Genomic DNA, 272720 nt, shown 5'->3' on the forward strand with positions numbered 1-272720 from the left:
TTCAGTGGGCATAAGCTTGCTCTGTAAAGTTGCTGTGAAAGTTTCTAAATGCTTACTGTTCACTTCTGCACTGATCGTGGGCCCATGGCAAGGAATTCAAAGATAGTAACCAGGGTACAGGTCACAGTTGAGTCATGCTAATCTGTACTGCTCTACTGATGTGTTTGTTTATTCCTGCTGTAGTATCACTCAATCTTTTTTTATTGTGGTAAAATATACATAATATAAAATTTACCATCTTAACCATGTTTGGGAATACACTTCAGTGGCATTACAGGCATTCACATTATTATATAACCATCACCACCATCCATCTCCAGAACTTTTTCAGCATCCCAAATGGAAACTCTGTCCCTATTAAATGATAACACCTCGTTCCGCCCTCCCTCTAGCCCCTGGTAACCACCATTCTACTTTTGTCTTATGAATTTGAGTATTCCAGGTACTTCATATAAGTGGAATCGTGAAGTATTTGTCCTTTTGTGTCTGGCTTATTGCACTTAGCATAATGTCTTCAAGGTTCATTCATATTGCAGCGTGTATCAGAATTTCATTCCTTTTTAAAGCTGAATAATATTCCATTATATGAGTATACCGCATATTTTTTATCCATTCATCCATTGATAGACATTTGGATTGCTTCCACCTTTTGGCTGTTGTGAATAATGCTGCTGTAAACATAGGTACACAAATATCTGTTGGAATACCCGCCTCTCATTCTTTTTGGGTATGTATTCAGAAGTGGAGCTGTAGTTCAATGTTTAATTTTTTGAGAAACTATTATACTGTTTTCACAGAGGTTACACCATTTTATATTCCCACCAGCAATGAACACTATGTTCCAGTTTCTCCACATCCTTGTCAACATTTGTTATCTTCTGGAGGGTTTGTTTTTCCTTTTTTTTTTTTTAAATAATAGCCATCCTTATGGGTACGAAGTGTTGTCTCATTGTGGTTTTATTTGCATTTCTGTAATGGTCGGTGATGTTGAGTATCTTTTTATGTACTTGTTTGTCCATTTGTATGTCTTCTTTGAAGATGCGTCTACTCAAGTCATTTGCCCATTTGTTAGTTGGATTTTTTGGTATTGTTGTTGCTGGGTTGTAGGAGTTCTTTCAATCTTAATTACCATGGCGGTATAATACATTTTGATATCTGGTAAAGGAAATGCCCCCGACACACACACTCTTGTTGGTTGTTCTTTAAATATGACTTGGCATTTCTTGGCTCTTTGCTCTTCCAAATAATCAGCTGTTGAGTTCCTTTTAAAAATCTTGTTAGGATTTTGATTGGAATTGCCTAGAATATATGCATCAATTTGGAGAGAAATGATATATTCACAATATCGTCTTCCTGTCATGAACATTTGTTTATGTCATTTTTTTAAAACTTGCAGTAAAGTTTTTCTCCAGAAAGGACTTTCACATGTTTTGTTATATTTACTTCTGGATATTTGAGATTTATTCATGCTATTATAGGTGGTATCTTTAAAATTGTATTTTTTAGCAGTTACCGGTGAATAGAAATACAATTTACTTTTCACATTGATTTTGTATCTAGAAACCTTCCTGAACTCTCTTACTAATTTTAACAATTTATTTGTAAATAATGTTGGGTTTTCCATGCTGACAATCACAAGACCTGCCAGTTTTTTCCCTTCCATTCCAATCCTTACACATTTCCATTTGCTTTGTTTTTCTTGTTTTACTACACAGGCTGCTATAATGTGGTGTTAATGGGACTTCTTGGGCCTTGTTTCAGCTCTTAAAGGGAATATTTTCAACATTTCACATTAAGTATGATATAAGTTTTTTGTCCTTTTTTTTCTTGCTAGATGTTCTTTATCAAGTTCTAAGTCAAACTGAGTTTTAAAAGTTTTAATAGGATGTTAAATGCTATTAATTTTTTTCTGATTTTATTGAGGTGGTAAATTTTTTGCCTTTCATCTGGTAATATGAATTCTATTAAACACTTTTCTAATATTAAACCAACCTTTCATTCCTGGCATAATCCCAACTTGGTTATGACGTACTAACTTTTTTGATACATTGCTGGATTTAGTTTGCTAATATTCTGTTTGGGATTTTTGCATCTACATTCAGGAGTTAGATTAGCCTGTCACTTTGCTATCCTGTTTTGTTCTTGTCTTCTTTTGGTCCTGAGGGTTTCTTTGATCCAGATAAGCTTTGTTTCCTGCCTAAATAAGGATAGTAGATCGGTGGTTTTTGCCGACTTGGTAACACACCAACAGCATATGAGAATTTGTGTTTTGATGGAGCATGATGTTGAATTATATTCAGACCATGTACTGAACAGTCAGCTCCTGAGTTGGCTTGATGAGGGCTCAACAAACTTTTATGCAAAGGACAATAGTAAATATTTTAGGCTTTGTGCAACACTTACATCTCTGTATTAGTCATGGTTCATGGTTCTCCAGAGAAACAGAACCAATAAGATATGCATAGATATATAGATATATGGAATTGACTCATGGGACTATGGAGGCTGAGAAGTACCACAACCTGCTGTCTGTAAGCTGGAGACACAAGAAAGCCAGTGGTGTGGTTCCAGCCCAAGTCCAAAGGCCTAAGAACCAGGAACACAGATGGTGTAAGTCCTTGCCAGAGGACAGGAGAAGACCAATGTCCCAGCTCAAATAGTTAGGGAGAGCAAAGTCTCCCTTCCTCTGCTTTTTTGCTCTATTCAGGCCCTCAATGGACTGGGTGATACCCATTCACTTTGGGGAGGGCAATCTGCTTTACTCAGTCTGCTGATACTAATCTCATCTGAAAACGCCCTCACAGACACACCCAGAGATAATGTGTAACCCAATATCTGGGTACCCTGTGACCCAGTCAAGCTGACGCATAAAGTTAACTACCTCTCTGTTATTATTTCTCCTCCCCCTCTCCTGCTTTTTAACAACCTTAAGAAATATAAAAACCATTCTTAGCTCACAGGCTGTGCCAAAAAATTTGCCAACTCTTGGTTTAGACTGTCTCCCGATATCTACATCACAATTAAGTTCTGTTGTTTTCCACAATATAGTGATGCTTGTGTGGTTTCCTAAAGTAAATAATCTATGAAAATAAGGAGTCAGATAGACAGCCACCACCCACAGTACTAATGTACACCCACCCAGCGCATGATCCACGCTGCCAGACCTGCATCCACCAAACTTAGTATCTTTTGAAATTAGTACCAACCTGGACACACCAAGGAAATGCCCCTAACTCGTAAGCATTGTGATTCTAACAGCTACAGAGTTAGTCTCTGGCTCTCTCTTGCTGCCCTCTCCTGGCTGGCCCATTGCTGAGGCTCAGAGGAGAGTCCTGGTGGAGTTCTTATGGCTCATAATAACTTCAGGTCTGGTTGCTGGTCTGTGGACTTGTCAAAACCTGCTCCAGTAGAAAAGACAATCAGGGATCTTAACACTGGTTGTGATGGCCAATTTTGCTATTTCTCGTAGGATCCTAAGACTTTTTGAAGAATTATCACATAGTGAACGTTTCGTATATGCCAAGCATTGCTAAATATGTGTTATTTCATTTCATCCTTATAACAACCACATGAGCTCCATATCCCTTGACTGTTGAGCGTTCCCTTTGTACAGGTGATAAAATTGAGACCTAGAGAGGCTAAATACCCTGCCCAAGGCCCTAGAGAGGTTAAATACCCTGTACAGGTAGCACGTAGTGGAGTTGGAGCTCGGAGTTAGTCCATATATATCTGACTCTAACACCCATGTTCTTAACTGCTACTTAAGGTTCTCAGTCTTTCATACTGAGTCTAACTCAGAGGGAATCTATGGAGCCAGACATTTGCATGCGCTCCAGGGTTCTGAGGCGGGTGTCCCGGAGATCTACACTTTGAGAACACTGCCTCCCATAAATAGAAACTGAACTGCTTCCAGCAGAAGGATCTAACTATTCAACACCAGAAGCTTCATTCTTGGGTGGAACAAAATGCTGGGCCTACCCACATTCTTTGGGTAAAAGAGATTAGAAGAAGTGATAAAATGTAAAGGCATCTTATCTCTTCCTGTCCCTCAACTAAACCCCAGAGAAGTGCTGCTCCATCAAGTTTACCTAAAGAGGTGTAACAGTCACCTTTGCTAACAAGCAGCCCTGAGCAAGTAATCAACTGGTTGTGTGATAACACTCAGCAGCTAAGGGAAGCCTGGCTCTTCTGAGGAACGATTGCACATCTTCATTGAAAATGTGTACTGAGCTGCCCAGCAAATCCCCTTTCCTTTCTTTAATAAGTCAGACCTGGTACTCAGCCTGTCAGATCTGGAACTGTTCATGGCTCACTAGGCAGAGACGAAAGGAAAAAGGTTTAGTTATAATCTAAACACAATGAATTTGCAATGGAACAAAGCAGCCTGGGCTACAACCATTCCTGGGCATGCCCTGGTTTTCTAGCAGCAAATCTATGTTTGGCAAGGAATGGGATGGAAACTTCTCCCCACCTCGTGGCCAGTGTTTTCTTGAACTTCTATATCTCTTTGGATCCTGGGTGGGGTTGGACACCATTCACAGAGCAGAGGTTGGGGGTACACATGGCTATGAGGGCCAGCTACTAGTTAGTGCCCAGCGAAGAAGAAATATAGTGGGGGAAAGAGAAAAACTATGCAAGGAATTTTGCCGGGTGTTTGACTGATATGATTTAATCTGCCAACAGCCCAGAGAGGTGTTGGGATTATATCAGTATCTTCATTTGACAAATGAGAAAACAGAACCACAAAACTCAAAGTAACTTGCCCAACGCCACTCAGATAACAAGAAGTAGAACCAGGAATCAAACCCATAGTCCTGTCATTTTCACCTAGCCACGTGCCACTGTAAGGCACCACTGCCCTCTGTGTTTATCCCTCAAAATAGATCCCCTACTTCCAGTCTAAACAGGTTCCACTCACAGGCCTTGGCGAAAGGCCACTCGCCCTTGCGTCCAAGAATAACATTAATACAATGAACCGTTTTTTTTAAAATGAGATTCCGTATGTAAAGCACTTAGCCCAGTGCCTGATACTTTTTAAAGGACTCAGCAGACCTCCGGGCATTGTCAGGCCTGAGTCAGGTGTGTTCCAGGCTGCAGGAGGTTCCCTTGACCATTTGGTAACGAACACTTCTCAAGCAACTACAATGGATGGTCAAAATAGGAAGAAAAAATAGCCTTGGACTTAAGACCTTTGTAATCTAACTGGAGTATTGAAAGAATTGAATATTTATTTAAAAAACTCAGAACTTATTAATAGTTTACGTATCATACAGGGTTCTCATTTCTAGTTGGGATCTTACTCACTACTGGATGTGTAGCCTTGGAGAAAATGATTTCACATCCTTTTGGACCTCAGTGTCCTCTTTGGAAAAATGGAGACACTACCAATCTCAAAGGATTTTACTGTTAGGGGCACATATATGTCAATACTTAATAAACAGTACACAGGGTCTGGAGATAAAGGAGGAAATAGAATTAGGTGGACTTCCTTCAAGATCTGACTTTGGAATTGAGCTCTGAATGAGGTGAAGGCCCTGAAACTATAGAGAGGAAGTAATGTTCCAGGTGCTTTTTATCCTCATGTTATAGAAAATCCAACTGAAATTGGTTTAAACACAAGTGGAATTGATTGACTCATAGAACTAAGAAATTCAGAGACAGGGCAAGTTTGAGATGCTCTAGGTGTTGATAATATCATCATGGTTGCAGCTATAGTTCTTGGCAGTGCTTTTGTTGGTACTCTTCATGTGCAGTTTTACCTAGTCTGACTTTACTTATGATAGTCAAGTGACTGGAGAAACAGTCCAAGCCTCGCATCTATAGCCCCTGAGGACCTTCTGTCCTCCATTCTCAGGAAGAGTCCCAAGAGCCATTCTGATTGGACCAATCTAGACCACATGAACCAATCCCTGCACACAGGAGGTTGGGATTATGTGATTGGCTCAGCTTAGGTCACATGTTCCATCCCCAGAGCCTTGGAGTAGGGACCAGTTCCTTGGAAGTACATGGCTCCTCAAATGGGAATTGGGCACTGTTGAGAGGTGGGATTTGGCAGGGAGAGACACAATGCCCTCAACAGGGAAATTGCTTTTATAAAGTAAAAAGGATCGAGGGAACTGTGGATAGAGTGAACCCACAGACTTGTTGGGGGGAGCAGTGCATTCTCCAGAGGGAGTTGTGAGAAATGGAGCATTTGAGAGGGAAGTGGGGGCCCTGCAGGAGGCCATGCCAGCCTCTGGGGCCTGGGGCCTTGTGTGAGCCTGGGAGTTTTACTGTAGCGTATACCGGCACCACCAGCAAATTCAGGAAATGAGCCTGTTTCCTTCTATTATAAAGGCTAATCCTTTACTCATGAAACAGAGTATTCACTCCACCTGAAAACGTTCAGTGTTGGGATTAGAAGAGAGGGAGCCCACTACATGCTGACTCTGGGTAGAGGAGTTTCCTGTGTATTCTCCTTTAATAATGCTCCCAACCTCCCTCTGGGACAGGAGGCTTTACGGGCATTCGCAGATGGGAGAGGGAAGGGAAGTGACCTGTCCCGAGTCACTCAGCTAAGAGATGGCAGTGGGGAACCTGGAGTCCCCATGGCTGCTTGACTCCCAAGCCCACAGCAGGGCACCAGGCTGGGATTTTCTCCGGTTCCTGAGAACTCCGCTGTCCTGTATCACAGCAGCGCCTGGGCTGATGACCCTTTTGCATGGTGACACCTGCCTCAGAGCACAAGCTTGTCCTCGGCTACATTGGTTGTGCCCGAGGACCCTACTGAATGTGGGAGTCTGGAGGCAGGGGGCTACTCATGAACAAGGACTCTGTACCTTCCCCATCGGACCGAGGACGGGAAGTCAGGCCCAGGAGAACCGGGGGCAGAGCAGGTGCTGAGCATCCTTTCCGGAAATCATAACTGTCCTCCTCACACCCTCCCCTCCTCGCTGCTTTATGTATAGTGTCTGCTCGAACATCACAAACTTTCCTAGATGAGCAAACCAAGGAACGGCCATGACAGCTGAGGTCACAGCAAGTGGCTTGTGCCTGTGGGTGTGTCTTCTCATCCCCATTTTACAGATGAGTACGTTAACCTCTGGGAGGTTGCCCACCGATCTCACATGGCTGGCAGGTGACTGAGTTGGAATTTGAACTCAAGTTCTGTCTGACTCCAGAGACTGGATTAAATGCTCTGCTGTGAAGGGTGACCTTGAACTTAGGGAAAACCTTCAGTGAAGCTGTTTGGCCTTGTGGATTCCTCCCCAAAGAGAACGTCATGTGCTCCCTGGAGAGCGTCTGATCCACTTTGTTGGAATAAGCACAGATCCTTTCTTGGGTCACCTGTGTTCACTGATGTCACCATCCCTCTCCCCTACTCCCCACTTCCTCCCCCCTCCCCCAATACCTGAACAAGCCCCAGAGGAGTCACTTCCTGTGCGGGCTCCCTCCGCCCCAGGAATTTTCTATCTGCAGCAAGTAGAGTGCAGACTTCCCGGAGCCTCGGGACACATCACCCCCAAGATGATGCTGGTGCTGATAGTAAGCCTTTTATTTTTTAAGGCCAACTACAACAAAAACATGGAAACTGGGAATGAGCAAGGTCCACGTGAGCAATCAGAAGGTATAACAACAGCTGCGGGAGAAGGTGACTGCAGGGAAGTGGATTGCCCCCCTTTTCCTTGTGTTCTGTTTTTAGCCTGTGTTTTTCAGAGCAAGTAGGTGCCATGGTGATAGGTGCCATAGAAATAGATGGAGCACACCGCCCAGCGTGGGGCTGCCGAGCCAGCCGTTCCCATGGAAATGCAGCGAGCCCTGGGAAGAGCCCAGGATTCTGCTGTGTTCCGGCTGCAGCGCACAGCAGGCTCCCTGAAGGGCCCGGCTCCAGTCAACCACGTGATACTGCTTTAGGATGGCCCCTTGAGGCTTCCAACTTTCTCACCAAGTTTGTCCAAGGTCCCTGATAGCACATCCTCCCTCCGAGGGCACCCATGGGAGCTGCTCTCTGAGTCATACCAGAGACTGTCTTACGGAGCTTTGGCTTTGCCCATCCGGGCCAATAGTGGCCTCTAACACTGCCAGCGTTCCTGTCCCCACTGTTGGGAACACCCTGTCCCCATCCTGACTAGATGTGGAACTGTCACTGGTTTTATGCAATGGAATAAAGAGCTTTTACCACTGGGATTGAGTCCCAGACATTTGGTAACCAGGAACACTCATAAAATGAAATCTCAGAGGATCTCAACCTGAAAGCAGAGCAGGAAAGGGCGTCATCAATCACGTCTGAGGTCGTGCTTTCAGTTTGTGAACCCTCGGACAGTGTAGACTCAGGCCCAGCCTCACAACTGCTTCCGGATGCAGCTTTAATGCACTGAAAGACCCTTTGAAACAACTGCTCGAGCTGTCCCGTAGCATCTATACAACCATCTCGGCATCGCTGTCTGTAGATGTATGTAAATGATCCTGTTGGAGCTTAGCCTGTTTCTATTTGGATTTAGACCAATTACACGTCTTCTGCAATATAACCCATGTGTACACACGCCCTTTAAACCTAACTGTCTTATATTAGGCCTGGCATAAGAGGGTTAAGTTGAAAGGACATATGTTATAATAGCTGTTCCATCATATTTACTTCTGCAATGGGGCTCTATTACATATACTTGTTTCCATACATTTATACTATCAGATGGCATACATCCTTCAGGGCAGCAGAAGTATAATTCTGGACTAAAGTATGGTCCTCAGACCAGTAATTCTAAGCATTGACCAATTGAAGTTAATTCTACTCTCAATTAAAGAAATACATACACACATACCCTTAACAAAGGAATTTTTTTTTTTAAAAATTAATAATCCATACCACCATGGATTATTGCCCAGGTAGTTACAGATTGTGAAAATCATAGCATTGGAAGGCGCTAAAAGTAATGTCTATCGTGGCACATCTGGCATTTGACATGAAGACGCTGAGCCCCAAAGAGTCGAGGTGCTTTGCTGTTTAGCTCAGCATATCTTCTGTGTATGCAGGCATGCAGGCAGTGTGTCAGGTCATTACCACACAGCCGGCTCTTTCCCAGCAGTGGAAATGCATGGAGTCTCCCACCCCTCCAACTAGCGAGTGGTGCTCACAGTGACCTTGAAGTAGGCCTGTAGGTCATGCCATTGGTGGAGCTGTGCAGTAGAAGGGTAGCCAGACTTTAAAGCAACTTCCTGGTTTATCCCTAGGACTCATCCGTGAAACCATGTCCCTCCACATTTACTGTTCGTAGCATCACACACGTAACCTGCATCTGGGTTCTGTATATCATGTTTTGTGGTTACAGGAATTTGGTGTGACCGAGCATTGCAGAGCCTCTGAATTAAATAAGCAAACACGTGTGCTCTAGTTTTACAGGCGAAGCAAACTATGAAACAGAGGGCTTGCCTTTCTTGCCCATAGCCCTCTCATACCTTGGAGTTTTGCCACTTGGTTGGATTGCTTTATTTGGCCTAGTAACTAAAAGCAGATTTGCTTTGAAGAACAAATCTTCTATAACCCTCTAAGAATGGACATTCACAGTTATGTTTGGCAGACAGAGTTTTCCCAGATTTTCATAGAGTCATAAAGTTAATGTTTGGCCATGTGAAGCATAAACAAAGAAACCTTCCTTTCCTAGATAAGCTCCTTTCCGTGGAGTTGGAACAGGAAGCCTGAGTTCGAGAATAGCTGATATTTAATTCAAGAGACACACAAACCCTTGTGTCACTTTTCCCAACAATTTGTAACTAAACATTTAATGTGAATGCACCTTAACAATCACAGTTTCCTTTTTTAATTTTAATTTAAAATTTTTATCGTGGGAAAATATGTACAACACAAAATTTACCACGCTAACCAGTTTTAAGTGTACGGTCCAGTGGCATTGAATACACACACATTGTTGTGCAACCGTCACCACCATCCGCCTCCAGATCTTTTTCTTCATCCTTATCTTAAAATCTGTCCCCATTAAGCACTAGCTCCCCATTCCCCGCTGCCCCCAGCCCTTGGCAACCATTGTTCTATTAATATTTTCTGTCTCTATGAGTTTGGCTATTCTAGTATCTCATATAAATATAATCATATGGTATTTGTCCTTTTGTGGTTGACTTATTTCACTTAGCATAATATCCTCAGAGTTCATCCATGTTGTCACATGTGACAGAATTTCCTTCCTTTTAAAGGCTAAATAATATTCCATTGTTTGTATATACCACATTTTATCGACCATTTAACTTTTCTATAGTTTATTTCTTATCATTTGTTTTGGTTTTGTTTTCTGTGATACGCGGGCCTCTCACTGTTGTGGCCTCTCCCGTTGCGGAGCACAGGCTCCGGACGCACAGGCTCAGCGGCCATGGCTCACGGGGCCTGGCCGCTCCGCGGCATGTGGGATCTTCCCGGACTGGGGCACGAACCTGTGTCCCCTGCATCGGCAGGCGGACTCTCAACCACTGCGCCACCAGGGAAGCCCTAATTATTTTTTATATCCGTATAGACTTATGGATTCCTGTATTAGTGAGTTATACTCCATTCCCATCATTATTTAAAGTGCACCTTGGCCCCAGCTTGACCAGTGAGAGCCCCTTTGATCTGTGTCCTTTCTGTATGGGCCCATCATTCTTCGAGCACATCCATGTGCGTTCTGGCATGACAAGATGTTCAAGGCTTATCTTCTGTTCTTGCCTCAGTTCTGGAAATCAGCCTCTTCTCCAAGGAGTCTTAATTCATTTTAATGGAAAATGGTATTTAGAATCCAAGATCTGGGCAGTAGATGTGCTCATTCCTATTGAGCTGTTGCTGCTCCCAGGCAGGGCTAAGGAATATCTGTTTCTCTGCAAACACACACATACACAGATACACTCCTTACCCTCTGATACCATTTGCCAGGCTGCCATTCCCCAACACTCTGAAGAATCCCCCCTTACCCTGATCGGGCTGTGACACCACAGGCCAGGCCACCCTCCGTGCGGATGTCCTCCTCATTACTTGGCCCTGACCCCCACCTTGGGCCTTCATGGCTTCCTGCCCTCCATCCCCGCCATGGACTCCTACCTCTCCACTCCACCTAATGACTTTAGGACCAAATTGTTCAGGAAGAGGAAGTGGAAGGGACCACCACTGACTTTGGTTGAAAGTAATTGTACTGCTAACTATCCTTTGCATATTGGGAACACTTGTGTCTGACCTATTAAATAGACAATTCTAATCATGACTGCCAGCATTTCCCCAATCTTTTGTCTCTGTTATTGTAATGAAACATTTTTATGAAATATTTATACAGCCAGGATGCCGTCTTCCTTACAGCAACATCTACTTTGCAAATTTGCAGTTGTATTTAGGCTGCCACCAGCAACTTTCTTGGCAAACATTGAGCAACTCCCACCACAAAAATTAATGAGTGAAGACAAGGTCTGTACACCTACTTAATTCCATGCTTCCGTTATCAAATTATAGGACTCTGGGGAGGTGATCCAGGGACAGCTACAGAAACCAGAAATGGAGTGTTGTAACACTGTGAACTGCCTTGTAGTGAATAATGAGATCTTCCTGGCTGGACTGTGAATATCAAGGAAATGGGCTGTGTCTTCTACTATTTTTTGTACCCCTCAAGGTCAGGTCCTAAGTATGATCTGTGAACGTACATATGTGATGCCTCCCGGGCTTGCTGGCCAACAGAGCTGTGACGGCTTCCTCATGGTAGTGAGGGAGAGAGAGCATAAGTTACAAGGTCCGACGGATGCCTGTTGGGCTTTATCCTCCTTGACCTCCGTGATCACAAATTGTTCTTTAAGACACTTGCTTCTTTGGCTGCTGAGCCACATCTCCGGCCTCCCTGGCTGCCTCGTCTTGGTTGCCTTTGTACTGATACATCCTATTTGCTCTGCCCATCCCCTGCCTCCCCGACAGAGGACATTTATTGGGTGCCTTCCATGTGCCAGGCATTGTTACAGGTGCTGGAAATACTGCAAGGAGTAAAACAGACCAAAAGGCCTGTCCTGGCAGAACTGAAGGGAAACAGAAAACCTTCTCCCTTGTGGGTGTGTGATCCCGTGGTCCCACTTCACAGGAGCAACTTCCGCTGAGCACTGGCTGGTCCAGCAGGGCACATGAAGGGTTAAGGCAGCCTCTCTCCTGCCAGGTTCTTTTTTGGGAGGGAGGCTTTCTAGACGCTTATCTCTCTGGCCTGGCCTCCTATCTCATCTGCCAGCTTCCTGCTTTGCCTGCCCTGCAGTCCGTCTGCTACCCGTAGCCAGAGCCATCTTCATAAAGGGCACATCTTACCAAGTCACTCTATTGCTGAAAACCTTCGTGATTTCCCACTGCTCTGGGGACAAATCCAAATTCCTTCGGGAGCTGGCCTCTGCTTACCCTCCCAGCCCCTGCTCCGTTCACCTCCTCCCGTGCAGTGTGTACTCCAACGGCACCGGAAGCTGGTTTCCTGCACGTGCCTCCTTGACCTCGCTTGTGCTGTGCCCTGGACTAGATCACCCTTCCTCCCCACACTTCTGCTAGTCTGACCCCTACTCTTCGTTCTAGACTCAGCCCCTTTTTCTCCTCCACCTGCAGTCCATGTGGCCCAGGAGCGCTCAGCACATGCAGTTATAGTTACCTATTTATTTTTCTGTCTCTCCCTGGGAGACGACACAATGGTAATTACGTGTTTAATGTCTGTCTCTGGGGGATGGTAAACCCTCTGTGTGCGTGGGCTGTGTCTGTCTCATTCCCACTGTATCTGCAGCACACTGAGCTGGGCGAGGAGGAATAAACATACACAATGCTTGCACCTTGCTACCTGTGGGCCCGGCCAGGAATTGTTCTAAGAACCTCACAAGCGTCGCTAAAATCCTCACCACAACTCAATGAGGAGCAAACGGTTATTAGCCCCTGTTTACAGGTGAGAAAATAGGCACAGAGCAGTTAATGGTTCCCTCTTAAGTGTAGAGGCACACTTAGAATCCAGACAGTTTGCCCCCAAACTGTGCTCTGGACCACAGTGCCTGTTGCATGGATGGGTGGTGGATGGTGCCTGGACCCTGGGCATCGAGCAAGCACTTGGTGAATGACAGCTGTTGTTATTATCACTATGGTTTTCACACTCCCAGGCATCCACGCCTTTCAAATGGGAATAGGATCTGTTTTACTCACCTCCGTATATTCAGCATACCCCACATGGTTGGGACTAAATAAATATTTCCTGAAAGAGTGAAAACCAAGTGACCCAGATCCTCAGAAGTATAAGGAGTAACTTATTTTATCATAATGACCTGATTCTACCTTCCTAACGTGTGTTTAAATTAAATTCCATTTTTTCATTAGGTAATACTTAACATGTTGTGCTATTCAAAGTTGCAGGGAGTCCCTCTTCCACCAGGGCCACCCTGTGGCACAACTCCAGAGGGTGCCATTCACATAAAATCGTGTAGCAGCCACTGCTCCTGATCAAGCCCCCATCTGCTCAGTTTCCCTTTCTACAGCCATCACTGGTGCCAAGCTCTTCTCCATCCTTCCAGAGCAGGTCTCTGTGCATTTGAACTGATCGGTTGTGTGTGTGTTATTCAATACAGAATTCTTCACCTTGCCTTGTTCGTTTTACATCTTTGGGAGATTTTGCATTTGAGGTGTATAGAGTAGGCTTATTCTTTTAATGGTTACATATTATCTATGTATGGTTTAGATGGATGGTATGGATGTACCGTAGTTTAGCTTCTCTCTACTTAACCAGTCCTCCATGTATTTAAGCAGCCTCTATTAGGTTGTTTCTAAATTGTTTTTATTATAAACAGTGCTGCCTCTGTGCTGGCATTATCTCATCCACTTTTGAACACATCTGGAGGTTATATTCCCAGAATTGGATTGCTTGGGTAAAGCAGAGGAATGACTTTCTAATGGTAGAATTTCAGTCATCTGTGACAGGCACAGATAAGATATGCTTACACTGAGGCTTTGGATGTTTCAGATCCTGCTAAGGAATTGATTGGCCATGGGTCCTCCTCTCTGGCATATTCGATACTGGGGAATGATATTTGTGGGTTTGATAGTTTGTTATTCTCTAAGGAGAAAAGAGAGACCTCACAGCAGAAAGGTGGCTTCTTGGAGTCTGACCAAGTCTTACTGACTGGATCCCATCTGACCTTACTTCTAGAGTAAGACCTCGCAGGACAACGCAACACCTGGGCCACTCAGCAGTGAGTTCACGGAGGTCCTGAGAAGCCTGAGTCCAGGGATCAGTCCACAAAGAAACATGTTTGAACCCTGGCCCCAGAATCACCTTGTAGGGAAAGGGACAAAGGGACAAGGCCTCTGATGTTCCTGAGGACGTGATTCCTATTAGCACCACAGGATAGATGATGGATGGGTGGGTGGATGGATGGAAGGTTGGATGGATACATAGATACATAGAAAATATCCATAGATAAATAGGTATTGATCAAGCAGGCATGAACTTAGACTTGCTTTTGAATTTGGGCTCCGCTACTTCCTATTTATGGAACTTCTTTGACTTCCCTGAGCCCCAGTTTCCTTGCCTATAGTGGGAATGTCTTCTTTGTGGGGCAGTGGTGGGGAGCCAGTGCTTGTAAACCAATGAGGGTGAAGGGCCCAGCACAGTGCCTGGCCCACAGTGCTCTCCCTATCATTTATTTTATGACTGACTTGCTCTGGTTGGTTACTGAGGGCATTTCTTTGGCAGGAGCCAATGAACATGTACTTCACGCTGTTTGGCCCCTGCCTTCAAGGGAACAACCCTGTTGAGTGGGGGTCCTCGACCTTCTTTCCCTCCCAGCGTGCACAGCCAGTGACATTAAGTACCTGGCACGCTCCCCACATGCATTGCACAGGGCAGGATTTCTAGCTACACTCATCTATCTCCAGGCTAGGGAAGTAACATTATTATAGGAATTACCTAGATCCACTTACATTTACATTAAAACAATAAATAAAGGAAATAAAAGGCAATTACTCTCAGATTTGGGTCTTCTGGCTACAATTTATTTGCAAAACAGCACCCAGCTTGCATCTGCTGCCTTATAGAGCAATAATGGGGAGCGAGGGCCCACAGATACCTGTGGGGTGTCTCATTTCAGCGGGTTCGGGGTAAACTCCATTCTCTCCTCCGGATGTGAAGTGAGGTCAGTTATCAGAGGGGTCTGGCCACTGACCCACATGGTTATGGGATGGTTCTCTCTTCAAACTTTGCTGAACGCCTGGCTGAGGTGCTAAGCCCTCCACAAACCTCAGGGGAGCCACAGACATCCAGGACCTTAGCTGGTACCTTGGATGCTTGGCTAAAAGGACAGGCCTGCCAGGGCCAGCGGGGGCTTGCTCAGTCCGGCAGGCAAGCACAGGCTTGACCTGCCAAAGCAGCTGCTTTAAGCCTCAGTGTCTTCAACTGGGGTATGGAACCCAATCTCATCTGACCCTCCCGGCACCCCTACCCCGGCCCATGGGGACCGACTGTCCTCTCCTCTCTGCCTCCACGGCCCTTTGTTCCTGCAGCTATGAAAGCACCTGCAGTCAGTTTCAAATGTATCTCTACCCCTTCCAGGACAGTATCGTTTATATTTTTTGTGTTAGAGATTTTATACAATCTCAAATTCTTCATGAAAATAGCCATGCGGTTTACATGATCTTCTGTCTGGGAGATGAGAGTTGAAAACACACATTGGTGATTTGGAATTCCATTGGGCTCGTCTCTGTAGATAGAAAGAACTGTGGAAAATCAGGCTTGTCCAGAACCTTCACTATGGACACTGCCCTTGAATCCTGCTTTCAACCAGCCTGCAGTCAGTCATTCAACAAACACGTATGAACTCCCACTTTTGTGTCAGGCACTATGCTAGGCATGTGGTATATTTAGATGAGGAAGACATGGGCTGTGCCTTGGAGGCCAACACAACGTGGCTATCTAGCCCTAGATTTTGCTGACATGTTGATGCCTCTCTTTCTGGAGTATAAGAAGTCAATTTATAGGATGACGTTTTGAGCATATTTTCCTAGAGCTTTGAGACTATCTCTATATTTTAAATTTTACAGTTTTTTTTCATTCACCAAAAATCTGTACAAGACACTGTGCCTGTAGTAGTGGTGAGAGGAGGGGATATAAAGAAGAAAACATAAGATCTCTACCTTCGGGATTCCCTGGTGGCGCAGTGGTTGAGAGTCCGCCTGCCGATGCAGGGGTCACGGGTTCGTGCCTCGGTCCGGGAAGATCCCACGTGCCGCGGAGCGGCTGGGCCCGTGAGCCACGGCCGCTGAGCCTCCGCGTCCGGAGCCTGTGCTCCGCAACGGGAGAGGCCGCAACGGTGAGAGGCCCGCGTACCGCAAAAAAAAAAAAAAAATCTCTACCTTCTAGGTCCTAAATCTAAATAACAGAAGTCATAAGTAGACAGAAAATCTAGCCTATTAATCCCTTTGTGAGTTCACGTGGTATGCATTCATTTCTTCACTTACTCGTAAGTAGGTTTGGTGTGTACTACGTGCTTAGGCTGTGGTAAGTGCTCTGGGGGCTGAGGAAGAGCCCTAAGTTATGGACTTACCCTCTAGGCACTCGGGGTCTCTCTGGGAGAGAGAAAGGGGGTTCAGGGTCAAGTAGAACATCAGGCTGACTGCAACTCCAGGCCAAAATCAGTGGCTCAAAGAATGCTTTGGGGGCAAGGCAGCTCAGCGCCAGCCAGCACAAGCCTGTTGGGTGCATCTCGGAGGTAGAAGATTCTGAACCAGTTCTGAGGAATGGAAAGGCCTTCTGGGAGGGAGGCAGGGAGGACATTCCAGGCCAGAGAAAGAGCATCTTGAAGTGTCAGGAATTTCTCATTGGAAACTGAGACATGAAGGGGATAGGGCTGGGCGAGAACTTGCTCCAAATAACAGCCACCCCAGGACAGGGCCAGGAGCAGCCCTGGGCAGGTCGGGAGGCAGTCCTGATGCTGGATCTGCTGCCTTCCAGGGAGCTGTGCTTTCTCATCTGTCCCTCCCTGTCCCATAACCCAGATCCTCTGTGGCCCATCCAGGGATGACCTTCCCACTCCCCCTGAAGTCCCGCCTTCCCTCTGCTGTGAGGAGTTTGATTCTACAGAAGAAACCAAACCTCAGAAACATGTCCAGCATGGCTAGGGGTGAGTGGTGCTAAGATGTTAAAAAAATATTCCCTGGAAATACCAGCCATGTAGGGCCCAGGAACTCCTGAGACGCCTAGCTTCTGCACCGGAGACAGAAAGTCAGAGCAGAAGGAGATTCTCGCTGGTCACTAATTAACTTCCCAGAAGGAGCGGGCACCTTGGACCAGACTCAGGTGCGAAGTCTATCACCAACCAGCTCTGCTTGGTCCCCACAGCTCCATAGGCAGAACCGCCAACGACCTCCGATGATGGAAAGGTTTTCCCTTCTGGGGAGAGTGCCCCCATGTTATGCCACATTTTAATCTGCTTTTGATTCAGACCAAGTCTCCCTGCTTGGACTGGTGGCACCCATCTCCCTACTACATCCCAGGAGTGACGCCCAAGGCTCTAAAAGGTCCTGCAAGAGAAAACAGATATCCAAATTGTCACTGACCTGAATCCCAGCAAAATTTCACAATGGGAAAGACTTTTCTGGTTCTGGTGGAGTCACCAGCAACACAGATTAAAATACTAAAGCAGGACAATTTTCCTTGTTTATGGACATGTCCAGCCTCTGTCGCTATTTGTGGGCCAACAATTATCTAGTCTTGCCTAACAAACCACCCCAAACTTAGTGGTTTAAACCATAATTCTGCCCTGAGGCTGGGCTCCACAGGTGTCCACTGGGCTGGACAACCAAGATGGCTTCTTCCTCACATGTCTGGAGTGTCCACTGGGATGGCTGGAACCACTGGGACTAGCCTCTCATTTCTCTCTCTAGGAAGCCCCTCTAGCAGTGGAAGCCAAACTTCTTTACGGAGTAGCTCAGGCCTCCGTGGGAGATATTCCAAGAGGACAAGCCCTAATGCACAAGCACATATGAAGCCTCTGCTTGCATCACACCTCCTAATGTCCCGTTAGCACAGCAAGTCACGTGGCCCAGGCCAGCGTCAAGGGGGAGGGGGCTCCCAATGATGTGAATACCGGGAAGTGTGCTTTACAGAGTCAGCAAGGAACAGTGGACCACAACCCTTCGTACACATGATGGACCAGCAAACCCTAGCTCAACCAGGTCAACCCTGCTCACTAGAACCTTGGGGGGCCAAGGGCGCAGGTGGCTCCTTACTGGCTGTTGCCGTGGGCAGACCGTGTGACCTCTCTGAGCCTCATCTATTACTGAAAGTAACCACGGAATCTTCCCCACAGAGCTGATGTACATAAGATGTGGGACCCACGTTAGCTGCTGTCTGTCGTGGATTCTCCACAAGGAAAGCAGTTCATTTTGTGGAACAGCTGGCGCTCTCCAGCTTGGGACTACGTCTTCCAGGGCTTTAGATCAGATTAGGAACATTAAAAGGCTTCTGCTTCTTCTTCTTCTTCTTCTTTTTTCTCTTGTTATTAAGTTTTTTTAAAAAAAATGAAAACATTGCCTTTTGGGTAAAAGGACTCAGAGGGCTCACTTGATTTCTCACCACAAAGAAAAAGCTGTCGTGACCTTAGATGGAGCCCGAGACAGCAGACCATAAAGTAGCCCCACCTCGTGTGTCCACCGCCCCTCCAAAAAGGCACCACGGAGACTTCTATTCCATGTCCTGTTACTAATGGAGACGACTCTGGGACTTTCTATGACCAACAGTAGAGATGAGCAAAACCGAAACACAGTGCCTTCTGAAGTACATTTAATTAAAAAGGAAACGGAGAAGCTTTGTGTACGTAATACCTCGTGATTTATGGTATTAATCCAGTTTGCTCTTGAAACAGGCTTCGGAGGTAAGAAAGGGGTGGGTAGGGGATGGGAGGCCTCTAGGCTGGCTGAATTCCCTTCCCTCACTCCAGATTATTTTTGGGGCATGCTGGGCTTGCTTGAGCCATGCAGCCAGCTTCCTTGAGCTTTTAGCAGCAGGGGGTGTTCAGTTTGACCTCCTTTGGAAAGTCTGTAGCATTGGCAGGCTCGGTAGGGTTCGAGGTAATGAGTTCCAGGCAGTTAGAGCAGGAGCCAGTCCCAGACTTTCCCTGCAGAGGGTCACATCTGCTTCACTACCCCATGCCCAAGGAGGAAGATGCTGGAGGTGGTGGTGGACCCATCCTGGGGAGGCCCGTGCCCGCAGCCCAGTGGTGACCTCAGAGGGACACAGGGGTCATCAGTCTGAGGCTTGAATCCTGGCTGTGCCACATACCAGCTGTGTAACCCTGGGAAAGTCGCTCTATCTCTCCGAGCCTTACTCTCCTCTTGCATAAAATACAGATGATTGATTACACATGTAAATTACTTAGCACAGAGATCCTGGTACATAACAAGCGCTCAGAAAATATTAGCTGACAGATATTATTGCAGAAAAGAAATGTCCACTTGTTGGCAGAGCATACCTGGCATTTAGGAGATTTGTCACCAAGGTTATTTCTCCAAAAGAGTATATTTTTCTTTGGGATGAACTTTTTTTTTAAGGAAATAGTCCCTTTTTTTGAAACATAACTTTTCTTGTTTGTTTTTCCTCCAGTCACAGTTTTCCTCCAGATACCTATTTACTGCATAAATTCTAGAATATTGAGGAAAGCACAAAGGAGAAAAGTAAAATCACCCACCATCTTGTCAGTGGAGATAGCCGTGATTAACACGAAGATGTGTTTCTTTCTAGTTCTTTCTCTTATCGCCTTTAAAAAGGAGAATATGCTGAACATAATGTTTTGTTACCTAGTAATGTTCCTTTAATGGTACATCCCAAATATCTTCTAATATCTTTAAATATTTCTTCTGTACCATAATTTTAAATGTCTACACAAGATTCACTGAATGAATGTAACTCCAACCCCTACTTCCCGAATACCGGTGTGTTAGGTAATTTACACACAGGAAAGGACTCAAGGAGTTCTCTTTGAGGTAGGTATGATTACTGCCATCTTATCCATGGGAAAACCAAGCCCAGGGTCACAGCACTGGCCAGAGGCAGAATCAGGATTCAAACTCGGGTATGTTTACCTCCAAAGCCAAAGGACTTCCCATTCCAGAGGTGGGCTGGTTGCCCCCGGGGGAGATTGTGGCGTGCACGTGGGGGTCTTCCTCTAAAACTCCAGTAAGACTATCTCTTTGGAGGAGAGTCGAGGATTCTGAGCCTGCCCAGTTAAGAACCTGTCCAGACAAAAGAAGTGAACGGTCTCTTGCCCAAAAACGATACCCAAATGGCCAATAAAGCATACAAAAAGGCACTCATCTGCATTACTCATCAGGGGGATGCAAATCAAAACCACAGTTCGATGCCACTGGAAAGGCTGGGATGAAAAAGGCAGAGGCAACACCAAGCGTTGAAGCAGGTATGGAGCAACCAGGAACTCACGCGCCCTCTGGTGGGAGTATAAATCGGTACAACTAGGATCGGCTGGGACCTGGGACCATTGGCTGCAGTGCTGCGACGCTTGCACCTGGACAAACGTCTCCTCGAGCTACAAAATGCAAAGACTAAAAATAACTGTGTGCATGCGCAGTTGGGGCAAATTCTGGACAAAAGATACAAAAAGACCGAAAAACCCAACTGCCACTTCTCAAGAGCTGGGAGCAAAAACAGGGTGTCAGGAGCAAAAGCAGGGTACTGTGCATGACTCCTGCACTCAACGGCACCAAAAGGGTGGGCAAAACACCTACGCCACCGCTCCGGCCCAGCCCCTAGACACACCCCTACCCTCACCCCATGTAAGGAACCAGCTTACCCTGCGTCGGGAAGCGAGCAAGGGAACCTGTTACTTATTTTCGTTCCCTCCTGCGGCCGCAAGGGCCCCAATAAAGGGGCCAATCACCAAACCCAGAATTTCTTGATTGACCTCTTATCAATTTCTATTGATTGGGGAAGGCCAGGAGCCCTGGTCAATATCACAACCACTTTGGAACCTGCTCGGCAGTATCTACTAAAGCTGAGCAATTATATTTCCTACAACCGTAGGTATGTGCCAAACAGAACCGTGCACACGTGTGCCCAAAAGGCATGCACTAAAATGTTCACGGAGGCACCATTTGTAATAACCTGACACCGGAAAAGATTCAAATATCCATCAGCAATAGTTTTAGGTAAATGCATTGTAGTAATGAGTATACCACAGAGCAATGAGAATGAACCCACTATTGGTGAGTGAAGGAAGGTAGACTCAAAAGACATACTGTATGATTCCGTTCTAGGAAGAACATGTACGAAGGACAAGCAAAAGGAATCTGTGGTGTTAGAAGTCAGGGCAGTGGCTATCCCTGTGGGGGGGCGTGTGGAGGATGATGACCAGGAGGGGCATAGGGGGTCCTGGGATGCTGGTAACCCTCTGTGTCTTGACCAGGATGTCGGTTCCATGGGTGTATTCATTTTGTGAAAGTTATCAAGCTGTACATGTACGTGCGTTTTTCTGTGTGTATGTTACGCTTCAACAAAAAGTTAAGTTAAAAAGCCTCTACAAGGAACTGACTGCATTCTTCCCTTCTCTCACCAAACCCAGGGCTCCAGCCAGCCAGTGTGGTGGCCCTGCCCAGGTCCCTTGCTCCGGCCTTTGAAAAGTTCTGCCAGATCAACAGTGGCCCTCTGCCGCTGCTGGGCGAAAGTGAGCCAGGCAAGTGGATGTTGCCTGCCCTGGGTGCTGTCCCAGGTACCAAGTAAAAAACCTGAGTTTTCGGGGTTAAAGCTTGGGAGTGGCCAGATGCTGCAGCCAGGTGTGTCTGTCACCAGGAACCTCTCTGTCCAGCCTCGGGGACCCCATGGTGCCTGGCATGGAGCCTAACTCATGACTGTTGCTTTGGAAGGGGCTGCCGTCTTCGCATGTCCACTCCTACCCCTGTCCCCTGCCCCTACCCCTGCCCTGGGAGAAATCTTTGGGACTACCAAGAAAGTCCAGCCCTGGACAGATGGCACTGCCATCCGTCCACTTCATTACCCAAGCTAGAAACCTGACTCCACAGGATTCAGAAGGAAATAAAACCACCTGCAATTAAATCCAGAGACAGACATTGTTAATACTGTCATGAATGTTCTCCCAGACTTTTTTTTTTTTTTTTTTTTTTTTGTGGTACCCGGGCCTCTCACTGTCGTGGCCTCTCCCATTGTGGAGCACAGGCTCCGGACGCGCAGGCTCAGTGGCCATGGCTCACGGGCCCAGCCGCTCCGCGGCACGTGGGATCCTCCCGGACCGGGGCACGAACCTGTGTCCCCTGCATTGGCAGGCGGACTCTCAACCACTGCGCCACCAGGGAAGCCCTCCCAGACTTTTAAAATACAACATATGGAATAAATGGCCCTACTGATTCTGCTTCCATAGTAGCACTTGGGGAGCCCACATTTCTCCTGCCCTCCTAGCTCAGGCTCACATCTCTCTCCGAAAATCCTGTGACGTCTTAACTGTTCTCCTTGTCCCACTCTTTCCCTCTCCTATTCTCCCACCCCATCCCCATATTCTCTCCCCCTGGAGTGACTTTTTCTACGTCTGATCACGTGACTCCCTCTTTTAAAGTTCTTCGGTGTAGGGACTTCACTGGTGGCGCAGTGGTTAAGATTTCACGCATCCAATGCAGGGGGCCCGGGTTCGATCCCTCGTCAGGAAACTAGATCCCATATGCATGCCGCAACTAAGGAGCCCACATGCCACAACTAAGGAGCTCCTAAGACCCAGCACAACCAAATACATACATACGTACATAAATAAAATATTTTTTTTAAGAAAAGTTCTTTGGTGCCTTCCTGTGGCTTGTACCTTACTTGATATCAGGCCTGTAGTGACCAGGCCCTGGCTCAGTACCTACCCCCCTCCGACAGTCCAGTCATCCCCAACTGTCTCCTCAGAGAAAAAGTTCCCAGGAACATTCTTCTCTTATCATTTGTGGACTCCAGGGTTGGGAGGGTCCTTCAGAGCCCCACCTGGGCCCGAGGTCAACTCCTTTACGAGCCCCTCCCATGCTGCCATCTCAGCGACTTTTAGGGGCTTGATGCCTGCATGCTGTTCACATGCCGCTCCCTCTGCCTAGGATGTGCTTTCTCCCTTGTCCAACTGGTGAACTCCTATTCAGCCTTTAGGACCCAGCTCCAGCATCTCCCCATTTGTGGGAGAGAATGGATTTCTCCCTTCTCTGAGTCACTCCTCTATCTAGGCAGTTAGCACTCACTGCTCTGTATTGCTAGCATCTGATTTCAATGGAGCCTCGCCTGCCAGTGTAGGATTTCAAGCTTCTTAAAGGCTGGCCGTTATCCTCTCCATCACTATAGCCCATCACCTGGCCTGTGCCTGGCACGGAGGAGCAACTCAGCAAAATGGTTTTGGAGTGAATGAAGAATAGGCTTATGACTAAAGACCTTCAACCCTGTGGAGGAGTTTCTCTAAGAGAGCAGAGAAAGGCCTTTCCACTGTTAGCACTGAGAGCTTCCTTGTCCCTTTGGTCTGCGGGCCTCGCCTCGATGACAGAGAGGGCACCATTGTCCTTTACTTGCTGGTTTGGCTGGTTTCCGGTTGAGGTTACAGGAAATATAATAGGGTAGAGGCAGGGGCTACAGTATATTCATGCTGATTTGATAGTTTCCAGTCTGGAAAGGATGAAGGATGTTGAAGGATGCCAGCAAGGCCCCCTGCCCAAAACTGTGCTCACCACCTTGGTGCTGGTGTCTGAAATTTCAGCCCCAGATGTCCTCTTCTCCCTCCCCAGTCCTTTTTAAAAATGCATTGTCAGAGTCCATACCGAGTCTGGGGGCCTATGAGCTTTCCCTTGTGTCTCCAGGACGGGCTGTCCCCAGTTCTGGAAGTAGGAGTTCGGCACCTGCACGGCAGCCTGACCTCGCTGGAGGAGTCCTCGGGGCAGCTGAAGGACATGATGGCCTTCCTCCTGGGCAGCAGCTTCTCCCTGGAAGGGGCCTGGGAGAAGGGAGGACTCCCCAGAAGGGACTCAGCAGGCCACGGCCACATGGGTGCATATAAGGTAGGGATGCAATCCACAGGGGCAGAATGACTTGAGAATGTGGGTCATCTTGTATTTTCCTGCAGTGGGGAGAACAATGGTGCAGGAGGCAAGAGACCTAAGCTCTCCCACTTTCTAGCTGGGCAATCCAGGACAAGCGGTTAACCTCTCTGGGCTTTTTTTCCTCATCTGGAAAATGGGACCACCAGCCTCTCCCCTGCCTACCTCTGTGAGCACCCAGCATGCCCTTGGGAGTGCGAGTCAAGCCCTTCCGGGCAGATCATTGTGCTGTGTAAACCAAACCTGTTTGGAATTTGTCTGGCTCCTTTAACTTCGGGCACCTCAGTGAGATTTTTGAAAAAGCTCCCTGGCAGCGGGGAGAGCACGCCTGGCTGGGTAAATGCCCAGGGATTTGTGGCAGAGCCTTGGCCAGGCTGTTAGCTGCTAGGTCATGTCTCTGTCAGGAAAGCTGGGTCATGTTCTTGGCCAGAGGCGGCCGCTGGTGGTCACTAATGCAGAGTGGCTGCCTCTCGGAGGACGTGCCCGCCATGGGGCCGCCTCCCTGCAGTGTTTTTGAGGTTTTATTCCAGCCACTGCTTGTCATGGGGTGGGGAGATGGGGGGAGTGGAGAACCAGATCGCTCATTCCCCTGACCCCTTTGGACACTTGTGTGAAGTCTGGGAACATACTCTGCTGGGTGGATGGGCAGCCAGTGTCAACAGCCAGCCCCAGGTTTCTTTACGGAGGACGCAGATTGGAGATTTCATCTTGGGTCTGAGACGTTTATTAAAACTTGCCTGGTTTGGGCTCCTGCCAGAGGGGCCCAGGCTGCCTCTGATGAGAAACAAGGCTGCCCACAGTGCATGCTGCTTTTCATGTGTGAAATATGTGTCTGAGCGGTTTTCTTGATGGTTGGGAAGGGGGGTTGCAGAACCACAGCTGCTGGCTGGGCCCCTGCAGGGCTGGCCCTGGAACACACCGCTGTCTGTGGCAGGTAGGAGCTGGGAGGGCCTCGCGGCTCATCCTGGCCAGCCTTTCATTTTAGATGCAGAAGCTGAGGCTCAAGAGAGAAAGGGACTTGCCTAAATCCCAAAGCCAGGCTGGAACCCAGGACTCCTGGCTCCCATCTGTAAAATGCCCATAGTGGAGGTGTGACAATTATAAGATGCTTTGCACAGAGGTGCCCATTGCTGCCCAGAGGAAGTGCTCTGCAGAGCCACGGTCTAGCCACACCTCACCATCCCAGTGGATACCAGATAGCTTTCTGTTTAACATCGATGCCTCTGCCCGTTGGCTGCTGGGAGAAATGGCCAGGTTGCCATCATGGATTCGGTTGGCGGCCTTGAGGGGATGCAGGGAGTCCCCCAGAAGGAGGCGCCTTGGCCTTGAGGAGTGCTGCCGGTCTCTTGTGAGTGTCCCTGGCATGTGCTCCCTCCTGAGTGCTGTTCTGCAGACGTCAACCTGGCAGGCACACCAAGGTTTCATCCTGCTGCTGCCAGGGTGCTAACAGCATGCCTTTCAGGCAGCTGCCAAGACTGTCCCAGTGGTATATCCTCCTGGCCATGGCCTGAAGCTTTCATAAGCCCCACTACAGGGACCAGAAAACATTCGGGGGTGGGGGTGGGAAACAACAACATAAGCAGGGAAAGTCACACAGGTCATCCTGGGCAGCTTCTACTGAGGCAGGAGGAGTGAGCAGGGCTCAGTGGGGTCTGTGGACTCATGGGGCAGAGGAGACCCTGGGGCCTCCTTCGAGGCTCCCGCTTCCTGGGGACCCTCTGCCTCTGATTCTCCTAGAGGTCTTCCTTTGTGTTCACGGGCCCCTTGAGGTCTATGGAGAAAATTCAGAGGGTCTATGAAATTGGGTGGGAAAAAAATTTGCATTTATTTTTCATAGCCTCAAACTGAAATGGAGTGTTTCCTTCCGTTATGATTGTAGTGAAGAAAAAACCGAGCACCACGTCAGCAGCCCCTGTGATTTGGTGGCTGCCCAAAGAAGTCACAGACATGCCCATGTCACACTGCAGTCCTTCCTGACATCTCAGAAATATCCCGTATGTTGATCACTACTTCAGAATTCCAAGGGTAGGTCTCCCATCTTGTTCCTTGCTTGAGTTGCTAATGAAGAAGCATACCTATCACCGTATCATAGTTTTTTCATAATTTGCTAACTGCATTTGCAGCATAATTGGTTTCCTTTGTAACCCTAGGCATTCCCTTTTACACAGTTAAAAATACTACTTCGACGCAGGTCCGTAGCTGCACCAGACTTCCAAAGGGGTCCAGGATGAGTACAAAATTAAGATTCCCTGTTTTAGACCAATAATTACCAGCCATCTTCCTCATCTTTATGTCACGTAAAAGTAGAAGCTAGGGGGCTTCCCTGGTGGCGCAGTGGTTGAGAGTCTGCCTGCCGCTGCAGGGGACATGGGTTCGTGCCCCGGTCCGGGAAGATCCCACACGCCGCGGAGCGGCTGGGCCCGTGAGCCATGGCCGCTGAGCTTTGCACGTCCAGAGCCTGTGCTCCGCGACGGGAGAGGCCACCACAGTGAGAGGCCCGCATACCACAAAAAAAAAAAAAGTAGAAGCTATATTTTTATGATGACTACTTGGACCTCCTCCTTCACTGAGCTGCTTTGAACTCTTGGTTCTGAGGGCTTTCATCTGTGCTTATTCTATTTTTTAACATTATTTCACTTGATTTCTTGGCAGACAGAGGTGCCTTGTGCCACCATTGCTGGCTTTTGCTGCCCTCTGGTGGTCACAGTGAGGCCCGTTCCCAAGGACAAACTGGAACAGCTGGTGCAGGCCTGTTGCTCCGTGGGGGGTGAGCATATGGACAACCGGTTCACACTGGTGACCCAGGTCAGTGTCCACTCTCGTTCATGATTCTGACAGCTGCACGTGGACTTCTGCCTGAGAAGACGGGAACTTGCTGTGTTCCTGAGTTCCCCTGACGTGTCCTCATCTTTCCCAGCGGTCCTGGGGGTTAAGGCCCTGGACAAGACCCAGATTCCTGCAGTAGCACCAGGGCTGGGTTTGCAGGTGCCCTTCAGGTTTGAAGGTGATGCCCTTGGCAGAATAGCCAGCCTCATCCATTGGTCCCTGTGAACTTCAAGTGAACCGGGGGTTGGGGAAGCAGGTGGTGGAGGATGTCAGCAGAGCTATTTGCCTTGAAATTTGAAATCATAGTAACCACTAATCTAGGCTATTGTTCAGTGGCATATCTGGGCAGGGGGCGGCTTCCTTCCAAATGTTAACTTGAGCCGAAAGCCATTGATCCCCAGTGTATTAACTCAATCTGATGGCAAGTGAGCAGATCCAAGCGTGGAAGCTTCCCAGGCCTCTTGGAGGCTCTCAGAGGGCCTGATGAGAGCTTGGGATTGGGTCTTGGGTGAGAGTCAGAGTTCAGAGTAATTGAACTCACTCAGCTGCTTAACAAACAAAATCAGACAAAGCCCGGCCTTCTGTCAGCACCTGTCACCTCCCTCACAGAAAGATGGTCTCAGGACCACCCAAAGCAGAGTGTCGGCAGTTTTATCATTAGTGGGATGAATTGAACCCAATACATCCATCTTTGCTGTCTTCGTGAGCGCTCTGATATCCGGCCAGGGGTAGGGATGCTGTTGGTCGTCAAACAACAGAGTTTCTGTCTAGGTTATGTGACTCGGTCTGCACCAAGATAAACTCAGAATCGCAATCTGTATGATGACAGTGTTGGACTAAATGCCCCCTAGTCTCCTCCAGCAATCACACCACGCATTTAAGATTCCGTGCTCTGAAACTATGCCCCTCAAAATGCACTAGAAGTCAGCAAGTATTCCAGGTTGGTCAAGTCTGGATTCCTGGTGTCCTCCCTGGACTTCTCCAATTTACAGTGGTTCTGTGACTAGAGTTGCTCTTGGAGAAAGAACCATAAACTACTCAACATGTTCAAATCAGATAGTGCCAGCTAGTGCAGGACCCAGTGGAATTCACTTTCTTCTTCCATCTGCAGAACTGTTGGGTATCAAAGATCTTTCCAAACCTGACCACGGGGAGCCTGTGGTGTGTCAGCTAGGGCATGTTCCAGTGTTCTGGCCTTCTCAGCTGACCAGTCTCGAAGGTGTCCGCGCCTGCAGTACGTCTGGGCTTAAGGGGGCTGTTACTCTGACCTAGGAGGGAATTGGGTGGGTTTCCAGTTCCTGAATGCATAGGCTTATGGTGCAATGACTTAAGGAATAAAGTCATAAAACACAGGCCTATAGACCACAGCAAAGATCCCTCTGACTGCTTTCTTTTCATCCCAGTGCTGGGTCTCACCAGAGCAGCTTGTCTTTCAGCTCAAATATGTTTTGATTGAATATATTTCTATCAGCGGAAGGCTCACAGTCCAATCTAACAGAGGTGCCAGTTTTGCTTGCTATTTTGAGACATCTTGGAGGTTAGTGGGGCTTTGAAAGCAAAGGTGAAGGCAAGCAACTCAATTAAGCAAAGCATTTCACGTGGTATTTGCCGGGTGTTCGAAAGCAATACTGTCGGTCCATTTTTTTCAAAGGCCAAGGGTGATATTACACTGAAGCGACACACGAGGGCCCCCTAACTAGCACACGGTAAGGTAAGGATATGACAGAAACGTTAAAAATAACTGTTGCAGCCCATTGTTGTAGAGAGAGGAAGATTCTAGCCAGGTCAGCCCGGCTTGCACTACAAATCATAGAATTTAGTGCTACTTTCAATTTATTTTTAAAGCATTCACGGACGCTTAGCTATTAGAATGGCCTCATGATAGGGGAAGATTATCTCTAATACGGTGATAGGGCATAAACACCAAGATCCAGGGGATTCTAGTCGTTTATTCACACAAATGTATTGGGAGCCTACTCTGTGCCCAGATCTTAGGAATAAAATGCTGCAGGAGACAAGATGCAGTTCTCAGGGAGCTTGTGGTCATTTACAAGTGTGTGTGTGCTCACGTGTGTACACACATCCACACACCCACAGTAAATATCCTCCAGCACGATGGTCTCAGCCCTCTCCTGTCCCCTGCCAGGGGGATGCCCTGCAGAAGAGCTCTCACTGCGGCTGGGATCCCAGCACACGATAGCCCTTCAGTTGTGACTTGTGATAGCATGTTTGATTGTAAATGAGAACAAATGACATCATTGGTCAGGGACCACCTTGAATCTTTCTAATTTATAAAAATCATGCTCAAACCTCAATATTTAAACTTCTATTCGCAATAGATTAATTGCTGCACATCTCACAACAGATGGGCCAAAACGCCATGTCACACTTCGAGCTGACTGTTCTAGTGTGTGATGGCTTTAGAGTGACAAATTTTAGGTTCTGCCCCAAACACAGAAAAACAATTGCATTCATCGAAATCCTTAGTTCTTCCACTTTTTATCACAGCTGAAAGTTAAGTTAGAATGCTTGACGCATCTGTCAGTAGGTTTTCCTTCTGAAGTGTTGGCTGACTTTGGCTTTCCGTTAGATCTGAGAAATTTTACAGTTTCCTGTGAAATCCAAGACGTTGTTACTTACTCAATTCATGTCTACATTTATTGAGCACTTATTGTGTGCACTTGTGAGATGGATAAGCAATGGTCCGTCTTCTCTGGGAATATACAGCTGAGTGGGGTTAAAGTACTCAATGTACATAATTGTACATTGTACATTATGACACTTCAGTACATAATGACACTGAAGAAAGCAGAAGGTCTAAATTAAGTTATGGTGAGGATTAAGCACCTAACAGGCCAGGCACAAGGACATGAGAATGGATAATATATGGCACCTGGTTCAAGAATGCAAACCATCACTTATACCGAGGGCTTACACTGGACCAGGCACTTTGCCGAACACTTTTATGTGCATTTTCCAGTTCACTTCTGACAACAACCAGATGAGGCATTTTCATTATTTTACAGTTGAGGAAACAGGGTTAGAGAGGATAAAGTCACATCTCGTGCTCAAGTGTGTTCCCCATGCAAAGTCATGTCTTAGTAACCATGCTACAGTGCATCTGTTGCCCAGAATCTAGTGGGGGAGAAAAAATTAGCATAAACCAAAGCAAAATATACGGGACATGAGAAAAATAGAAGCTATGTTCAGAGAGAACTATTTGTTAGCAGATCTAACAACTGCTGCAAAGTAAAGCAAGATGGCTTGATGCGTTGCAAGTGTTTAGTAAGTACTTTCTGATATCCACGGGATTGCATTGATGGAAACTCCTAGAGCCCCAACTGTAGCTGTGGGTACCTCACTTCTTTGCCCACACTCAACCCATCTTCACCTTCCTAAAAATCAGGGGCCCCCGTTAATGTGGAACTTGATTTAGTCGTAAGCCAGCTTGTCCTGACCTGGTGCCAACAAATGGTTAAGGAGTGCCGTTGGCTAAGTCAAGGCATGGGTGCCATCTTTCCCATTAACGGTGGGCTAGATGGGCATGGACAGGGTTTGATGAAGTGGGCTGGGCTCAGACCCTCCTGTTGTGTGCCTTAGAGATGCCACTGGCTTTCACCAGCGCACCGGGTTGCACAGTTATGACTGACCTGAAGGGTACAGTGGCTCCAGCCAGATGTCTCACCCTTGAGGGAATGCCAGAGGTCCATCACATTTCCCAGGATCCTTTGCACTGCAGCATGGCGTCAGCTTCAGTCGCTCAGAAGGTCAGAGAACTGGAGATGATAATTGCCATCGACCCAGGTAAGAAACCAAGCAGTCACACCTCAAGGACCTGGAGAAGTTCATCACTGATGAATGTTCAGGGGAAAAAGCAGCATGCCAACTGTATCTACAGTATGCTTTTTTTTAATGCTAATACTGTGTATGAATCCGGAAAAAAGTAAATGCACCAAAATACTAACGGTGATGATCTCTGGATAGCGTGATTGCGGGTGATTTTTTTTCTTCATTTTTCCCCCCAAATTTTCAACACTAAACGTACGAGGGAGTTTGGGAGGTGGGCACGTTCCCATCCAGAACTAAATTGGGGTTGAGTAGGGAAGAAAAAGGGAGAGGAATGGTTTCTAGGTAGTCAACTGCCACTGTTTAACCAATGTCATCCGTCATTCCGTAATAATGTCTCTGATCGTCTTCTTTTGTGCCATTGCCTGGGGTTGGGCGTAGACTAGATTTTGTGCACCGGGCAGCGGAGACATGAGGGGGTGTTGGATTGCTCCTCCTTGGCGGATCCTTGGTGGGGCAGGACCCTGCAGAGACAACCTCACAACAGTTTGCAGCCGACATGTATATTGTATTTGGCGTCTCAGAGGATAGCCCTTCTGTGGTTTGAGAGCCACTGACTTTCTAGACATGAGACAGGGCTGCTGGGGTCCAGTAGGGGTCTGCTGGTTCCAGTTAGGACGAGGTTTGCTGAAAGGTGCTTGTCTGTTCGTTCATTCACTCATTCATTCATTCATGCTGCAGAAAACAGTTTCCTTTACATGCAAACACAGAGTAAATTTGGGATATCTGCTCATTACAGACACACCTTTCAGGACACACACATACATCGAGTCGTGGCTGTGTATACACAGAGTCTCTGACATAGCCGGTCTCCGTGGTGAATATTTTTTAAAATTCTGCAATACTTTCTGTCTCACAAACATTCTTACCCAGGCTGACGGCTCTCCTGCTCAGTACAAGCGTCATATGGGAAGATGTATTATTAGCTCTGCCATTAGCTCAGATAAAAAAGTAACTGGGAAGTAAATTTACTGCAGACACGGTGCTCCCTTTGCTTAATCAAAATGATCTGGGAGGTCGTCCACAGCAATACCCTCAGTGCTTGGGTGAACTCTGTGTCAAGGCTTGAAGCACGAGGCTCGGGGGATAGGCAGATTTATGACTGTCCAGAGGTGCCAACATTGTTTATCAAGGAACGTCTTTAACCCTCAAGAACAACAGAGGCTTCTGATTCCCACTGTATTAAATAAGCAGGTATAAGACTGATGGCCATATATTGAACACCAGTCACGGAGCATAATAATAGAGCCACTCAGTCATTTTTGAGAAGACCTCACATGGCTGGCGTTTGAGGTGCCTGGAGAAGATGAAGAAATGCAGGTTTATAATGGTAATGTTTGTGCTAATAATAACATCATCACAGATGGATGGACGGCTTTCAAGTTGACAAAGGTCTCTCTCCCCTCTTCTCTCTATGCACCACATCCTATTAAATAGGTTACATTCCAATTTTTTTCTTTTAAGATGTTGTTATTCTTCTCCCCACTTATCAACAGTAATTCACGTTTATTGTAGAAACATCAGAAAACATGAAAGAGGCAATAAAAATTACCAGGATCCCATCACAATTAACCATGATTAACAGTTTTATGTTTGCCCTTAAAGTCTTTTTCTTCAGTCTTGAACCTATAAGATTGAATGTATATATATATATATATATATATATATATATACACACGTATATATGTATATTCCAATATATATATTGGAATAATACTGTGATACTATTTTAGGACTTGCTTCTTTCCCTTTTAAATGTATTGTGAACATCCTTCTATATCATTAAATATCACCACAACGTCCTTTATAGTGTTTACATAGAATTCTATTTTATGAATGTTCTACCATTTTATTAATAGCCTATTATTTGACACCACAAACAATGAGGCACTGAACATCCTTATGACTATATTTGTGTACATACCCATGATCACTTTATTAGGATAAATTCCTAGAAGTGAATTGCTGGCTCCAGGGGAGTGTACAAATCTAAGGTACAAATCACCCTCCAGACAAATGTTCCCGTTTCCACTCCCACGGGCAGTACGTGAGGGGCCCTTGCCTCACAGCCTTCCTCCACCTGGACCACCTCCAGCTCCATGTAGGAAAACTGATGTTCAGAGCAATCAAGGGACAAGGCCAAGGTCACACAGCTGTGATGTGCCAATGCCTGGACTTGAATGTATGTTTCCAGATGCTGAATCTGGAGCTGTTCCTCCATAACCAGAATCCACACCCTGTGTCCCTCCACGTTGTCCAGGTACCTCGAATGCAAGTTGACGCCACCCGCGTCCCTTAGGTCCCCCTCTCGTTTCAGCCGCAGCTGGGGTGGGAGTTCCAAGTCACATCCCCCCCTCTTCCACGGCACAGATACGCCCCGAGGTGGCCTGAGCATGGACGGAGGCACAATGGTATGTGATGGGAGTCCGGAGGCTGTGCAGCCTTCTGGGACTGGCTTGGCAGCCACGGTGGCATCTGTAAGATGTAGCTGGTGCCCGGCCACCCCCCCACCCCCACCCCCGGGTTCACTGCAGCTGCAGTGGGCGGTTCCCAGCACATCAGCTTCCCACCTGGGCCTCGGGTCTCTCTGTTTCTCCAGGAGAGCAGGTGCGGCCCAGAAGTGCCGGGGAGTCAACGCCCCGACGGGCAGCCTTCACCCAGTAGGGGGCAGAGCTGGTGCATACGGCTCAGTCTCCCTGTCCTCTGGCAGGACAGTCCCCAGGGGTTACTGCTCGGTTTCTTAGAGGATCTCAAGCAGGATTGAGCCGCCGTTGCCTTTGGAGTTAACCTGCTCACTCACACATCCTTTCGTGGCTTTTCACCTCCTCCCTCTTCTGACTTCTTTCCTGGGCTCCCTCTCCCCTGAAATACCTGCCCCCAAGCCCTTGTCTTAGGGTCTGCTTTGGGGGAATCCCCAGCTAAGACAGCCCTGTTTCCCTTCCTCCTTCTGTATTCCCTGTATTGGTTAGAGCTTGCTAAACTGCTCTAACAAATGACCCCCAAGAGGCTTTGCTCCAATACATACAGCAGAAATGTTGCCTCTCTCACACAACAGTCCAGGGCGGGTCCTCCAGGGTGAGTGTTCTAGCTCTGCAGGAAGGCGATCTGCTCCCTCGCGGTCACTCAGGGACCCAGCAGCTCCGCATCCCAACGTGAGACCCCCAGGGGGCGCTGGCTGTCAACAGCCCAGCTCCCAGGAAGGGAAGAGCTTGGAGTAGAGCCTGGAGGTGTACGACCAGGCCAGGGGGAGGCCACATCACCACTCCCACTCTCTTTCCACTGCTCTTCGATTGTCACATGGAGAGGACCTGGTCTCGAGGCCACACTTAACTGAAAGAGAGGCTGGTGGGCCCCTTACCCAGTGACCCTTCTCGACTGGCCCGGGAGGGGTCTGCCACACCTTCAAATCCACTTCTGAAACAAAAACAAACAAACGAACAAAAAAACAAGCTACTGTCCCCATAAGATGCTACTTGGAACACAGTTATGTGATTTTGTGATTTAATTTTGTTTTTGCCTAATTTTAGGCAGCCGGGGTCTCGGGCACCTGCTCCATCCAGGCAAGCTGCTGCGGGCCTTCCTGCCTCCGTCCCACGTCCGCTCCATGCTCCGCACCACCGGCTTCCCCGCGCATCTCAACCACGAGCCTCCGGAAGAGACGGACGGCCCGCCGGGAGCCGCGGCTTCCCGCAGGCCTGGGAGAAGGGGGTCTCCATGGTCGTCGACCAGAGAGCCTTGAACTTGCACAAGAAGCTTGTTGACGAGGCTGTACAGCGAGGTGAGCAGTGAGAGGAGGGGAGTCCCTTTAGCCAGATGAGGCTTCATGGGCGGAGGGTGGAGGGAGTCAGCGTTTGTGGGACTTCCTCCGGGTGCCCAGGCACAGTGCTAGGCACCTGACACGGGGCGTTTTCCTTAACACTCAGAACAACTCTGTGATAGCAACAGCATTATCCCCATTTTATGGATGAAGAGACTGAGGCTCTGAGAGGGCCAGGTGATTTAACCAGGTGGGGATGATGAGCTGGAATTTGAAGCCGGGTCCACCAGGCCCCGTGATCCCACCTGTGCACATGCTTCCCCCCGTGAGAGGCAGGGGTGACCTGCAGAGGACACTGAGCCACCCGGGACAGGCCTGGACCCCCGAGTTGAGGGTAGAGTGGTCGAGAATAGGGTGGTGGAGAGACTTAGACAGCCGTGTCCCACAGAGCCCAAGTGGGCAGGATGCCCCACACTTCCCAGGTTCCCGGAACACCCAGATGGGCATCAGAGCCGAGAGTGCTGACCGTGCGAGCCTGGGACGCTGCTGTCAGTGTGTCAGGACCAGCCTAGGGTGCAGGGTGAACAGCTGCTACTCATCTCTCGTCGTTCTGTGGGTGTCACTCAGACATCAGCCGGGAGCCTACCGCGCTTCCGACTGCCTGTCTCTCTGTGTCCCTCAAAATGCATTCTTCAGAGAAGTACTTTTGTCTTCTTAGCCTCTGAAAAGGGCTTCCACCTCAGGAAGGCATATCCTAAAGCGCCTGCCACGTTAGAAGTTGTGAAAAGGCTGTGTCTGGACATACAAAACCCATTTCACACGATGAGTGTGTATTGAGTACCTAATATGTGCCAGGCGCTATTTAAGGCTCTTGGGATCCATCGGTGAACCAGACTGACAGCCATCCTGCCCTCGTGGAGTAATGGAGACGGTAAACAGCATAGGAAAATAATACAATACGTGTGTAGTGTGTTAGAAGGTGATACATTATGGAATAGAGTGGCCCGGGACCCAGGGAACGGGGACTGACAGGCCAGGCGTGAGGGGGGCATGCAGGGGTGGGCTGCCCTCTTAAACAAGAGGGTCAGGGAAGACCTCCTGGACAGGGTGCCATGTGAGCAAGGCTTGAAGCAGGTGCAAGAGTGAGGCCTGGACTGGCTGCGGGAAGAGTGTCCCTGGCTGTGACAATGGCCATGAGGTGGAGTGGGGGCCCGGCAGGCTTAAGACAGGACAGCAGCCAGCTGACCAACCTGGAGCAGGTAAGGAGAAGAGGAGCTGGATGGAGGACAGAGGTCACGGTTAGGTTTTAAAGGATCCCCCGGGGGCTTCCCTGGTGGCGCAGTGGTTGAGAGTCCGCCTGCCGATGCAGGGGACACGGGTTCGTGCCCCGGTCTGGGAAGATCCCACATGCCGTGGAGCGGCTGGGCCCGTGAGCCATGGCCGCTGAGCCTTGCACGTCCGGAGCCTGTGCTCCACAACGGGAGAGGCCACAACAGTGAGAGACCCGTAGTTCTGGGGATGGATGGTGGGGATACTTGCACAATGATATGAATGTGCTTAATGCCAGAGAACGGTATTCTTAAAGATGGATAAGATGGTAAATTTTACGTTAGGTGTGTTTTGCCACAATTACAATTTGAAAAAATTTATAAGAGTGCAGATTTGAGCCTGGATAACTGGAAGTGTGGGTGCCTATTAGACGTGCAGGTGGGGAAGACAGCAGGCCATCAGATCCACGAGTCGAGTACAGGAGAGCCGTCTGGGCTGGAAAGAAGAACTGGAGAACAGTTGGCACATGATGGCCTCAAAGTCAAGACACTGGATGACATCATGGAGGGAATAAGTTGAGACAGAGAGAAGGACCCAGATTGTGCCCTGGGACGCTCCACGCCCAGAGGTCAAGGGGAAGAGCAGGATCCTTCGTCCAAGAAGGATCAGCACTGAGGAAGGAGGAAAACCAAGAACCGTGCTGTCACCAAGGAGAAGGAACAGCCAGCTGTGCCCACTGCTTCATAGGCCGGCAGTCTCTTCCATCTGGCCACGCCCTGCTGGGTGTTTTTTGCTGCCCACTTTCCCAGAAGTCGCTCTGCCCTCCTGTTCACCTGACCGCCGGCTCCATGCTGGACCTCAGCTCAGAACTGGGTCTTGCCCACACAGTGGCTTGGAATTTGGAATTCACTGTATTAGATTTTGCAGAACTTTCATTACATGTGGACGAAGAAAGTAGAAGCAATTTGGCCTTTTAATGACAATGATTTCAGTTCTTCTTTTGTAAGTGAAGCCTGGGAAATGTTTAAAGAAGAAAGCTCCGTCATTGATTCCCTGTCTTGAAGATAAATTGATAAATTGGTTCTTTATAGCTTAGGTGCAGGGTCTCCTCTCGTCCCGACCTTCCTCGCCTGGGCTTCTTTCTCTCTGTGTGCCCCCCTTGGAGATATGCTATGTTCCCCAACCTGTGTGGCTCCCTGCTGCCCCGTCTTACTAGTATCCTGTATCCTCAATCCAATTTCAAAGAAATAAAGAGCCAGGCTTTACACAGCACCTGCTTTGTGCCAGGCCCCCAGCTTGGTGCTTGGCAAACATCACACCATTGCATCCACAGCAATCCTGGGAGAGGGCCTGATTACCCCCATTCTGCAGAGGGGGAAGCCAAAGCTCAGAGAAGTCCCGTGGCTTGCCCAAGGTCACACAGCCAGGAATTGTTGTTTGGTTCTATTCAACCCCCTTGCGGGGCCAACAGTCTGTCCCTCACAGCACACAGAGGGACTGGGTCTTTCGACCTGTCGTGACTGCCCCCCATTCCCTGGGGTGTCACGTCACACATAGATTGTGCCTCATGGGTATCCCTTGATGGACGACTGCCCTCCACTTGTCTTTCCCCCTAGGCGGGGTGTGGAACTGGAGAAGGGGGGCTGGGAGAGCCCCGGTACGGGCACTTCAGGATCTCTGACAGTGATCTGGCTCCTTGCCCTCAGCTCGCCCCATCGACCCACTGGGGTGGCCGCGACAGCTCCCAAAGGGCTTGCGGTGACAACATGGGGAGGCTGGGGTGGGAAGCAGCTGTCTCAAGGCCGTATGGTTTTAACATAGACAAGGTGCTTATTTGGGTTGGCTTTATGTGAGGGGGTGAGGGGCTGATGATGGAGCTTATGGGGGTAACCAAAGCTCCCCCAACCGCCCCTTGATACTGCTGCTGGGCCACAGAGCAGTCCAGGAGCTCCTGCAGAACCAGCGGGACCGTGAGTACTGGGTCCACCATCCCTGTCCCAGGCCCTCTGTTAGCCGCTGGATAAGACTTCATCCTGGGCCAGCGAATATGCAAAGATTCTACCTCAAACGGCTCTGAGGGGGTTTAGTTAATGGAAACCAAATCAATTTTATTTTATTATGGGATTTGTGTGTGTGTTCCACATATTCTACAATAATATGTATTATTATTATAATTAGAAAGTGTGCTTTTTATTTTATTTTATTTTTTTGCGGTACGCGGGCCTCTCACTGTTGTGGCCTCTCCCGTCGCGGAGCACAGTCTCCGGACGCTCAGGCTCAGCGACCATGGCTCACGGGCCCAGCCGCTCCGCAGCATGTGGGAGCCTCCCAGACCGGGGCACGAACCCGTGTCCCCTGCATCGGCAGGCGGACTCTCAACCACTGCGCCACAAGGGAAGCCCGAAAGTGTGCTATTTTTAAGAGTCAAATTCACTTTGGAAATTACTTGATGCCAGTAATTAACTCAAGGCCCAGACTCTGGGATTTTTCCTCTGTTTTCTTGAACTTCCCTGAAGATAGTCAAGGGGGGTGGGGTTGGGGAGCAGATGAGAACTTAAGCTGGAAACTAGTCACGACACCAATCTACCTACTTGGCTTTGCCCAAGTTATTTAACATCTCTGAGCCTCAGTTTTCCTCCTCTGTAAAATGGGGAAATAATGGTTCTTATCACACATAGTTGTTGTGAAAGTTGAGAGTCTGCATGTCACATGCTTAGCAGAGAGCTGGCTCACTGTCACCAAGGGCACCTAACCATGTCCCCAGCACTCACGATGGCAGTGGGCCAGGATAGGGCTCTGGTCATATGGTACTGCGGGCATCTGTGTGCAGCATATTTGCTCACCCACAAGACTGGTGACACTAGCCCGATTCCACTCCAATGCTGGCCAGCTCTAGGGTTTACTCAGGACTGAAAGTAAACTTCAGTATCCTCTGTGTCTAGGTCTTGGCTTACCTAGCAAAGTATTCTACAGGTAGATGTCATTCAATAATGGTAACTAATGGATACTTTCCAAAGAAGCTTTTGAAAAGCCAAAATGAATTCCCCAAACGCAGCACTAGGGCTGATGGCTCCACCCTTTGCCTTTATTTTCAAGGTGTTCTGAAGAGGCAGATTCCAATATTAACTTACCAAGGCGGATCGGCGGAAGCTGCTCAGGCATTTCTATGCAGAGACGGGAACCCCAAGTCACCCAGGTATGTGTGTCCCATCCCAGTTTAAGTGGGTGACATGTAACAGCCCACGTGCTGTTAACTTTGACAACAGCATTTCTGCACACCTCAGTCCCCCAGAGAGGACAGAGCCAGGAGTCCAGTGTCCTGATGGGCCAGACTCACCAGTGAGGCTAGGGGGTTTCAAGGTGTCTGGGGCCTTTGCAGAGGATTTCTGGAAGTAGCAAGTCCCCGAGAGATGGCATGTCTTCCTGACAGAGGGAGAAGATCGGAAAATTATAAAATAAACAAAAACTAGCAGTTTCTCAAACTCGGTTACAACCCATTAAAGAGAAGTGAAATAATTTCAGTGGGGGGTGACCAGCATCTTTGGAAAATGAAATAGAAATAGAAATATCATTGTATTTCTTGTATAGAAACTGTGTGTATGTATGTGTGTATTTTTTACTGTGTGCTGTGGTCAAACATTTTTGAAAAATACTTCTTAATTATATGTAGGGAAGTATTTCAGATCTTGTAACTTTTAAGAGTGTTTTGCAAACTTTTTTGACAACAATCCACAGTAATACATTTTGCATTGCAAACCAGTACACACATACACATAACTAAAACAGAAATTTCAAAAAACAATATTTACTCTTGCTATGTTCAATATACCCTGATATTTTCTATTCTATCCTATCCTATCCTATCCTATCCTATCCTATCCTGTTGTATCCTGTTCTAGTCCACTTTTCAGAAAATGCCGACCTGGCCTAATAAGTTTATTTCACATAAGCAGAAATACACCATTGTAAAGCAATTATACTCCAAGAAAGATGTTTTTTTAAAAAATAATGTTTATTTCACAACCCCTACCAAGTATCCACTTCAAATGTTAAAACACTGCTTTAAGAGGCCTGGAGGGTGTAGCTGCCCTGCAGCTCCCAGCAGAATCTGGCACTTATAATGAGGACCCTGAGTCAACAAGGAAAAGTTTGATGGGGGATCCGACATGCTATTTAAAGCTGCCAGAACGTGTGTGGCACATATTAGAAACGTTTGTTTCTCCAAAAGGTTGGCATACAAACAAAGCTCTGGCAACTCGGGGAGAAACTAGAAAATTCTCTCGGGTGGGACCGTTGATGCCAGATAACACAGGTATTGCTCTGTTTGCTCCGTGGAGGCGGGTGAGCCAGATCTGACTGTGCGGGGAGAGGATTCCGCTGTCTTTGGAGAAGATGCATTAACTCTTCCCAAGGCGTAGGCCTCCCAGGACTGGATTACTTCCCGCTGTAGCTCAATGGACCCTTACGGCCTAAAGCAATCAATCCACCGTCACAAGGTATGTAAAGAGTTCCCCTGGGGGAAAAGTCCAGACCAGAGGATGTATTCATCTCAACTGGAGCTCTTGCTCTGAACTGCCTTTTCATCGCCATTGATATACGTCTAGAGGAAATTCAGCGTCAAAGCTTTTTCCACTTCCTGGTTCCGCTTCTCAGAAAAAGTGATTGCCTTTTCCTGCATTGGGCATGTAGCCTCAGGACCACATTCTAACACCTACTCCATGGCCTGCCATCCAAGCATACAAGGTGCACCACCTTCTAGCACAACTAAAGGACATGGACAGGCACGTAGATTTTGATTTTTAAAACATGTACAGCAGGGCTTCCCTGGTGGGGCAGTGGTTAAGAATCTGCCTGCCAATGCAGGGGACACGGGTTCAAGCCCTGGTCCGGGAGGATCCCACATGCCGCAGAGCAACTAAGCCCATGCGCCACAACTACTGAGCCCGTGTGCCACAACTACTGAAGCCCGTGCGCCTAGAGCCCATGCTCCGCAACAAGAGAAGCCACCGCAGTGAGAAGCCCACTCGCCGCAACTAGAGAAAGCCCGCGTGCAGCAACGAAGACCCAACGCAGCCAAAGATAAATAAATTAATTAATTAAAAAAAAAACATGGACAGCAAAAGCATTCAGAGTGAAGCGTTCTTTTGTGATATTGTGGTAAAACATGCACAACATAAATTTTACCATTTAACCATTTTTTAGCGTGCAGGTCAGTGGTAATAAGGTATATTCACATAGCTGTGCAACTATCACCACCATCCATCTCTCTAAATTTTTCATCTTCCCAAATGGAGCTCTGTCCCCATTAAATAATAACTCCCCATCCCCGCACCGTCTCCCTAGCCCCTGGCAACCACTGTCCTACTTCCTGTCTCTAAGAATTTGACTACTCTAGTATCCCATATAAGTGAAATCATACAGTGTTTGTCCTTTTGTGACAGGCTTATTTCACTTAGCAAAATACCCTCAAAGTTCACGCATGTTATAAGGTGTCAGAATTTCCCTCCTCTCTAAGGCTGAATAATATTTCCTTGTATGTACAGACCACATTTTGCTTCCTTGTTCATCCATCAATGGACCGGTTGCTTCCACCTTCTACCTAATGTGAATAATGCCACTATGAACATGGTTGCATAAAGACCTCTTTGGAACCCAGCTTTCAATTCTTTTGGGTCTATTCCCAGAAGCAGAATTGTTGGATCATATGGTAATCCTATTTTAAATATTTTGAGTAACTACCGTATAGTTTTCCATAGCAGAGTTAAGATTTTAAAGAACTCCATCTTGGGGGGATTTAGAGAGATATAAAAGAGCAATTTTCATGTTCTTAAATTAGATTTTCAAAACAGTATTCCTCCTAATCATGATAGCAGCCACACCAGTAACCCTTACCGAGCCCTGAGTAGGTGTGGAGGTCTGTGCTAAGTGTCCCTTGTGCATTTTCTCACTTAAGCCTTTCGACACAGTATGAGACACGTACTGTTGTTAGGACATCTGACAGATGCAGAAAATGAGGGCTAGAGGGTTTAAGGGACTCGCCCAAGGCCAGCAGCATCAGGACCTGGAACTGTACACAGTCTGATTCCGCAACCCACCTTCTTACCATCACCCTATCCGTGCCCTTTCTCTATCTCCTGCTGTCTAAATAAGTTTATCTTGTGTTAGAGTCATTTGTCTTCTATTTCAATTCCTTTTTAGTCTGTTTTGTGTCTGTAAAGCGAACAAGATCCTGGGATAGGGCAGCAGTGGGCCAGTAGCAGCCAACACTGAACCCACTGGGTGCTGGTGCCCCTCTGGTTAACAGAGACCTGGGCGGGGCACCAGCAGCATCTACCACGGTGACCCTGACCATTGGCCTTCCTGCTCTCACAGCCTCTGTCTCTAATATGCTGCTAAAGATTCTGATACTGTTTCTTTTTTTTTTTTTTTTTTTTTTTTGCGTACGCGGGCCTCTCACTGTTGTGGCCTCTCCCGCTGCGGAGCACAGGCTCCGGACGCACAGGCTCAGCGGCCACGGCTCACGGGCCCAGCCGCTCTGCGGTATGTGGGATCCTCCCGGACCGGGGCACGAACCTGTGTCCCCTGCATCGACAGGCGGACTCTCAACCACTGCGCCACCAGGGAAGCCCTGATACTGTTTCTTAAAATGATCTGAGAGACCAACGCCCAGCACAGGCTCTGGCACAGAGTGGATTTTCAACCAAGTTCTGTAGGAAAGAAGGAAACGAAGACGGAAGGGTCCTTCGCACAAACACAGGAAGGCATGAGGCAGCCAGGCACCTGGCTCTCCATAAGGACCCTGTGCCCTCACCCCTGGCAGGTTTGACCATCTGGTGGCGATCGAGCGCACGGGAGGGGCTGCCGATGGCAATTACTACAACGCAGGGAAGAGGAACGCCAAGCACTTGGTGGACGCCATCGATGGTCTTTTCCCTGCAGTGCAGAAGACTCCTGGAATTTCATCAGCTGGTAAGCAAGGGGCACTGAGAAGGCGACAAGAACGTGTCAGCACTAAAGGCCTTTTTTATTGACTGTTGAACACATGACAGAAAAGAGTTATACGGGACCATTGTTTTCCACTTCAGAGTTGGTCTTTGTTTATTCTGGTCGGTATAGACAATGATGCTGACATTTAGAAATCCAGTGTTCCCACGAGCAGGAAAGGGAAATGACGCTTAACTGAGCAAATTCTATTTGTCCAACTCTAAAACATCAAAACTAATAAAAAAATAATGACAATAATAAGCTCAAGCCATGGTATATTATTTTGGTCATACAGGGTGAATGTACCATATGTATTCCGTACCACTTATGAAGTCTATTCGTTTTTAAATGTATCTTGAATGTATGATCAGTGTGACATTTTGATTGCTAATAATGGGATCATTCACGTCTGTATAGAAATGTATGGTACTCAAAGAGGTTTTACAATCGTTGTATTGTTTAAGCCTCTCTTAAAACCTGCAGGTAAGGCAGGTATAGTTTCCGAAGGTGAGGCCTAGGGAGGTAATTAGGAGTAGAGTCCAGACTCCCAGGGCCCTACCGACTATGCTTTTCGTGGGACCGTGTTGCCTTTATGAATTTCTGAAAGGCTTGATGTGACTGGGACGCCAGCATTCCTCCCCTGGGGTGGGAACCAGAGCATGGAGAAATGAAGGCACGTTTGTCGTGTTCCATATTTACTTTTTCTGTCCATTCAAACACTTCAGAATGTTTCCCAGGCCCATTAGTTGCCTTTGGCTTTTGGGGTTTTGATGAGACAATGAAAGCCTTCCTGGCTGAGTAGAAAATTTCTGCAAATCGCCCTGGTCTTTCCCAGAAGAGGCCTTGGGTGTGGTGCCCCCAGTGCGGCTGGCTTATGCTTCCTGCCTCTCTGGGCTGGGGAGGCCTCCCAGGATAGAGCGAAAGGGCTTTCTGTGTCCGCACGGGCCAGCAGGGTCCAAAGAAGCTGTAGAGCAAACACTCTTCCCCCACTGAATGGACCCCCGATCTGTGCTCTTCCCCCTAACGATGCCCGCAAGATCCCAGAGGAAGCAGGTGGAGCTGGCTGTGCTTTCAAGCTGCCCCCTTTTTGGACCCCTGGACCCTTCTCTTGGCCTCAGGAGCCTGAGCCCCTCCTGTGGCTGACCAGCCCCCTGCTCAACAGTTACCCCCCAAACCCTCCTTTCCCTCCTTTGCTCCATCAACACCCCTGTTCCTCAGTTCCACAGGCAGCTGCCTTGTCAGGGAATCACACTCAACTGAGAATCAAGACACCCATGTTCCACTCACTACCCAGGTCCCGCCCCTCTCAGAGACTCTGTAAAGTGAGGTCAAGTCCACAGACGGGACACACCTGAGGAGCGAACAAGATGAACTTCATAAAATGTTAAAGGGCAGAGACAGAAATAGACAAGATATCAGTGCTAGGTGTTGTTCTTTTCTTTCATTCAGTGGACTGTCATGGATCTAGAAAACTGTTCTGAGAAAAATCCTCAGGGTGAGGACCTAGGGCATCTGGTCATCCACAATCATCGCATTCTTTTGGCCGAGACCAGGTCTCTGATGCCCAAGGTGAGTCAGCTCCAGGCCCCTCTCCACCATCACGCAATGAATGCTTGCCTCTGGTGGAATTCTTCCACGTATTTGTAGAAATAGACACAAACACAGTCATACAACAATTCTGTAGGCTTGAGGGGCCCAGCCCTCTGTCCTTGGGGCACTGGGATAATCCCCTTGAAGCAGCTGCAACCATCTTCCAGAGGCAGATTCAGCTGACCTCTAGTCTACAGACTCCTCCAGAAACACTTGAACGCAGGACGAAAGGGTGTTCCTAGGGGGCCACCTCAAAGGGTATAGGCTGCAGGGCGTGTTAGAGTTTTTTTCATCTTGTTCCTACAAGGGTGGAGTTACCTGGTAATTACTTCTAACAAGTTCACCTCTCTTGAACACCGTTTATTTCACCAATGAATTAAATAATATCTGACAGGGCTTCCTTGGTGGCGCAGTGGTTAAGAATCCACCTGCCAATGCAGGGGACACGGGTTTGAGCCCTGGTCCGGGAAGATCCCACATGCCGCGGAGCAACTAACCCCGTGTGCCACAACTACTGAGCCTGTGCTCTAGAGCCCACGAGCCACAACTACTGAGCCCACTTGCCACAACTACGGAAGCCCGCGTGCCTAGAGCCTGTGCTCCACAAGAGAAGCCACCGCGATGAGAAGCCCACACACCACAACGGAGAGTAGCCCCCGCTCGCTGCAACTAGAGAAAGCCCACGCCCAGCAACGAAGACCCAACATAGCCAAAAATAAATAAATAAAATTAAATTAAAAAAAAAGAAAATTTCTGACATTTACTTATTCTAGCATTTATTATGCTAGAATAGTTAACAGACCTTCTTGTGCCTAGCAGATTGGCCTTTATTCTGTGGTCTCTTTCAAATGCTAACAGGCCACCCCTGGGGTGTGAATTCCTCATTATGCTGCTTCACATATTAACCAGGCGCCTATCTGGTGTAGATTAAAATTAACTAAAATGACACACATACATTTCACATACTTGAAACAGAAGGCTTTAAATTACAGAATTGACTTTAACAAACCTATACCCGTTCCCTTCTGCCAATGGAATGCTGTCTGGTCACAGTAATGAGACTCAGGGCCTTGTGGCCCCTCCCTGAGCCGGAGCTACTGGCAAGGAGAGGAAGTCCTGGGTGCCACCATCTCTCGTGGACCTGGTGCCCCATCTGTGACTGGAGAATGTGACCCAACGGTGGACACGGCCACACTCTGCTGAGTTCCAAACCTGGACTCCTTTTTAACTGGAGAAGTTTCTAGAATACCTGAAGAAGTCCAGCATCTCCTGGTAGTGTGAAAATGTATCCAGAGCCAACCCCTTTCCCCACCCTGAGGCACGTGTGAAGGGGCTGCTCTGTCCCATAACCATGCCACATTTTGCCTGATCCTGTGCCCTGACTCAGTTCCCTTCCCTCTAGGGGTCGGTGATGGAGGCAACGAGCTTGGGATGGGCAAAGTCATGGAGGCCGTGAAGAGGCACATACGAAATGGGGACGTCATTGCCTGTGACGTGGAGACTGACTTTGCGGTCATCATCGCTGGTGAGTGCTCAGACGGCCAGCCAATCTGGCAAGGCTGCCCGGGGGAGGGACCTGGCTTGGAGCCTGTCCAGCCAGAAACTCATCTCCTCCATGAGTGGAGTCTAGAGGGCACCAGGGTAAGAAGGGGACCTGGTTCTTAGCCTCTGGCCTCTCAGTCATTCAAAAAACATTTGCTGTGGGCCAGACATTGCTCTGTGTACTGAGGCTGGAGCAGCAAGGGCCCTGCTCCACAGAATGCCTGCTCTAGTGTTGGGAGATGGACAATGAGCCCTAACAAAGAAATATACCAGATGGTCCTAAACAGTGAGAAGAGCTACAGGTAGATGAGAGAGAGTGACAGGCAGGCCACTTTAGATCAGTGCTCTGAAGAGGGGTCATCTCTGCTTTTATCTGTACCTCCTGTGGGGTGGAAAGGAAGAGAACAATCTGGCAAACGTTTGGAGGATGCAGGAGACTTCAGCTCTCCTTTCACTTACCTCTGCCCCCGGCTTCCCTGCCCCTCCCTGCAGCTGCCCTTCCCATCAGAACCAACCTTTCCTGTGTCTGGGTCCTTCCAGGCCCCACCCTTCCTCCCTTGACTTCGTCACAAGTTTCAGGAATTTTGACCCATACCTGAGAAAGGCCCTCTCCCTTTTCATTGTCAAAGTCAAAAACAGCCGTGGAGATAAGCAGAAATATCTGAGGGTACCAGTGCCTGGGTAAGAAAACGTGAACTGTAATTGACAAGTTGCTGGAAGCTTCGTGTGGACAAGTCTGAGAGTTAGAAGCTCCAAGGGGACCTAGTCATAGGAGGCTCCCACCTTCTGTGAGCTTTACCTTCACAGGCTCTACCAGGTCCACACTGAATATTAGAGAAAAATCCCCTCATGCTTTAGGTAGGGGAGGGGAAAGTGAGCCATTTTTGAAATACACCAGAGCACCTGTTCTTCTGAACAACGCCTGCCCTCGGAAGAAACTATTATACCAGAGCCTAGCCTGCTAGGGTTTTAACAGAGCCTAACTTACCTAGGGGAGAGAAATACCCAAAAGTAGATAACATGCAATAACAGATGGATAATGTAAGCAGAGAAATGGAAATTCTAATAAAGAATCAAAAAGAAATGCTCGAGATAAAATACACTTGTAACAGAATGAAGAATGCCTTTGATGGGCCCATTAGTAGATTAGACACAGCTGAGAAAATAATCTCTGACCTTGATGATATGACAATGGGAACTCCCTAGACTAAAAAGATAAGAGAAAAAAGATTGAAAGGAACAGAAAAGAATATCCCAGCCACAACTACTGAGCCTGCGTGTCTGGAGCCTGTGCTCCGCAACAAGAGAGGCCCCAATAGTGAGAGGCCCGCGCACCGCGATGAGGAGTGGCCCCTGCTTGCCACAACCAGAGAAAGCCCTCACACAGAAACGAAGACCCAACGCAGCCCAAAATAAATAAATTAATTAAAAAAAAAAATCCCGGGGCTTCCCTGGTGGCGCAGTGGTTGAGAGTCCGCCTGCCGATGCAGGGGACACGGGTTCGTGCCCCGGTCTGGGAAGATCCCACATGCCGCGGAGCGGCTGGGCCCATGAGCCATGGCCGCTGAGCCTGCGCGTCCGGAGCCTGTCCTCCGCAACGGGAGAGGCCACAACAGTGAGCGGCCCGCGTAACGCATAAAAAAAAAAAAAAAAAAAAAAAAAAAAAATCCCAAGAATTGTGGGATAACTACAGAGCTGTAACCTATTTGTAATAGGAATCCAGAAGGAGAAAGAGAAAAGAAATATTTGAAGCAATAATGATTGAGAATTTTCTCCCAAATTGATGTCAGACACCAAACAATAGATCCAGGAAACTCAGAGAATACTGAGCAGGATAAATGCCAAAAAAACTACACCTAGACATATGTTCAAATTTCAGAAAATCAACAATAAAGAAAATATCTGGAAAGAAGCTGGAGGAAAAAAACTCTTTACCAATAGAGGAGCAAAGATAAGAATTATGTCCAACTTCTCCTCAGAAACCATACAAGCAAGAAGAAAGTGGAGTGAAATATTTAAAGTGTTGATAGAGAAAAATCAACAACCTAGAATTATGTATCCTGGAAACTTTTCCTTTATAAGTGAAGGAGAAACAAAGAATTTCTCAGACAAACAAAAATTGGGGGAATTTGTTGCTAGTAGACCTGTCTTGTAGGAAATGTTAAAAGAAATTCTAGGGACTTCCTTGGTGGTGCAGTGGATAAGACTCTGTGCTCCCAATGCAGGGGGCCTGGGTTCGATCCCTGATCAGGGAACTAGATCCCACATGCATGCCGCAACTAAGAGTTTGAGTGCCGCAACTAAGAGTTTGAATGCCACAACTAAGGAGCCCACCTGCTGCAACTAAGACCTGGTGCAACCAAATAAATAAATAAATATTTAAAACAACAAAAAAGAGAGATTCTACAGAGAGAAGGAAAATTATATTGGTCAGAAACTCGATCTACACAAGAAAGGAAGAGCATTGGAGAATGAATAAATGAAGGTAAAATTAAAATTTTTCTTTCTCTTATTCTTTTTTTTATTTTTTAATATAAATTTATTTATTTATTTTTGGCTGTGTTGGGTCTTCGTTTCTGTGTGAGGGCTTTCTCCAGTTACGGCGAGCGGGGGCCACTCTTCATCGCGGTGCGCAGGCCTCTCTCTCACTGTTGCGGCCTCTCCCGTTGCGGAGCACAGGCTCCAGACGCGCAGGCTCAGTAGTTGTGGCTCACGGGCCTAGTTGCTCCGCGGCATGTGGGATCTTCCCAGACCAGGGCTCGAACCCATGTCCCCTGCATTGGCAGGCAGATTCCCAACCACTGCACCACCAGGGAAGCCCTTCTCTTATTCTTAATTGATCTAATGGATAACAGTTTGTTCAAAATAATAATGGCAACAATGTGTTCAATAATATGTGCTTATGTGTATATATGGGCATATATATATTTTATATATATATATATATATATATATATATGAAATGAATGACAGCAATGATACAAGGGATGAGAGGGAATAATTAGGAATATTTTGTTATTATAACATGCTTGAGCTACCTGTGTAGTGCTTATTTGAAAGTGGACCTGGATTCACTGTAAACATATATTGCAAACTCTAGGGCAACCACTAAAAAAATTTTTTTAAAAGAAGTATCATTGATATGCTAAGAAAGGAGAGAAAATAGCATCATATAAAGTGTTCAATTAAAACCATGAAAGTCAGAAAAAATGTGAAAGACAAAATAGGAAAAAGAAAAAGGGCAACAAATAGAAAATAACAACAAGTATGGTAGATAGTAATCCAACCATATCAATGATCACCTTAAACGTCAATGGTCTAAATATTCCAATTAAAAGACAGAGATTGTCAGAGTGGATCAAAAAACAAACCCAAATATGGTTGTCTCAAGAAACCCACTTTAAATATAAAGAAATGTATAGATTAACAGTAAAGGTTTGGAGAAAGATATACCATGTTAACACTAGTCAAAAGAAAGTAAGAGTAGCTATATAAATTTCAGACAGAGCAGACTTCAGAACAGTTCAGGAAAGTTACCAGGGTTAAAAGGGGCATTACATAATGATGAAGGGGTAAATACTCCAAGAGGACATAACAATTCTTAATGTGCATACTCCTAAAGTGTCAGGCAAACACTGATAGAACTGCAAGGAAGAATAGATGAATCCACTATTATAACTGGAGACTTTAACACCGCTCTATCAGAAATGGACAAATCCAGCAGGCAGAAAATCCATAAGGGCATAGTTGAACTCAGCAACACCATCAATCCACTGTATATAATGGACATCTTATGCCCTACTTCATCCAACAACAATAGCCTACGCATTCTTCTCAAGCTCACATGGAACATTCACCAAGATAGACTACATTCTGGACCATAAATACCACCTTAACAAATTTTAAAGACTAGAAATCATAACATGTCTGCTGTCAGATCACAGTGGAATCAAACTAGAGATCAGTAACAGAAAGATAGCTGGAAAAATCCCAAAATACTTGGAGATTAAACAGCACTCTTCTAAATAACACATGAGTCAAAGAAGAAATCTGAAGAGAAATTTTAAAATATTTTGAACTTGATGGAAATACAATTTATCAAAATTTGTGGGGTGCAGTGAAAGCAAGGAAATTTATTATATCGAATGTGTATATTAAAATCAGTAATCTAAGTGTTCACCTTAGGAAACTAAGAAATGAAGAGAAAATTAAATCCAAAGAAGGAACTAAATAATATCAATTAAAGCAGAAATCAATGAAATTGAAAACAGGAAATCAATAGAGAAAATTAACAAAACCAAAAGCTGGTTCTTTGAAAAGATCAACAAAATTGATAAGCCTCCAGCCAGACTAACTAAGAAAAAAAGAGAGAAGACACAAGTTACTAAAAATAAATGAGGGCACATCACTACAGATGCCATGGAAATTAAAAGAATAATAAAAGAATGCCATGAACAACTCTGTGCCCATAAATTTGATTAAAAATGACATACTGGGCTTCCCTGGTGGCGCAGTGATTGAGAGTCTGCCTGCCGATGCAGGGGACACGGATTCGTGCCCCGGTCCGGGAAGATTCCACATGCCGCGGAGCAGCTGGGCCCGTGAGCCATGGCGGCTGAGCCTGCGCGTCTGGAGCCTGTGCTCCGCAACGGGAGAGGCTGCAACAGTGAGAGGCCCGCGTACCGCAAAAAAAAAAAAAAAATGGGCAGAGGACCTGAACAGACATTTTGTTTTTCAAAAGAAGATATACAGATGGCTAACAGGCACATGAAAAGATGCTCAACATCACTAATCATCAGGGAAATGAAAATCACAACCACAATGAGATATCACCTCACACCTGTCAGAGTGGCTATTATCAAAAGACAACAGACAACAAGTGTTGGTGAGGATGTGGAGAAAAGGGAACCCCGTACACTATTGGTGGGAATGTAAATTGGTGCAGCCACTATGAAAACAGTATGGAGATTCCTCAAAAACTTAAAAATAGAACTACCATACAATCCAGCAATTCCACTCCTGGGTATTTATCCAAAGAAAATTAAAACACTAATTAGAAAAGGTATATGCACCGCTCCCCATGTTCACTGCAGCATTATTTTCAATAATCAAGATACGGAAGCAATCTAAATGCCCATCGATAGATGAATGGATGAAGATGATGTGGTATATATATATAAGGGAATATTACTCAGCCATAAAAAAGAATTGAATCTTTCCATTTGCACCAACACAGATGGACTTAAAGGGGATTACGCTAAGTGAAATAAGTCAGACAGAGAAGGACAAGTACTGTATGATTTCACTTATTTGGGGAATCTAAAAAACAGAACAAATGAACACACATAACTGAACAGAAACAGAGTCATAGATACAGAGAACAAATAGGTGATTGCCAGGGGGTTGGGGAGGAAAGAAATAGCTGAGGGAGATTAAGAAATACAAACTCCCAGTTACAAATAAATGAGTCATGGGTAGGAAATGTACAGTTTGAGGAATATAGTCAATAATTACCAAATATCTTTGTATGGTGACAGATATTAGCCAGACTTACAGTGGTGATCATTTTGAAATGTATAGAAATACAGAATCTCTATGCTGTATACCAGGACCTAACATAGTGTTGTAGGTCAATTACACTTCAAAAACAAACAAACTGACAGAAAAAGAGATCAGATTTGTAGTTACCAGAGAAAAAGAGTGGGGGGAGGGGGAATTGGATAAAAGTGGTCAAAAGGCACAAAGTCCCAGCTATAAGATAAATAAGTACTAGGGATGTAATGTACAACATGATAAGTATAATGAACGCTGCTGTATAAGTGAAGGTTGTTAAGACCGTAAATCCTAAGAGTTCTCATCACGAGGAAAACTTGTTTTCTGTTTCTTTAATTTTGTATCTATAGGAGATGATTTGAGTTGATGGATGCTCACGAAACTTGTGGTCGTCATTTCATGACATTTGTGAGTCAAATCTCTGTGCTTTACATTACACCTTAAACTTATACAATGCTGTATTTCAATTATATCTCAATAAAACTGAAAGAAGGAAATGTAAAACTGCTCTGCAGAAGACAATGCCAAGAGAATGAGAAGGCATAGACTTGAAGAAAACATTTACAAAAGACGTTTCTGATAAGACTGTTACCCAAAATATACAAAGAACTCTTAAAACTCACTAATAATAAAATAAACAGTCCAGTTTAAAAATGAGCAAAAGACTTGAACAGACACCTCACCAAAGAAGACGTACAGATGGCAAGTAAGGATATGAAAAGATGTTCAACATCTTATGTCTCAGGTCTCCACCGTGGGTTAGCTTTTCGGCTGGGACACCCAGACAAACCCTACCCCTCAGGCGTGCCGAGCTTGCTTGCTGTCGGCACGTCTGTTATTTACTAGTCCCCTTTATCCTGGGGTCTTGGATCTCAGTGGAAGGGAGCCTCTGGAGAATCTCTTTGGAAGTCCCCAGATTTCCTTGTTTATCTGCCACACAGAATGTAGGTTCTCTGTATAATTGAACAAATCTCAAAGGCTTGGCCAACTGCATCACTGATGCGATTTTAGCAGCAGGTGAATTTCCCCAAAGAGAAAAGGTGATCCCAGTTGGCAGTGGGGAGAGGAGGCTGTTATCTGGAATGAGAGTTTCAGATGAAAATCTGTGGTTTGGGGCTGAGAGAGATGGAAAGGGGCCCATCCAGTTAGGGTTGGGAGCTGCTGGGGCCTGAAAGCAGAGAAGTTTGTCTGCTCCTTCAGTTCAGCAAAGACAAGAAAGATCAAGGGCTCCGGAATCAGTAAGGAGATGGCAGCTCTTATCTCCAAGCTTCGCTAGCCTCACCCAGAAAGTGAGTCTCTTTGAGGATTAGAGAAAGCCTTTTCCAAGTCACCCAGGCTGGCCCTGGGCTGGGTAGTCACAGCAGATTTGCTATTCTTCTTCCAGGAGGGGAAGTCAAGAGGGGGCAGGTAGTGGATCTCCCAAGGAGAGTGAATAGGAGGCACAGAAGCCCTGCTGACTCCATCCTTGGTTCTTGACACCAGGGCTGGTCAGCAAGGTGTCAGGCCCAGCCCTAGGCAGACAGGTATGATGGAAGTGAGAAGAGAAAAAACCCACGACAGGGTCCACAAGCGAATGGTGCCTTGGCCCTAAAGGTGTATTCTTCTGCGCTATCTGGTGCCTCTAGAGATCAAAGTTTGCTGTGGGACATCACAGGGGGCCTCCCAGAACAGGCTCCTGAATACGGGCTCAAGCCTAATCCCTTTTCCTGGTCTTGGGGACCCTCTCAGCGCAATCTCCCTGATCTCCACTGTGTATCCCATGATCTAGCCATGCTTGAATACAGCATAGCTTTCACTTTTTTAATTGAAAAGATGACGTAACAATACTATAGACATTCTCAGAAGGCGGTAGTGAAGGGTGACGGAGGACAAAAATACTGTCATCTCATCACAGCACAATCAGCATTTCTTCGTTTTGCCTGTTGGCTTCTAATTCTTGCACTCAGTACAAACCCACTTTTGGCTTCTGACTGACCTAGGAGTGATCTTTAAGCACAAGAAGAAGTGATGCAACACAGCGTGATGGGGCTGTTACCTAACCCCTCTGATGGTGGGCTTCCGTGCAGCGTGAGGGATTCAGGTTAGCCATAAGGGAGAGTTCTGGAATGGCTTCCTGGGGTTATAGCTTGAATGTTCTTCTCTTCTGGTCACTAACAGTGCATAACCCAGATGGTTTAGAGCAATGGTTCTCAAACTTTAACTTGAATCGGAATCACTTGGAGAGCTTATTAAAACTCAGTTTGCTCCCCTATTCCCTTGTTGAGTTTCGATTAAGTCAGTCTAGGCTGGGGCCCAAGAATTTGTGTTTCTAACAAGTTCCCAGGTACTACAGGTGCCACTGGTCTTGGGACCATTCTTTGAGTTCTGCTGCTTAGAGGCAGGGTGATGAACCTGTTGGGGAGCAAAGTTTGTGACCCCAAAATCTGTCTCCCTGGGGCTTCCCTGGTGGTGCAGTGGTTAAGAATCCGCCTGCCAGTGCAGGGGACACGGGTTTGAGCCCTGGTCCGGGAAGATCCCACATGCCACGGAGCAACTAAGACCGTGTGCCGCAGCTACTGAGCCTGTGCTCTAGAGCCCATGAACCACAACTACTGAAGCCCACACTCCTAGACCCCGTGCTCAGTAACAAAGAGAAGCCACCACAATGAAGCCCGTGCACCGCAACAAAGAGTAGCCCCCGCTCACCGCAACGAGAGAAAGCCCGCGCACAGCAACGAAGAGCCAATGCGGCCATAAATAAATAAATAAATAAATCTATTTAAAAAAAAAAAGAAATCTGTCTCCTTGGCACGAGGATTAATTTAGGATGATCTTTAAAAATTTTTTATTGGAGTATATTTGATTTACAATGTCGTGTTAGTTTCAGCTGTATAGAGGATGATGGTTTTTAAGAAACGGAAAACTCAGGAAGTTTTTCTTTTCAGCTCCCCCTTAGCTGCATAAAGAATTTAGTTAAAGGGCCTGTTCCCAGAATAGAGCTACAAGCAGAGGTATCTGTAGAGAATACGGGCTAGGTGCAGTGGGAGAAACTCAGCGTGGCCTAGAGATCCAAGCCCACCCTGTGTCCTGTTGTCCAGCAAACATTTATTTGCCAAACATTTGCTTTTCCATCTCCATGTGCATTGCCTTCCTCCCCTTTGAAGTCCCAAACCAGTACCCCCAACATCCTCTTTTGTCTTTAGCTGAGGATGGTATTTAAGATGAGGGGCTTCGGCCATTTGGGTAAACTTTTCAGATCTCCTGGGCCTCTCCCATGTATACATGTTATTAAACTCCTGTTTTATTTTCTCCTGTTTATCTAACTCATGTCAATTTAATTCTTATACCAGCCAGAGGAACCTAGAAAGATGGAGGAAAATTCCTTTCTCCCTGACAATTGGCATAATCACCAGGATTTCCCTTTACTGGCTGGATACTGCTCTCCCTGAAGCTGCTGCGGCTAAGAGATCCTGGGACAACTGACAGAAGCCACAGACGGTAAGAGTTCTTGCCTGTCAGTCAGTCTCCCAGGTCTCTGCTTGCAGCGTCTATCGGAAGCGAGAGTGGTAAGAGCCCTTTACTGCTTTTCTAAAGCTAGACTAACAGGAGGAATATTTATGGAGCCTAGTTCCTTGGACCCAGAGACTCTTGTTTTGAAAACTGGCAGAGTACTCTTGATCTGTTGATCCTTTTCCTCCCAAAGATGGTTATTGTTTTTCTTTATCTCTCTATTGTGTTGTTTGTCATAAGAAGGAAATTCCATAGGGTAGGACGCAGGCATAGGTCCATTAAGCTTGCTGTCCAGGCTGGCCCCGCACACTGGTGAGTTTGCTAGTCTCAAAAGAAAAAAAAAAAACTGGATGAGTTTTTTTCCTTCCATCTTATTATACATCCTGAAGAGCTTGGTTTGCTGACCAGTGAGTCAGTGAGAAAACTCTCTCTGGTCTCTGCCATCAGAAGGGTACACATACTGGTATGCATTTTGCAGTCAGATAGACTGGGATTCCAAGGAGCTGTAGCTAACTGGTCAGAAGCCCAGGTAACAACCCAGGCTTCTAACTGGCGTCTCTTTGTGTGGCCATGCCAGCTCTCAGGGGAGTTTGTCATAAAGGGTCCAGTCCATAAGGGGCCTTTGTTGTTCAACCTTTGTTGCTTCATTAGTGATGCAACAAAAGTCTCCACTTCCTTAGACTATTTTGGGGAGTGAAATTTCTGGATCTCGTTAGGGCTGTGTCCTTTCCATGCTTGTGGGATGCCTCTTTCATCCAGGCTAAGGCATAAAAAGACTTATTGGTTTGTGTTGCTATTAAGATACTATTCGTCAATAGCAGATGATGGATCCTTTGAATTGGAAAAACTTCTAAACTGGTAAATTTTTAAGAGAACTCTCATTGTAAACAGCTGTTTTATTGGCACCTGTGGAAAGACCAAATTAAAAGGTTGAAACAAAAAAATATAATGGCTAACCCTGAGAACTCCCTTAATTAAAAAACAAAACAAAACAAAAAAGATTTGGGAAACCTTATCAAATTTGGTGTCTCAGCTTCCCCTCATGGATCTTACAGATGCTAATAAAAGCATTCAGTTAATTAACAAGGGAATGGGAAGAAACCAAGGGGAAGGTCAAGGTACTCTTCCCCAAAAGGTAGAAAGTGTTAAAGGGTTATTAAGAAGGTAAATAAAGCAAATATTGAAAGTTGCAGAATAAAGAGGAATCAGAAACAGAAGACTCAGGGGACTTGTCCCAGCAGGATGGAAATCTTCAGATGGCTATTAAGAAATGGGATAAGTAAAATGGACATTGATGGGATTAAAATAAAGGTTTTTAATACAGCACTATCTAAGATTAGGTGGGCCAAAGGGATGCTCTTTGATCCCCAAAACATTAAAGGGCCCCAAACAAGTCCTCTCTACTTACTTCAGTTGGGAGAAATATTTTAAACTGGAAGGCAAAAATTACAATGTGAAACCTAACCAACAATCACTTGGGGCAAGAATTAGGTCGATTAATTGAGTTCAAGATTGACAAAAGGGCCTGGGTCCCTTAGCGCAAACCCTCACTGCAGACGCAAAGCCTTTTACACAAGAGTGGGGAGATGGCAGGGGGATGGAAAGAAGTTTCTGGAACTCCTTGGTGCCAGAAACTCACAAGCTGTGGTACCAAAACCCATTAGTGGAACCCTGACTTGGGCTACAACAAGATTGAGAAAAGTAAAAAGTACAAGAGTTAATAAGATTATAAAAGTCGGAATGTTTGAGTGGGTGTTATATGAAGAGGTTAAACGACGTTGCTGCAATGCTTTATGGTAATGGATGTTATGGCCAGGAACACTTCTCCGACCCAGTATTGTAAGACTGAGACTTATTGATGGGGTCCTAATGGAAGCTATGGTCAAAGGTATAAGAGTTGATGAAACTGAGGTGAAAGCTTGTAAGAAAATTGCAATGTTTGAATGGGATTTATGTAAGGTGGTTATGTGTCTTTTGCCTGATTGTATTGTCGGGGTAGACATTGCGTCTCCCTGGGGAATGTTTCCACTGCTTGGTATTGTAAGACAGGGCACATAAATCCACCCTTTGGGCAATGTTAATTAGACATGCTAATGAGAGTCAGTAGGGTTGCCTGAGCCCACACAATGTGAGATGAAAACTGGGGGCTGATACTGGGGCCTGATAGGAGCAATGGTGGAGGCTTTTTGCCCCTCGGGTGAATTGGTCTGGGGTTGACTTGAGGACTCATAAAGAGGGCCTTTACTGAATACCTTGTGCAGACTTTTTGAAGGCATGATGCATTGATCTCTGAAGTTCTAAAACATAGAAATCTTTTGATTTCCATTTTAATTGGAAATCTTCTCCCTGATATAAAGAAGCAAATTGAAGAAAATATAGTTGGATGAGCAGATCAGCCTTTTGATATCATTTAGGCAGTAGCCCAGTTCTTTGTGGAATTGAAAGCAACTGTCTTTGTCTTGTATATCTCTACAAAATCAGAAATGTAAGCACAGCCCACAGTCACCTGAGACTGAGCCTGGGGAATCAATCAGTAGAGCCTGGGGGGAAAAAGAGCTTTTCAAAAGTACTAACTAGACTTCCCTGGTGGCACAGTGGTTAAGAATCCGCATGCCAGTGCAGGGGACACGGGTTCGAGCCCTGGTCCAGGAAGATCCCACGTGCCGCGGAACAACTAAGCCTGTGCGCCAAAACTACTGAGCCCGTGAGCCACAACTACTGAGCCCCTGCACCAGAACTACTGAAGCCCGCGCGCTGTAAGACCCATGCTCCACAACAAGAGAAGCCACCACAATGAGAAGCCTGTGCACCACAAAGAAGAGTAGCCCCTGCTTGCCTCAACTAGAGAAAGCCCGCTTGCCTCTACTAGAAAAAGCCCGAGCGTAGCAACGAAGACCCAACGCAGCCAAAAAAAAAAAAAAAATTACTAACTGCTGGAAGTGCTCCCTCACCAAAAATCTAATTCACATCTTCTTTAATTAATATTATTTGTCAAGGACAAATACAAGTCTTAAACGTCTTTTCCACATATAGTAAAAAGCCTTTGCCATCTGAGTGGATAAACTTAACTTATTGCAACTGATGTTTATGAACTAGTGAGTTTTTTATTGTTATACCTGATTCATGACTAAAGTCTTAAAATGAAAGCTACGAGGTCTCTGGTTGTGTCTATCTGTATATCTATGCATGCATGTTATAGATAGGGTATTTTTCTACCTTCTGATGGTATTGCCACAAGTAACTTGTAGAAGAACTCTAATTGGCTTAAAAGGAAGCACTTTTGAATTAAATATTTCTAAATATAACAGACTAACCCAAATATTTTTCGAGTTCACATGATCTAAGATTAACCTTTAGTAAATAAAAGCAAATTTAAATTTACTGCTTTAAGTAAAACAGGCATGTCTTTAGAGTTATCAGCATTAAATATAAAACTTTTATTCTACCTGGGTTTACTAATCAAATAAGTTCACGTTATGTCTGTTACGAAGTTTATCAGCAAGAAGAATAGCTTGGGATGATAGTTGACTTTAATGTCTCATGAAGTTTTCATGAGTACTCTAAACATAATTGTTGGGAACCAATGATTTAGATAAATATTGATATACATGGGGTAAGACTTAAAAATAACTTCGAAAATCTTTTGGTAATTTAAAACTTTAGAGTTTTTCTAAGGTAAGTTAAATGATGGGAATTCATTGAATGTCTAGATCATTTCCAAATAAGATAAAATACTGAAAATTAATTGCTAAACAAGTCTAAGTTTACCTACTTTTGTCTTCTTATTACAAAAAAAACCCTAAAGATGTTTGGGTCTATTATACATTATGAAATGTATTAAAAAAATACTGGTAGGGCTTCCCTGGTGGCGCAGTGGTTGAGAGTCCGCCTGCCGATGCAGGGGACACGGGTTCGTGCCCCGGTCCGGGAAGATCCCACATGCCGCGGAGCGGCTGGGCCCGTGAGCCATGGCCGCTGAGCCTGCACGTCCGGAGCCTGTGCTCCGCAACGGGAGAGGCCACAACAGTGAGAGGCCCGCGTATCGCAAAAAAAAAAAAAAAATACTGGTATAACAAACAGTTCACAATTGCTTACTTCTGAGTTTTCACTAGAAATTAAGTTTTCTAAGGGTTAAGAATTCTAATTAATATACCATAAAACTACTAAAATAAATAAGGAAAACATCTTCATATGTAAGGAAAATGTTTAAAAGGTATAAGGAATGGGAATGCATTTTGTTAAGGGAAAATAAAGTGAAAAGTTAAAAAAGGGCTTCCCTGGTGGCACAGTGGTTGACAGTCCGCCTGCCGATGCAGGGGACGCGGGTTCGTGCCTCGGTTCAGGAAGATCCCACGTGCCGCGGAGCGGCTGGGCCCGTGAGCCATGGCCGCTGAGCCTGCGCGTCCGGAGCCTGTGCTCCACAACGGGAGAGGCCACAACAGTGAGAGGCCCACGTATCGCAAAAAAAAAAAAAGTTAAAAAGAAAGAGGAAAAGCATAGGACAAAGTTTGAATGTGATAAAAAAAAAAAGGATTTGTAGGTTTATGGAAGAGGAACTCTAAGAGTTTTGTGTGTAGTCAGGACTGGCAAAGATTAGAATATATTCAATTGAGTGAATGAATTTTAATATTAAAAGTAAGCTGATACAAAATTAGAATCTTGTTTTCTCTCTGTGTTAAGAAGACAAAAGTCTGCTCTTGATAATTTATAAAATGTTTTTCTTTACCTTTGATTAGTCTGCCTGTAAAGAAAGGATTTTATGTTTTATCAAAATAATTTCCTATGTTGTTTTTATTAGGTCTTTGATTAACTGGTTTGGTCCCAAACCAATGCCCCTAAAATCCTTTTTTCTTTAGCTGAAGATGGTGTTTAAGGTGAGGGCTTCAGCCATTTTGGTGAGTTTCTCTATTCTCCTGGGTTTCTCCTGTGTATATGTGTTATTAAACTTTTGTTTGACTTTCTCCTGTTAATCTGTCTCATGTCAATTTAATTGTTAGACCAGCCAGAAGAACCTAGAAGAGTAGAGGAAAATTTCTTCCTCCCAGGCAAATGACATGACTTTTGTGATCCTATGATGGAATCTTTTTGTTGTTGTTCCAGGCGTTTCTAACTGGGGAGGTTATGCCTTGGCCTGTGCGCTGTACATCCTGAGCTCATGTGAGGTCCACAGACGTTATCTGAGGAAGGCAGTTGGGCCCTTCAGAGCACCTGGAGGACAGAACTGGACTCAGGCCCTCCCATCCATCACTAAGGTAACATAGCCCAGCAGGCAACTCTCATGGATGCAACTTTTTCCCCGGATGAGGAGTAGACATGGTATTTCAATCCATAAGCCAGGGGCCAGCACCGCTACTGCCCATCAGAAGCCAGAGGCAGAGCCTGCCTTAAAACAAAGGTCTCGGGCTTCCCTAGTGGCGCGGTGATTGAGAGTCTGCCTGCCGATGTAGGGGACACAGGTTCGTGCCCCGGTCCGGGAAGATCCCACATGCCGCGGAGCGGCTGGGCCCGTGAGCCATGGCCACTGAGCCTGAGCGTCCGGAGCCTGTGTTCCGCAACGGGAGAGGCCACAACAGTGAGAGGCCCACGTACCGCCAAAAAAAAAAAAAAAAAAAAGAAAAAATCAAAGGTCTCCCATCAGGCAACCACTGGACTGGACTTTGACCTACTAGTGACTCTAAATCACTATGAAAGATCTCATATAAATGACCATTTTCCTTCTAATTTGACGTTAGGCAGGTTGCTTAACCTCTCTGAACCTCATTTTCTTCCTCTGTGAAAGAGGGGCAGTCAGCATTCTTGGAAGGATGGAATACCTGACCCATGGTAGGCACTTCATAGCGGTAGCTGGAGGTGTCCTTAGCATCTCCCTCCAAGGAGTTTACAACCCGGCAAGGGCACTGACACCTCCGCTGGCACCGTCAGCCATCCTACACGGTGCTAAGGTGTGAGGGCCCAAGGTGGCAAGAGGACCCTGTGCGCTGAAGGCTGGGAGGGATAAAGCCAGTGGAAGGGGAGGCATCTGGGCAGGAAGACTGGAGGGAACAAAAGCTGGGAGATGCGGACCAGCTTAGTGCTGGTTTGGGGAGACTGCTCTTGAGGTTGGCAACAGTAAGCCAGGGTGTGATAGGAGCAGAGGAGGGCTTCTGACCCCAGCGTCCCCAAAGAGGGGGCCCGCAAGTCCTCTGAAACAGTTTGCAAAATTGTTTCATACATGGATTTTCCTAGGCAAGAAGCCCTAGTTTCATCAGAGTCTCCAAGTAGTCTGGGGCCATTAAGAACCCCTGGCAGAGGGAGGTCACATGAGCCAGACCCAAGCAAACCCGACTCCTGACTGAGGCTTCTAGCCAAGAAGTAATAGGGAGCCACGCGAGGGCTTTGAGCGAGCAACCGGGGTCCCACTGGGTGGCTTTTGAGTGAGCTCCTCTGACTGCAGAGCCAACTGTGAAGGGCTGCGTGCAGTTCCAGGCGTTCCCCATAGACCAGCGCAGAGGCAGGACACACACGCACACGTACACACGCATGCACACACACCCACACACGTGCACACGCATGGCTGACTTACGTGAACTCACATATACGTGCAGGGAAAACAAAAAGAGAGAAGGCCAGCCAGCCCTCTAAGTGGTTCCAGCATTCTGCTCCCGGTCCTGGACCCCGGGCAGCGAGATGCGCTCCTGGAGACTTGACTGTTCCTACCTCAGGCCTCAGTTCCCACGGCTCTCGTGACACGGATTCCAGCCTCAAGCCCCCTCCCCAGCGGGTGCCCCTCGCAGAGCTGGGACCCGCCCACCCCGGAGAGAAGCTGGTGGCGTGTCAGTCTCTACCAGGCACCTTCTAGGGGAATTCTCCAGAGTAACTGGATCACGGGAAATTGGGGCCAAAGCCCAGACTTTACATCTAAATCCCAGGTCCCAGGTGACTTCACCTGTGAGTGGACAGCTCCGCCTGAGGGCAGGCAGGCAGGAGTGGGGGAGGGCTGGGGACACCTGGAGAACAGCAGAGGGAGCTGGGGTGTCTGGCCTGCTGGAGAGAGGATTTGGGGGGGGCTGAGATCTCAACAGCTTCCTGGGGGAGGGGCACAGATACCCTCCTCGGCCGCGTGAGAGACACAAGCAGGCCAGAAGGCAGAGGTTCTGGTTCACTGTGAGGAAGAGCTTGTTCTCCTCAGAGCTACTGCCCAGGCCTGCGAGGAGGGAGCGCTCGGACACAGGGAACGGGTCAGTGTCGGGGGAGAGGTTTCTCGAGTTCCGTCAGGCTGACCACAAGGCCACTCCCAGACAGTCCAAACAGTCTCATGCAACTTAAGGCTGCCCCAGTCTTATCCCACCCAAAGGCATAGATCGCTAAATGAAGAAAAAACAAAACAAAGAAAACCTTCTGGAAATCAGGAACCAGGTCTTTCTTATCTGCTTTCCCAAGAACTAGTGGAGGGAAACCCAGTGCTTGGTAAATCCTTGTTGAATGAATGAGTGTATGAATGAATGAATGCCGTGCTTTATTAAAGCAGTGATTCTTCCAAGTTTAGAGGCATCTAGAGGACCTTCCAGACAGCAGGAATCACCTCAGGGGCATCTTAAAGAGCACGGTGGGGCCCACCCCAGGGCTCCTGATTCAGTAGGTCTGAGATGGGTCAGAGAACCTGCACCTCTGATAAGTTCTCAGGCAATATTGCTGCTGCTGCTGCGGGGACCACATTTGAGACCCTGGACTAGAGGGTGGGTTCCCAGCGTCGTGGCAGAGGCTGGTGTGGGGAGATGGGAAGGCGATCCCGGAGCAGGAAGGTTCCTGAGCGTTGAGCCTGGAGACAGCAGCTGAGACGGGGCTGGTGCTGTTGCAGGTGCCCCAGCCAGCCAGCAGCTGAGGTCCTGGGGCCCCTCGCTTGTGCGAAGCATCTGCGTCCAGAGCGCCTCCCTGCCTCCTTCCTGTCCTTCTTTTACATTGTCTTGCACCCTTTCTGCTCTCTTTTTCCTTCTGCCTCTGTGTCTGTCTCCCTCCTGCACCCGCCCCCATTTCTCTCCAGCACCTCCCCGGATTGGTTTGTTATCCTCACTTTACAGAGGAGGGGGCGGAGGCTCTGAGAGGGAAGGTGGCTTGCCCAAAGCCACACAGCTAAGAGGCAGAGCTGAGTCTAGGCTCTCTGACCCCATACTCTGAGCTCTTCCTGATGTGGCTCAGTAGTTTCCTAGTTTCCGGCAATGCCAGGGTGCAGGAGAGGAGGGGAAAGGAGGAGCCGCGCAGCTAAAGTGACATTTTCAGGGGAAATGGTCTGCCCTAAAGGGGCCCAGAGAGCCTTCTATGCTTTCTTTACACTTCCTGGATCTGAATTGGAAAAAAACACTCAGAGGGCCGCCTCACACATGACTCCTGATTCATGCAGACACAAAAGACAGAACCCAGCCAAACAAGTTCACGCAGCCCCACACTTACCCTCTGGGGATGGAAATTCTCCTTCCACATTTCCACCCAGTCTTCATAAATATATTAATAAGGTACCACCCTTATAAAGAAAATAAAAGGGAACATCATTAAACCAAAATTACAAACACATTTTTGTATAGCCCCTCCTCTGGGCCAGGCCCAGACTTGTTCTGGGAGATAACGAGGGGTAAAGAACCCAGGGTCCACGGGGCGGGGGGGGCTAATTTCAGGAGCTGGGATAGAACTGTGAACACTGCTTGTGGGGACACAAGAACAGGTGCTTGGCTCGTTCAGAGAGCTCAAGGAAGGCTGCCTGGAAGAGGTGGCACTGAACTGGGTCTTGGAGGGTGAGTAGGATATAAGGAGCCAGGTGAGAAAGCGTGGGAAGGACCTTCCAGACAGCAGGACTCACAGAAGTGAAGGTGCAGAGACATGAAGCAGTGCATTGTGCAGGGGATAACTAGAGTCGTCCTACTGGAGGTCAGTGGGTCACTCCATGGAGAGCCCTGGGTCATCAAGAGATGCCGGACAGAACTGTGGCCTGAGTTTTGGTGAAGTTTGGCTGGTTAGGAGCAGAGGAATGTCCCTCAACCCTGTTCTGTGTGTTGCTTATAAGAAGGGCCTTCCATATTCAGCGGATGTGATCATGACTGCAGCAGGAGTGGGCACCATGTTGAGGAGCCCAGGGAAGGTGGCCACCACCATCCAGGGCATGCCCTGCCCACTCTGGCCCTTGGCTGTGCCCCAGGGGTTTTACTTGAGGGCAAAACAAATTGTTGGAGGACATTTCCTAGAGCTTATCAGGAGCCAAGAGCTGATTGATGACACCTTACAGGAGGGACTAAGGATGGATGGATGGATGGATGGATGGATGGATGGATGGATGGATGGACAGACTGCTGGTAGGCTGGCTAGCTGGATGGATGAATGATATGATAGATCAATGGATAATGGTTGGATGGATGATACAGAGAGGCAGGAACATGACTTTTGGCCTCATCCTGGCTACCATTCTCTTCCAGCACGTTCACCCCACTCCACTTTCTTTATACTTTTTAAATTGAGGTACAGCTAACAGAGTAAAGCACATAAGCTTCAGTGTACAGTGGGTGAAGTTTTACACACGTACACATCCATGCAGCCACCACCAAGGTCACAATGCAGAGCAGTTCCAACTTCCCAGGAGGCCCCTTTCTCCCACCCCACTCTGAACAGCAGCATCGCCTGAAAATCAGCCCGTTATGCTCCAAGCATGAATCAATAGTGACACCCACACACTCAGCCTTGACATCCAGAACTCATCCTGGGGCCTCTTTCCACATCCACAATGAACTAGGCCCCAGGCTCTGCCCCCTCTGCCCAATTCAGTCCTCTGTCCCTCTCCTCCTGCCCCACCGTCTCAGCCTGGACTGGTGTGGCAGCCCCCAGGCCCTGTGTCTCCAGCCACTCCCTGGTCAGTTCTCCTCCCCGCTCCCCGCCCCACCACCTCCTCTTGGTGGGGCCTCCTTGAAGATGGTCTGGTCGTTTAAGGGTTCCTGGGAATTTGCAGGCAATCACTGTTGGCCCAGCTGCTCCCTGTGGCTCTTGGAGGCTGAGTGCCAGCCAGTTCCTAAGCTGTTGACTGATCTCGTGCACCCTGAGGACCCCCAGGGCTCTACTGGGACCCAGGAGGTTGTGAATGGTGGGGGCAGGCAGTGTGCTAGGGGGAAATGGCCCTGTGGTCCCAGGAGCCTTGCCCCATAAAGAGAGGATATGTCCCAATGGAGAAGAGAAATGGGAGAATAAAGTCCAGACAATTGACGGAAGATGCCATTCTGGGCTGGGTACCCCTGGGAAGGGGCTCTTGGACAAAGGGCTTGCCTGGAAATGCTCCGGGCCTCCCTCCGACCTTGGGCCCCAGGGAAGAGTGGAAATGCAGGTTCTCAGGCCAGGTGCAAGTAGAGACAGGTCCTAGGTGATATTTGCCAACACTTTCTCCCTTGTTCTGAAAAGTTTTCAGTGAGTGCTTCCCACAGCCCCTGGCTCGGTTCGCTCCTGCTCTTGTCACCTGTGGTCCTAGTTGCCCCTCCTCCAGAAAGTCCTTCTTGAGCCACTTCAGTAAATGGGGTTGGAGGCCCCTACTCTGCGCCGTGATCCCCATGGACTGTGCCTGCCTGATCAGTCGTCTAGAATGTGACGCCCCCGGGAGTGTGGGGAGCAGGGACCACGTCACATTCACCACTGTATCCCTGGTTCAGGTCCTGGCACAAAGCAGGTGCTCAATAAAACTTTGATGGGTGGCGGAATGAATGAGCAAATGCCTGAGCAGGAAGATGAGAACCTTCCTCTGGTCTGTCGTGATCCACCTGCTCTAGATCCTTTTGTCCCCTTCCTTTGTCTGTAGAGGAGAAGAAGGAGGTTGTGCTTGACTTCTGCCTCTCGGGCACCATCTTCTCTCCTGTGTCTTCACCTAAGACCCACCTTCCTCAGGGGGACCTGAACTGCTCAACAAGGGACAGACACGTTAGTGGCTTAGACAAGTGGTTCTTTGGCACCTTGTTTTTGGAGGGAGATGGAAGAAAGCAAATCAGATCACTTTTTAAAAAAAATCAACAAGTCAAAGGAAGAAAGCTCTGGGCTAAAGACCAGGGGACCCAGCCCTGCCAACTATAATCCACCTCATTTCATGAGCACCTACTGTGTGCCAAGGACCGTGCTAGGTGCTTTACTTGCATTTTCTCTTTTTTTTTTAAATTAATTAATTAATTTTGCCCGTGCCGTGTCTTAGTTGCGGCATGCGGGATCTTTAGTTGCGGCACACAGGATCTTTAGTTGCATCTTGCGGACTCTTAGTTGCGGCATGTAGTCTTCTTAGTTGTGGCATGTGGACTTCTTAATTGTGGCATGTGAACTCTTAGTTGCAGCATGCATGCAGGATCTAGTTCTGGGATTGAACCCAGGCCCTCTGCATTGGGAGCGCAGAGCCTTACCCACTGGACCACCAGGGAAGTCCAGCATTTTCTCATTTAATCCTCACAACAACCTTCTAAGGAGGCATTGTTATTATCATCCACCTCCCCATTATACAGATGGGGACACTGAGGCACAGAGAGGTTTAACACACCTGCCAGGAAAGACCCAAGTCAGATCTGTCTGATTGTAAACCACTCTGCCTGCTGGGCCCAGGATGGGGTTGCATTTTCTCCATGGCTCTGCTCCCTCCAGATTCTCCCACAACCGCGCCGGGTAAAGTCTAGAAGGTGACTGAAGCAGGGCTAACAGAGGCTAATAGCGAGGAGGAACTCTCAGGAGGAACAGGGGCCTTCCTGGCACAAAGGCCATTGACAGATAATGCAGAGCTGGGCAGGGCTAGGTTGGCAGGAAGTAGCCAAGCTGTCCCTGCAGAAGTGAATCTTTAGCGTCTGTTAAGAAAATGCAGATTTCCATAAAAAACATACTATATAGTTACATGAAGAAACAGCCCAAACTGTTCAAAGTAGCAGCTTCTGGGGAGTGGATTGGGGAGCCCATGAGGTGTGATGTAGGACACTGTTACTTTTCACTATGAGTCTTCCAGTGGCGTTAGTATTTTTAAACAACATTTTATTTTTAAAAAAGAGATTATGTCAAGTCAAAACGTTCTTTTTCCACTTATAAATGTATGGATTTCTTTCTTTTTCCTCCCCCTCCACTGCTTCTACCTCTGCCCCATTTCTTTCCAGGAGGAAAAAATGTTGGGCATCCTGGTGCAGCATGGAGTCTGGAGCGGAGGTCTCGGGCACCCTAGGCATGGAGGTGGACGGGCTGCCCTTCCATGGCACTCTCGCCCAGATGATCCAGAAGCTGGTAGACATCACCATGGCGCAAGGGTGACCATGCACATTACAGGCATGCGGGTTGCGTATTAGACGGATCTAGGGAGGAGTTCCCTGAGGGCCCCGGCTTTCTTCTACAACAGCCTTGCAAATAAACACTGGCCCTGGGTGAGCAGCGTGCTCCACACTGGCCTGGCTCACGCGTGCCCACCTCCTGGGTCGGGGTTGGGGGCGGCGGGTTATGCAGGTGATGTGGACCGAGTAAAACAGTCCTCTGGGGTCCCCAGTTTTGGCTTTTATTCCTAAGTGCCAGGAGGCATTGATTTCAACCTCCTCACCCTGGCTTCTTCAGGCCACCCACGCAGTCTGCTCTGAGAGTCTTCTGACCAATCACTAACGGGGACGCCAGTGAGCAATGAATTTCCAGGCAGACACAGAGGGTCCGGAATAACCCCCCAGGCTAATTAAGAAACAGCAAAATGTACAAATGTGTAGTGTATATTACGAAGCTCTGGGGCTTCACTAAAGGTTTACTCATCACCCACCACCAACAAAAATATTTATACCTTCGAAATGCCTCTCTTTTTCAAACCAACATTCTGTTTATTTAGGCAAAAGATTTATCTCCATCCATCACTTCCCCTGTGCCCCTCCCCCTCCCTTACTCCCTTACATCCTGATCCCCTGCCGCAAAGCCTGACACCTCTCCCACCTCCTTCCCATCTGCTCACCCCCCACTCCAGAGCCAGACTCTGCCCTCCTTGCATAGAAGGGCAGTCACATTCCTGGAGCCCAGGGGTGGGTCAGGACTTTCCAGGGCTTAGATCACTCACAGAGTCCTCTTGGACAACTCATCGGTTTGCCCTTATCTCCTTCACAACTTCCCACTGTACGTTCCCCGACAAAATCGGAAGCGGAATCCCTGACCACGTCCCGTTACATTCACGTACTGAACCAGTACGGTATCTTGTGCTGGATCATCTAGATGGGGTAATGGAAGCAGCTTTTGGCAGGAAAGAGCTTTTGTCTTGTCACTTTAGCAAAATTATATTGTAACTAACTTAAACCAGGCACCCCCTTGCTCTACTCATCTCTGGCCCAAGCACAGCTTTCAAACCTTTTGCTCACACAATACCATGCCTAAGATGTTGGTTCTTTCTGTAGATCAAAGAAGTAAAAATGAAGAATAATTAACAGATGACCAGATCTCTTCCCTAGCTTCCCCTTCAGTGATCTCAAGAACAAACTATGTGAATGAGGTAGCATCTAAAGAAAGATGACAAGGAGTCAGCGAGCCTTTCACGCAGTGGGAGATGTCAATGAGCTTGATGCCCTATCTCAATGATTACCTGAGATGACTTTCCTTTTTCCCTTTAAAAACTTTCAAGGCCAAGCAGAATCTTTGGTGCTGGTTTTGGGGACACTAGTCCACCTTCTCCCCAGATTGCAGGCTTTCTGATTAAAAGCAACATTTTCCATTTCTACCAACACTTGTCTCTCGAGTATTGATTTTTGAGCAGCGAGCAGCTGGACCTGAGTTCAGAAATAGTAGTCCATGGGCTTCCCTGGTGGCGCAGTGGTTGAGAGTCCGCCTACCGATGCAGGGGACGCGGGTTCGTGCCCCGGTTCGGGAAGATCCCACATGCCGCGGAGTGGCTGGGCGCGTGAGCCATGGTCGCTAAGTCTGCGTGTCCAGAGCCTGTGCTCCGCAACGGGAGAGGCTGCAACAGTGAGAGGCGTGCGTACTGCAAAAAAAAAAAAAAGAAAAGAAATAGTAGTCCTGCTTCCCAGCTATGGCCCCAAATGTTTATTGTGCCTGTTTTATTTCCTTAAGCATGTCAAGTTTGATTCTTTTAAGGGCATACATTGTAAAGCGTGGAACACATACTATAGAAATTAAATTGTATACTCAACAGCAAAACCTAAGTGTGTAGTTCAATGATCTGGGGTTAACTTCCAATGCTCCCTACACATGGTGTGGTGAAGCCTTTGGCCAGAAGTAGCTGGGGTGGGTGCTGTCCTGACATCCCTTTGTCATTCTGGTGGGGAGTCCCCACCTACGTGTCTGTGCTCCTGCTGGTGTGGCATCAGGGCCACTGTAATGTGCTCACCGTCCTTCTCCATTTGTGACTTCTCACAGATCAGTGAACCCACCTCAGCTCTAAGCCTCACTGACCAGGTCTCCTCCAGTTCCAATCTGTGTCCCTGATTTGGGTCTACAGAGCTCCATGTAATGGGGGCCTCTGATTGAGGGTGCATCCGGGCATTGCTGAAATCTTGATGGCTAGAGAGAGATGAAACAGCGCTGATCTGCTAAGGCTCTCGGGACTTTTCTGACTCATATTTTTGGGGAATACACACTAATGGGCCTTTGGTTTTGCAGTAGTAATAGCAGAATTCTATTCTGGCATGAAGAGGTTTGAAGCCTGACTGTAAGAGGCTTCAGTGACTGAAGATAACTGTAATAGGTTATCTTCCCTGTGGACAGAAGTTTATGGGGAGAGATTTAAGACATTTGGGAAAGAGGCTAAGACCTGGGTGGAGCCCAAAGAAAGCTGAGAGTACAGGTCCTAGTTCTGCAGCAAAGCATTCAAAGGTCCCCCTGCAGGGAGAGACAGGCCTGTGGCCCTGTGGCAGGGGCTAAGGTGTAAGAAAGGGCCAGGAGAGGATCCCTTAGCAGGATCCAGCCCAGGGACCACTGGAGCTCTGAGTTCTAGGATCCAGTTTTATGTTTTTCTGTCTACAATATGATTCCTGCTTAGGCCTTTAGTAAAGTTTTGCTCAAGTTCACTCTAGTCTTGGCTGTCCTTTGGGGAAGGCCTGTGTTCACATTTGAGGCAGCATGGTAGGCATGGCTCTGACCTCGAGAAGCTGGTTACAGGGGGACAAGAGGTGACCTACAGGAATAGTGGGGAGGCCCAGGGTGAGAGATGGGCTGGGGTATCCACCAGGATGGATTCCTGAGGCGTGTGAGCATTCCTGGGCATTTCTAGGAATATTGAGAGAGAATTCTGGTAAGCAGTACCTGGGATGCTCTGTGGGTGTTCAAGGGCAGGCTGGAGACCTTGGGCACATCAAGGTGCACATGCCCCAGAGACCCTGCAGGTGGGATTAGAAGTTAAGCGAGCCAGGAAGGGGGGCAGGGCTCCTTAGGCCCCGGCTATCCTCTGGCCAAGTGCCCCCCTCATCGCTCAGCTGGGCAAGGCAATCCTCTGAGGTCATTTCCTGCTTCTCATTGCACAGGCCCTGCTGACCGCCAGCCCCACCTTAGTCCAGCCCTCTTCATTCTACTACTTTCTGCCCATTCCATGTGGGTTCCACTGGCTCCACAGAGTCTAACTCTCAGATTCAACAGACCACTGCTCTAGGGAGGATGGAGGTGTGGCTTAACAGCAATTCACATAAACTCAGTATATGTCAGTGATGTGATGTGTTTGCCAGAAAGGCCATTACGTCAGTAGAAGCACAGTGAGGTAAATGGTCCCTTTCTCCCCAGCACAGGTTGGACAGACTGTCTCACTTCAGATCCGAGCACCACAATTGAAGAAGTGGGCGTTGTTCAGATGAGGTACAAGAAGGTGAATGCTCAAACCCTAAGTGGAGGCGGCTTGAAGATCTGTATGTCAGAGGCTGGCTGGATGCTCACTAATTCTGCTTCCTCTTCCTGCATACATAGGAAAGCTACATTTCCCAGCCTCCCTTGTAGTTAGGTTGGGGCCATGTGACTGGGATCTGGCCAATAGAATGTGAGTAGCAGGGATACCAACTACTTCCAGACTTGGCCATAACCCCGCTGTGAGATTCTTTTTGTGCTGCTTCCCCTGCCTCTGTGGATGGGAGGGGAAGACCCCGAGATGATGGGACCTCTTGATGAGCAAATCCTGAATCACTGCCATCACTTGGGAAAAAGACTTGCCAGAAAGTAGTTGCTCGTTGGACTTCACAGGAACAGGAGATAAACTTTTATTGTTTTAAGGCAATGTGATTTGGGGGTATATTTGTTACTGCAGTATAATCCAGCCCTGTCTAATACAAGTTTGGAGATTTAACACTGAGAAGTAGGATATGAGACTTTTCTTCAAATACCAGTACCTAAAGGGTCATGTCTTTCCAGAGGCCAGAACTAAGGCCAGTGGTAAAAGTGGTTCCACTTTGGCTCATTAGGAGTTAAGATTTTCTGCCCAACCTTGGAATAACTTGTCTTGGGTAGTAGTGAACCGGTGTCATTGGTGGTACTTGCAGAGAAACTGGGCTGTCGTTTTGGGGAGATATACAGGGGATAATTCATAGGGAAGGAATTGGAGATCATGACCTCTGCAGGACTTTCTAACACTGATATCTAATGTCTAATCTACCAACGTCTTTCTGATAGTTGTTGAATTAAAGCAAATGGAATTGACACACCATTTCCCCAGAGCACTGGGCACCATTGTGACCCCAGGGTTATTGCCATCAAAGACCATCATCTTGCCAGATGAATTCCTGGAGGCTGCAGGATCATGAGCTGCAAGAAGCACATTTTTCAGAAAAGCATTGAACAAAGGAGGTCCAGATTCTGGCTCTTTCTTGGTTGTACCAGCCAGAGAAAAGCAGCAGATGGGGATGTATTCTGTGCTGAAATTTTCTCCCACACTTGTCTGGCCAAACCACAGACCAGTGTGTATAAACAGGAAGATGAGCCCTCATCTTACTAAGCAACAGTGGTGAATGAGAAAGGAATCTAATTGCTTTTGCCACCTTCAGTCCAAACCAGATGGACCTTTTCTTCCACCTTTTATCTTAGGAAAGAAAGGAGTCTTAATCCCCAATAAGTCTGTTTGGAAGAAGGATCGATTCTTCCAGAGCAGTCCAGGACTCCAGGAATCTGACTCCAGGGAAGGATTAAGTGACTAAAACCAAATTTACGTTTTAACAGAATGCATTTAATCTTTCATGATAAACATGGAGGTGCCACTGTTGAGAAGATGCTCCAGCTTAAGAAGGATGATCACTAAATGTGGGGCTCCCCAAACACAACCCAAACAGTAAGAAGAGCCCCCCAAGGGGTGGGTACAACAGGCCTTCCTGCTTTGGCAATCTTCACTAGTGATGAGGGGACTGATCAAGCCCTCCCTCACTGTGGGAAGCAGCTATTCAGGGGGTAGAAGGGGTCCTGTGTCCAAGGACAGGGAATGATATTTTCCAAACCGCAGGGCTGAGTTCTGTCTTCAGAGGGGAGGTGGCCAAATTAAGTCCCAGAGTGGATTAGCAACAATGCTGCAGAGCTCAAGACACTTCATGAATCTCCAGAGGAAGAAGGCCCTACTTCATCTGAAGGCTTCCATCCTTCTTGGCCACTACTGGATAATCAAGGACAAATCCCCTAATTGCTGTTCAAGTTTTCTCTGAGAATGTCAATCCCTGGACTTTCCTGACTCTGTTGGGTATTCCATGGGCCTTCTAGAGCCCCCTGGTGTCAGAAGACCCTCCCTCCCCATAAGAACTGCAGCACACTCCAGCTGTGGCTGGTTACTTTGCTTTATTTGCAGACTCAAGTTTGCTACATAAATCCATTGCATGGTCCAACACATGTATACTTGGCATAAAAGAGAGGACAATACAAAAATACAACTCTTGATAGTAAATGGAACTGCCCTCAGCTCACGCCAGTTTATCCCAATGGGAATGTCCATGTTTAAGATCAAAACAGGAGGAAGTTTGGAATGAGGAAGCATGGAGGTCTCAACCAGTGTCATTGCCCTTGTAATCCTGGTCTGGGACTGGGTGGCCTTTTTTTTTGCTACCTGCAGACCTGGTCAGTTCCTCCTCCGTGAAGGGGAAGAGAACCTCCCCAGCTTATGGAAGGCCATCCAGAAGGAGCTAGAGCAAGGCCTGGAACCCCACTTCCTTAGGGCACCCACCCTGGGCTATCAGTCTTTGGACACCTCTGATGGGAGGGTTAAGAAACTCAGGGTGAATCTACTTCTGGGAGAGGGGAGGGGAGACATGAAGAGAGATTGAAAAAAATATTCTCCCTGGCAGCCCTTTAACAGATTCCAGAAATCTTCTACTGATGCCAGCTTCTATCTTCCCATCCCTGGTCCCTCCCCGGGCTTGAGCCCACCTAGCCTCTTAGCTGTGAGAGCTCAAATCCCAGGTCTTTGGGGGAAGTCAGAACTGGCTCTAGCCCACCGACCAGGAAATCTGAAGGGCTAGCATTTCTAAAAAGGTAGGCAGGTCCCTGGAGGAGCAGGAAGCTCCTCTGGTCCTTGGTATATCCCCCAGGCAGAGGCTTAATATGCTTGGGCAGGAAGTTGCAGGAGCCCCGTCACCAGCCTTCCAGGACAGAACAAGAGACAGTGGTCAGTACCCTGGTCTGCATGTGGCCCGTGGGCCCACTGTCACTCTCCAGGTGGGTGGGGTGGGACATCTGGCAGAGGAGCAGTGCTGAAGGACCAAGGAGACAAGGCGAGCCCAAGGTCCCCTCCTCTTCTTGTCACAGGGGCTATTTAAACCACAGTGGAGCTTCACCCCGGGGCTTTGGGCTGAGAGATAACAGAGCATGCATCTCCGTGTTGTTTGTTTTGTTCTAAGAACTTGGGGAGAATGTCATGCTCCTCTCTGAGACTGCTGGGCACTCCAGTCTGTGTGGCAGGGGACACTGCCAGCAGTCACATGACCCTAGCCTCAGTGGCTTGGGGCAGAGCTGTCATGGAGACCCTGGCATTTTAACCGTGGACACACACACACACACACACACACACACACACACACACACACACACAAAGTCGCAGGCTTCCGGGTCTGGTGCTTCAAGGCAGATAGAAACAAAAGATGAATTGAGGCGAATCTGTGTAGGGAACTCAGCTGGACGTACTGCTTTAGGCCTCTGTCCTGGCCCTTGAACTTCAATGCTGACTTTAAAGGACCACAGACATCGCCCTATGGAGCCCCAGGGAGCCCTAGGATTTGTTTTCCATCAGCCCTGGGGCTTGGGGAATCTGTTCAACCCTCCTCGCCTGTGAAACTGTGACTTGGCTGTATCTGGTGCCTCTCCTCCACCTGTTACTCCCCCACTGTCTCCCACAAACACACACTCCCAGTGCCCCAAACCCCTCCCTACGTTCCTTCTCCCCATCCAGCCTCCAGGCCCACTCACCTTCCTTCCCACCCCTTCGTGGAGTGAGGCTCAAGTATGAATGATGACAGTACACTTTCGTGTGTCACCTCCCCCGATCACACCAGTGCATTTGGACTGGTGTCATCTGTGACAACGGCATTGGAAGGCCCTGGCAGGTGTGCCCCCAGGTACCCACTCTCATCTCCCAGGCCCCTCTCTCCATGTCCTCACACCCTGCGTCCCCCACCCGAGCTTCTCTTTGAAAACCTCCTGGACGTGAGCAGGTCTTCCTCCCGCCAGCCGCCCAGCTGGCAGCAGACGACCCCCATGCACTGTCGGAGCTTATCCCCACACTCAACAAGCAGCCCCGTCGGACTCGGCAGCCACAGCAGGTTCCCTGGACCCAGAGAGGTTGTGCTGCGGCCCAGACCCAGGGCCCCGTGGCCCAGGTCCATCGTCCCCTCCAGCAGCAAGAGGCACCTGCCTCGGCCAAGTGGACAGCAGCTGTCGAGCAAGCTCAGGCCTTGCTTCGCCCCGCGCGTGGGTGATGGGGCGACACAGCTAGGCCAGTCCGCCCGCTGGGGACCCTCCCGCTCCGGGTGGCTGAGAGGCCTGTAAGGCCGGGTGGAGCTTCGTCAGCACGTTGGGCTCCTCGCTCTTCCCTGGGGCCTCGGGGGTACCCAACGGGTAGGCCTCCCGGGCCCGGCCAGTGCTGGCGCAGGTGAGGAAGGCCAGGCAGGCCCCACGGAGGCGGGCCAGGTCCCTGTGCGTGGTCTCGCTGACGAAGCAGTAGAGCACGGGGTCGGCCACGCAGTTGAAGCTGGTGAGGAGCAGGGAGAAGTGGTAGGCGTTGAAGATGCCCTTGGCGAAGTGGCAGCTGGACTCCCAGAGGCTGCGCACAAGCAGCAGCGTGTGGTAGGGCAGGAAGCAGGCCAGGAAGATGACCACGGTGCTGAGCACCAGCCGCTGGATCTGGTCCTTGCGGCTCTTCTGGGTGCCATGGCTGCGGCGCACGGCCCGCAGGATGCCCCGGTACGAGGCCAGGAGCAGGCAGATGGGGAAGAGGAAGCCCACCAGGAAGCGGTAGTAGTTGATGCTGCACTGCCGGGGCTCGAGCGGGTAGTGCTCGAAGCAGACGCGGTGCCGGTCCCCGTCCTCCACCACCTCTTCGTGCATGAGAAAGTAGATGCTGGTCAGCAGCTCTTTGGCCCAGATGAGCACGCTGACTCCCACGGCAGCCTTCAGGGTGCGGAACTGATGGAAGCGGAAGGGATGGGCCACGGCCAGGTAGCGGTCGATGGAGATGCAGCAGAGGAAGCCCACGCTGATGTAGATGTTCTCGTACAGGAGGATGCCGCACAGCTGGCAGGACAGGTCGCCGTGGGACCAGTTGTCGTGCTGTAGCACGTACTGCAGCCAGAAGGGGAGCGAGCAAATGTAGAAGAGGTCGGCCACTGTCAGGTTGCACAGGTACACGCCCAGCTCGTTCCGGGCCTTGATCTGCAGGTAGCCGAAGTAGAGGGACAGGCAGTTGGCTGGGAAGCCCACCACCAGCACCGTGACATAGACCACCGGCGCCAGCGTCTGGTGGATGGTGTGGTCGATGGCACAGCTCAGCGAGCCGTTGTCTCCGGTGATGTTCCCCATCTTTGGGCCTGGAGGGGCCTCACCCCTCATGGGCTCAGGAATGCACCAGTCTCTCTAGCGCCACCTTGTTTCTAGGATGTGGTTCAAGCTGTAGCAAAGGCCGGGCCTCACTGGTGACGGGGAAGGCCCTGAAAGTCAAAGGTGGAAAGGCTTAGGATAAGAGGAGCCAACATTTATACAGCACCTACTGTACGTCAGGCACTCTTCTAAGTGCCTCACGTAATTTAGAAGGTGATCCAGCCAACCAACTCCAACTCAACTGAAATGTGACTTATGTCTCCCCATCCCCCTTCCCTGGCTTCCTGTCCCTTATTTACTTTCCTGGTCCCTCTGTGCAGCAAAGCAAGGCCTGGAGCTGGCTCCAGGGAAGCTCCAAGGGAAGCTCAAGGTGAAGAACAATTCCAGCCCACATAACAGTGAGGGCCCTGGCCACTCTCTTATTTACCACCATTCGCATTTTTCCTACTTGCTCACAGGGATGTACCAGGTCAGTAAGACCACAGCCCCTCCTTGGGGCCTCTCCATACAGCACAATAGAGGCCCAGCCTGGTCCACATCCTGCTGTGCTCTGGCAAGAAAAAAGGCTAAGCTTCCTGCAGGGCACTGCTACCTCACCTCCGTGGAATTGGGAACCTAGCACAGGGGGCCAGGCACCGACAGACATGAGCACCAGGCTAGGGTCAGCTGCTCACAGGCTGTGCAAGTCGTTTACACTCTCTTAGACTCAGTTTCCTCATCCATAAAACAGGGATATGGGAATTCCCTGGCAGTCCAGTGGTTAGGACTCGGCGCTTTCACTGCTGGGGCCTGGGTTCAATAGCTGGTTGGGGAACGAAGATCCTGCAAGCCGTGCCACGAGGGCAATAAGTAAATAAATAAATAAATAAAATGAGGATGAAAACACCTGCCCTCAGGGTCAGTATCAGGGCCACATAAAATATGTCAAAATGCATGTCATTGTTTTTCCAAAGGCAATGAGGCAGAATAAAAGATGGTAGGGTTTTTTTTGGGGGGGGTACGTGGACCTCTCACTCTTGTGGCCTCTCCCATTGCAGAGCACAGGCTCCGGACACGCAGGCTCAGTGGCCATGGCTCACGGGGCCCAGCCGCTCCGCGGCATGTGGGATCTTCCCGGACCAGGGCACGAACCCGTGTCCCCTGCATCAGCAGGCAGACTCTCAACCACTGCGCCACCAGCGAAGCCCAAAGATGGTAGGTAGTCTTACTCTCATTAGTGAAAAGTTCACATTGTTGAGAATTTAACAAAGAAAATGCTATTGTTATATATACAAATACATTTGAACAAGACAGAATAAAAATTTTTTGTTGTAGGCCTACTTTATAAATTAATATATCAGAATGAAAGGACTGAGCTGCTCTATTGATTTAACACTTCTGGCTCCGATGAAAAATCTCACTGTGTCTAAATTAACTTTTTTGTTGTTGTTTGTAATCATCCTTCCAAGGATACTTTTTTGACATTTTTTTTCCCTAACCACCTGCCCCCATGAAATTTGAATAACCCAGATGTATTTCATATCTGCTCATGTATCATGGGCTTTTGGAGGATGACAAACCACTATAATATCTAAGATTTTTTTTCACCCCACCTAAGAACCAATTTTCACCCCTCCTTGAGAATGCATCGTCTATCTGGCTGCAAGTTCCAAATGAACGGGGTCTGCATTAAGTTGTTTTGTGGTATTCGCAGATCAATCTTGCCCTTTGCTGTCTCTTCACCATAGTCAAGCTGGGACTCACAGACCAGATGGGAAACCCCTTCCACAACCAACAACGTCTCATCACCTGCTGTCCAGGGTCCCTCCCTCTGCAGCCTCCCTCCTGCTAGCTCCTGACTGGCCCTGTAGGCATCAGAGCCCGGGCTCAACCTGGAAGTTGGCAGAGCCTTCTGGGAAGGGGCCCAGAGATATTCCAGCCCAGCAGTTCCAGTCCTGGGGTTCATGAGGTATAAACTTGAGGACTTCCCCCGAAATCACAGGCTCAAACTTGTAAATATGAAAGTATGCGCATTTTTCCTGGAAAAGGGTCCTGTGGCTTTCATAAGAGTCTCTAAAATGGGCGAGAGATGGGTCTGGCCCAAAGCTGTCCCCTCTCACCTGGACTCCCTGTGGCTCTCTCCGTGGCCAAGCCTCCCCCCACCCCAGTGCTCCCAGTCACGCCCCTGACCATTATCCCCCAGGCAGCCACAGCAATCTTTCCAAAATACAAACTGGATCCTCCTCTTCCTCGTTTAAAACCCACTGAGACGGTTTCACAGTGAGTTATCACACCCACGGTAAAACTCCCAGACTCTTACAAGACCCAGCATGATCCGGCCCCAGCTCCCCCTACCTTGTCTGCTGCCACCACACTCCAGCCTCACTGGCCAGCTTTCTGGGCCTCGTCATCTGGCCTCGCTCCAGTCTCTCCTGGAGTGCTGCCCCCTGCCCTCTCCCCACCTCCACCTCCACCTCAGGGCTGTTCCATTGCCACCAGGTCTCAGCTTAAACACCACCCCCTTGAGAGGCTCACCCTGACCACCCCACTAAAGCAGCCCCTCCCCCATCACCATCACCATCACACCTTCCTGTTTCATGGCTCCGCAGAGCTCCCATCAGGGTCTGAGATTTTTCTTGTTTATTTACTTGTCTGCTTGCTGATGATCTGTCTCCTCCACGAGGATGTAAATTCCAAGAGGACCCTGTGCACCTTGAACAGTGCCTGGCACACCACAGGCACTCCTGAGTACTTCTAGAATGAATAAGTGAATGCCACTTCCCCATTTTACAGATGAGGAAACTGAGGTTTGAAAGGGGAAGTGACGTGCCCAAAGCCAGTCTAAGGAAGGAAGCATGGGCATTAGAATCCAGGTCTCCTTTTTCCAAGTCCCACCTCCCTGCCACGTCTAGTCCCCACCTGAGCCTTCCCGCACCCTCTCAGTCCCTGGAAGACGAGGACTCCCAGGAGGGCTCACCTCCCCATCCTCTCCAGGATACAGGCCCGGATTTTTTTCTTTTTTGGGGGCGGGGTACGCGGGCCTCTCACCGCTGCGGCCTCTCCCGTTGCGGGGCACAGGCTCCAGACGCGCAGGCTCAGCGGCCATGGCTCACGGGCCCAGCTGCTCCGCGGCACGTGGGATCTTCTCGGACGGGGGCACGAACCCGTGTCCCCTGCATCGGCAGGCGGACTCTCAACCACTGCGCCACCAGGGAAGCCCTACAGGCCCGGATGTCAGTGTTGGTGGTGGAGGGAGGTGCTTCTTGTTGCTGTTTTCAATTGTGGTTTGATACACACAACATAACATTTACCACGTTAACCACGTTGAAGCACGCAGCTCAGTGGCATTAAGCACGTTCACGCTGCTGTACCGCCATCAGCACCATCCACCTCCAGACCTTTTTCAGCTTCCCCCGCTGAAAATCTGTACTCATTAAACACTAACTCCCCATCCCTCCTCCCCCGAGCCCTTGGCAGCCGCCAGTCTACTTTGTGTCTCTATGAATTTGACTGCTCTAGGCACCTCATATAAGTGGAGTCGCACGGAATTTATCTTTTTGTGGCTGGCTTATTTCACTTAGCATAACGTCCTCAAGGTTCATCCACGTAGTAGCATAGATCAGAATTCCTTCCTTTTTAAGGCCCAATAATATTCCATTATATGTATAGACCGCAGTTTTGTTTTTCCATTTATTTGTCAGTGGACATTTGGGTTGTTTCTACCCTCTGGCTATCGTGAATAATGTTGCTGTGAACATGGGTATACTACTTGAGTCCCTGCTTTCAGTTCTTTTGGGTATATACCCAGAAGTAGAACTGCTGGATCATATGGCAGCTCTATTTTTAATTTTTTGAGGAACTGCATTCTGTTTTCCACAGCGGGCTGCACCATTTTACATTCCCACCAACAGTGCACAAGGGTGTTTTCTTGTTTTTGCTTTTTGTGTTTTTGTTTATACGTTTTGATGGTGAGAGGAAGGGGCGAAGGGGCAGCTGAGGCCTGTGACCCCTAAACCCTGCACAGCCCCGCGAGTCAAAATTTGGCCCCATTCGTCCTCCTCTTGCCAGCCCTCCTGTCCCTGGATCCCAGGCCCACACCTGAGTGGTCCCCCAGGGACACCCACCCAGGACGTCCGTGTCTCTGAATTTACCTCGGGTTCTCCACAGTCCACATAAAATCTACCCACAGGAAGATAAAAATTCATTCAACACAGGCTCCCAGGCACCAACAAAATCTGGCAAAGGAAACCAAAGTGAAACACGTCTTGTCAGGTCTTAGGAATTTGTTGAGAGTCACCTGGCCGAAGCCTATCGTTTGCTAGGGCTGAGTGTACGCATGTGTAGGCGGGCTGGTGTGACTGTTTGCGGGTTCCTCTTTCCCAGGCCGAGGATAAACGAATTCCCGCGAGCAAGGTCAGAAATACTCAAGTCTGCAGGGCAAAGAAGAAACACATACGACGTTTAGATGAAAACACCTCCTCCACACACACGGCATCGCCTCTGTGATTTCAATGCCGTCAACACTCTGATGACTCCCAGACGTCCTCCCCACCCCCAGGTGGAAGGCTGACAGAACCAGCTTCCTTCTGCGGCACAGGGCATGCTCTGTGAGGCCCAGCCTGCTTTCATCTTCTCCACTAGTCTGTTCTTGGAGGTGGCCTCTCCTCCTGCCCAGTCACTCACGTTGGATGGCTGGCCTTCAGCTTTCTCCCTCATCTTTGTCCACAGCATCCACTTGATTACTCAGTTCTACCATTTTCAACTCCTAAATACTTCCCACATCCGTCTCCTCCTCTTTAGCTCCCTCCCCAGTGCCCCAGATTGGCTTGGTCAAGACTTCCTCCCCAGAATCAGCGCACGGCCTCCTATGGGATTCCCTGTCTCCGCCTCACCACCCTCAAAGCCATCCTCTAAAACAAAATCCTAATCACTCCTGCTTCAAACCCTTCAATGGCTCTCCGATCATCCATCCATCTGTCCATCCATCCATCCACTCATTGACTTATTCGTTGTTACAGCAAATACTTATCGAGTGTCTATTATTATATGGAAGGCACTGTACTAGACGCTGGCCCCTGGCATAATTCAAGTTGCTTTTAGTCTCATGGGAGACAGGAGAAGAAAAGAGAGGGTTAGCTCCCAGGGAGAGTACAGGACATTAAGGGAGTTCATAGGAGGTGAACTAACCCAGCTAGAAAAGCCTTCCCGAGGGGCACTTTGCTCGAAGACCAGAAGAAGCGGGAAGGGCAGCCAGGGAAGAGGGAAGTTTCTGCCTGTGGAAATAGAGCATGCAACAGGCCAAATGCCAGAGAGAGAGAGAACAGGCACCTGTGTGGTGGAGCTGAAAGTAGCTTGGCACAAACAGCTAGGTGTGAGGAGGGCGTGGCCAGAGAGGGGACAACACACAGCTGTAGAAACTGCCAACTAATTAGAAGGAGCTGGGGACAATCAGGGACAAATCTGAGATGTTCTTCAGCGCTTGGTCCTCATAATCTCCCTCAAATTATCTGTTAGATGGATGGATGTGTGAAGAGGTAGGTGGGTAGATGAGTGGATGGATGGATGGGTAGGTGGATGAATAAGATGAATAAGTGGAAGGATGAGGGGGTAGGTGGATAGATGGATGAGTGAACAGGTGGATAGATGGACGAATGGGTGGGTGGATGGGTCAATGGGTAGATAGATGGATGAAAAGATGGATGGATGGGTGGGGGGTTTTGAGGTTGGGTGCTGGGACAATGGAGATATTATTAATAGAAACAGAAAAGTGGGAGGGAGGAATCACTGTGGCCTCCTCTCCAGCCACCTGGCATCTGTTTAAGCTGCCTGAGCTGGTCACAGAGGGCCCTGCTTTTTCACCTGGGCCTCATCACAACCAGCTCTCCCTTCATCCACTCCCTGAGGACAGGCACCCCTCCATGGAAACTACATCTTGCCAGGAATGTCCCTTCTCTACCTGCTGTCCACAGAAAGCTTGCTCCCCCAAATCAAAGGCACAGTGGGTGCAAAGTGTTCTATAAATGGAAAAACGTAGATGGGATGGAAGGACCAAGCCATACCAAGTGAGAGCCCTCCACATGCCAGGAACGTTTTTGCACATTCATTCTCTCTCTCAACACTAGTCTCACCAGCACCCATTTTACAGATGAAGAAACTGAGGCTGCTCAAGATTCTGAAACCAAGTGAGGCCCTGCAGGGTTCCCAGGCATGGAGGCCTTTTTTTTGTCCCCTGTTTCTTGTAGGCAAGACTCCAGCCTCCATGACCTTCCCTGAGTTCCAAAGGGCAGATTGGAACAGTTGCTAATCAAGGAAGAAGCAGCCAAGAAACCACCTGAGACAAAATTAAAAGGACCAGAGGGGCCTCCCTGGTGGCGCAGTGGTTGAGAGTCCGCCTGCCGATGCAGGGGATACGGGTTCGTGCCCCGGTCCGGGAAGATCCCACATGCCGTGGAGCGGCTGGGCCCGTGAGCCATGGCCGCTGAGCCTGCGCTTCCGGAGCCTGTGCTTCACAACGGGAGAGGCCACAACAGTGAGAGGCCCGCGTACCGCGCAAAAAAAAAAAAAAAAAAAAAAAAAGGGACCAGAGAAGCTCCTCAAGACTAGGAGACCAATCACCTGAGACAAGATTAAAGCAGTGCAGGCCCTAAGCACACCCTAATCTTGTCGGAGATCGCACCCTTGAACCATTGCTATAAAACCCTTCATCAGATCCTCTGGGATTGGAACACATAGTTTTTCGAGGTGGGACCCTCCCCCCTGCCCAGGGTCCCCCTTTGCCTGGCAAATCAATAAAGCTATCCTTTTCTACTTCACCCAAAACTCTGTCTCCAAGATGCGATTCGGCTCTGGTGTGCGGAGAAGCTGAGCTTTCGGCAACAATTCCACAGCTACGACGTAGGCCAGGTTTTGAACTCAGACTGGTCCACGCTTTCCTTCACACCGCGCTATCTTTCTGTTCATCACAGTTGTTACAGAGTGACCACCCTCACCTCCAGGCTTTGCCAGGCTGCAGCCCATACATATGCCACCACGAGGCCACCAGGCTTGGGCCTGGGCCAGCCCCCTGCACCTGGCAGGTCAACCATTTCCTCACCACCCATGGAGGAAAACCTACTGTGTGCCTGGGGCTGGGACCCCCAAGGTGGAGGGGATTGGGGCAAAGAATCAAAACACAGAGCTGCTGCATCTACCTCATTTTATCATCCAGCTAAGAAACCGGGAGACTACACAGCAAGCAGCACAGCACTAAGAGCGAGACTGTTAGACAAACGCCCGTCAGCACAGAGGCCTCCGAGGACCTGAACGTCCAAGAGCGGTTAAGCTCCCCAAAGGCATGAAGGGCCTCTGACTCAAGCTGGGAGCCGCCTGCACATTCCAAACCAGAAGGCAGAGGTGGCCAGTGCCGTTCAGCTGCCACATAAACAGTGGTTTAATCTGTCGCCCGTCTCTTCCCGGTCGTGGCACACTGGCACGCACACAGTTAGTCCCTGGCCGGGCGGCCCTGCTCAGGGGAACCCCCAGCACGCCGAGCTGGGGAGTTTCCTCAGCGTGTTTAAACACGCTTTAAACAGGGCTGTTTCATTTCCTAAAAGTACCCTTTTCAGAGGCTGTTGATGTTTCCCTCTGGGGTGGCAGTAGAATCAGGCTGCATTTTCCCCTTAGTCCCCAGCTTTCCCCTACATAGCCTCAATCCGGCAACAGCAAGGACACAACCTCATTTCTAAAGCCCTCATAACGGTCTCAGAGTTCAAGCCCATCTGGGCTCACAAAGTTGCTGTGAGTCGATGGGGCTGACACTGTGAACCCATTTCATAGAATCTGAAGCCCAGAGAGGCTAACCTAGTTGCTCAAGTTCATACAGTAAGTGGGGGTGGATCTGAATCCAGAACCCAGGCTTCTAGGCACCAACTCGCTGCCTTTGAGCTCTTTTGACCACAGACCACAGTGAGGAATGCACTTGTCATTGTAACCAGCACAAAGAGACATCACACACACAGACACACATAGACCCAGAGCAGTACTTACCCTACCACTTGTCATGCACTCTGATCATCCCACTCTATTTTGTTTTTCTTAAGGGCGTGAGAGCTGCTAAATTGATTTCCGGAGCCGCTCATGGGTCATGATCCTGTTTAGAAACAGCTGGACTGACCCCCGCCTGCTCAGGGTCCGGACCCCAGGAAGGGGACTGTGGTTGCCGCCAGGTGAGGGAGCAGCAGCCTCAGGGGATCTGGGTCCTCTCTGCCCGCCCGGCAAAGCTCTGCCCTCAAACCTCAAAGAGCCGGCTTCGTCCCAGTGCTCGCTGGCTCGCAGAGGCCCGGGGAGGAGACTGAACGCCCCTGGCCAAGCCCTGGCGGACCCCGCCCCGGGTAACCCTGCAGCCAGGACCCAAGCTCCCCCTCCTGCGGTCTCCTGCCGGCCACTCCTCCCAGCTCAGACTAGAAAATCTCAGCTGGAGGCTGCCCATTCCTGAGCTGTGGCAGAATCATGTGAACTCAGATCTGGTGTCAGGCTGGGTGGCTGTGAGGAACACTTGCCAGCCAGAGGATGAGGGCGGCAGGACAGCTCCCTCCAGGCACCCCGGGCCTGCCTTCCCGCGCACCCCAGACCTTGCGGAAAATGCTAAAGCCTGAATTAGGGGCAGGGACCCCAGGGACTTGGGGGATGCAGGAGGAGCAGGGTACCCTGATTCTTCCTATCCAACCACCTATGAGCACCTACAAGACACCAGGAGATACAGGATGTTGAACCCCCTGAGCCAGGGATCCTGACTTGAGCCAGACAGGCTGACACTCAGATAACTAGAAAGTACCATGGACACAAGAGCAATGGCACATCAGCAGGGGCAGGGGAAGCTGTTTCCACTCCCACCCCCGGGCAGTCACCCTTCAGCCGCTAGCAGCCAACATCTGGGTCAGTGGGTCACGACTACATTAGCAAAGACCTGGGGAGCTTATAAAAAATAACACCATTGCCCAGGCTACACCCCAGATGAATTAAATCACACTCTCTGGAGACAAGGTGCCAGCGCCAGTGTTTTTAAAAGCTCTCTGGGCGATTCCAGAGGGCGGCCAGGAGGAGAAGCACTGATGTGGAGGCGGGTGGATCCTGCTGTGCAGACCAACAGAGCTACGGCATCAGAGGAATTCTCTGGGTCGTGAGTAAGGCGAGCGTCAGCGTCTTTAAACAGCGCGGCCCAGAGCGGGGAGCCAGCAAGGGGCTCTGGCCTCATGGGGTCTTCTGGCTCTCAGGACTCTTTCCTAAACTCCCTCAGCACGGCAGGGCCGACGGGACCCCCGGAGGTTACCTGGCTCAGCCTCATTTTACAGATGGGGAAACTCAGGCCCAAAGGGGCAAAGGCTCTAGATAGGGTCTTACAGCTAAATGATAGAGCTGTGATTCTCCAAATCGGCTGCGGCGCTATTTCGGCTTAACCTCCTCCCTCCAAGGTGTCCCCTTGGAAGCTGACTGTAGGAACGTTGCTAGAGCCAGGAAGCCAACGTCCACCACGAGTGGGGGTCACTGAGGATGTGCATTGCCCCTATTTTGTTGGGTGATCTGTGGTTTCATCTCCTCCAGAGAGTGAATCACTACAGTCCTGATGGGGGGCTGTTTTGGTAGGGGGCCCAGGAAAAATCCCCCTCTGCAGGGCCTGGGCCTTCAAGCAAATGCTCCTCTGTCAGCTGCACCAGAAGCCTCTGCCTTGTTACAATGCAGTGGTGCCTGTAGACATAGAGGCTATTTTCTCTTTTTTCTTTTTTTTGGCTGTGCAGCGCGGCATGCGGGAACTTAGTTCCCCAACCAGGAATCGAACCCGTGCCCCCTGCAGCGGAAGAGCGGAGTCTTAACCACTGAACCGCCAGGGAAGCCCCAGAAGCTGTTTCCGAGTGTAGAAGTCTGTGGGCTCTCCCTGATGCCATATGAAAGGACAGGAGTTGTGCGGGGAGGAGTGCAGGATCGGTTCAGTGGTGAATGCCTGGCTACCCCCAGGACACACCGACCAAAGAGCACACCCCTGGTTCTCTGTACAGGGCGGCCCAGCCTAACAGGACTCGCACACACAGGCTGTCTACACCATCAGCATCTATACCTGTGGGAACCTCTGATGGCACTGTGTCCCCCCCTTTCCCCAGGCCCAGGGACCCCCTCCACCTCCCTTCCTATTTGGCCTTTGGAACTGCTGATGGAGAGATGAAGCTGACATTGAATCGGCTAGCCCAGGTCCTCTGTGAAATGCCCACTCAGGAAGAGAAAAGAACACCCTTACTGTGTTCTACTTTGGTGCTAAGGTTTTTTTCTTTAATCTAAAACAGGAAGGAAGGACTAGAAACTAGGATGAACTAGGATGGTGGTGGCGGTGCTGGTGATGAAACCACTCCCTCGGGCTAGAAGGTCCTGCCCCACCATCCGAGTCTCCCTAGACAGGGTGAAGGATGGGCAGGCCAACTTGGTAGGACGTTTGTTATGGTGTCCTACTGTATTCCCCATGGGTACTCTACTGATTTGGGGCTAGTTGGGGTAAAGGCCTTGGGGGCTCCCAAAGGGCTCTGACAAATACAAGAAATGCCCATCACGAGCCGTCTGCTGTTTGACTGCAGGGACCTTCGCTGACTTGCGCGTTGGACGCTGGCCTTGGCCTTCCCAGGCCTTACACATCAGCACACACCTCCGTCAGAGGAGCCGATGCAAGGCGCGCATTGTTGCAAGTTCCAAAGTGGCCAGGTGTGAATTAGGATGGCTTTAAAAACCCAGAGGAGGACCAGCAGAGAACCTCCCAAAGTACCTGGCACTGCTGCCCTCCCAAGTGGCGTCAGAGAAGAGGTGGGAGCAACTTGGGATCAGGGAGCAAAGTCATTGCCATTTTGGGAGCACGTGCTAAGCGCCTTCCAAATGTTTCCTGTTTTAACCCCCACCTCAACCCTATTTTGTAGGCAAGGCAACGAGACTCAGAGGGCGCCAGCATCTTGCCTGGGGTCACACAGCGGGGAAACTGCAGAGCTGTTTGACTCCAAAGACAGGGCTCTTGACTAGTTTCCTGTTGCTGCTGAAACAAATTACCACAGCATTTAGCAGCGTAAGACAACACACATTTCTTATCTTACAGTCTGGCCGCCAAAAGTGGGTCTCGCTGGGCTAAAATCAAAGTGTCAGCAGGCTTCCATTTCTTCTGGAGGGTATGGGGGGAAATCCATTTCCCTGCCTTTTCCGGTTTCTAGACGTTTCTGTCATTCCTTGGCTTGTGGCCCCCTTCCGTCTTCAAAGCCAGCAGTGGCAGACTGAGTCCATCTCACATTGTACCACTCTGACCTCTGCTTGCATCTTCCCATCTTGGCAGCCAGCGCGATCAAACACAAAGGCCTCACCACTCAGAAGTCTCGAGCTGGCCAGGGAGCTGGGACCAGGACTCTTCATACAGACTGAAGGTGGCCCGTGACATCCGAATGACAAATGGCACTGGACTAGGGCACAGGGGTGGGTGCTTACACGCTGTGAGCTACCTCAACGTACAAGGCACTGTGCTTCCACAAGCTGTCTTGATGGTGCCTCACAGCAATCCTGCAGGAAAATTATTATTATCCCAGCTTTACCACCGAAGAGACCAAGGGTCACCAGGCTAGCAAGTGGCAGCGCTGGGATTCAAGTCAAGTTCTGAATTAACTGTATTTTAATAATTCTCAATGCAGTGCACGGAAATTTGTATGATGGTGTGTCGATGCCCATCTTCCCCTCCGGACAGTAAGCTCCACGAGGAAGAAGGAGCTGGGTCTATTTTGTTCTCTGTTGGAGAGCAGGTGGTTTGGCCCAAAATGCACAACAAAAACGTGTTGAACATTTGAATGAAGAAATGAATCTGAACTCCATTGCTTTCTGCAGCCCGCCTGGAAGGCCCGTGTGGCTGAAATTGAAGTTAGGAGCTAACAGACTGGGGGAGGCTGTCAGGATATGGGATGAGGCAACAGGAAGAGGGTTGACTCTGAGGGCACGTGGGTGGGTGGCCACATGTGAAAATGCATTACAGCAGAAGCCTGACAGACTTTGGTATCTCTCTGGAGACTCTGTGGTCTGTCTGAGAAGGTCTGAGCTGTCTGGGGCATCCTTCCTGCTCTGAGGCCAGGGCACCAACCACAGGCCCCAAGGTTGCCAAGGCAACCCCCCTCCCCACCTTCCACCCCCACCAGCCTCCTGCCTCCAGCCCCAGAGTGCTCCAACCTATCAATTAATAACCGAATAATGTCTGACAGCAATCACTCCAAACACCCGGGCAGCAACCCTCTTGAGAAACAGACTTCCCCAGTGAGTAAGAGCTATAGAGATGCTCATTACACTCAGCCTGGGCCACCTGCTAAAATCTAGTTTTCTGAATTCAAATTACTCTCTCTGGCTTCTCCCTCTTGTTTGAAAGGCATGGGGTTGGCAGAGCTGATGACTGAAGCCTCAGAGGTTCCAAGAAAACAGACACTAGAGGAGCTGCCATGTTGCATGCCTGCTCCCTCAGCCCAGAATCAGACCCAGAGAAACTGATCCTGACCAAACAAGCTCTGCGATAAGGCCCTAGTCATGGATATTTGTATCTCTGCTGGTCTTCTCCTAGGAGAAAACCTATGTCCCCTGCAAGATTAATTAATTTGTTTACCATGGCACCCAGAGGAAAAAAAAAAAAAAAAAAGGAAAAGGAAAAGCTTTCGAGTTGTAGTGGATTCAAGATGGTTGGAAATTGTTTGCTCATCTTCTCATGGAGAGGTGGGTATAAAGTCCCCTCCCCTTGAACCTAGGTGGGCTCTGTGACTACCTGACCAATAAAATAAAGTGGAAGCCACACTGTATCAGCTTCTGAGTCCAGGTCTAAAGACACTGGCAGCTCTTACTTCCTGTCTCTTGGGATAGTTGCTCTTGAAACCTAGGTGCCATGCTGTGAGGAAGCCCAAGTAGCCTCAGAGAGGCCCACATTGAGAGGAACCTAGACCCTGGGCGACAGCCCCAGCTGCCAGCCAGGGTCAACTGGATTACCACACGAGTGTGTGATTTTGGAGAAAGACCCCCCAGCCCCAGCTGGGTCATCTCAGCTAATGCTGCAAGTAGAGATAAGCTATCCCCACAGAGCCCTGACCACATTGCAGATTCATGAGCAAAAGGGCTGAGCTATTTTAAGCTACTATCTTTTGAAGTGGTTTGTGATGTAACAGAAGATAACTGGAACAAAAGGTTTTTTGGGTTTTTTCCTCCAAAATCACATGAGGGCTTATCACACTGTGTGAGATGAGTGTAATAGTCTCCATTTTTCCCATGCGATACTAAGGGCCAGAGAGGTAAGGCATCTTGTTTGAGAGCAGCCAGATAGGAAAGATGAAACTCTGTTTTTCACTCTTTGTTTGCTGTTAGACCAGTCTTCTTTCCCTACAGTGTGTCCTGTACCCAGAAGGGCGCAACATAATAGTAATAACAAGAATACTCAGAACTAATATTTAGGGGACACTGCAAGGCTTTTAGGGCAAGATCTTTACCTGCATGATCTCATGCTCTAGGAGGTATACTCTATTATCATGCCCATTTCACAGATGGTGATACTGAGGCTTAAAAGAGGGTATGTGACTTGCCCAAGGTAATAGCTCTAGGTGTTAGAGTCCAGATTTGAACCCAAGCCATCTGGTTCTGGAACTAGGCTCTCGAGTACAGATACTCTAATCTATATAGTCTAAAGCAACCACATTGCTCCAGCCGTGCTTCCTCTGTTAGGCTCAGGAATTCTTTTCCCTCATTCCTTCTTTTGGAAGCTTATGTGTGTTGGTGGGCATGGGGGTTGAAGCCAAACCTAACCATATCATCTCAGCTTTGCAGAGTTTCAGACCATTCCCACATCTCTTTTGTCCCACAAGCCCTCTGTGAAGTGGCGTGGCCAGTATTAATCTCCATTTAACAGAGGCCCAGCCACAGCAAGTGACCTGCCCAAAGCCACGCAGCCTCTGGCTCCAAGTCAGCGCTTTCTCCTCTGCCCACCGCTAAAGCCCAAAGAGCCTTCCCCGCGGTTGTCTGTTCTCCAGCTCCAGGATTACCTGGGCCCGCTTGATTGCAGGTGGGCGGGGGCAGGGTGGGGGGGCTGCCAACCAGCCACCCCACCCGCGCTCCTCTGTCCAGTCACGGAAGCTTTCCCCTCCCTCGGTGGCAGGGGGTCTTATTCTGGCCCCTGTAATCCCGCCGTGTGCCTAATGAGCTGCCCTTCGTGTGAGAGGGACCGGGCAGATTTGGGGCAAGGAAAGCCTGGCCCACACGGCATCTCTGGATCACCTGTGCCTTCGAGCTCTAGGAGGAGAAGAGTTAGCTGTCTGGACTTTTTTTTGGGGGGGCGGGGAAGGGAAGTAATTTACCAGGTGGCCACGGTGCCAGCCAAGTGGGTGGTTGCTAAACCCGGCGGCAACCGCAGGCGGAGACAATCCCGCCCGGCCGCCTCGCCGCTGCCGCGCCTGCCCGCCGCCGTCACGCACCTGCTGGGCCCGCTCCCGGCGCCCGCCCCGCCCGCACCTGGGGCCGGGTGCCCGCCACCGTCGCCGCGTGCTGGCGGGGCCGCGCGGGGGAAGGCGCGGAGCTGGATGCTGGGGACCAGGGCCGGCCGCTGCCCGCACCACGGCGGCGAGAGGAAGAAGACTGGCCCTGGGCATGGGGGGCGGGGGCACGTACCTGCGCGGCGAGAGGCCGGGGCGCCGGCCGCAGTCACCCCGCGCGTCGCCCGCGTCCCTCCTACGGCCGGCGCGCGGCCAGCGGGGTGGACACCGCGTCCTCGGGCTGCCGGCCAGGGTGGTCTTGCGGACGCTGGCGGCCCGCTTCCCGGCCAGACTCCCCTCCTCCTCTTCGGAACACGGAGCCACAATGTGTCCCCGATTCCCCGACCCCTCCCCCCATTCCTCCCGTCCCCCTCGGGCACACCCAGCCCTGCCCATCAGCGCCCTGCCTTTCGCTGTGACCACAGTCCCACAGGCTAGGCGCCGGCCAGGAAGAGCCGCTGAAAGTGGCGCAGACCCGGCTTGGAGGTCCAGCTCTCCTGGGTCCCGGCGACAGGATCCGGAGCTGCCAGTGTGGGCTCACTCTGGGCATGGCTGCAAAAGGACCAGGGTCCTTCTCCAGCCACATCAGAACCTCTAGGTAAGGAGAGTCCATGAAGCGACCTTTCGGTACCGTTCACCTCTGTGTCCCCAGCACCAGCACATCAGTAGCCACTCAGCAGATGCAGTGTCCTGTTGCTGTCAGGGCCTCTCTCCGCCTCTCCCCGTTGCTGGACCTCGGTGCCGAGCCCGGGGGTGGGGGGGAGGGGGCGATGGGCAGTGAGGTGGGTCTGCACTTAGGTTTGCTGTCTCCTGGATCCCTGCTGGGGTGCCTCCCAAGACTTGAGTGGGCCTGCAGCAGAGGTGGCCAGGGACAGCACAGGGGACCTCCTAACGGTTTTGCTGAGAATGCAAGGAGGCTTTAGGGCCCTCTGCCCCACAAGCTCACAGACAAAATCACTAACGATAGTCACAGCTCTGAGTGTCTGAGTACGTACTGTGTGCCAAGCACTGTTCTGAGCACTTAAACGCATGAACTCATTTGATCCTCAGCATACTATTATTATCCCCATTTTACACATGGGGGAATGAGGCACAGAGAAGTCAAGTAACCTGCCCAAGGTCACACAGGTAATAAGTAGAGGCCATGAGATTCAAACCCAAGCAGGTGAGTCCAGAGCCCTCATAACCACCTGCATCCTATCCCAAGCCACCCTTTGCTCTACACTCAGCATCTTCTTTCACACCTGCACACCTGAGCTCCTGTGTCCGTCTCCACTCAGAAGGCCTCCTGCCCCCACCTCCGGAACTCTCGCCGCGGTTTTAAGACGTGAACGTCACCTCCCCTAACAAGCCTTCTTGGTCGTCCCAGGCAGTTCGTGCTGAGCCCCCTCCCTGGTCCCTTAGCTCCCTTCCCAGCATTCTCTGCACTGCCCACTGGGGTCACTGGCCCACAGCTACCCCTCTACAGGGCCCTCATTCCGGGTCCAGTGCCGGGCTCAGAGCCAGGCGCCCTATTCCTGTTTGCGAAGCGAGTGTCTGGGACTGGGTGCTGCAGGAGTCTGCAGAAGCTTGTGTGGCTGGTTGTCAGGACAGACGTCGGGGGTTAGGGCTAGAGGGCGGCTGGAGTGCAGGTAGGAAGGTAAAGAGGCAGATTGATGGCTCACCTTCTGCTGACTCTTCTGGGCACCTCAAAGCTCCACACTTTGTGATGGGGCTGCTAGGTGAGTCTCTGGAAGGAAATGGACAGTGGGCAGGTGGGCAGAAGATACCCTGGAAGGAGAGGCCGAGGGAGCAGGGGGAGGCAGGGCATTTTGCTTTTCCTGCTGGGCACACGCCCAGCAACCTCCCAGCGGGCTCTTCTCACAGGCCGCAACAGCCTCTTCTGCTGGTCCTCATTTTGAAATTCCTCCTTGCAAAATCTTCCTAAGTGGAGTTTTCTGGATTAACTATATTCATGCCATAAAAATGCACAGATACTTTTTTTTTTTTCGATACGTGGGCCTTTCACTGTCGTGGCCTCTCCCGTTGCGGAGCACAGGCTCCGGACGCGCAGGCTCAGCGGCCACGGCTCACGGGCCCGGCCGCTCCGCGGCATGTGGGATCCTCCCACACCGGGGCACGAACCCGTGTCCCCTGCATCGGCAGGCGGACTCTCAACCGCTGCACCACCAGGGAAGCCCAAAAGATACTTTTTAAAGATTGCCATACTGAAAGTAGTTGTTAAGAGTTTGGCTTGGACCAAATCCAGAGTGCCTGAATTCCGGAGTTTGAATTTCACCTCTGCTACCTGACAGTAGGGTGACCTTGGACAAATCCCTTAACTTCTCTGTGCCAGGTTCTTTGTGTGTGAAATGGGGACATGGAAATATAGCTAGTGGGAAGCAGCCGCATAGCACAGGGAGATCAGCTCGGTGCTTTGCGTCCACCTAGAGGGGTGGGATAGGGAGGGTGGGAGGGAGACGCAAGAGGGAGGAGATATGGGGATATATGTATAACTGATTCACTTTGTTATACAGCAGAAACTAACACACCATTGTAAAGCAATTATACTCCAATAAAGACGTTAAAACAAAACAAAGAGGTTGAGATGATTGCATGAGTTAAATCAAGTATAGCTCAACACCCAGCACTTATTAGGGTTCAACCGATGTTAGCTGTTATTATTGTACACTCCAAATACCCTTTTATATATAGCTCTTATCTTTTGAACGTTTACTGCAGTTTTATTCTCTGCATTTTGCAGATCAGGAAACTGAGGTTCAGTGAATTGCCTAAGGCTACTCAGTGCTGAGTGTCTGAGCCAGGACTTGAATGGAGTCCCACCCGCGAAGCTGCTTCCTGCAGCAATTACCTTCTGCCTCATCCTATCCCTCCCGGAAAGAAGCGGGCTGTAAGAAGCGGGCTGTTAAAGTCCGTCACCAGTTGCTAGATCCAGGATTTGGACTCTCAGGGGGTACAGTGCCTGCCGTGTAGAAAGTTTATTACCAAGTGAATCCTGCCAGGGATGCCATATTGCACGGTTCCAAGGGTGGGCCTGTACACGTTGTAACCTATCAGGTGGTGGCCTCTGGAGTTGGGGCCGTGTGGCAGTACTTGGTGTTCCTCTCTCCCTGCCTCTCTTTTTCTAGCCCTCAGTCTCTGTTTACAGATGTCCAAACATATCTAGAACCTTCCACAGTCTAAACAGTCTTCAATTAAAACAAACTCTATTTTGACTGACACTTCATTTTTTAGAGACGGAACAGCATGGTACCTATACCACTTACTTAAAGATCCAGAATTGGCCTGTGGAATAGAGGGTTGGCATCTCTGGCTATGTTCTTCCTAAGAAAATGCTAGATTTGGAGAAGCAAAGAGATTCATTGCACTGCCTGCAAAGTCACCTTTTGGCTAGACTTTGCTGTGCCTCTTGGCGTCAAGATGTCCAGTCCTTGGCAGGGCCAGCAGAATTTGTAACGAAATCTGGCGTTGGCCATATAAACAACAAACAGCTTATTCAGTTAACGTGAAGCATGTATTGTTTTCCAGAACCTTTCGGGACCCAGAGAATGGTAAATGATGGCCCATGCTCATGGAATGCTGATTTGAAATGCTGCACTAACTGTCTTTCTCGCCCACAGAAATCCTCTCCCACATCGGGCTGGGCTCTGTAGACGTGGTCAGAATTTCTCCATACCCGGCGCAAGTGACAATTGTGTCCATTTCTTCTTTTCCAGGCTCTTGTGGGGTTTTGGTCTTGGCATTTGCATTTTACCGGTGTCAAGCCTGAGGAGGCACACAGCAGGAGCTCAGAAATGGCAGCTGATGGAAAGGATGGAAGCTTGTTGCCTGAGGCTGGAAGTGTGTGGAGGACTTTTTATTGGCCCACCCAGATCCACCCTTCACCCTTCTCCACCTACTCTACTGACAGTATCACAGGGTTCCCTTGCCCTCCGGCCTCTGTTGGGTTTGGCCAAGGGGAAGCACTCACTGGGATCAGAGGATGGCTGGGGAGTGGGGCTGGGGGTGTATTTATCCCCCAGCCGGTGTTGCTTCCAGCTGGCTGCCTCTCTTTACTGAAGTCGTCTGCTCCTGTTGGAGTCTCTCTCCTGCTCTTCTCTCCCCGCTTCCTCCTCCAGGCCTGGGGACAGTAACAGCTCCCCAGAGATGCTAGTCCCAAGGTGCTGCACCGTCCTACGTTGATCCCCTTAACCCTACACACACCCTTGAAAACCATCCCTGTGTTAACCTCTCCCCAGTCACCCCACCTGAGTGGCCTCTGCTTCCCGCAGGGACTCTGACTGATGCAGAAGTGGATGTCGCCAGATGCATCTACATGGCGAACTCACACTAATGGAAGGATGTGTGCATATTTCACAAAGCATACGGATTATCTACTTTAAAACACTGTTTTGCCGGTTCATTCTTCCAATTAGCACAGCTGGCCAGACTCACAGGAAATCTCTCCTTATCCCCCAAACGACGGAATGAGTCCCTACTTCCTCACTCGGCTCCAGTGCCAGCTCATCTCTGGCACCGCTCAGCCCCAGGCCTCCTCCGTCAGTCAGATTCCCCTATCCTGGACTTCCTGTCACTGAGCGCTTCCTAGTTCCTCATTCAGGTGGACAATTTTCTTTTTGAGAAATACTTGCCACTGCTGAGTCAAGCAACTCCCACGATGGTTTCAGGCAACAAGGAGCTGGTTTTTCTGAAAATTATCTTTTCTGGCATCAACCACACTCCAGCAGGCTCAGGCCTGAGCTGATTAATCGGACAACTGACATAACGCCACAGTGTTTCCGCTCCCACTCAGATAATCTGTGGGCTCTCAGACAGAGTGTGACTAATGTGGACACCCAAAGGCAGGAAACTCTGAGCTCGAGTCCAGGTGAAGCACGAGCGCACCTGGAGAGCTGGGGAGCCCGTGTCGTGTTCCTGGCTAGGCTTCGGACTCCTGGAGGACTTCAGGCTGGGCTTCTCAGGCTGAGGCAGTTGGGAGATGCGGTAGCATCTGAATCTCTGGGTTCAAATCCCGTATCTGTTGTGCTTTGGTTGTTAAGAGCTCTGGCAAGTTAGCCTCTCGGAGGCTCAGTTTCTTCTTGAAAATGGGGTTAATAATGGAGATGGGTGTAAGAATGAAATATAAATCTGGCTGACACAGAAAGCAGGAGCCCAGCCTAGCAGGTGCAAAGACAGTAGGTTATGCTGGGAAGGCACAAAAGAGGGTTTGGCTGACTGAAGTCAGGTGTGCCAGGCCAGGCTGGGGTTGACCAGCCTCTTCCTTCGTTCTCTTGCTTATGGAGAATGGATCAAATCGTGGCTCTTCGCACTGGCTGTGTGACCTCAGAAAGTCACATGACCTCTCTGTGCTTCAGTTTCCTGATCTGTGAAATGGGGATAACAACAGTACCTCACAGGGCTGTTGTATTAAATGAGTTAATAAGAATAAATCTCTTACAACTATGCCTGCCTTTAGTGGGTGCTCACTAAATGGTAGGACACCCTCTTCATCCAGTGCCTGCGGAAGCCTTATGTGTGCCCCTCCGGCTCAGATTCCCTGAACTCTTCCAGACTTACTTGCCTGGAGCCCCTAAAAGGAACACTTGGAAGCTCCCTTCAGCTTCCCTGGATAAGCTTAGGTGCCTCTGATGGTGTGTGCATGGTAGGATGGTGAGAAAGGGCTGAAATGAGAGATGACTGGCAAACAATTCATAGCCTATATGGGGTCTCACCCAGAAAATCTTGGCGAAAATTCTCCCTCTGTGTTGGGCTTCAGAACTTGCCTGGCCTGCTCCCGGGCTGTTGGCTAGTGTCCTGGGGGTATAATGGTGCCAGAGAAGCCGTGTAGCCTCAAAATTAGGAGCTGTTCCTTGGAGCCAGACAGCCTGGGTTCAAACCCCAGCTCTGCCACTTGCCAAGTTATTGAACCTCTTAGGGCCTCATCTGTGAAGTGAGGCTGATAAGAATGGCACCTACCTCACAGAATGCTGTGTAATGTGCTCCCAACAGTTCCTGGCCCAGCGTAGGGCTCGGTAAATGTCAGCTATTGTTAATATACCACCGGCCACAGTGCCCTCAGACTACCACGGGACAGCTGTAGCCAGAATAGTGGCCTCTGTCAAGGATGCCCATGTCCTAATCCTTGGAACCTGTAAATATGTTGCCTTACATGGGAAAAGGGACTTTGCAGATGTGATGAAGGATCTGGAGATGGGGAGGTTATCCTGGGCTATCCAGGTGGGCCCAATGTCATCACAAGGGTGAAAGATGGAGGCAGATGAAGGAGAGCGTCAGGATGATGTAGGGTGAGAGACACCGGCCATTGTTGGCTTTGAAGATGGAAGTTGGCCCTGAGCCAAGAAATGCAGGCAGCTTCTAGAAGGTGAAAGAGGCAATGAAATGGATTTTCTCCTACAGCCTCCACAGAGGAACTCAGCCAGGAATCCCATTTCTGACCTCCAGAATTGTAAGATAATCAACTTGTGTTGTTGGAAGCCTCTGAGTTTGTGCTAGATTGTTACAGTACCAACAGGGAACTCAGTAGAGCTGCCGAGACCCAACACAGCCGCATCCTTGGAGGCACCATGTTGCGTCACTCCACGGTAGCTACTGAGTACCTGTGGTGTCACCCGTACTGCCTTCCTTCTGGATGTGTGGGGACACACCGGACCCTGGAACCGAATGTCCCCTGGGCATAGGCACAGCCAGGGAGGGACTATTCAGGGGCAAGAGAGCTCAGGGCAGGCTCAGTGGGTTGAACAAGGCCTCCTGGAGAAGCTGAACCCTCAGCAGGGCCTTGAAGGATGGAGGGTGTGGGGTTTGGACAGCGAGGAGGAGGAGGAAGGTAAGGCATTACTGGAAGCAGCCCCGTGGGACCAAAGTCAAGGAGGTCAGCCTAGCTATTCATTCATTATTCATTCATCTGTCCATTCAACACCTGTGCTCCAGGCCCTGCGGGGGGTACCTGGACAGTGAAGTGAGTGAGACAGACCTGGTGGAAGCCAATATGCCATTATAATAAAACACGAAAAGCCTTACAGCAGGAGGTATGGCTTGTACAAAGGGGCGCATCAGGGTGGGCTTCCTGGAGGAAGTGACCCTTCATCACAGGATGGACTGAAGGTTTGTTCTTTATTGCTTTGGGCTCTGTGTGGTGCTCTGCACTCAGCAGGTGCTGACCGATAGGAGTTTAGCCATAAAAGTTTGTTATCCCCAGTCCAATTCTGTCCTAATCCATTTTATCACACTAAGGATAAAGTCTCAGGTGGGTGCCATTATGTCTCAAGCACCACTTTAATTCTTGCTAATCTCCCTTTGTAACCTAGAGAGCCAGCCTCAGGCATATTCTGCAGGCAACAGGTGCTAATTAAAGTTTCATACCACGGCTTGGTTTTCCTTGTTTTTATTTGTTTAATTACCTTCCTTTTGTGGCAGGGGGCACTGATTTTCCACTTCTGGGAGTAGATCACAATTTCTATTAAAATTTTATTAAAAATAAGTGTATTTAAGTATACTAGAACCATGAGTTGGGGGTTCTTCCTCTTGCCCTGGAGTTGACCACTGGGGTCCAGTTGAAGGCAGCGTCCCTCAGTGATGGGTCTGACCACTCCTTCAAGACCTCCCCATTCTAATCCCCACCCCCAACACACACACACACACACACCCACACACACACACACACACACACACGCTCAGTACTGGGGAGGGGGGAGTGGGAATTGGGATCTGAGGTGCGCACTGACTGGCTATGAGATTCTGCAGGAGAATTCTCCTAGAGCTGCGGGGTGGGCGGCTGCTGCAGGGAGAGGAGCCCAGGGGACAGGGCCTGCTTAGGCAAGGGATGTGCTAATCGGCTCAGTGTGCCTTTTTGGACAGGAAGAAAAGCAACCTGGAGAGAGACAGGAGGCAGCCAGTGGACAGTGAGTGACCTACACGCCCTGCAACTGTCATACAGGGTTATGTGGCTGAGTGGATGAGGAGGAAAGAGCTGACAGCTCCCAGGAGGGCTGTCCGATGGGGGCGGGAGCTGGCCAGCAAGGAACCTCTGAGGAACTCTGCCTTGTGCCCCTGAGGAGCCACACAGGGGGCAGCAGGGCCAGCGCAGGCTAGACAGTGAGAAGAGATGACCCAGGGCAAGAGGATCTCAGTGGTGGCAAGCTGCATCATGGGACACAAACTCCTGTCCCTCTCCCTCCTGTCCCCAACACACCGAGGCAGCCAGGCCCTGGAGGAGTGGAGAAGGAGGGGCCTTGGGCCTTGACCTCTCCTTAGAATGTGGGTTCTTAGACCCTCTTTGTCTTCAGTTGGGGACCCCAGGGGTCATTCTGAGGTATCAGGGTTTGTATCCAAGGTACCAAAACAAGTGATGGACTCTGCCCAAGAAGCTGTTGAGGAGCACAGGGGAGATCGGAAAATAGTGATGGCAAGTTTCAAGTTTCTATTCCCTGAATAGAAGTTCTGCAGCAACCCAGTCTCCAAAGTAAAATATTCATAGAAAAACATCATGCATATAATAAAATGGAACTTGAATGGCTGAGTTTCTGAAACTCTGATTTAGAAGGGAAAGCTGGGATTGACACAGCAATTACAATACTCTGATAACAGCTGTGATTGGAGGATGATGTGACAGGAGGAGCCACACTGTGGGAGTCCAACACACAAAAGCACCTGATCAAGAGCAGGGCAGTTAGGGTAGCCTTCCTGGAAGAGATGACTCCTCAACTGAAACCTGCAAGGGGACTAGCAGGTATCCTGGGAATCCTCCTAGTGACTGGTGTGTGGATACAGAAGGGGCCCTTGTGAGCACTGATGGCGGAGGTGTGGGGGTTGCTAACTAGTCCAGGGCTGTACTGCTGGGGGCAGGTGCTCCCTCAGTCAGCTTAGTCTTTTGGGGCAAGAAGGAGAAGCAAGACGGACCTCCCCCCATTTACTTCTTGAATTACAGTCTGTCTCCCCAGCTATAGTGTGAGCTGTCTGGGCAGAGACAGCTCCCTCCACCGGAGGCGACTGCCGAGCTGAGGGCCCATTTGCTGAAAGTCTAGAATGGATGGAGGGCTCATCTCCATCCATTAGTTAGGCACCAGCAGGCGTTCAGTAGATAGGAGTCCCCCTACCCTCCTCCCCCTCGGGAAAGCGCCCAGCCTGGGACTGGGTCTTTGGGCTTCTCCCCCAGTGCTCTCCCCTGGACCTGCCTGCAGGTACCCAGGGGCAGGGCACGTCCCCAGGGGATCTGGACGGTGTTGGACTTGCAGATCCGCCTCCAGGGGCCCTGGGCAGGGCAGGGCAGCCCCCTCTGGCCCGCAGCGCCCCAAAAGCCACCCTTGCGGCACACCCTCTGCGAGGGGGGACCCCAAAGCACCATCAATTTGTACCCTGGAATGACAAGGACCTCCCTCCCGGCCCTTCCCCCTCTCCACTCCCCCCAGAGGCCTTTATCCGAGACTGGATTTGGAATCTTCTGTCCCAGGAGGGGGCGGGCCCGGCTGCTGAAGGTCGGTGGTCCCCTGCGCCGCCCGCGAGCTGTCCAGGCCCCACCCGAGCCGCCCGGCGCACTCACCTCTCTCGGGTACCGGTGCCGGAGGCCAGGCCGCAGCTCCGTCCGGCCCGGCTGAGCCCGACGCCGGCGGACGGGAGGGAAGGACGGCGGAGCGTCGGCGGCAGGGACCAGGGACCGGCGGGGGCGTGGCGCGCTCGGCCTGCGCGCCGGCTCCCGCTCCAGCTCGCCCCCCCGCCGCGCCGCCACCTGGAGACGGAGGAAGGGGCGGAGGCTCGCGGCGGAGCCGCCGCGGCGGGAGCAAGGCGGACCCAGCGGCTTGGGCGGGGTGCGGCTTCCAGAAGGTCTCCGAAGGGCCATTGCTCTCCCGTGGGGAACACGGAGGGGCCCGGAGGCTTCTTCTCCACCTGCTTTTTTGGGGTCTCTTGCGGGGAGGGGAGGTGGGGAAGCAGGTGGCCGGTTTGCCACGTGACTCGGTGAATTTGACCTCAGTGGGCTGGGCCCAAAACGCAGAGCTTGGAAAGGGAAGGACATTTCTGAGTCCTGCCATGACCCCCACCTCTTCCCGGGCCTGCCAGGACCTCCCTTCCCTCCCCGCCCCCCGCCCCCCGCCAAAACCTCCCCTCCCCCGCTCCTCCAGGCTCCTGCCAGACTTCATGTTGTCCACCCTGCCCTGCGGAGACCTCTGACCCCGTTACAGATGGAGAGGTTCCCCTGGCTCTCAGGTCTATCAGCCGCCCCGGGCCCATCCTTCTGCTCTACTCGGTGGAGAAGGGCAAACAGGGAAAATGGAAGGAGCGAGAAGCCTGGGGAAGAGTTTCCAGCCTCCAGACTCAGCCCAAGTGGCCTCTGTGTGCCCTGTGCCGAGGAACACGGTTTGCGCACAGCAGCATCCGCTAGGCTGGTCAGCTCTGCAAACCAGCTGCTCTTCTCTTTCACGTTCCTCCTCCTTGGCCCCTTCTTCCCAGTTTTCTGTCTCTTCCTTTTCAGCCCATCCCTAAAAAGTGGCGCTCCCAGCGGTGCGCTGGAGCCAGCCTGCCCTGGCTTGTGAGAGCAGATTAGTGAATTTCCCGGAATTTTGCAAGTCAGTTGTTAAACACAGCCGTCATTAAAGATGAATTTATGTAAACGTACGAATAATTCATTTTAAAAACAATGGTAAACACTCAAAATGTGCCACTTCCTAATTATTTTACTGTTACCTGTGCCCTTGAGGTTATTTACACCTGTTGCATCTGTATGGAAGCAATATTATATGACAGGGTACACTGCACATCTCTTTCCACCTCTGTGGTTAGGAACACTGTGGCGGCAGCTTGAACTCGACCATGATGAGAGTGTTTATGCCACAGAAATTGGCAAGTGTTACCAGTTAGGGCTTGATTTATGTCTTCTGCAGTCTCTAGAGTCTCTTGACTTAATTAAGAAAGTGATGGGGGCTTCCCTGGGGGCGCAGTGGTTGAGAGTCCACCTGCCGATGCGGGGGACACGGGTTCGTGCCCCGGTCTGGGAAGATCCCACATGCCGCGGAGCGGCTGGGCCCGTGAGCCATGGCCGCTGAGCCTGCGCGTCCGGAGCCTGTGCTCCGCAACGGGAGAGGCCACAACAGTGAGAGGCCCGCGTACCGCAAAAAAAAAAAAAGAAAGTGATGGAGAAAATGTGAATAGTACAGATTAAACTTAAAAGTGTGTCTTCGGTGAATATTCCAGCATGTAAACTATATGTTTAGTTTAAAAAAAAAAAAAGTGCTGTGTCTCTAAGCCATTACAATGTGAACAGCACAAAAAACTGAGGAAATTTGGCCAACAGTCAGAAACTGCTACCTGACTGAGCAGTCACTCCATCAACAGATGAGTGAAGTTCTGATATACGTCTCCGGCTTGTTCAGTTTCATCTTACTTGCTAACATAAAAAAAACATCAACCAACATTCACACTGGAACTACACTCGTTTGTCAGTTGCAAGAATAGGTTGGCTATAAATATACAAGTTTGGCAAAAATCAGTGACAGCATTCTAAGAGAATCAATCGGCTGTATGGATTTTACAATAAAAAGTATTGTAGATTCTGTGTCACAATCTTTTACATCCGTAAATATGTGTGTGTGTGTGTGTGTGTGTGTGTGTATGTGTGTATTCCCTTCCCCAGGTTGGTTGATAAACATTTTGGCTGGATGTTTAATGTTGACTGGTGCTTCATAAGGTTTGTCCTATGCTTTCTAATTTTCTCACTTTAATGTTCTCTGCAGGGTGAGCCCCTCCTGTCGCACAGATGATCCCAAATCTCCCTCCAGGCAGAACTCACTGCTGAGCTGTGGGCATGAATATCCAGTGGCCAGCTGGATATTTCCCAGATGCTGGGTCATGTGTCTCCCAGGCCAGTGCAGAGAAGGTGGGGCCTGGGAGCTCAGGAGGGGCATGATCTGGGCTGCCTGCCTCAGTAACAGGACCCCGGGGTACTGCCTGGGACCATTGCCTGGGGTTGGCTGTGTAGGCGAGTGAGGTGTCAGAATTGGAGCCAGCTGATGGAGTGATGGATAGGGCATGGGGAGGAGGGTGGGGGACATCAAACACTATCTTGAGGGACGAGATGGGGGGGAGGACGGGGAACTGCATGTTGAGAACCTTGCATCGGTGGTGTCTCGGGACATCCAAGCTGGAACCAGATCTGGAGGTTCCGGGGAGAGGTTGGGGTTGGAGATACATCTGGAGCCTCTGGGAGCAGATTGTAATGAAAGTTGTTGGATGTGTATGAGCTTGTCTGGTGCAGAGAAGGGAGTGATAAGAGGTCTGGGTGTGCCTTGAGGTGAGCCAAAGGACCAAGCCACAAAGGGATGGGTGTGGCAGGCGTGGAGGTCACCTGGGTGGACCTCCTGAGGTGCCATGAAGGCTGAGCTGTCTGAGGCAGGCAAACTGGTTGGCAGGCTACTACCAAAACCCAGGGTCAAGGGTATGTGTGTGACCTAGGATGAGAACGGCTGGCTAAGACAAGGGGGGCCAGATTCCAGACACATTCTCAGGTCCAGGATGTGACCTATAAAACGTGGGATGTGAAGAGAGGAGGGATGAGGCCCGCATCACAGGCATCTGTGATTGTGCGACAGCTGGTGTCGCTGGAGAAGCCAGGGAGAGGAATTGAGGAAGCCTGTCGTCCAGGCAGGGGCTCTGAGGGGCAGTCGGTACTCCGGGAGCAGGGTGGGACCAGCCCCGGTGGGGGGGGGGTGCAAGGAGGGAGAGGCCTCGAAGGTGCAACCTAGGACTTGGCCAACAGGACGCTTCCAATGACTGTCTGTGGAAGGAATGAGTGAATGAACGAGGGGCCGGCAAGTCTGAGGGCTGAAGAGCCATCCCACAAGGGGGAGAATCACGAGGGGAGACTGGCCAGGGGTCAAATGCTGCAAAGGCCACAGGGAATGAAGCCTGCAAGGTGGCCGCCGTTCATATGCTGCAGGATCTCTGCTGAGTGGTGAGACACCCAGATTGCAGAGGCTCGGGAAAGAACGGGTGAGGAGACAAGAGGAGACCCTCTCAAAAAAGTCCGGTGAGAAAGCAAAGGAGACGCTGAGGCAGCAGCTGGACAGAAATCTACTAGAAGAAAGATTTCGACATGTGTGGGTATTTATATGCCTGCCTTCATCCCTCCATCTGACTTAAGCCTCCGATCTGAGGCCCCCAAGGCCTAAATTCCAGGTCTGGCACTCCCTAGTAGAGTAGCCTTGGGAAAATCCAACGGACTACTTTAAGCTGAGCTCCTGCCATGACACAAATCCCATAGCAAAACAGGATTCAATTTACACTAAGTTAAAATAAATTCAAGTCTGGAAAAAAGCTGCTGTAAAGGGAAAAACCTTGCCCTCCACATTCTCTGATGACCTAGTGGCCAAGGGGGCTGTGGGTTCCAGTGACTGGTGCTGAGGCAGGGACCCTGAGCCCCCAGAGCCCAGTCAATGCTGCTATATAATGCGCAGTGAGGAAAACCAGGACTCAATACTGTTCCGTGTCCTTTTATTACAATTGTCCTTGTGTTCCAGAATGAATGGCTATTGAATACACAACCCGAAGCACTCCTAACTTTGATCTTAGCTTCCCATTTCTTTCTTATATTGAATCAAAGGGAAAAAAAAAAATCTTACAAAAAAAAAAAAAATCACCAGGTTTAGTGCATCCCTGGAAGAGCACCTTTACTAAACAGGAAACAAAACGTGCCAGGAATCTGACCAAATACACAAAGCAGCAGGTGAGACTCCTGATGGGAAAGAATGACTCCCCACGGAACATAAATAGATCCCCTCGAAGCACATATATTTCACATGAGTGTGTACATACATATGTAATATATTAAAAGAAATTTGGTTTCTACCACGAGAAGTTACTCAGCAATAACAAGTCAACATCTCACCTGAGACAGGGAAGTGGGGACACTGCAGCCACGTTATAAACCGAGGCGCACCTCACTCCTGTACACGCCTCCCCTCTGTATGCTGTGCACACTTGCTGGGCGGGCTTCTCTCTGCCCGGCCCCCCAGGCCCAGCAGATCCAGTGTTTGTAGAAAAGTGAGTCAGGGAAGGCAGGTGGCCCTGTGGCCTCGGAGCCCACCCTGCAGGGCCCAGGAGCTGGCTGCAGTGGGAAGGCAAACACCCGAGGCTACCGCCGCCTGCCTGGAAGGCCGCTTTGGCTCTGGGGTGAAGGGAAGCGCTTGGGACCCCAGCAATGGCACCGCAGTGCGTCTGGTTTTCAACAGCGAGCCTGCCTCTGGGGTCCACCCAAGGGCCTCCAGATCTTTGTAGTTTGGCCAATGGGGGCTTCCCCTAGGATCAAATGGCTTTTGGGAGGGGAGTAGAGTTTCCAGAGCCACCAGGGCTCAGTCCTGTGAGTGTATGTGCGTGCGCACACGCCCACATACACACGCACTTCAGTGGAGGTCAGCAAGTTGCAAACGAGTGTTCTACAGGGGCGCGCTCAAATAGTGTCTGCTTTGGGGTCAGTTTGTCACTGCGTTCTGAGTGTCCCCATGCCAAAGTGGATTTGTTCAAAAGATACCAGTTGCTGGAGGCTACAGGTACAGAAGACACGTTACACACCGGGGGGAGGGTGCAACCCTCTCAGGGCTTGGCACGGTGTTTTAGTAACAAAACAAACAGAAGAAACGCACGGGAACCCTTTCCTCATTGTAAAGCCCTTTCCTGGCACCACAGGCAGACGGGGAAAGGCCATCATGATGAGCAGGTGCGTCAGTAGCTTTAAGGTTTAGGAGCTGCCGGTCCAGGAGCCAAGTCACACGCAGCCGTACTCGTACCACACGGTCTGCTGGTCCCCAGCCGGCTCGGGGGATGCCGGCGTGCTCTTCGAGCTGCTCCCACGACTGAAGTCCTCGGAGGCCCGGCTGCCATGGGGAGCCAGGTCGGGAGACTTGCCTGGGCCCTTGGCAGGGAGGCCCTCGCTGTAGCCCTGCCCCGGGACCCCGTCCCCCTCGGAGGGGCTGAACCCCGCCCGGACGGGGGCGATGGTGGCCGCCTCTCCCGAGTGCGGGGAGGCTTGGGGCTTAGTCCTGGCAGCTGGGGCCGCAGCAGGTAAGCAGTGCTGTAACTGGGAGTTGCTGCCACTGCCACCTCCAGCGGCGATGGCTGGGGACGTGGCAGACTGCTGCGGGGGAGCTGGCCTCTCCTCCTTCGGGGGAGCCAGAGAGAAGCGCCTCGCGTCCAGTGGCCGGCTTCGGGGGCCAGGGCCCTGACAGGAGCCGCCAGCCTTTCCCACAAGCGGGGTCCGCTCCCGGGCCAGGCTGTGGGAGCTGGGAGGTGTGGAGCCCTGCAGGATGTGGCTGCCTGTGTCTCTGCCCACCGAGGCCTCGGGAGCCCCTGGCTCCTGTTTGCAGGCCTCTGGCCCGCTGGCCCGGAGGAGGTCGGCGGAGGCCAGGCTGAAGGCCCGGCTCAGGGATGCACTCCGGCCAGTGGGCGTGTGGGAAGCGGGGGGCATCGCGGCCTGCCGGAGTCTGCCCAGGGACAGGCTCTGGGGCGGCTGGGCCTGCCTCTGGGGGGCACTGGGCAGGGCCTCGGCCTCAGCGGGTCTGAAGTTCGGCTTCACGTACTGCCCGGGCTTGAGCGGCTTCCCCTCGGAGGTGGTGACGGGCATCTTGATGGTGGGGGCCACGAAGCTGGTGGGCATCTTGGCCCCTTCTTTCCTGGTGGGTGGGCCTGGCTGGCCTCCGACGGCCTTTCGAAAATAGTCACTTAGCAGGTCATCCCGGCAACTGGGAGCATCCTACAGGGAAGGGAGGAAGAATTGAGTGAGGGCCAGAGGGGCCTTGGAGACCCCTCCTCCCACCCAGGATGTCCCGTGCCACCCACATGGCCAGGACTGAAGTTTCCTGCTCGGCCTGTTGAAGGACTAACTTCCCCACCATACACACTGCTCTGGTCAGGGGTTGGGACAATACACGGCTCGTCAGGGAGAGGACCCAGATGCCACTCAGTAGCCCCCTCTTTTCTTTCTTTTTTTTTTTTGGCTGCGCTTTGTGGCACGTGGGATCTTGGTTCTCCGACCAGGGATCGAACCTGTGCTCCTGCAGTGGAAGCGCAGACTCCTAACCACTGGACCGCCTGGGAATTCCCAAGTAGCCCCTTAACTTCACAAGTAAGAAAGCAGGTCCAGAGAGGAAGTGACTTCCCACAAGGCTCATCCACTTTATGGAAGGGTCAGGCCAACTGTTTCAACCTGGTTCCCATCTCTTCACCAAGCAGAGCAAGTGGCAGAAAGCTGACCGGCAGGACCGGACCTCCTTTGTCAGCCCACCAGGCTCAGACACACTGCAAGGGCTTTACTGGGGGCCGCAGACAGGAAGGGAAACAAGACCAGCTCCCAAAAAGCCAGAATCAACCACACTCAGGACCCTCACTGCCTCCCAGATGTTTCTCCTAATGTGAGAAGTAAGGGGAAAAGGAGGCACAAGGGGCAGGGGGAGGGCAGTGGGAACCAGAAAGGTCGACCATCCAGGAGAAGAGGGAGGTGGCTCAGCCCTCTAGACTGTCCCCCTCAAGCAGCTGCCCCCTGCCACGGAGCTGCCACCTAGCTGGGCTTCCCCCGGCCAGGGAACTGGTGTCCTTTGGCACCATCGTGGGGACAGGAAGAGCCGCCAGGGGCCAAGCTCGATGGCCGTGTTCAGGCTCACTTCAGCCTTCTGCCAACACCTCACAGCCTAGAGGAGGCAAGCGGAGGGTTCTCCTGAGGCCGACGCTGCAAAACGCGTAAGGGAAGTGAGTCCACATCAGCGATGAGATCAGGGGCCGAGAGCTGCTGCAACGAGACCCCAGCCCGCTGTGACCTGTCAGGGGGCGTCAGTCCGCAGGACGGGTCAGCAGCTCAGGAACCACTTGCCAACAGCTCCTGGCCCCTGACAACATCTGGATGCTCAACTTGACAGAGGTGCAATCTTGTGGTTTCATGCTAGTTTGAAGCCTCACTCTTGGCATGTGTGTGCAGTAAGACCCTGGGTCATCAATATGGACCAGAACCGTTTATCAAGTGCTTCCCGCAGGCCAGGTGCTGAGCTAGGAACCAGGGGTATAATCGCAAAAAACTTAGTTTAATTTTTTTTTTTTTTTTTTTTTTTTTTTTTTTTTTTTTTAAATTTTTTTAATTTATTTATTTATGGCTGTGTTGGGTCTTTGTTTCTGTGCGAGGGCTTTCTCTAGTTGTGGCAAGCGGGGGCCACTCTTCATCGCGGTGCGCAGGCCTCTCACTATCGCGGCCTCTTGTTGCGGAGCATAGGCTCCAGATGCGCAGGCTCAGTAATTGTGGCTCACAGGCCCAGTTGCTCTGCGGCATGTGGGATCTTCCCAGACCAGGGCTCGAACCCGTGTCCCCTGCATTGGCAGGCAGACTCTCAACCACTGCGCCACCAGGGAAGCCCCTAGTTTAATTTTGAAAGCAACCCTTGTAAGGGTTGCTTAAGATTGTATTAAAACAATATTTAATATATAAGAAAACTGAGGTCATAGATAGACATCTAGAGAGTGGCAGATTGGGGATTAGAACCCGCGGCTGTCAGACTCTGCAGCTGTTTTCAGCACCTCCTGGTCCCTTTCTGCACGCTTCTAACTTCTTTAACCCCCACCTTTAAGGCCACCCAGGGAGCCCATCTTGTGACACCCCCTCCCCCCAGCATCATCAGTGCTTGGGGAAGGGGGGCATGGGTGGCTTCTCCAGGCCTGCTCAGAGGAGGGTAGGGGTGCCAGGTGGGGCTATGGGGGTGAGCACCTGGGCAGAGGGGGAGAGGACCGGTGGCTCTCAGAGGGTGAGCATCAGCTTCCAGCAGGGACAGGTAAGCAGCGGTGAGTATCTGGGCAGGTCTGAGCTGAGTATGGAGGGGCCCTGAGCCTTGCTTAGGACCCACGCCCTGAGATCTGCCCAGAGAAAGGAAACTCACGGGGACCGGCACATAATCAGAAAAGGACTAAGAAGAGGAACCATCCAGATGCAGGCACCCCTGATTTCTGGACGTTCTTGTTTATTCCATTAGATCAGTGATTCTCAGGGCATGATGCCTGGACTCACGCTGACAGTGAAAGCGTCGTCCGGGAACTTCACAGAGATGCAAAATCTCAGGAACTCTGGGGTCCAGCTTGTGTTCTGCCAAGCAAGTCCGATGCACACTGGAGTTTAAGACCCACTGCATCAGACCGTAAACTTCTGGAGGGCAGGTTTTCTGTCTTTCCCACCTTGGGTTCTCCAGCTTCTAACACACAGTAAGTGCCTGATACACAGACAACCACAAGACCGAGCACCTAGCAAGTATGCGATAGAAATTTGCCCATTAACTGCTTTGCTTTGTTTTTTTAGTGCAGGCACCATGCATACTTCCTAACACATGGGAGCTGCTCAATAAATATCTCCCAAACAAATATTTTGTATTCTGTGTCACTGTGACCCATTAATGTGGGCCACAGAGTCTACTATAGGGCTAGAGAAAGTTCGACTGTATTTGTTTAAGGTAAATGAGAGAGAATCACTGAAGCATTAAACCTTAAAAGGTCTCAAGTGCAAGACACTGTATGTGTCACCTGTTGAATAACCCAATAGCTCATGGGACTGAATTCAGACAGAGTATGTAAAAGACAGACATGCAGCTTCAGAAAAGCTAAATGGAGACGCTGGAAAGGTGACAGCAGAGGGAATCCTAATACAGGTGATGTTTGGGGGTTAGAGCTGCAGAGCAGAGGTCAGCAAACCAGAGCCACGGGCCAGGTCCAGCTTGCTGCCCATTTTTATATGGCCTGCAAGCTATGAATAGTTTTTACATTTTTAAATGATTGAAAAAATTATTTTTTTATAGAACGGTCTTTTGGGACATGTGAAAATGATATGAAATTCAAATGTCAATGTCCATAAGTAAAGTTTTACTGGAATGTGGCCATGCCCACTCATTGACAGATGGTCTGGGGCTGCTTTCCCGCTAAAGTGGCAGAGTCGAGTAGCTGCAGCAGGGACCGTCTGGACTGGAAAGCCTAAAATATTTACTATCTGGCCCTTTATAGAAAAAACTGGTTGATCTCTGCTGGTGAAGGCTCAGGGGAAGTGGGCATTCCGAGCTCTGCCACAAAACCTAGTGAGATGCTAACTCCGTGAGTGGGGGGCTGGTCACTCTTTTCTTGAGAAGCTCCCAGCGGGGGGCACACAGCACCCCTGCCCTCCATGCCGGCACCATGTTCTGCCCACTCACTTCACAGACGGAGAAACAGCCTCCGAGGTCTGGGGCTGGCTGCTGGCACCCAGGGATCTGCTGGCTTGCGGGTTTGCTCCCCACCCAAGCAGCCCTGCACCTAGGCCACGCACCCCCGCCCCATCCCTTTCTGTGACTTTGCTGCCACGGTTTCTGCCTACTGTCCCAGTTTGGGAGATAGCAAAGGAAGAGGGATTCGCTGTGTCCCTTTGAGCCCTGGGCCACTCACGGAGGAAGGGGAGCCCCGGTTGCTCTCCTCCAGGAACTCCTCCAGGGTGACCATCTCACTGCTCGGGGAGGCTGAGCAGGGCCGCACCCCGCCATGGGGCTGGGCTGTGCCCCTCTTCCGGGCGCCCTCTTGGGGGAGAGGCCCGTTCCGGGGTGGGGGGTGCTCATGGCGGCTGAGGGCAGTGCGCCCCGGGGTGCTGGCATCCCGCAGCAGAGTGGCTGTGTCCCTACTGGGGATCAGGTCTTCGCTGCTGAAGCTCTCGGACCTGCCGTGGAGCTGGTCGGAGGAACCTGGGGTCGGGGCGGGCGACACAGAGAACACATGTGAGTCCCCCTCTCTGTCTCCAGGGGGCTCTGTGCTGCCCCCAGCTCACTTAAGACAGAGAGGACGCTGCCTAAGAACCCAGGGCGCACTTCTCCCAGGCTGGGATTTTGGATGTTAAGAACACTCTGGAATGCTTAGAATTCAGAACAAAGTAACTTGAGATAAAAGTGGAAAAGCTTCTGCTAAAGTCCCCATTGTTAGGAGCTATAGGGCACCACACTCATTAGCTCCTGTCTGTTCACATAGTTAAAGGTTTACTTAGCACCTGCTTCGTGCCAGGTGTTCTTTAGAGGCTGGTCATGTGGACTCTGAGAAGCGAAAAGATTTGCGTAAGGGTTTATGGTCTTGGGACAGCAAACACATTCTTTTCAGATGTGCAGGAAACATTCATTAAGACAGTCCGTATTCTGCACCGTAAGATAAACTTAAAAAGAACCAAAGCCATCCACTATGTCCTCTGACCGCAGTGGAATGCAACTAGCGTCACTCTCTCCACTCTACAGATGAAGTAACTCGGATTCAGAGGATGGGTGACTCTCCCAGGTGCCCAGAGCCTGTCGGAAGGGGTGAAGGGATTTGAACCCCAATCCATCCAAACCCCGGGCCTTCACTTGAAACCGCGTGAGGTGGCCTAGGAATGCAAACGCAGAATGCATGGAGGATCTTGGGAACTGTATTTTTAAAATTACAAATATACTATAAGCCCAGAGTCAAAGATCCACATACACTGCAAAGTGCCCAGAAGGAAAGGCCGGCTCACCTTTCAGGTTAAGAGGTGAGCTGTCGCCGGACGCATTTCTACTGCTCTCCAAGCTCCCCGGCCGGGACGCTGAAAGGAAACGCCAACATATAACCTAAAGGCAGATGGTAAACCATCTAATCCGAGAAAAACTATGGAACAAAGTAACTCTGTGCCAAAGTGAAGCTGAGCGTCCCCAGGAAGGACGAGCTTCGGGATCCTCTGTGCTCTCCCACGAGGACAGCTAACTTCCCTGAGCGCCAGGCATGGCACCCAGTAGACTGTCCAGAAACGAAAGCCTATGGTATATATATATATTTTTTATTAGGTCTAGGGCTGTGGCTTAAAACAATTTTGTTAATGAGGAAAATCTCACGCAGAATCGAAAAAGCAGACCAAAAAACCCGGCTGCTCTGGGTGAGCCAAGAGTTGGGGTGGGGATGCCCACCCCTATTACTGCACAGAGCTTTCTGGAACACGTGTGAAAATCTCCTGCCTAGACCATGACAGTGTAGCTTGGTGAGGGCGGGAGCCAGGAAACGGCAGTGTGTGCACACGTGTGTTATGTGTGTGAAAGGGAGTGTGTACCGTGTGCAGGTGGCTTCAGCTCCCTGATCCCGGGAACGGGACCCTCAGCAGGAGGGGGAGCATTTGCTTTTCCCAGCTGTTTGCTGTCCTTCGGCTCATCCATGTCAAATTCACATCTGCCCCAAAGGGAAAACCTGACCTTTACGGTGACAAATGCTGGAGGGAACCAGCCCTCCCGGCTGCTGTCTGTGCCTGAGCGGGTCTGCGGTGGCGACTCTTGGATCCCAGGGTGAATAACCAGGTCCAGGGAGGGACCCCGCCCACACGGCACAGGGCAGACTGGGTCTTCAAGGCCTGCAGGGTACCTCTCCCGGTCCCCTCTGCCAGCAGCACTCAGCATCACGGCCCTCATCAGCCTGCCCTGTGTCAGTGTTTGTCCTGCTGGACCATGAACCCCTGGGGGACGGGGACTGTGTTTGTCATCTCTGCATCCTCCCAGCACACAGCTGGTGTTGACCGCACTGAGAACTGGAGACGCACTACTTACAAGCCACCTCCCCTCCTGCCTGCAAGTTTGCTTTTGTTTTTCTGGGTCTTTAGGGCACCCAGTTCCCACGTGCTGATGTGTTCTCTGCAAATAGAAGGCATCTGGAAAACACTTACTAGCAAACGGGGTTTGGGGACGAGCCAAAAAATACATGGTTTTCGTGCATGATATAAGAGCAGAATAAGTCCTCTCTTTGAGAAGGGAATATGTGAAATGAAAAAAAGCACATCCCTCATTAAAAAGGAAATAAGTTTCACTAAAATTGTGATACAAATCGATGGGACCCCAAAGCACTTTTGTTTATCTAAGCATTGCATCAAAAAACCCTTTCCCTTCTTTTTCCCAATAAGAGAAGCTCAAGGAACCAGAATACTTAGGAGGAAAACCCTTTTGGTCAGCTGACAAGCATAAATTGGGCTACTCAGGTTTACCAAATGTTGCAGGAGATCCCTGCTGTTGTGTTACCCACCACTCAATGTAAAGACATAAGGGCGCCCTGTTTCATCGCAGAGCCTGTCTTTACTCATGTCAATTGGAAATGTCTGTATTTCTATCATAATACTTTTAAGACAATGGATAGGGTCAAGATAACGCTTATTGTCGATCAGAAATAAACTGAATTCAATGTAAACTTTGAGGTTTTTTTTAAGAGTTACCTTCCAACCCTCCTATGACTTTTTTTTTTGTGCAAAACTTTAAGAAAAACCCAAAGCTGTTTATAATTTTTGAGAAGGTTGGTATAATTCCTGGTTTCCCTTCTGCCTAAATTCACAATATGCCTGAATCAAACGGCAAGCGCTTCTAACAATTTCTAAGACGAAATATAACTTGGAGCCACACTGGGCAACTAAAATCCAAGTGAGGACAGTGAGAGATCTTCCTGAAATCAACACTCCCCGTGTGGGCCACCAGAACTTCCTGGCAAACACGAGGGGTGCTTTAAAGCAAAAGGAATTAAACTCTCCAGAAGTGGGATGCTTGATACGTAGTGACTTCCCCGTCACTGGAGGTATGTAAGCAGAAGTCACATGCTCAGGCCCTGGGGAGGGCAAGGAAGGAGCCTGGAGGAACTGTGGACCCCCCCATTCCCACTTCATACAACAACTTCACTTTCACCTGTTTTGTGTGTTGGACTTCCATACAGGACCTTAGCTTTAAGGAAAAGCACTGTTTGTTTTTGCGGTACGCGGGCCTCTCACTGCTGTGGCCTCTCCCGTTGCGGAGCACAGGCTCCGGACGCGCAGGCTCAGCAGCCATGGCTCACGGGCCCAGCCGCTCCATGGCATGTGGCATCTTTCCGGACCGGGGCACGAACCCGTGTCCCCTGCATCGGCAGGCGGACTCTCAACCACTGCGCGACCAGGGAAGCCCGAAAAGCACTGTTGATAAAACAAGACTGAGAACCCAGGAGGAAGGGGACATCGCACTGACCACTCACCGTACTGCCTGTGGGGAGCGAACTCGAGCTCCAGGGACGGTTCGCAGAGGCTGTCATCAGAATTATAGCCTGTGGTGAAAATAAGGTGATGATACAGGGGTCCCGGAATATCCACAGGGAAACACGGGGTCCTGTGCCGGACGGCCACCTCTGACTGGCACCTGAGCCACGGCAGCGCCAAGCCCTTGGAGGCAAGGGAGGGACGCGTGGACGTGCCTCTTCCATCCCTCCCCCTACTCCTCCTGCTGGCACGGCCCTCACTCCCGACTCCTGTTAGATTTAACTTCAAATCCCATTTCCGCCTGTGCAGTGACAGGGACTTGAAGACTAAAGCAGTGATCTGGCCAAAGGATTACACAGCAAAAGGAGGCGAGTATTCAGGGCCCTGGGGAGCGCCTCCCAACCTCCAAGGCCAAGCCGTGCCAGCAGTTCTGGTCTGGAGACCACAGTTGTCTTCAGGAGGCGGGAGGAAGGCAGAGGAGAGAATCCAGCACCTGAGGGGAGAGGCTGACTCCCTGGAAACAGCCCTGCCGCCGCAGCTCCTCACCCGAAATAGACCTGGAAGCACAGGCCACCCGTCAACTGCCCTTTCCCTGAGAGGGATTCAGATGCCCTCTGCCTCAAGCCTGCTAACTTCTCTCTGACAGTAGACCCTGGGCCCCACCAAATGGCAAGAGGGTTTCCACCCTGTCCCCAATTCCTATTATAAAAGTTCTGGCAGTGAGATACACCCAAATTTAGGTATGATGTATACACTACTATACATAAAATAGGTTAACTAATAAGGACCTGCTGTAGAGCACAGGGAACTCTTCTCAATACTCTGTAATGACCTACATGGGAAAAAAAAATCTAAAAATGAGTGGACATATGTATATGTATAACTGATTCACTTTGCTGTAGAGCAGAAAGGAATACACATCGTAAATCAACTCTACTCCAATAAAAATTTTTTTAAAAAAAGTTAGGTATGATCTAATTGCTTCCTTTGCAGGTTTTGTCTCCTGGAGATGAGGGCGGGACGACTCCTTTTTTTAACTCATTGAAGGCAGGAGAATCCTACATTTTGAATTCTGCCCTAATGACCAACTCAAAGTAGTGGCTTAATGAAAACTTGCTGCCTTGATTACTACAGTATAACATGGCTAGTGATACGTAGGCTATTGGTCGTTAAACCTGGCTAATGTCAGAATTTTCTGGAAAACTTTGAAAAAATATGCAATCTTATTTAGGAAAAGCTTATCTGTATTTGTCCTTTGACCCAGCAATTCTACCTCTAGGAATAAACTCTGGGGACTGGTTGGTTGAATGAACTGTCATACCACCATTTTAATTATTATACGCCTCTTAAAAAGAATGAGGAAGATCTCCATGATATACGGCTAAACGAAAAAAAAATCAAGGTGCATTATTTTGTTTATTTTTGCAAAAAGAAACACTGGAAGTATAAACAAGGAACCAAAAAAAAAAATGGTTGTCCATAGGCTGATTCTAGAATGGAATGGAGGGGAAAGGGAGAGATGTGAGACTCAGAAATCTAAGCATGTCTTCCTACATAATTTAGCTTTAAATTACATAAATATTTTATGTATTAAAAAACAGGATTAATTTAAAAAGAAAAAACTCTAACACTGAAAACAGAAACAAATGAACCTTACTGTATATCAAACTGCTAACATAATCACCTAGAGAAAAAAATTCCAGTGAATTTTGAATATAAAACTCTGTGCATCCTTAGTGAGATATAATCGCAGAACTAAAAGAAGTACAAAACGAACATCACTTAGTAATTTTATTGTTAATAATATAATTTTTTTTACCATTACTGCATATTTTCAGGAAAAATAAGTAGATTTTTCAAGAGACGAGACTTCTGTGTAAGAAAAGGACACATGCATGAAATTTAAAAATCCCTATAATATTAAATTGGAATTTGAAATATTGATATGAACTCATAATATCTATGTGTCCTTTCTTTACTGAAAGGGTCTAAAAGTAATGACAACTCTGTAGTGTCCAGATCTTGATTATTAAATTCTGCTCTAAAAGGAACTAGATTTACTTGAAGAAATGCTGATTCTAAGGGCAGGGAGTGGGGGCGGGGTGTTCCATTTCGAAGACGGTTACATGCCCACTGGCGATGACTACCCAGAGTGTGAGAACTGGGCTGCCAGGGAATCGCCACGGGCAGTGCTGGGGTTGCAGGGTTGATGGACCCTCATGCATGCTCAGCAGACGTGTGACTGGCCAGTGATGTTTCCAGCCTTGGGCTCTGGTTCAGGGATGGGGGTCCAGACTGAGACAGCCCAGGGTTAGCCTGGAGGGCTGGACCTTGAGCCACACAGACCACTGGTACACTGAGGGGAGACGGTGTTCCCAGCTCTTTCCCAAGACCAGGCAGGGCCTCTGCACCCCAGAGCCCAGGAAGCCAGGGGAGACTGATGACTGTGGACAACAGACACCCTTGCCACACTGGGCTCAGAGCGTGCCTGTTCCAGACAGCACATGGCACGGCTCCACTGACATCCAACAGTAAATGACTGCGCCTGCAGTGTCTGGCCAGCAGTGGGGAGAGACTGTCCGGCTGCCCTGTGCCCACCCAACTCACCTTCTCCCCAGCGGGGCTTCCTACTTGTAAGCAACGGGGATGAGGGCAGGGACCCTGTCTTTGCTTTGCTCGTCAAACCAAGGTTGTGAAAGTCTCTGGTTTCAAGAGCCAAGTGGGTGGTATTATTATGAAGAATAACCACCACTTCTTGTTCTCCGATTTCTAACACCCCAGAGGCAGTCACTTTCAGTTCCTTCAGCTGTTTCTTTGGATGGTTTCAGATCGCTAAATTATCAGCGGAATGTCTTTTTTGCTTTGAAGCTTCATGTTTCCTCTCTGTTGGCATCTTTTCAATTCCCCGGTGCTTGCTCCACCCACCCGACTGCTCTTTTGGTAGCATCCCGTTCTTGTTTCATGGGTGCAACAGCTTGGCTCATCTGACTATATTAATGACGGACATCGTAAAGCTTTCATCTCTGTGCTTCTGTTTACTCTGTTGCCTCTCACACTGGTTTTGGTCTCCGGTACTGGAGGCTCTCCTCAGGTATCCGTGGGCCTCACCTGGCCAGATCTGATGGGGACATTCAACTGGGAATTCCTTAAGCTGATCACATGACTGGGAGAATGTTTTAATCTCACATCTAAAGATGTGAACACACATGGCTACTGGCAACCTGGGAGACCTTCAGTTTGTAAAGCCTTCCCTGCAACCTCCTTGTTTTTCATTTGGGAAACGTGCCTTCCACTTTACTAACCGACCTCCAGTTCAGAGACCCTCTTGTGTATCCTCTGTAGAGAATAAACCTCCAGACTTCTACCAAGTTGGGCTGAGGGAGGCTGCCTGCTTTTAGCCCAAACTTGGACCTCCCTTCTGGAGCTGCTTGGTGCCGCGAGGGCCTGCACGGTGGTGGTGAGAGAGGGTCCCGGGGCTTTCCCACCAGTGGCTTGGGATCAGGCCTCTAGAGGGTGAAGCTGTCTGTCCAGAATCACTCACCCAGCTGGCAGGCAGGGCTGAAGCCTGAACCCTTGTCTGTGTGACGCCAGAGCCAGCCCACAGCTTAAGCACTCTGCTCTCCACCTCTCAGCCTGAGACCCCTCCTGGCCCTGAGAGCCTGGGGTCTTTAAGAAGGAACGTGAGCCCCAGATTCTCAACCCTCTCGTTTCTGGACAAGGTGAGGGGCCCACAACTCACCTTTGGCGCGGCCTGGGTGCCGTGAGATGGGGGTGGAGCTGGAAGGGGTTGTAGTGATGGCTGAGGACGAACAGGGCCGGGGGCCCGGCTCCACGGGCCAGGGCTTCATGGCTGGGTCAGCAGAGGCATCCTTGCGGTCAAGGCTGTCTCTGTGCGGGGACCCTCGCTTTGGCTTTAGGTCCCCAGGACCTGGGGCAGAGAAGGATACTGAGAAACGGGGCTGCAGAACCCTGTGCTCAGGCCGGGCTACCACACGGAGGCCTAGAAGCAGGGTTGGCAGGACACACGGACCACAGGTACAAAAGCTGAGCTGCCCACCTCCTGGGCTGTGGTTTGAACAGGAGGGCCCTGGCTACAGGTCTGTGTCGGAGGGCCCGCCTCCAATGATGGGCCAAACTGTGAGCCCTGAAATTTTGGCTGGGAGGAAATAAAGGAAAAACTCAAGAGGACAAACAAAATATTGGTAAAAGTCCAACATACTAACTATAGAGCACACCTGCTGCATAGCACTGTATATAACTCAAATCCCTGATTTAAAAAGATCCTGCCGATGTCTGCTCAGGATCACTCGGATCTGAGGCTGAGGCCCCGAAGGTCCAGGACACGCAACTTGCCAACTGGCCTCACTTATAATCTGCGGAAAAATTCACTGTCACCTTAACAGTAGGGTAAGAAGCCTTTAATCTCTGTATGGTGACACTGACTACAAGAAGGATTTTTACCTTGTATCTTATGCTTTTCTGCAGTCTCTAAATTTTCTACCATGAAGACATACTCTTGTCATAAAAACATTAAAAAAAAAAACCTCCAACTATCTAGTAATAAGAAAGGGGATGGGCTCTCCAAAAATGAGACAAAACTTAATGCAGTTGGAGTCCCTACTGGCATTAAGACAGGGTTGTTTTGCATAATGTCTCACTCTAGGCACCCCCAAGGCTGCAGACACAGAGCCACAACCACTGTGTCAGGATCTCGGCCCCTCTCCAGCCTCTTCCACGGACCTGACTCTGTCTGCCCCTTGGCCACTCCAAGTCTGGACTCACTGTGAAGTTTTACGTGCCTAAATCTTATGACTTGAAATCAACGTAAAATTTGGATTCTGAAAGATAACCTTGATGAGAAGCAAGACTCAAGTCTGGTGGGATGGACGGGACAGACATCCAACAGGTGAGGTTAAAATGAGGAGCAGAGGGGGAGGCGGAGATGACCACACAGTTAGCACGGACAGCAGAGAAACAGCACCATTCCAGCAGCATGCTCGGAGGACAGGCCTGGAAGGCCAGGACCTCAGCAGCCCAGGGTTCCCAAGGCAGGGTGCGTGAGGCAAAGTCACTGCCACATCAGCCGACTTCAGCATTCTGATACGTATGTATTTATTTTTTATAGTTACCTTATTATTATTATTATTATTATTTTTTGCAGTACGCGGGCCTCTCACCGCTGCGGCCTCTCCCGCCGCGGAGCACAGGCTCCGGACGCGCAGGCCCAGCGGCCACGGCCCACAGACCCAGCCGCTCCACGGCACGCGGGATCCTCCCGGACCGGGACATGAACCCGTGTCCCCTGCATCGGCAGGCTGACTCTCGACCACTGCGCCACCAGGGAAGCCCTATAGTTACCTTATTTTTATGGTACTGGTTTTCCATTTACAATACAGGTAATAATCTTTCCTTTTAGGATAAATTTAAGTGGAAACGGTGAGTCAATTCAAGGGAAAATATGTAAGTAACCGCATAGGTGATGTAAAGATGTGGCCAAAATCATGAAGATGGTACAACAATGACTGCAGACAGCAAAAACGGCAGTAGCTAAAGGCCTCTATCGACCAGCCTTTCCCCCGCTCTGAGTGTGATTGGCGTGATGTTCTTTCTGTCCACTGCTGTTTTAACTTCAGCATCCAAGGTGTCAGAGAACGACAGTACAGTCATAAAACTTCATTCTGGACTGAACTCTGGCTGGGCAACATCGATGCAATTATTCAAAACGCTTGAATGGAGCACAATAAATCCTTCAAAACATAGAGCACCTCTAAAAAGGACCTTATTGGCAAAAGCCAACAATTCAGGGCTCTGACAAAGAAAGAGGAGAAAAGGGCAGCAGTTTTAAATTTAGATGCTTAAAGGTAAGTCTTAAAAAAACTCACTTGACAGAGACTGTATACTTTAGGAAGCATAGCGACAACAGACCAGCTCTGCTTTACACGCGGGCGTGACAAAAGCCTGCAGGTGAGAGAGAAGGGGGGCAGCACACGGCCCCTGGACTTACTCAGCACGGCCATCCTGGCCAAAGGACCTGTGCATAGATGTCCCGAGGCTCCCCTACAGCTGTGCTGTACTGGAGAAACGGTCCAGAGGGTGTGACAACTCATCTTCTCTTTTGAACTCAGAATCCACGCTGGCTACTTTAAGTTTGGCTTGGAACTGGGGTCAGGAGGAGGGGTCCGTTATAGGTCATCTGGCCTTTAGGTACTGTTTTTTTTTTTTTATTTCTCATTTGTTTGAATTTCAGAAATGAAGAAGGATACACGATGAAGACACATGGTAAAGGAAAAGGATTAGAAATCTCCAATCTCGGAAAAAGGGAGGGGCTCGTTAGGAGAGGATGGGGTTGTCAGAGGAAGACCAGAACTGCAGGTGTTTAGAGAGAGCCGAGAGAGCCGGGTGGGCCCGTGGAGACGTGTCTTTGTCCTTGCTTTTGCTTCTCAAAAAGGAACTCTTTCTGCGCTGAGTTGCTAAATCGTTATCCCCAGGATAACCCGAGAGGAAGGAAAAAAAAAAAAAACAAAACACACAAGAAATAAATGAAATGAATAATAACAAATGACTCTAAATTAGCTCAATGTACTTAGGAAATCAGTATCCTGTCCAGCCCAGGAAAGATGGAAACAATAGCCACTGCAAGACCGGAATCAGGACTCAGCGAGTCACTTACGCTCTGCCTCTAATTAATTTAGTGGCATCTTAGTGCCAACACTTTACTTACTCAGCACGTGAAGAGAATTACGTATCGCTCGAGGAGCCGAAGGGCTTAGACAATTTTTCAATTTCAAAGTGTGAAATTATTAAATAAGAATGTTTATTAATTTAGGAGCCGCGGCTTCTCTTACTCATCCATTTTAATGACTGACTCCCTGACAATCTAGCTCACGTGCTACGCGTTTCTGGCCTGCTATAATGAAATAGTCTACCTGAAGTATCCACTAATAGTTCTTGTATATCTGCAATAACCTCTTTTGGCAGGATGAGTTTAAAAATAATGAAAGTACCTCTTTTTCATACCCCAAAGCCCTCAACACCAAGAATTATTATATGCTTTTAGATCTCCTATGCATCTTCTAATTCATGACCTTTAAATCACAGAGTCTTATCAGAGCAGACAACTGGTCTAACTTTTTGAACATATCATACAGAAACAACCAGTATATCCAATTTCTGATTTAGAGTTAAATTTGGTACCAGAACCTCCATTATTTCTTCCTCTGTGGCACCACCTGGTGGCCAATGCTCACACCACAGGATAAGGGACCGACTTTATGTGATGCTGGGGCCCGTGGCTCTGCCGGGGCTCCTGGTTAGGCAGCGTGTTGCCTCAGCTTTAACTGCAGGCAGTGCACTTGTTGGTGAAGAGCTCAGGCTCCAGGGCTGACAGACCTCTGTTTGAATCCAAGTTCTGCCACTTACTACATCAGCAGGTGTTTCACCTTGTCAAGCCTCACTTTCTAAGCTCTGAAAAGGGGATGACTAATCATGCCTACCTCACGGGGTAGTTAGGACTAAACCCGAGGCAGATACAGTAAATTAGCTGACAGGGTACTGAGCCCAAAGAAAGCACCCAGTGCGTGGCAGCTGTTACGGATAATCATCACTGACTTGCTCATTCATGGATGGGTGCCAGCATTTCTTTCCCTCTGAAAGTTTTCCTGACTCGGTTAGGCTGGTTATAGTTGTCAACTTTAATACAAATTGAGGTGATAAATGTCAAAACATTTAAATAGTCAAAATGACAACCTGGGGCCACAGATCCCCTCTAGATAAAAACCAATGTTAAGCTTCATTATCACTTATCTGCACAAGAGCCTTTTACCTAATCTGACCTCCTGTAAAGAACAGGAGTGCAAGCATTAGTCCCCAAACAATGTGTGCGGGAATGCATTCTCTTTTGTGCATCTGAAAGTGACACAGCAGTACCTGAAGTGGTGAATGCGGCCTCCTGAAAGGCCTGTGCACATGTCATACCCAGAAGGTGGCTTGTCACAGGCCCTTAGTGCTATAAAGTCAGCCACCACCCCCGACAGTGTGTGGGTCTCAGGCATAGGCCCGACCTTCAGAAAGTCCTGGTGTCTTTTTCATAAAGATTCAAATTATTCAGGCTGCAGTTTTGGCATAAATAATCCATGAAATGATACTGAAAAGTAAATTTGGAAATTTAACCTTGTTTGAAGTAACTGCTGCGTTTAATCGATTCTAAGATGCACGTCCCCACCCCCACCGCCCCATCTTAACATCACTGAAATCAGGATGCAGCTTCCACAGTGTCTTATAGTCACCACTGGGGCCAGATGGAACTGTGACAGAACGGTCACTGCCGTGACCAATATATTTTACTCATATTTTCCTTTCATGTGTGTACACAAAAATCTGTCGAATTAAGTCTTTTAGAAGAGCTCTTCAACAAGAGTACAATAAAAATTCTAAGTGGTAAAGCACTGCATCATTTGATTGCCAGTGGTATATAAAGTAACTGGGCAGTTTATAATTGATAACCTCTTAGAGTTTGACAGAATAAAGCACATTCAACTAGGAACCCATTTCAGAACCCCTGGCAAACTCCAAATGGCAGCCCTCATGGAAAGGTAAGCCGGGCCCCCTGGCTGGTAAGACTGAAGACCGGGTCAGGCTGGAGAAGAAAACCTGGCTGCCTATCTAAGTGCTAAAAAGGCTGGAGTCACACGTGGGCTTGCAAAAGATCGCACATGTGCACGCTGCCCGTTAAACGTGCCGGAGATCTCCCTACAGAAATAGTCTACTCTACAACTCTGACACGTACAAGGAAACCCCCAAACATATGCAACTGAGCTTGCCTCTGGTGCCTGCCTGGTTACCAGCTTTGGTTTGAGTCCCTCCCACCATCTACAGGATTAGCGATGCTTCTCGCTCGACATGGGTTTGTATTTTCTTGGTTATTAACACACCTATGGAGGCAGACGTGCGTGTACACAGCACATCCCCTTCACGCTCTTACACACACAGGTGCGCACAGCCACACGCCGTCTCCCTCTACCCGGTCCAATGAGAGGGTCCCTTAGACCACCCCCTGCAGCCAGGTCAGCCCGCCTACCTTTTCCCAGGGTCCCTTTGTGGATGTCGCACTCTTCTGCACAGCTTGAGCCCAACGGGGTGGCCTCGGGGTTCTCCGGCTGGGATCTGAGCGGCTGAGAAGTGGATGGCGAGGTTGGGTCTGGGGACTCCAGCTGCCGGGGAGGACTGTCTGTAGTTGACTTCAATCGTTCTCTGGAACCCTCTTTCTTTGGTTTGATGAGTTTGACTAAAGCTTTGGCTCCAATCCAGTGGTTTTTCCTAGTTAGGAGTAGATTTTTAGGACACAATCAACCCCCACTGCCCCCTCCAGCAGGTTACTGGGTGCCCTAATGTGGGCTGGGATTCCCATCACCAGCCTGGGAAGCTGGCCAGTAACCACCACCATGACCACTGTATTTGGGGCTCAGGAGGCAGAACAGAATTCTCGGTCACGCATGCGCTCGGGGATAGTTAGAGGCATGTATCGGGTCAGGAATTCACACTAGTCTCTTGGGAAAACAGAACGTCAAGTACGCCCATTAACTCTTGATCATCTCTGGGAAATGAAGTAGTGCTCTGCTAATGTGATGGCAATTTTTCTGCCAAAATGCCCTTTTCAGCGTCACATTCCTCCTCAGCCTCTGCTAAAGTTCACGGTAAGCGTAATAAGCTGGCATTCCTTGACCACTCCCGGCACCGAGGAATCCGGGTGAGGTGGCAGAGGGCAGGGAAGAGTGTGCCGTGTGAATTAAAAACAGGCAATTTAATGAGTAAGCGACGAAGCTGCAGCTAACGGGAAATGGAGGCTTCCGCTGTTACAAAAAGAGAACCACAGGGCTTCCCTGGTGGCGCAGTGGTTGAGAGTCCACCTGCCGATGCAGAGGACGCGGGTTCGTGCCCCGGTCCGGGAAGATCCCACATGCCGCAGAGCGGCTGGGCCCGTGAGCCATGGCCGCTGAGCCTGCGCGTCCGGAGCCTGTGCTCCACAACGGGAGAGGCCACAACAGTGAGAGGCCCGCGTACCGCAAAAAAAAAGAGAACCACACCCGAGTTCTACTCCTGCTCTGAACTGAACTGCACTGTGTTTACACAAATCCCTCCGTTTCCTCGTCTGGGCCTCAACTTCTCCATCTGTCAAAGAGAAGGCTGAGACTGAGGTTCTGAAATTCTGTGGTTGTGTGATTTCAACAGAGAGGCCTCGAAGGGTGCACAGCGATCCTGACTTTGAGGCTGGGCTGGGACAGGACCACGCGCAGGGCCGACTCCTGGGGGAAGCGGTGCTGGACAAGGCTGGCAGTCTTGGGGGATGGAGCCAGCCCTGAAACCCACTGCCCTCTGGAGAAGGGGACATGTCTGTGAAGCCGCCCTGGGGTTCAGTGAATCCAGAGGTGCCCCTGTTTGAAGACTGTGAGTGCTGGGCCTGGTGTCCTATCCGAGGTTCCTTCCCTAAACAGAAACATGGTTTTCTACACCCCGTTAAATCCTGAGAAGAGGCCGACAAGGCAACCCTTCCATCCCGCTTTAATGGCTCCCAAACCACTGACTCTGCCCCCTTAAAAGGGCTGTGGCTCACTTAAGCCTGTGTCTCGTCAAGGTCAGCCGGCATTTGCCACCCCTCACAGGACAAGCATGAGGATGGGGCTGAAAGAAATTCTACAATCATTCTGATGTGCACAAGGGTGGCCTGTCACTGTGGAAGACACAGGCCCTACAGAAAGTTTCACCCTGAGTGTGAACAAGGAAGCTTTTCTGTTCTGTGTTCAAGTCCCTGAAACTTAAATCAACTCACTTCTTTGGAGCAGGATCATAGAACTTGTACTGATCCATGATTTTTTCTTCCAGTTTTTCCTTATGTCTTCGTAAGGCATTTAACTTGTCTCTGTGGAGAGAGGGGAAAGACAAGCCGGTTTTAAATGAAACAAACGAACTTACTCACCAGCTCGGCCTGGGACCTGGCCCAGCGGACACCACAGCGCTTACGAGCACACAGTCGCTGAGCTGGGACTATGCGAATGGAAGCATCTGACATAGGTCCAGAAGCCCTAACGCCTTGAAGAGGCCTGCTGAAGCACCCAGGATCTAGCTGTGAGTGAACTCAAGGGAGCAAACCCAGACCCGTCTGACAACCCAAGCTCGGAAGCAAGGATTCTCTGGCCAGGCCATTCAGGGTGTGGGACACCCCAGGGTCAGACCCGAGGCCAGCTGCTGGCGTGCACGTCAACAATACCTTGGTGGTGGGAGAGGTCTGCCCTCAGGGAGTTTGGTGGGCATCAGGGTTGAAAAAGTCATTTCAGCAAATTCAGACCTCTGACCTGGACCCATTCCAATGCTGGGTTTCTGATAAAACTTCCATGGGAACAAACTCAGAAGATTTCAGGGTCCAGAGAGAAGATAAGGAAGAGAGCGGGCCTGGAAAAACCAGAGGGTGTGGTGGGGACTGAGGCACAACTGGGCCACCGCAGCAGATCGCTGCCTGGGGTGGCACGTAGACCTTCCCATTTTTCAGAGCAGCCAGAAACTCAGACTGTGAAGCAAAATCTCCTGACTTGTAAATGCTGGAAACCAGTTTGTATTTTTCAAAAACACACAAGAGACCAAAGAGATACCTCTTGAACCCTGGGCTGCCAGAGGGCACCTCTGCTTCCTGGGAGGGAAGTTCTGGCCTTCCTGATACGAAGGGTGTGCTTTTGTTTTATCTCAGGGAGTCAGGCAGGTGGACTCCATACAACGCTGCCCACAGGGCCACCAACTCCTGTCCCTTCCGGCCTCTCACCACCCGTGCTATCTTTACAGCTCGGACCCTCGGCTTCCTCACTGGAAAATGAGGCCTCTGGGCCAGAGGCAACTTTCTGCTCAGGCTTCTTTCTGTCGAGAAGCTGCCAAGCTTCCACCCAAACTGGGGACTTTCCCAGGAGCTCCCCACGAAGGGGGTACATCATGAAAAGTGGTAGCTTTGCGAACCACTGGGCCCCGACCCCCAAGCCCCAACCCCTCGCGGCTCCCAGCCTCCTTGACTCGATGTCTGTGATCTGTTGTTGTGTCCTCACGGCCGTGCTGCCCCGCCTTAAGCTCGGAGTGCTTTCGCGGCTGGGTTCGCCCCAGAGATGCGCACAAACTCAGAGAGCAGGTCCCGTGCCCCTCTCGGCCCCCAGCACAGTGCTCCGCTCAGAGCAGCCTCCGGGAAGCCTGCCAACTCCTGGCCCTCTGCAGACGCTCTCTATTGCACAACTGTCATCCCATCATCCCCCTGGGGTCCGGGCGCCTACTCTTCTAGTTAGCAACCGCCCAGTGTCCGCTGGGAATTATTATCAGCTGGATTACAGAGGGCCAGCTTCAGGCAACGGTCATTTCTATCCCAAAATTACACTGCGGTTTGCAAGGTAAACCATCTCCTGGTAGATGGCGAGCCACCTCTGACCACGTCCCTCTGCAGCCTGTCTCCTCTTGCCTTCCCTACGCTGGCCAGCCATTGCCACCCGCGAGCAAGGACAGTTCAACCACCACGGCAGAGCGGTGGAAACCCCCTGGATCCACAGATGCGTCCTGGATCGTTTCACTTGCAAACCACAAGGTTCTCAGTGCCAGGCTCTTCCTCTTGACCTCATCTCTAGCAGCTTCCTAGGCCCTGTGAGACCAGCACCCTTTAAACACTTCCCAATGAATCCCAACTCATTAGCCAGGCACGGCAGCTTCCTCCGCTGAGGCTCCCGCACGTTCCCTGCACCCAGAGCCCTGCCGTGCTCCACCTTCATGTCCCCCATCTGCCCTGCCTTCGGCCCATCCTGTGTCAGCAGCAGAACCCCGGCTCTTCTTTCCACTTCTCCGTGAAGCTCCTCAACCTCTGTCTGGTATGCCCACATCCCATCACCCCCACTAGGTCCCTGGTTACCACCGCAGGGGCCACAGCAAAGCCACATAAACAAACACCGTGGCACACGGGTGACCCACCGCACCAGATGATCAGGGAACACAGCCACAGGCGATAGAAGGAGATTGGGTATGGCACCTGTGCTCAGCCTCCGATGTGAATTCTTTCCCTGAGATACTTCTCTTGCTGGCACAGCTGTATTTTTAGAAGTGCACTTAATTCCAAAAGCAGACTAAGAAGCTTCTGGCGGTGGGCAGTGCCTTTAAAAAGCAAATGAAAGCCAACCACCACCACTTGCAGAAACCCAGAAACACTCCAGGGAAACAGAGAGAAGGACAGGCTGTTAAGAACAGGCTCCGGGGCTGTTCCTGCCCAGAGAGGGGCAGGTCTTGGCCAGAGAAGCCAGGACCCCCGTGTCGACAGGCGTCCCCCACCCGGGCCCCTTACATGTACTGCTTCTGCTCCTCGTGGTACTGTTCCTTGTTCTCCAAGTTCTGTTCTAGAAGCATTTGGTTCTGCTGGCTCAACAGCTGGATCTGGCTCAAGAGGTGATGGTTTTCTTCCTCCAAGTTCCCCTTGAGGCGGGAGAGCAGCTAAAACACAGACCAACAACGTCTTAAATACTGTGTGACCCCGGGAGTCTGCTGCTGGGAATCTAGCTTCCAAAAGAAGGCAAAGGCCACGTGCACCAAGATGTCCATCTCAGTGCTATCTGCACTTGTGACAATTCAAAAGGACCCAAACGGCCTCTTCCCTTGGCAGCTACGCTGTCCAATCCGACAGCCGCGGGCAACGCGTGGCCGCTGACCACTTAAAGCGCAGCTAGCCCACGATGAGGAGAGCCACAAGGGCGGATACAGCAGATCCTAAAGACTTAACTAAAAAAAAAAAAAAAAGATGTGAAAGAGCTCGTTAATGAGTTTTTTGTGGTTACATGTGGAAATGACATTTTAGATATACTGGCTGAACAAAATATATTACTTAGAATTAATCCCACCTGTTTCCTTTCACTTCTTTACTGTGGCTACTAGAAAATTTTAAATTACATCTGGTGGCTACATTATTATTTCTAGCGACCAGCTCCGTCCTAGATGAGGGTCGGCACACTTCTCCTGTAAAGAGCCAGGTAGGAAATATTTTAGGCTTTCCAGGCCAGACGGTGGTCTCTGTCGCAGCCACTCAACTGTGCTGTTACAGCAGGAAAGCAGCCAGAGACAATATGTAAATGCACAGGTGTGACCGCGTTCCAATACAACTTGACTTATGGGCACTGACATTTAAGTGTTAGACCATTTGCACTTGCCACAAAACATTTTTTTTTTCACTTTCTCAACCATTATAAAATGTAAAGGTCATTCTCAGTTCACGGCCGTATGGAAACAGGTTTGGGGGCTGGATTTTAGTTTTGGGCTGAGGATGGCCAACTCTTGTCTAGAATACATTTATCGTGGTTGGTGTAGCAGGAAAATAACAAGCTTTGGCTTCAGACAGACTGGGTGGCAATCTCCTACTGCAGGCCCTGGCCTGAGGTCCCCTCGGAAATCCTCAAGCAGCGCCCTGTGAGGCACAGCCTATGGTGACGGGGCTCCCTCAGCCAGTGTCTCTGCCTGTGTCCTGGACCCCACCTCCTCCACAGGCCCCAGCCCCAGCCCAGAGGGGCCTTTGGGCATCCCAGAACCCTGGCCTCTGCTTCCTCATCTGTGGCGCCCCGTGAGCTACCGTGAGCTCAAAGGAAAAGGCTCCCCAGAGTGTTTCTCAACAAACAAAGGGCAAGAGGAACTGTGTCCGGGGTCCTGGCTGTCCTGGAGCTGGGACGGGACCCAGCTGCTCTGCCCCGTGCCATCCACTCTGCCTGTCTTACTTGTCCCGGGGTCTGCTGCCTAAGAAGGTACTTTCCAACCTAGTGCACCAGAAGGCAGAGCTCTGCCCCTTTTGCAACCAGGGGATTTGTGTGCAAGTTCCATCCCGAGGAGCCAGTCAGCCAAACCCAAGCATGGAAGAAAATCTGTGACCTTTCTCTAGAACGGTGCAGCTGCTACATGCAAGGAAATGGAAAAACGGTGTGGACACAGCCAAGAGGACAGAAATAAAACAGTACTCAGCTGTTTCCGTGCGCCTGCTCTGACCCTTTGCAGAAAGCAAAGGTCAGATGTAAAGGTGTTTTCTAATGCATCCCTACCAGTTGTGGTGCCTGTCCCCCTTTCAAACGCCTCTGGTCTCCTCCCGGCCTCTGTACCACCTTCACACAGTCTTCGAGCACAGACGCCAAGAAGGACCCATCGCAACCCCTCTGAGCCCAAGGCTGTCACCCCAGGGGGACTCGTCCCGGTGTCCCGAGACCCCGCCCAGCCCCAGGCCCCACCTCGCAGTGGGTGTCCAGCTTGGTCAGAGAGATGTCCATGCTCTGGTGCTGTTCCTTCAGCTCGTCGAACCGGGCCTGCCAGCGGCTCAGCTCCAGCTGCGAGCTGTTCAGCGAGGTTTTCAGCTCCTTGGTGTGGCTGTGCAGCTCCTCGTGTTCCCCCTTCAGCTGGTGGTGCAGGAAGCTGACCCTGGCGGGGTGGAGAGCCACAGGGCTGAGGCCTGAAGGGTGCTCCCGGGCCCTGTCACAGCTGTGCAACCTTAGACCGAACCACAACCTCCCTGGGCCTCACAATGAGGGAGTTGAACAAAATCAGAGGCTTTCAAACTGGATTCTTTGGGGTTCTATGAAGGTACCCCTGGTGTCCCCAACTTGCACTGGGGGGACGGAACAGGCAGGCTCGGATACCCACGTCAACAGAGCATCACTGTTATGACCTCTTATGTATTTAGAGCTCTGGCATATCTGCCTACTTGGAAAAAAAGGTTCTGTTGTTAAAAGCTTTCTTTCTGAATACTGAACCAGACATTTTTGCTCTAAAACTCTTTGTCTATGCCCAGCTCTTCTTCTCAATTCCAAGCCCCTTTCTCATTTCAACTCCCGAGATAAAATATGAGATGCTGGGGTATGATGTAAACCCACTAAGATTATCACCATCATAATAACTATTATCCAACTGGGCTTTCCCGGGGGAAGATTTGTAACAGAAAGCTCAAAGTACCAGGGGCTCATGGCCTCAATTCAGACACGGATGTGTCTTGTTTGGCTACAGTGTTTTTTAAGTGAATTAGTGGGTCAACATTTAAAATTATGAAAGTTTCACATCAACATTCCAATGTCCAGCTTCTCTTAAGAGAAAAAGCATAAACCATAATCTGGTGGCCCCAGGCCTTCCTCCCAGCTGGCAACTGTTAGTGTATATTCTCCGTGTCACTCATGTCCAGTCTACCACTGGCACTCTTCACCCACGTGCCTGACCTGCCTGGCACCGGAGTCTGTAGCCCCTGGTACACATGAACGCAAGGAGGTGGGGAGGAAGCAGTACCCACGGCCATGCCAGAGACAAGACCTGCTTCAAATCCTGACTCTGCCATTGACTACAAGCATCCACTCTGAACGAGGCATTTAACCTCAGCCTGTTTCTTCGTCTGTTTAAAACAAAAAGGACAGTAATTCTGTAGATTCTTGTTACTCTTGGTAGTAACATTCTATAAGGTCCCTGAGACACTAAATTAGCTCTTGGGGGAAACACACAGGTGGGTTCCTGTGAGTCTGGTCACACAATTTTGTCAGCTGATCAAGACATACCTCGTTTTACATGGTTTCTGTTTAAAGACACCTTATGTGATGTACTCACAGCCAAGAGCACCGTAACTCATGCCTGAAGGAAGCTCATCTACCTCACTCACACATATTCTCCGTAATGTAGGTCACAGCCTTGCGTTTAGGAACACGAGACAGCATTCTGCTCGTGGGCCATTTTAAACAGCGAAATCCTCACCCAAAAGCACAAAACCACGAAAACCACGGCACTAAAGAGGCCACAAAAAGGACGCTCGTGGGCTTCCCTGGTGGCGCAGTGGTTGAGAGTCCTCCTGCCAATGCAGGGGATGCGGGTTCGTGCCCCGGTCCGGGAAGATCCCACATGCCGCGGAGCGGCTGGGCCCATGAGCCATGGCCCGTGAGCCTGCGCATCCGGAGCCTGTGCTCCACAACGGGAGAGGCCACAACAGTGAGAGGCCCGCGTACCTTAAAAAAAAAGGATGCTCATTTGCAGAATGAGCTGCAGGGGTCGAACGCCTTGCTCCTCCACTGCTGGAAACGTGTGCATCAGGCGAACCCAAACGTCTCGCCACCCAAATGTCCATGATAGCTCCACGAGCGCTGATTTGGGGCTTAGAGATCAATGTCAGCAAGGAGGTGAATTCACAAACAGGGAACCCATTAGATGACGAATGTACCCATGGCTGACGCAACCAATCGGCACCTCAGGGCAGGAGGTGAGGGCCACCAGCTTGGGCGACGCGCTGTCCCTGGGTACCACACTGGCCCTTCCATCCCAGCACCATCCCTTTGACCTCGCTACCATCCAGCTGTTAGCATGACAGGGGCTGTACTGGCAGGCTGACCTCCGCTCAGCGGGGGCAGAGTGAGCGAGCTGCTGCCGCCCGCGGGAAGGTGGGCCCCTGGGCCCCGGCGTTTACCTGTCCAGCTCCTCCTGCAGCCTCTGGTTCTCGCTCGCGACCGCGGCGCTCGTCCTCTGCTCCCGCTGCAGAGCCTCCCTCTCAGCATTCAAAACCTTCTCCAGCTCATCCAGCTCCGCCCCGCGCTTCAGCATGTCGCCATGCCTGTGGGAGGGGACACACCGCTGGTAGCCCGTCCCGGGCCTTCTTTGCCCACGGGCGACGCATACCCTGGGAGACCGCGAAGCCTCCACAGAGAAAGCGGGGCTCGTCTGGTGGCTTCTCTCTGCAGAGCTGAGGGGGGCAGGCAGAGGGCAAGGCTGCAGGGTAGGCAATCGGAGGGAGGTGGCTGGGAGAGGCACCGGGGGTGCGAGCAGCACCTGGGCGGGAAGGCTCGGGGTCCCCTCCAGCCCCAGGGCCAGAGGCCTCGTCCTCCCACCCGACATGCCCCCGCGGCCCCCTCGATTCCCTGTCGCAGTAGCCTTCCTCCCTTGGCCCCCGGGGGACGCCCAGACAACGTCCTCTGAACCCCACACCCTCCTCTCAGGGAGTGCAAATGACTTAACAGGGCGTTCACTCAACACAAACTCATCTAGAAGAAACCACGGAATAAACAGCTGAATTCCACTGCACATGACAGCTAATTTCACAGCAAATCCCTGCTCACTGGGGCCGGGGTGAGCCCTCCTCTCCCTCGGGAGCCCCTCCTGCTCTTGCCAGACCTCGAGTGGGGGGCAGAGGCTTGCCTGGGGGGCCCAGGCAGCTGCCGGGGGACACGTGTGCACGCGCACGCGCGCACACACACACACACACACCCCCCCCTCCTTCCCGCCCTTTCGTTTTCCTCTTTGTATTTTCTCCTCTGTCTCTCTGTGTGGGGTACTGCACAGCTATCTCTGGAGGGCAGCAGAGCACAAGGACAGAGTCCCCGATAAGCCCAGGCTGTTCCTCCCACCTGCTGGAACCTTCCAAGCTCACGATGACTCAAGAGCCCCCAAGTCCAGGGGGCTTCCAGCCTTCGTCTCCAGACCTCTACCCTGACCCCGCCCGTCCCCGCGCAGCTGTACTCGCACCGTCTGACCGGAACCCAGACTTGTGCTTGTGTGGGATCAAGCTCAGGAGCCTGCCCAGGCAGCTGTTTACAGACATCTGTGTGGCCTTTAGCTGCAGAGCAGAGGATCCCCGACGTGGTTCTGGGCGTGGGGCTCTGCCTGGCTCTCAGGGGTGACCTTTCGCATCCAGGTTAACGATTCTGGGAAAAGTCATCCAAGGTCTGACAAATTAGGGCCTCCGGCTGACCATCAAGGTCCCCGCTTCCCGCTTCCTTTCTGTAACGTCTTGGAAAAGCTCACTGATCAAGCATCTCTCTGACCGTTAGTAAACTACGCCACTGCAGAACAGAACCCGGGCGAGTCTGGCTCACCACCGAGTCCCAGTACAAGGCACAGTGCTAAGTATCTGTTGAAAAAACGAATGAGTGAGTGTCTGATTTAAGTGTCAAACGAAATGAATGTAGAGCCATCATCCCTGTATTCCAGGTACCCAGACTCCTGAACGTGTAGCCCTGCCGCAGACAGACCCAAGGGGCCTCCAGCCTCTGTCCAACAAAGTACTGGGTAACACAGTGGTTCTGTGCTGTACTGAGCAAAGAATTACAGGGAAAGCAACAATGAACTCTTCCTTCAGAGCCAGTCCAAATTCCACCTGCAAAAACCTTCTCCTGCTGAGTAGACATGAAGAATATCGTAAGATGTTATTATAACACATAAGAGGACACCTGAGCGCCTGGTGAGTGCTGGGCGCCGTGCTAGCTTTAGAGTTGAGCGAACACTCCTCACTCCACATCATTAGTCAACTGGATGCCTCTCCTACCACAGCTAGACACACCACCCCGTACACAGCAGGTGCTTACTAAGTGTCACATGGATCCAGGATGGGTGCAGGAGGAAGCAGAAGATGCTCATTTGGGCTAGCAGCCCCTGAAGGACGGCGATCCACGTGGATCAAAGGGGTGGAGGACTCCAGACAGAGGCAGAAAGGAAGCACCGGGTGAGAGGATAAATGAACGCCATCACCCCGTGCCCACAGCATCCTCAGATGCCCTCATGAGGCTCTGCTGGCCCAAAAGCCCCCTGGGTCTGTGATGAAACGCCCTGCACTTCAGCTTTACTTAGCATCTTGAGGCCGAGTCAAGGAGAACGCTGGCAGCAGGGCCGCCTCACAAGCACAGGACAAGGACAATTTCTCTTCCTCACCCACCCAGCCACCCGTGCCAAGTGTTTGAGAGCCTCTCTCTCCTGTATTAGAGCCATGTGCACACCACACCTGCTCCCAGATTCTGGGTCCGGCAGCCCCTGCCCAGCGGCCTGGAACAATCAAGGATCTGCCAGGGCAAGAGCTCAGGTGACGCTGGTTGACTGAATGCACACAAGACCCAGGACCCCGATTTGTCAAGAGCGCAAAGCTAAGACTCGTGTATTTCAAGGTATGTAAATTTTACCTACAAAAAAAGAAGAGTGTGGGGCTGGAGAACGGGAAGTAAAGATGAAACGAGGGTGGCAAAATAGTGATAAATGCAGAAGCCAGTCGTGGGTATACAGGGGTTTCACTCTACCATTCTGTTTACTTTCTATATACTTAAAATTAGGGCTTCCCTGGTGGTGCGGTGGTTAAGAATCCGCCTGCCGATGCAGGGGACACGGGTTCGAGCTCTGGTCTGGGAAGATCCCACATGCCGTGGAGCAGCTAAGCCCGTGAGCCACAACTACTGAGCCTGCGCACCTAGAGCCCGTGCTCCGCAACAAGAGAAGCCATCGCGGGCTTCCCTGGTGGCGCAGTGGTTGGGAGTCCGCCTGCCGATGCAGGGGACACGGGTTCGTGCCCCGGTCTGGGAAGATCCCACATGCCGCGGAGCGGCTAGGCCCGTGAGCCATGGCTGCTGAGCCTGCGCGTCCGGAGCCTGTGCTCTGCAATGGGAGAGGCCACAGCAGCGAGAGGCCCGCAAACCCCAAAAAAAAAAAAAAAAAAAAAAAAAAGAGAAGCCATCGCAATGAGAAGCCCGCGCGCCACAATGAAGAGTAGTCCCCGCTTGCCGCAACTAGAGAAAGCCCGCGCATAGCAACGAAGACCCAAGGCAGCCAAAAATAAATAAATTTATTTAAAAAAAAAAATTAAAGGTTAAAAAAAAATGCAGCCCAGGGCTTCCCTCGTGGCACAGTGGTTGAGAGTCCGCCTGCCGATGCAGGGGACGCGGGTTCGTGCCCCGGTCCGGGAAGATCCCACATGCCGTGGAGCGGCTGGGCCCATGAGCCATGGCCGCTGAGCCTGCGCGTCCGGAGCCTGTGCTCCGCAACGGGAGAGGCCACAACAGTGAGAAGCCCACGTACCGCAAAAAAAAAACGCAGCCCAGACCTTGACGGGCGCGAAAAGAACTGAGAAGCCAGGGCAAGATGTGTCATTGTAAATTGGCAGCTGTGGTGAACTTCCTCCTTATTCTTAGTTTGGAGAGAAAAGAGAGGAGAGAAGAAAATCCTTAGGGGAGCAGGGACCCCACACCAACAACAGGTTTCCCTGAGCCAAGACTGGCCACGACGCCCCTTCTCCACCTGGAGATCCACCGACACTCGGTCTCCAGCCGCACTAACTCCAAATTGCTAAGGGTGACTTTGATTTACCTCCCTTTTGGAAAGTTCCGGTGCCCCGGACAGTGTGAAGCTGCAGGCCAAGAGGAGACCCGAGGGGCACAGAGCAGAGGCGGGGACAGGAACCCAGGGGAGCCCGCCCCGCCGGCACATACCTCTCCCCCAGCTCCCTGTGCTCCAGCTCCAGGTTGCGATGCAGTGTTTTCAGGCAGCTGTGCTGGCGGATGAGGGCCTCGTACTCCGCGGACTGCCGCTCGTGGAGTGCGCCCAGGTGCTCGTGGTCCTGCAGCAGGGCCTGGTAGGTGGCCGTCAGCTCTTCCTGCTGCTTCTGCAGGTTCTCGAGCTCGCTCTCCTTGGCTGTCTGCTGGTTCTGGAGCAGCGCGTACTGCGTGGTGAGTGAGGCGCTCTGGGAGCCCAGAGTGGAATTCTCCACCTGCCGAGAGGGAGAAGGGGCTGGAGGCCGACACCAAGATAACAGAGACCATCGGCGCAGGCAAGACGCAGCTGGCACCAAGGACAGTTCTACCAGGACTTAAGGAACTGCTGGAGGAGGCCAGACGGCATCAACAGGCTGTCGCGTGGCGCTTCACTCCTGAGCCCCTCTCCACAGACGTGACCTTTTGGGGCAAATGAGGTCCTCTCTCTGAATAATACCCTCTTTGAATACTTTTAAAAGCCTATTTTTAAAAGCGAGAGCATCATGAGGACACAAAATACCTGAACAACCTACCTTAACCTAACTGACGCTTACAGAACATCCATCCAACGTCCAAAATTATTAGAAATTTAGGAGAAGGGAGTACTTCCTATCTAATTCTGAGGTCAGGATTACCTTCATATCAAGACCGGACAAAGATATGACAACCATAACCAAAAACCCCAACAAAAACAAAACTACAAACCAACGTCCTATTTGCTCGTTTTAATAGAACGAATCCCAACCTCTTTGACAGTCTCCTATTTATTGTCTCTGACCCACACGTTACATATTTTCAAACATCTTTCTCAGAAACTGCAATAAACGATCATTTACTTTCCCACAATCTATTAATGGTAAATAAAAGCCAACATCCTAAAACGTGTGGTCCAGAACACTCTTTTGGCTAGATGCTCTCACCAGCCCGGGAGCTACTTCATACCTTACTTCACTCGTAGAGATCAAAAATTCACATTTGCTTCAAAAAGGCTCTGCCAGGTCCTACAGTGAAGAAATGTGCTTAACTCTGTCGAACCAAACTTATTTGATCCCAGAACCTCTTTTCCAAGTCATTCCTAACAGCATCTCAAGAAACAGATTTTGGGAAACAGACAAGACTGCAAGGGAAAAGCAGGGAAATAAACTTTTTTTTTGCCTGGGCAGCCGTGTTCAGTCACTGAAAACCAACTTCAGAGATCCTGAGGCTAGGAACCTCGGTTTACAATGAGTCTATCAAAAATAAAGCAAAACACCGAACTCTCCCATGCTTTGTCTTACTGATTAGGAGTCGTCAGAGTGCTGGGGCCAGTCTCTAGGAGACACAGAGCATCCTCCCCCAAGAGCTGCCCAGCCATGCCCTCACCTGCAGCTTCGCCGTCTGCGTCTGGAGCGTGGTGTTGTGTTCCTGCAGGAAGGCGCTCTGCTTCTGCAGCGTCAGGATCTGACTGCTGAAGGCCGTGTTCTGGGTCTCCAAGTGCTGCAGCTGTTCCTTGAGCAGCTGCTTCTCAGCCTGCAGAGCCGCGTTCTGGGGAAGGGGGAAGCGTGAGGACAATCAGACACCGGCTCCGTACCTGCTGAGCAGCCGCAGGGATGGCTGGTTAGCAGGTACAGAGTCGTTAGGAACCCTTTGGGGGCCAAAGCCAAAATCCACCGGATGAGAGAAGTAGCATTTTCCCTCTTGGAAAGACAACAGAATTAGGAAAAAATTTTTTGGTACGTGCTTTCACAAGAGAAGTGAATACACATGATGGAGACGCTGCAAAGAACCTGAGCATGTGAGTGTGAGGCAAAGGTGAGCTGGGGCTAGAGCTGCTTCATCCTTTCTGTCTTTTGTGCTCTTCTCTGTTTTCTGTTGACCACCCCGAGAATGCATGTCTGTGAGCTTCTCGCACAGAACAGGGAGCCAGAGCCTGCCCTAAAGCCTCACCCCACTCGGGTGACAGCGGGTAGAAGAAGGAGGTTCATGCTCCATGAGACCGATAAAGGCCGAGCAAGATACGCCACCGACTGGGCCCGGACGCGTGGGGTGTGGTCTTGCGCTCTCCCTGACCAGCATGGGGCTTAGGGTCAAGTCTCTTAAACTCCGTCTCACCTTTCTCATCTGTCAAAGGAAAATAGTCACTATCTACTTCATAAGGCTGTTGGGAGACGTCAAACAAGATCAGGGGTTTAGACGTGCGTGGACAAACTCGCTCTGTAAAGGGCCAGACGGCAAATATTATTTTGGGGTTTTCCGGCCATAGGGTCTCTACCTCAACCAGTGACCCCTGCCGTCGCCGTGGAAAGGCAGCCCCACACGATATGTAAGCAAAGGGTGTGTCTGTGGGCCAATAAAACCTTATTTATGAAAACAGGGGGCGGACCATGGTCTGTCGACCCCCAGAAGAGCACCGAAACACAGATCACTGCGGAAACAGTGCTGGTGGAGATAGATGCCCCAGACCCAGTGCAGGAAGCATAGAGCAAGTCCCCAGGAAAAAGGGGGACCTGCCCCTTCAGTCCGAAAGGCTGAAGGGACCTCAAGTGGCAAGGAGCAAACGGGACCTGCCAGGAAACTCAAGAAGAGGCCAACGAGACCTGGATAAATCTCAACAGCTTCTGACACCCCGGGTCCTTCCCGGTAATGGGAGTTCCTGCTCCGTCTGCGGGACTGTCGGCAGGACGGACTCTCCCCACTCACGTTGCGCTCCAGCTCGATGGCCCGGTCCTTCACGCGGAGCAGCTCCATCGTGGCCTCCTTGGGGCTGGGCCCCCAGCGCTCCTTCCCCGGGTGACCCTCGACCAACGGCCCCACAGGGTGTTTGAAAGAGTTCTGCACCTGCTTCCCCTCTTCCTGGCTCTTCCTGAGGACCTCACATTCCTTCTTCAACTGCGGGTGTGAGAACGGGAAAGCAGACTTGGGGCAGGAAGAGGCCGGGCTCGGGGCCCCGCACCAAACCCATCCCCCTCAGCGTGCCCGACCCCGTCGCCCGGCACTGGACCCGCCAGAGTCCTGCCTTTGCTCTTGCGGGGAGGACCTCCGTCCTGCATGTTGCCCCCTCCCTGCAGAGGTGACTGCCGGGCAGCAGCCAGGACCCAGTCCCGACTTTATAGCCACATGAGCGCAGCCAGACTTCTCCCTCCCGAGCCTCAGGGGTCCACTCCGTCGACACTTGCTCCAGAACACGGGCATCCAGGCCGCCCCTCTGCTACCCAGGTGAGGGGCTGGGAAAGGTGAGGCAGGGACCTCACAGCCAGGACCCACGGCCTGACCCTACGGGGGCTGCTCTTACCACCTGGAGCTCGTTCTGTAGGTGGTGAGTCAGGCTGGCCTTCTCTTCCATCTGTGCTTCTAAGAACACAATCTTTTCTTCTTTCCTGGCTAGTGCTGTTTTGAATGCTGATTCAGTTATGCTCTCCAAAATCTTGTATTTCCTGAAAAATACAAATAAACAGTAGTATTCATCTGCCTCTTCTACCCGCAAGCTCCCAGTCTCCCAGCTGCCAATACACCCCTCCCCCACTAAGCTGGTTTCCGCATCACGCTGCAAGATGTGTCCCAGAAGAACTGCAGGCGTCAAAAACCATCACCTAGAGCTGTTCCCCCAGGCTGTTGGCATAGATATGTCTGGGACACCGTCAATGAAACATCACTGCTATAGTTTTCCAGGCGTCGTTTCATGTATTGTTATGGCCATTTTACAGATGGGGAAACAGAGTCTCAGAAAGGTTAAGGAATCCATCCAAGACCACAGTGCTAGGTGAGTGGTAAATCTGTGTGGCCTTTTCACCGCACCTAAAGGACATCACATTGGTTACAAGTCCAACAAAAGTCCAAGGTGTTGGATTTCCTTGAAAAGCGAGAGGATTTAGGAAAGCACTGCTGGCAAAGGCAGCAAGAGTTAAAATTTAAAAAAATTAAAGGGCTGGTGGAGGGAGAAGGGAATGAACAGGTGGAACACAGATGATTTTTAGGGCGGTGAAAATACTCTGTATGACGCTATAGGGGTGGATACAGGTTATCATATGTTTGCCAAAATCCACAGAACATGCAACACTGAGAATGACTCCAATGTCAACCGTGGACTCTGGGTGATGATGAGGCGTTGGTGTAGGTTCACCGAGCGTAATGCATGCACCATTCTGGTGGTGGGTGTTGATGGTGGGGGAGGGTACGCACCGGGGGCAGGGGGTCTACAGGAAATCTCTGCACCTTCTCCTCACTCTTATTGTGAAGTTAAAACTGCTCGAAAAAAGCCTAACTAGAAAAAAGTTCAGAAGCCTTTTCATTGGACAAAAGAATCTCCTTCCACTCCTGCCTCGGAATGTCCAGGAAGGAGGCCCTGGATAGAAAGTGCCACGTGTCAACAGGCCCTCAAGTGTGAAAAGTAAACTGAGCTCCGGGGGTGGGGGTGGGGCTGGGGCGCGGAGCCTGCAGGGTGCGGGGGCGCTGGGACGCAGACGTGAGCGGAGAAAGCCTGCAGCCACCCAGGGAGGGGCCCTCACGTGTCACCGTTGCTGCTGTCATCCCGCAGCAGCAGCTCCTTGTGGAGGCCAAGCTTCTCCAGTTCCTGGCTCAGTTTGTCCAGCTCACTGCTCAGCTGCTGGCTCTTCAGCTTCTCCTGTACCAGGTCCTGTGGGGACAGTGAGGACGAGCGTGGGAAAAGAGCCCAGCGGAAACGGCAGGAGGGCCTGGCGCAGGCCAGTCTCAGGGCTGAGTGACCACCTTCTCGAGCCGTGGCCAGCTTGGGTGTCTCGAGGGCCAAGCAGGCGGTTCTGTGGGGACGGTGAACCTCAGGGATGCCTCCAAAGGGAACGGATGAGCACACCTTCCCAGCCCCCGGAGTTCAAGATACCAGACCACGTGGCAGCGTGTCCAGGAAGGATCGAACGTGCTCCAGGGCTTCCCTGGTGGCGCAGTGGTTGAGAGTCCGCCTGCCGATGCAGGGGACACGGGTTCGTGCCCCGGTGCGGGAGGATCCCACATGCCGCGGAGCGGTTGGGCCCGTGAGCCATGGCCGCTGAGCCTGCGCGTCCGGAGCCTGTGCTTCGCAACGGGAGAGGCCACAGCAGTGAGAGGCCCGCGTACCGCAAAAAAAAAAAAAAAAAAAAAAAAGAACGTGCTCCAAACACATCCAGACAAGCGTCGGAAATACCACTTATGGTGACCTCTGAGGAGCGGGTTTGCATTCTGTGAACGTGATTGCCTTTTCCACGGAGTAATGGATCAATAACTAGTTAGCTCATTGCAGAGAACAAAGTATAAAGAGGGGAAAGATTTTACTTTAAACACTGGTTTTGATTTACTCTTCAAAAGTGGATGTTGACCTCATTTAGGGGTTCACTTACTCTAGTCCACACCTCTGTAACTCTCCAGGTAGTTATACCGTTTTTTGCCCAGTGTCACAGCTATGTGCACACATGAGGACCCCCTACCACACACACCCCAAGGCCTGGAACGGCAGTGTGACGGAGGGTGGTGCTTGCCAAACATTCCGGGGTCGCTCCCTGGCTGCAGCGTGGAAGGGCCAGTGTGTGATCTTCCAGCTGCCTCTCCCCTGCCTCGGGACCTGCCCGAACCCCACGTTGAGATGGTGGAGCCGTGAGATCAAAGCCGCCTGGGATGCTGAGCCCCAGCAAAGAGGACAGGCTCTCCAGAGAGTCACCTGGACTTTCGTGAAAGAGAAATCAGCCTTGGATGTGACAAGCCCTGCGATCCTGGGGTCATTCCTCACTGCAGCATAACCTAACTTACGCTTACAGAGGCAGGGGCTATGGGTCAGGTCGGTGTCTTGCATCTCTCCCCAACAGCGTACTGATCTGTCTGCACTGACGGTCAGTGATCTTTTTTTAATGTGGAGACTTCGCCGTGGTCACCAAGTCTATTTCTTTTTCTTCCTCGGCACACAGCTGGAACACATTTCCCTACCTCCCTGGCTGTCAGGCGCGGCTATGAGACCAGATTCTGCCCCATGAAGTGTGGTCCTTCTCTTCTTCATCTTCCTGCTGCAGGTAGAGGAGCCAGAAGAGGGCTCCACTGTGGGACAGCCGGGCCACATTATGGAGGGCACCAGGTGTCTGTGAACAGTCACATGGAACTTCCACACGTGTGGACACTCGGCTTCTGTGATGGGCCACTCAGACGCTGGAGTCGTTTACTAGAGCAGTGACTCACCCTATGGAGCTGCAGGAAAGCCCAGGTGAGCCACGCAAAAACTACCAGGGAAAAGTAAGACACATATTTACCAAGAAACTGTAAAACAGTCGTACCCTTTCATCCTGTAATTGCACTTCTAGGCACATATCCTAAGAAAATAAATACATTCGTGAAGGTGCGTGTGTGCAAGGATGTCCAGTGTTTTTCTAAAATTAATTAATTAATTTTTGACTGTGTTGGGTCTTCATTGCTGCACGCGGGCTTTCTCTAGTCACAGTGAGCAGGGGCTACTCTTCTTTGCGGTGCGCGTGCTTCTCATTGCGGTGGCTTCTCTTGCTGTGGAGCACGGGCTCTAGGCACGTGGGCTCAGTAGTTGTGGCGCACGGGCTTAGCTGCTCCGCGGCATGTGGGATCTTCCCGGACCAGGGCTCGAACCCGTGTCCCCTGCATCGGCAGGCGGATTCTTAACCACTGCGCCACCAGGGAAGTCCCAGTGTTATTTAAAGTCGTGGGAAAAATCAGAAACAATCTAAATGTCCAGAAAGAAATCACAGTAAGTCCATAAAATCAGTACCTCACTGCCATTAGAAATCATGGCTTGAAACCTATTTAATGTAATGAGAAAAAGTATAGTAACAGAAACAGAACAGGACTGGGATGGAGAAGGTAGGGTATCAAGTGTGTGTATACACAAACGGACAAGGAATAAAGAAGAAATAAAATATGCTGGACTGTTAGCCCTGGTTGTCCCTGGGCCGTAAGATCGTACAGGTGATTTCTACTTCTTCTTTATGCTTTTGGGCATCATTCTGTTTAGAAGCAGGGGACAAATGCCGGGGCCTCTCCCTGTCTCACCTCTACTGCAGAAGCACCTGCCGGGCAGCACGGTGACCCTGCCCAACCCCCACCGAAGGGGCCACCCGCCCCCGTCTCACCTCCCTCAGGGTGGTCAGCGTCCTCGTGTGCATGGTGACCTGCTTGGTGAGGTCCCTGTTGTCCTTCTCCAGCTCCTTCAGCTTGCCGGCCGCTTCCCGGCAGCGGGCCAGCTCCTTGTCCAGTGCGCGGCTCTCCCTCTCAGCAGCGGACAGCTTGGCGGAGCTGTCGTCCAGGACGGCGTCCTTGAGCTCCACCTGCTGCCACAGACGCCGGGCCTCCTTCTCCAGCAGCTTCTTGTCTTTCTCCAGCTGGGCCACCTCCTGCTCCAGCGCCTTCCGGTCCTGGCCGGCCCGCTCCAGCTGCCTGTTGGCGAGCCGGAGGGCCTCCAGGTCGCGCTGCAGGGCCTGGTTCTCGGCCTCCAGCTGCCCCAGCTCCCGCTCCAGGGCCTGCGCCTTCTGGCCGCCGCTGTCCAGGCTCTGCTGCAGCCGCAGGTTCTCGGCGCTCAGGCTCTGGTAGCTGAGCTCCAGGCGCTCCGACTTCTTGCCCAGCGCCTTGAGCAGCTCCACGCTCGTCCTCAGCTCCTGCTTCTCCCGCTCCAGCTCCGCCACCTTGGCGCCCGTGAAGCGCATGGCCTCCACAGTCCTGCGCAGCTCCAGGTTCTCCTTGTCCAGCTGCCTGTTGTCCAGCTCCAGGCTGGCCAGCTGCACCTGCGTGTTCTGCAGGGCGTCCAGGGACTTGCGCAGCTGCCGGTTCTCCAGCGCCAGCCCGCGGCTCTCGCGCTCCATGGCGTCCGCCCGCTCGCCTGCCGCCTGCAGGGAGCTCACCCTCTGCGCCAGCCTCCCCTTCTCCTCCTCCAGCCGCTGCAGCTCCCGCTGCAGCTCCTCTGCCTGCCCCGCCTTCTCTTGCGCCTGCTCCAGCTCCAGCCTGCTCAGCCGGCCGCTGGCCTCTGTCACCGTCCCCTGCAGGGCTTTGCTCTCCTGCTCGATGTCCTTCGCGCGGGCCTCGCTGCTGACCTGCGACCTCTCCCGCAGCGTCCACACTGTCTGGTTGAGATGGTCCTTTTCTTGTTCAAGGTCCCTGATCTGCGGGAAGATACGACGGGAGCGACAGCGGCTGCTGCACAAACGTATTTCGGTGAGTTGGGGCTAAAGTCTGATTTAATCTGGGGGGAACTAAAGCATAGGCCCTAGAAGACCATCCCATCGTGTACCCAAAAAACAGCCTAACGGTCCTATTCCACAGCACAGGGAGCTACATCCAATAACTTGTAGTAATCTATAATGGAAAAGAATCTAAAAAAAGTACACACACACACACACACACACACCACACACCACACACACACACCCCCACACACCACACACACACCACACAGACACACACATCACACACACACACACCACACGCACACCACACGCACACATCTCACACACACACACCACACACACACACCACCCACACACATACACACACCACACACACACACACACCCCTGAACTGCCCTGCTGTACAACAGAACTGAACTATACTTCAGTGAAAAAAAAAAAAGAAGTGCTAACGTTTCCAGGGGTTATTATGGACACAAGGTGAAGAGCATGGAGACCCCTACAGAGACAGTTCAAATTAAAATGCCTTCACGGCATCCAGGACGATTTAGAAACATAAACCCCATCTCTCTCCCTCTCACGTAAAACAACGATAGTTGTTTATCCTGGCCGCCACCTCTGTGGGCTCCCCTTACGCCTCTCCCCTCCCGCAGCCCCTGCACAGGATCCTCCCTCTGCCCTGGACCACCCCCAGCCCCCAGCAGTGTTCAGCATCACTGGCTCCCCCTCCTTCTCCAGGGCTCAGCGTGAGCAGCTCCTCAGGACAGCCTTGCACCAGGGCTCCTCAGCGCCTTCATCCAGCAGGGTTCTCTGCGTTATTCCCTCAAGAGCACACGTCTGAAACTGCCTTGCCTGTCGCCCGTCCTTCTGCCCTCTACGTAAGCCACACCTGAGCAGAAGCCCTGCCTGTCTTTTCACGAAACGTGGCACCATCCCATTCCCCCCATTTCTGCTCTACATCAGAGGCTGACAAATTCAAATACTGGATACCCCCGGCTCCCTTGCAGGTAGCGGTGGTCATGTGTTGGGTGTGGCCAATAAGATGTGACAGAAGGTCCCGGGAGGGTTTCCCTCTGCCCTTTGCCCTCCAGGGTGTGTGGCAGCCACTGCTAAGACTAGCAGAGGGAGGAGAGGCCTGGCCCCTGCGCGGCATCACGGAGCCTTTGCACCAGCACTGGGCTGCCCCCTATCCGGGACTTCCTGTGGTGGGAGGCAAACAAACCTCGGGTGCTCAGCGTGACGCCGTGAACGTCTGGAGCTGGGTCATTCTTTGTCATGCGGGGCTGGTCCTGTGTGTTGCAGGACGTTTAGCTGCATCCCTGGCCTCCACCCACCACATGCCAAGAGCATCTCCTCTCTCCTCCCCAAGTCATGACAATCAAAATCGTCTTCAGGCACTGCCAGTGACCCCCACAGCTGATTGAGAGTTGCTGGTTTGAGCTGCAGCTAGGCTAGGTACCTGGTAATGCACGTTTCCCCGATGGATTTCCAGGAAATGGCTAAATCCTGGACTCTCCCTCCTGCAGGCAGGGGTTCAGGAGAAGGATCTGTTCCGGGGGTGCCTACCTGCCGGGCTTTGTCAGCCTTCAAGGTTTCCATGTCGCTCTGCAGCTGCTCTTTCTCTCTGATCAGCTCCTCACTCAGGGTCTCCAAATCCTGGTTACTCTGCTTCTCCCTCTCCAGCTGGGTCTGTAACTTCTCGATCTGCAGACCCAAAAGACCCAGCCGGGCAACAGTTGGCTTCACGAAGTGAACTACGTTTTAAAATAAATCCAAAACTCATCAGCCCCCACAGAACACTTTAACGGGACTTTTCTCAGGGGCAAGTGTCCAGGCGTTGCTCTGAAGGGACCTCCCTGCCCCCTCTAGCCTCAGCTGCTAACCCACGACTTGCATCTCCAGCTCAGGGGCACCATCAGTCAGCCTCCTCCCAGCCCACCTCTCCTCACCCGCACTGCCATGTGCCCAAGTGCCTCCGGGCTCCCTGCTCCCATCTCAGGCCTTGTCCGCTTTCCCAAGGGTCAGACCGCATGCCCGGGGCCACCACCACTGGATGTCCCACGGACTTCACCTGGTGACACACCTATTCGCCCAGCTGCTCAGAGGGGTCTTCCGCTATGTCCCTCCTTCCTCTTTCACCCTCCAGTAACTCTGTCCCCAAGTCCTGCCCTCTCTACCCACGCTGCTCTACCGCCACTGCCTGGCTAGGGCCGGGCCACCTTCCCTCTGGCCTGGACAACCATCCAATCACCTCCCTGACACCGAGCTCTTCTGCTGGGGTCACCCCGCCTGACCTTCCTAAAACACGAACTAGCTACTTCATCGTGTCTAACACCTGGATCAGGTGGTGAATCCTGACCCACTCAGTAGGTCCAGGGCAGGGCCTGAGATTGAGCTCCTAGGCGATGCCCATGCTGGTGTCTGCACTGCGAGGGCTTCCCTTCCCGCCAACGCTGCTCCCCTTCCCGCCAACGCCAAACCCCTCAGCGTGGGGGACTGGAGTTGGGAAAGAGGCATGACTCTGGTGTCACAGGGATAGAGTTCAGAGTCCAGTCCCTCCCTACTAATGACGTCACCACGAGCAAGTTTCTGTAACTGACGCAGGACCAGCAGCGAGCATCCTTGAGAGCTTCTGTCACTGTGTCGTGCTCGGCATACGCCTAACAGGCGGCAGGTGCAGCGATGTTCGCTGCCCCTCCCCATGAGAGCTCCGGGCCCGGCCACCCACAGAGCTCCCGACTAGCTGGTCTGCAGTCTGACATGGTCCTAAATGATCCTGATGTACTGGTTTGGGATGGCTGTCCTGAAAAAATAGATTGCGAAGACCAGATGGCTCTCGAAGCTTTGAAAGATCTTGGACGTCGGGCCACGACCCCGAGATGCCCAACGACCCCCATGAGCAGCAGGTCTGAGCCTGCTACAGTTCAGCCCATCTGGGCCGGGGCCTTGCGCGGAGAGGTTTCCAAAGCTCCCGGAAGGATCGCTGCTCTAAAGCAGACTCTGCGTACTTGTCCTTGGGTGAGGGGCACCCTGCCTTCCTGGCTCACAGATCTGGGAGCTCTCAAACCCTCATAGGAGGAAGCAGCAGGCAGGCTTCTTCCCCTACCAGCGGGGAGAGCTGGGCCAAGCTCATACTCCTACTGTCACATCACGTCAGCACCTCAACCCCCCCTGCCCCAACCCGGGGACCCCAGAACTGGGGAGCCCCACCCAGCTGGGGTCAACAGGAAAACACGCTATAACACGGCAAACACCTGAGTGGTTCTCAAAAGCAAGAACGTACTTCTAATCCTTATCTTTGCCCCACTTCCCGGCACAAGGCCTGGGACTTGGCAGGGCACCAGGGATCACCTCCGATGGTAAAGCCTACACCTGAGACAATGGCCTTGGGGAATAAAGGCAACCAAGTACTCAGGAGGACACTGGGCCCAGAGGCGCTCAGCGACTGGCCCGCGGCCTCGCAGTGAGGACGGGGCAGAGCTGCGGCACACCCCCCGTGGCCGACCCCCCAGTCCCCTCACTCACAGTCAGGGGGTCCTGCTGGCTTACCCCCAACCTTACTGTTAATAGCCTATCCCTGCTGCCCCTTCTCTCCCAGAGAAAGGAACATTATTCCAACCTCTGCATTTCTCGTTGCTGTTGCTTCTGGTCTAAAGATGTGATCTCCCCAGGTCCCACACCCAAGCCATCTCTCGCCTTTTCTGGCTCTTTTTGCCATGGAACCAGAGCCCATCCCTGAAGGACCTCGGTGCCCCTGGGGTGAACTCGCTGGGCTGAGATGTGGGCTAGCTACAGGCCTTCCAGCCCTGAGAGGTTTCCCGTCCTTCCTTCCCAAAGCACCTGGCTTGGGCTGCAGGTGCCACTCCGGGTCCCAGGGCATGTGGGTGCCAGGGGGCCTGCCTCTCAGCCCCAGGCTGCTCTTTCCTTCTAGTAACAGGCCCCCAGAGGGCTGCCCCCTTCCCCTGAAAATAAGGATTCTTAACTTCTTGACTTAAGGAGTAAACTCTTAGGACATCAATGCGGATTCACAGTCGCAGGAAGGAGGCGGGACCTGGGGGTTCACCGATTGACTGATGAGTGTCAGCTGGGGCCCAGACAGGCCACATGGCGGGGTGCCGAGGAGGGTGGGATGGCTGAGGCTGGAGGAGGGTAACTGGGGTAAGCTGAGATGGATCAGGGTCCAGTGAGCCCTCCAGCTGGGGCTGAGTGTCCACCCATCCAATGTTAGGGGGCACCGTCAGTGCTGGGCTCTGTGGGGAGAGAGCAAAACCACGGCTGCTGGGCCAGGACAGGTTTGGTTAGGCCGCGGGCAGACTGAGCAGGTTGGGAAGAGGCGCTCTGGTGGGCAGAGGGCCGCCTCCCAGGGATCCCGGCACCAGACACAGGACGGGCCTGGGAACTGTGGCACCTCCCTCCTGCCAGGGATTCTATGCCAACACATGCCTCCTAAGGACCGTGGCAGGAGAGGGCTGGTGTCCCACCAGGGAACTGACCCCGAGAGGAAGTAGGAGGGTGGGGCCTGAGAGACGGGGGCTGAGGAGTAATGCCGGGCAGGCAGCACCCACTGCCATCCTGTTTGTGCAGAGGAGGGGCCAGAGTGAACCACGAGGACGGGGAAAAGCGTGAGCGGTCATCTCAGAGGGCTGCTGGGAGCTGGGCCAGCGCTATTACATTGCGGGCTTTCTGCAGCAGACCCGTGAGGACCCACAGAGTCAACGGTTCTCATCTTTCTAAAGGCTGATTCTGTTTTATCTTGGCCAAGGTCGAACTGCCACTTATAAAGACATTTCCTGTGCTAGGGCCATGTGAATCTAAAAAACCTAAACTGCATAGCTGCCTTCCCCATGCTGTTCCACACTGAGAGACATCGCATGCGATGGGGTGGGGTTTTCTACTGTCCTACGGAAGCAGGACAAAATGCTTGTCGGCCGAAGTGCTGCATGGCACACAATGCTTCAAAGGGACAAGAAGAGCAAGTAATCAAGCCTGGGAGGTCCCATGAGGGGGCTCCAGAGACCAGTTCACAGGAGGGGCTGTCCCAAGCCTCACACAGACATAAGGGACCAGCACACAGCCAGGACCAGCGGAGCCCAGGTCTCTCCCTGCAGCCCGTGCCCCTCCCACTGCCCGTGCAGCAGTGAATGACACTGGCAGGACTCGTGGGCAGGTGGGACACCCGAAAGCACCCGGCCTGCATGGCGGTCAGCAAGCAACGGGGCTCGTGTCCTCTTCCTCAGCTGGACTCTGACAGCTGGTGTGCTCGGAGCCCACGATACAACTGCGCCATCGCAATGTGGCCTAGGTGCTCTGAGGCCCTCTGACCTGGAGTGACCAAGACCTGGAGGCGATCCCTAGCCTCTCAGCGGCCCCTTTCTGCACCTGAGACTGAATCCCCAGTGCAAGTGGTGGGGGGGGGTCCTCCTAACTGTAGAAGGAAGACTGCTCTGTAAGCCTCTGTCTGTTCTCCCAGATGTCTGGGTTCTCCTGCGCTCCTGGGAAGACCCAGCAGGTGTCCTGAAAGGCAAATACCGTTCAGCCATCTCTTCTTTTCCATCTCGTAGACTGAGAGGAAGGAGTGAGCACTGATCCTGTTTTACCACCAGCAGTGCCCTAAAATGCCCATCAATGGTCCCTACTCCCCACACACATAGGTGTGACTTACATCATTGCCTCCTCTCCCCTATGACCCATCCTATGCGTTTTCACAGTCCACTGTTTTCTTTTCACTGAGCCCTTACCACGTGCCAGACTCCTTACGTACACTAGCTCATGGAGTCCACGCAACATGTGCTAGGTGCGAAGCCCACTAACCCCATTTCACAGATGAAGACAAGGAGGCACACACAGGTCAAGTACTGTCCGAGACACACCCTCAAGGCAGTGCAGGCACAAGCCACGCTGCCTCTTGACTCCTCTCGCAACTGCTCTTGTTCTTCTATTATTGTGTAATTAACTGCGGCTGCACTGGCTTCTGCTTTTCTCCCAGCGGTGCATCCTCACCGACACCTGACTGCCCTGCCTGGCCACCGACTAGCCTCTACAGGGCAGACCGGGTTGGGGGAGGGGTGTCCACCCGCCTAGGCCGGGTTACCTTCTTGTTGAGCTGGTGATTCTCCTTCTCCAGCTCCCCGCACTTGAGGTTGCTCTCCTCCAGCGCCAGGGACGCGTCCCGCAGCCCCTGGACGGTGCTCTGGAGGCTCTGGTTCTCCTTCTCCAGCTTCAGGATGCGGCTAGAGGCGCACTCGTTCAGCTCAAACACAAACGACTTCCTGGAGGCTGAAGCACAAAGCTGAGTCAGGCCCAGGATCCAGGAGCCTCTGCTTCCAGCCATGAGCTGGGGCCGTCGGGCCCCCATGCCCTAGGTTTGAGGGGGCTGGGAAGGGCTCCCATAGGTTGGTTGGGTGCTCCCCATTTCACATGCTGCCGTCGCTGTTAGTGCCTCAAAGTCCCTCAGGCAGTTTCGGTCCCTCTGCTGGCTCAGCTGGGCCCAGAGCTCAAGAGGAAAGCAGCTTACACTGAAGAAGCCAGTGCAAAAGTTAAGACTGTGTTAACTGCTGGGACCTGTTTCTAACCAAGCTGCTAACCAAGCTGACCGACCGTACAACTCAAGGATCTTAGAGCCTAATAGAGATGGCAAATAGGCGACATTTTCTGTGCCAGCTCTGAGACTAGTGGGAGTCTGGGTGGCTCAGCAGGAGGGGCACGGTAATCGACTAGTTATGTCTGCCACTGGTGGCAGAAGGCTCTGTGGGCACGTATGCCCAGTACTTGCCATCCCCGAATAAGGTCCTTTGGACAGTGATTTCATTTTTTAATTTCACGATTACATCGACAAAAATATGAGATAGTACATCGAAACTGCTTTAAAAATTCTAAGTGCGATGAAAATATAAGCTAAAGATAGAAAAAGGGAGATTATCTACTCTGCTTTCTTTAAAGAGCTCGAATACAAATGGAGAAGGGGGGCATAGACCTGAGAGTCAGAAATGGGAGTTCTTAGCTCCTTCCTGCCACCAGCAGGCGCACGACTTTAGGTAAGTCATGGGGCTTTTTCAGGAGGAGGAAGGAACGTGTACGAAAGCCCTTGAAAGAAGGGGTTGGTGTTGTTCCGTGCCCGCCTGTCCCATCAGTGCCACGGACTCAGCCCTGGGAGCCTTATGACACTGTTAAGAGGGCTGCGCCCCGCCCTGCTTCTTACTCATCACCCCAGGGGCAGGGGTACATACAGGACGATGGCTTCCGTAGTGAGCACATCAAGCTAGAAACAAGGGTGTGTGTGTTCAGATCCTCTGGGCGATCGTAAGGACTGAGAGGCACGTGCCACCCGCTTTGAGTTCTCATCTTGCACCCAGGATAGCAGTTCAGACCCAACAAGCCCGAACGTCCTCAAGACCCCAAGCAACAACGGGCAGTGAAGCAGTGGAGGTGGAGAGAGTGCCCGCGGCTCTGACCCAGGCCCAGCACTGATGCACGCAAGCACACACGCTTGCAACATATGAAACTACGCTACAAATGAAACAAACCTCAACTAAAACGCAGCTAATTCTCAGCCTGGGATCACCGGGACAGTACCTTGGCAGCATTCATGAAAAAAGGACATTTTCTAATTGGGGTGAAATATACTTAACATAAAATTTACCATTTTAAAGTGTACAGTCCTGTGGCATTAGCTATATTCCCATTGTTGTGCAACCATCACCACCATCCACCTCCAGACTTCTTCATCATCCCAAACGGAAACTCTGTACTCGTGGGGACTAATTCCTAAGGTCCTACAAGTTAAACAACAGCACTGACCACGAGCCTCCTTTCTTCTTCCGTAAAAGCCAGTGCTTCAAAGACTATTACTATGACATAACAGCTTACTACTGAGTGCTACGCTCATTAGCGCCCCAAGCAACCAGAGTGATGGGATGTATTTCATTAAGACCTTGGCAACAAGAACAGCTGTCCCTTATTGTTGGCCGTGGGCCAGGCATGGCATCGTGTTTCACTGTCTCCTCCTGTGAGGCAGCTTCATTACCCCCATTTTGCAGATAAGGAAACTGAGGTCTGAAAGACGTCACCCAGCTAACCTCCAGTGGAGGAGCCAAGAATTTAAGCCAGGTCTTTCTGAATCAAGAAGGCAGCACACCACACATGCAAAAGTATATTCAGGCTCTGCCTGCATCACGCCTTCATTCAAGTCAATGTTCATCAGCTCCCAGCTAAGCACCAGGAGTTGGGAACACCAAGAATAAATCATGCTCACTGACCTGAAAGGGCCCACAGACTATACCGAGTAGTCATCTAAAGGGGTGAGGCTTTCTGACCCCACAGGTCACCCTAGTTTCTAACAGAAATACTCTCATTTGGTCTGGGACTGTCCCAGGAGGCCTGCACCACTTCTCCGCTCTGCCAGGGGGCAGTGGTCCTCCCCGACAGACCTGTACTCCTCCCAGAGCCGGGAATCAGGGTGACCCCCCCCCCCTCAGCCCCCAGCACAGGGTGCGGGCACCGAAGCACAGATACGACTAACTTCCCTCAGAGATGAGCAGTTTAATAAGCTGATTTTTTTGTCTGGAACTGATGGGACCCCTCGAAGAGAAGACGTTTCCAGCTACGCTCAACGACCTTGCCATTAATTGAGGGGGTGTTTATCAGAACTGAAAAAGCAGCCCCCAAACCAGCCAAAAGCCCTACCTCGCTCTGTCCAGCTCTAACTAAACAATAACTCGCACTATCAGGGACACGTGTGCTATTTCTGAACACAGGAACTGGCTTATTGTTTGCTGGGCGCCGAAGCTTCCTGCTGCGGTGCTGACTGCTGCCCCACCCACTTGCCCCTGGCCGACACCCCATCTGTCTGCGCAGGGGCAGCGGTGCAAGCACAGGAGGGAAAAGAAGAGGCCTGGGTCCTGTGAGAAGCAGCCTCTTAGCAGCTCCCACCCAGAGAGACAGAGAACAGACTGCATCCGTCTTGCCCAATTATGCAAATGAATGGAGGAAATAATGCCCAAGGTACATTTCTAGTGGGGATTAGTGACCACTGGGGACGTCTCCTGCCATCCAGAGCTTTCAGCCGTCCACAGACAGGCCTATGATGCCCTCCGGTGTCAGCGTGCTGTAATCTGGAAGCTCCTGGGACCGTCCATATGGGAACTGGGAAACCTGGTAACACTTGATTTGTGTTTCGTGTCCTGACATCAAGGCTGCCAGACCCCTCCTGTTCTCCTCGGGGAGAAGGGTAATGAAACAGTTCCAAACGGCACTTGAAGGAAATCCTACTTACTTGGGGTGAATGGATGGCCTGACATGGAAGATATAGAGCTGAGGGCTCTGCTCCTTGGATGAGGAAGCGGCCTCAGCCAGGCTGGCTCCCAGGCACCGGGCGCTACCTACCGTCCGACAGGTCTGCATTCTTGGACAGCTGCTCCAGCTCCCAGCCGAGGTGGGCGGATTCATTCATGCTCTGCTTCTGGGCAATCTCGAGGACCATGTTTTCTTCCAGCAGCTCCTCTATTCGCTTCTTATCCGTGTCCCGGTCCTAGCGCAGGAAGAAGGACGGAGTGAGAACGTGGCCGGTGGGGGGGGGGGGGGGGCCCCACTGGACAGGCCCCGGCCCCCGTGCATTCACCCTCATTCCCCGAGGATGAATGGACCCCAGGCACCCGCTCACTTCCCCGCACAGAAACGAGTCCAACACGGGGCCCGGCTGTGAGAGTTACAGCCACTGAAAGACACCTTGACTGGCAACGGAAGTGATAAGAGAGCCGAGGTCTCTAACTGAATGCTGTCTGAACTAAGTGACTTATGGCCCAGGGCTTTAGAGCAAGTACCATGGTGACAGGTGGCTTCGAGGCTCTAGGGAACCTAACATGCCTTGAGAAGCCTGTAAAGAAACTCACAAATCACAGCTCAGCCCACACCGTAAAAGCCAGCAGAGACCCTTCTTGCAGAAGAGACACACGTTAGCTCATCTGTACAGAGGAGCAACCCAGAGGTACCGTCCTACCCGTCAGTAGGCGTTCAGTGGTGCCCACCTGAGCCCGCTGAGCTGAGCGAGCTACTGTCTGCAGTCAGCGAGTCACTGTGTCGGCAGTGGCACCAAACCCAGTGACGGAGAAGCCAGAGAGGGGCGCAGCACAAACCCGAAACCTCCCCAATCTGTTTAGACAGATCTGAGCGACAACAGCCTGCAATACCAATTCCAGGTCGTGAAGCTTTGATTTCAGCTGCAGGTTCTCTTTCTCCAGCTCGTGCACTTTATCGCCCCGGGCTCGAGCGGCAGTCAGCTGTTCCTCCAGCATGGCCTTGGTTTCAATTAAAATGATATTATCTTCTCTCAGCTCCTGGGCAGCAAAAAAAAGACATGAGCACCATCAGATAAAGACACCTGGTTCAGGACGACAGGGCTCCGAGACCAGAACAAACAATCCAGGGATAAGGCTGCAGCTGCGAGAGTTTTGTCTCCACTTTTGAGCACCTCCACCTTTTTCATCGGGTCAGGCCAAATGGACTTTCTCGACTGAAAGAAAATATTTAAATCCGGGAAGGTAACTTTTCCTATGCCGGCCACAGTGCAAAGGCATGCGACATCTGTAACCTGGTCTGGTCGGACAAGTGGACTCCACTGACAGATCCGGGACCTCGCTGAGCCTCCATTTCCTTAACAAGGAAGGGGTGGGGCTAAGAGTCTGTCCCAGGTTCAAGGACTGAGTCTAGCTAGTCCTCTCAATTCAACACTCATTCCACTGATCAGCGTCTTGGGGAAAAACAGCTATTCAGACAAGCTTTCATTCAATGCACAGCTCGTATCTAAACATTTTACATACATACTCCTGGAAAAACAACAGTTCTCAGCGATGTCCTGGAAACAGGGAGTCTTCAAGACTGTGAACCCCATAAATAAGTCCCGAGGCCTCCTGTGTGCCCGGCACGTGCTGGGTGTGGAATATAATGGCTGTTCCCTTGCAGGGTCCCTCACAGGCAAGGGGTCCAAGGAACTCTCGGTCCTGTGCACGCAGCCCAGCACACACAAGGGATTCCGATCTCTCACCTCATCTCTGCTCCCCACCCCCCGCCCCCCACCGGTTAAGGGGCTTCTCGGTTTCTCCTCTCCCCAGAGTCCTTCCAGCACCACTCAGCGTCTCTGGGGGACTGAGGTTCCCCTGAATGCCTTCAGCTGGTGAACATGCACACAGGGGAACGTGTCTGTTTCTCCCGGTGGGCAGTGTCCTAAGGCTTGCCCCGCTTTTGGGTTCTACCAGCTGGGAGCTGGGCGGGGAGCTCTGCTTATCCACCACCCGTTCATTCGCCCTGCAAAGGCCAGAATCCAAGATACCTGGTAGAGGGAAAACCGCAAGCCTTCCGGTCAGCGGACATAGTTCTGATCAAAGCCCGGCAGCCGTAAAAGGTATAATCACTGAAATTCTAAATTCCCTGGGTGCCCTCTCTCTGCTGGAGATGACGTCCGCTATGTGGCTGGCCCTGCACTAGGCACTCCCTGTCCCTGCCCCACTCACTCTTCACAATGGCTCCTGGGGGAGGTAGGAACAGTGCCTTCCTACGGAGGAAGAGGCTGATTTGGGTAAATTAAGGAATAAGCCCAAAGTCACAAAGCCAGCAAGGGGTGAAGCTGGGACTTGAAGCTGGGCCAGACAGTTCCAGACCTGTGTTCTCTCTACCGCCCTCAAGCTGCCTGCAACCCATCCTCAAGGGGCTCGTGTGGATAAGAGGCCCAGACTATCAGTAACAGTGTGAGCCAGAGCAAACAGAGGGGTTTCGAGCAGGAAGAAGACCTGGTCCCCCCTCTCTGGCAACCGTCCCATCCCCACTGTTCTCACCTGGCATTCCAACAGGTCTACACACCAGCACTCCCAGCCCTGAGCTCTCACAGCACAGGCCACCCCTTCATCCTCATGACCAACTCCTATTCAACCTCCAAAGCCCAGCCTGAGTTGGCCCCTCTGAGAAGGGGTGGCAGATTCTCTCTGTCCCACCTGCTGAGTCAGGTACTTGGGCTCCCAGAGCACCCTGGGTATGCTGTGAGGCAATGGTGAGCTGGCCTGTCCTTCTCCCCCAGACTGTGAGCTCCTGGGGGCAGGATATTCCACTTCTCTTGCGGGCCTCACGGAAGTGTTCAATGAACACCTGTCAGCTGAATCATGCCGTGAGGGGGAATCACAGGTGGCATGCGAGGCGGGCCTTGAAGGCCTCAGAGATTTCCAACAGGCAGGGACAGACAAGGGTGACCAGGAGCAGAATACAGCACTGGGTAGGATGACTTCTAACCATCGGTACTATTCATAAACATCTCAATTTTCTGGTGGTATCAACTTCCACCATATATTAGACAACAGAAATAACCAGCCTTGCACACCTCACTGCCTCAGAAGCGAGAAGCCAGATCTGCAAGAAAGTGAGCCCAAGCTCCCGCAGCAAGCCCAGGGCTCGGCCCCCAGGGAGACGCCCGCCTCCTTGCCTCTGGGCAGCTGCCCAAGGCCAGCCCGCCGCTGAGGACCTGATCCCAACTGAATCAGGTGGCTACTTAAAGGCCTGACCCAGCCCGGCAAACAGCTGAGGGGCCACGTTCAGGAAATCACAGGCCAGGCCTGACGGCTGGTCCCCAAATGGCTGGAGAGCTGCCCCTGCTCGTCTACGTGATGACCAGGAGCAGTGACTGGGAAAGTGGGCCGATGGCTCCGGTCCCCCGCCAGCCACGTGCGCTACCAGCCGTGGCGCCTGAAGCAAACGCATGTCTCTCAACCACCGATCCCTCGTCCTCTGCTGGGCACGAAAAAAGGGCTGAGGTGGGGTTCAGAGGCGATAACGCATGTGAAGTAGTCAGTGCATGGGGCCCGAGGCCCAGTAATCAGGTCGGCTGCCATTATCACCATCCTGTCACGCCCCCCCCCCCCCCCCCCCCCCCCCGCCGTGAGACACTGTTCAGGGCAGCACTCACTGAGCGTCACCAAGCGACAGGCTAACAAAAGCACCAAACTCCAGGAGGTGGGATAGAACCAAAGAAACAATGGGCTCCTGCCCACTGCACTTGGGACCACAGCACCCAAGCCCCTCGCTAACCTCCGTCTGGTTCCGCTGCAGCCCCTTAAGCTTCATAGAGCACCAGCCTGCTTTTACATTTCTGATTCGAGGAGCGTGGTGGACTGAACCATAAACCAAGCATCAGGTCTGCCCTGCTCTAACTTCTCCTTCTACTGAATTTTATCAAAACTCCTTAAAAGTCATTAGGAAACACAGAGTCCCAAGTGGGAACAGAGGTCTCCCTGCTCAAGGTGATCTTGGTTCCCTGCATTTCAACATTCTCGGTCTACAATGTGATGCCCAGGTGCGGACATGAGCTGCCGGAGGCCGGGCGTCCCTCTAGCCCCCATGGCGTCTGAGGCAGTGGCCGCCGTCACCCGCTCCCCCAGCTCCCCTCCTGTCTGCGTGACCCCACCCCTTTTATTTCCTCCTTCCTTGGCAAGGCTGGGGTCCCAGAGGTGGAGAGAGGCATTTCAACGCCACCTTGGTCCACCTCTTCGCCAACTGCGATGCTGGGCAAGTTATTAATTTCTTCTCAGTTTTGTTATCTGAAAAAAGGAGAGGACCTAGACGCTGGCTACTCAACCTCACCAGGCCACCAGGAGACTTAAATGTGATGATACGGTTTGAGCTTAGCACAGTTAGTTCCTGGTGTGTGGGAAAAGCTGCATAAACACACAGTTATTGCTGCTCATTTAAAACCTCACTGCACCTACTGTGGGCCAGATCATGGGTCTGTAAAGGGCCAGAGAGGAAATATTTCTGGCTTCTCGGGTCCTAAGTCTGTCACGACTACTCAGCTGTGCAGGCACAGTTCAAAAGCAGCCATGGGCTGTGTGAATGAGCAGGTGTAGCTGTGTTCCAGTAACACTTTACTTATAAGAGCTGATGGTGCTGTCTCCCTCCCTCCCTCCCTCCCTCCCTCTCTCTCTCCCTCCCTCCCTCCTCCCTCTCTTTCTCCCTCTCTCTCTCTCTCTCTCTCTCTCTCTCTCTCTTTTTCTCTCTTACTCCTCTTCCTCTTCCTCTTTCTCTGCTATGTGAGGACACAACAAGAAAGCAACCATCTGCAAGCCAAGAAGAGAGCTCTCACCAGAGCCCAACCACCCTGGCACCTAGACCCCAGACTTCCAGCCTCTAGAACTTACATAGGCCTCTCACTGCCGTGGCCTCTCCCGCTGCGGAGCACAGGCTCCGGACACTCAGGGCAAGTGGCCGTGGCTCACGGGCCCAGCCGCTCCGTGGCATGTGGGATCTTCCCGGACCGGGGCACGAACCCGTGTCCCCTGCATCGGCAGGCGGACTCTCAACCACTGCGCCACCAGGGAATCCCTGAATGTGGATCTTGATGTTTGAATATGTTTTAACCTTGCACGATGTCTATACTAACAATGTGTGGGTTGTTTAATAAATATATTTTTTTAAAAAGCTGATGGTGGGTCAGACACCGCCCCGGGACTGATGGTAGTTTGGCCATCTCTGAGCTGGACAATGTGGGCACCAAGGCACTCAGACTCAAGGTCAGGAAGGCACAGATCCTGTCTTCAAGGAGCTCCCGGTGTGGGTGGGAAACGGGATGCATCATTACGACACCACGCGATGAGTCTGCCTGGGGGTAAGAAGGGGCCTAAAGGAATGGGGGGCGGGGCTGGGGATGCAGCCAGCAGAGTGTGGCCTGCCCACCCCTCACCGGCCCTCCCTGTGTCGGGGAGATGCGCTGGGCCGAGGGGCCTCAGGGGGCACCAGCGGACCTGAAGGGGACTCGGTTTGGCCGGAGCAGAGTTCCACGGGGACCAGAGTGGGTGTCAGAAGAAGGGGTGGAGTGTGGACTTTATCCCAAGAGCAACGGGGAGATGCCTGAGGGGCTCTTAGAAAGGCCACTCTGGCAGCGGCCCAGGCGATGTGAACGAGAAGAGGCGGGGGCAGAACGGCCAACTCAGATGCTTGCGGAGGGCATTCTGGAATAAAGATAACGTCATTCCTGCGCAGGCACTGGAATAATGTGGACAAGCAACCATGGAGAAGGCCGGCCGGGCACTGGGACTCACTCTCCCAACATCCGCCTCGGCCAGGGACAGGCTGGGAGGTGGGGAAATGGGCTCTGGAAGATGGACAGCACCTGGGGCTGCGGGAACGGGTGGAGAAGAAAGAAGACTCAAGGCCGAGCCGGCTCTGGCTTGAGTACCTGCCTCGGTGGATGGCGAGTCCAGTCCAGAGACAGTATGGGTGGGTTGGAGGGAGGGAGGGACACTGGATTTGGACACACTGACCTTGAGACAGACTGAGGTCTGGAGTGCGGGAGAAGCCCAGTCCAGAGATGAAGATTTGGGACCTGTTAGTCTGTACGTGCCAGCTAAAGAAGGGGCAGGAGGCAGAGAAGACATCATGGAGAAAGGCCAGATGGTAGACGCAGAGCAAGGTGACCACCACCCGCATGGGCCCAAGAAGATGAAGTTCGGGACTCAGGAAAGCCAGGTGAGTGAGGGGCGGAGGGTGGTGGTGTCCGAGCCCACAGAGAGGGTGGGCGAGGGAGGCTGGGAAGTGCCCACTGGACTGGCACAGGAGTCGTGGACCCTGATTCTCAAGCATGGTTTCAGGCGAGCAGAGGGAGAGGCAGACCTGGAGGACTGGGTTAGAAGGTGAGGCAATGAAGGACACAGCTGGTGCTCTCTCCTTTCAGACAGGCTCGGAGAGGGACCGGGGTAGCTCGAGAGGGTCGGGGGAGAGTGGGAAGGGTTTGATTTTCTTTTTAATTAAAGGTGAGATTATCCTGAGGATCCTAAGCATGGGACTCAAGTCAACAGACGCCTCTGGAGCACCTCCCCCTGCTGGAGACGGCAGAGATGTAGTTTCCGACTTCACGGACTGCACTCTGTAGGGAGAGCTGCTGGAACCCCAGAGCGCGGGCGAGCGACCCTGCCTGGGGTCAGAGGGGCTCGGCCAGGGTGGAAGTCGAGCTGCGGCCCCATTCCCCAGGCCCAGCCAGATGGGCAGGGCAGACCGAACCGTAGCCCATCTCCCCTCCTGAACCTGGGCACTGCGGGGGGATATCGTAAGAATGTGATGTGTTTGTGCACCGCACCCCAGGACTGACCATTAACCCAGCTCCTGACTGCCTTGCCAACAACCCAGCAATCACTGCATGGATTGGTTCCAGGGGCCCCCATCTCTGTGGAGAGCAGCTCGCTAGCATAAGCTCATTGGAAACGTGCTCCTGTGTCACGAGACGCCAGGGCACGAGGGTCTCAGAGACGCCCAGACCACTCCTCCTTCCACAGATGGGGACAAGACTTGCCCAACACCCACCAAGTTGGTGTGGCAGCTAGGACCGTGCCCTGCTACATCTCTGCATCTTAGACTACTGTTTCTTTCAGAGCCAGCACAGACCAGGAAGCTGTAACTCCCAGAGAGGAGCAGAGACAGGCCCACCTTATCTTTACCCAGGACGCACACGGCACCAACGCACCTGTCCTCAGTGTTGGGAATTTCAGACAATAACACAACATGGGACAACAGGAATCTCCCAGGCAACCTTTCTGCCTTTGTCCTCCTCCCACGCGGCCCTCTGGACAGCAACCCCCGTGCCCTGACAGCAGTGAGGTGCGACCATGCTTTGCAAAAGCAAGTCAAGGACCACTCTGTGCATCCACCCCACACAGTCCCCCTGTACGTAGGGGTGCCCACGCCGCTCTCCTCGCCTTGCTGTTTTAATCCTTATGTAAACTAGATTAGGACCCACATGAAAGCCACCAGAAGTTTAAAAACAAAACATGGAAATTTGTGTTCCACATTATTCTAACCAAAATTAACCTCGCCCTCGCCCTGAATCCCCGTCCTTTACTTTTCCTCCCACATGGCACTAATGCATTCTTCCTTCTGTGACAGGCAGCTGTTTCTCAGCGGTGAGACTGGACAGGCTCCGGGGGACAGCACATGCGCTGCCTGTCACACCCCCCCCCGGGAGGAAGAGGAGCACCCCTGCATGGCGGCTGTCCACAGCCGTGAATGAGCTCGAGAGCACGGCCGTGCTCCTCTCTCTGCCCTACTGCCCGTCACACCTAACACTGGCTTGTTCCAGAAGAGACAAAAACTCATGCTTCTTCCCCGGGTAGTCGGGTAGGACCCAGGCCCTGCCCTCAGGGCTCTAGGTCCACACGCAGCCTCTGGCTAAGCAGGGCGGATGGCACGTCTGCAGGTGGTTTGCAAGGACAATGCACTGACTCCAATGTGCCACTAACATTCCTCAGGGAACAAACACTCCTTAAGTAGGTCTGAGGAACTCACGGGCCCTGCAGCACAGCCTTCCCCATCCCACCTCCGCCCAGCCCAGGAGCCCCAGGGCCCGTCTACAGCGGGGCAGGAGTTGGGGGGGGAGCATGTCAGGGCCAAACAGCCGTCCCCACGCACGCCTGCCAGCGGCTCAGCAGGAGGCCTTGAGCAGGGAGAGGGCAACAGCAGGGTCCCCGCGACCTGCGTTCAACCCCTTCAAAAGCCACCTAGGTGGCGAGAAGAGACTTGCGGGTCATTTCTTACCGTCAAACAGGCCACTCAGTACGTCCTGACATCCCGATCTCACCCCGCTCATTAAACCCATCTCCAAACCCCAAGACTGGCAACGGGGGCAAAACACCTCATTTCTCAGAAAGGAGAGTCCAGGAACCTGCAGCTGATGCGAGGCAGTCAGGATTGGTGGGCAAAGCATCAGTGACCCCACCTGGATCCTGGCCTCTGTGCTCCCTTCAGTCCCGACACTCTCCCCGGCATTCACCCGGAGGCTGGGCGCGTACCTCCATGCGGGCCTTGTAGAAGTCCACGTCGTGCAGCTTCTCCCTGCAGCGCACCAGCTCCATCTCTAGCCTCTCCACACGGTTCGCCTTCTCCCTCAGGGCATCGAGCTCGTCGCGATAGGCACGAGCAGACCGGGCATCAGCCGCCAGCTGGATGTTCTGGGAGACAGGCAGAGACAGGGGAGCCTAGCTTAGGGCGCCCCTCTGGGGAGGGAAGAGGGGGCCAAGTCTCTGAAGCGCAGCGTTTCCAGGACATCTCGGTGGCCGAGGGGCTCCATGTGCAGGCCACCGCGTGGGGTCCCCGCTCGCTGTCACTAAGAAACAGTCACCCCCTCGGCCGTTCTCAGGACAACCGGCTCTCGGGCAGTGTTACTTTGAGCGGGAAGGAAACAGAAACCTTTGCTGGAAGCTCCCCCTGCTGCATGCCCGAACCCCTGGGCCACAGCTACCGGGGAGTACCAGCCCCGCCCCACCCCGTCCCCTCGACACACGCGGACACACAGACAGGCCTCCCCGCTCACCTCCTGCTTGACTTTCTGCAGCTCCAGCACCAGCTGATCTACCTCATGCCTGGTGTCCACAAGCTGCTCTGTCTTCTCCTCCCTGGGGGCGATTCGGAGCGAGTGTGGTGAAGGGGCCTGCCCGCCACCCTGCAAGCCCCCAGCAGGAAAAGGAAAGGGAACTGCACCTCTGGGGGTGAGGAGGGGAACGGCACGTGGGGCTTGCAGAAACGTTCCTGACTCAAAGTCTCTTCCATTTTTAACTTTTCAATGCCCACCCTCAAACTGCATCCATTGGGCCGCGGGTATCCCTCTGGGGGTACAGAGAGGTAAGGAGACCCCGGCTGCAGTGACACCACTTCACTGCCGGGCAGGCAGCAGGGCCCACTGGTGCCGAGGTGGAGGCGGGCAGCTGCCGAGGTGATGGGCAAAGTGGCATATTCACCAGCTGCAGGCAATGGGGACGGCTCCCCAGACGGGGGCCAGCCACATCCTCCCTCCAGCCAAAAACCATACCAGTGGGTGGTCGTCTAAGCCCAGACCCTGGGAGAACCCCTCCTGGCGCAGGCCCGGGAAGGGTCGCCGACGGCGCTCAGGGCGGAGCCCAGCTAACTCTATAGGGCCCAAGTCAGAGCTCTCCTGTTCGCTGCACCACACGTGCTAGAAACGGGTGTTTGTGACACATAGTGCAAGAGCAGAACAAACAGCCCAGCCGACCGGAGGACTCACAGCTCCTGCCTGACGCGGCGCAGCCTGGCCTTGGTGTCCGCCAGCTCCACGGCCAGGTGCTGCTTGTCCTCGCCGGAGAGGCTGCTGGTGGGGCTCGGGGTGGACTCGGCGCTGGAGGACTTGAGGGGGCTGGGCGGGTGCTGGGCCTGGAGGTAGTCCCGCTCCTGGGTGAGGTCCACGATCAGCTGCAGCGGGGCGGGCGGGGGAAGGGAAGGAGCGCTTGCACCCGAACTTGGGGCACAGTGGTCAGCGGACCAGAAGAAAGTGAGAGGCGTCGGCCGAGACTGAGAAACCAGGAGGCAGCAGGAGCAACGGGATGTCAAAAGGAGCACGTGAACGAGGAAGGTCTCCGAGCTCCACGTTCGATGAACAACTAAATGCCTTCCCACGGGGCTCTCGGAGGCGACCGCTGGCTGCAGGGAAAGTGCCCGGCTCCCACCGCCACCAGAAACCAGAGAGACAGGACCAGGGGGCAGCAGGCTTGAGACGAAGAGTCAGGACGAGGAGGGTGGCCGCGTGGCCAGGGCCCAGGCGTCCCTCCCAGACCTGCCAGTCCAGCACCCACCCGCAGACGCACCTCCGTGCACTCGTCCCTCTCATCGATGAGCCGCCTGAGGTGGAAGACCATGTTCCTCGACAGGGCCTCCAGCTCCTCCGGGGCCACGTCTGGGAGCTCCAACCACTGCAGGTCGAACACATTCTCCTGGTTGTGTGTCACCTGCGGGCACAGGTCAGGCGCTGCAGAGATGGGCAGGGCACGGCCGGGGGTTCTGGGAGCTCCCCGACCCCGCAGCCAGGGGGTGGGGTCACAGCTGACTCGGTCCCCTGACGTCATTCACCCTCATTGACAGATCTTCCGTGGAGAGCAGGGGGCTCCTCAAGCGAGTGCAGACGCCCCTCAGCCAAGTTCCACTAGCACAGGTCAGGCTGGGTGTTAAGTCAGTCTCAACACCGGCTCCAAGAGGACACGGATTTTTTTAATACCACAGGGCTCTCCTTATAATATAGTATTTCCCTAAAAATATACTGCCCTCAGATATGCTTACTGAAGCATCAATGTACAACACAAAGAAGGTTAAGTCCTAGGGATGCCACGGGTGCAAAGAGGGACTATGTGTTAAAAAAAGATAGAATCTAATGAGAATATGGCAAATGTTAAAAATCTTATGTTGGAATGTTGGGTGCGTAACGATCTTACATTACTTTTGGGGAAATATTTCATCGTCTAAACCAATTTTCAGGTAAGCCTGTATCTCATCCCCACAGGCCACAGAAGACCTCCTGGATCTTCCCTTTTCATCAGATGTGAGCGGAGGCCCACGGCTACGTCTACACTGGGCAGCCTCTGCAACGACTCTGCCGACCTGACCTTCTCAACCCGACACCCCCAGACCAGCCAGAAGATCAAATTTTGAGTCCCCATCCTTCCAGTTTGGGAAGGTGAGTATTAGCACACTCAAACCTCAACAGGGGAAAACGAAAAGAAACCAGGGATATCCCCTCCGAGAGGCACACCAAAAAAAGTTCTTAAGTTTTCCAGAGCAGTATATGGAGAGAGAGAATAGTTTAAAAACAAAGAAACAAAGACAGGGCCCTTCAGTTTCTCAAAAGACACCTGCTTTCTTACCGCTCCTCCCTTACGAAGAAAAGCTGGGATTCAGTAAATCTCCAAAAATTAGGAGAAATCTCACCCCATTGTACAGGGCACCCTAAAGGCCTGGAACTGGGGTTGAGAGGCCGGGTTCCAGGCCTGCTCCATACCAGTGTTTGGGAAAGGTCTATGGAAAGGGGGTCCAGGGGTGCAACCACAGCTGCACATCAGTAACTCAAGGAGCTTGTAATTAAAGGCTTATGGTCCTGCTCCCAATTCTGACTCAATGGATCTCCCGTGGGGCCCGGGCACCTGGATGTTTAAGAAGCACCCAGCTGGGCTTCCCTGGTGGCGCAGTGGTTAAGAGTCCACCTGCCAATGCAGGGGACACGGGTTCGTGCCCCGGTTCGGGAAGATCCCACATGCCGTGGAGCGGCTGGGACCGTGAGCCATGGCCGCTTAGCCTGCGCTCCGCAACAGGAGAGGCCACAACAGCGAGAGGTCCGCGTACCGCAAAAAAAAAAAAAAAAAAGAAGCACCCAACTAATTCTGAAGTCCTGTTCCCACAGCCAGTCACCGAACTTGATAATCTCGCAGGGCTTCTTTTTTGGGTGCATGCTTTTTTTAAAAAAAAATATCCTGCTGGCTGAACAGGGAAGGGGAGACAGCGAGTAGCAAAGACCTAGCCAGTCTCGAGGACCTAGTCCTCAGATACATCTTCAAAACACACGGACACACGAGGAAAGTTAAAAGGCAGAACGGCACTTAGGCTAACAGGTCGCTGACACGAATGGTTGAGAGTATTTCCTACAAGCCTGACGGGCTTTGCTGGACCCTCTACCTGCCATACGCTGCATCCGCCTCCTGCTTCAAATCCTGACTGAGTCTGCAACCCACAGTGCCCTAGCCGGCTGCGGAAGCCCAGCAGGCTGTCCCCAGAGCCGGCGTGGGGAGCTCTGTGTTCCGCTGCCTCTGCCAGTTACACACCTGCTCCTACGTGCTCCTGCTCATGTCTTTTTCATGCATTTATCTCATCTGTCCAATTAGGTGGAAGGCTGAACCATACCTCCTAAGATGATTAAAACGTACAAGGCTTCTTTTGGAGGAGGGTGGGGTGGAGGTCAGGGAACTAACTTTCAGGCGGGGGTGCTTGGTTTCCAGGGCAACTACCCCTTCAGTTGATACCACCTCTGCCAAAGTCAACGGGCGGAGCGGCTGCCCTTAGTGCGGAGCTCTCCTGACCCCACCCAGGGGGCCGAGTCTCCGGATACAGCCCTTCTGGGACTCGCTGGTTTTTAACTTCCCAAGGGGTGGCAGCTGTTTCTCTGCCACGTCACTGACAGAAGCAGTGAATCTCTCTCTCCAAGGATCAACCATTTGAAGCAGGGTGACATTTGCCAGAATACATTTTCAGGGACTGTAAATCAAATTCTGAGCCTAAACCACTTGACAGCTCTTAAAAATAGTCTGAGTCCATATTAGGCAAGAAGAAGAGGCAAAAGAAGACTTGATTGAAGTCTCTGAAAAAGTTTTTTTCATTTTAGCCGCCACTTTATTTTAGCTTGCTAACAGCCACCTTTCCAAATCGAATCAATTTGCCTGTAGTGTCTGAAACCTAAAATTAGCAAAATCATTAATGGGTGATGTGCTCTTTAGACTTTTCACTGGTGGAGAGGGCCTGCCTGCTGGGTGCCATGGGAGCAATGGTCCACGGCTAAGCCCCACAAAGCTCCCCACCTACCTCCTGTATATGGGCCACGATCCCGGCCTGTGTCTCAATGTCCAGCTGTTTGATTCTTTCGATAAATTCCTCTTTCCTCTCACACTGTGGAGGGTTACAAGTGTTAATGAAAGTGTTTTACAAGGGCAACCTGGGGCCGCCAGAGCCACAGAAATAGTTTCAAAAGGAGACACCTACCCCACCCCTGGGTTTTTCTTCTATAATCAAGAGTGCTCTGCCCTCCTACCAGCCAGCCCCTCACAACTGAGGTTTCTCTAGAAGCGGCTCAGACTACCTATAACATAATCACCTGTGGGGGGGGGGGGGGTGGGGGTTGTCTTTAAAAACACCGGGGGCGGGGGGTGGTGTGGGACACAGACAAGCTTTCCAGGGGATTCTTAAACAAGTAAAGATCAAGAACAGCTGGTTTAGGGCAGCACTTGGTAAACTTCATCTGTAAAGGGCCAGATGGTAAAAAAAATATATATCTTAGACTGGACAGGCCATGGGTCTCAGCTCTGCCGGTGTAGTGTGAAAGCAGCCACAGGTAATATGTAAAGGAATGAGCATGGCTGTGTCCCCCTAAAACTTTATTTAGAAAAATAGGTGGCAGGTCAAATTTGGCCCACAGGTTGTGTGCTGATCCTTGCTCTAGATGTTCCTACACTGGGGACAATTTGCTAATGGCACCCAGCCCCAGGGATCCCCACCTGGCCTCTTGCCCAAGGTGCTAGAAATGGTTGCCGCCTAAGTCGGTGTCACGTCTCTCGCAGGAACCCTGCGACCTTCCATCCTATTGGGCTGAAAGCAGCTTCACTCCTACCTCAGCGAACGGGGTGTTTTATCCCCACAAACCCAAACCTAAGAGCCCTCCTCTCTGCCCCCTGCCCAATCCCTACCTGAACAGCACAGCCCAGCACCAACAGCAGCACCTTCTTAATCTCCTCCATACTCTTCCCTAAATCAAAAGAGCAACATAGTTAATTACGCTCAACCGTTTGTAAAATTTCACTAGTGATATATACATATCTGCTGCAGGGGGAAAAAAAAAAATCAAATAAGCTAAAAAAAACCCTCTCTACCCAGTGATATGCACTTAAGGTGTACACACTCCATCTGTTTTCTCCATATGGGTTTGTTTTTTTCTTAAACCAAATGAGAATGCTGTTCATAACTATTTGTGGCCCTTTTCCATTCACATAGATCATAAAATCTTTCCACGATAATTAATGAACACGAGCATCGCTTTTTAGTGTGTGTGGTAAGCAAAGTACAATGGATGAGAACAGTCCCCACAGGAAAATACTCAATCGATGCTGAAATAAGAATGGACACAAACTTGCCCTTCCGTCCTGCAAAATCTCGAACAGATGAAGAAGAGTAAAGTGAACCTCCATGCTCATCACCCGCTTCACGTTACCAGCATTTTGCACGTTTATTCCATCTCCTCCTCACCGCCACCGCCTTTGTTTCTCAATGTCTGGCTGGAGCATCCCCCAAAGCAAGTCCCAGACATGACACACACATCATTTTTGATGGTCTCATACTTACTCTGTACAAAGGCCACAAACAAATTCAACCACTCCCTTTCCAGAGATCCGATTTTTCAATATTTTAATCTAAACGATGCTACAAAAAACATCTTACAGCTAATTCTTTATGGATATCCTGACTCCCGCCTTCAGGATAAACTCATCTTTCAAGCTTTTCCTACTTCCAAACTGCCCTGCAGAAAGGCTCTGCCATTTTTCTCTCTCACAACCAATATACCGTAAGGCCCACTTCCCCATGCCCAGACCAACACGGCTTTACTACTCCTCAGCTTTGCCAATCAGGCCAAAAAATCGTATTTCATCATTTTACACTGTGTCTTTTCCATTATGCTTGAGGCCAAATGCGTCTTCATCTGTTTATCAGTTTCAGTCACTTAAATAAACAGAGTCAGGATACAGGAGCTCCAGACCTGAGTTGGTCACCAGGAGGCCTGTGACCAGAACAAGCCGTACTCTGTTTCCCAGTCTCAGTTTCCACATCTGTGAAAGGGAGGCAGCTGGCCTGGGTGACGTGCAGGGTGCCTTTCGGGTGAGAAGCTCTACGGTTTTCTGCCCTTTTCATAATATCCTGTTCTCTTTGGGGGAGAAGGGACATGCTAGGAAAAGCATTGTTTTCCGGAAAGGCTTACCAACACCCACTCACATTGTGCTAAAATGGTCCAAGGCATCATCCAGGACACCCGGGATGAAGAAAACCAAACTCATGTCCAAGAACCAGTGCTGTGGTTCACTTCGGGTCCTTGGGTGTCAGGCGTGTATGGAGTAACATGTGAGTTCATCCTAATATCTCTCACCTGAGAAATACCTAAAAACAGCTTTTCCTGAGATGACGTTATTATGGTCGAGTCTCAGAACTGGGGGCTTGGCATCGCCCTTCCCACCGCCTAGTCTGAAGGTGGGTGGGACGGGCTCGGGGGCTGGACAAAAGGGTCCCTGCAGAGCATTCAGATTCCACACTCTTAAGAGTCAATCGGATCTGGTGTTGCAGGTCAACCCATGATGATCAAACCTTCTCTTTGCTAATAAGCATAGAACTTGATCAATGTTTGAAACGGAAAAATTCTCAAAGACTTTAATGGATTTTTTTTTCCCACCTGAGGCCTTTTATTTGGCCCAAGAGGCTCTAATCCATAGACATAAATACGTGTAACACCACAATGACTCACTTCTCTATTACGGCTGAGGTGGTGATCAGTCACGGTTTTAGTTCTGATAAAAAGAAAAGGACATGCCCACCAGAGTATTAAAAACTCCAATCAGTCTCACCAAAATCTTCCCCTGGCCACGGTGCTCATGCCAGCCCACGTGGCTGTCCTCACCTCTGTCCCTTCACAGTCAGTCCCCAGATGACTGGCAAGGGACCCTCGTAAGCCCTTTGGTGGATATAACAAGTACAGACCCCTCCCAGCCGTCACCAGGCTCCTCGTCTGCAGTGATTCACCTTTCATAGGCCGTGTACCTGGTGCTGTAGCCAGCAGAGCTGACACACAAGAAGAAAGCATTTTAAAGGCCTTGGATCAGCTCAAACAGAGGTCAGAGTTCACAAAGAATCTTTACGTACTCTTCCCAGCAAAGGCCCCACAGGACCTAATTATATCATACTTTGGATAACTTGAGCAACTCTGATGATCCACTCTCCCAGCCTACAGCAGATGAAAACGGCAAATTAAAAGTGGAAAGGAGCACAAGAAAGGCCCCCTGTGAGCAGCGAGGGCATAAGCCGGTCATGTGATAGCAAGGAAGAGACGAGAAACCCTGCGCACATACACGAGGGCTTAAAACTACAGTCTGAGGCTGTTCAGTGAAAGAATGAAGGGCTCTGCTCCCTCAGCAGCCTGTAGCTATACACAATGACAAGCGTGAGTCATTCCTTCACCCCTTCATTCATTCATTTACACCCATCGGAGAGCGAGAAAAAACGAAATCTGATCTAGAGCACTGTTGGAAAAGTATGGAATTCCAGTTTGCTGGGTTTTGTAACAGAAGGGGAAAAAGGATTTTAAAAGTAGAGAATTCATTTCAGAAAAATGTTCAGGGAATAATTATTTAAAATAAGCGTCTTGGTGGTGAACAGGGCACTAGGAAATTCACCTCTGCCTTCATTCACGTGAAGCAGCGCCGTGCTCACCAAGCTAAGTGAATAAAAACATTTGCTATAACAAATGTATCCTGTGCTTTTTACCCCTACACAAATTCCTAGCAAACTTAGAAAAGGAGACAGAGAGAGAGAGAGAGAGAGAAGCAGCAGTTCCCTCATTGCTCATGGAAAGCTGATGCCCAATTTCTCTCAGGATTTCTACTATTTTTAAAATCTACCAGATTGTGGGTTTTGAATAGTTCGAAAACACATCATAAGACTCTCTACCGGGTCCTCGCCGGCAAGGATGGCTCAGTGACACAGTTATACAGGCAAAGAAGAAACAACCCTACAGACAGCTCCCTCCCAAGCACCTACTAGGTGCTGGGTACTTTCTGAGAACATACCCATAATCAACACAGTCCTCTGAGCTCAGACCAAGAAAACCAGCAACTTCTATAGGAACCCAGAGGAAGGACTAGTTTGCAGTAAGGATGAGTCAAGGCTTCCTAAAGGAAATGACTTCTGAGCTGAGACCCCAGGATGAGGAGAGATCTGGGGGCTCTTCAGGCACAGGGAATAGCATATGCAAAGGCCTAGACACAAGAGAATATGGTGCTTGTCAAATTATAAATGCTTTGTGCTTCAGCTTATTAAAGTGGGTTTTCATGAGAAATGGGAGGCAGGGTAGGAAGCAACGTGGATTTCTGTACCTGGTGAGTCACAAGCAACCAATGGATGGGGGGAGGGCCGAACACATCAGACACCCTTTGCACCTACCCACAACCCCAGGGGGAATCCCATGACAGCCTGAGCTAATGGTCGAGTCTAAGAAAAATCTTACTTACTTACTTTACTACCTGCTTCCTGGAGTCCTGACACAGAGAAACTCACTCCAGCCTTTCTTAGCATGAATGGAACGCATATAGGCTGGCCCAAATTACACATAAAGCTACAGGTGTTTGTAGCAATCAGCTTCCAAAACAGAAGGGAAACTGATACCGCACGTGTGACAAAGGTGGACCTGGGCATAGAAATATAGTGGGGCAATTAAAGTACACCAGCCTCTAAAATGTGGAGACTGAATCAGATCAGGATTGGAAAATTTCCTGACTTTCTGATCTTGAGTCTGTGGCAGACATAACTAGTCAATCATAACACTTTCTTACCAAGCCTGGAAGGAGGCCTCAGAATCCTTCTGAACACAGCACTGCCTGATGTAGCCACTGCCTGACACGCGATGAAAGCTGGCCCATGAAACAAAACCCAGCTTCCATGCCTGGTACACAGTCAGTGGGGTCCTTTGACCCCACTCTTTGATTCTCTAAGACACAGTCATTTGAACGTTCATACATTCTCTGGATACGGAAAATCAATCTTGTGTATAAGTGACCACTGGGGTGTCAAGGTGGGGATTTAGACAAAGGAAGGCAAACAGCCCTTTCCAGGAGGACCACAACCCCAGAGGCCCTCGGTCCGTGAGTCGCCAGCCAGGGTGAGGGTTTAACCCTCTCAGCCTGGAAGGACTGACCCACTGGAGTTAATCCTGCCCTCCACAAGTGCCCTTCACGTCTACGGACCATTACAGCACTTTCATATAACATGCTATCATTTGACTTAATCCCCAAAGCAATCCCCAAAGGCCAGTATTAGCTCCATGTTACAAACAAGAGGAGGCTCAGACAAGCTGAGCCACAGAACTGAGATTTGGTCACCACCTGCTCTCGCCTAACTCGCTACCATCCCCCTCCCTGAAACTGCCATTGTTTATTTACATTTCCTTCGGAGCAGGGCTCTCTCTGGTTTAGCTTCTGATCCCAATGCGACAGTGCAGGTCTTTAGCCAGTGTCTGCTGATTGAGTGACTGATGGTAACTGTTAGCATCATGTCCCAGGGAGAAAAGAACATTTTCAGTTTCCAATCTTGTTAGGATGGAGATATACGTGTGTGTGTGTGTGTGTGTGTGTGTGTGTGTGTGTGTGCGCGCCCGTATTTTTTTTTCTTAATAATTCTACATTCTGCTCTCCTCTGACTTATGTGCTGGAGTCAACCACTCACTGTGCTTTCCCTGGTTTCTTAGTTAAAAACCAGTCATTTCATAAGTATGATTGATTATGGGGCTGTCTGATTTGAAAATAGCACTGCACTGAACGTGACCCTGTTCCTCCTCAATGCATAATGACATCTCAAGACTCACCCACAAGGGCACAGTTCTATGGGCCCTCCTGGGGGCTCTGCTTACACTGAGAAAAGCTGTTATTATTTTAACACGGTTACCTTGGGTTCCATGAGGAACAGTGTGTACGGTAATTCCTTGTGGGTGGGCACTTAGGGACCCTCTGTAATACCCGTCGCAGGTCATGGGATGGGAGGCAAGCACCTCTACATACCACCTCACAGCCTGGAGAGCGACTCCTAGGAAACCCTCACTTAGATTTCTTACACCTAGAACGTTACACGTGTGACCCCCACCAGGCACTCCCCCATTTATTAGTCATTCAGCAAACGTTTTTCACATGTGGACTTCGCAGGCTCGAAGTCACATGTCCGTTTGAAATGATGTGGGTGGCTCTAGAGCGTACCCTGACCCAGGGCCCCGTTATCGCACCGTCTCTCCTTCTCACCCCCCACAGTCTGCCCCCACCCGCAGGGATCCATCACACCATCCTGTGTGGGTAACGAGAACCTCTGCCCAGATGCCACAAGGCAGCCACTCCCAGAGAGCAACTTCAACAGCCACGTCAAGCCCCTCAGACAGCGCCATCATCAAAACTGCCTCCTTAGCCCAGCCCGCCTAGGCCACAGAAGCTGAGAACTAATGCATTCCCTAGCACCAAACGACTAAAGATCAGAAAAGGAGCAGCAACCACAAGAATGCAGCTTGCGACCCAGAGTCTCCACCGGCTGGAGGTGAGACGGTGGCAGAGGCAGGAGGTGATCTGAGAAAGGGTCCCTCCCATGCACCAGGCAGAAAATGCAAAGCCCCAATATTATCGGTGAACATAGAGACCTTTGACAAATAACAGCTCATCCCTCCTCCTCGGGCAGCCACGGCCACAGAGAGCAGTCCCGCTGGACGCCATGCACGGTCATGCAGCTGGGGAGCCCCCTCTCTGTGTACAGCCCATCACTAGGAGGTGACCAAACAAAGTCTGGTCTCCAGGCAGGTCCCGCGGCTGCTCCGAAGGCTGGCATCTGGCCGTGCTCTAACGATCGCTGTGCTTGCTGCTAACCAAGCTTTTCACGTTCCTAGAAGAGCCAAGTGCTGGCATTCAGCTCAAGGGCCCGGCAACCCCCTGCGCTCTACAGGGACCAGAGAATTCATTTCTCAATCCAGCAGGCAGCACAGAAGCAAAGGAGCAGGCCGCAAGCCGTGCCACATGAAATCGCGTGTGGGTGCTTTTCTGAACGTGCTCTCTCCAGGAGAAAACAGGAAGCACGAAGAGGATCGAATGCCTGGCGAGATTAGCTTTTCTTTATTTACTTACTTCTTCCCTCCTCATTTAAAGGACCTAAGGTTTCTGCAAACACAAAAGTTTTATACATATATATAAACAAGACCAGAATTCAGGAGAAATGAAAAAATAGCTTAGGGTTGGGAAAAAGAACTCAAGAATCACTCATTAACACCTAACGGCAGACCCTCAACCCACCATGTCACTTGGCAAGCAGGGCACTGGGGCGGGCAGAGCCGCAGGAAGGTGGCAGGGGAGGGAAGGCAGCCCGCCCGCTTTCTAAAAGAACAATCTCAGCGGCAGGAAGACCGTTTGTAATAAACCAGGTTTGGAGCCCTCTCTCCAGTCGCCGGGGTTGGAGGTGAGCCAGCACCTGGGTGCACTGGCCCTCAGGGGTTCCAGCTCGTCATCAAAAGGCAGAGCGGTGCAGTGACGGAAGGTTTCCGTGGGAACCGAAAAGCACTTCAAGGACGCCCTTGATAGGAGAGCAAGTAAATCCTAGAGGGTTAAATATTAAATTCCAAGGAGTTTCAGGAGTTCCGTTTCCCTCTGGCCTTTGAAACCTAAACTTCAGCTGTGACAGAGACTTCCTCCCTGTGCCCTGAGCTTACTCCTCCTCATGGGACTGTCAGCACACTTCCACTCCTCTGAACTTGTCACACCTGGACACCTCCCTCTGCTGCTGTCGAGGGTTCTTTGAGGCCCTGCCACATACAGCCTCCTCCAGGAAGTCCTCCTGACCTGCCCAGGCAGAACTGATTGCCCGCCTTGCACTCTGGGAAGCATGTTCGCACCGCTTCTCGCCCTGGAACAGGCTAGTCATGGACACTTTCCTCCCCTCCTGCCCCAACGCAGACTGGGGGCTCCTTGAACAGAGACAGCCTATTCGTCTCCATGGCCACTGCACCCATGGTGGGCATCTGACAGAGAAAGCTGGAGGGGGGCTCGGGCTGAGCTCCTCTGTGAGGAGAAGCGATGCAAGCGCGTTCCCGTCTTCTATTTGGGAGGGTCAGAAACTGGCCTTCTGATTTCTTTGGTCAGAGCAGCAGGAGAACAGAGGTTTGCAAGAGCTGTGAAGGAACGACATTTACAGAATCCGGGGACACAGAATCTCAGACTCCTCAAGGTGCTTTCTCTGTCCCTGCAAGCCCCTTCTGTAACCATCACGAGAGAAAAAACTGAGGACGAGGACCAGATCACCGAACAGCAATTAATGGGAGGCTATCCTCAAAGGTTCCAGCTGTATTCACAGACAGGACCCTGTAGGCTGCGAATACGGGATCAGCCCCTCCTTGGACCCAGGAATCTTGCCTGGCATTTAGAACTCAAGAGACACCAGGCAGAATAATGACAGTGGCTGGTCCTCCGGCTTGGAACCAGTGGCTGACTGTCCACATATATAACCATCTGCGTAACTTATGGTAATAAATACATCTTTTACCTATGGGACCACCATGCTGTGTGCCTCTGAATGAGTTCCCTCCCCTCTCTGGGCTGGGTTTCTACACCTACATGGCTCCACCCTTTCCTTTCTAAACAGCTTAGGAGTGGTCAGCAATTCACAAGTCTGAAAACCACAACTGCACTTAGATACAAACCTTGGAAGAAAGAACAGTGCTGTCTTCCAGCATGATTGCACTATGATTCATTGCAGAAATTAATTTGCTAACACCCTGGCTTCCTGTCAGACAAATCTAGTCTGTTTCGTGTGTGTGGCACAGTGACAAGCCTGGCTGCTGAGAAACCAGAGCCTGAAGTTCTGGCCCACGCCTTCCCTCATTTTACAGATGCCGTGGACACTGTGATCTCTTGGTTCTCATGTAGAATACGCTCTTCGATAAGCCATGTAAATATGTTTAATGGACGCACAGCTGGCGAGATGGGGGTGCAGGGCATTTTCAGTGCATCATTACCGGCCTAGGGCAGCCACACACATGGTGTTGGGCAGAGGTCGACTCTCACTTGACCCTGACCGCTGATACTTGACCGCTGTACCTATGAGAGCGTGTGGTTAACATCCGTAAGGATCACTAGCTTGATGGAAGAGGGAAGTGGGGACAGGAGACGGAAACGACAAAGTGGGTCTCCAGCGCTTATGCTCTATTTATTCGACACCTACTACATGCCAGGCACTGCTCTAGACACTTAGAAGACACTGGCAACAACAACAAAAACCCCCAAGATTCCTGCCCTCGTGACAGATTACATCCTAGAGGGGGGAAAATAAGCAGCGCAACAGACATGGAAAAATAAGTAAATGAGAGAGTACACTGGAGGGCGTTAAGGGTTATGAAGAAAGGGAAGGCAGAGCAGGGTAAAAGCACTGGGAGCCCTGAGGACGAGGGAGGGACGCAGCTGCAAACAGGGAGGTCATCAGGATGGGCTGCACCGAGAAGGTGATATGCAAGCAAAGACTGGAAGGATCTGTTCCTGTGAGTATCTGGGAAAAGCATTCCAGGCAGAGGGAACAGCCAGTGCACAGCACAGGGAGAAAAGGGACATAATCTAACTTTCTACGAGGACCGGCTGCTGTGTTGAGAACAGACAGCAACAGACGGCACGGGGCAAAGGTAGAGAGGCAGGCAGACAGAAGGCCACTCCGGTGCTAGCCAGGAGGATGGTGGTGGCTGGAACCGGTGGGCAGCGGGGAAGGAGGAGAGAAGAGCTCAGCTGTTTGGAAATTAAAGCCAGGGCACTGCCTGAGGAATGGGGGTGCGGTAGGAGAGAAGGATACGTTTTGGCCAACTGGAAACAAGACAAAGGACACCCTACAACATCCAGTCCTGGGGGTCCACACACGGCCCAGCCACCGGGGAAGGCTTTTCTGCTACACGCCACTGTACGTGAGGGAGGGTTAGAGCAGGGTCCTGCAGGACCCCAGGTCAGGCTCCAAGAAGCAGCATCTACAGTAACGAGGCGCTGGACAGATGCTTCCCCGCGGACGGGTATCCAGGGAGATGATTATAAAATCACGCACAATCAGAGAGGAAATCCAGAGGTCATTCGAGGTACAAACAGGAAATAAGAGAACTGGGGGGATTGGGGGCCAGGAGAGCAGACGCTGAGGATGGAGTTTTAAAGTACGTGAAGTGTTTTCCCATTCACTAAACCGTCCTTGAATCCCATCCAGGGTAGGAAAAAAGAGAACATCGTTTTGTCTGATGGGTGCAGAAGGACAGACATACAGAAAAATCTTCTAATAGTATTAGTCATGACAGCTTCCTTTTTTAGGTCAGAGCAAGGGGGATAAATGCTTGGTGTCTTGGGATCGTTGAGAGAGAGAGAGAGAGAGAGAGAGAGAGGGAGGGAGAGAGAGAGAGAGAGAGAGAGAGAGTGTGTGTGTGTGTGTGTGTGTGTGTGTGTTTTTGGACTAGATGTTCTGCTGGGATCTGTCCTGCCCCTGCCCTGGCTCCACTGAGGTGCATTTACCAAAAACAAAAAATAACCAAAAACTGAAATGTTATAAATAACAGTACAGTGTCAACATCTGCCAAAAAGAGCACAGACATGCTCCTGAGCCATGTGGCAGAATTCGTAAAAAAAGCCGCCCGGCAAGAAAGAAATCAACGTTGTTCTCTATTTTAAAAGAAACCCCAAATGCTTCACGCATCTATTTTTAAAATTTAAAACAGAAAACACTATTCCACAAATATGTCTCTGGCACTCATGTTTGCGTCTTCTCGCTGGTGCACCTCTCCTGCCGACCTCCTCTGCTCTCGGAGCCCCCCGACACTCCTGTCAAAACCTACCCATGTGTGCGCCCAGCTCTCATCCCTCCAGCCCTGACTTCAGGGGAGGCAGCCCCTCCCCTCTCAGCAGAGCCCGCAGAAGCTGCTATCAGTCAAGCCCTGCCTGCCAGGGGCCTTCTGAGCTTGCTGCAGCCGTTGGGATTCTCGTCCTTAACTTTCCCAGGGATCCCCATCTCATCAATCCAACTTCTCCATCAGAACTGGGGCGAGAACCTCTTCAATTGACGTGCACTGATTCTATATGGTGCTGGGGACCAGAGGGCAGGCAATTCACCTGTCAGCTTAAAAGCGGCTTCCCCACAGTGTTCTAAAACCGGATTGTTGGGGAAGGTTGCACAACTCTGTCCATTTATGAAAAGAATCACTAAATTGTATACTTAAAATAGGTGAATTTCATGGTATGCAAATTATACATTAATAAAGCTATTAAAAAATCAGCATCCACATCTCTGCAGGTGTGTCTGTCCAGCGCCAGACCCGAGGTGCGACCTGGGTTCCTTGCATGTGGACAGTCTCTTGGCCCCATGTGGTTCAAAGGGGCTAGAACAGAGACTCAGCTAGGGGGAGGGCTGGAGCCAGGGTTCTGGCGAGTGGAGGTGCCTGCCGGTCAGCGGCACCGAAGATGAACAGGAGGTCAAGGAACCCCCTTCCTTTGGCTCCTGTAGCGAAAAGGGAAGTGGGGCCCAGGAGGACCGCCTCCACGAACAAAGTGATTAAATGCTCAGCTGCCCTCGACCCGGTGGCCCCAGAAGTTGCTGCTCTCAGGGCCAGGGCTCCTCTATGAGAAATGTCCTCGATGGGTCACTTGGTATACTTCTCCTTTGCTCTCCAGCCAACTGAGCTCACGTGGACAGGAGCAAGGACAGCCAGATTCCAGGGAGAGCAGGGCGGGGAGGGACCGACAGAGGGAAGCTTCAGTTCCTTCTGCAAAAGTCTCTAATGTGTGGGATCCTTCCTGCATTCCTTGACTCCACACCTAGCCCAGGAGGCTAACAAGGTCTCCACGGGAACCAGGGAAGTTCCAGTCAGCGAGCACATCTGTCCCTGGGGCCTGCAAGCTTTCATCCATGAGCCATGGGTCCAGGTGAACGCACACAAATGTGGAGGGGAGGAAATCTATCACCCTGTTTAACCAACCCAGTGTGTTAACTATCAGGGATGAACTAAGCCCTGGCTCTCTGGAAGGTGTCCAGGAGGGCATTTCAGTCTTTCAAAGTCACACCGAGTGTCCGAGACTAGGACTTAGAACCTTGCCCACCCGGGCCTCAGAGACCAGAGGGAGACGTGAAAACAGACACACGACAGGATGTCCCGGTGAGATCTACCATGGGGGGAATAAAGCAGCACAGGATCCCAGCGGAAGGGACATTAGCTCCCTCCAAAGATTCTTTCCTGCCAATAGAGACCACACCCCATGATGGTGTGAGGAGAGACCCCTGGGCGTCCACCATACAACTCGGGGCCCTAAGCCCGAGGCCTCGCCTGCCTCTGCGCTCCAATCCCAGGGGTCAGAGGATATATTCTTAAGGAAGAAATGTGCTCTTGGCGTGATGCCTCAGGGCAATAAACCCACCCGTTACGATCACACCCGAATGATCACGTGCTTTCACTGTGCTGGCTCCAAGCTGGCAGCCAGAGCTCTGCCTCTGACAGCTGCCCAGGGCTGATGGCACTGCCCAGGCTCTACGGGGGGTGGGGGGGGGTGTGTGTCGGGGGGTGGCTTTCACTCACCAGACAGCGGGTCTTTGCCAATCATCAAGACATTGGGCAAATTCATTACGATCAGCTGCTGGAGAACTTCCTACAGAAACAAAGGGGAAAGGATACCATTAAGCACAGAAAACAGAATAAAGACTGATTAAGACAATTACAGTTTACCAAGTTGCTGGATGCGTGTGCCAGCCATTAAACAGTAACTATGAAAACACCATATAACAGAAAGGAATAGTTAAGATACCAGTAAGCGAAAAGTCAAAAAAGCTAATTATGCTTCCGCCTTGATTATTACCAAATAAAAATTAGGTCTGCGTGTGTACAGAGACTTTGGGAAAAAGAAGATATATCAGATGCTAGATTAGCAGGATCAGGAGTTTCTCTTTAAAAGATGTCTTTATTTTTACGGTATGCTTTGCTTGTGCAATTAAAAAATACAGAACAAAGATTAAAGGGATGCTACTGCGTCTTTACAAGCTGACGATTTGGGATCCTAGCTTTCAGCAGGTCTTTGGTACAGGCTGTAAGTGAGACTTCTCTCTTTTCAGCAGTGACTTCCCTGGGGGAGGGATAAATCACAGCTACTCTGTGCCCGTCAGAGAGGGGACACACGGGAAGTGAGCCGCCTTCTGCCCTCACACCAAGGGCCTCTGAAAGAAGGCCCAGGCACTAGCCATTGGCCATGTCCCCTTGGGGCAGGGATGGCTAACAAAGTTCTCCTTGGAGTGTGCCGACCCACCACTCATGCTTCCCAGAGCAATTCTCAGGGCACATTGGTCTTCCCTGCCCAGATGTGCCTTGCTTTTCACAAATCGGAAGATAAAAAAAATCTAATTTTACAGAAGACAAGAAAGGTAGTAGGATTCCTAAGTATTCTTGGTCTTACAAAAGTGGTCAAGAAACTCTTGACCAACAAAGCTCCTCTTATGCCTTAAAAAAAAATGTTTCCGGGCTTCCCTAGTGGCACAGTGGTTGAGAGTCCGCCTGCCTATGCAGGGGACACGGGTTCGTGCCCCGGTCCGGGAAGATCCCACATGCCGCGGAGCAGCTGGGCCCATGAGCCATGGCCGCTGAGCCTGCACGTCCGGAGCCTGTGCTCCGCAACGGGAGAGGCCACAACAGTGAGAGGCTCGCATACCACAAAAATTAAATAAATAAATAAATAAAATGTTTCTATTGAGACACGACTTTTTTTTCAGCAGTCGCTCTACTGATGACGTGATGAACCTCTGTACTCAGTACACTGCCAACCAGCACTGATGAAGAAAAAGGGGACAATTAACACGACCGGCTAATCCCACAGGGCCCAGCTGGACACCTCAGAGCTCTCTGAATCCTGAGAATGGTGGCCTAGGCAAGCACGCCTGGAAAGGCCAACACCTTCACAGAATGTACAAAATGATTTGAGCCACTCTCCTTATTATCTTTCCATGGCTCCTGCCACACCAGAAATTGAGGGGAGGGGATGCTAAACCAGGAGGAGTACCCCACTCCCAAACACACAGGCCCCTCTGCACTCAGTGTTGGAGGATGTCTTTCTTTACTATCTGAGGTCACGTGTCACCTCACCAGAGATGGCCAATGTTTTCTCAAACAAGTCTCAGTGCTGGACAGAGTCTGAGCTGCGTTACAGCCTCAGCTCTCCTTCAGGGCTTGGAAAAGTCAACGCGGAAAAAACTATTTCTCAATTGAATGAGCTCACCAAAGGATTCCACAGTCCCGCCCTGGGGGCAAAACACACACTGTGAGTAAAATCAGGTAAATCCACTTCTAGCAAAAGGAAGGACTCCCAACCAGATGGGTCCATCCTGTCATGGAGTCCCTATCCAGCCTCAACACTAAACTCAAGTGCTCAGCCCAACTTCTAGAAGATCTCCTTCTTATCACTGTCCAACCAGCTACAGTCCCCTTTGAAGTCTTGGCTGGTTTCCTCTGTCACAGTCCAACTGTCTGGAGTGCCAGCCCTATTTATCAGGGTGCTTGAAGAAGGGTGCACACGTTTATGAAGGAGATACAGAATGAGAAATCATCTTGAAGGTCTCTGCATTGCAATAACGCAAAGTGGTATTTTTATGCTTATGATTACCTAAGCAAAAGACTGCTGGAAACACTGCTAGAAAATATTGCTGGAAAATCCATGTATTCTCCTTCCAAAACTGGATGGTTAATTTTGTCTAATCAGTATTTTCTAATTTTCCCACAAGAAATATGTATCACTTGCACAATGAAGAAGTAATGTTTTATTAACAATGTTTCCATGATGTGTTCCTCTCAAAACATCATGGGCCTCCCAAAAGTTAATCCAAAATTTGGGGGCCAAAGATACCCCCAAGACCTTAACTGCTCCCCCCAAAGGACCACCAATCACATTTCCAGCAAAAACAGGCTCAGAGGTTTGAGTACGAAGGTCAGAGCTGGCCAGCAGAAATACAGGAAACACATTAATTTCAAATGTTCTTAGGAGTCACCTTAAAAAAGTAAAAAGAAACGAGTGACAACATACAAATAATATGCTTTAATGAAACCAACATTTCCAAAATATTGTTTCACCACATAACCAACATAAAACCATGAAAGAGACACTTCACGTTCTTTTTTCACACTCAGTCTTTGAAATTCAGTGTGTAGTTTACACTCACAGCACATCGCAATTCAGATGCTAAACTGTCACTGGAAACACGATCTGCATAAGCAGAGTCGCAAACCGAAGTTGTTCCAAACACACTTAAAAAGTTTCCAGTAACTGAATCCAGCATCAGCTTTCAAACCTAAACAAACTAGAAATTCACTTCTTCAGTGACACTAGCCACGTCTGGAGGCCCCGCCAGCCACATGTGACATGCTAGTGGCTGCCGTGCTCTGCAACACTGGTGACGAGGGGATTCCCCGAGGAAAGCTGAGCAAATGCGTCCCCTCAGGGCGGCGGGGCCTCCAGGGCGACGGGCCAGGCCCTCCCGCTACGTGAGAAGGCTGCTGACGAGGGGCCCCTCCTGCCTGGTACTCAGAACAGAAAGCCACTGTGGAGACCGCAGCTGACACACGGGCGGGCTCAGTGGGCACTGGTCACACCCCGGCCGGCTGCGGGAGTGGGGACACGGAGCGAGGACGGAGAGCACAGGCCCCAAGGTGTGCTCTGTGTAGCCCCCAAATGTGCCAACAAGCCTTCCTGGTGCCACCCGGGCCTTTGCAAAGGCAGAAACAAAGCACACTGTCACATCCCGAGGCCAGGACGAGGGATAAGGGCACACACGAGCCTTGCGGCCTCTTGTCTCATCCCACCCTTGCGGCCTGATGGCAAGAGGGAAGAGTCAGGCTTGGGGTGCAGCCCTCCCAGAGACCCCTGCCTCACAGAGAACTGGCCTGCGGAGAGGCAGGAGCAGGGCAGGGGGTGGGTTTAAGCACCGAGATCCAGAGCAGATTTTGTACCCCCGTTCCCTCTCCTCTGTGCACCTGCTTTAGGTGTGTTCTGAGGTCCTAGTATAAGATGCTGGGGAAACCCCAGATTCTCCTTTTCCTAAACGCAACTGCACTACCTGCATGCTGGAGGGACCTCACTGCTAACCACTTGAAACCAACTAAAAGAAAAGTCACAAAAGTAGGTCAGAGCAGGGTGGTGGTACTTGGATTCTCATGTAGCAAGGGGGTCGGGGCTAGAAAGCTCTTTATAAGTACAAGGGGAAAGAACCCACCTGACCCCAGCCAGGCTGCAAATCTAAAAGTTAGGATCTTATCGACTCTGAAGTTCCTCCCAGGGCTGTCCTGACACAAACAAGGCCCTACACCTCGGGGAGGGATGGGACGGGCAGGACACTCCAGGAAGCGTCTGGCACCCCAGCTGGGGCTCCCAGGGGCTGCATCTGGTTTCGCACACAGTGTCAATAAGCCCAGAGACTCAGACCACCCTCGGATTGACAGCTTCCTGATCTGGACCCTCCAGAGGCAACCTGGGGGGACACGGGGAGTGCCGAGGGGCCGTCTTGAGGCCGTGGCACTGGCTCCCAGGGGTCACAGGTGGAGAGAAGGTCTCAGAACAGAACCAGGAAGCCGAGTGGAAGGAAGACACTCCCTTCCTATTAGAATCCTCTCATGACAAGTACAAACGTACCCAGTGGGGAAAATCCAGGACACGGGAGGGGGTGCCCCAGTCCAGGCTTCACAGGTGACAGAGCTCTGCTAGTGGCAGGAAGGATGATGCAGGAGCGGGAGAGCAGATTTCAGAGGCACCAGGTCATGTGCAGAACTCACACATGATTACAACTAAGCAAGTGGCCTTGGTGGTGGCAGGACCTCCCAGCCCCCCGAGAGTAAACGAGACCAGCACCCAGGCATGTGGCTTCACTGAACCCACTACACCAAACGCTCGTCCCAGCTGGTGAGCAGGGATCCCCACATGTCAAAACCCAACATGGGGCCCAGGCTGTGATTCCCAGCTGGCTCCGGGAGTCACCTGGGCCTTCGTCATCCCTCCTGTCACCAGCCTTCACACAGGCCAGCGCTCCAGCCTAAATGTTCCTTCCCTCCCAAACTCCCTCAAACCTCACTCCTCCCAAGGAAGCTTCGAGGTTTCCCGAGCACCTCCACGTTATGTGCAGGTGGTGCTAAGTCTTGAGATAACAAGATCTGGGGGATCCGTCACTGCCCTCTGGAGGTGGGGCTCTGGGAGAGGCAGGGGGACAGGGGGAGGGAAGGCAGAGGCTGGGGGCCGCACAGAGGGAGTTGCGAGGGACCCCAGCACAAGCCTGGATGCCTCACTCCACCTGGTCTGTCCCTTGGGCCAGAGGTGACCTGCGGTTCCCGGGGCTTGCAGGTGAAGCTCATTTTCTGCGTGTCGCCCAGTTGCCTCCATCAAATTGTTCAGTCCCTGTGGGAGATGGGCCTCCTAATTCCTTTCTAGCCAGTCTCTATCCAGGACTTATAAATAGAGCACCCACGGAGCCATGGCAGTGAATGTCCTGGAAGCCCTCAGGTAAGCCGTGCTTTCTCCAGGACCTCCTCCCTTGGTTGGAACAGGAGGACTCAGCTCCGGCCCCCCCAAAACTGACCCCCTCAACTTACCTCTGAGAATAAGTGTGTGTACCCCAAACTCCTAGCAAGCTATCTACTTCACCACAAAACTGTCAACAGCAGAATGTTAAATGGAGGCTCTAAAACAACCACCTTCAAAATACAAATCCAAGTATGACCGGGTGTGTATAAGGGAGTGGCACTTGAGTACTTGTGCCGCAAACTGCGCTGGGGACTGGTTAGATAATGGAAGGTACGGCCGCGATGCTGGGTAAGAAGAGGGCAAAGAATGCTGAAATGAATAAAAGGATGCCTAACTGAATGTAGAAAATTAAAGATATGCTAAAAAAGAAGAAACCCTCAAAGGAAATATGCTAAAATGACAGAACTCTCTCTCTTTTTTTTTTTTTTTTTTTTTTGCAGTACACGGGCCTCTCACTGTTGTGGCCTCTCCCGTTGCGGAGCACAGGCTCCGGACACGTAGGCTCAGTGGCCATGGCTCACAGGCCTAGCCGCTCCGCGGCACGTGGGATCTTCCCGGACCGGGGCACGAACCTGTGTCCCCTGCATCGGCAGGCGGACTCTCAACCACTGCGCCACCAGGGAAGCCCCAGAACTCTCTTTATTAGAGTGATCAGGACAAGAGCAAGCTTTCCCAACATTTAAAAAAGATTCTGTAATGTGGTTCTAACACCTTAAATTATTTTAACCCTGTGGCATGGCTTCCCCCAAAGAATGTCAGCAGCATCTATTTACTAGATATTGAACCGTGAACATGACAGGTCCACTAAAAAAAAAAAAAAAAAAAAAAAGCCTTTCTCCGGAGACAATTCACAATGTATCCAACACAAAAAATGACGTGGATTATTGATTCTTTTAATCACCGCCCCCTCCCCAATCAAACTTTTTCCAGCATCCCCCATCAGAAATTGCAAAGCCTCCATCGGCCGGGAAGAAGAGATGCCAGCCAGGAGAACTGAGGGATGAGGGCAGAGGCTGGCTTACAGCCCTGGGCCCTGCGCTGGGACCTGAGGCAGGAGGCCCTGGGGGAAGCGGTGGGATCCCAGACCACCAGTCCCTGGAAAACGGAGGCTCAGGGATCCCGGAGAAGTTCACCCACCGCCTGAGGCAACGTAGGGGCCTCGCTGAAAAGGCTTAAAATCGTGCCAAGGCTCATGTCAACCTCTGTGCATGCTCAAACAGAAAGGTCACTTTCTCCGCTGGTGGAAGAAAGGAAAGGTCCCGGAAAGTTGCAGGGTGGAAACACTCTGTGTGTCTGTGGCAAAGGTTATCTTCAGTTTCCACTGGAAACACTGGGATTGTTGGATTAAGCACAATGATTTCACAACAAAATGGGAAGAAATCCTTTTCTCTTGCCAAGTGAATTTTATGGCTTGACATTTTGCCAGGAAGGAAGAATAAACGCTGCTAAATGCCTTGAGTTTAGGTGCACAGAATGACCCTCCATGAGAGTTTGAAAAGGAGTTAATATAGAGGAAATGAGAGGGAGATCCCAGAGGAGTTAAGACAAACACCCACACGAGGCATCCAGGAGGAAGATGATGCTCACGGTTGCCAAGGAGATCAGGATGGTCCAGACAGCAAAATGTGCAGTCCACACGGTCCAAGCAACACAGAGACCCATCCAATACTGAGAATCAGTAACACAAGTAATAACAGCTTTGAGTGCGCACCCAGCACACCTTTAAGTCTGGGGTTCAGATACTCAGAAACACATACGAGTGGCCTGGCTGTGAGCTGAGAACTCTCAGCTGGCGGAGAAGGCAGGGAGGTAGACCGTCACAGCACAAAAGGACAGGTGCCAGAGCAGCACAGCACGGGGGGCACTGCCAAACTCTGCCCAGGCAAGTCTGGGAAAACGTCTCAGAGGCAGCAGCCTCTAAGCTGGGCTGTGGAGAATGCTCAGAGTCCCGCAGGTGAAGGAGAGAGCCAGGAAATGTATTAGCTGCTAAGTGTGGCCAGCAAGTCAAGCCTTTGGTCACAGTGTACTGTACATACTCTGCATTTCCCACTGGGGCGCTCTTTCATCTTCACACATCACTGGCCCCGATCACCACCAGTCAGAATCCTATCCATCCTCCGAAGTTCAGCGAAAATGTCACCTCCTCCATGAAGCCATCCTTGATGCCCTTAATCATATATGAGTTTCTTTCCCCTCAACTCCTAATGTTTCACCCTCCCACTTCTGTGGCACTTTCACGTTTTGCCTCGCCCGTGACTCCCCACGCACAGGCAGCAAAAAGCAGCTAAGTGACAGCTGACAAAATGAGACCGATCAGAAAATATTCCTCAAAATTTATACTGAGGTTTTATTCTTTCTCAAGTCTCTTTTTTGGAAGTGGTGTCTTCTCTTTCTCACATGAACAAGGGGACCAAGTCCTGAAAACTAACTACTCTGCTCCACGACTACAAGTTACTTTACTGCCCTGTTAAGTTACTTCCTATTTTACCTAGCCAAATCATCCACCATGTGCCTGAAGATCCCACAGCTTGTAGATGTTAACCCAAGTTCAAAACATCTCAAAGTGAATTTGTAATGCTGGTTTGAATACGCCAGGCTTTCCAACTGTAAAATCCCAAATGTCATAGTTTTATGAGCAAACAAAGCAAAGCAAGGGGAATTTAAAATTCCTCAACAGTAGACGTGACTCAGATGGGAAAGCCACCACACGTATTCCAGTGTCCCCAGCGTCTATTCCAGTGCCCCAAGAGAGGAGGAGAGACTGCAAACCCCACAGCCGTAACTTTTCCAGAAACCGCACAGCTAAGGTTCACACAGGTGAGGTGCCTCTGGGATTCTGAACAGCTGAGACGCTCACACAGACAGACCGAGAAAGTCAGGAGTAGTATTCCTGGCAGTCTCTGCACACATCACAGGGCTTATACTCCTGCCATCGATTAGCACTCCTCCAGACTCCCACCTCGATTTGGCCAAGAGGGGTTCCTGAACTCCCTTCCACAACATCGTGGCCCAAACAAAAACACACACCCAAACACAGGGAGGGTCCCCTCTCTTTCCTCCTCCCAACATCATGTGAAGGGGTCAGGACAAGAATAACTAGGATTTCCAACCGGAGGGAACCATAGCACAACGCTGGCAAAGGGATTTGACGGCGGGATGCAGAGCGAGGGCCAGGTTGGGTGCTCTGGGCTGGTAAACTTTCCCCGAGACCACAGGCCGGGGCACTTTCTAGAGTTACGCTTGTCTCATACCTTCCCTAGTGACAGCCTGCTGCCTCCACCCCCAACCAATCATGCCTCCCTCGATGCTATCCCATCTGAGAGCAACGGGGACTTGATCCCCAAACGCAGCGACACGGCCCTCGTTCTGCGATGTTACAGCCAGGAGAACGATTTTTTTAATTTAGCTGCTGTGCGGAGACGTAAGCCTGATGATTTATCCTCGGCCGCCCGTTCAGAGACGGGCCCACAGGCCACGTGCTTGTGATTCCATCTGGACGAGAGGCTCTCGTTTCCGCCACGTTCCCTCCGACTGGGGCAGGAAGCCCCGGCGAAATGAGTGGGTAATGAAGTGCTTTTATGTTAAGAGACTGTCACGTAAAGCTGCTGATAGACTCAGCCCATCTGTCCCACCTCGTTTCAATTAAGCCTGGGGTCCCCAGGGCTTGAAACTAGCTCAGGTCCGCACAAGCCTAGGAGCACCGGCTCCCCTAATGAGGCCACACCGAGTCTCAGAACCCAGTGATTTAAAGCCACCAACCTGGGCCATCTGCGGTTCCCAGATCGTCAGAAAACCCCCTACCCCTGAACACTTGGTGACTGCCTCTCCTCATGGCTGCGTTCACAGAAACAAACCAAGCCCAGCCTTTGTTCCCAGAGAGGAAAACAAATATTTCCTTTGAGCTGACCCAGGAGGAAGAGACGTGTGGGAAGGAACACCTGGAAACTCAAACACCAAGTGAGGGCAAAGCTACTCGCTGTGTGACCTCAGGCAAGTCACAGTCCCTCTGTGAGCCACACCCTCATCCATAACAGGAGGAGGACCTTCTCTAAGGGATGTCTGGCTCCTTTAGAGGGAGGGTGGGGTGAGGGTGCTGGCACAGAGAAGCACAGCACATCTTTATAGTTACTAACTCAGGGCTGCCAACTCTGAAAACAGCCAAGGGCCCACACGTCCCAGCAGAGCCAGGGGAAACCCACAGGGACGGGACTGGAGGACAATTCAAATGTCCCCGGGAACGCCTGCCACCCTCCCTTTGGGTTGCTCTGATGCTAGGAAGCATCTGTGCTGAGTTCCTGGACCAAGGAAGGTGGTGGGGGCAGCTCCAGAAGCACGGGCAGGGTACCACATTCATCTCCTGAGAAGAAATTCTGCCCATAAATGGTGTCTCAGGAAACATTTTCCATGGTAAATACAAGCCTCGTCACCAGCAGCTAAAGCTGGGCTCTAGGGAAGAATGTCTGCGGTGAGGCCACCAGCAAGCAGAGGGGCAGCAGGGGCGATGGCAAGCTGGACCCATACCACCCCAGCCAACAGCAGAGGGCAGTGAGAATCAGAACTCAAAACCAGCAGAGGGGGCTTCCCTGGTGGTCCAGTGGTTAAGAATCCGCCTTCCCATGCAGGGGACGCAGATTCGATCCCTGGTCGGGGAACTAAGATCCCACATGTCGCGAGGCAACTAAGCCCACACGCCACAACTACAGAGCCCACGTGCTCTGGAGCCTGTGCGCCGCAACTACCGAGCCCGCACGTCGCGACGAAAGATCCCACATGCCGCAGCTAACACCCGACGCAGCCAAAAATAAATAAATATTAAAAAGAAGAAAAAATAGGGCCTCCCTGGTGGCGCAGGGGTTGAGAGTCCACCTGCCGATGCAGGGGACACGGGTTCGTGCCCCGGTCCGGGAAGATCCCACATGCCGCGGAGCGGCTGGGCCCGTGAGCCATGGCCACTGAGCCTGTGCGTCCGGAGCCTGTGCTCCGCAACGGGAGAGGCCACAACAGTGAGAGGCCCGCGTACCACACACAAAAAAATAACGAAAGAAAAAGAAAAAATAAAACCGGTAGAGCCTTATAGATTATCTACGGAACACAGAAACTGAGGCCTGGAGAGGAACATCACAGAGGGTGTAGCGTCCCCATTTGGGTCTATAAAGCCAGGATTTCTCAGCTCTGCCCTAGGGCTCCTTTCCTCTGCTCCAAGGAGCTCACTTCTATTCAACAGTTATCTACTGAGGGCCTACTACATGCCACGACCAGGCTGCAGTGGGGATTTGGGGGAGGGAGAAGAAGGATTTAGACGTTTAGGCAGGATGGGGAGGGAGGGTGGTCCTATCCTCACGCTTCAATGCCTAGAGGGGCTCAGGGCTGCCCTGCCCTCTCTTCCCAGCAAAGCAGCAGCATCCGTGCTTGGGGTTGATGCGAAGAACCCTATTTTATGGTGGTGAGGGATCCTGGAGCTACAAATCAGCAGCTGTAGAGTTCCCTTCCCTGGGCTTCTGGCAAAAGTTAACATTTTTGTTGATGGGCAGAGGGAGGGCACGGGGCTCACAGCCAGCACCACCTTCAGGCCAGAGCGCAGTGTGCAGGGTCACAGCAGGGTGGGGACACGCGTCATGCGGGGCTGGTGGAGCCACCAACACCACCAGGTCCACGGGACCCATCCTGCTCCCCTGCACCCTCGCCAGGTGGCGGCTCCAGGCTGGTTTCCTGGCACCTTCTGCCCTGGGCATGCCCAAAGAGCTCAGCGGGAGAGGGGTAGCCGTCCCCTGTCCCAGCAAGCAGCTGTCTCTGCAGCCACTGTGCCCCACTCTGCTCCACCCACCACTCAGGGCAGGCAGGCAGGGCAGGGCCGGGGCGGGCGGCATACCCCGGCAGCCCTTACCCACTACCAGACGGTGCTGCACCAGTTCCCTCACTCCCGGGGGACACGGGGGAGCAGAGTGTGTGTGGGCGCATCAGCGGCAGGTGGCAGCCTGCAGGACCCGTGAGGGCAGGGAGAGGCAGGCAGGGAAGCCAGGCCACTGCTGCCACCACAGAGCGTGAGCATCGCAGGCCTCGGGGCACCACTGCTCCCTAACGCCCATCGCCCCAGGGCAGGGGCCTGGCGGGCAGAGAGAGCAGAAGGGTAGCCGTTCACTCTGTTAATTACACCATGGTATTTCCTGGGCACCTGCTGGGGGTCAGGTGGTGTGCTGGTCAGGTGGTGGTGGCAGAATACATAGACAAGACCTCTGTCCTCGAATCTAGGAAATGCAGACAGACAAACAAGCTCAACAAAACCGAGAGGGAGAAGTGAGGGTGTCCAGGGTGTGTGCACGGGGTGGGGCCCTGCTTTAGGGGAGCCCACAGCCTGGCAGGGGACGGGCCTGCTGGCAAGCCTGGTGCCGTAACAGAGCGGATGTGAGGCATCTGAGCTGGGGGACGATGGGAGCACACAGGAGGACTTATCCAGAAAGGCTTCCAGGAGGAGGGAGTGTTCGGCTAAAATGGAAACAAAGAGCAGGTGCCGTCCAGGTGGCAACAAAGGCAAAGGAAGTAACAGAAGACCCGCCCCCACCCTGTTTCTCTCCCCACCCCACCCCCACCCACTGCAGCCCCAGAATGGAGAAAGGGAAGCCCTGCACAGGGAGCTGGGGCCTGGCACCCGCTCTGTGCTTATTTCCACAGTGGCATCAGTGGCTCCGGAGTCCCCTAGCCAGGTCCACCACCAGCCTATCACTGCTTCAACCCCCCCAGGTGGCTGGGCAGGGGGGTATCACACCCAACCCACAGGAGCACCTGGCATGTAATCAGGTCCCCAATGGGTGCTGTCCCAGACACGCTCAGGGAGAACAAGCACGCCTGCCTCCTCCTGCTTCAAGGGTCCCAGCCTAGAACAGCCCTGCGGTGCACACATGCAGGAGGCCTGCAGCGACCGGAAAGTGAAACCCATAAGGAGACGGCCACGGCTACTGGGGTGCAGGGGCTTGTCCTGGAGATCCCCAGGCCCAGGGAAATCCTCCCCCCCCCTGGGCTCAACCACACCCCTTTCCTGCTCTATCCCTCGGGGCTTAGGGCCGGGCAGGAGGAGGGGCTGAACAGGAGCATCTCAGTGTCCCTCCTTTGCTCCTGCCTTCCCTCTTTTCCCTCTGGTCTCAAGAGGAAAAGCACACACACGACAGCTTCCACTGCGAAGGGTGGCAGAGGTTGCAACTCTGAAGGGCTGGCGGGGTGCTAGGCTGAGAGTTCTAAGCGCAGGTCTTGGCTCCAGGGGCAAAGTGTGCATGGTTGATTAGCGATCCCTGCCTTGGGCACAGCAACAGAACTTGAGCCTCAGAGAATGGTGAAGGCTGGAGAAGTGGGTCAAGTTCGGTGGGAGCACCGAGGGAGCAGGGAAGTCTCCGTGGCGGATAAGGGAGCGAGGTGAGACCGTATTACTGCTCCCCTCGCCCCCGCGTGCCCCTCTGAAAAAGCTGCCGGTGAAACAGGTGGTACAAGCAAACAAATCCTGCAAGCCAGTCACTTCTCGTCATCATGCGAGTTTGCAACAAATGCTCAGACTTCACCCAGAGAGCGAGAAACTCTGGAAGGTTCTTTCATTCTGTCACCAAGAACTTATTCTATAGCAGGAAACTGGGGGAGGGCAATTCAGGACACAGCTGAAAAACTGGGGAGGAGAAAGGTTAAGAAACAAATGTGTAATAACCACCATCTCAGCAGGAAGTGAAAATCTCAACAGATGGTATCGACTTCAAGGCAGCTGTCCACGCTGGCGGGGTGGGCACCTGGTGCAATCCTCTCCACCCCTCCACCCACCTCCAGCGCCTCCTTCCCTGCCCAAACCCCTTGGCTGGAAATAATCACTTCATCTGTGCCCCCTGAGCCCCAGCGCAGTGTACCCCACATTCGAGGTGACTGGGAACCTTGGGTTCCGGGGTTAGGGCACTGTAGCGTGCTCACTTCTGAATCCTCGCCCACCCCGGCCTCTGCATGTGCTGTCCGCAGCAGACGCGCTCGCCAGCTGCTGGCTAAACTGAACCAACTGACCACAGGGAGGAAGGGTCTCAACTGAGCACACCCTCCCCCTGCTAGAGTGCAAAGAACACTTTCTTTTGAACGATGCTAAAGCAGAGCCTGGGCTCCACACTTTGTATTATCTCATTTAATCCGAACTGGCAGGGGGTACACCTGGCCCACTAGGATTTGCCAACACAAGACGCACTTGATCAAATGTTTTTCATTGCTGGGGATGCCACAGTAAATGAGGGAGATAAAGAGGTAAATGAAAAGGTCATGCGATGTGCCAGGAAGTAAGAAGTGCTAAGAAGAAAAATAAGGGTAGGACGACCCAAGAGTGAAGGAAAATAAAGCTGTTACAGACAGGTGGTCAGAGAGGGTCCTCCGATGAAGCAACAGTTGAACAAACGCAAGTGGAGAGAGAGAGAGAGCACGCCAGGTGGACGTGTGGAATACGAGACTTACAGGCAGAGGGGACAGCAAATGGGAAGGTGACTAGAACATGCTGTGCAGTCCCACTGAGCCCGATACTGGTGGTGGCCCAGCCTAACCAGAGCCAGCAGTGCAGTGGTCCTCACGGTCTGACAGCCCACTCTGAAGCCTTGGGAGGCACAAGGAGTGCTCACAAGAGTAACTCACCACGACACCAGGGGTTAGAAAGAGGGTTTAAGCCTGGGTGTCAGGCACAGGTGATTGGTAGTGGTATCTGGAGTGCTGTGTTAAGAAGGATTCTGAGGCCAGGTCTGGGCTCAGAGGCAGAGAGTGCGATGATTGATTAGTGATGTCTGCTGAGCCAGGACTTAAGCGGCCGTGGCACACCCTTGTGTAACCCACCCAGTGTGATAAGCACTGTAGCATGGTATAAAACTGAAGGGATGTGAGGGAGGGACCAGTAGTCCTCTGCCACTAGTTATAAACCCGCGACCTGAACTTCCTCTGCTAAACCAGCTTCACTTTCCAAGTCTTCTTACCAGGCTGCAGGCTCCCCAGGGTAGACACTTGGACTATCTCCCTCCCCACTGCCCCCCAGGGCCTGGCACAAGCAGGGGCTCACTCGGCATTTGTCAGATGAGCTAATGAAGGGCCACGAGCCCCAGGCCGGTGTGTGTGTTCACAAGGTGAAGACCTTGAATGTGGATCCTGTAGGACAGGGGCAGAAACAGTGCTCCACAGTTAGATCACTGGGCCCTACTGCATGAGGCTCTGATCTGAGGACCTAAAAAACAAAAACAAAAAACCCCTTTCTTTCATTCTTTAAAAAATTTTATCCTCTTTATTTAAAGATTTTTTTTTATTGTAGTTGATTTACAATGTTGTGCCCATCTCTGCTGTACAGCAAAGCGACTCAGCTATACACATATGAACGTTCTTTTTTTCATATTCTTTTGCATTATGGTTTATCACAGGGTGTTGAACATAGTTCCCTGTGCTCTACAGTAGGATCTTGTTGTTTATCCATCCTATACATTGATACAGTAGTTTACATCTGCTAACTTTCATTCTCTAAAAAAAAAAGAAAAGGGAAGCTTTTCCTCAGATGTGAGCAAGGTGGGTGTAAGGACCACCAGATTTAAAGAACATTTCAGAAGACGCAGGAGAACTAAGCACGCAGACCTGCCCCAGCACCTGGTCACAAGGCAGGCCGGCTGCCCGGCCTCCTGCAGGGCCAGTTGAGAGCCCACACTTCAAGCAAATACAGACACCCTCACCAGCTGTTCCTGAGCCCGAATCGAGCAGGATGGCAGTCTGTGCCCACCTTGCCACTGCAGCAAGTGGACTCTTCCAGGCTAAGCCAAAGAAAGTTAAGGCCCACCTCTGCACATTTAGTGAGCACACAGTAACGCAGAGGCTCTGTTAGGCATAGGGCTGGGGCGTGTGTAAGGAGCATCTCACTCTGGTCCAACCCTTTCCAGTGTGTCCACACCATCTTGTGTCCAGTGGGGCAGGTGCTTGAACTGTGACACAGGAATAAACTGAGATGCAGTTGGGCCTTGGGTCACGTGGCTAGTGATGACCAAGCTGGGGCTGGAACCTAGGGAGTTCACAGCACGGTTGGCGAGAAGAGACGTGAACCCAGTGAGCTCGCAGCCCACGGGCATCCTCAGAAGGGACCCCAAGGTGTTGGGAGGTGGAGTGGTCCCCGCAGGCTGCAGTGGCCAGGAAAGGCTTCACGGGTCACTCAGGCCCCGGGAGAGGCTGTCAATAAACACGTCAGGCTTCTCGCCCTGAGCAACTTGTCCTGCCCTCTCAGAGCCTCAAAATACCTAAGCGCTTCTCTTAGGACATTTGTGCCGCTGGCTTTGGGGGCTACTTTATTTGCACCTGCTTCCTCAAACTCAGCCACAGTCCTCTGTGTTCCCATAAACTGCCTCAATCTTACATTCACTCGTTCACTCCTCCATACATTCAGCAAACACTTACTTGTTAAAACAAGCCCGGGTCTACTCCAGGCAGTGCACTAGGAGTTGGGGGTGTGATGGCGAGTGAAAGCACATGGGATCTCTGCCCGCCTGGAACTCAAGACTCGTGGTGGAGACGGGCATTTGTCAACCGCCCCCACTATCAAGCGGGGCTTGAGAGTCAGGAACGGGGCTCTCATCGGGCACGGGACAAGCTCTAAATACACGTTCCCTAAATGAATGCAAAGGAGAGAAGGAACGCTGGAAAGCCGGCAACCGGTCATCATAAATCCCCAGGAGCAGAGAGGAAAGATGCAGAAAAGCAGGATGTGCTGTGCTCCCAGCTGGGGCCACGAGCCCGGGGACAGACGGTGGCAGTAGGATAAGCCACGGCGCTAGCTCAGGCCATGGCTGATGGCCCACAGGCACGCCAGGCCTGTCGAAGTAGGAAAGGCCTCTTCTGCCGACGGTCACGTGCCACTACCCTGGCCACTCAGACCCAGGAAAGCAAGGCCGAACCTGGCCGAACACGGTGCAGAACTGCTCCGGGCAGGCCTGGCTCTGGCTGCAGCTCCACGCACACATAAGCTGCCCCCACTGTCGCTCGCCACACACCAGCACGGCCGCCAGCCCCCCTGCAAAGAGCGGCTCTCACCCTGTGTCCACCGAGACAGTTTGCTAAAGGAAAGAAATTAAACAGAAGCTATAATAAAGCTCCCCCATCTGACAAAGCAAGCTCATCTCATCTCACACGGTCCGCAGAGCTGAGGAGTCGCAGTGAACAGGAAGGGGCAGAAGCATCAGGCCGTGAGGGGCATCTTCAACAGGGGCAGATGTGTGGTGGAGGCCGCAAGTCCATTCCGGGAAAGTGAGGCCGCTGCAGGGGGCGGGCCTCGAGGGCCTTCACGCCTCTGCAGTGGAACCTGCCGTGAAAATTACACTCCGAGCAAGTGAGTGTCTGGGGCACGCGGCACTGGATGGCCGACCATCTTTGCTGCTTTACCTCTGCTGTCGCAGGCCCGGTTCCCAACTTGCAGATCTAGTGGCGTTCACAGGAGTTAGGTGACCTGCCCAGGTCACCTGCAGGGGGGTGGAGCCCAGGACCCGGCACCGGCTCCTTGGAGTCCAGGTGCCAATTGAAGGTGCTGCTGGCCTTTTGAATCCACGGGACTCAGGGTGCAATCATTATGCACTCGTGGTGCTCAGAGCCACGGGGGCGGGGTGGTGACATGCTGTATCCCCGAGAATTACACTCATCTGTGAGCCACGAAGACACGGAAATAGGGACTTACCCAGGGTTCAAGCTATTAGAAGACCAGCAGAACACGAGACCCTACCCCCCACCCCAGGGTGTCAGGGACCTGGGCACTGCACTGCACTCCAGGCAGCAGGAAGGGGGAAGAAGGAAAGGCATGCTGCCACCTCCTCTTAGGAAGGATTCTCAGAAGCAGCGCTCAACGCTGCCGCTTATGCGTCCCTCGGCGGCATGGCCATGCCCAGCTGGAGGAGAGGCTGGGGGCTCCTTTATTAAGGAAGAAGGGGTGCGTGAACAGGAGCAGGGGAGTGATCTGCCACATAAGAGGAGATAAAGCGTGACCTCTGGCCTCGTGGAAATAACCATCGCGTTAGAAAGATACACACACGTGGAACCGATTAGTGGGTGAGGCCATATATAACAAGGCACCGATTGTGTGACACAGATAGGAAGCAAGCGGTTAAGGGAGAGCAAAGCCACAAGCCGGCCGAGGTCACTCCAGCCAGCAGGCACCGTGGAGGGAGGCCTGAGCCGGATAAAAGCAGGGAGTGGGGGGTAGGGCAGGGGCAGCAACGGGAACGTAGGCTCCGCCCCAGCCCAGCGAATACCGGGCCATCACAGCCTTTGCTAAAACGAGTTGGGGTGGGAGTGGGGGAGTGCTGGACCTGACATGCACAGAACTGGGTTAATTATTCATCATAATCCCTGGCTCCCGGCATTCACCTGTAGTCACACATGACTCACTTTCATTTCGTTTTTTTTCACAACGTACTAACCACCTGCAAACCCACCAGCCCCAGCAAAGGCTGGGACCTCGACAATAACCTACATCTAACCAGACGGTGCCCCATTCCACACCCCGACCCCCCCATCCCAGATAGCACCAACCTCAATCAGAAGTGCACATTCCCCATTTTTTTTTTTTTACAGTTTTACTGCATCTGTAAAATGTTCCTAAAAATGCACATTTATTTTAGTTACTTTTGACTTTATCAGAAAAGGCTTAGTGCCGTATGTAATCTCTGGGAGCACATCTTTTTACCCAGTCTTTACGACACAGCTGAGGTTCATCTACGTCATTGCGTGCTGCCGCAGTTAATCTGTCTGGACAGCTGTATAATATTCCATCGTATGGTCGCGTCTCAGCGTGTTCATCCACTCCCCCACTGATGGGTGTCTGGGCTGCTTCCAGCCTTTTGCTGTTCTGCACAGAAACGCTGTGAACACTCTTGTACAAGTCTCCCGGAGTCCACGCACGGGAGTTTCTCTCCAGTATACACCTAGGCGTGAAATCAGCTGGGCCGGAGGGCATGTGGATGTTGAGCTTTAGGCTTTAATGCCAGACTGTTTTCCAAAGGGCCTGCGCCAATCTGCACTCCCTCCGCAGTGGATGAGAAACACTGCAGCGATCACTGGCGACACACTGGCCACCAAGACCTTTGATCCCTCCCAACTCCCTGGGTCAGCGCCTCCTTCACACGGAGCAAACGATGACCCCGCATCACAAACTACTCTGCGCGACAGCTGGCTCTTGGCCCCCAGCCAACGTGACTCTAAAACCTGGTGTCCCTCCCGCCAAGGCCTCCCACTCAACTGGCCAACTCTTGCCGGAGGGAGAGGGTTGGAAGGGCAAGGATGACATTGCAGTCAGAGGATTACATCAAGAAGTACATCCCAGTAGGGTCAAGCCTGGAGTCAAGGGCTGAAACACAGACACCCCAGGACAGTCTGAGTACAGAATCTGGCCTTTGTCTCTGGGGGCCCACGGGACGAGCCACTGCGAAGTCTGACCCGGCCTCCCATGGCCAGCATTTTCTCAGTCCGTCATTCACCGCCCCTGACTCCTCATCTCCTCACGTTGAGCCCACCTCCTTCCACTCCATTCCAGCACCTCCTCTCCTAGGCGCCAGGTGCCAGCGACGGCCTTCCGTGGCCAGGTCTGTACCTACAGCGGCACCTGGGCTTTCCACTGGAGTGCCTGACTCCTTCCCCATTTCCAGTGGGCCTGCCTGACACCAACATAAAAAAAAAAAATCAACTTTCTCTGATTGTAAGCAGTTTAATTAGTGGAGAAAGAGGTTACCCTGAGAACAGGATGAGAAAACTTAAGTAAAGGCAAAGGTGTTTGGGGTTGAATATAGGTGTTACAGTCTCTTAAAAGGGAGTGAGATATTGGGGCCTGAACAAACCCACTGTGAGAAAGCACCTCCGTGCTATGGGGTGGGATCCTAAAAGGACCCGTACCTCCCAGCTTCTAGTTGATCTTGAGAGTGGCAGGGCCCCTGCCCCACAGCATTCATTCCCTCATATGTGTTTTGTCTCCATACAGAGATGCTCAATAAATGTTTATCCAATAAAAACAAAACTCACGTTGCCATTTATGCAAGAGTACCCAAAACCTTTGTAAAATATTATTGATAGAATTCTCGTCACGTTGGGGTGGTTGAATGTACTACAACTTTTCAGAAAATGCTACACAAAGGAGCACATCAGTTTCAACAAGCAGGAGGAAGAAGCAAGGACACAGAGCAAAGTGCTGGCATGTCAGCCAGACACGCACCTCTAAGCAGGTTAAAGCAGTTTTATGGAAGAGCACCAAAAACTATACACACAAAGTTTTCAGTAGAATCTTATACACTTTTAAACACTGTTAACGTGAAAAATTTCAGATGTAAATAAAAGGAGAGACAACAGTACAGTAAACCCCCATGTACCCAACATGCCAATTCAACCATGTGCGAGATTTGCTTCATCCATCTTTCTTCCTTTGTTATATAAAAAAAAAAAAAAAATTTAAAGCAAACTCCAGCACCTTGTCATCTCACCCCTCCATCAGAAGGCATCTCTAAAGAATACTGGTGTTTTCTAACATAACCACAATTACATGCTCTGAAATTTTTTTCCCTATGTGCTTATTAAAATGAAGCACTCTGAACGTTTTTGGAGGACAGCCCAGAAGTGGGAGGGAGAGAAGGGTAGCGGGGAAGAGGAAGAAGGGGCGGGCAGAGCGTAGATACAGGATTCCTGCTGGTGAACCTGCAGAGGCTCCAGGCAGTGTTTCTGACTTGCACCCCCCTGCCCCGAGCAGGTCTCTGTGACTCCAACCACTGGCCAAGGAGACTGTGAAATGGGGGGAATGACGACACACAAGGGTGGAGTAACGTGGTTGGTGGAAAAATCAAGCAACTCCTGTAAGGGCCAAACTGACTTCTCATCCTGCAAGAAACATGAGCTAAAAACGGGGGACGTGAAGCAGCGTATGCCTTGATCCACCCTTTGTTTAACCCGCTGACAACAGCTGCTCCCATCACGGAATATGCCACACCAGCATCGTACAACGGCTCCCAAAAAGGCACTGGTTGGGTGGAAGTTAAAGGTGCAGAGGCTACTCCGTGGGGAGCCTGCCCTATGAAGGGGGCTGTGACCCACCAGACGCATCACACGCTACCGAAGGGACCACAAGGGCTACAAACCCCAGGTCTCAGGGTGCTGGGCAAAGGGCAGGCGGGACAAACCAGCTGGCAAACGTGGAAAGAACCTTTGGGGTCTAGGATCTTGTCTTCTCTGCATTCTCAATGCCCAGAAAGTCACCCATTCTTCCTGCTCCTGAAGAAAAGCACTTTCAAACCTGACACACTGAGAGCTGAGGGTGGCAGCTTTTGCACTTTCTGCCCACAGCCTTGGTGAGAGCCCTCGTGGAGGTATGTCAGAACTGTCTTCCACCCAAATCAGGCCTTTCCTGCAAGACCCAGCTCACTCCTCTCTCCTGTCCAAGCCCATCTCCCCGCCTCCATCCTGATTTCTTCTGTGGTGTATTTTCTGAAGGGCCCAGTCTGGTACTTTCTCCTCACTGCTTCACGCTTGTACGTCTGGCCCCTTGCGAGGATGGGCTCTTCAGTGTCAGGGCAGTGGGAAGAGCGTTGGGTTGGGAGCAGCAGCCTTAGGCTCCAGTTCCAGACCCAACACCAAACACGGAGACAAGTCACAACTTCTCTGGGCCTCAGTTTCTTCATCTGTAAAATCAGAGATAACACACACTGTGCAGGGAACACTACTCACCTCCTCCTCTCGCCTGCATGGCAGACATCGCTAATCGATTACAGCACTCTTGCCCACAGATCCAGGGTGAGGCCTCCCAGCTCTTCTCAACACAGCACTCTGAGCAGCCACAACTAATCCATCTGCACCCAAGAGATGCCATCTAAACCCACCTGCCATTCCCTGGACTAGACAGTTTCTAAGGACACCGTAAACATGGTGGTCCCATAACACAGCACCTAGGAGAAGACCACACAAAGAGTGGGAACGGTTAATCCTTCCCCAGAGTATCTGGACTCTGAAGTGGTTGTTAGGAATGAATGATGGCCCTTACAAAGCTGTGTCGTCTCCAGCCCAGTCTCCACTGTATCCTGCGGTGTCTTAACCCTGAGCTCCTCCAGAGCCGGGAGGACGTCTGCTCATCTCTCCATCCCTCCTGGGGGCCCAGGGCCGAGCTGATCCACGCTGGGCCCCAAGGAAGCCAACCAGCAGGTGAGAGAGAGAATAAGGCAAAAGACACAGCCCCCACGGCTGGGGAATAAAACCAAGTCTAACTTCAGTCTGAGAAGTGGGTGCAAGCATGAGCGGGTGGCCCCTGGGTCCCAGACTGGCTGGTGTTCTACAGAAAACTCAAGGGGAGACCACAGCTTTCCTGGACATGAGGCACAGACTCAACCACACCCCCCAAACCTGGCCCTGCCACCAGGTTTAAATCCTAACCTGTACCCACTCAGGACACGCGGCATCATCCTGGCTGTACCTCTGTGACACCCTGTGGCACAGGCCTACGGTCACCCCCAACTGCTCCAGGAGGGAAGGAGGCCCTCACTCCTGAAGTCGCCTCCCTGTCCCCCACAAGGCTGGGGCTGTCCTCCCTCCTCGCAGCCCCTCCAGGCACTGACCGCAGCCTCGGAGGTAAGGTGAGACTCTGGCTGAAGACCCCAGGGGATCTGGCTCCCGTGCTCCGCTGTGTCCCCTTCTCAGCACCTGTCAGGCTCCCAAGCCCCAGGGCCTTCCCGCCAAAGCATGTAAAAAGCTTACAAGCCCACAGCTGCCTGTAGGAGCCCCTTCGCCTCACCATCAGCTGCAGAGCTGGAGATGGGGTGAAAGATTCACCCCTGTGGCCCGGCTCTGCCAGGCCCCTGCGCCTGGAGCAGTCAGCTGGACAGAGAGGCCCATCTCCCAGGGAGTCTATTTAAAGGGCCAGGCCTGCCCTGATCCAGTGGGGGTCTGGCCAGGAACTTCAGGGGGCCACAGTGGGCCCCAGGCAAGACTGGCTTTGTTCGATGGAGCGAGCCCTCCTCCCCACTTGGAGGCAAGGGAGGCCCTGCCTCGTTCTGCTTGACCACTCGAGTGTTACGGAACAGGAGAGGTGACGAGCCAGGGCCATTCGGCCTCCTCAAAGGTCCGCCAGTGACTTATTAAGCCACCCCATCCTCATTCGCCCAGGATACCCGTGGAGGTATCGGTTTACTTGGTAAAACCAGTTCTTGCTGCTTAAAGACGGTGTGGGGCTTGGTGAATGGCAGTGGGAAACCGGACACCCCTGGGAACAGCGCTGTTCTCGGGGAAACGAAGCGCTGGGAAAAGACACAAGCATTCCCACAGACTGTAAACCATTTTATTGTCCGCTGCGTGCTGGGGCAGGGAGGAGTCGCCAACAGAGAGGGCTGTACCATTGGAATGCGGCTACATCAGACTTCATGAGGCCCATTTTCCCGACAGTGAGGCAAACCAATTTATCTGTGCGTGTAAACTTTTCCAGTAACAGGTGATGCTGTGAAACCTGCAGAAAGGCAGCATCCCTCTATCTCCACTATGAAGGCCAATTCTGCATCCGTGTGAGGGAGATGTCTTCTGGAGAGCCACACCTGGGGAACAGGCACCCTGTGCATCCTGGGAAGACATCCTAAGGGCACCACACCTGGGGGACCGTGGCACCCTGTGCATCCCGGGAAGGCATTCAGAGGGCACCACACCGGGGGACCACGTGCACTGGTGCGTCCAGTAAGACTGGAGTGAGAGAATCAATGCATCAAAATCCACACCACGAGGATCATCTAAATATTCTCAGGAGAAAAGACCATGACTCTCACTATTGTGCTGTGAACTATGCACTAGCACAGGAAAAAAGGCAGCTGACTGTCCCCCCACCATCAGCCACTCTCTCCTGCACTGCTGGACTCTGGGCCCTGAGGTCCTCACTTCCCTGGTCCAGACAGCCCCCAGGTGGACCCAGGCCCACTGGCACACCCTTGGTCACCAGAGGAGAGCACATGGCTGCATCTCATGCTCTGAATCCTGCCCCTCAAGTCCACAGCATAAGGGTGGCTCTCAGGTCACCGTCCACCCAGCATCAAAGGACAATACAGTCCCTACTCTCTAAAGACAAAGTTTTTCTTTGTTTTCTTTCAAAGTAACATCTCCCCGTAAAGCAACGCAACGTGATCACTTAGACCCCCAAGAACCTTTTCCAACGAGCCACCTGGTGAGACCTGCACCGCCAAATCCTCCCTTTCTGACACAGGAAAGCTCTACCAGGAGCACAGTGCCCCAGGCTGGGTTTGCTCTGAGGTTTCGGTTCGCAGGTCTGCAGGACCCCAAACCTCAGGAACCCAGGTGAAAAGTGCAGGCTGTTGGCCAGGGATTTGATCTACAGGACTCTGGATATGTCTAACAATCTAGGGAAAAAAGAGGTCTACCAACAAATGTCATCCAACCACTGTCAGGGTCCAACACGCCTTTCCATCTCTCCCCTACCCAGGGTTCTGCTGCCCAACCGAAGCAAGTAACTTTAACAGAGGAAAAGACGCCAGGGTCACACTCCCTGTCACCCCCGGCCCCTGGGGCCCACGGCCCACATCAGACAGTGGTACCCAGGCACGCATCACGAAGGCGGGAGCCTCCCGCAGCCTCAATGAGAAAGTGAGCCAACAGGCAGGAATGAAACCTGTGCTTGGAGACAGGCTTCAGGTCACCGGGTGGCAGGTAGCTTTGAAGGCAGGAGCCGGTGCCCTTCCTGGGTAGTCCAGGGTGTGCCAAACAGGTGTCTGGATATTCTGGGGTTTGAAAACCCCAACTATTTTCATCCTGGATGGGGAACATGGCTCGCTGCTTACGGCACATCTCCACCCACTTCCTCATCTCTGAAAAAACTATCCACATGTGTTACTTCAGAGGCCATACGGCGCAGAAGAAAACACTGCACCAGGAGCACAAAGGCCTGGGCGCCAACTTCAGGCCTGACGCCCGCTAGCTATATGTGGCCCTGAGCAAGTCAGTTAACATCCCAGGGCTTTACTTCCTCATCTGACAAATGGGGGTAATAAGACCTGAATCATCTACCTCATACTTTTTATAATCCTTTAATGACTGAGTGTTCTCTCTCCTATGACGAACCTATAATTAAAAAAGTAAAAGCAGCAGCAGACTCGTGTTAGGACAGGGCTTGTGTCTATTTGCACACGTGGGCGCACACACAATCCTCGTCACAGTCACATCTGGATTCCTCCCTGGCCTGGTAGCTGACACTTTCCATTCTAGAGGGTAATCTGTGTCTTCTGCCCACACAGCCTGTGTGGCATGTTGTAGGCTTCCCATGACACCCACATCACAGTGTGTGACATGACTGTTCAACCAGGAGGGAGTCCTCACTGATTCCCTAGGCCCTTCCTCCTCACGCCCAGCGCTGGGATGGCCTGCGGGATCCTGGGCTCTGCTGTCGTGGGTTATGAACCAGTCTAGTCCCCTAGACCACCTCAGGGGCCTTAGAACCTACTATGGCACCAGAGAGGGCAACCAGAGCCCACTGCAACGGGCCAGTTCTGGGCATCCTCTGCTTTCAGCTGCAACCGTAGCAGGGATTGCAAATACTGACACCCTAAGCGCCAGGCCCTCCTCTTTTATTTTAAATACACTGACTTATCCTCAGCGCAACCTTGTTGTGACTCCCATATTATAAACGAGGAAACGGAGGCATAGGGAAGTAGAGAGATCAGGCCCAAGGTGGTATCAGCTTTTGGTGTAGCCATTCACATAAAAACCGCACAGCCGCTAATGCAAGGACCTGTGCTGGAAAAGAAAATGAACCTCAGGGCTGGAAACACAAAATGTTCACACAAGTATTGTTTAATCTGTCTGTGGAATTTGCCGTCAGATAGTTTGGGCTCTGAACCTGGTAAAGGTGTTTTCGTGGCCGAGCGACGTGGCTGAACCTCTCGGTGGCCCCTCAGTTCCTGCATCCGCAGTACCTCCCAGGGTGGCCCTGGAGACGGAGGGCACACAGCAGGTGCTCAGGGGAAGGACGGCCTTCTCAGAGGCTGCCAGCCTGGAGCGGGATGGGGGTGAGGGGCACCCAGGGCTTTCTGCAAAGGACTCTCAACGGAGAAGGGGCTCAACGGGACAAAAAGCACCTGACATTTCTGAACCACCTCTCTGAATGCTTGAATTTCTTTTTTTTTTTTTCGGTACGCGGGCCTCTCACTGCTGTGGCCTCTCCCGTTGCGGAGCACAGGCTCCAGACGCGCAGGCTCAGCGGCCATGGCTCACGGGCCCAGCCGCTCCGCAGCATGTGGGATCCTCCCAGACCGGGGCACGAACCCATGTCCCCTGCAACAGCAGGCGGACTCTCAACCACTGCGCCACCAGGGAAGCCCTGGATGTTTGAAATTTAAAACAAGATAACTAAATCACATGCCAGCCAGAGCAGGAGCGATAAGCTCATGTACGAACCGTCGCCCAGGTCTTCAACAACAGTGTGTGTTTTCTAGCCTCACCGCTGGGGGCTTGAAGCCAAGCCGGTCAGGTTGAAAGGCCCGTGTTGAGAAGGTGAGCCCCTGGGGGCGCCTGTGGAGCTCCATGCTCTCCTGACCGCGGTGCTGGGACCCCCAGGTAGGGGCAGCCAGGCCTCAGCCCGGGGAGGCCTGGCCCGCGGGCTGCCCCGCGTCTCCTCCCTGCGACCTGCTCAGGCCCAGCCTCCAGGGCGGCATGTGCCACAGAAGCCACACTCAGATGGCACCGAGCCTGTGAGCACTCTCCTCAAAGTTCAAAGCCGGGTGCAAAGAGAAAATCCCGAGCTCTCTTGCCCCGCCCTGTCACGCTGGAAAAGTCACCAGGAAGCAGACTCAGATGTTCTCCGACCCATCTGCCCACACCAGGTACACGAGCCAGAGCCCCTCCGGCGACTTCCACGAGGCTTTCCGCAGCCTCGTGAAGATCCCTGGCTGATGCCTGCCAGGAAGGCAAGGCCAGGAGGGGACGAGGTGACCTCAGGGGACAGGAGCCCAGACCTCAGGTCCTGGACTCAAACTGCCTGTGACTTCGAATCGCTGAAAGGACCAAAGAAAACCACTGGATGGCCCATGTTTCTCGTTCCCCATTTGCTGAACGAGGAGCAGGGGGGAGAGGGTTAGCGGTTCCTGGCCTGGCTGCACATCAGAACCATCTAATCAGAAGCACCTAAGAGAGCTTTTCAACGATACTGATACCCAAGCCCGCCGACCAGCTGCATCAGAATCTCTCATTCTCTGGGGAGGGGCCTGCGTGGAAGGAGCTCCCCGGCGTCCTGCTATGTGGCCGGCGGGGCCACAAACACCCATGGCCACTTCCGGCTTTAACATTCCACCAACCACACGCCATTGGGACTCGTTCAAAACCCTCCATTAGAGTCAGCTGAGGCTTAACAACGCAGGGGAACATTTATGAAGCCCAGGGATGTCCCGACTGTGCCCCTGGCCAGCAAGAAAAAGAGAGGATGGGTGGTAATGAGCCCCAGCCAACTATGACCAGATTTCTGTCATGTCACGTGGGAACTGGCTTCCAGCTCTGCTAATAACTCGCCACGTGGCCACAGCCCATTTCCCCGTTCTCCCCACCCCCACCCAATCCCCCTCCTTGCAGCTCTGGGCCTCCTCAGCCCAGCTTTCCACAGCTCCTGATGCCACCCTCTAACCCCCAGGCCTCCTGCCCTCTGAAGTCCGGGCAGGCATCAGGCGGCACTTGCTCTGGAAATGCCCCAGGCTAGGGTGTCTGTCATCTCTGCCACGGGGACTCTAGGTCCTGGCTGATGGCCTCAGCCCTTCCTGTGTGACACAAGCTACAGCAACCTCGAAGAACAGACCAAGACTGCGTCTGTGCTCAGGCTAAGCTCAGATGCTCACAGTAAGCTCTCAAACAGATCTGTAAACAAAAGATGCACATGGCAAGGCCGACAGCCACTTGTGGAACACAGAAGATGACTTAAAAAGGGAGCGCAACACGTGACATTTCAACCAAAGAAAGAGATGTGTTCTCACAGTGGGCCGTGGCCCAGAAGCATGCTTGGGGAGGAAGACATTAACCCCTCCCCTTTGCGGCTGGCACAGAGGACTTCCTTGGGGTATTAATAGCCATCAGCTGTCCCCATGAAAGCCACAGATTCCCTTCCCAGGGAACGGCCACAGGCTCCAAAGGATAGCGAACTACGAACCACTTTAATGTGCTGAGTTGGCAGGATGGTGGGGAACATCTGCCTTCTCTCTTCTTAGGCCAAGTTTTATTCTGATTAGTATCATCTATGTGATAAAAATACAAGGCGGACAAGAAAGCATCCAGGTTCCTGATTCTGCACAGTGGGCCAAGGTCTCCCTCGCAGGGGTGGGGAAAGCTCATTCCCAGATGGAATATGACCCCTCCCCCAGTCTGTTCACCAGCCCAAGGCAGGACATTAGTCAGGACACCAGACCAGCACCAAATCCAAGGAAAACCAAGCATGCAGGGAACACTCCTGTCCTCTGCCTGGACGAGGGTCAAATTAGTTCCTTTTAAAGCCTCAGCAGCTAACGGCTAACGGAGTGGGGCCTTTACAGGCCGGGCAGGGGTAAGTAAGGAGAAAGAAGAAGTGGCTCCATCAGCCCTCCCTCCAAGTCCAGACGCTAAAATGGGAACAGCGGGTGCTGTGCACCCTGACCTCTTCCACCACCTTCCTCCTCATCCTCCCCGGCTTTGTCAGGGCCAAGTCACCAACTGCTCTTCTAGACACATGTGATTCCAAGTCCAAAGCTGACATCAGTGACCTAGACCCAAAAGACCTCAAGAATAAAGGGATGCTTCCATATATCCAGACAAAACTCTAATCCGGAAAGATACACGCATCCCTATGTTCATAGCAGCACTATTCACAATAGCCAAGAAGCAACCTAAATGTCCACTGACAGAGGAATGCATAAAGAAGATGTGTTGGGCTTCCCTGGTGGCGCAGTGGTTGAGGGTCTGCCTGCCGATGCAGGGGACACGGGTTCGTGCCCCGGTCCAGGAAGATCCCACATGCCACGAAGCAGCTAGGCCCGTGAGCCACGGCCGCTGAGCCTGCGTGTCCGGAGCCTGTGCTCCGCAAGGGGAGAGGCCCAAACAGTGAGAGGCCCGCATACAAGAAAAAAAAAAAAAAGAAAAAAAAAGGAAGATGCAGGGCTTCCCTGGTGGCACAGTGGTTGAGAATCTGCCTGCTAATGCAGGGGACATGGGTTCGAGCCCTGGTCTGGGAGGATCCCTCATGCTGCAGAGCAACTAGGCCTGTGAGCCACAACTACTGAGCCTGCGCGTCTGGAGCCTGTGCTCCACAACAAGAGAGGCCCGATAGTGAGAGGCCCACGCACCGCGATGAAGAGTGGCCCCCACTTGCCACAACTAGAGAAAGCCCTCGCACAGAAACAAAGACCCAACACAGCAAAAGTAAATTAATAAACTCCTAAAAAAAAAAAAAGATGTGGTATAAATATACAACGGTATACTACTCAGCCATGAAAAAGAATGAAATAATGCCATTTTCAGCAACATGGATGCGACTAGAGATTATCATACTAAGTGAAGTAAGTCAGGAAGAGAAAGACAAATACCATATGATATCACTTACATGTGGAATCTGAAATATGACACAAATGAACCTATCTGTGAAGCAGAAACAGACTCACAGACAGAGAACAGACTTGTGGTTGCCAAGGCGGGGAGGTGGAATGGGAGATCGGGGTCAGCAGATGTAAGCTATTATATATGGAATGGATAAACAACAAGGTTCTACTGTATAGCACCAGGAACCATATTCAGTATCCTGTGATAAACCATAATGGAATAGAATATAAAAAACGAGTGTATATGTGTATGTGTGTGTGAGTACAACTGAATCACTTTGCTATACAGCAGTAATTAACACAACATTGTAAATCAACTATACTTCAGTAAAAAAAAATAAATGAAGTTCGTTGAGCATCAAAAAAAAAAAGAAAAAAAAGGAAGGGATGCTTCTGTTTCTGACAGTTTAATCATGGTTTGATTTAGGCATGAACTGCTGAGAAGTCCTCATACCCTAGGACTACCCATCACCAACAGGAGTATCTTGGCTCTCCAGGCTTAAGACTAAGTGCTTCAATGTGGAAAAACCCCCATGCTGACTCCAAGAGAAAAGGTTTTTTCTTTAAAACAAACAAAAAAGAAGGAGTTAAAAAAAAAAATGGAAAGGAAAGAAATGCTGAGCGATTCTGCTCAGCTAGCCATGTATGGTCATTTAGCCACTAAGTGGGAAAGACCCACCACTTTTAAAGCCGGGGCTGAGGTTCCACACCCTGTATGATTAACATCACGGACATTCTTATTGGATGCCCTCTTCATTCCTTCAGAAAATACTTGAGACCAGCGTCTGGCACACGGCCATACGTTCCACAAAAACCTTCTATCCTCCTCTCAGTTCACGCTCCTAGCATCTCCACCTCATTACCATATTAGAGAGGGTGGGGACCCATCTAATTCAGTGCAATGCCCAAATCACGTCTCATGCTCTATGCTAAATGCAGAGATGACACAGCTGGCACCTCAGCTGTATCAGTGTTAACTTAAGGCCAGACTGGACAACCTTGGGCTGGAGCACCCACCAGTCCAACTTCTTGGTTTTCTAACTGGCTGTTCCAGGTCCACACTGCTGGACCCTAGGAGTTAACAGCCCACGGTCATACCCACCACATCCTCCTAAAGGTATCCCCGAAGCCACCTTCCAGGTTCCACACGCAAAGAGCCAACAGCTGGTGTCATTCTATTCCCAGAGCCTGAAGGAGTTAGAAACAAACACAAAACCCCAAACAACACAGAAAATCCCCAAGTCCATAGAATGGAGTAGAAACATCCTATTATACTTCCTTTGCCTGCATCCCAGGTGCACCTGTGAATGAGAAAATGGAGAGAACAAGGGCCTCCAGAAGGAAAAAGTGTGGGTTCAGTCCCTTTTTGGGTACAATTATGGTAGAAAACACATAACAGAAAGACCACATAAAATACACATTAACATTTACCATCTTAACCAATTTTAAGTGTACAATTCAGTAGTGTTAAGTGCATTCACACTGCTGTACCAATCTTCAGAATTCCTTTCCTCTGGCAAAACTCAACTCCATCCCATTAAACACTTAATTCCCCATTCCCAGAGTCCTTTCCCCCAGCCCCTGGCAACCACCATTATACTTTCTGTCTCTCTCAATCTGACTACTCTATAAGTACCTCATATAAGTGGAGCCTTACAGTATTTGTCTTTATGTGACTGGCTTATGTCACTCAGCATAATGTCCGCATGGTTCATCTATGCTGGAGCATGTGTCAGAATCTCCTTTTTAAAGGCTGAATAATATTCCATTGTATGCATGTACCACATTTTCTTGTGTGTGTGTGTGTGTGTGTGTGTGTTTTCTTGCGGTATGCGGGCCTCCCACTGCTGTGGCCTCTCCCGCTGCGGAGCACAGGCTCCAGACGCGCAGGCTCAACAGCCATGGCTCACGGGCCCAGCCGCTCCGCGGCATGTGGGATCCTCCTAGACTGGGGCACGAACCCGTGTCCCCTGCATCGGCAGGCGGACTCCCAACCACTGTGCCACCAGGGAAGCCTGTACCACATTTTCTTAATCCATTCATCCACAGATGGACACTTGTGCTGCTTCCACCTTTGGCTTCTGTGAATAACACCATGAAAGTGGGTGTAGTTCCTTGGTTTTTTTTTGTTTTTTTTTTTTGCGGTACGCGGGCCTCTCACTGTTGTGGCCTCTCCTGCTGTGGAGCACAGGCTCCGGATGCGCAGGCTCAGCGGCCATGGCTCACGGGCCCAGCCGCTCCACGACATGTGGGATCCTCCCGGACCGGAGCACGAACCCATGTCCCCTGCATCGGCAGGCGGACTCTCAACCACTGCGCCACCAGGGAAGCCCCAGTTCCTTGATTTTTAAAAGTCAAAGGTGATTTCCAAATCAAGAAGACCAAAAGTCAAGTTCTCCTGAGCATACCATATTCTTCCTTTCTTATTTATTTCTGGTCTACTCTAGAATAAAGTCTAGTTACCTCTTCTCACATATTCTAAACTGTTTCCAACCACAGCTGAATGTACACTTGGATTTCAAAGCCACACGATGAACTCACCCCCCAACTCCATCTGTCTGCTCCCAAACCTCTGGGATCTCTCAAGGTGGCGGCCACTGGGCCACCACAACAGCTGCTCCAGCTCACTCTGTTCCCACCAACCCAGCCATCTCCAGGGGTTCAAGCTCTCCTTCCTGAGACTGCACCTAGGAGGAGTTCAAACACACCTTGGAATTTAAATGACCTATGAACTTAGGCACTGGATCACCCCATCCCAAATGTGCCCCACCATGCCCCCCCACCAAAACCAAACCCAGTAACTTTGGAGCTGGGGATGGTTATGGACATGGAGCTCTGAGGTCCTGACTTTGACCTTCCAGAGCAAGGGAGGAAATCTCGGTCAGAACCAGAGGAGAATACTTCCAAAGGGAAAAAACAGAGGAAGGCTTCACTGGTCCCACTTCCAGTTACTTTCTATTTAAAAAGCACGAGATTAAAAGGCTTATCAAAGTGGCTTTGTCTGCCTTTAGAAATCAATTTATCCCACCTTTTGAACCCCAGGGTCAATAAAGACCCAGAATTTCAGTACAGACCACGCCTTAAAGTAGGAACATTTGAGAGTCCAGCCCATCACATAAACGTGCCCCAGGGAGGACCCTCGGCCCAGGCGGGCACGGTTGGGCCAGTCACGTCTGCTTCTTTTGGACCCAGTTCACGGGATGGAAGCAGGTATCACGGCAGCCCATCAGCTGGCCTTTACTGTGCTCCTAGACCCTGGGAGAGCAAAGGTCGCCAAAGTCCCTGCCCTGAGGGAGCCTGCAAACTCGTGCAGGACCCAGAGAAAGCAGATGAGAGCCGAAGAGTGTGATGACGGTGGTAATGAAAATAATTACACTCAGGTTCAGAGCCTCTGCGTGGGCTTCACAGAGGCAGACCAAGGCAAGGTGCTCCGGCGGGAGAAGTGCCCAGGCACGATGCCTGAGTGCGGAGGACGGCGCAGCACAGACAGCACTGCAGCCCAGGAACCAGCACAGTCCACCCTCACCAGCTCCAGCTCTACAGCAGCACCAAGCCAAGGCATCTCACACGCAGGCACCCTCTCTGAACTCATAACCCAGGGCTTCGCGTTTGGTTGTTATCCCCACTGGACAAAGGACGAAATGACTTGGAGGGGTCGGGCTGCTTGCCCCAGGTCACAGCGCTGTGTGTGGTGTCTGGTGGGCGAGGGGATTCCCACTTGTTCAGGAGAAGGAGAAGCCCCTGGAGAGGCTGCAGGGGGGCAGGGGTGACAGACTCAGCTGCCGGCTGTTTCCAGAATGATGGGGAGGACACTGGCCTGAGGCTCCCCTGGGATGCAGGTGAGGGGCTGACAAGGTAAAGGCAGCCTGAGAGGAGTTTCCCTCCCAAAGGAAGAAACCAGGGTAGTGGTAGGTGAGAAGAGAAGCCGGACAGACCCGAGCGCGGCCATCCTCCCAGGCAACCCACACCTCAGTCCTCCTCTGCTTTCCTCTAAAAGTCTGGACAAGCTTGTCTCAGGTGGCTCAAGGAGAGCTTGGAGTTATCAGAAACCACCATTTCTTCTTTCGGCATCTCAAGCTTGGGACACCCAACATCTGAGACTCAGTCCATTCACCTTGGAAAAATCCAATTTTGTAAGCTCTACTCTGTAACATTTAAATGTCACAAATTCTCATCCGAACAATGGGGAGAGGAGAGGAAGGTGTTTAGAAGACCAACTTAGCACAGAAATGTCAAAACTGCTTTAGAGTTTCTGATATCTTAAGCAACCATGATTCCACAATGTAAAGGGAAATCAACTTTTCTGACTGGTTCCAAGAACAGGAGGACCGCCTGTTTGGTTACTGTGGTTTGGAAAAGGAGGGATTTAACTTTAAAGTCAAAGTCATTAAGCCTAAACACTGGCAAGCTCAAGGGAGCCAAGCTGGCTAGACAAAGTTGAAAACAATCAATTTAACTTCCACCCCCCAGGGACTGAGCCTCCCGGGTACCTGACATATGGCATCTACATCAACAAAGCAAACACCATGTGAAAAGCCTGCAGGTCGGCGTGAAAGCCGCGGGGGACCCCTGTTAGAGTGGGATTCAAAGGCTCCGGTCTCCCCCTCACCCCACTGCACTGCATCTCCATCCTGATTTGCCCCCCTTGACCCCCGTAACAGTCAGGTCCTAAGTCCCTGACATGTGTCAGGCACTCAAGGGACACAGAATGAATAAAGGAGGGCCCTGTGCTCCAATTATTCAACTGTCTAGAAATGGGGAAGGAGTCGAGGACTTTTATAGGGTTATTTTAGCCTGGAGATAGATCCTGGGCCCAGGCCAGTAATATGTTCCCTGAACGCGATGACGTTAGTCACGGCTTCTGTGGCCCTGTATCTCGTCACTAGCACACGCTGACTGATGGCAGGCATGTTTCCATGCTGGTGTGGTAAGAGGCGAACAGAGACAGAGATGCGGTACCTACTTTTAAGGCGTGTCACTGCTGGTGGGAGAGACATTCATGAGGCTGCCAAGAGATAATGTGCCTCAGACAGTCAGTTCACTGGAAGCAAACAGTATGCTTTAAATTAAAAATTCATATAGGAGAAAAATGTGTAGGGCAAGAGTCAAGCACGTATGCGCACGCGTATTGGACTAATCCAAGTAAATCAGAGTGTAACCTCTGGAAGGGCCCCTCCATAATCCGATCACTAACAAACGAAGGAAGCCCAGCCCAGAGTGGCGGGTCTCTGTAACGACCCCCCACCTCTGCTAGACCGGTGGGCATCTTAGCACTGCCAGCATGAACCTGTCCAAAGCCCTTCCTTAACCTCGTTGCAATGCTTGAGGCAGGCACTATTAATATCCCCACTTTTCCAACAAGAAAGACTCTCAGAGATGAAATTACCCAAGGCCACAACTCTGAGAGGTGAGCTCAATGGAGCCCACGACTCCACCTTCTGCCTCTGCAGACAAAGGAGCTTGCAGCTGCTTTTCCTCCTCTCTTCCTATTTGTACCTGGTGTGCATCTCCTGTGTCCCCGGTCCTCCACCTACACAAGCGACGTGGCCCCTCCATCTGCAGAGCGTGAACGCACGGGAGCGGCCCCGCAAAGTCAGCCTGGGAGGACGAGCTAGCGCTATTACTGCTCTTCACTGACTCAGAAACTAGGCAGTATTTCACCTGAGCCCCACATGACCGGTAATAGGTGTTACCCATATTTTAGAGGTGAAATCAAATGATGCACCCCAAGTCATATGGTTAGGAACAGTGACACACAAGTTTCTAGATCCTTGAAAAAAACTAAATGACTCGCCCTTACTTCTGCCCTCTCCCCTCCCACCTTGTTCTTCCTCCTCTGGCTTCACCTTCCTTACCTTCTAGGGCACTGGAGAAGTGACCCCACAGAGCTAGCTCATCCTCTTCCACTGGGTGGCGGCTAAGCGCCTACCCCGAGCTGAGAAAGCAAACCTGACTTCCCCCTGCAGAGCTGGAGCCGATGCCAGGGCCAGCCCAGGGGGGTGGGCAGCTATGGGGGGCAACGCAAGGCTCCTCCCCAAAGTTACACTGTACCCCCCTGTTCCCACGGAGAGTGGCCCCATATTTAGAGCACCATCCCTCTTCCCTTAACCTGCTGAAACCCAATCCCAAACCAATGGAACCTTCGCGGCATTCAGCTGACAGCCTCTTTACCCTCCTGAAACCTCCACCTCCTCTCAAAACTTCAAACTCAGAATTGGGGGTACAAGCTGTGGCCTCTCCAACAATCCCAGCTGAGATCACCAACTTAAGACAAGCACTGCCTCATCCTCATTACTTTGTCATTCTCATTACTAGAGAAATAAGACTGAAGTTATATCGTAAAGTACCAAGGCCCTGAATGCCACGGCAAAGTAGCAGAGAAACTGCCTTTCCACAAAGAACAGTTGAGTAAGAGAAACTGTTATTAGCCCTGGACGCGAGCCACGCAGCCAGCTTTATGGAGGGCAAAGCCTGCCCAGGCAAGTTTTCCCATGAGTCCCTCTCACAAACCAGTTATAATATCAAACACGCTGATCTTGGCATTTAACACCAAAACCCAAGGCAAGGGAGAGACTTTCTTTTTACAAACTTGAGAAATCCATTTCCCTCCTTTATGTTACAAAAGGAAGAAGGGCTCGAAAACTTAACACTTTAAACGAATGGCCATGGATTAAGAGAACAGTTGAGCAAAAGATAAAAAAGTAAACACATGGCGAGAGAACATATATCAGAATCACTGAGGAAGTCCAGATCTGTAAACGTGAGGAGGTCTTTAGGGCCAACTGTGTACTGCGTATTTGGGCTCAGCTCCGTGTAGAACAGACCAAAGCAAGGCGGCAGCCCACGGGGGCCTCAGGGGCCATCCCGGGTGCAAAGGCAAGACTCCAAGTGAAAGCTGCTTCCTTTCCTTCAAGGCAAAGGAGAGCCTGGCCGCTCAGAGAGAGCAGGGAAACCCCCAGCAATTCAAGGTCTGGACTCAAGGCCAGGAGGAGGAGCCCAGAGAGACCAGAAAGATTCTGTCAACAGCTGTGCATGCGCACGCACGCACGCACACGCATACACGCACATATGCACACGCATACACGCACATATACATATACACACACACACACACACACACACCACCTCCCACCCCCACCCCCCTCCCCGGGTCTACGGGCCTTAAGCCGCCAGGGCCTGGTCAAATTCTGGCTCCGTTAATTACGTCAGACCCACCTTTCACCCCTCCCCACCCTCTGCAATTAGCCCTGATTCTCTGCTTCCTGCTGCTCTGGGGGATGCAGCAGGGTGAAGTCTGAGGCCAGCTGCTCCCTCTGTCCCACCCACTGCCCAGCCCCGGAAGTGCTGGTTTCAGGAGGCGCCTGAAGCAATCTAGCCCCTTCCTCTGAGGCTCCCGGCTGGTGTGAAATCTGGTTAATAAGGGGGAGCCCAAGCAGGAGACCCTGGGGAGGTGGCACTCCCAGCCTGGCGAGGCTTCGGGCTCAGGACCCATCCCACACTGGTGCAGATATCCTGAATGGCCTTGCCCACCTTCAAAGAACAGCTGGTCTGCCCACAGCAAGCCAGCTCCCTACACGACTGCAGAAAGCTTCATTTTTAGACGTTTCCCCAAGCAGCCGATGACCAAGAAAACTTGCAGCTCCCTGGGGCTTCCGCACCTTACTCCACGAGCCTCACTTTCCTAATCTGTAAAACAGGGACAGCAGTTTCCTCCTCACTGCGACAGGGCTGAAAGCTCCTAGCATAGTGCGTGGCTTACAGCAGGCACCCAGTTATCTCCTCTCAGCCTTTCGACTGCGGCACAGAGCTGGGTCCCAAAGTTCCTGCTTACTAGTCATTACGCCTCCATAGCATTTCTTCTGAAAAGAGAAAAGAGAAAAAAAGAAACCAAGTCCAACTGGCACTTGGTCTCACATCTTGCAGAAACAAACCCACCTCTGGAAAGGTGTGGGACTGAGTGGCCCATGACCTGGTGTCCGAAGCCCTGTCCACTCCATCCTTGGCCAGCAAGACAGGGAGGGTCACAGGTCAGGACTAGACACCTTCTGCTTAGTGTGGAGAAAGAGAATGCGGGTGGCCCTGAAAGCTGCCACCCTGCTGCAGCCCCGCTCCAGCCCCTGTCGGGCTGACCTGGAGCCACTGCCACTCAACCCCATCGGGCCCTGCCCTGAAGCCCGGGGGGCAAGCACCCTGCTGCAGGGCTCAGCTCTCCCGGGCCTGAGAAAGCACTTCATCCTCCCCCAGATGTTCGCTCTGGGTGGGGCACCTAGCAAGCTGCCGTCCACGGCCCTGCGTGGCCAATACCCCTCTCTCCTCTGCGCCTGCTTTGGTCCAGGCTGCCACGACCTGCCCTGACTCCCCACTCTCTCCTGACACCAATCCATTCTCAATACGGGTGTCAAGAGTTTTCTGTTTTAAACTTTCTTCTTTAAAAATGCTATAAAGACTCCCAGGTCTTTCAGGATGAAGTTCAAATTCATTAGCGTGGCATCCGCCCTCTGGAACCTCCGTATCTTTCGAGCCTCACCATCACCACTCCTCACAGAAGCCCCAAGCTCTAGCCACTCAGAGGTGACAGCCTGCCGGCTGCTTTATGTCTCTACATTTTTCAGGTTTTGCTCTCCCAGGACACCCCCCATGCACCCCATTTTCTGCCAGTCTAGCTCCCTACCCATCCTTCAGGACTCAGGCCAAGCGTCACCCCCTTCAGAAAGCTCTCTGTGAGCTTCACCCCTTCCCAGGCTGGGAAACTCCCTCCCGTGTCCCGTGACATCCATGTCCTGTGCACACACAGGTATTCTAGCAGCTGGTCTACCTGCTCCATCTCCCACCCCACAAGACACAGCATCTCAGGCATGGAGACTGGCCTTAAGAACAAGGAGGCGGGACAGAGAAGAGAACTGGGTGAGCCCCGGCAGGGCCATCACAGCTTCCTCATCCCACACTTCATCACCCCAGGCTGGGAAACTCCCTCCCATGTCCCGTGACATCCATGTCTTGTGCACACACAGGTATTCTAGCAGCTGGTCTACCTGCTCCATCTCCCACCCCACAAGACACAGCATCTCAGGCATGGAGACTGGCCTTAAAAACAAGGAGGCGGGACAGAGAAGAGAACTGGGTGAGCCCCGGCAGGGCCACCACGGCTCCCTCATCCCACACTTCATCAACCTGCACTAGAGAGAACGGGGGACGGGAAGCAAGAAGAAGGAAAGAGGAAAGGCGGGGTCCGCACAGACCACCGCCCTCCTCAGCCTCACCTCCCGACTCAGTCTGGAAGGCTTTCTCTTGAACTTTAGACTGAGAGCGTTCACAGGCAAGTCGGTAATCTCCTGGGTCAAGTCTGCGGCAGACAAAGGCTCCCACTGCTCATATGGGGACAGGACCCCCTCTGACGAAGGCCTCCGGTCCTAAGTCCGGACCACCCCGCCTCACTGCTGTGTTCGGTCACCACGCCATAACCCTGCTGGAGATTCCAAACCAGGATCCAGTGACCCACCAACTCAAGGCAGTTCGCCCAGATGTACGGTAAAAGTAATCTCAGACCTTCATCCACATGGCAGAGACACAGAAAACTTCAGTGTTCAGTGGCAACATAGAATACGCCATTGTAACAGGTACCATCACAATGGGTGAAGGGCACAAAGGTACAATTCAGTAAAGAAAAACAAAAGGCCTGTAAAGAAGGTAATCTTGGCAATAAGTAGCAAAAGTCCTCCAAGTGTTCATGCCCTTTGACGCAGGAATTCCATGCTAGGAATTTATCCTGAGAACATAAAAACAGTTGTTGAAAGATTTATGGACCAAGTATGTTCATGGGGTATTGTTTATAATTCTAAGACAGAAATAACTCGGTATCAATGATAGTGGTACAGCCACATAATGAAGTGCCATGTAGACACTAAAACTCATATTACGAAAGAATATTTAATGACATGGGAAAATGCTCACTACACAGTAAATGAAAATGAAGGTTACATACAACCCACACCTTGAAACACATGTAGTAACAGACACAAAGTCAGGAAGCATAAATACCAAAATGTTAACAATGGTATGCCTAGGTGACGAGACAGTGGGCAGATTTAATTTTCTTTATATTTCCCAATCTGTAATCAGAAATTATAATCATTGCAAGAGGGAAGGGATATGGGGACATATGTATAACTAATTCACTTTATTATAAAGCAGAAACTAACACACCATTGTAAAGCAATTATACGCCAATAAAGATGTTTAAAAAAAAGTTAAAAAGAAATTATAATCAAAAACATTACTTTTAATTTCCTCAAAACATAGATATAAGCTACAACAAGAATACCCATCTCACAGCCTTACTCTTTAACCTTTAAAGAGTGGACAAAGTAATTTCTCCCCTACAAATTCAATACACTGTATTTACCCATAAAGCAAAAGCCACTGGTACCTGTAGACAGGGCCTGAGCAGACTCTAAGTTCCCTTGAACACTGTCTCTATCCACCAGAGCAAAGCACATCACACCCGCCTAAGGAGACATCACTTTACCTAAAAACCCTGAGACTACACGAAGGAGACAGTTTACTTTGTTCCCACCAACAATGTCAAATACACATTTCCTTCTGTTCTTACTTTTGACAAGTCTTTCGTTTTTTCAAACTGAGTGCGCACAGCCCTAAAGATAATTCTAACTTTTAGTAGTCAGCCCGTGGTTATCTAATATAAATGCCACAGAAAGCTGACAGATCTCAAAAGCAAAAGCAAGGCTGAGTGGACAAGAGGTACAGGCAGTATATGGAGGTTTTATCTGAAGAGATGACATAAAACGGTACGTATACGCACACAAGCTGACGACAGCGGTACCTCCAGGGAGGGAGGGAAGGATAACTGGATGCAGTAGAGGCACACTGGAGACTTCAATCAGAAAAAAAATTCTTGAAAGAGAGGTCTGAAGCAAATATGAAAAATATTCACATATGTTCATATTTATTTTGAGCAGATACACAGGTGTTCATTATAACCATTTGTACTGTTTTATTTTTAATTTTTCAAGGCAATGAAGGAAAAAAGAGATTATAGAAGATAGGGCAACCCTGAACCGTTTCTTCTGCTGAGAAGAAACCATTCTGAGACAAAGAACAATATTCTGGGTCCGTTCTAGCCTTCCAACCATGTGAGAAACCAGAAGAGCCGAGTTCCAGGAACTCGTTAATACAGAGCTTCCTCGAGGTCACCTGAAACTCTAAATCTTGGTGGTCTCTGGCCATTATGCGACTGTGGAATTTCAGAACCACAAGGGCCCACCCTCTTTCGGACAGATGAGAACTCAGGAGGCCCACAGAAGGAAAGCTGCCTGTCCCAGTGCTTGGCCAGCGAGGGGAGATGCTCAGAGAAACTCAGCCAATTTCCCATTTCAGAGTCAGTCCTGCAGGCGGGTCCCTACATGCACCTGAGGGTCCCGATTTCAGGATCGATATCCACATGTGAGTCAACAATGAAGACTTACATCTCACATATCCACCAACACACACTGCACTTGTCCAGGCCGCCGTGTGAAGTGCTTGCCACCAGCAGAAAGCCAAAGAAACCTCAGAAACTTCACATGACAATTAGGCTCTAAGAGTCGCGAGAAGGACCTAGGTCACAGGTGTCCAGGGCAGGGGACGGCAGTTGACACCATGAGCAACCCGCCAAGGATAAGCATGTATCAGCCATCTGCTGCACCGGGGATTTCTGCGTATACTGCCTTATTTTCCTACTGATTCGATGATCAAATGAACATGCATTCAATGTCCATACTCAAGGCTCTGAATGTAAACAATGAACCATTCTATAAATCCAAATTTTAACTGAAAAGGACTCAGATGGAAAAGAGTTTGGCTGTTGAGTGAGTAAAACAAGCCTCATGTGGACTTCCCTGGTGGTCCAGTGGGTAAGACTCCCGGCTCCCAATGCAGGGGGCCCGGGTTCGATCCCTGGCTGGGGAACTACATCCCTGCATGCCACAACAAAGGGTCCGTATGCCCCAACGAAGATCCGGCACGGCCAAAATAAATAAATAAATAAAAATAAATCTTAAAAAAAAAAGAAGTGAGTTGAGGGACCAATTAAAAAAAAAAAAAAAGCCTCATGTGATGCTGGGCTCATCGCTAACCAGCCAGGCAGCTCAAAGCAGCGTGCAGTTCTGGTCCAGGCCCGCCTGTCCTCCAGGCCTCTCCGCAGATGTCCCATTTATGCTCATTCTGATCAGCCTTTCCGTCCTTAAAATTCACAGACTGAACTGGGAGCTCTTCCCAAGGTCCTGTCCAACTCTGGCTTCCTCTGCCCCTTCCCAGCAACTCCCTCGGTGACACCTATTCCCTCTGGTCACCCCCTCATCTTTGCAGCCTCTCTCCTCAGAGCCTCTCCTCTTCCCGTCCTGGGGCAGATGAGATGTGTGTCCATTGTATGTGATGGAGAGGAGTTACCTGGTGAGAACTGAGCCCTCTCCCCGCCCCAGGAGACCTGGCTGAAGGCGCCCCTCCTAGACATCACTAGAAATGCTCTAACCCACTAGTTCCCACGCATGTGCATCAGAATCACCCGGAGGGCTTGTTAAGATGCAGACTACTGGACCTCCACGGCAGGTCTGGGGGAGGGGCCTGACAACCCGCATCTCTAACAAGTTCCCAGGTGATGCTGATGCTGCTGGTCTGGGGACCACACTTTGAGAACCACCTCTCTATCTCTAGCCTGCTGATTCCCCATCCTGTCGGAAGGATGTTAAGACTCAAACAGCTGGGGAACTTCTGAAAATGCCGATTCCAGGCGCCATGCCCGGAAGAGTCCGAGCAGCAGGTCGGAGGGAGGCCTGCGACACTGGTGGTCAGACTGAACCTGGCCGTGCTGGTTCTCACCCACTGCCTGTCCTCTGCCCCAGAAAAATGTCAAGGACCTTTTCTGTCTCCAGGGCTTTTCAGGGGCAAAACTTGAGCTTCCTTGTGAAAGAAGCCCACGCTATTCACGAGAGGCCCCTGTCCCTGCTGACTGTCCCTGCTGACTGTCCCTGCCCCACGAGCCTCAGAAAAGAAGGGGACAGCCTGGGGGCAGCCAAACCACTGCTTTGCAAACAAGACCCGGGGCTGGACTCCATGACCTTGGTGTGTCTACTGAAAAGCCATGGCAAGAGGAAGTCCCCCTCCCAAAGGGGTGACCTCCCACCCTCCCAGCCACCCCAGCCACAGTAAGAACCACGTTTGTCTCACTTCACCCCAAGCCCTTACAACCTGCAGGGTCTCTCTCACAAGGGGATGCTGGGCAGTACTTCTTTTGGGAAACTTCCTTGAATGTCCCTTTAAAATAATAACCCATTATTGTTATTGTATGTTTATGCTACAATTGTCAGGTGGTAAGGAAAATAGGCAGGGTATGCAATTGTATGTATGTCCCGACCACAACGGTGTAAAACAAAAACTCTTCAGGCGTCTGCCATACAGAATGAAGTCAGTCAGAAAGAGAAAAACAAATACCATAGGCTAACACACAGATATGGAATCTAAAAAAAAAAAAAAAAAAAAATGGTCATGAAGCACCTAGGGGCAGCACAGGAATAAAGATGCAGATGTAGAGAATGGACCTAAGGACACGGGGAGGGGGAAGCGTAAGCTGGGACAAAGTGAGAGAGTGACATGGCCATATATACACTATCAAACGTAAAATAGATAGCTAGTGGGAAGCAGCCGCATAGCACAGGGAGATCAGCTCGGTGCTTTGTGACCACATAGAGGGGTGGGATAGGGAGGGTGGGAGGGAGATGCAAGAGGGAGGGGATATGGGGATATATGTATATGTATAACTGATTCACTGTTATAAAGCAGAAACGAACACACCACTGTAAAGCAATTATACTCCAATAAAGATGTTAAAAACAAAACAACAACAAAAAACTATTCACGCAAAAACTGGAAGGAAGCTCTAAAAATGTTAATAGTGACTGTCTCTGGGTGGTGGGGTTATGAGTGGTTCTTTTCTTCTTGCTACTTGTTTGTTTTCTAAGCTGTTTATTAAGAGCACATATTACTTATATAAACAGAACTAAACTTTATTTTATCATAAGTTGGAAGGAAAAAATACACAACAGAACACTGCCCACACCTAAGCTGTGTCAGCCCAAAGGGCAGTGTCCTGCCAGCTTCCTCCAAGGGAGCAGGGCTGGCTGAGGGTCAGGGACGCCTCATGGCCTTTAGCAAGTGCTTTCAGCAAACATTTGCTCCAGGTTGGAGCTGAGGCTGCCAATACACAGCAGCCCTGCCCTCAAAGAGCTAACAGCACAGAAACAGAACAAGGATGCAGGGTCCTCTTTTCTACCCATAAGTCATTCTGGGCCCTGAGAATGGACTAGCGATCGTTTCCTTCCTGTGACTGTCTCCCATCTTCTGGAACTCGGCACAGTGCCCTAAGAGGGGCATGTTACCTCCAAGTAGAGGGTCTCAAGCCCTTTGGCCGGCCCAGACTGGACTGTCAGAGCTGCTGAGTGCCACCAGCATGTGTCCTACTGGGCCGCCAAGCCCAGAGGGCAGCACCTGCCAGGCCAAACAGCCTGCAGCAAGCACGTGACTGTTCCATGCTGCGTACAGAGCCAGAAACCTCACCTCCACCCCAGCGCTTGCAGGGAGGGTTACCACCTCCCAGCCACACCTGGGGCAGGAGACTCACCTGTCCAGAGTTAGGGGTCTTGTCTCCAACTGTTAGCACCACCTGCTTCTCCTGGCACTTAGCACACAGCGTCCAAAGCACTGCTTACCATGAATGGTGCCTGCAGCCAGAGATCAAGCCCCGAGTAGCTGCTAAACAATCACCATGGCCACCAGGCAACCCCCCTCCACACCCAGGCCCAAGTTCACTGGCAGCACCCATTTCCCCTGACTGCGGCTGTCACGAGGGAAGCAGTAGCTGAGACCCACCTGCTGACGGCATGCCCAGCCCTGGCAGTGGCTCTCCTCAGCAAGGAAACAAACCCCCGTCACCCCTATAGACCCAGTTCTCACAGGGCTCTCCCGCATCCCCGGACCCCTCCTCAGCACAGCTGGCCTCTGTTACTAAAGCATGGGCCCGGTGCCAAGCCTCCCAAAGGCTGCTCGGAGTGTCCACAGTGCTGTGCCACCAACGGGCCATGGAATGAGCACAAGGGGCTTGCTGAATTGGCCACACGAGCAAGACATCCCAGCACCCCAAGCCCCCTCTCATGTACCCCGACCCCAGTGGGAGGAAAATGGAAATAATCATCTCAGAAAACCCAAGACACTGTCCACTCCCTCCTTTTCCCTCCTTTTTTCAGATCCAGCAGCAACCACAGCCCTCTGAAGGAACTGGACCCAGCACCCAGCCCAACGCCACAGTGCAAACTCCACCTGGCCGCCTGGCCAGCGACCTCAGTGACCTCAGAACCAGCACCACTGCACGAGGGCAGAGAGGGAAGCCACAGCTGGGTGGAGGGCTTCCTCATGGTGACAGGGTCCTCATGACTCTAAAGATTCTCCCAAGCCCCAGAACCAGGACTAAGTTACAGCCCAGGAAGCTGAGTGCTAGGGGAGGTCTCAGAGGCAGAGGGTTCAGTGAAACCCCAGTGTGAACCTGGAAGGAGACTGGTTCTTGAGCAGTGATTCTCAAACTGTGTTCCCTGGGGTCCTGGAAACCCATAGAGATGCCCTGGAGAAAGAGGGGCTGAGCTGAGGGCGCTAGAGTTCCCCAGCCCTCAAGTCAATCAGATTTGCTAGGGCTTCACCTGGGGACTCAAGAAAATCATATGGGGGAAAACGTTTCACTGCTAAGTTTGACAATCAGGGCTCTGAGGTGCAAAGTTTAAATATGTTTCCCATCAATGCCGGCTATCTAAAGATCATGAACATCATCAAAGATTCTCACCCAACCTTCCCGAGGCTGGGATGGGGATTTTCACAGCCCTTCCCGCTTTGGGCCCTCCTGTCTGACCCACCGACTACCTTCTAATGAGATATGGGGAGCATTTCACAAGCAGATACCCCATACTGTGAACCCGGTGTTCCTGTCTGCCAGCTGGGCGCTCACTGATTATATATTTGGCCTGAACATAACTCTTCTGTGGTCCCTTCTGTCCCTCAACCCTTTGAATCACTCCTGTACAGACTCACGGAGCTGTGGGTGATAACCGTGTCAGGTTGCTCCTCCCAGAGCCCGTGCCAGCCAGTCCCCACTCGACTGTGTGCTTGGGCCGTGGCTGCAAACCAAGGCTCGTCTCTGGGGCCCTCACAGCACCAGGCACGATGTTTTGCACACGGCTCAAAGAACATTCCCTGGACAAAGTAAAGCAATCCCACCTCTGACCCTTCTCACAATGCCAAAAAAAGGGATGCATGTGCAAACACACCAAGTTTCAACAAGCAGATGCCTGACCACCGTTTCCTCTTGGCTTCCTGTAGGGAAACTGTTCAAATGACAGTACTGCCGGACGCACAGAACCCGGGGAGGGCGGCGCGGGGGGTCCCGCCTTACCTGGTAGTAGGTCTTAATGTTTCTCACTAAGATGGTCAAGTTCTGAATACGAAGGTTCACATCATTGTTGACGTGTTTGTTGATGCGTTGATTTGTTGGCCTGGGATCTCTAGGGGAAGAAAAATGAGAATGGAAAATTGCATCTCCCAGCATCTGTCACACCCCATCCTACCCCAGCCGCTACTGAGCATTCGGTCCTCTCCAAGCCTAGGTTACTATGCAGCTGTGACAGAGTGGCTCAAGTCAAGTCCTAATTCTGCCACTGCCAAGCCGTGGACCTCCAGGGAGCCACATCACCTCCTGTCCCCCCGCCAAGCACTTAGCCCCCCACCGGCCCTTAAGCAATGTTATTTCTGGCCCCAGAGCACCCATAAACAACCAAGTGTCACTGCAGACCCAAAAGTTGCACTGTGTAAACATCAATAACCTACCCCCCAAATATATTTTACGATTAAAAAGAATTCAAAGCTGACCAAAGCAAAATACGGGAAATATCAAGAAAGTTGGAAAAGGGGGAAACAGTACACTTTCTGACTTCATAAACCAGTAAAGTCATTGATGTTCCATTTCAAACCGGTCTCCTGCCTATGTCACCAAATTGCTCTTGCCTGTGATTTACATTCCAGGGGCACAATTCTATCTCAAAAACCACCACCATGAGTATGCGATGCTATGTGGTGTACAACACACCCTACGAGAAATGTGAAGAGACACAAGTAATTCCTGAGGGAAACCCCCGAAGTGTCATTTATTTTCCAATCTCAGGCAAAAGTCAGGTCTGCTTGTGATGAAACTAGAAATCTGAATCAAGTGATTTATAATTTCACTCATCTACATACAGGACATTTCTCAAAAATTCTCAGTGTCAAAAAATATTTCCTATTTGAAGAGAACAGACTCAACAGAACGGATTTCCCTTCCCTCTCCCCATGTACCCCACACAGCTTTGCCTAACATAGCCCTCCCTGCCATTCGACTGTCCCAAGGCACCACAAAGGATGTTTCATTCAAATGAGGGCTGTCTTCACAGTTTCTTCTGTCGTCCGAGCCCTGTGCTAAGGGTGCGGTGCCTTCCAGGGGCTGCTGTGATGGAGGAGAGACAGGCCTCTTCCTCCTTCCTCGGTACTCGGGCCCCTCGATGATGATGATGATGATGAGAGGACAAGAAGGGGAATTTGGGGAGTTAAGCAAATCAATTTCAATGCCATTCAGCTCATTCAAAGCCAATAATTTATACAAAGCTGACAAACAGGAAAAAAAAAATCTAAAAACAGAAATTATTTCAAATGCCACTATAAGCACAATTCCTTAATAACACAAGCTGTTTAAAATTCAACCATTAAGTAAATATTTGATATAAACACTATGAGTCCCTACACTGGATTGTGTATATGCAAACCCTTTACGAATCACACGCGATAATCAGCCATGGACTTTATTCAATCATCCTGTATCTCCTAAAACAGTCACATGGGCTCCTTGGGACAACCAGAGGACCTCTTTTCAACTGTCCTGGGACAACGTTTCTTTTTTTTTTTTTTTTTTTTTTTTTGTGGTACGCGGGCCTCTCACTGTTGTGGCCTCTCCCGCTGCGGAGCACAGGCTCCGAACGCGCAGGCTCAGCGGCCACGGCTCACGGGCCCAGCCGCTCCGCGGCATGTGGGATCCTCCCGGACCGGGGCACGAACCCGCATCCCCTGCATCGCTGACTCTCAACCACTGCGCCACCAGGGAAGCCCGGGGACAACGTTTCTTATTGTCCCCACACAGTACTAGAATCTGGCCAAGCCATTTACATGTTACATGTTTCTCCTGGAGCCATTCATTACTGAGAAAATAAAGGTTAACAGTTCAGTGGCAATTCATTTAGCAGCAGAGGAGGCATTCAGAATTTAAACCACAAAGGCATTTTAGCTACAGAAGTACACCTAGCACGACAAAGTAATTTATCTTAAGGGTGCAGTGCTCTTCCCTTTACTATAGACACCTTAAGAGATGAGAAGCAATTTCATAACGTAACAAACGTGCTTCCTAAGATAGCAGAACTTCAGAACACGCAGGGCTTTTTTCTGTTTTTTGTTGCTATTGTAGTCCCAGCTTTCATTAAGTCAGACGGGGACCCCCTGAGGAGTGCCAGAAGCTGGAAGACCTTGGCAAACGTGGACATTCACTGCACGGGCAATGGCACAACACACACCCAGGATCCAGGGTCGGGGCCTGGGAGACTGTCAGGTGGCGGAGGTCGGGGAGGGGGTTCTATATGAGTAATTAGACTAATTATCATGATCATTAGCACTCCCTCCTTTAACTCAGGCTCTCAGGGTAAAGAGAGATTAGGAAACCAATCGAACAAAAGTCAATTATGGTGAAGGAAGGCCTATCCCCACTCTGCCCAGCACTGTGTAACCCCGCCCTGTCCCTCAGCAGGAAGTGGGTTAGGAGCTACTGATTCTGGTTTGGAAATGGGGCCAGGACTGGCCAAAGTTCTCTGGGCCCCACTGTACTCATCTGCAAGATGACCACAGGATCCTTCCAGCACTAAAAGGTTATCATTCTAGGGAGGCCAGGTCCGCACTGGCACACGTGGTACCTGGTTCTTGATCCCAGGAAGAGGACATCATAGAACCACTGCAAGACTGTTTCCCTGAAAGCCATCATTAAGAATAAGGATCTTCTTTGTACGACAGCCCTAGAAAGCAAAGCCCCACAGCCCCACATCAGGATGTCAGAGGACAGGAGAGAGACAAGGGTTCAACAAAGCATCTGGTAGCTTGTCCGAACTTGGAGAGATACAAGTCCAAAGTGTGGGCCCCCGGGGCTTCCTTCTGATAAAAACTTCTAGCTTGAAAAAAAGAAATCAACTTTCCCTAAAATTTTAAAGAGAACTATAATTTAGATTTATAGCAACCTTGCCTCCCTCCTTTGTGAAAAGGCCAGCCCCCAACTTTTCATCATATTCCAAAGACTTCCTAAATTTAAAACTGAATCCAAAAAATCCTGAATGAGAAACTATGTTTGATACAGATGATGGAGATGTTGATAATCTATCACAGGTTAATAAAAAAGGTGTTAAACAGTAGCCGGAGCCCAAATTTGTGTTAAGAGAACATTAGGAACGTATATTCTACGTATATACCATAGACAACATCTGGGGAACACCAAAATATTAATTCTGCTACCTCGACATGGTAAAATTATAGGCAATGTTTGTTTTGCTCATCTGTATGTTCTGACCTCCCTCCAACAAACGTGAATTTTTTTGTGTAACTTTTTACAGACTCAAAGGCCCCATGAAGAGTGTCATATGCTGCAGCCATGAAAGAACATCACTCAAGTTCATGAGTAAAAATCTTTCTTGCTCCAACTCTCTAGCACCAACACAAACTCATTCAACTAATCAGTATCTGCCCCTTTATCCTCAGCTTTTACATCTGCAAAATGGGAACATAACTCCTCCTCCAGCACACTAAGGAAAAAAATTATCATTCAAATGCTTTTGAGAAGCCTAAGGAACTCTCGCATTGGTCTGAGGCTATTCCCAACTTCTGAATAACTAACATATTACCCGTAATTTTGCAGCTAGTACAAGGGGTTAGAAAGGAGTCTGAACAAAGCAAACAGTGTTGGATTTAACGCAGGCCTTGCCCAGGCACAAGCTCTCAGCCCCAGCCAGTCCTAAGTTCTTAGCTGAACTCAACAGCCACTGCGTCAGTTCAGGTGTCCACTCTCATATGCACAGATGTACAACATCACACGCACGTGGGCACACACACACAAACCCAGCTCTGGGCTTCACGCTAACAATAATGATGACTGACATTTGTTGGGCATTTCCTATACATGCATAATGCATAATCTTATTTAATCCTCCCCAAATCCATAAAATACCATCCCCCTTATTACAAATCAGGAGATTGAGGCTTAGAGAGTTTAAGTAACTTGCCCAAGATAAGAGCACTAGTAAGTGGCAGAGGGAGGATTTGAACTTGTCTGCCTGATGCTAGAGTCGAAACTCTTAATTTTCCTATGAGAACATGAAAAATGTGTCCAAAGTGAATCAGACACCTAGTTTTTCCCTGGACTACCAGTAGGTACCCAGAGAAACTGCATTTACAGAGGAGCTATTCAGCAAGTTTTCCCAAGCATCTCCATCCACGCCACTCAATGCCTCACTTTCATTCAGGAATTCTCTTAGACCTGGGCCTCCCCTGAAAGCTGAGCCCACAGGGCTTTCCAGCTTCCAGGCACTGATGTCACTAGGAGGCCAGGGCCCAGAGACTACTACCGCAGCCTTCTTCAGTTGCCAGAGACAATGCCCAGGTGCAGTCACGTGACCCCCAGCCAGCCTCCATATGGCTCCAAAGTGTTAGGTAACACGCCTCTTATCTGAACTCCAGCAACAGGTTAGCACACTGCTCTCTGCAATTTTCTCAGGTCCTACCAACTTGGAGAGAATTTATCAAAATAGGCGAACTGAAGACAGCTGGGGCTACTAGCATGGGAGACAAGGCAGAACAGCCTTATCACTTACCTGCTAGTTAGCCCAAAACGTCTCCACTTGGGAGAAGTGAAAACAGGCTTGGCTTAAGAAGTGTTAGATGTGGGGCTAGGATATGGGTCCCAGAGTCCAGTTTTGCCCTAGATCTTGCTGGGAGCGAGCTAAGGCTAAGAAGTATGTGGTAATCTAGGAGACTAGGAATGTAGGAGAAAGGTAGACAGAAAAGGAAAAAAAAAAAAAAAAAAGAACTCTTAGGGGGTGCCCCAAATCCTTTCTGGATTAAGAAGGTGGATGCATAAGGACATAACCAACGCCAATACCTATTAAGTGGCAGGCACTATGCTAATTACTAACATCATTTAATCCTCACAACCATCTCTTAAGGAAGGTACGTTCCTTCCCACTTCACAGGTGAGGAAACTGAGAGGTTGAGTGACGTGCCCAGCATCACAAAGCATGCATGAGAGAGACCTAGGGTTTGAATCCAAGCTGGCTATCTAGGCTTTCAACGCTAGGGTTGAAATTCATTGTTGTTGTTTTTTTGAGGTAATTTTTTATGTGGGATCTTAGTTCCCCCACCAGGGATCGAATCCGCACCCCCTACATTAGAAGCACAGAGTCTTAACCACTGGACCACCCAAGAAGTCCCCCTGAGGTAACTTTTACATTTAGGGTGAAATGCATATATCTTAAGTTACACCTTGATGAGTTTTGAAAGATGAAATATACTCCAGTCAATATATGGAACATTTCTACCACCCTCAGAAGTTCACTTGTGCCCCCTTTCTAGTCAATCCCTGCCCACTTTCAAGAGCGAACAATGCTCTGATATCTATCACCTGGAACAGGGTCATTCCTATCACTCAGTCAGTAAACTGCGTGCTGCTTGTGCCTCTCCCTCCTTGATTTCCTCCTGGAAAGCCACCCATCTTCCCCACTGTCCCCTCCTCGGTGTCCAACCCTGGCCAGAGGACCCAGAAGCACTGCTTGAGGCCTGAAGAGCTGCAAACGTATCAGTTCCCACTTCCAGCACGATTACCCTGGCGAGGCACAGAGGAGAAAATAACGTTTCAAACTGTCAAGGGGAAGGGAGAAGCCCATCAAACTGAATTCAGCCGCGAGCCGAGTGTGAACAAGTGATGAGCTGGCATTTCTCAAAGGAATGGTCCAACAGGCTTTCCTGATTTACAAGCAAGTGGTAAACGCTTCAGGAATTCCAAAGGTCAGGGAAGAAAGAGAAACAGTCCCAGGGCTTTTGTTCTCCCCTCGCCTGGGTGTAAAAGCTGAATGAAAAGGCTGGGGGATACTGCTGCTTTTTTTTTTAATTAAACAGGACAGCTCTAAGTTTCACTGGTTGCTGTACCCATGGAATCCAGCAATTTTCGGGGTCTAACAGGATGAGGGAGGAAGAGTTGCCAGAACCTGAATATGCCACAAGACAACCCGAGGAAAACTTCTCATCAATGTTCTCGGAGACGTGCTGCCAAAGCGGACAACAGATTTGTCTCTTTAGAATTTAATCAAACTCAAGACTGGTAACAGTGGTAGTGCCTTAAAAAAAAAAAAAAATAAGACTGAGATGTATCTCCCAGAGCACGACATCAGGTAACTTCTTAAACCAAAGAAGCAATGTTCTCGAGAAATTTTTTAAAATAGATCTTTGTAGGTAGATGTATTTAAGCCACTTTCTGAATATACCAAAGCTGACTGTTCCTCCTCCCACGCGGGCCAAAAACGAAGCTGATTCTCATCAGCTAACAGGTTCATGCTCCAGTATGACAATTTGCTTAGTTGCAGGTGAGTAGGTGAGCATAAGGGCCTGATCCACAGAGATCAGGATGTTTTATGTTGCTTTAAGTGCCTGTGAACCATACTGACACTCAGTGCCAACATGTTCCCTGCAGTTCCTGAGTTAAAAACAGAATGCAGCGGCAGGAGCCAACACCTACATGTGGCAGGCTGTCAATCAGACAGGCTCTGCAGAATTCAGCAACAGGAAAGGATGTGGTCAGACCAACGTGCTAGCAACTGTAACTTCCACCAAGACCCTGTTTAAGCCTCAAGCTTCAAGACAAACAGTACCACAGTATCCTGGCTCCCTGCGCCTCTCCCAACACAGTAACTTTAAATCCAGTCCCTGAGAAGGGACTTATTAACCAACTGTACTTGCTCTGGGGCAACTGAATATGGAAGATGAAGGGGAGCTCAGAAACACAGGCGTCCTGACCTCGAATGAAACTTTATAGTCACTCACGGATGCTCCGGTCCCACCCGACACTTCCTGTAACCAGACACTCTACGTTACAGTTCCTTGCCCCCCAAAGAAAAGGGTTTTTTTCGTGTCATTACTCAAACAACAATCAAGTCCCTGAGTTCGAAGTCAATTGCACTATCTACACCATGTGGATGACAGTCACTCAATTTCAAATTCCTTTCATCAAACAAGCTGCCAACCCACTGTCCTGGAGTTCTCCATACCCCACAAACGACGAAAAGACACGTTAATGCGGAGATACCAGTGGCGCGACGTGCAAAGAACCCTCCACTGCAACTTCACATTCCATTTCTACAAGCTTAAATTTCGACTTGCTGAGGCATCATTCACTCCTTCCTTCCTCCCCGAATATAACTTACATTTGCAACATGATTTGGTTCAAAAAGATGCCGTCCGCTAAATCCATGTACATTGTCAGGGTGTCCTGGTTGCCGCTTCCGAAGGGGCCAAAAGTTTTCACCTGCGGGTAGGGGACACGGAGAGAAAGGCAGGAAAAGTCAGCTCCACGCGCACAGTCTAAAGCTCTCCAGGCGAGCAGAGCCCCTGTGGGCAGGAGGGGGTCACCCAAGACCACCCACCCTTCAACAAACAGCACCCTTCTCCAGGGCCTCTCTCCCTCCCCGCGCCAGGCAACAGACGCGAGACAGCAGGAAAGAAAACTTCCTCGCCACTTTTCTCCGGCGTGTCAGAGCGGAAAAAAAAAATAAAAGGGACTTTTCAATAAATTTCTCACGTCTCAAATCCATTGGAAATCAGTGCGCCCAGCGCAGCCTGTACACGTTCTCACTGGGAATCCCCTAATCCCCACCGCCATCCACCCGCTGGTCTCAGAGGTTCAGAAACTACACGAGGATGTTTTGGGGAATGGGTCCTTTTCTCGAATGGTCAAAGCCATGGGAGGCCAGGGTGACCACCGGAAGACTGTCGCTCCAGGGCCTCCGGCCCAACGCCCCGGTGGGAACAGGTGTACCCGCTCAGCCCCCAGCCGGGCCGAGAGCGCGGCGGGGTCCTGCACCGGGCGCGCGGGCTCCAGAGCTGGAAATACCCCCGTACTCCGGGACACTTGATGACCGGCCGGGGGCACCTGATGAATCCTCTGCGTCCAGGGGCTTTCCGGGGCCCCGGCCGGGTCGGGTCTGCTGCGACTGCAGGCGGGCGGGAGTGGAGCTAGTGCCCCAACAATGGGGCGAGGGGCCGGGCACACTCACCCAGGTCACCAGCGGGCTCTGCAGGAAGAGCTCCATGAGCTCCGAGGACGGTCACGTCCATGCTGAGGCTGTGCCCGCCGGCTCAGCACCCCGCGACCCCGTCCCCCGCGCCGCGTCACAAAGCGGCTCTGGCAGCGAGCGGCGGGGGCGGGTCTGCGCCGGCTCGCGCCCGGGAGACAAAGGCGGGGCGCGAGCCCACGTTCCGCGGTTTCGGCGGCCCCGCGCCCCGCCGGGACTGGGGGAAGGGGAGGGCCCGCCGCTTGGGGAGGAACAATGCGGGCAGCGGCCCCGCCCCTCGGCGGCCCTGGGCGATTGGCGCGCCGCCTCGCGGCTGCGCTGGTAGCCCGGAGGGGGCGGCGGCCCGCACGTGCGTAGGGGGAGGGGGCGGTCCCGGCTGCCGGCACCTGGGGCGGCCGCCGCGCGGCCTACGTCGAGCGCACCCTCCGCGCGCTTGGGGCCCCGGCACTTGGCTCCTCTCTGCGCGTGTGCGTCGGCCACAGGGCCCCAGCGCCAAGTGCGGGCCGGAGCGCCGGAGCGTGGGTCCCGGCCTGTCCTTCCCCCGGGAGGCGGGCGACCGGGGCGCCCTGCCCGCCGAAGTCGACCCGGTTACGCCGCACGCTGGGGGCCCAGCGGAGCCCACCAGCCCGAGACTGGCGGCCCCAGGCAAGTGCAGCCTCCCAGGTGCAGCCGAGGCCCCGCCGGCTCCGCGGCGGGCGGGCACAAGCCCGCGTGCCTCAGGTGCCGGGGGTCGGTACTCGCGGGCAGGTAGAGCGCAGGCCGGAAGTCAAAGGAGGAAAGTTTGTGTTCAGTTTAGACCTTAGGAGCGCGACGTCTTGCGCCCCACCGTGCCACCTCCCTGGCTGCCCGCCTTTATAAGTGCCCGCAGGAAAGCGGATGATGTAGCTGCCCCGCCCTGGACCCGCCCCAACTGTGACACCCCTTCCACCACCCGCCAACACCACCGTCACTTTGCCAGAGGGGAGCCAAATTCCGGATCCCAACTTGGAGGACGTACCAGCAGCTTGGTGGTAGGCGACAGGAAAAAGGACAAGTGCCCCAACTGGATGGAAAGCAAGCCCTGGGCCCAGACGCAGACCTCGCTGCTGAGACAGCTGTGGTGGACCCCGGCTGGTCTCTGCCGCCTCACCTTGGGCCGGTAATAATTTCACACTACGATTCAGTCATTGTGCAAAACACTTTATACAATTTAATCGAATCCTCACGCGTTTCCCAGATGAGCCCACCGGTGCGGTATTGACCTGAAAGCGCCTAGCATAATTGTCGGCGAGTAGACAGTAGGCGCTAAATGGCTGCTGGTTTGCTTGTCAGAAATGTGAACGTTGACTCTGTCAAGTGTTGGGGGTCCGACATCTACCGGTGAAATGTGGTATTGCAGCCGAATTCTGCAGTACCTTGTTGAGCTGGTGAGAGGGGGTGAGATTGTGGCCCCAGTAGCCAAGTCGGCTAGGGTGGGTCCCTAAAGAGAAATGTGAAAGTCAGGGTGACAGAAAAGAAAGCGGGAGACTGCAGAAGAACTTAGAGCTTATGTGGTTTTCTTGTGCACCAGAAATTCATTAGTTCCTTGATTACTTAATTGCCTATATTGTAAAATCAGTTGGAAAAGAGGTAAAATGTGTATCTATGCCCATCTCTGTTTAGAAGCCCGGTTCTGTGCGCGCAAAATTTTTTTCCCATTGACCCCAACTCTTCTGGAAAGACAAGGAGGTGATCTTTAAGTTATTTTGATAAGCATTATCTTTCACACTGAGAAACACATTGGACAAATGCTTTCTGACGTTTGTGGTAAGACATTTCCCTTCCTGGGGAGAGAATTTGTCGCTAGGGGATACTGACAGTCCCTGCGCCACAAACACGTCAGAAATTTCTGTTTTGGGGTCAGTTAGCTGCTGTGTTGATTCATTATCATTGATGCATCAGCAGTTCATTGGCTCAACCCCATCTCACCCCATTCAGAAGGAGCTGGCTCAGCGTCATTGTTCCTACATGAGGCAGGGTGTCAGGTAAACTGGATGGTGCCCAGGTTGCCGGGGTGGAAGGCTTCAAAGGGCTGGATGACCTGGATGAGGCACTTCCTAGAAATCCTCTTACTCCGTAAAATCAGAATAAGAACATTTTCCCTGTATGACATTACAGAGTAATTTTGAGGTTCAGGTGATGCATGTAAAAGGGTCTATAAAGGTATCTCCTCACTATTGTCTCATCTTTTGCCCCTTCTATCACTACTTTAATAAGAGTTGTTTCCCATAAGTCTCCATCGGGTTGGGGCATAAGCTTCAGGAAGCAAACACACAGACCATCTACTAAACACTAAGCAGTAGCCCTCTATCCCCTGCCTGTCCCTCCAGACCTTGGCTTTCACTCCATGTGTCTGAGACTTAAATTTTTTTCTTCATTTCTGCATGAAAAATAATTTATTTGCTTTATACATTGCTTCTTAGACAGAAGTAGTATTTTAATTATGTTCTTCATTCTGCTAAAGGAATTTTCTCCCCAGAAAATGCTGGCTCATCAATGTAAGCTAATGGCATCTCTGTAATTTGATAGGAGCTTAAATAATTTGTACAGCTTTGAGGAGGGGGGGAGACTGGGTATTTGTTAATGTCTGTAATTACTTTTTGTTATGATGAGCATAATTTTTTGTGTTAAAATATACATAACATAAAATGTACCATCTTAACCATTTTTAAGTGTACAGTTCAGTACAATTTAATTAATTTTATTAAATCGTTCACTTTGTTGTGCAGTCTTCACCGCCATCCATCCCTGTAGCTCTCTTCATCTTGTAAATCTGACTCTATACCTATAATTTTCCTTCTCCCTCCCTCTAGCCCCTGGAAAACCTAATTCTATTTTCTGTCTTTATTATTTTGATTAAGTGGAATCACACAGTATTTTTTTGTGACTGGCTTATTTCACTTAGCATAATGTCCTCAAGATTGAACCATGTTGTAGCATATTGCAAAACGTCCTTCCTTTTTAAAGCTGAATACTATTCCATTGTATGTATATATTGAATTTTGCTTATCCATTCATCAGTGGATGGACACTTGGGTTGCTTCCATGTTTTAGCTATTGTGAATAATGCTCCTGTGAACATGGGTGTACAAGTATCACTTCAAGACCCTGCTTTCAGTTCTTTTGGGTATACACCCCAAGGTGGAATTGCTGGATCATATGGTAAATCTATATTTAATTTTTTTAGGAACCTCCGTACTGTTTTCCATAGCAGCTGTACCAGTTTACAGTCCACAGGAGTCCTTTTCTTCACATCTTTGCCAGCATTTGTCATCTCTTGTCTTTCTGAATCTAGCCATTCTAATAGGTGTGAAGTGATCTCTCGGGTTTTTGATTTGCATTTCCTTAATGAGTATAATGATGCTGACCATCTTTTCACATACCTGTTGGCCATTCATATATCTTCTTTGGAAAAGTGTCTGTTCAGGTCCTTTGCCCATTTTTTAAATTGGATTATTTGGGTTTTTTTCTGTTGAGTTGTATGAGTTTTTTTTTTTTAATATATTTTGGATTTTAACCCCATTATCAGATATATGATTTGAAAACCATTTTCTTCCATTCCATAGGTTGCCTTTCATTTTGTTGATGATTTTCTTTGCTGTGCAGAACCTTTTTAGTCTGAGTTTATTTTTGCTTTTGTCACCTTTGCTTTTGGTGTCAGATCTAGAAAGTCATTGCCGGAGGGAGGGAGACGCAAGAGGGAAGACACGTGGGAGCATATGTATATGTATAGCTGATTCACTTTGTTATAAAGCAGAAACTAACACACCATTGTAAAGCAATTATACCCCAATAAAGATGTTAAAAAAAAAAAAAAAAGGAAGTCATTGCCAAGATTGATGTTAAGAAGCTTACTGCCTATGTTTTCTTCTAAGAATTTTATTGTTTTCAGGTGTTACATTCAATTCAATCTATTTTGAGTTAGTTTTTGTGTATGGTATAAGATAGGGGTCTAGTTTCATTATTTTGCAGGTAGCTGTCCAGTTTTCCCAACACCATTTATTGAAGAGAACGTCCTTTCCCCATTGCATATTTTTGGCTCCTGTGTCATAAAATAATTGACCATATATGGGTGGGTTTATTTCTGGACTCTATTACGTTCCATTGACATATGTGATGTTTTTATTCAATACCATTCTATTTTGATTGCTACAGCATTGTAATATAGTTTGAAATCAGGAAGTATAATGCCTCCAGCTTTGTTCTTCTTTCTCAACATTTCTTTGGCTCTTCATGGTCTTCATAGTTTCATATAAATGTTAGGATTATTTTTTCCTATTTCTGTGGAAAGTGCCATTGGAATTTTGATAGGGGTTGCATTGAATCTGTATATTGTTTTGGGTAGCTTGGACATTTTTTTTTTAATTAATTAATTTATTTTTGGCTGTGTTGGGTCTTCGTTTCTGTGCGAGGGCTTTCTCTAGTTGCGGCTAGCGGGGGCCATTTTTCATCGCAGTGCGCAGGCCTCTCACTCTCTCGGCCTCTCTTGTTGCGGAGCACAGGCTCCAGATGCGCAGGCTCAGTAGTTGTGGTTCATGGGCCCAGTTGCTCCGCAGCATGTGGGATCTTCCCAGACCAGGGCTCGAACCCGTGTCCCCTGCATTAGCAGGCAGATTCTCAACCACTGCACCACCAGGGAAGCCCCAGCTTGGACATTTTAACAATATTATTTCTTCCAATCCATGAACATGGAATATCGTTCCATTTTATTTGTGTCTTTGATTTCTTTCATCATTGTCTTAATAGTTTTCAGTGTATAGGTCTTTCACCTACATGGTTAAATTTAGTCCTAAGTATGTTATTTTTATTTGATGCAATATATTTTTTTTTGGTTGCGTTGGGTCTTCGTTGCTGCATGCAGGCTTTCTCTAGTTGCGGTGAGCGGGGGCTACTCTTCATTGCGGTGCACGGGCTTCTCATTACAGTGGCGTCTCTTGTTGCAGAGCACGGACTCTAGGCACATGGGCTTCAGTAGTTGTGGTGCACGGGTTCAGTAGTTATGGCTTGCAGGCTCTAGATTGCAGGCTCAGTAGTTATGGCTCACGGACTTAGTTGCTCCGCGGCATGTGAGATCTTCCTGGACCAGGGCTCAAACCCGTGTCCCCTGCATTGGCAGGCGGATTCTTAACCACTGCACCACCAGGGAAGTCCCTTTTTTGATGCAATTTTAAATGGGATTATTCCCTTAATTTGTCTTTCTGATAGTTATTAGTTTGTAGAAATGCAACAGATTTTGTATATTGATATTGTATCCTGCAACTTTACTGAATTCGTTTATTAGTTTAGTAGTTTTTTTGGTGGGGTCTCTTGGATTTTCTATATATAATATGTCATCTGCCAACAGTAAGTTTTACTTCTTCCTTTCTGATTTGGATACCTTTTATTTTTTTTTCTTGCCTAATTGTTCTGGCTAGGACTTCTAATACCATGTTGAAAAGAAAGTGGTGAGAGTAGGCATCTTTATCTTGTTTCTTATCTTAGAGAAAAAGCTTTCAACTTTTCACAATTGAGTATGATGTTAGCTGTGGCCTTGTCATAGATGGCCTTTATTATGTTGAGGTATATTTCGTCTCTACCCACTTGGTTGAGAGTTTTTACCGTAAACAGATGTTGAATTTTGTCAAATGCTTTTTCTGCATGTATGATTTTTATCCTTCATTTTGTTAATGTGGTGTATCACATTGATTGATTTGAAGACTTTGAACCATGATTGCATCCCTGGGATGATCCCATTCGATGATGGATATGATCATTTTTAATGTATAGTTGAATTTGGCTTGCTCATATTTTATTGAGGATTTTTGCATCTGTGTTCATCAGTGATATTGGTCTATAATTTTCTTGTGGTATCCTTATCTGGTTTTGCATTATCAGGGTAATGCTGGTCTCATAAAATGAGTTTGGAAGTGTTTCTTCCTCTTATTTCTGGAAGAGTTTGAGTAGGAATGATATTTATTCCTTGAATGTTTTGGTAGAATTCACCAGTAAGTTGTCTTGCCCTAGAATTTTGTTTGTTGGGAAGTGTTTGATTACTGTTTCAGTCTCCTTATTAATGGTTGGTCTATTCAGATTTTATATTTCTTCATAATTCAGTTTTGGAAGGTTGTATGTTTCTAGGAATTTACTCATTTTTTACTAGGTTGTCCAGTTTGTTCTATAGTTGTTCATAGTAGTCTCTTACCATCCTTTGGATCAGTTGTAATGTCTCCTTTTTTTTTTTTTTTTTTTTTTGCAGTACATGGGCCTCGCACTGCTGTGGCCTCTCCTGTTGTGGAGCACAGGCTCCGGACACACAGGCCCAGCAGCCACAGCTCACGGGCCCAGCCGCTCCGCGGCATGTGGGATCTTCCCAGACCGGGGCATCAACCCGTGTCCCCTGCATCGGCAGGTGGACTCTCAAGCACTGCGCCACCAGGGAAGCCCATAATGTCTCCTTTTTAATTTCTGATCTTATTTTTTGATTCCTCTCTTTATTTTGGTCAGTCTGGTTGAATGTTGGCCAATTTTGTTTATCTTTTCAAAGAACCAACTTCTAGCTCTTAGTTTTATTGATCTTTTCTATTGTCTTTTTAGTCTGTATTCCATTTATTTCCACTCTGATCTTTGTTATTTCCTTCCTTCTACTAACTTTGGGCTTTGTTTTTCTTTTTCCAGTTTTTTGAGGTATAAAGTTATTTGTTTGAGATTGTTGTTGTTTCTTGAGGCAAACATTTATCACTATGTATTTCCCTCTTAGACTTGCTTTTACTGCATCCCATAAATTTTGGTATTTTGTATTTCAGTTTTCATTTGTCTCAGGTATTTTTATTTTTTTAGGAAGTTAATTATATTTTAATGTGCTAACAATGAACAATTCAGAAATGAAATTAAAAAGCAATTTCATTCACAATAGCATCAAAAAGAACAAAATACTTGGGAATCAATTTAACAGAAAAGTGCAAGAACTATGCACCAAAACTCCTAAAACATTGCTGAGATACTTACCTGAACGTCTGATTAAATGGAGAGGTGTACCATGCACATCAATTAGGAGGCTCAATTACTGTTAAAGAGGCAGTCCTCCCTAAATTGATCTAGACAATCTTTTTTTTTTTTTTTTTTTTGCCGCAACGCACAGCTTGTGGGATCTTAGTTCTCCAATCAGGAATAGAACTTTCAACCTTGGCAATGAAAGCACGGAGTCCTAACCACTGGACTGCCAGGGAATTCCCTGGGACAGCCTTGTATTGGCATAAACGTAGACATATGGGTCAATAAAACAGAATGGCATGTCCAGAAATAAGCCCTTATGGTCACAGTCAATTGCTTTCCAAGAAAGATGCCAAGGCAAAAAAAAAAAAAAGTATACCTTTCCTCCCACTATATGCAAAAATTCACTCTTAGATCTAAATGTAGGAGCTAAATAATTATTATCTACACTAATTCCAAAAATCTACCCCCCAAAAACCCCCCAACTAACTAGCTCTTTGCTTTACTTCACTAGGGCAAACGACTAAGGTTAGAGATGGGCCAAATATTTTGAATGCCATTGTCTGTTATTTTTGACATCTTTACAATATTTTCCTCTCTGTGACCAGATTTGTCAAGTTGAGTGCCTTGGAAGAAAACCCCACCACATTACCCTGATGGACGTCTGCGTTGGAAAGAAAGGTAATGGAATTTTTAAGTTGATCCCAAGGGTGCTGAAAAATCCTAGATGGGTTCTGAACTCAGATTCTGTTCTAAAGAATAATATTTTCCATCTAGAGAATTTGATTGACAGTTGCGCTAATAATTTCTCAAATTTAGCTGTGATCATTCACCTTAATTTAATTTGAAGATGTAGCAAGGAAAGGAAGACCTCCCCAGGAGTGTTCGCCACTGAGTTCCTTCGGCCTTAAAAGGCTGAGAGGGTCTAAAAAATTCTGGGTCAGCAGCTGTGATTTGGGGGATTTCACAGATGGAAGAGCCCCAGTTTGTGTCTATCCTGACAGCCTAGGATGCTGCTGGTCAGGACCAAGCCTGCTTCTGTGAAATGCCTCCGAGGCAAGCAATCCCTCATTAATGTCTCAGGTATTTTTAATTTCACTTTTGATTTCTTCATTAGCCCACTGGTTTATCAGCATGTTGTTAATCTTCATATATTTGTGAATTTTCCAGTTTTCTTCTTATAATTGATTTCATTTCATACTATTGTGGTCACAAAAGATCCTTGATATGATTTCAGTATTCTTAAATTTACTAAGACTTGTTTTGTGGCGTAGCATATGATTTATCCTGAAAAATGTTGCATGTGCCCTCAAGGAGAATTTATGTTCCGCTGCTTTTGTATGGAATGTTTTGTATATGTCTGTTAATGCCGTATGGTCTAAAGTGTCCTTTAAAGCTGATGTTACCTTACTGATTTTCTCTCTGGATGATCATTGATGTAATTGGGGTATTAAAATCCCCTATTATTATTGTATTGCTGGCTATTTTTCCCTTTAGATCTGTTAGTATTTGCTTTATAAATTTAAGTGCTCCTATGTTGGGTGCATAAATGTTTACAAATGTTATATTCTCTTGTCAGATTGACTCCTTTATCATTATGTAATGCTATGCTTCTTTACAGTCTCTGTTTTAAAGTTTATTTTGTCTAATGTAAGTATAGTTACCCCAGCTTTCTTTTGGTTTCCTCATTTGCATGGAATATCTTTTTCCATCTCTTCACTTTCAGTTTATACATGTCCTTACATCCAAAGTGAGTCTCTTATAGGAAGCATATACTGGGGTGTTCTTTTTTGTTTTTTTATCCAGCTGCTCTGTCTTTTGATTGGAGAATTTAGTCCATTTGCATTTAAAGTAATTATTGATAGATATATACTTATTGCCATTTTGTTAATTGTTTTCTGGATGTTTTGTAGTTCCTCTCTCTTCCTTTCTTCATCTCTTGCTCTATTTCTTTGTGCTTCAATGACTTTCTTTAGTAGTATGCTTAGATTCCTTTCTCACTGTCTTTTGTGTATCTACTACAGGTTTTTGCTTTGTGGTTACCATGAGACTTAGATTATAATAACTTATATTTGTTGCAATCTATTATAAGTTGATGACTTAAGTTTGAACATGCTCTAAAGCTCTACATTTTTACTCCCTCCCAAAGTTTTTTGTTTTTGATGTCATATTTAACATCTTTTATCTTCTGTATCCCTTGACTAATTACTGTAGTTATAGTTATTTTTACTACTTTTATCTTTTAACCTTCATATTAGCTTTATAAGTGAATAGTCTGCTATCTTTACTATATATTTACCCTTACTAGTGAGATTTATACTTTCATATATTTTCTTGTTACTAATTAGCACCCTTCCTTTTCAGTGTAAAGCAGTCCCTTATTTCTTGTAAGCCTGGTTTAGTGGTGATGAACTCCTTTAGTTTTTTGCTTGTCTGCAAAACTCTATCTCTCCTTCAATCTGAGTATTAACTTTGCCAGGAAGTTTTTTTCTTGTATCACCTTGAATATATTGTGCCACTCGCTTCTGGCCTGCAAAGGTTCTGCTGAAATATCTGATAGTCTTATGGGGGTTCCCTTATATAGAAGAAGTTGTTGTTCTCTTTCTCCTTTTAAGACTCTCTTCTTGTCTTTAACGTTTGACATTTTAAGTATAATGTGTCTTTGTGTGCATCTCTTTATGTTTATCTTATTTGGAGCTGTCTGTGCTTCCTGGACCTGGACATCTGTTTCCTTCCCCAAGCTAGGGAAGTCTTCTGCCATTCTATCTTCAAATAACTTTTCTGCACCTTTCTTTCTCTCTCTCTTCTCCTTTTGAGACCCCTATAATGAGAATGTTTGTGTGTTTGATGTTGTCCTATAATTTCCTTAAGCTGTCTTCACTTTTTTTTTTTTTTTTTGGCCATGCCATGTGGCTTGTGGGATCTTAGTTCCCCGACCAGGGACTGAACCTAGGCTATGGCAGTGACAGCACCGAGTCCTAAGCACTGGCTTGCCAGGGAATTCCCCGTCTTCACTTTTTAAATTCTTTTTTCTTTTTGCTGATATGATTGCATGAGTTCCACTGCCCTGTTTTCAAGTTCACAGATCTTGTCTTCTGTTTCATCCAGTCTACTGTTGAACCCCCCTAGTGTCAGTACAGTTAGTGTATTTTTTAGCTCTGTGACTTCTATTTGCTAATTTCTGTATTTTCTCTGTGTTGAAGTTCTCACTATGTTCATCTATTCTTCTCCCAAGTTTGCTGAGCATTTTTATGACCATTACTCTTTATCAGGTAAATTATTTATCTCTTTCATTAAAGCTTTTATTTGAGGTTTATTCCTGTTCTTCCATTTGGAACATATTCTGTTTCCTCACTTTGCTTGACTACGTGTTGGTTTCTGTGCATTAGATAAAACAGCCACCTCTCTTCGTCTTGAAGGAGTGGCCACATGTAGAAGATGAACTTTGGCATTCACACTTGCCCTATAGCTCTTGGTTGTCTTTCAAACCTTTATGATTGTGCAAGCGAGCTTATTTTACTTTTAATGGCTCCCAGTAGTTGAGGATGTGCCAAGACCTGTTCATGTCTCAAATGGGAGGATCTCAGCACCTAGATTCAGGCTGATTGCAAGCCAGACCCTCAGGCAGCAGCTTTTAAGTATGCAATTATAAAGTATCCAACTGTGCAGAGTTCTGTAGACCTGCAAGTGTAAGCCCTGTTGGCCACCAGAGTCCGTCAGTTTGGAGGTGTCCCCTTGGTGAAAGTTGCGAAAATTGGGGCTGTAAATGAGTGTAAAGCTCTTCTCTGGGAGATACAGGCAAGCTGGAACAAGGCAGAGGGAGAACGTAAAGACGGAGTCCCCTGCCCTACATTCCCTGAGAGCATCTCTGTAGGCACCTGGATGTGTGCCAGACTTGAAGCCTGCCCCTCAGGCAGAAGCTCCAGGACAAGCAAGTGGGCCTTTTTCACAGAAAGACTGGGGGTGTGTTTCAGTCTGCTGTCTGCACAGTGCCCTGGGGGTGGTGTCTGCCAAGAGCTGTCTCTCTAATTGTTATTGTGCTGTGGGGCTCAGGGACACAAGCCCCCCCAGGCCACCAGAGCTGGGTGATCAAGAAGCATTCCCTGGGGGAAAACCACAAAATCCAGGGCACCAGACATGTGTAAGAGCTCTACTGGTGCTCTGGGGTTGCAGAAAGGAAGAGGGTGAAGATGGCACCCACCCTTCGAGGTCTCTGGAAGGCTTACAGTCAACTCCCCTCAGGCTGCAGCTATGATGATAAACTACTAGGCTGCTTTCAGAGGAAGACTGAGCTCCTGGGGTCTGTTGCTTCTTGCTGTGCCCTGAAGGTCATAACTGTTTAAGAACTCTTTCTTTATTGGTTACAGTCCTTTGGGACCTGTAAGTATAAGCCCCACTGACCACCAGAGCTAAATGATCAAGGGGTGTCCCCTGGACAGCAGCCACAAAAACCTGGGAACCAGACATAAAAACGAGGGCACCTGACATGTAAAAGCTCCCCTCCAGGAGCTGCCAGTGCTCTGGATTACAGCAGAGACCGAGTGTGAAGATGGTGCCCACTGAGGATGGGAATAAAGATGATGCCCTCCCCCTGCCTTTAGCAAGGCAGAGGGAGAGCATAAAATGGTACCCAACAGCCTCCATCCCCAGAGAGTATCCCAGAAGACTCCTGCCCCTGTGGCTGATGCTTTAAGGTTATCAAATGAATCTCTTTCGTATAAAGTTTGGGTACTTTTCAAATAGCTGCTTCTGCACTGGGCCCTGGGGTGAGTAGGTTCACACATGAGCCCTTTAAGAGTCATTTCTCAGTTTGCTGCAGCCCTTAGGGTCTCATGATTGTGAGCCCCGTTGGTTTTCAAAGCCAGATGTTTTGGGGGCTTGTCTCTCAGGTGCAGATCCTAAAAGTTGTGGTGTCCAGGGATTTCCCTGGTGGCACAGTGGTTAAGAATCTGCCTGCCAATGTAGGGGACACAGGTTTGAGCCCTAGTCTGGGAAGATCCCACATGACGTGGAGCAACTAAGCCCATGCACCACAACTACTGAGCCTGCGCTCTAGAGTCCATGAGCCACAACTACTGAGCCCAAGTGCCACAACTGCTGAAGCCCGTGCACCTAGATCCCGTGCTCCGCAACAAGAGAAGCCACTGCAATGAGAAGCCCGTGCACCACAACAAAGAGTAGCCCCCGCTCGCTGCAACTAGAGAAAGCCCGTGCGCAGCAACTAAGACCCAACACAACCAAAAAAAAAAAAAAGTTGTGGTGTCCAGTGTAAGGTAGGAACCCTTTGCTCCTCAGGGAGAAGCTCCAGGTTTGTGAGTTCCCTCCCAACTGTGGGTCACTGCCCTAGGGGTGGGGTTTCTGGCAAGATTGTGTCTCAGCTTTTCCTACCTGCTTCCATGTTTCCTTTTTCTCATTTGCCTAATGTGAAGAGTTGCTCAGCTAGTTTGTAGGTCTTTTTCAAAGAAAATTTCCCCAAATTTAGTTGTAGATTTGGTATGTCTGAAGGAGGAGGTAATTTCAGGATCTTCCTATGTTGTCATCTTGAACCACCTTCAAGTTAACTCTTGTAAGGGATAGAGATCTAGTTGCATTTTTTTACATGTGAATATCCACTTTTTCCAACACCACTTGTTGAAGAGACTCCAGTGAGTATTCTTGGCTACCTTGTTAAATATTGGTTGACTGTGCATGGGTTTATTTCTGGAGCCTCTATTCTGTGCCATTGGTCTGTTTCCATTGTGTCTTTTTTTATGCTAATACCATACTGTTATGATTACTATAGCTTTAAAATATAGCTGGAAATCAGGATGGGTGATGCCTCCCACTTTGTTATTTTTTTTCCAGAATTGCTTTGACTATTCAGGCTCTTTTGTGGTTCCATATAAATATTAGGATTGTTTTTTCCACTTCTATAAAAAAATGCCATTAGAATCTTGATAGAGATTGCATTGATTCTATAGATGGCTTTTGTGGTATAGACATTTTAACAGTATTCTTCGAATCCATGAACACAAGATACCTTTCCATTCATTTGTGTCTTCTTCAATTTCTTTCATCAGTGTCTTATAGTTTTCAGTGATTAGGTATTTTACCTCCTTGGTTAAATGTATTCCTAGGTGTTTTGCTGTTTTGGTGCTATTGTAAATGAGATCATTTTATTTCTTTTGCAGATAATTCATTGTTGGTGCATAGAAATGGTACTGATTTGTGTATGTTGATTTTGTATTCTACAACTTTACTGAATCCATTTATTCTAGCACTTTTGGTCGGGGGAGTCTTCAGGATTTTCTATATATAAAATAATGTCATCTGCATATATGAACAATTTTTTCTTCCTTTCTAATTCTGATGCCTTTTATTTCTTTTTCTTGCCTGATTGCTCTAGCTAGGACTTCCAGTACTATGTTGAATAGGAGTGGTGAGAGTGAGCACCCTTGTCTTGTTCCTGATTTTAGAGGAAGCGTTTCACCATTGATGTGATGTTAGTTGTGGGCTTATTATATATGACCTTTATTATGTTTAGGTACATTCTTTCTATACCTAATTTTTAAAGAGTTTTTTTAAACCATAAATGGATGTTCAGTTTTGTCAGATGCTTTTTCTGCATCTATTGAAATGATCATATGTTTTTTTTCATTCATTCTATTAATGTGATATATTACATTGATTTTGTATATGTTGAACCATCCTTGCATCCCAGGGATAAATCCTACTTTGTCATGGTGAATTATATTTTTGATGTGCTTCTGAATTTGGTTTGCTAGTATTTTGTTAAGAGTTTTTGCATCCATATTCTTCAGGGATATTGTCCTGTAGTTTTCTTTTCTGGTAGTGTTCTTTGTGGCTTTGGTATAAGGCCTCATAAAATGAGTTTTAGAGTATTCTCTCCTCTTATATTTTTTGGAAGAGTTTGAGAAGGATTAGTGTTAATTCTTCTCTTTTTTTAAATATTTATTTATTTGGCTGTGCCAGGTCTTAGTTGCAGCATGCAGGATCTTCGTTGTGGCATGTGGGATCTTTAGTTGCAGCATGTGGGACCTAGGGGTGGAATCTGGGCCCCCTGCATTGGGAGCGCAGAGTCTTAGCCACTGGACCACCAGAGAAGTCCCTAATTCTTCTTTAAATGTTTGTTAAAGTTCACCTGTGAAGCCATCTGGCCCTGGGCTTTTCTTAGTTGTGAGATTTTGACTACTGATTCAATATCCTACTAGTGTTTGGTCTATTCAGATTTTCTGTTTTTTCCTAATTCAGTCCTGGTTGGTTGCATGTTTCTGAGATTTTTTTACATTTTTTTAGGTTGTCTAGTTTGTTTGCATATAGTTGTTCATAGTAGCCTTTTATGATCCTTTTTGTTTCTGTGGTATTAGCTGTAATGTCTCCTTTCTCATTTATAATTTTGTTGATTTGGTTCTCGTCTCTTTTTTCCATGGTTAGTCTAGCTAAAGGTTTGTCAATTTTGTTTATCTTCTCAAAGAACCAACTCTTATTTTTGTTATATAGTAGGTTTTGAAATCAGGAAGTGTGAGTTCTTCAGGTTTATTCTTTTTCAAGATTGCTTTGAATATTTGGGGTCCCTTGAGCTTCCATATGAATTTTAGGGTGGTTTTTATATTTCTGCAAAAAAACATCATTAGGATTTTGGTAGGGATTGCACTGCATCTGTAGGTTGCTTTCGATAATACAGTTGACCCTTGAACAACAGGGGGGTTAGGGATGCCACCCCCCCAACATAGTCGAAAATTCACATATAACTTTATAGTCAGCCCTCTGTAATCAAGGCTCCACATTTACAGTTTCAACCAACTTCATATCATGTAGTACTGTAATACATATTTATTGAAAATAAAATCTGCATGTAAGTGGACCCATGCGATTCAAACCCATGTTGCTCAAGGGTCAATTCTATTGACATTTTCCAAGTCTTGCCAATGCATGAACATGGGATGTGTTTCCATTCATTTATGTCTCCTTTAACTTTATTCAGCAATGTTTTGTAGTTTCCATTATACAAGTCTTTCACTTCCTTGGTTAATTCCTAAGTATTTATTCTTTTTGAAGCTACTGAAAATGGAATTGTCTTCCTGATTTCCTTTTCTGATTATTCATTGTTAGTGCATAGAAACACAACAGATTCTTGAGTTTTAATTTTATATTCTGTTATTTTGTTGAATTCATTTATTCTTTTTTTTTGCAGAATCTTGATGGTTTTCTACATTTAAGATCATATCGTCTGCAAACATAAATAATTGTATTTTATCCTTCTCAATTTGAATGTATTTTATTTCTTTTTCTTGCTTAATTGCTCTTGTTAGAACTTCCAGTACTATGTTGAATAGAAGTGGTGAAAGCAGACATCCTTGCCTTGTTACTGATCTTAGAGGAAAAGCTTAAAAATATTTTTAAAAAGTCAAACCTACATAAGAAAACTTGACCTTAAAAAATAAGTTGAATGGATATTGATGCCTGCAGGGTTTGTCACAACTGTCCAGTAAATGGTCAGTTCTCAGTTGAATTCATTTAACTTTGATATTTCATTTTAAAGGTTTGATTTAAATACAACTTTTTCAGAATAATTTCTGCATAAACCAGTGTAAAATAAGTGAAATATAAGCATGTAGAATAAAAAGTCATCTTCTATAATAGTTCTATGTTCTGTCACAGATCTGACATTTTGGAAATTCTTGAAGTATTGAAATAAGTGGAATTATAGAGGAGAGCAGCTAAGACGGTGGAGTAGAGAGGCCTGAGCTCACCTCCTCTCATGAGCACACCAAAATCTGCAGAACAGCCATTGATTTAAAAGAACCAAAACCTACCAGGAAAGATCTACAACTAAAGATATAAAGAAGGAACCACAACAAGATGGATAGGAGGAGCAGACTCACAATATAATCAAATCCCGTACTCCCCAGGTATGCAGATGACACACTGGAGAATAAGTATATTTCAGAGGTTCTCCCACAGGAGTGAGAGTTCTGAGCTCCACATCAGGCTTCCCATTCCAGGTGTCCAGCCCTGGGAAGACAAATCTTCAGAGCATTTGACTTAAAGGCCAGCCGGGCTTAACTGCGGGAGTCCTACACGACTGAGGGAAATAGAGACTTCAGTCTTGAAGTGCACACACAGAATTTCACATGTGCTGGGACCCAGGGCAGAAGCAGATTTCATATTAGCCTCGGCCAGGCATACTTACTGGTCCCAGAGAGTCTCCTGGAGAAGAGAGGGGCGGCTGTGACTCATGCTGGGAACATAGACACTTGTGAATATTGGGGAAAATTTAGCTGTGTGAACACTCCTGGTAGCTGACATATTGGATTTTTAGGTTGCCTAAAGACTAAAGAGCGCATAGCCACCTTTAGACATGGCCTGGCGCACCGGAGGGCCAACACCGCACTCCACCCACCAGTGAACAGGCACAGGCCCCTCCTGCCAGGAGGCCTGCCGAAGCCTCTAGACCAGCCTCATCCACCAGGGGGCAGACACCAGAAGCAAGAAAACCGTGACCCCACAAAGCAGGCCCGACCTTACCCTGAGCCCATCTGGGCCTTGGCCCTGCTGACTAGCAGGCCAGTGCAACCTTCAAGACACCCCAGACCCCACACCCAGTTGTGTCAGGAACCAGCCCCACTCCACCAGTGATTTAAAATGAGCTCTGGAATCCCTGGGCCCTGCAGCCAGATTCCAGGAACCAGCTCTGCCTGCCAGTAGTCTGGCACTAACCCCAGGATCTGACTTCACGTGCCAGGGAGTGGGCAGCAGCCCCAGAGTCTTCAGGACCAGGACCTTGACTCCACCCACCAGTGAGCCAACACTAGCCCTGGGGCCCCCTAGGATTCTGCAGCCAGCCACCTTGTGACCAGGCCCCACTAAACAGCAGCCAGTTGCATCTATACAAGGCAGGGCCTGGCACCCTATTCAGACTAGGGGCCAACCAAGCCTACCAGACCACCCTCATAGTTAGCCTGCCACAACAGAAGGACCCATGCAGCTCTCTTAGGGGGAACCCCTAGAGCATATAGCTTGGGTGATGCAAGGGGAGTGCTCTGCTGGGATGCATAGGACGCCTCCTACAGAGGGCCAAGAAGAAGAACTAAGTGAAGTGGAGATAGGCAGTCTACCCAAGAAAGTGCTCAGAGTAATGGTCATAAAGATGATCAAAGAATTCGGGAGGAGAATGGAGATACAGAGTGAGAAGTTAGAAGTTTTTAACAAAGAGTTAGAAAATATAAAGAATGAAACAGAGATGAAGAATGCAATAACTGAAATGAAAAATACACTAGAAGGAATCAATAGTAGACTAAATGAGGCAGAAGAATGGATCAGTGAGCTGGAAGACAGAGTGGTGGAAATCATTGCTGCTAAACAGAAAAAAAGAATGAAAAGAAATGAGGAGTGTTTAAGAGACCTCTGGGACAACATCAAATACACTGATACTCACGTTAAAGGGGTCCCAGAAGGAGGAGAGAGAGAGAAAGGGCCCAAGAAAATATTTGAAGAGATAATAGCTGAAAACCTTCCTAACCTGGGAAAGGAAATAGTTACCCAAGTCCAGTGAAGCACAGAGAGTCTTATACAGGATTAACCCAAAGAGGAATATGCCAAGACACTGTATTTAAAATTACAAAACTTAAAGAGAGAATATTAAAAGCAGCAAAGGAAAAGCAACAAATAATATACAAGGGAACTCTTATAAGGCTATCAGCTGATTTTTCAGCAGAAACTCTGCAGACCAGAAGGGAATGGCATGATATATTTAAAGTGATGAAAGGGAAAAACCTACAACCAAGAATACTCTACCCAGCAAGGCCCTCATTCAGATTTGATGGAGAAATCAAAAGCTTTACAGACAAGCAAAAGCAAAATGAATTCAGCACCACCAAATCATCTTTATGTCAACTGTTAAAGGAACTTCTCTAGGTGAAAAAGAAAAGGCCACAACAAGAAACAAGAAACAAAAAATTATGGCATGAAAAAGCTCACCAGTAAAGGCAGACATATAGTAAAGGTAGGAAATCATCCACACACAAAGTCAGTAGGGAGGTTAAAGGCAAAAGTAGTAAAATCATCTGTATCCATAATAAGCAGTTAAGGGATACACAAAACAGTTAGATGTGAAATATGATGTGAAAAACAGTAATCATGAAGGGAGGAGAGTACAAATGCAGGGTATTTAAAATGCATTTGAAATAAAGAGATCAGCAACTTAAAACAATCATGCATATAATATACATAGACTGCTATTCAAAAACCTCATGGTAACCACAAGCCAAAAATCTATCATAGACATACACAAAAAAAGATAAAGGAATCCAAATATACCACTGAAGATGGTCATCAAATCACAAGAGAAGAGAACAAAACGAGAAAGGGAAAAAAAGACCTACAAAAACAAATCCAGGGGCTTCCCTGGTGGTCCAGTGGCTAAGATTCCATACTCGCAATGCAGGGGGCCTGTGTTCGATCCCTGGTCAGGGAACTAGATCCCACATGCCACAACTAAGAGTTTGCATGCCGCAACTAAAGGACCCCACGTGCCACAGCTAAAAAAATCCCTCATGCCACAATGAAGATCCTGCATGTGGCAACGAAGATCCTGCATGCCACAACTAAGACCTGGCACAGCCAAATAAATAAGTAATTTTTAAAAATCCAAAACAATTAACAAAATGGCATACATATTGATAATTACCTTAAATGTAAATGGACTAAATACTCCAACTGAAAGACACAGAATGGATGAATGGATACAAAACAAGATCAGTATATATGCCTCCTACAAGAGACTCACTTCAGATCTAGAGACACCTGTGTACTGAAAGTGAGGAGATGGAAATGGGTATCTACTCAAATGGAAATCCAAAGAAAGCCAGAGTAGCAATACTTATGTCAGACAAAACAGACTTTAAAATAAAGATTGTGGGCTTCTCTGGTGGTGCAGTGGTTAAGAATCTGCCTGCCGTTGCAGGGGACACGGGTTCAAGCCCTGGTCCAGGAAGATCCCCCATGCCGCAGAGCAACTAAGCCTGTGCGCCACAACTACTGAGCCTGTGCTCTAGAGCCCGCGAGCCACAACTACTGAAGCCCATGCACCTAGAGCACATGTTCTGCATCAAGAGAAGCCACCACAATGAGAAGCCTGCCCACCACAATGAAGAGCAGCCCCTGCTTGCCTCAACTAGAGAAAAGCCAGTGTGCAGCAACAAAGACCCAGTGCAGCCATAAATAAATAAATAAATTTTTTTAAAAAAGTAAAATAAAGATTGTTACAAGAGACAAAGGACACTACATAATGATCAAGGGATCAATACAAGAAGAAAATATAACAATTGTAAATATATATACACCCAACGTAGGAGCACCACAGTATATAAGGCAGATATTAACAGACATAAAAGGAGAAATCAACAGTAACAGAACAATAGTAGGAAACTTTAACACCCCACTTACATCAATGGACAGATCATCCAGACAGAAAATCAATAAGGAAACACAGGCCTTAAATAACACATTAGACCACAAGGACTCAATTTATATTTATAGAGCATTCCATCCAAAAGCAAAATACATAATCTTTTCAAGTACACAAGGAACATTCTCCAGGATAGATCACATGCTGGGCCACAAAACAAGCCTCTGTAAATTTAAGAAAATTGAAATCATATCAAACATCTTTTCCAACCACAATGCTATAACACTAGAAATCAACTATACGAAAAAAAACTGCAAAAAACACAAAACACGTGGAGGCTTAAAAAAATGCTACTAAACAATCAATGGATCACTGAAGAAATCAAAGCAGAAATCAGAAAATACCTAGAGACAAATTAAAATGAAAACACAATGATCTAAAACCTATGGGAGGCAGCAAAAGCAGGTGTAAGAGGGAGGTTTATAGCAATACAGGCTTACCTCAGGAAACAAGAAAATCTCATATAAACAACCTAACACAACTAGAGCAACTACAGAAAGAAGAACAAGCAAAACCCAAAGAATGTAGAAGGAAAGAAATCATAAAGATCAGAAGGAAAGAAATAAATGAAATAGAATGAAGAAAACAATAACAAAGATCAATGAAACTTAAAGCGGGTTCTTTGAAAAGTTAAACAAAATTGATAAACCTTTAGCCAGACTAATCAAGAAAAAAAGGGAGAGGGCCCAAATCAATAAAATCAGAAATGAAAAAGGAGAAGCTACAACCAACACCACAGAAATACAAAGGATCATAAGAGACTACTGTAAGCAATGATATGTCAATAAAATGGGCAACCTAGAAGAAATGGACAAATTCTTAGAAAGATACAATCTCCCAAGACTGAACCAGGAAGACATAGAAAATATGAACAGACAGATTACCAGTACTGAAATTGAATTGGTAATTTAAAAACTCCCAACAAGCAAAAGTCCAGGACCAGATGGCTTCACAAGTGAATTCTACAAAACATTTAGAGACGAGTTAACACCTATCCTTCTGAAACTATTCCAAAAGACTGCAGAGGAAGGAATGCTTCCAAACCCATTCTGTGAGGCCACCATCACCCTGATACCAAAGCCAGGCAAAGATATCACCAAAAAAGAAAATTACAGGCCGATATCACTGATGAACATAGATACAAAAATCCTCAACAAAATACTAACAAACTGAAACCAACAATACATTAAAAGGATTATACACCATTATCAAGTGGGATTTATTCCAGGGATGCAAGGATTTTTCAATATTCGCAAATCAATCAGTGTGATACACCACATTAACACACTGAAGAATAAAAACCATAAGATCATCTCAATAGATGCAGAAAAAGCTTTTGATATGATTCAACATCCATTTATGATAAGAACTCTCCGGAAAGTGAGCATAGAGGGAACCTACCTCAACATAATAAAGGCCATATATGACAAATCCACAGCTAACATCATAGTCAACAGTGAAAACCTGAAAACATTCCCTTTAAGATCAGGAACAAGACAAGGGTACCCACTCTCCCCACTTTTATTTCACATGGTTTGGGAAGTCTTAGCCACAACAATCAGAGAAGAAAAACAAATAAAAGGAATCCAAATTGGGAAGGAAGAAGTAAAACTGTCACCGTTTGCAGATGACATGATACTATACATAGAAAATCCTAAAGATGCTACCAGAAAACTCCTGGAGCTCATCAATGAATTCGGTAAAGTTGCAGAAAACAGAATTAATGTACAGAGATCTGTTGTATTTCTATACATTAACAAAGAACTATCAGGGACTTCCCTGGTGGCGCAGTGGATAAGACTCCATGCTCCCAATGCAGGGGGCCTGGGTTTGATCCCTGGTCAGGGAACTGGATCCCACATGCATGCCTCAACTAAGAGTTCGTATGCCACAACTAAGGAGCTGGTGAGCCGCAACTATGGAGCCTGTGAGCCATAACTAAGGAGCCTGCCCGCCACAACTAAGGAACCCATGTGCTGCAGTTAAGGAACCAGTGAGCTGCAACTATGGAACCCATGAGCTGCAACTAAGGAGCCCATGAGCTGGCAACTAAGGAGACTGCCTGCCACAACTGAGACTCAGTGCAACCAAATAAATAAATAAATATTTTTAAAAAAATGAACTATCAGAAAAAGAAAAAGGAAACAATCACACTTACCATAGCATCAAAAAGAATAAAATACCTAGAAATAAACCTACCTAAGGAGGAAAAAGACCTGTACTCTGAAAACTATAAGACACTGATGAAAGAAATTGAAGATGACACAAACAGATGGAAAGATATACCATGTCCTTGGGTTGGAAGAATCAATATTGTTAAAATTACCATATTACCCAAGGCAATCTATAGTTTCAGTGCAATTCTTGTCAAATTACCAATGGCATTTTTCACAGAACTAGAACAAAAAATATTTTAATTTATATGGAAACACAAAAGACCCCAAATAGCCAAAACAATTCTGAGAAAGAAGAACGGAGCTGGAGGTATCATGCTCCCTGGCTTCAGATTATACTATTGAATATAAAGCTACAGTAATCAAAACAACATGGTACAGGCACAAAAACAGACACGTACATCAGTGGAACAGGATAGAAAGCCCAGAAATAAATGTACATACTCAACGGTCCACACTTACGGTCAATTAATCTATGACAAAGGAGGTAAGAATATACAATGGAGAAAAGACTGTCCCTTCAATAAGTGGTGCTGGGAAAACTGAACAGCTACATGTAAAGAATAAAATTAGAACATTCTCTAACATCATACACAAAAATAAACTCCAAATGGATTAAGACCTAAATGTAAGACTGGACACTATAAAACTCCTGGAGGAAAGCAAAGAACAAAAGCAAAAGTAAACAAATGGTACCTAATTAAACTTAAAGGCTTTTGCACAGCAAAGGAAACCATGAATGAAATGAAAAGGTAACCTACAGAATGGGAAAAATATTTGCAAACGATGCAACTGATGAGTGGTTAACATCCAAAATATGTGAACAACTCATACAACTCAATATCTTTTTTTTTTTTTTTTTTTGTGGCACGCGGGCCTCTCACTGCTGTGGCCTCTCCCTTTGCGGAGCACAGGCTCCGGATGCGAAGGCCCAGCGGCCATGGCTCACGGGCCTGGCCGCTCCATGGCATGTGGGATCCTCCCGGTCCGGGGCACGAACCCGGGTCCCCTGCATCGGCAGGTGGACTCTCAACCACTGTGCCACCAGGGAAGCTCAACTCAATATCTTAAACAAACAAACAAACCCAATCAAAAAATGGGCAGAAGGCCTAAATAGACATTTCTCCAAAGAAGACATACAGATGGCCAAAAAGCACATGAAAAGATGTCCAGCATCTATAATTATTAGAGAAATGCAAATCAAAACTACCATGAGGTATCACTTCACACTAGTCATGTGGGAAGCTATCATCAAGATGTCTACAAATAATAAATGCTGGAGAGGGGGTGGAGAAAAGGCAACCCTCCTACACTGTTGGTGGGAATGTAAATCGGTGCAGCCACTATGGAAAACAGTATGGGGGTTCCTCAAAAAACTAAAAATAGAGTTATAATCCAGCAATCCCACTCTTGGGCATATATCTGGAAAAGACAAAAACTCTTAATTCAAAAAGCTACGTGCACCTCAGTGTTCATAGCAGCACTATTTACAATAGCCAAGATACGGAAGCAACCTAAATGTCCATTGACAGATGAATGGATAAAGAATATGTGGTATATATAGATATAGATACAGACATACACACACACACACAGTGGAATATTAGTCAGCCATAAAAAAGAATGAAATAATGCCATTTGCAGCAACATGTATGGACCTAGAGATTGTCATACTAAGTGAAGTAAGAAAGAGAAAGACAAGTATATCACTCATGTGGAATCTAAAATATGACACAAATTAACTTATTTACAAAGCAGAAATCGACTCACAGACATAGAAAACAAACATGGTTACCAAAGGGAGAAGTGGGGGCAGGGATTAGTTAGGAGTTTGGAATTAACCAAAACACACTACTGTGTATGGAATAGATAAACAAGGACCTACTGCACGGCACAGAGAACTATATTCAGTATCTTGTAATAACCTATAATGGAAAAGAATCTGCAAAGTGTATGTATATATTGGGTGGGCCAAAAGTGCCTTTGGTTTTTTAAGTAAAAATAAAAGACATTTTTCGTCTTCACCAAGAACTTTACTGAACAACGTACTCACCCTTTTATTCCACTACCTTCTGCCATTTTTCAGGCAACTTCATAATTCCATCTTCCCAAAACTTTTTATCTTTTTGAGCAAAGAACTGTTCCAGGTGCCTTTTACAGTCTTCCAGGGAATCGAAATTTTTTCCATTAAGAGAATTTTGTAAAGACTGAAATAAATGAAAATCCGAAGGTGCAATGTCTGGTGAATATGGCAGATGAATCAGAACTTCCCAGCCAAGCTGTAACAGTTGTTGCCTGGTCATCAAAGAAACATGTGGTCTTGCGTTATCCTGACGGCAGATTATGCGTTTTCTGTTGACTAACTCTGGACGCTTTTTGTCGAGTGCCCCTTTCAGTTGGTCTAATTGGGAGCAGTACTTGTTGGAATTAATCATTTGGTTTTCTGGAAGGAGCTCATAATAGAGGACTCCCAATCCCACCATATACACAACATCACCTGCTTTGGATGAAGACTGGCCTTTGGTGTGGTTGTTGGTGGTTCATTTTGCTCACCCCACGATCTCTTCCGTTCCACGTTATTGTACAGTATCCACTTCTCATGGCCCGTCACAATTCGTTTTAAAAACGGAACGTTTTCATTACACTTCAGTAAAGAATCGTATGAGGAAATATGGTCAAGAAGGTTTTTTTCACATAACTTATGTGGAACCCAGTCAAAGTGATTCACATAACCAAGCTGATACAAGTGATTTTCAGTGCTTGATTTGGGTATATTGAGTATGTCCGCTGTCTCCCACGTGGTGTCACGTTGCTCGTTCTCAATTATTGTTTCGATTTGATTGCTGTCAACTTCAACTGGTTTACCTAACCATGGAGCATTGTCCAGCAAGAAATCTCCAGCACGATACTTTGCAAACCACTTTGACACGTTCGATCAGTCACCTCCTCCATACACTGCACAAATCTTTTTGTGCGTTTCGGTTGCATTTTTACCTTTCTTGAAATAATAAAGCATAATATGCCAAAAATGTTGCTTTTTTTTCTTCCATCTTCAATATTAAAATGGCTACACAAAAATTCACCAATTTTGATAAGTCTTTTTTTAAATGCACCCTGATATGACAGCTGTCACATACAATCTAGCAAAATTGTTTCGAATGAATGGCTCTGAGTGCTACTAGAGCCATCTTATGGAAAAAACTGAATGAACCTTTTGGCCCACCCAATATATATATAAATAACTTATAATGGGGACTTCCCTGGTGGTTAAGAATCCGCCTGCCAATGCAGGGGACACGGGTTTGAGCCCTGGTCCGGGAAGATCCCACATGCCATGGAGCAACTAAGCCTGTGCGCCACAACTACTGAGCCTGCACTCTAGAGCCCGCGAGACACAACTACTGAGCCCGTGTGCCACAACTACTGAAGCCCACGTGCCTAGAGACCGTGCTCCCAACAAGAGAAGCCACTGTGACGAGAAGCCCGTGCACCGCAACAAAGAGTAGCCCCCGCTCACCGCGACTAGAGAAAGCCCGCGTGCAGCAACGAAGACCCAACACAGCCAAAAATAAATAAATAAATAAATTTATAAAAAAAAAAAAGACAGGAACCTTTTCTCAACAGGGAGTAAGAAATGAACACAGGTCAAGTTAAATCTTTAGTGTTTTTTAAAGCTGCATCGAGGCCAATAAAAATAAAAGTTGTCATTTGTTATGAAGCTGGATTATTAAATGAGGCAATATACCTTTATGTATTGAGGAAACCTGACTAGAAAATGTGTGCATTTGGGGCCAACAAAGATTTGGGTTTGAGTCCTGGCTCTTCCACATCCTAGTGGTGTCAGTTTAAATGAGCTTCTTAACTGTGGTTTGCCTGTCCGCACAATGGGCTCCTACTACCTTCCTCACACAGATGTTGTGAGGGTTGGGAGCATCACTGTGAAGTGCTTGGCATACCAAAGGGGACCAATGAAAAGTGACTGTTTTAATTGGTAAAATTATTACAGCACTTGATATCTTTCAAAGCATTCTCACTTTCGTCGTCATTTATCATCGCATCTCAGTGGAGGAGTTAGGTTAAGTGATCTGCCTAAACATGCCGGGCGTTGGCAGATTCGCACCTGAGAGCCAGGCCTCCAGAATGAGTCCCATGCTCTCTCATCCTGATTCCATGGAAGACATGTGCCAGATCGCAAAGCTGTGTGTCCGCTCAGAACTCTGTGCTCAATGAGAACACAGTGAAGACTAAAACGTGGTTCTTGACCTTGGGAGCGTTATGGTGCATAGCAGGGGGGAGCAGCATGTGAATCAAGTACTTTAAAAGAACATCTTGGAAAGCCTGTGTAAGGTATAGAAATAGTACAGAGGAGACTGTGGTTAACTTGGCTTTGTTGAGAATGTGATCTCTGACCAGCGTTTTCAAGGGTGAACAAGAGTTCGTCTCGCAGAGAGGTGGGCACTCCTTGTGCAGGGCATGTGGAGGGAACTGCAGGTAAACCCCACATGGCACAGACATAAAGGGAGGTGATGCTGGCGGGGCTGGCAGGGGCCAGCTTGTGAGCGGCCTGAGGGGGCCCAGTTAAGGAGTTTAGACATTATCTTAAGGAAAAAAAGGAGTCATCAAAAGGGCTGAAGCAGGGTGGGACTTGGTTGGGCTGGCATTTTAGAAAGATCATCTCTGTGCAGTCTCAAAGAATGGATCAAAGAGGGGAAAAGGCAGGTAGATTGGGGCATTTTTGCAGTCATCCACCTGAAGGATGATTAGGGTCCAAACTAGAGCAGAAGAAGTGGAGAGAAGAGTTGGTAATTCCCTGAATGTTGGGGTAGGGAGGAAGACTGCGTTATGCCGCCACCCCTGGCAGCCCTGCCCAAAGGCCTTGCACAGACTGTCGCTTCCCAAGGCCTGGCCTGTGAACCAGTGTGACCGGGGAGCTTAGTAGGGGTGCAAAACCTTAGAACCCTCTCAAGATCAACTTGAATCAGAATCTGCATTTTAACAAGGTCTCTGATGGATTCTTGTGCACTTGGAAGTTGGAGGAGCAAGGGTCGAGAACGCCCTGCTTCCCTTCACCCTTTCATTGCCAGCTGGCCTCTAGCATGAGCCTCCATTTTGGCAAAGGTAGATTTACTGTAAAGATGCAGGGTTAAACGACACATCACAGTATAAACGTGTTCCGTTGTGTCTGGCATCAGAAGTACGTGGGTAGTGGAGGAGAAACAAGGTTTGAAATGTACAGGCCTACCCGAGTGTCACAGAGTGAGGAGAGAGACGGCAGGAAGAAGCAAAGAGGGCAGTTCTCTGAGGCCCAGACCCGGCTGGTTCACTTCAAAACTCCAGACTTGTAGTATGTTTTCATTTGGAACAGTCTATAGGTGAGACTGGTGTCTGTTGTTCAACACTTGAGAGGGAGCATACCTTCAACAAAGGCTTACTTGTTTAAGGGGATTTTTAAAAAATCAACAGGAAATCGACTTCTCCTGGCCGTTGGAAAAGTTACCTGAAAATCTCTGCTCATACGGCCAAGGCAGAACAGGACAAAGCGTTTTTAGAGCCTGTTGTAGGCTCTGACTAGTGTCCTAACTCTCGGGGTCTGAAAACACCGTTTTATGATCAAATGTTCAGACCTAGGTACCTGTTTGCACCACCACGCCACCAGTATAGGGTGTTGTCAAGCTTTTGAGCCTTTGCAGTCCCATCAGAAAGAAATGGAATCTCAGGTAGTTTGCATTTGCATTTCTCTAATTGTGAGTGAACTTGAACATCATATTCATAGGCTACCTTTGAATCTCTATTTGTGAGTTACCTGTTTAAAAATCTTTTGTCCATTTTTTCTATAAGATTATTGGATGTCTAAAAATTTTTTAAAGGTTCTTCGTATAAGATTTTTTTGCCCCTTTATCTGTGATATTTGTTGCACTATTTTCTGCCAGTTTATCAGTTATCTTTTGACTTTGTTTATAGTGTTTGTTTTTGCCATGAAAAGATCATATATTGTTACATAGTCACTTTTATCAATATAGTAGGTTACATTAATTGATTTTCAAATGCTTCACCAGCCCTGCTTTCCTGGGATAAACCTTAGTTGGCCATGATGATTGGTTATTTTTATGTGTTCTTAGATTCAATTTGCTAGTAGTTTGTTGAGAATTTTCACATCTGTATTTATGAGGGATACTGATCTGGAGTTTTCTTTTTCTGTAATGTCTTCGTCTGATTTTGGTGTCAAGTAATGCTGACCTCATAAAATGAATTAGAACATGTTCTCTCCTCTGTGTATCCTCCAAGAGGTGTACAGTTGGCATTATTCTTGCTAAATATTTGGTAGAATTTGCCAGTGAAGACATCTTGGCCTGGAGTTCTAATCGCTGGAAGGTTTTAAACTACAAATTTAATTTCTATAATAGATATAAACTATTCAAGTTATCTATTTCTTCTTGATTAAATTTTGGTAGTTTGTGTCTTTTAAGGAATTTTTCTGTTTCATCTAAATTGTCAAGTTTAGGGCAAAAAGCTGTTCATACTATTCTCTTATTATCCTTTTAATGTCTAGAGTGTCTGTACTGATGTTCCTTTCGGCTTTCAGTTTTGCTGTTTGTTATTTGTATCTTCTCTTTTTTCTCCCTTGATAATTCTAGGTAGATGTTTATCAACTTTGATTTTTTTCGAAAGGAAAATAATTTGTCTATTTTTCTATTCTCAATTTAATTGATTTCTATTCTTTATTTTCTTCTTGATTTGGGTCTCATTTCCTCTTTTTTTTTTTCTAGCTTCTTAGAGTGGAAACTAGATCGTTGTTTTGAGACCCTTTTTTCTTTTTAAAAATAGCTTTATTGAGATGATTCACATACTGTACAATTTACCCATTCGAAGTGTACAACTCACTGTATTCCTAGATATTGCAGTAATCACCACAGTCAATTTTAGAACATTTTCATCACCTCAAAAAGAAACCTTGTATCCTTTAGCTGTCACATTCTTTTTCCCTCCTTCCTCTGCCCTAAGTAACCACTAATCTACTTTCTGTCTCTATAGATTTGCCTATTCTGGACATTTCATATAAATGGATTCATATAGTATGTAGTCTTTTGTTACTGGCTTCTTTCACTTTGCAGATATTTTCAAAGTTCCTTCATGTGCTAATATGTATTAGTAATTCATTCCTTGTTTTGGTTGAATTTGCCATTGTATGGACATACCACATTTTTTTAATCCATTAATCAGTTGATGGACATTTGTGTTGTTTTCCACCTTTTGACTCTTAACGAATAATGTTCCTATAAACATTTATGTATGTTTTTGTTCTCTAAGGTATATACCTAGGAGTGGAGTTGCTAGTTCATGTCTTTCATTAATTTTAGAAGCTGCCAGACTGTCTTCCAAAGTGCATCATTTTACATTCCCACCAGTTATGTATGAGGGTTATGATTTCTCTACATCCTTGCCAACACTTGTTATTATTCGACTTTTTCATTCTAGCCATCCTAGTGGGTGTGAAGTATCATCTCATTTTGGTTTTGATTTGCATTTCCCTGATGGCTAATACTGTATAGCATCTCTTCATGGCATTGGCCATTTGTATATCTCTCTTGGAGAAATGTCTATTCAGATCCTTTGCCATTTTTTTAGTTGGGTTATTTGTCTTCATTTTTGAGTTGCAGGAGTTCTTAATATATTCTAGATACAAGTCTCTTATCAGGTATATGACTTGAATATTTTTTTCCCATTCTGTGTGTGGTCTTTTCACCCTCTTGAGTATCCTTTGATGTACAAAAGTTTTAAACATTGATTAGATTTCAAGTCTAATTTATCTGTTTTGTCTTTTGTTACTCATGTTTTTGGTGTCATATCTAAGAATCCATTGCCAAATCCAAGATCAAAAATTTCTACCCCTATGTTTTCTTGTGAGAATTCCATGGTTTTAGCTCTTACACTTAAGGCTTTGATCCATTATGAGTTAATTTTTGTATGAGTTTCATTCTTTTGCATGTGGCTATCTATCATTTCAGCACCATTTGTTGAAAAGACTATCCTTTCCCCATTGAGTGATCTAGGTATCTGTATTAATCAAGGTTCTTCAGAGAAGCAAACCAATAAAATGTGTGTGTATCTGTACTTATGTCTATCTATAATATATAGAGAGAGATGGTAGGGAGAGAGAGAGAAAGAGTTATTTTTATTTTAATTTTTTTTTTGCGGTACGCGGGCCTCTCACTGCTGTGGCCTCTCCCGCTGCGGAGCACAGGCTTCGGACGCGCAGGCTCAGCGGCCATGGCTCACGGGCCCAGCCGCTCCGTGGCACGTGGGATCTTCCCGGACCGGGGCACGAACCCGTGTCCCCTGCATCGGCAGGCGGACTCTCAACCACTGCGCCACCAGGGAAGCCCCAGAACATGAGGTTTTAGGGACAAGAAGCAAAATTTTGCTGGTGGGTCACTAGGGGTAATAGTGGTGCCATGCCCATTTCCAGCCCTTGATTGCTGGAGCCTTGAATCCTGGCTATTGGAAAAACAGCAAGCATTCAGATTCAGAGCATATGTAGCTTGCTAGAGAACCTTGCCCCATCCCTACATGGTACTGCTACCTAGCTGATGCTGTAACTGAGTCTTCCAAAGGCCATTCCAACATCTTCTATCAAGCCAGCTGCTTCAGGATGGTGGGGAACATGGTCAGGCCACGGAGTTGCATGACCACGAGCCCATGCATTTACTTCATTTGCTGTGAAGTGAGCTCCTTGATCGGAAGTAATGCTGTGTAAAGTCCCATGGTAGTTGACAAGGCATTCTACAAGACCACAGTTGGCTATTTTGGCAGATGCATTGTGTGCAGGAAGGCAAATCTGTATCCAGAGTAAACGTCCATTCCAGCAGGAACAAAACATTGCCCCTTCCATGCTGGAAGCTGTGCAGTATAACTAACCTACTACCAGGTAGGTAGCTGGCTGGTCCTTCCAGGGAATGGTGTCACATCGGGGACTCCGTATCGGTCTCTGATGCTGGCAGGTTGGACACTTAGCAGTGGCTGTAGCCAGGTTGACCTTGGTGAGTAGAAGTCCGTGTTGCTGAGCCCATGCATAACCTCCGTCCCTGCCACCATAGCCACTTTGCTCATGAGCCCGCTGGGTGATGACAGGGTTGACTGGGGAAAGAAGCTGACCGGTATCCACAGAATGGGTCATCCTGTTCCCTTGAGTAAAATCTCCCTCTGCCAAGGTCACTCTTGGTGAGCGTTCACGGGGGAAACAAATATCTTTGTGGCTTTTGCCCATTCCTAGAGGTCTGCCCACGTCCCTCCTCCCAGACTTCCTTGTTACCAGTGCTCCAATCACGTTCCTTCTGAGTCCCTGACCATCCAGCCACACAACTGGTTACAGCTCATGAACTGGTGTATAATCACACAGCTGGCCATCTCTCCTCCCGAGCAAAATGGACAGCTAGGTGCACTGCTCGAAGGTCTGTCCACTGTGGGCATTTCCCTTCACGTGCTGTGTGTTGGCCCCTTCCCCCCAGATCCAGTCACCCCTGCTGCACCTAGACTGCCCAATTTAATTGCCGCAGCTCCCACCGAAACTCCTGACCTACAGGAGAGAATGGTGGGTCACACAGCTCTTCCAGGCGGCTGGGACTCGGCTCACAGATTCCTTGGGTATAGTGAAAGGTGTATCGTATCCACCCAGGATGGGTTAGCAGATCTCCAAGTGACAGATGTCCCTAACATTCCTGTCTCCGTAAGCCTTCGGATCCTTCCCTCTGTAGTATCCCAAGGCAGGTCTGGCATTTCAGCTTCGCTTTTACTGTAGTCACCTTTTGGTTCGGGTTTCAGCCAGCCAAACTGTTAGAACCCTGTTTAACCCCCTAAAGTACAATATTAAATACAGAATCTCTGGCTAGTGGCGCCCTATAAATAAATTCGGCTTGACCCACCTTCTTGTTCCTTCCACCATTTCCTCATACTCTAATATCCATTCCCACACACATTCCCTGGATTTCTATATTAATTGGAAATTTTATGTGGTCCTTTTTGGAATAGTGCACCTCTCCATAGGTCACACTTTTTTTCTTTTTTTTTGTGGTGCGCGGGCCTCTCACTGCTGTGGCCTCTCCCGTTGCTGGAGCACAGGCTCCGGATGCACAGGCTCAGCAGCCATGGCTCACGGGCCCAGCCGCTCCGCGGCATGTGGGATCTTCCCGGACCGGGGCACGAACCTGCGTCCCCTGCATCGGCAGACGGACTCTCAACCACTGCGCCACCAGGGAAGCCCAGGTCACACTTTTTACCCCACCTTGAGAAGCCTGAAGGGACTTGAGTCTAGTTATAGATGTAGAAGCAAAGGGGAGGTGGGTTGTGGGCACCGAGGTGAGGCCGCAGGGTCTGGCAAGGCAGCTACCGCAAGGGGGACCATTACAGTTTTCTCAGGCAAAGTAGGGTAATCTCCTTGGATAGGCTGGCAAAGAAGACTTATCGGAACTAAGGGGTTCTCTGCTCCCAGATTCGTCAGGATCTCTGCATATATCCCCATTCCAACTGTTGATGAAAATAATCAATAAACAGTCTATAATAGGAAGGGAAACGAATTTCATCTGAGCCAAACTGAGGACTGTAGCCTGGAAGACAGCCTCTCGGATAACTGTGAGGAACTGCTCTGGAGAAGCATGGCTTTCAGCACAGTTTTATGTCTTGTCAGAATAAAGAACATCAGACAAGTCAGGGATGCTTTCCTTCAAGGTTTCAGAGAAAAACGGCTCAGCACGTACACAGCGAGTCAGTATGGCCTTGGCACCTGGGAAGGGAGTCATCCTGGACGGGGGACCAGCAGGGGCATCCCAGGAAGGGAGGCATTTAATCTTTATTTTTAACATGGACATTCTTTACTTCTGGGCAGTGTGCCCTTTTCTTTAATAATTAAAGCAGATGTACAATGTATGCTCGATAGGCCACAAACAGGCTGTTTTCGTTAGCACAAAATTCAAGTTAACTCATGTATAAGCCAGAATGACTTCCCCATACCTCAATATGTGAAAATATCTTTTATCACAACTTTCAGGATCACATTGCTTCCCAATTGTATTAGTCTCTGCTCAGGCCCATGTAACGAAATACCCCAGACTGGGTAGCTTAAATAGCAGAAATGTATTTTCTCACAGTTCTGGAGACTAGAAGCCCAAGATCAGGATACCAGCAAATTTGATTTCTGGTGAGGGCTGTCTTCCTGGCTTAACGGGCGGCCACCTTCTGCTGTGACCTCACATGGCCTTGCGTCTGCACAAGTGCAGAGAGAGCTTCAGTGTTTCTTCTTATAAAGACCAGCCGTATGAGATTAAGGACCTCCCCTTATGACCTCATTTAAGGTTAATTACCTCCCTAGCTCCAAATACAGTCACACTGGGGGTTAGGGCTTTAACGTGTGAATTGTGAAGGGACACAATCTAGTCTACAACACCAGTCAATGCTCAAGCTTTAACAGTATATACCCTGTGAGGTTCAGAATTCAATCTGCATCGTAATTCAGCCACTCACAGCATGAAGTTCTGGGTTTTATTTTCTGCAATGCTTGCTTTACAGCTATAGGAGGTAGGATCTCTTTCAGGCAGACATAGAAGCATCTGAGTCCTTTATGTGGGGTTTGAACTGGAAATTTGAATCCCTGAGCTCATCCTTCTCTTTCCCTACTGTGTTCAGTGAAATTAGGAACAACCAGCCCATCTCATTACACTTGTTAGTTTGACCAAAAATGTTCCATGGTATCATATACATGATTGCCCAGAACCTTGCCTCTTACAAGTATTTGATTAAAAGAGTCCACTGGTGATATTTTGAATATCTCCATGCCACATCACACCATGGACTATTTGTGCTTTCTTTACTTCTGGAAATGGAGTCATTAGTGCCTTTAAGTCTAATCAGATTAGAGAACCAATTCCAGAAATCTCAGAACAAGTTAGAAAATTTATCCTTAAGATTCTGTTCTCTCGAACGACTCTTAGTACCAAAACCTTTATTAGCTGGGTCTGCCTGTGGTAATGAAGTATCACAAATTAGGTGGCCAGAAATTTATTTTCTCACAGTCCTGGAGGCTAGGTCCAAGATCATGGTGTCGGCAGGGTTGGTTTCTTCTGAGGCCTCTCTCCTTGGCTTAAAGATTGTTATCTTCCCTCTGTGTGTATCTGTGTCCTAGTTTCCTCTTCTTATGAGGACACCAGTCATGTTGAATTTGGACTCACCCTAAAGCCTCATTTTAATTTAGTTACCTTTTGAAAGACCTAGACAGACACAATCTGAGGTACTAGGGGTTAAGACTCTAACATATAGGTTTTGGGGGAACATAGTTCAGCCAATAACAGTATCCTTGTTGAAAGCCAGTTGACCACAGAGATGTGGTTTTACTCCTGAACTCTCAATTCTATTTCATTGATCTGTATTTCTATATATTAGTACCACACTCTTTTTTTAAAAAAAATTAATTTATTTATTTTGGCTGTGTTGGGTCTTTGTTGCCGTGCACGGGCTCTCTCTAGTTGTGGCGTGTGGGGGCCCCTCTTTGTTGCACTGCGTGGGCTTCTTATTGTGGTGGCTTCTCTTGTTGTGGAGCACAGGCTCTAGGCACGCGGGCTTCAGTGGTTGTGGCACGGGGCTCAGTAGTTGTGGCTCGTGGGCTCTAGAGCGCAGGCTCAGTAATTGTGGCGCACGGGCTTAGTGCGGCATGTGGGATCTTCCTGGACCAGGGCTTGAACCTGTGTCCCATGCATTGGCAGGAGGATTCTTAACCACTGTGCCACCAGGGAAGTCCCAGTACCACACTCTCTTGATTATTGTTGCTTTCTAGTAAATTTTGAAATTTGGAAGTGTGTGTCCTCCTACTTTTTCTTTTTGAAGATTGTTTTAGCTATTTTGGGTCCCCTGCAATTCCATATACATTTTACAAGCTTTTCAGTTTGTACAAACAAGTCAGGTGGGGATTCAGACAGGGATTGCATTGAATCTGTAGATCAGTTTGAAGAGCATTGCTATCTTAACAATATTGTCTTCCAGTCCGTAAGTGTAGGAGGTTTCTCCATTTATTTAGATCTTCTTTCTTTCTACAGTGTTTTATAGTTTTCAGGTTATAAACTCTGCTTTTCTTTTGTTAAATTTGTTCCTAATTTCACACGCTATTGTAAATGGAATTGTTTCCTTTGTTTCATTTTTGTATTCATTGAAAATGTATAGAAATACTATTGATTGTTTATTGATTTTGTATCCTGAGACTTTGCTGAACCCATTGATTAGTTCTAATAGTTTTATAATGTATTTCTTAGTATTTTCTGTATGTAATATCGTGTCATCTACAAATAGGTTAACTTTTTCCTTACCAATCTGGATACCTTTTATTTACTTGCCTAATTGCCCTGGCTAGAACCTCCAGTACAATGTTGAATAGAAGTAACAAAAGCAGATATCCATGTCTTGTTTTTGATCTTGGGTGGAAAACATTCTTTCATCATTAAATATAATGTTAGCCGTAGGTTTTTTGTAGATGTCCTTTATCAGGTTGAGGAAGTTCCCTCTCCCCAGAGTGTTAAGTGTTTTATCATGAAAGAGGGTTGACTTTTGTAAAATGCTTTCTTCTGCATCTGTGACAACGATCATATAGGTTTTGTGTTTTTTTCTTTTGATATGGTGTATTACATTGATTTTTCAGATGGTAAACAACCACGCATTCCTGGGATAAATCCCATTTAGTCATGGTGTCTAATTCTTTTTATTTGTTGCTAGATTCATTCCTTAGTATTTTGTTGAGAATTTTTATGACCATATGTGTAAGATACTGCTTTGTAGTTTTCTGGTGATGTCTTTGTCTGGATTTGGTATCAGGGAATAATGACCTCACAGAATGAGTCCTCTTCTGTGTTTTGGAAGAATTTGTAAAAACTTAGAGAATTCAGTTTTGAAACCATTTGGGCCATATGGCTTTTTTTTAATGGGTAGCTTTTTGATCACTAATACAATCTCTTCGTGTATTATATAGATCTGTTCAAATTGTCTAGTTCTTTTTTATTATTGATAGAATTGACATATGACATTATATTAGTTTCAGGTGTAAAACATAATTATTCAATATTTGTATATATTGCAAAATGATCACCACAATAAGTCTAGTGAATATCCATCACCCCACAGTTACAATTTTTTTTTCTTGTGATAGGAACTTTGGAAGTTGCTAAGAGAGTAGATCTTAAAATATAATACAGTATTATTAACTATAGTCATCCTGCTGTACATTACATTCTCATGATATTTATTTTATAACTGGAAGTTCGTACCTTTTGACCCCCTTCAACTATTTGCCCACCCTCCATCCCCCACCTTTGACAATCACCCATCTGTTCTCTGTATCTATGGGTTTGGTTTGTTTTTATTAAATTCCACATATAAGTGATATCATACTTTGGCTTTCTTTGTCTGCCTTATTTCACTTAGCATAATGCCTTCAAGGTCCATCCATATTGTTGCAAATGGCAAGATTTTTCTTTTTTTATGGCTGAATAATAATAACCATTGTATATATGTGCCACATTTTCTTTATCCATTCATCCATTGAAGGACACTTAGGTTGCTTCCATGTCTTGGTTATTTGTAAATAATGTTGCAGTGAATATGGAGGGGAGGGGCATATATCTTTTCAAGTTAGTGTTTGGGGTTTTTTGGATAAATACCCAGAAGTGGAATTGCTGGATCATATGGTAGTTCTATTTTTAATTTTTTGAGGACCCTTTATACAGTTTTCCATAGTGGCCACACCAGTTTACATTCTCACCAACAGTGCACAGGGGTTCCCTTTTCTCCACATCCTCGCCAACACTAGTTATCTCTTGTGCTTTTGGTAATAGCCATTCTAACATGATAATCACACTGTGGTTGTGATTTGCATTCCTCTGATGATTAGTGATGTTGACCACCTTTTCACCTACCTGTTGTGATCTGTATGTCTTCTTTGGAAAGATGTCTATTCGGTCTTCTGCCCATTTTTTAATTGGATTATTTGGTTTTTGCTATTGAGTTGTATGACTTCTTAATATATTTTGGATTAACCTTTTATCAGATACATGATTTGGAAATATTTTCTCCCATTTTGTTTTATTTCCTTTTCATTTTATTGATGGTTCCCTTTGCTGTGCAGAGGCTTTTTAGTTTGATGTAGTCCCACTTGTTTTTTTGCTTTTGTTGCTTAATCCAAAAAGATCTTTGCCAAGACTGATATCAAGGAGCTTAATATCTGTTTTCTTCTAGGAGTTCTGTGGTTTCAGATCTTATATTTAATTCTTTAATCCATTTTGAGTTTATTTTTGTGTATGGTGTAAGATAGTGGTCTAGTTTCATTCTTTTGCTGGTGGCTGTAGTTTTCCCCACACCATTTATTGAAGAGACTCTTCTTTCCCCATTCATTATATATTGACTCCTTTGTCATAAATTAATTGACTGTGTATGTGTGGATTTACTTCTGGGCTCTCTGTACTATGTCATTTATCTATGTGTCTGTTTTTATGCCAATACCATACTGTTATGATCACTATAACTTTGTAATATAGTTTGAAATCAGGACATGTGATGCCTTTAGTTTTGTTCTTCTTTCTCAAGATTGCTTTGGCCAATAAGGGTCTTTGTAGTTCCATACAAATTTTAGGATTGTTTTTTCTATTTGTGAGACATGCCATTGGAATTTTGGTAGGGATTACAGTGAATCTGTAGATTGCTTTGGGTAGTATGGACATTTTAACAGTATTATTTATTCCAATTCATGAACATGGAATATCTTTCCATTCATTTGTGTCTTCAGTTTCTTTCATCGGTGTCTTAAAGTGCCCCATGTATAGGTCTTTTACCTCCTTGGTTAAATTTATTCCTAGATATTTTATTCTGTGATGCAATTGTAAATGGAACTGTTTTTTAAATTTCTCGTTCCGATAATGTATTTGTATTTAGAAACACCATCAATTTCTGTATATTGATTTTGTTGCTGCAGCTTTACTCAATTCGTTTATCAGTTCTAATTATTTTCTGATGGACTCTTTAGTTTTCTCTATATAATATCATCTGCCAATAGTGACAGTTTTACATTACTTTCCAATTTGGATGCCTTTTTTTTTCTTGCCTAATTGTTATGGCTAAGACTCCCAATACTATGTTGAATAAAAATGGTTAGTGAGCATCCTTGTCCTGTTCCTGATCTTAGAAGAAAAGCTTTCAGCTTTTTATTATACCATTAGTATGAGGTTAGCTGTGGGCTTGTCATATATGGCCTTTATTGTGATGAGGTACATTCCCTCTTTACTCACTTTGTTATCATAAATGGATGTTGAATTTTGTCAAATGCTTTTTCTTCATCTATTGAGATGATCATATGGTTTTTATCCTTCATTTTATTAATGGGACTTATCACATTTGCAGATGTTGAACCATCCTTGCACCTCTGGAATAAATCCCATTTGACCATGGATATGATCTTTTTAATGTATTGTTGGATTTAGTTTGCTTATTATATTATTGAGGATTTTTGCATCTATGTTTATCAGCCATATGGCCTATAATTTTATTTTCTTGTGGCATCCATGTCTGGTTTTGGTATCAGGGTAATGCTAGCCTCATAAAATGAATTCAGAAGTGTTCCCTCCTCTTCTAAACTTTGGACAAGTTTGAGAAGGAATGGGATTAATTTTTTTTAAATGTTTGGTAGAATTCACTAGTGAACGCATCTGGTCCTGGACTTCTGTTTGTTGGGAGGTTCTTTATTACTGATTCAGCCTCCTTACTAATAATTGGTCTGTTCAAATTTTTGTCTATTTCTTATTGTTTTATGTCTTGCTAGGAATTTGTCCGTTTCATCTAATTTATTGGCATAGTTATTCATAGTATTCCTTTGTAATCCTTTTCATTTCTGTAACAGTGTCCCAACCAAATATCTTGCATTTGTGATTTTAGTAATTTGAATCTTCTATTTTTCTTGGTCAGGCTACTGTTTCTGTGAACAACCGAGGGCATGTATTTTTTTTTCCTCTACTCGAATCAAGTCAGCCACTTCCAGTAATGAAACTGCTTGTTTTCACATCTGTCCTGCATTGGTAGAACTACCTAGCTGGTTGAGCTGAGGGAATAGTGGAAGATGGGCATGGGAGTAACCCCAGGCCAAAATGCCAGACTCTCGCTTTTTAAAAAGAAGATTCTTGAATGAACTCTTCTCAATTTGTTACATACCTTTGGCTAATGTCCAGAGTCCTGAAATGGTTGGTTTTGACAGTTTTACCCAGTTTTTAAATTATTTTGTGTGGGGCAGATTTGCCAAGCTCATGTTGCCAGTCCTGAATGTACTACTTTTAACCAATATATCGGATATCAATCCCCCACTGTAGAGACTGAATTGACTCCTGAAAACGGATAGTTTTAAGTTTTAAAGATAAAATCATCATACCCATCTCTCTCCAGATTTGGACTACTTTAATATATTAAATAGCTACCATCTACTGAATATATACCATTGGGATAGTTGCTTTATCTACACACACAAACACACACACATGTGCATTCTACAGTCCTCACACTTGTAATGTTACTCCCATTACAGATGGGTAAACCAAGGCTTAAGGAACTTGTCTAAGGTCTCAGTAGCAGAGTAAGAATTCAAACTCAGGACATTCTGACTATGCTGTTGCAATTAAACCTTGTCTCTGCAGCTTTACACCACTTCCTCCCAGGAAATTTGTTCTTGGTGTCAGTTTGATTAATCAACACGTGTGGAGCACATACTGTGAGTTTGAGTGCTCATTCAACCTCTTGTTCATTCCATCCCCAACCGCCACCCCCATTCTAGTCTTCCAATGTAGGTCCAAGAAGCACTTGAATTGGCAGGGCTTTGGGCAAAAGGTTTTCACTAATAATTCAAATCACATTCAGAGCCTTTTTGAAAGCTACCCGAGAATTCTAAAAGACAATTTTTTCTGCGCTCTTGGGTTTGTTGGGACACCTATGAGCCAGAGAACCATCTAGGAAGTTGTTAATAAAACATGTCATTATTTCCTCATCTCCTTCCAGAATAGTATTTTAGAAGGAGAAAACCTGAAGTAGCAATTCAGGTTTTGCTTTGTGAATTACACCAGCATTAAAGTAAAATTAATCGATCTGCTTCTTTTCTGCAAGACAGCAGCAACACATTCCTGTACAGGTTATTTAATGCTAGAATGCAGTACTACAGTTTGAGTGATCACATTCTTCAGCCTCTTTATCTAAATTGTTCTTTCAGCAATGAAGAAAATGCATCCCTTTTATTATTCTTGTGAAGTATCCACTGATTCTACATAGAAAATCCATCTACCCAACCAATCTACCCATATACCTAATCATCTAAATCTGGGCCTGCCTTCTAGGAACTCACACCCCAGGAAAAAGACCAAGATATAAAAGTTTAAGAGCATGAGATTTAATAAAATAAACATCAGACCAGTAGATAAGTGGTTTGTGAAATCTACAGCTATGGCTAAGTCTAGCAATAAAAGGCAGGGGTCTGTACTTACAGGTGAAGAACTGTGACCAACAGACCAGTAAGAGAGTTAAAGAGTTAGAGATGCTGGAGCCCAGGATGAACAGACCAGGAAAGCTGGTCTGTTTAAGTAGAATTTTAGTGGTTGTTGAAATGACTCAAGATACGCTAATTGTATGAACCAAAAATACCCCCTTGTGTTGTTAACCTAAGGCTCAAAGGTATGAAGGACAGGACAGAGGTCTTGAGTCCTCCCTTTATATCCAGAAGGAATTTCATGGTCAAGAATGAGTCAAACTTGACTGTGTAAGGGCATCAGCTAAAAGACGTCCCCAGTCTCTATACTGCATGCACATTACTCAGTCTTTCCTTTATTCATCCAATAAACATGTGGAGATCCATCTGTGGGCTGGGTATCATGCTAGACACTAAGGATACAAAGTTGAAAAAGATATAACCCCTTCCTTCAAGGATGGAGTCCCAAGTATCAGGGGAGCACTTCTGAATGATAAATGAGTTCATCAGCAGGCAAGGCAAGAAGAGCATTCAGAGGGGCACGTGACAGGTTAAGGCAGTCTTCTAGAGCACAGGTCGATTGGAACAGGGACATTAAGTAATGTGGCTGGCTGGAATTTGGGAAGATAAGTACCCAAGATGGAACCCTAGTGAATCCCAGCATTTAAGAGGTAAAGTAGGGAACTATCAAACAGTAGAAAGGTCAGTAATGTTAAAGCACATGTTAGAGAAGCCAAGAGAATAAGGTATCAAGAAGACAATGGATAGTAGCAAATGCTGCCTAAGTGTCAAGTAATACAAAGATGGAAAGGGCCCACTGAATTTGCAGGTAGGATGTGACTCACACCATGGTGGGAATATATGGAAATTAAGCCGATTTAGCATCATGCTGAAGAAATCACTGTGCCCCTTGAGTCTGTGGAAGAACTTACCTAGGAGAGCAGAAAGGTCAAGGAAAGTTGTGTCTCCAACTAGAGTTATTTTAAGGACCAAGACATCTGACTCCAACAGTTAGGACGTTTAATCTATTTGAAGAGAGCCTCTCTACAGTTTCCTTTCAAAGGAGCCAAGATGAAGAAGCATTAAGGCCAAAGAGGAAAATCAGACTGATTTAGCACTGAGTACAAATACTGATGATCGCCCCATTTCCTCATGTGTCAATGTCCCACTATAATGGTAGACAATAATCCATCCCGTAAAAATGTTTCTATAATTCTCTTGCTCAAAATGGATGTTATGGCAGAGAAAGTTTCCTTGTATAGAAGAATTTCGAAGGTCCTAAATTTTCCCCCAAAGGGATTTTACCATGCTGTTTAAACAGTTATTCATGGTGAATACTAGAAACAGGTTGATAACATAAAGTTATCCACGTAAAGAAATCTTCCAGTGTAAACTCCTTGCTGTTCTAATCTTGCAAGCTTTACAAACGCCACTGCTTAAATAAAGAAGAAAAACAGAGGAATGTTCCCCCCTGCTCCATGTCTCCCCCTCAGTTCCAAATTCACAAAATTGACTTGCAGCAACATTGGTGTTCCAGAGAAAACGACATGCAGGATCCGAGTACAATCAATCAGGCAGAGAAAACCCATCAGGCTTCATTCTACCAAAAAAATGCCAGGATAGCATTTCTGGACAAGATGGGATGTCAAGGGTGTTTTCTGTAGCAATTACAGATCACTCTGAGAAGTGAAATTTTTCATTTTAAAATGAGCAAAAGAACCAACAGGTATCATTAAAATACGTATTTACATTATTATATTCACATCGGTTATCAAAATGGTATTTATACTTGAAAGTGTGGACTTGAGTCAGACGGTACTGT

At 49.5% G+C, this 272720-nt stretch overlaps 3 protein-coding genes across 8 annotated transcripts; 1 reads left to right on the top strand and 2 right to left on the bottom strand.

Annotated features, from left to right (window-relative positions):
- The first annotated feature begins 17012 nt into the window (after positions 1 to 17012).
- DGLUCY (D-glutamate cyclase) lies at positions 17013 to 67867 on the top strand. The gene is given in 16 exon segments (XM_032617409.1): positions 17013 to 17115; positions 21568 to 21721; positions 23828 to 23868; positions 23871 to 24025; positions 26717 to 26839; positions 26842 to 26869; positions 28002 to 28124; positions 30491 to 30694; positions 34264 to 34413; positions 34416 to 34514; positions 38859 to 38958; positions 42583 to 42731; positions 45739 to 45861; positions 60021 to 60172; positions 67040 to 67087; positions 67089 to 67867. Coding segments are annotated over 16 exon segments (1854 nt in total). The 3' UTR covers positions 67191 to 67867.
- Positions 67868 to 72639: 4772 nt separating this feature from the next.
- On the bottom strand, positions 72640 to 100075 carry GPR68 (G protein-coupled receptor 68). Of its 6 annotated transcripts, none has more exons than XM_032624470.1 (3): positions 99948 to 100075; positions 92077 to 92141; positions 72640 to 76006 (listed from the first exon to the last, which is right to left on the bottom strand). In XM_032624470.1, the coding sequence occupies exon 3, from the start codon at positions 75906 to 75908 to the stop codon at positions 74793 to 74795; it is 1116 nt and encodes a 371-aa protein (XP_032480361.1). In that variant the 5' UTR covers positions 75909 to 76006; positions 92077 to 92141; positions 99948 to 100075; the 3' UTR covers positions 72640 to 74792. The 6 variants fall into 6 exon arrangements, with proteins under 6 accessions (XP_032480361.1, XP_032480362.1, XP_032480359.1 ...); XM_032624471.1 differs by lacking the exons at positions 92077 to 92141; positions 99948 to 100075 and adding exons at positions 80173 to 80305; positions 83901 to 84312; XM_032624468.1 differs by lacking the exon at positions 92077 to 92141 and having other exon boundaries at positions 99948 to 100062.
- A 3796-nt stretch (positions 100076 to 103871) lies between these two features.
- CCDC88C (coiled-coil domain containing 88C) lies at positions 103872 to 230791 on the bottom strand. Its single transcript, XM_032621569.1, is given in 31 exon segments — positions 103872 to 106142; positions 109829 to 110118; positions 110913 to 110981; positions 113405 to 113473; positions 117145 to 117333; positions 122482 to 122720; positions 124231 to 124320; positions 126757 to 126902; positions 128672 to 128858; positions 130873 to 131016; positions 134648 to 134925; positions 136052 to 136213; positions 137369 to 137557; positions 137961 to 138102; positions 139174 to 139301; positions 141760 to 142782; positions 144373 to 144510; positions 148898 to 149082; positions 152188 to 152332; positions 152991 to 153137; positions 160617 to 160775; positions 161138 to 161219; positions 161846 to 162030; positions 162423 to 162563; positions 165178 to 165261; positions 166056 to 166114; positions 177722 to 177791; positions 222750 to 222858; positions 229882 to 229982; positions 230731 to 230775; positions 230777 to 230791. Coding segments are annotated over 31 exon segments (5994 nt in total). The 3' UTR covers positions 103872 to 105158.
- Positions 230792 to 272720: the final 41929 nt, after the last annotated feature.

Source organism: Phocoena sinus, chromosome 2, assembly GCF_008692025.1.
Source record: "Phocoena sinus isolate mPhoSin1 chromosome 2, mPhoSin1.pri, whole genome shotgun sequence".
Lineage (NCBI taxonomy): Eukaryota > Metazoa > Chordata > Mammalia > Artiodactyla > Phocoenidae > Phocoena > Phocoena sinus.

Bases quoted from the DNA above. Each gene is read 5' to 3' on its own strand.
- GPR68 (XM_032624470.1), bottom strand. From the start codon at position 75,908: ATGAGGGGTGAGGCCCCTCCAGGCCCAAAGATGGGGAACATCACCGGA.